Source organism: Haliotis rubra, unplaced genomic scaffold (genome assembly GCF_003918875.1).
Source record: "Haliotis rubra isolate DU_JTF1 unplaced genomic scaffold, ASM391887v1 Scf871, whole genome shotgun sequence".
NCBI classification, from domain to species: Eukaryota; Metazoa; Mollusca; class Gastropoda; order Lepetellida; family Haliotidae; genus Haliotis; species Haliotis rubra.
Window position 1 is genome coordinate 141,675 of NW_025767603.1, and position 287,722 is coordinate 429,396.

The 287,722-nt window shown below is 41.9% G+C and overlaps 8 protein-coding genes and 1 long non-coding RNA gene across 14 annotated transcripts; 5 read left to right on the top strand and 4 right to left on the bottom strand.

The window, feature by feature from the left end:
- The first annotated feature begins 44,300 nt into the window (after window positions 1-44,300).
- On the top strand, window positions 44,301-121,410 carry LOC124263213 (caspase recruitment domain-containing protein 10-like). Of its 2 annotated transcripts, XM_046697797.1 has the most exons (24): window positions 44,301-44,551; window positions 62,009-62,195; window positions 63,172-63,300; window positions 77,250-77,416; window positions 82,850-82,952; window positions 83,140-83,298; window positions 83,980-84,059; window positions 92,350-92,499; window positions 93,459-93,584; window positions 94,186-94,341; window positions 95,515-95,574; window positions 95,887-95,947; window positions 101,635-102,003; window positions 106,623-106,743; window positions 109,296-109,366; window positions 109,655-109,703; window positions 110,368-110,544; window positions 110,768-110,871; window positions 116,352-116,384; window positions 116,888-117,007; window positions 117,282-117,316; window positions 118,732-118,847; window positions 119,560-119,636; window positions 120,269-121,410. In XM_046697797.1, the coding sequence occupies exons 1-24, from the start codon at window positions 44,498-44,500 to the stop codon at window positions 120,412-120,414; spliced, it is 2,850 nt and encodes a 949-aa protein (XP_046553753.1). In that variant the 5' UTR covers window positions 44,301-44,497; the 3' UTR covers window positions 120,415-121,410. The 2 variants fall into 2 exon arrangements, with proteins under 2 accessions (XP_046553753.1, XP_046553754.1); XM_046697798.1 differs by lacking the exon at window positions 101,635-102,003 and having other exon boundaries at window positions 44,302-44,551.
- Window positions 121,411-123,494: 2,084 nt separating this feature from the next.
- LOC124263214 lies at window positions 123,495-124,242 on the top strand. The gene is made up of 3 exons (XR_006894790.1): window positions 123,495-123,530; window positions 123,639-123,922; window positions 123,995-124,242. It is a non-coding gene; the product is annotated as an uncharacterized LOC124263214 (long non-coding RNA).
- Window positions 124,243-130,663: 6,421 nt separating this feature from the next.
- Window positions 130,664-133,512, bottom strand: LOC124263218. Its single transcript, XM_046697806.1, has 4 exons — window positions 133,179-133,512; window positions 132,705-132,779; window positions 131,933-132,271; window positions 130,664-131,633 (listed from the first exon to the last, which is right to left on the bottom strand). The coding sequence occupies exons 1-4, from the start codon at window positions 133,426-133,428 to the stop codon at window positions 131,413-131,415; spliced, it is 885 nt and encodes a 294-aa protein (XP_046553762.1). The 5' UTR covers window positions 133,429-133,512; the 3' UTR covers window positions 130,664-131,412.
- Window positions 133,513-133,552: 40 nt separating this feature from the next.
- LOC124263216 (cyclin-dependent kinase 1-like) lies at window positions 133,553-160,598 on the top strand. 5 transcript variants are annotated; one of them, XM_046697802.1, is made up of 8 exons: window positions 133,553-133,603; window positions 149,307-149,388; window positions 149,975-150,131; window positions 151,188-151,311; window positions 152,095-152,265; window positions 152,677-152,840; window positions 159,146-159,287; window positions 159,594-160,598. In XM_046697802.1, exons 2-8 carry the CDS (start codon window positions 149,352-149,354, stop codon window positions 159,708-159,710), a joined length of 912 nt encoding a protein of 303 aa, XP_046553758.1. In that variant the 5' UTR covers window positions 133,553-133,603; window positions 149,307-149,351; the 3' UTR covers window positions 159,711-160,598. The 5 variants fall into 5 exon arrangements, with proteins under 5 accessions (XP_046553758.1, XP_046553757.1, XP_046553759.1 ...); XM_046697801.1 differs by lacking the exon at window positions 133,553-133,603 and adding an exon at window positions 139,319-139,450; XM_046697803.1 differs by lacking the exon at window positions 133,553-133,603 and adding an exon at window positions 139,356-139,413.
- A 1,388-nt stretch (window positions 160,599-161,986) lies between these two features.
- LOC124263219 (regulatory-associated protein of mTOR-like) lies at window positions 161,987-210,233 on the bottom strand. The gene is given in 35 exon segments (XM_046697807.1): window positions 161,987-163,377; window positions 164,407-167,017; window positions 168,087-168,216; window positions 168,605-168,721; window positions 168,976-169,062; window positions 170,794-170,924; window positions 171,977-172,083; window positions 172,398-172,505; window positions 172,624-172,748; window positions 175,396-175,513; window positions 175,818-176,055; window positions 176,933-177,125; window positions 177,505-177,608; window positions 177,924-178,092; window positions 178,094-178,160; window positions 179,579-179,656; window positions 181,258-181,309; window positions 181,311-181,418; window positions 181,998-182,138; window positions 182,509-182,601; window positions 182,794-182,892; window positions 183,409-183,474; window positions 183,863-183,937; window positions 184,238-184,348; window positions 184,593-184,676; window positions 185,899-186,079; window positions 186,596-186,740; window positions 189,926-190,026; window positions 195,245-195,304; window positions 200,639-200,814; window positions 201,099-201,245; window positions 201,730-201,810; window positions 202,094-202,254; window positions 202,474-202,576; window positions 209,969-210,233. Coding segments are annotated over 34 exon segments (3,975 nt in total). The 5' UTR covers window positions 210,119-210,233; the 3' UTR covers window positions 161,987-163,377; window positions 164,407-166,948.
- A 207-nt stretch (window positions 210,234-210,440) lies between these two features.
- LOC124263208 (suppressor of fused homolog) lies at window positions 210,441-232,902 on the top strand. The gene is made up of 11 exons (XM_046697791.1): window positions 210,441-210,626; window positions 211,678-211,812; window positions 212,398-212,534; window positions 214,002-214,147; window positions 214,754-214,839; window positions 222,839-222,986; window positions 223,328-223,338; window positions 223,451-223,660; window positions 225,665-225,803; window positions 226,849-226,917; window positions 228,292-232,902. Exons 1-11 carry the CDS (start codon window positions 210,448-210,450, stop codon window positions 228,400-228,402), a joined length of 1,371 nt encoding a protein of 456 aa, XP_046553747.1. The 5' UTR covers window positions 210,441-210,447; the 3' UTR covers window positions 228,403-232,902.
- Window positions 232,903-233,237: 335 nt separating this feature from the next.
- Window positions 233,238-235,475, bottom strand: LOC124263209 (ribosomal RNA large subunit methyltransferase E-like). The gene is made up of 2 exons (XM_046697792.1): window positions 235,013-235,475; window positions 233,238-233,732 (listed from the first exon to the last, which is right to left on the bottom strand). Exons 1-2 carry the CDS (start codon window positions 235,473-235,475, stop codon window positions 233,302-233,304), a joined length of 894 nt encoding a protein of 297 aa, XP_046553748.1. The 3' UTR covers window positions 233,238-233,301.
- Window positions 235,476-235,491: 16 nt separating this feature from the next.
- On the top strand, window positions 235,492-242,274 carry LOC124263211. The gene is made up of 10 exons (XM_046697795.1): window positions 235,492-235,732; window positions 236,335-236,451; window positions 237,061-237,190; window positions 237,797-237,860; window positions 238,511-238,594; window positions 238,831-238,979; window positions 239,501-239,650; window positions 240,231-240,270; window positions 240,629-240,813; window positions 241,927-242,274. The coding sequence occupies exons 1-10, from the start codon at window positions 235,615-235,617 to the stop codon at window positions 241,958-241,960; spliced, it is 1,071 nt and encodes a 356-aa protein (XP_046553751.1). The 5' UTR covers window positions 235,492-235,614; the 3' UTR covers window positions 241,961-242,274.
- A 31,931-nt stretch (window positions 242,275-274,205) lies between these two features.
- On the bottom strand, window positions 274,206-287,166 carry LOC124263215 (eukaryotic translation initiation factor 3 subunit B-like; the record flags this gene model as incomplete). Its single annotated transcript, XM_046697799.1, has 17 exons — window positions 274,206-274,811; window positions 275,909-276,017; window positions 276,704-276,781; window positions 277,207-277,332; window positions 277,662-277,800; window positions 279,014-279,092; window positions 279,372-279,494; window positions 279,927-279,999; window positions 280,857-281,097; window positions 281,280-281,326; window positions 281,558-281,624; window positions 282,112-282,243; window positions 283,022-283,179; window positions 283,433-283,561; window positions 285,269-285,326; window positions 286,003-286,122; window positions 286,815-287,166. Coding segments are annotated over 17 exons (2,129 nt in total), but the record flags the coding sequence as incomplete, so codon positions are not given.
- Window positions 287,167-287,722: the final 556 nt, after the last annotated feature.

Consider the following 287,722-nt stretch of genomic DNA (forward strand, 5'->3'; position numbering starts at 1 on the left):
GATTTAGTATCATACTCGATTTCGCTGGTTTGATACCAAATCATTAACTCGTTTAATAAAAATGGTATTACATGGAAGGTCGTTTAGTATCCTCTATAAATTTCACTCACAAATTGATGACGTCATCAAGTGTCACATCCCAAGTCCTTTGTTGTCGTCTGCTTGCGGTCTCTATTTCTGCCACTGATTTCAGGAACTGACAACGGTATTTATGTAAAGGTGGGAGATGACTGGTACTCGGAAGAGGTCTCACTGAAATGCTTTCGGGATGCAAAACTTTTGATGGTGTGGGGACATTGACATTCCTGGAAGGGAGGGTAAATGCTCAGAAATATGAAGCAGTGTTGGAGGAAAATTTGTGGCCAGTGGTTGCTTGACACTTTCATGACAATTCTTTCATCTTTCAAGTTGATAATGCTCCCATTCACTTTGCATGCTCCATGATAGATCACAAACTTTATCAAGTATCAAGAACTAACCTATTCAAGTGCAAGAACTATATTTGATCGAAAAGTGGCACCTATACTACTATACGGTTCGGAAATATGGGGACGTAAATATTCTGATGTAATTGAGAGGGTCCATACTATGCATTTCAAATGGTTTCTGAAAATTGGAAAAAGTGCTTCAAATAAAGCCACACTTGGATAGCTTGGACGTCATCCCATCTACGTATTAAGTCAGATTTGAGTAATCAAGTTTTGGTTCTAGATACTCAGTATGAATGAACAACGTTATCCACTACAGTGCTACAGAATGCTAAAATCATTCCAGATGACATGGGCAGAACAAGCTGGGCTTTAAAGTGAACATGTTCCGTTTTAATGAGGATGCCCCAAGTACGAACTAGTTGTGTTTATTCTGTGATGCTGCAGAAACTGAAAACCATGTATTTTTCCGACGTGACAATATCGGCGGTATAGAGACAATTACTTCAAACAACTACACAATGTCTACAAGGACCCACTAACTATGATGTCAATTTTGCGATCCAAAAACCCCGTCATATACTGCACAGTACTATTTTTACATTATGTTTCAAAGTAAGATCCTAACACAAATTATGACCACTGTTTCACGAAAGTGCCAAATTCTGTGACTGTATTATAAGCCATAAGGCCGATATTACGAAATTAACTTCTGTCTGTGTCAAACTTTGACAACTAAGTTCATTCATTCCTGTGGCCTGCAGTCTCTAGATATGAACATTAGATCTATTGAAAGCATTTGGCTTCGTTTCAAAAGAGAGTTGAAAACACATGTTCGTAACATCAACACTACCGAAGAGTTTCAAGGAGAGAACCTTGACAAATAAGAATCGTTGACTGTTAGGGTTAACTACATCAAACTCATACAGGAGCATTCATCACAGGATTTTGAAAGTTCTCATTTCCAAGGGGTATACTACCAAATATACTAGCCACATAAAGAAACTGTGCACACAGAAATTCCTTCAGAATTGGAATACAACACAGAAAAGACGAAATGATGTAGACACTTTATAAGCTGAAGTATCGGGCCACAACAACATGTCAAAAGAACATGAACAATATCCGTAACGATGACGTCAGAAGTTAAAAATTGAGTAGGGGGCAACACGTCGAAGTCACAAAGTCAATAACGGGTATGACCATCATGCGCGTGAAGCACAGCAGTGCATCGACGACGCATAGAGGCTACCAAATGAGCATTGAAGGCCTGGGGAATGGTCTGGGACGTGGTCACTGCCGTGTCTGAGATGAATCACCCGAATCCATCTGTCCTGTCTTGGCGTCGTTACTCGGGGACGCCCAGAACGTGGGTGGTCGGCGACGTCATTAATTACTGTTTCCATAACGCCTGACCAATGCAGATATCGTGTTACGATGGCATTGGAAATGTGCTGCCACCTGTTGTTGGCTCATGCCTGCTCGAACCATTCCAATGGCTTCATGACGTTGAGCAGATGTTAATCTTGGCATGATGTGCATGTGACTTCTCATGTGAATTTGTGAACGTTTGAATGACCAAAGATCAAGCTTTCGACAGTGACAGCAATTTCTGAGTTTCACATGTTGTGTGCAGCTGCACGTGCAGTAACACATTGCAAGTCCATAGGCCACCATCAATGACGTCACGTCGCCTGGCACCTGCATGAGCGTTTGATTGTCTCCAATACTTGCTATGTTCACACCTTTATTTATGTATAAAGACGCTGTCTGCCTATCTTTATATTTTCTGAGTGCACAGTTTCTTTATGTGGCCAGTATATTTGGTAGGTCAGTTGTATATTTTGTCTTTGGTGAGCAAATACAAATGTAACTAATTACACTTCCGGGTTCATGATATCACCCAACTGTCCGTTAACTTATGGCACATTACTATCATGAATATCAACAGAGGTGAAAAGTAAGTCACCATTACGACAACATCAATCTGATCGCGAAACAGTTCTCAAATAATGATTATTGTGATTGTATGAACCACCGCTAGTGACTACATCAGTACCTTGTGTAGCACCCCAAGCAAGGATAAAATCTGCCAGTCTCCTCATACAGGCTGAATTCTTAGCATTGGTATCCCCTGCCATAGCTTGCGTCAATTCACACAGATGTGGAACCCTAGCTTGAACTTGGCATCAAAGACAGTCCCAAACATGTTCGATGGGATTCATAGCGTGGCTCTTTATGGGTCATGGTAATGTTTCCAAGGTGGTGTTCTACAAATGGGTGAAGATGGTTTGAGAAGGGTGAGGTGCCAGGGTTTATGTGAAATGCTCTTGAAGTGAACTCAGACGAAGGACAAAGTCTCTCTTTATTTTAGAAGGGAATAAATATCATCTTTATCATGTTTATAGCGAAAAAAGAAAACATAATGACAGTGTATGAAATAGGGCAGTGTATGAAATAGACGGACGGTCTAGATTTACAGCTAGCCAGCCCGATGGTCTGGTAAAAAATTTAGATGTTATATACATCTGAGTCATATCTTGGTGTCTGGTCTGGTTAAATCCATTTTGGACTGGCAACATTTTGAAGTTACCAGCCCTGATGTCCGGCTGTGGTTTTGGCTTATTTCATACACTGATAATGAGTACAGATGTGTAAAATAGGAGACTGTTTAATGATTTCAAAATTAGTCACACACACATCACGCAAAGCTCATACATGCCTACAGTCAATTAGTCTTTGCACAGTGAATGATTTTCATACATATCACAAATCAATGGCATAAAAATTATTTCATGGACGTGGAATAATCTGTCTGGTTGACCTGGCAACTGGTTCTTGGCGATGAAATCCCAGCGTAGTCCCATATGCACGATGTTATGATTGTCATCAAACCGTGTTCTCTCGTAATCTAGTGCGTGAATTTCTGACATCCTGGCTGCTGTTGCTAGGGATAACAGGAACAATGTTTTCTGTGTCAGAAATTCGAATGATGTTGATTCCAGTGGTTCATATGCCTCACTTGTGAGGTGTTGGAGCACTACATTTAGATCCCATGCTGGAGCGCGAAATCTGTTTCTGATCCTCCAATCGGAATGCACGTAGTAAGGCCAGTAACTCTGGTGTTTTCGTTAGCTTGACACCCGTTCTCATAGTTATCACGGAGCTTAAAGCTGCGAGATATGTTGATAATGTTGAGCCTTTTAGACGTTTAGTCTGTCGTAGGTAACATAAGTAGTCAGCCACTTGTGGATGTGTAGCATTTCTAGCTGTAACTCCCTTTTTTGCAGCATATGTTTCAAAGCTGTGCCACTTGTCGTCGTACAAGTTGCGCATGGAGTAAAGCAAGCGTGACTGCTTTCGCCGCTCTGGCTGAATAACCTCTCTTGTTTAGACACACCTTAATACAGTCCATACGTGAAGTTGGAATGCTTCTGGCCTTCCGTGCGCTTGTTTGGTGTGAGGATGTATTAGTAGATTCGAGCGCTTTGGAAGTTGTAGTATTGGTTGTCCGATTTCTTGAATAAGAGTTGGAAACCACGTTCTCGCTGGCCAGTAGGGCGCGACCAAAATCATTTGGAGGCTCCGAGTTTGCTTGATTTTCTGTAACACCTGTGGGATTAGCGCTGGCGGCGGAAACGCGTACGCGTTGAGTCCTTCCCACGATATGCTTAGTGCGTCCGTTGCCCATGCTAGTGGGTCTGGGACTGGTGATACGAATGTTGTCAGCTGATTGTTGAAGCGAGTGGCAAATAGGTCTATTAGTGGAGCTCCTATTTTCTTGATAATTTGTGCAAATATCTCTGTATGGAGCATCCATTCTGTCGGCGATGGTAGGTGTGGCCGAGAGAGAGCGTCTGCTATTACATTCTTTGCTCCTGGAATGTGACATGCTCTGACATGTATGTTGAGATTGTCGATTAGATCGAACAATTGAAAACATAGAGTCAATAGGTTCGGGGACCTGGTTGAGCCTTGTTTGTTCACATAAAACGCCACTGTTGAGTTGTCTGTGTGAATCATCAGATGTGCATTCTTTAGAATGTTGCTCCAATGTAGAATGGCGTTTACTACTGCTTGCATTTCTAGCAAGTTTATGTGTAGTTTGCTCTCTTGTTGGCTCCATAACCCTGATGCCGTCCTGTTGGCGAGGTGTGCTCCCCAACCTTGGAGCGACGCGTCTACATAGAGATGTGTTTTAATTCCGGCTCTATTAAATAGATGCCTTCGCAAACATTCGATCTCTTGGTCCACCATAGTAGGTGAGGGTTGACGTGTTTCGGTAGACTGAATGGTTGAGGGTCGTCGAGATGAGCGTTGATGAGGACCTGTAACGGACGTAACTGTAGTCTGCCTCTGACTGTCATGTCTTGGGCTGACGTGAGTAGACCCAACAGGCTCTGCCATTGTCGTAGTGGTAGCGGAGAGAGTAAGGCTTGAGGGATTGTCTGTTGGATCTTGATCCATCGGTCCTCCGGTACGACGATACGATTCTGCGCCGTGAGAAATCGAATGCCTAGAAATTGCAGATCTTGCAAGTAGGTTCTAGGTCCGACTTGAGTAGATTTACTAACCATCCTAGCTGTGTTAGTAGCTTGATGATGAAGTTAAACTGTAGTCTGAGACGCTGTGGATCTGGATCCACTTGTATCCCGTCGTCGAGGTAGAACGCACTGCGTAGTCCTAGACGATGTAGGTAAGAGACGATAGGTTTCGTTACTCTTGTGAACAACCAGGGGGCCGATGAGATTCCAAAAGGTAGTACTTTCCATTGGTAATGCAGCCCGTCTAGTGTAAACCGTAGGTATTTCCTGGACTCGGGATGTATCGGGATGTGTAGATATGCGTCTTGCAGATCTATACTGGCCATGTAGTCTCTGGGACGAATTAAGTGCTGTAGTTGTGGTAGATGTATCATGCGAAACGCTGGCGGTTTGCGTAGATAGTCTCTGTTGAACGTGCTCATATTGTAGACGAGACGAAACTTCTCCTTGGAATTTTTCTTGGGCACTAGGAAAACTGGGGAGTAGAAGCCTGGTTCGATGTTTACTTGTGCTTGGTTAGGAGCGTTGATACAGCTTCTCTTAACTTTGGTAGTTGTAGAGCCTGGAAGTCGAACCTCGGAGGGATGACTGTCAGCGGAGGCGTGGCCTGTAGTTGGATTCGATATCCGTGTTGTAGGATGTTGGAGACATATGGATCCTCTAGGAATCCCCAGTTTTCCCAGTGCAGTTGAAGGCGTCCACCCACTTGTGATGGTTGTACTGGAACGGCTGGGGGTGGAAGACTCCAGTCGTTCCGAACCTGTCCTTCATCGTTTATAGTTGCGGGAGCCTCTGGGTGCCCTGCCTCTTCCAGATCCTCCCCTGTAACTGCCGTATGGGCGGCGAAAAGACTCTTTTGCTCCTCTTACACTTGCCATCTTCTTGTCCCGTGCTTTCTGTAGACCGGAGAACTTCGATTTCCCTGAGTATCTCTGCGAAGTTTGCCTGATGACGCTGGCTAGCGTATCCATCGACTTTATCATGAGTACCTCTCTTGAGTCTTTAGAGACTTCCTTAGAGACTTTGTCTATACCTCCATCAAAGATTGACGGTGATGACCACGGGGCTGTGTAGAGTGACGCAGTGAACTGATCACCCCAATTACAGGAGGCGAGGAGACCTTGACGACGAGCGATAGTTATAGCTGCGGATACTGCTGTCAGGTGATCCGTTAGGAAGTGTTGGTCCTTCTTCTGCATGAGGAGGGCCGAGTAAATCATCCTGTCGTCTTCTGATGTAGAATCTCTGAATTTAGTGAGGAGAATTTCGTTCACCGTTCTTGATCTGTTCAGACCAAAGAACATCCTCCTTGACATGGTTTCCATCTGGACTAGCTTGCGGTCGTCTATTCTGTAAGTCTTGGACTTGGCATCGCTGATTATCTTGTAGTTATCATCGATATCTTGTGCCTTGTAAAAGGGTCCATGTTATGGCCTGCAAACTTCTTAGCGTTGAATGCGGCACATGCGTTGTCTGGGTTTTCGTGGCTTTACTAAAGGCTGTATCCAGATTATATGGTACCGCTGCTATCGGGTCAATCGGAGGTAAGGTGATTGTATCTGCATCATCTTCCTTCATAAGATATGTGTGGGCCGAGTTCTCGTTCTTGGACGGGAGGATAGGTCCAGGTTATTCACCATCCAGTATCTTATTTCTGCGTCAGAAAATATGATACCACCATCATCTTCTGTAGTCGGGTCGCAGATAAGATGTTGGTGCTCCTCCGATGGTGACTGAGGTGGAGTCCTGTATCCATGTACATCTCTGCCGGGTGACGTCAATGGAGACCTGTCTGGGGTTTTCCGTGAGGACTTGTAAGATGACCGACGTGGTGATCTGTAAGTAGATCGACGAGGTGATTGATGAGGCGATCGATATGGAGACCGGCGAGGAGAAAGGACTGACGAGCGGCGTCTATATGGTGACCTTCGCGGAGATTTCCTTGGTGAACGCTGGTAGCTTCGTGAAGCTCTCGGTGAATCCCTTGATGACCTTCTAGATGAAGATGACTTGGAGCCTGTAGCTGGATCCCTTCCCGACGATCTTCGCGAAGCTTCATCTGAGTCCGGTCCTGGAGAGTGACGACTTAACCTTCGTGAAGGCCTTCGTGAAGGTTGAGAGTCTGAGTCGGAGTCCTGGGATGAGAGGATCTTGCTTTCGCGAACCTCCTCTCAAATGTTGGTCATCAAGGTCCGAGGTAGGTGATCTAGTCGTCCTTCGTGAAGCCTTCCGTGAATGCTGAACATCAGGGTCCTTCGTGGAGGCAGGCTGAGACGCCCTTCGTGAAGGTGGCTTTTTCAACGCTGGCTTCGTAGTAGTAGCTTCGCTGACCGGGGGTCCCTCTGAAGTGATGTCTATGTTGAGGTCTTCGCGTAGGCTGAGGGGTGGATGCCTCTCTACACCGTAGCGATCCTCCATGAACTTCATTATCTAAAGCATCTCGTCGTCTGGGACGGTCTGCGCTGATGTAGTTGCTGCCTTCTCTACGTTGGTAGCGACGGGACCCTCAGGAAGATTCTCTGACATCAGTGTAGGTGCCTCAGACTGCGTGCTGATCTGCGCTGACGTTATAGTTGCCGACACTGGCCGCTTCTTCCGGCTTAAATCAGGTATGATGATTGGTTGATCATCATACAGGCCCAATTCTGCAACGGGAACAATCTCGGCTGAGAAAGTACTGCTGGACTTCGTAGATTTCGTGGATGTAGCCCTGGGGGTGTTGAGTCTGCGTTGAGACGACATGGAAGCCCTCCTAGTCTTTGGCTGCGTCGACGGGATGTCCGGGGATGCAGGTCGCTTCTTGGAGATAGCGGACTGTGTCCCACGCCTCTCCTCCGAGGGTAACTCTAGCGGAACACCATACGGGAGGGGGGTCGTCCGACAGCAGTTGACAGGCTAGGGGCTCCGGTGTATTAGCCATGGCTAAATTCTGTTTATGTGACCTATCTGCTGCGCGTCTCAAGACGCAAAATAAATATTTATCAAAGGCGGAATTGGATAAATTAGTACAATAATTTCAGCGTGAAACAATAGAACATGGCGTAGTACAACTAGGGCATATTAAATGCGGATCTGCAGCAGAAAAACGTCCCTGGGCCTTTAGAGTAGCAAGTGTCTTCATTCCTGGAATCTTTCTTGATCTGTGTAGGATCCACATCTGACCCATCCATCTCCTCAGGGTTGTCTTGACTAACCTTACTTGTGGGCCAGATTATACAACTCCTCTGCAAGTCTTTCTAGGCGGCCTCTGTACTCTAGATTCTGGAAACATACATTCACTTTGAACATCATTTGAACCTTTTCCCACTTTATCATACAGTCTTGACAAGAAAATGTTTCAATATAGAGTTATGGTAAACCCACAGCAAATCCCACAGAAGATTCAGATATGAATGATAATGTTTAATCCTCCATAATATAGAAACATAAAACTGAACATATCTGATGGTCTACCTGACAAAAACCTTTTCACCACAACCACAGGTATATTTAACCAGTGACCTTATACTTTGTTATCATGTCAAGATGAGATACAATTAGAATCACACATAAAAAAATAGAAATATTCACCACAAGTTTCATCATAATGGGACTGACTGACTGAGTTTGGTTTTACGCCGCTTTTAGCAATATTCCAGCAACATCACGGCGGGGGACACCAGAAATGGGCTCCACACATTGTACCCATGTGGGGCATAATGAGAGAAAACACAGGAAACTAAATATGAAACTTTGGTCAGTACTTACTTTGTAGTTGCCCTTTGGCACCCCTTGGAAGCCGTACATCGCCCCGTACCAACATGCCGCTATAGTCCCTGTACTGTCGCTGTCCCCGCCGTGGAACATGCCCCTATGTAAGGAGAATTTTACAAAATACACTTGCATCCTAAAGAAGTTATATACCAAATTTAGTGATATATGCAGAAATATAGTGTAGCCACAAACTGTTTACTGAGATTTTCCTATCTATTGACTTGACTTGACCTTCTCACAGCATGTGCCAAGTCCGAAAGTTCAAAGATATTACAAACAGTATTTGAGAAAAAATATGACTGTACATTTGACAATTACCTCAAAAGAAACATTGACCTATCTGCTATTGATATCTGATGTGGTATGGCTTTTCAAGAAACATGTAAGAATGTAATCCAATACCTAGAGATGTAACCATGTTTTCTATAGTCTTGAAACTGAGCTTGACCTTGACTAATCTTAACCAAAACATTTCTAAAGAAGGGAATCATCTTGAAGAAGAAATATACCTTCTGTACATTCAATGACATATTTTGTAATACTGTTTGAGAAATTTAAACCAACCAAGCAACCAACCAATCATTTTAGAAAGCACTGGATTTTGTAATGATACAGAGGTAACTGCATATAACAAGGTATTGCTGACGAGATAATGGTGAAGCAAACTGATACTCAACCTACAGTTTACAATGCCCTGACAATGAGGTTCTTATTCTTGATCTGACCAATGGGAATCCTGCCTATACAAACCTAATGCACAGCTTTTTCCAGTCTTGTCCAGCCCCCAGGATGGCGTCATAGCTGAAGTAACAACATACATCTTTGTAACAAACTCTCAAACCTTGCTCGTCTGGACGATAGTGTTCAACATAATTCAGGATGAGTTCATGATGGCTTCCAAGTGTTGTCCTTTGGAACATATACAGTACCCTGGTCACTGCAACATGTGCTTTCCCTAGTGTTGTCCCTGCTCATGATGATAGAATACATGTATATCTGTCAGGACGTTTGTTTAAGGCACTATTTCACAGCACACTTCTCTAAAAATAAGTAATGCATTTCTCTCAATAGTACTATCAGCCCTCAGGGAAGCTACCATATGATTTTGTGAAAAGAAAAATTACATATTTAGATCAATGCAATATTAAACAAGAAGACAAAGTCATCAATATCCCCCCCAATGGCAAAATACTCTTCATGAATATGTCTACTAGTTATGATTATGTCAAATGTTTTGGCATGTATATAGCAAGTGGAAGGAGAGTATTGAAAGGTTTTTAAGTTCTGCTCCAGAAAGGAGCACTACCACCAAATTCAGTAAAAGTCAAACTTGTTGCCATGGAAACGCAAAAACTATTTTATTCAGAATTCCAAAACTTCCAAAAGGCACCAGTACACCACCAAGTCTATCTATGTGCCAAGTTTGGTGAAGAAATATTGAATGTTTTTAAAGTTCTGCTCCGGAAAATAGCACCTACACCAATTTCAGTTGAAGTCAATCTTGTTGCCATGGAAACCCAAAACATTTCTTATTCAGAAATCCAAAACTACCAAAAGGCACCGGATCTATCTATGTCTCAAGTTTGGTGAGGAAATAGTGAATGGATTTAAAGTTCTGGTTCGGAAAAGACGAATGTGCATAGACGGGCACACGGACGGACGGAGTCCATTTTAATTAAAAAGTTCAAATGAATTAATGCAACGTTGCATTAAATCGACTCTCACACCCTCTACCGGCTGAACAATATTTCAAGCGAACCCCATAGAGTTATGTCCATGGAGTGCTCTTTATAAATATCCTACACACAACTTGTGATTGAAATCAGTTATGCAAACACCAACAACACTGAGTGCAACAGTTTTCGATGTACACAACAATTGTTTACATTCCATATAGTTTCAATTATTCATTTCAGGCAAGTCTTAAGGGAAATAACCCTTTCATTGCATCAATAGGAAACTAAAGTGAGTGCATATGCCCCAATATATATAATATAGGCCAAAATATTGTGCCTTCTGTGTCTACTCACGCAATGATTGTGGAATCATGGCCACTTGCTCCACCGCATCCACCAAAGCTTATACTTTTATAGAAATCGTCCCTCACGTCCGGATCCTTGTAATGGTCAGGAAACACTGGCTTTCCAAATGCCAGTTTCCTCGATTCTACATACGCTTCCCAGTGTTCCTTGAAGTATGGCCTGAAAAAGGTTAGAGAATCAATTGAAATTTAGTTTCTTTTAGCTGCAGAAACATTTCACAATATTCTCCCAGTCCTGGAAACACCGCCACTGATGTATAACATCTAGCTTATGTAAAAGTCACTCAGTCATATGTTTCTCAATTTCATTGGCTTGTCAACACTGATGAAACTGCAAGAGTCTTTTCATGTTGTCATTAGAAGAGAATGCAATCAAGCAAGATAGAAATTCAGTTGAATGTGTGAGTGAATTATGTGACAAATTTCCTAACCTTGACATACAGCTGAACAAGACAAAAGCTGCGGATCTTAGGGAAATGTTGAAGAAGAGGCAAAGCTGGTAGTGTCTACCTTACCAGGCATTTTTATTTTCTTCCGGGTAGTGGCCGCTGTCAAGGACATACTGCAAGGCTTGTGGTAGAACATCCAGCAGGCCTTGGCCCCACTCTACTGGTGGCTTGCCTGGAGGTAACAGTAATCAGTTATCTGTTTCTGTAGTTACTAGTCCTTGGCCCCACTCTACTGGTGGCTTGCCTGGAGGTAACAGTAATCAGTTATCTGTTTCTGTAGTTACTAGTCCTTGGCCCCACTCTACTGGTGGCTTGCCTGGAGGTAACAGTAATCAGTTATCTGTTTCTGTAGTTACTAGTCCTTGGCCCCACTCTACTGGTGGCTTGCCTGGAGGTAACAGTAATCAGTTATCTGTTTCTGTAGTTACTAGTCCTTGGCCCCACTCTACTGGTGGCTTGCCTGGAGGTAACAGTAATCAGTTATCTGTTTCTGTAGTTACTAGTCCTTGGCCCCACTCTACTGGTGGCTTGCCTGGAGGTAACAGTAATCAGTTATCTGTTTCTGTAGTTACTAGTCCTTGGCCCCACTCTACTGGTGGCTTGCCTGGAGGTAACTCTATCTGTTTCTGTAGGTGGCCCCACTCCACTGGTGGCTTGCCTGGAGGTAACAGTAATCAGTTATCTGTTTCTGTAGTTACTAGTCCTTGGCCCCACTCTACTGGTGGCTTGCCTGGAGGTAACAGTAATCAGTTATCTGTTTCTGTAGTTACTAGTCCTTGGCCCCACTCTACTGGTGGCTTGCCTGGAGGTAACAGTAATCAGTTATCTGTTTCTGTAGTTACTAGTCCTTGGCCCCACTCTACTGGTGGCTTGCCTGGAGGTAACAGTAATCAGTTATCTGTTTCTGTAGTTACTAGTCCTTGGCCCCACTCTACTGGTGGCTTGCCTGGAGGTAACAGTAATCAGTTATCTGTTTCTGTAGTTACTAGTCCTTGGCCCCACTCCACTGGTGGCTTGCCTGGAGGTAACAGTAATCAGTTATCTGTTTCTGTAGTTACTAGTCCTTGGCCCCACTCTACTGGTGGCTTGCCTGGAGGTAACAGTAATCAGTTATCTGTTTCTGTAGTTACTAGTCCTTGGCCCCACTCTACTGGTGGCTTGCCTGGAGGTAACAGTAATCAGTTATCTGTTTCTGTAGTTACTAGTCCTTGGCCCCACTCTACTACTGGTGGCTTGCCTGGAGGTAACAGTAATCAGTTATCTGTTTCTGTAGTTACTAGTCCTTGGCCCCACTCTACTGGTGGCTTGCCTGGAGGTAACAGTAATCAGTTATCTGTTTCTGTAGTTACTAGTCCTTGGCCCCACTCTACTGGTGGCTTGCCTGGAGGTAACAGTAATCAGTTATCTGTTTCTATAGTTACTAGTCCTTGGCCCCACTCTACTGGTGGCTTGCCTGGAGGTAACAGTAATCAGTTATCTGTTTCTATAGTTACTAGTCCTTGGCCCCACTCTACTGGTGGCTTGCCTGGAGGTAACAGTAATCAGTTATCTGTTTCTATAGTTACTAGTCCTTGGCCCCACTCTACTGGTGGCTTGCCTGGAGGTAACAGTAATCAGTTATCTGTTTCTATAGTTACTAGTCCTTGGCCCCACTCTACTGGTGGCTTGCCTGGAGGTAACAGTAATCAGTTATCTGTTTCTATAGTTACTAGTCCTTGGCCCCACTCCTGGTGGCTTGCCTGGAGGTAACAGTAATCTACTGGTGGCTTGCCTGGAGGTAACAGTAATCAGTTATCTGTTTCTATAGTTACTAGTCCTTGGCCCCACTCTACTGGTGGCTTGCCTGGAGGTAACAGTAATCAGTTATCTGTTTCTGTAGTTACTAGTCCTTGGCCCCACTCTACTGGTGGCTTGCCTGGAGGTAACAGTAATCAGTTATCTGTTTCTGTAGTTACTAGTCCTTGGCCCCACTCTACTGGTGGCTTGCCTGGAGGTAACAGTAATCAGTTATCTGTTTCTATAGTTACTAGTCCTTGGCCCCACTCTACTGGTGGCTTGCCTGGAGGTAACAGTAATCAGTTATCTGTTTCTGTAGTTACTAGTCCTTGGCCCCACTCTACTGGTGGCTTGCCTGGAGGTAACAGTAATCAGTTATCTGTTTCTATAGTTACTAGGGCTAAAATGAATCCACTGTGAGGCAAGACTATTACTTAGTTATGAATACAGTTACAAGTAAGCAGCTGAAGTATTACTCATTATCAGGTTAAATATATATGAGTATTCATGAATATTTGATTCTAGTGATCACGATTTCACTGAACACGCGAGTGAATCACAACAGACCTAATATACTGAACAGCAAAAGTAACGCAAGTCTGGCTTTTGTCAATTTTTTTAATAGAAGACAACCAAAATCATGTCTAATCATTTATTCTATAGAAAACACCGTCAATTTAACAGTTGAAAGTTGCTGTTGACATTGAATTGCAATAAGTTCAAATTGATCACAGTCCATCAAATGGAGATACCCCTGAACGTGAAAAGTGACAGTCTCTTTAGTTGCGCGGATAGCCACCTTGAGCTTGCACACAGGCCGTGCAACGTGGCCTCATTGAGTTCACTAGAGTCTGAAAGACTGCCTGAGGCAACTGGTTCCGCTCAAACACCAATCTGTATTCCAATTGAGCAAGTGTGAGTGTCTGTCTACCTGCCCCAATCCTTCGTCCAATTTCGTCCCAGAATGTTCAAAGGGAGCCATACCCGGGAAACAGACGGCCATGGAAAAATGTTAACGTTGTTCTGAGCCAGATGATCCATCAACACCCTTGCTGTGTGAGGGCTGCTGGCGTTGTTGACGTGTCAAAACTGGCCCCATATATGGCCGTCGGCAGTGGATTCCAGCAGCCCGAAGACGACGTCTAATCGTATTGCTGGACACTGCTCCACTTGACCCATGAACTAAGGCTGCTGTCACTGTTGGTGCTTGAGTTCGGTTCTTTAGATGAGTGACCCGGATGAACCGATCTTGCGTATCAGTTGTCACTCGTTGCCCGTCCCGACGGGATTCGATCAGCAGCAACCCCGGTTTGCTGATGACGTTGAGCAAGTCGTGTAATGTGGTAAGATGACAGCCCAATTGCCTAGCTACAGCGGTTGCAGAGCTACCTCCGTGCATGTTTCCAATGGCCACTCCCCTCTGCTCAGTTGTTAGTCTAGGCATCGTTTGTGTGGCGTGTACACCTCCTAGCGTCAATACTGAACTGTTTTATGACACAAACCTTTAAAAAGAATACCTCAGAGTGAAATGCATGCTTTCCATCCAGAACCGTCAACGCACGTGCTAAAATTATGGTTTTGCTGCACTGTTGGTGTGTTTGTGCGAATGGTTCATATGGACATCAAATTGCATGACATCATCTCATATGGGATCATTATGTCACTTTACCATGAATGTTCCATAAACATGAACACTTACCTTCATGCATTCTCTTCCCACAGAGGTTACTTGACATATCTTCCTACGAACCTCTGTTCTACTACTGCCATATTTCCCGGTTCTCGTAAAATCCCCTTGCGGCAAAATATCGCAACACGAATTATCTCCCTTCTTTCTATCCAATCAGAACACGTGTTACATCGACTTAGATTCAACTTGACTAACACAAGCAAATGTGGGGCCACAAATATCCCCCATCTGACGGGGAATTGTGTTGATGTTACACACAAGACGTTTAATGGCAAGCTTGTCCGTTGTCAACGAGGGCGATGGAGACGCCACTGATCCGCCATAACATGACTGAGTTCTGTCTAGAAGAAATGTTTGCGCATCCGCAGGGGAAGAAATTTAGTTTTTCTCGAAGCATACGGAAATTACCGAGGCCTTGCGAATGATCACTTTTGAAACAACGTCGCTGATTGCACAACTAAATCTGATTGCCTCCAATCACGAGTCTTGAACGCTCACACCATGAAAGGGTCGTATTAGAACAGAGGTTACGTAGGAAGATATGACAGGAGTAACCTCTGTGGGAAGAGAATGACCTTCATGAAATTTCATTTTTTCGAAACTTGCGAATCTTTTGCTGTTCAGTATAGTTACATGTTATATTGAAGATGAAACTGACATAAAACCTCCTCATCTTCATTTTATGTTTTGGATTGAAACAGTTCTGGACAAGATAGAGCTCAGCTGGTGGAACAAGCCTAAGACACTTCACAAACTCCACAGCCACATAACTGCTTTTGTTGTATCACAATTTCCAATTTCTACACCGTTACTGGTATAGTTGGCTGTGCAAAGTTAACCCAAAAAATGAATTTGAATCAAATGTCAAGTCTTTCAAGATTTACAGTATATAGTGTTCTGGTTACCACCTCAGCCCAAATCTATTGACATTTCACGGATTGGACCAAACTTCCTGGGGCCAAGGGCTCTCTTGCTCTTGTGAATTGATGAATACCTTTGTGCAAGTGAACCGAGCTCATGAGAGCCACCTTTATAGTCATGCAATAAACTGATGTTATACAAGTTATACAGTCCAGGCAATAGAAACCAGGGTAGGTAGACATGAACCATGATATAATTTGATATATCAAAGTAGTTAACTGCAAATTGCACAGGTGGTGTTTTGTTAACATGGCTTAGCACACATGCAGCTGGAATGAAACAGATGACGGTGTTACCTTGAATACTGAAAGCTGTAAAGAGGGCCGAAGCCAGAGCTCCCAGGTAGCCAGTGGGGTGATGGTGTGTCATTCTGCCACTCTCTATGCTGACAGCGATCAGATCTTTTAGGTCTTCAGGTCTAGAACAATAACATTCTCATGCCAACTGAATGTTATACCTTCCGTTAGTAACATGTAAAAGAAAGCTGGGAATCATTTAGGCACTCACAGTGACACACTACACCGGATATACATAGTCCTTTTATGAAACCTCAGGGACTTTGAACAGGTTGGATCTGCAAATTCGCATCCACAAAAGCATTCGTCACCACTCACCCCTTTCCGTAAACTCAAAGAAGACTTGTCCCCTTCTCAGTTAATGTTAAGTGCGAAAATACAACAAACCAATCAGAACACGTGTAAGCATGGTAAGGGTTGAGGTAATTTGATAAATATAATCCCGAGGACTTAAAATGGTTATGGCATTGTGTGATTGTTTAAGAAATCATGAAAAATACATATCGTCATGTTAACATTGCCAAGAACACAGGTAACATATTTGTGTTGCCTAATTTGAAGTTCTTAATTAGGATACGGTCATCAACAGTGTAAGATTCAATACTTATTGTTAACATAACAGCTCTCATGTTCCCAGTTAAGTGTTTTCTCTTATGATCTTGTGGGCTTGCTTTTGCGATTTTAAATGCGCTTTTTCAAATCAAATTCTATGTGCAAGTTTCAAAACAATATTGAAAATTTTAATATAAATTGTATATTTATATACTTATCCTATCTCACGGTATGCACTTCTCTCTCTTGATTCGACACTGAGTGGAACGATGTAAACTTTTTCCCTAGGCCTCTCTTGTCCATCCCCCCAAGCACTCCATGCTACCCTCACTATAAGATAGCTTCCTAACTCTCATGCAAAGCATGCACCACCAGCTGCCAAAGGGACTATCTCCGAATCATCATTCTCATTCTTGGAGCCACTGGATAATATCCATCTTGGAGAATCTGCATAGCGGGGAGGATGGTCAGGAATCCGTTGCGTGAGATAGGATAAGTATATAAATATACAATTTATTTTAAAATTTTCAAATTTATAAACTTTACCTATCTCACAGTATGCACTTATCCCACGGTCGGACGGCGGGACGCAGATACCCTGTGTCTTGACAGTGTGAACAGCAGGAAGTGTGTAGAATGGACACGACTGTAGATAGCGATGCACAAGGAAGGCCTGTTACGCATGCACGCGACTCCTATGCTTGTGTTTGAACTGCTTGGCTTAATAAGCACAACGTCTCCCAGGGAGATGGGTGCTCCTGAGCGATGTGGTGTTCGGCCGCAACCTCCGAAGAAGGACACAGCTCAGTGAGAAAGTATGTCACTTCGCCACGATTTTCAAGGTACCCCTGTAAATTAAAGTCGGTTGACAATAATCAGGCCAGCCCCTGCTTCGAGAAGACCCCGAAAGACACCGACCAGGGGCGGGTGAAAGAGAAGCACAACTCGGAAACTCCAAGTCTTAACGTTCAGTTCCGGAACAGCATCAAATTGACCCTCACTCCTTTGCATAAGCTTAGTCAAAGGATGTGCCCGGCAACTTCGGAGTCGGAACGCAACGAAATCCACTGGAATTCAGGAGTGACACACTTCACTGACGTAATTGCTCCGAAAGGTAGAGGTCAGGAAACGTGCTTGTCGAACCCTTCCACATCGTGATACAGAATCAAGCTCCAGATTCGTCCAACCACCGAGGTGGTAGTATCTCCGTGTCTTAGTATAAAACTAAGTGAAGTAGTTCTAACCCATAAGCAATCAAAACATAAGGCAGACAGCAAGTTCAGACTCATATTCAAGAAAATACAGGGAAGCAGCAACCGCAATGGACCATTCCCAATCTGCGTTGGTGGGCCGTAGACAGCTGTTGTGCGAGCACAAGGGGTCCAAACTGGTGCACGCCTTGGACATCCTTGACTGAGAGGTCTTGAAGGTAGTGCGAGGACAAGACCGAGTCGGATCGCCAGAAACATCCTTCCATAATGGCGTGGACCGAGCAGTTACTATGCAGAGCCATTGTAGACGCTTACGCCTGTGTCTCATGTGGATTGGAAGCTGTCGGAGGCGGTAACCCAGCGAAGGTGTAAGCCCGTAGGATGGTGGCTCTCATCCAGAAGGATAAAGTGGTGCGAGACACTTCCGCCCTGGATTTTGAGGACAACGGAATGAAGATGCGCTTGCGGAGACGACGGTGATCTTTAGAAGCAGCAAGAAAAATCTTCAAAGCCCTAACAGGGCAAAGCTGCAGGTCTTCATTGTCATGCGTCCCAAGGATCGTGGACAACGGTGGGATGGTAAAAGTACGATCAGGTTGTCCAGGCAACTGATTCTTCGCTACAAAATCCCCACGGAGACTGAGGAAGACTTTGCCATGCTTCTTCCGTTCAAACTGGGCCACCCCTGTGGTGTAGTGGTTAGAGCGTCCGCCCGGAGAGCGGAAGGTCGCGGGTTCGATCCCCGACCGCGTCATACCAAAGGAAGTTAAAATATGGTACTTGTTGGTCCCTGCCTGGCGCTTGGCATTAATGGGTACAACAAGGACTGGTCGGCTCGGAGTCAGTATAATGTGTTTGAGTGGGGTATTCATGCTTCACTGTGGCATGGTATCTCAGTGGGCTAGACCTATAAAACCAGCTTCAGTCTGGGCTAGTACAAGCAGCCGCACATACACATACACATGCATACGCATGCACGTCGTCATATGAGCGAAATATTCTCAAGCACGATGTTAAACCCAATTTCACCTCACCTCACCGTTCAAACTGGACTCTGTTAACGTCCAAAGCGTGGAGTTCAGAAATCCGAGCAGCTGTAGCTAAGGCCACAAGGAAGAAGGTCTTGAAGGAGATTTTCTCAAAGTCCTTCTGAGCTAGGGGTTCATAGTCCGTCGAGGCCAAATGACGCAGCACCACAGATAAATCCCAAGCAGGAGGTCTAAACTTCTTAGACTGATCGGCCAACTTGAAGGACTGGAGCAAACACTGAAGCTCAGGAACCGTAGAGACCTTAGAGCCTGTGGTGGTAGCCAGGACCGAGTTGATCGAAGCAAAGTAAGTGGCCAAAGTGGAACCCTTGAGCTTCTTAGACAACTGCAAAGCTGAAGAAACACAGCGACAATTTGAGGCGAAGTAGAAACAGGAGATGTAATGCCTCTGGACGTGCAATATCTCTCAAAACATTTCCACTTCTCATCTTAAAGTGGGTGGAAGTCCGATGACAGAAGTGATGGCCATAGCCACTCTCCGTGAAACCCCTTGGCAATTAAGGACTTCTGCAGATGCCAAACGTGCAGAGACAGGGTGTGAAGTGTAGGAAGCATATACTACGTGCTCCCTCCCCGTGGGGTGCATTTGTTGGAGGTTTTTTAATTGCCAAAGACCGAGTTGCTGTGCCGGAAGTGTACAAAACTAGGTCGTCAGCGCATTCAAATTGGTTAATAAAATGACAACAAATGCCACGTGCTAAAATGAGAGGGAAACTCAAAGCGTCTATCATCCAAGATGTCACTTTCTGATGTTTTATCTTGGTAAGAATAATTTTAAAAACGGTACAAATATTTTAAAGAAACACATTCATTCAGTGTAATGTGTTAGCCAATCAGATCGCCGGTAGTGAAGTCGAGCTAGTTTGGTATACTTCCGCACAGCAACTCGGTCTTTGGCAATTAAAAAACCTCCAAACAAATGCATTCCCCCACGGAGAGCACGCGAGTATATGCCTCCTCCTACACATAGGAAATATGGACAAAAGCTTTTGATCCGGTGAGGCCTTTAAAATAGGATATATTGATTGATGTGTGCGTAATTGTCCGGTTTTCGATCATGTCGCCGTATTTCCGTGATGAACCTTTATGTATTATATAGTAGGGGGTGTTGATACTAAACCGGGGCCTAGTTTATCGATTTTCTGACCCGCAGTGGGGGCCTGTGGGTGTGAAGGGATACATGAAGCCGATCTGAGTGAGGGTGTAACAGTAGGTCGTCCCGATCGGGAAGAGGAACTGGGTTTAGGTCTGTGAGCTGTGCGAGACAAACTGCGGGAGCTGATGGTTGAACCGTGTGGCGAAGAGGTCGACTTGGGGCCTTGATAACGGGAAGACCAGTTCCCGAAAGATCTGTGGGTTCAATTGCCACTCCTTGGGAGACGGCTGATCGGAGCGGGACAGCGCATCTGCGATGACATTCCTGACTCCGCGAATGTGTCTGGCTCAAGCATCAATGGCGAGGGAGTCGATCAGATGGAAGAACCGAAACGCCAAGTGAAGAAGGTTCGCCGAACCTGTCGACCCGAGATAGTTGATGTACCAGACGACCGAGTTGTCTGTCTGAATCAGCAGGGAGGGCCCACGAAGTTCCGTCGCCCAATGTCGAATGGCGAGAATCGCCAAGAACTCGAGTTCTTTGATGCGCATCTCCCGTTCTGCGGACGACCACAGCCCAGCTGTCTGATGATGAAGAAAGTGAGCCCCACAATCTTTGAGTGACGCGTCAACGAACAAGTGGAATGAACGGCATCAAACAAACTCGGCGCAAACGTTCTGTTCGACAAGCCACCACTGAAGAAGATGATGTAAGGGTTCGGGAAGACGAATCAACTCCGGGACATTTTCTGAGACAAGATACAGACGCAGGAAACGCTGCAACGGACGCAGTTGCAATTGTCCCCGCTATGTCAATGCCTGTGCCGATGTCAAGAGGCCCAACAGTTCCTGCCACTGTCGTAAGGTCCTGGCCTGCGACAATGCTAACAGAATCATGCCATTAAACAAGGATTCTGCAGACCACGGTTGGCGGAAGAGCTCAGCCTTAAACCTGTCATCCCATGAAGACAAATTGAGTGGGCCGCGACATGGAACTGCCAGGAGATAGCCAAGGAAATGAGACAGCTGGTCAAATACGATCTGAAATTGGTCCAGTATAAGGGACATACAGCCTCTGATGTAAGCATCCTGATCGGTAAAAGAGTGCTCCGACTGATGCCGCAACCGCGTCCACCGCCGAGATGATGCAGTTGATCGAGGGTAAGGAACGACGAATAGCTGTGTCCATGTGAGACAGTTCTCTGTCTTCAACTAGAAAAGCTGAACAAGTCCTCTTCCCACAAAGTGTTTGGACATCCTCATCCACCGAAGGGGTAGTAGCCAAGGACTGGAAACCATGGGAGTGAGCCGCTGGTAGCGAAAACCTAGGTGAGGACAGGCCATCCTTAATCCGTTTAAGGCTTTTAAAGGCATGATCCAAGGACGTAGTGAGATGAGCAATACAAGGACGTGGTGGGAAAGTAATAGATGTCAAGGAGTGTTTTCTCATGGAGAAGGAATGAGTTAAATCATCCGGGTTCTGTGACATAGGGAGGTGTAGTTTCTCCACTATCCAAGCTAAAACTTGAGGCTAATCGACAAAATCCAAACTTCCATTTGGGGAATCCACAACCGAATGTGCTGGAGACGTAGGATCATGTGGAACACCAGGACTAGGCGCCGTAACAGATGGTCCAAGGGAAGGAGCATTCCCTGTAGATTGAGCAGCCTGTTATTGATTCCAAGCAGTAGTAAGAGCACTTAACATCGCAGCCAGATCTTGGGGAATAGTAGTTTCCTGCGGAGGAGTCCAAGAATCTGGTACAATCCGAGTAGAGAGACACGAGGAGGCAGGGAGCCCGTCAGAAGTCATAGCACGCTGAGATCACAACTCGGAAAACCGTTGATTAGATCGACGATCCATAGAACCATATCTATGTCTGGAGGGGGACGAACCGGGAGAGGTTGAACAAATGGAGACCCGCTGAGGAGAACGGGAGTGAGGAGGGGAGATATCGTAACGATAATGACGATCCCTGGATCTTGAACGATAGGCAGCAGCCATTCGTGTAGGAGATCTAGGTTGACGGGTCGAATGCGCAGAACCGGAAGTCCCATGATGACGAGAAGACGAATTCCGAGGAGGTGACTTGGAACGAAGAACCGATCTCAACGAAGCAGAGGGAGGCGTGTGCTTAGTTGAATGCGAACGAGTCGAAGAGTGGCGTCTCGGCGGGGAAGTAGACCGATCAGGTCTATCCGGTGAACAAATCCGAATAATAATAGGAGACTGATCCAGACGACTCAGTGAAAGCCGCGTCCATGCTGAGGAGGCGTGACTGTAGGATCCAACAGAGTTCGGGGAAGTACTAAGATGATCGGTGAGAGGCATTCCTTTGAATACCGCTTGGGAGAAGGCCGTTTCGGCGAAAGTCTAATTACCACTTGCCGTTTCGGTGAAGTCTTCCGTTTCCGGCGATGATTGTTTCGACGAATTACGACTAGGTGAAGTCCGTTTAGCAGACGATCAATCCGGAGAATGCTGACTCTTAGACTGGTGTTTCGATGAAGACCGGTTCGGCGAACGCTGTTTCGTAGAGAGCCGGTCTAATTCTTGGGAAGGTGGACAGTCCGGCGAAAGTCAAGGTGGAGGGGAGCGGACAGGCAAAGCATAATCCGACGAACATGATTCGATCTGGCAGGCTTCGGCGAAGCAGAAGATTGAGGTAGCTGGACACAAGACACACTTCTTTTGGCTGAATGGGAAGGAGACGGTGAAGTAACCACTGACTGGCGTTGAGGCGAGGTAGACTGGTTCCTCTCACTACTGGATGAACGACGAGAGTCTACGCAGTCAGGTGTAGAGATCAGCTGATTCTTGTCCGAAACAGATAAGCCAGGTTGCCAAGATAACTGGTCCAGTGAACGAGAGACAGAGAGCATAGTTTGAAGGTCCCGCTGTGTAGAGGTATCCTGAGGCGTGGTAGCAGCCTCGACAACCACTACCCAGGATGTGGGCGAAGACGAAGGACTGGGGCTGGAAAGTTGAGAGCCCAACAAATGCCGAACATCTTCCGATAAGTAAGAATCTGACAACGCTCTCATGAAATCCTCTTCATTCGAGTGAGGGGACTGTAACCGCCGAGCAGACAAAGTAGGACGCTTAAACTTTCCTTTCTTGGAGGGACTGGGTCTGTCAAGTGAAGCGGCATAACGAGCCCTGTCAGCAACACGAAGCGCAAGCCCAAGTGTAGTCACCAAATGCCTCGAAGGTAAGATCCTTGCATTTATCGCAACGAGAGTCCCATTTACACTGTCTCATACAGTCAACACAATGCCCATGTGGATCACTCGCGGAGAACACTTTATTACACCAGGAGCATTTTTTCCTCTTCTTTGGCTGGTCAACTTTCCCCATGTTGTAGACTAAGTTGAAAGCGTTGAGCAAAGTAACATACGTCCACACTCGTGTGCAACAAGAAAGATCATGATGATTTGGAGATAGTCATGTGGGCAGCTAGTGGTGCCTGCCGTATGCTTTGCATGAGAGTTAGGAAACTGTCTTATAGTGAGGGTAGCATGGAGTGCTTGGGGGGATGGACAAGAGAGGCCCTGGGAAAAAGTTTACATCGTTCCACTCAGTGTCGAATCAAGAGAGAGAAGTGCATACCGTGAGATAGGATAAGTTTAAAAATTATCTATATATAAGTAATCAACTTTTCACGTAAACATTGTGCTTACTTTTCCCTTCACTGGGGATAGGGCGGTTGGGTAGCCTAGTGGTTAAAGCGTTGGCTTGTCACGCCAAAGACCTGGGTTCGAATCCCCACATGGGTACATTGTGTGAAGCCCATTTCTGGTGTCCCCCGCCGTGATGTTGCTGGAATATTGCTAAAAGCGGCGTAAAACCAAACTCACTCAGTCAGTCAGTCAGTCACTGGGGATACTTCAACTTCAGTCTCACGTTTTTGAGGTCCTTCATATTTTCTCAGCATATATATTTGGAAATATGAGGTGAATATCTGGTAATGTTAACATTAGAATATGTTTTCAATAATCATCATCATCATTATTACTGTTTAAAACGTCTTCTTTTTTTTTTTAATATTTTTATTTCCCAGAGTACATTTGTTGTTGTTGTAGTACAAAAGCATCATACACAACACATCCTCGTCATCAAACATTGTGCAAACATCACCATCAATACAATCAGTCAATACATCAATACAGAAACATCATCGTATGTTCAGGGTGGATTTGCTATAATGTATCTGTTATCCTTGCCCAAAGCTAATATGTATACCAGTACTTGTATTCAGATGCACTTATCAAATTTTATTATATTTATATAGCATCTAGATTGGTATAATTAGCAAAAAGTGTATGGAAGGAAGACCAGAAGGCATAAAATTTTGCTGGGTTTGCATTAGAAAATGCTGTATATTTGGTAGCTTTATAGTAGTTGAGTATTTCCCTTTGAAGCACTCTAAAATCTGGCTTTATATTATTTTGGCTTGTTTTATATAGCATGTATTTCACTATTAGAAGCACCAGATTAAGTGGGTTATTGTTTTTACCTTTGAAACCAAAGATAATATTTTCATGCGACCAATCAATATTTTCTTCAGACAGTCGATCCAGCCAATCGGATACCTCCTTCCATACTTTCACACAATAAATGAATAATTGTTTCAAGACAGATTCACAGAATGTGCACGTTGAAGAGTCTGTGTAACTTATGTTTAGTCGTTAAAATATTGTGAGTAATCTTGAAATGAAACCATCTTAACTGTACACTTTCTGTACATCTATTTGCCATTAAATATATGTTAGACCAGTCTTCTTTGTTATATTGTTTGTTGAGGATGTGTTCCCACTTTTTTTGGCTTGTTGGTCCAGTTTCAACTTGAGGTAAAAGTATGTTATAAAAGGATTTACTCCTTTGGTTTTGTCCGCAAATGCAAGATATATTAAAGGGTAATGTTGGATATTTAACCTGATAGGTCCAAGCTATATCAGGTATTTTTCTAAGTCTGCAATATGCTAAAACAGTACACTTTATACCTTCTAGATGGAGGAAGTTTATGTTTGCAATTCCATTTTTTTTTTCTATGTCAACTTTATGTAAGAATTTTTCATTCTGATCTAAAATATCACAAACTAACATTATTCCCTTTTTTGCCATATTTTCATAGCAGATTGACTTTCCCTCTATTTTAAAGTTATTATTAAACCATAGAGACTGGTTGAAAATATCTGATATTTCTTGCACATTTGTGTAGTGGCACCATGCCATTAATACATCACTCCAAAATTGATTTGAGACACTGGGAATAATATTATTGCACACACATTGTGCATCAACATACCATAAATTATTTGCATTGTCTAGGATTTCATTTGCAATAGAAGTACATTTTGAACTGTTGAGCAACAACCGTTTAATCCACATTATTTTTTGAGCATTTATAGTAGTTCTTACAATGGGTACACTTATTCCTCCCTCCATCCTTTGGTTTCAGATGCATAATTTCTCGCTTTACCTTATCTGTTTTCCCTTGCCAAACAAAATTAAAACACTTTTTTTGAAACTTTTGTAATGGACTAGGGATAGAAAAAAATATGTGGTTTAACTTTTGTAAAAGCAAGGATTTCAAGATAACATTTTTCCCCATTGGTGTCAAATATCTCAGGGACCAAATATTCATTTCTTGGTAGATTTTTTCGAATTTATCATTATAATTTAGGTCTACAATGTTATTTAATTCAACATCAAAAACTATTCCTAAAAGTTTGAAATTTCACTGTGTCCAATCCAGATTCCATTCCTTGCACATCTTATACCTAGATCTTTTTTTTGACCCTATCCATATTAGCCTGTTTTTTTCTGCGTTAACTTTTAACCCTGAAAATCTTGCAAAGAAGGCTAATGTGTTCAAGACTGCATACAAACTTGATTCAGATCCGTCTAAGGTCACTGTAGTGTTGTCTGCAAATTGGGCTAAAAAGGCTTTGTATATTACCTATCTTTATCCCTTTAATTTTCTTATTTTTTTCTTATTAGAATAGCTAGTATTTAGGCACATAGGATAAAAAATGTAAGGTGATATTGGGTCTCCCTCTCGGCAGCCCCTAGTTATCTTGAAGAACTCTTCGCAAAACCCATTTACTAATACACTTGGTTCACTATCGCTTAGCAGTACTTGTATCAAATTTTGTATGCATGGTCCAAAGTTGAAAAAGTCCATTACATTTTGCATAAATTTTCTGTCAACCGAGTCAAAAGCTTTTTCAAAATCAATAAGCAGTAATAATCCTGAATTTGATATGATTCACTATAGTCCATTACATTACAGTATATCTGCCTTGTGACTTCTCCTATGTATCTTCCTTGAAAAAAAACCTTTTTGATCCTCATTGATAATAAGTGGTAATATTGTCTTTATTCTGTTTGCTATAACTGCAGAAGCTAGTTTGTAGGAGGTATTTAGTAGTGATATTGGTCTCCAGTTTTTAGCAAATTTTACTTTTACCACTCTTAGGGATACAAGTAATAAAACCTTGTTTTTGTGATATGGACATGGAACCATTTTCATATGCATATTTCAAGGAGTTAATTAGAAATTTATTTAAGTCATTCCCAAAAAACCTTGAGGAATTCACTGGAGAAGCCATCCGGGCCCGGACTTTTATCATTTTTCATTTTCTTTAAAGCGACAAGTGTTTCTTTATATGTTATTTCTCCCTCTAAAGATAAGGCAGCTTCTTCTGACAGTTTAGGTATTTCATCTTCTATGAACAATTCTCCTAATTTAATTTGTGTGCAGTCTTCACTTAAATATGTAATTTTCTGAATAAAATTGATATTTTATACTTATCCTGACTCATGCTATTTTTGCTTGTCTTCTTCTTCTTGCGAACACAGTGGAACACTTGTATCTCCCAATTGAAGCTCCCTTCAATGTAAAATCACTAATTAGTACTCACCAAGAGTTGTCTCCCTCCCAGCCATTTGCGCGGGACAGAGGGCGCCACCTCTTGCCACATGCCTCACTCTCTCCTTATATAGCGAGCCCAACACTTGAATTTTCAGGGAAATCCAAAGTGTTATGTGGGGAGGATGGGAGGGCTTACCTCATGAGTCAGGATAAGTATAAAATATCAAATTTTTTCCTTATCCTGACTCATGCTCTTTTGCTTGTCTCCTTCCTCTTGAACATAGTGGAACACTTGTATCTCCCTAATTGAAGTTCCCTTCAATGTAAAATCACTAATTAGTACACCACGAAGTTACCTCCCTTCCACAAAAGCTGGGAGCGAGGGCTACCACCTCTACCCATGTGCCTCACTCTCTCCTTCTTAAGCCCAGTAAGCTGGGCGTGAGAGCGCCTGTGTCTCCCGGACACACTATATCCTTTGATTATATTTAGTTAGTTACCCTCGTATAGACATCTATAGAGGTTTAGCTAGTATCTTCAACAATTATATATTGATATTTAGTCGTGTTTCTACTGTTTATTCAATGGACGTGTTGTTTCAGTGGATTACGTTGATAAAAATTCTGTACTGTTGCACATTACGTTTTATTCTGCTGCTGATCCGCATTTAATATGCCCTAGCTGTACTGCGCCATGTTTCATGTTATTCACATTGCAGTTGCGGTACTAATTTATCCAATTCTGCCTTTAATAAATATTACTGCTGCGTTTGAGACGCGCAGCAGATAGGTCGCTAGTATGCAGAGTCTAGCCATGACTGATACACCTGAACCCCTCGCCAGTCTACTGCTGTTGGTGCGAGCCCCCATCCGTCTGGTGTTCCGCTAGAGTGGTGAGAGCGTGGGGCGTAGTCCGCCGCCTCCAAGAAGCGTCCTGCTTCCCCAGACATCCCATCGTCGCAGCCGAAGACTAGAGGGTTTCTACTGCATCTCAACACGACCTCTGAGGGGAATCAACGAAGTCTACTAGGACTTTTCAACAGCGAGATTGTTCCAGCCGCTGAACTGGGCCTCTACGATGATCAGCCGATCATCATCCCCGGCGTCGCCACAAGAAGGCGACCGGAGACAGCTACAGTGACATCAGCAGAGATGCAGCCATGCAGCCTGAGGTCTCTACACTGACATCAGACGACTTCCCTGAGGGGCCCGCCGCTAACATCGCAGAGAGGGCACCAACTAATTCGGCCGCGAGGCCATCCCAGATGAACTGTTGCGGCAAATCATGATCATGATGGAGGGCCACTACAGACTGGAGAAGCAGCCAGCCCAAGGCCTGAGCCTTAGCGAAGGTTCCAATGCAGGCGACACCCCAGAGGCACCCCCATCAGCGTAGCAGCCAGCCGAAGCCACCTTCGCGAAGGAAGTCGCGAGACCACCTCAGCGAAGGACCCAGATGTACAACCTTCGCGAAGGCCTTCGGCGCGGATAGATCATCACCTTCCTCGGCTTCATCCTTAGATGTGGACTCAGACCATCAGACCTCACGGAAGCCTTCGCTGAAGGTCAAATCGCCGTTCCCCAGGACCGGACGCAGAGGAAGCCAGCGAAGGCCTTCAGCGAAGGCCCTTCGAAGGACACCTGACTACACAAGAGCTTGGCGAAGCTATCAACATTCTCCTCACAGGTCTCCGAGGAAGGTCAACCCATAGCGCAGATCACCAACACGATCTCGGCGCCATTCACCGGCGCCGATCTCCTCATACATCACCACGTCGATCGTCTCACAGGTCACCACACAAGTCTGCACACAAGTCTACAGTCAGGTCTCCCGAGCATCACCCGACATAGAGATAGAAATACACAGTCCACCATCAGAAAAGCATCAACCTCTCATCAGCAATGTTGGGATGAAAATGATGGAGGCATCATTTTCTCAGGCAGCTGAGAGATCACGATATTGGATGGTAAACAACCTAGATCTCTCTTCACCTTCCAAGAGTGGCAACTTCGGGCGCAGACATACCTGATAAAGGAAGGCGAGGCAGGCGCCATCACCTTATCTCCGATCGGCTTCGATTGCTCGCGGTGCCACAGTATGTGGACACAGCCTACCATAAAGCCATAACAGTTCAAGCGCCAGAGGCGTATGTTCTTAACCTTAATAGATCTAGAGCGATCAATGAGATTCTTATCACCAGATTTCGTGAGCCGCGACTTCTGAAGATGATAGGATGATCTACCGGCTCTACTTATGCAGAACCAGCAAGAACCACACCCTGTATGAAGCTAGCGCTCATATATTGATCGGATTCTAGACACCCAGCTAAGGAAGTCCCAGGCCACCTCCGCGAAGGAGCTAGAGCCTCACCAGTTACAAGGGACGTCGCGGAGGAGTAGCTTCACCGACCCCACATATTGCTGAGTGCGGCGTAAAACAAAACACTCACTCACTCACTGCTGTTGAACACAGAGGTCGTTACAGCGAAGCAAGCTCATATATTATATATATACTGATCGGCTCTGACTTCGATACCTTCGGAAGGTAGCGAAGGCTAAAGTGGCTCCAAGTCTACCTCACACAGAAAATCTAGAATGGATACTTCGAGAGCTTAGCGAAGTCTCCGGCGTCCACCGAGGAAATCTCCTCCAAGGTCTCCATATATTAGCCACTGGTCATATATAGCTACTCGTCAGTCCGTTCAAGACATCGCATAAGTTGTCTATCAACTGTATGCCATATGCGAATCTATAAGCCTCCCTGGCGAAGACAATTGCACAGGCTATTTACAACACAGAGCGCCGCTATATTAATTAGTCAACGGCGTTTCATAGATCTTCACAGAAATCAACCTTTCATTATAGATTGCTATAATATGCAATCGGGACTATGATCACGATTATCTACATGCGTGACCATTACGCAGATCTGCAGACAATTCAATATCGAATTGAACAGCAGCCTTGTTACAGCGAGTATAACTCATAATCGTCAAAGTTTCTGAGAAGAAATATGTACAGAAGTTCAGCTTTAATTCTACAATTATGGCGATACATTCATGTATACAGTCTACAAGCTGACAACTTGCAAGTTTATTGTACCTTTATATAAGGAAGTCGGAATTATATTCAAAACTGAAGTTACATTCACGACAGCCAGGAAAATAACCTACCCAGCATTAATATTACAGGCGAGGTATTATTTGGCGGAGGTTTCAGCGTTTACCTTTAACCCTTGAAGCTACGATGAAGACCCGACGATTATGCTAATATCAGCGGCGGCAAGATTTTATACAAGGTTTTTCCTGCTACACCCGGTGACATCACAGCGCTGGTATTCTACAGAATCAAAATGCCTTGTTCTGATTGGACCCGCGTTGGACAACGACCTACGCGAGAGGTCGATCTTAGTTCACAGTTCAAGACTTACGTTACAAGTGACAACTATATATCAGTGAACGAGCAAGCCTCCTTACAGTCCAGTTAATCTGAACCTTCATGATTGGGCTGCTTTCTTCAGGTTAGAGACCTCCCCTGTCAAGTTAGGGACGAGGGAGCCGCGGCAGTCAGGCAATTTTACATAAAGTTCAGCGAGGACAGACACACCTGGTTGTGCACTTACATCGTCAAGGACTTAGCGGCGAATAACCTAGGCGGCCGGGATACAAGTGGATCTAAATCCACAGCGTGTCAGACTACAGCTGAATTTCATAATCAAGCTACTAGATGGTTAGTAAACCTACTTAAACTTTCTGATTGGAGAATTAAAACGGAAGTTTCACCCTCCAACTTGGGGATCTGAATATAGTGCTCCAACACCTCACAAGTGAGGTTTATGAACACGCCTGGATGACATACTTGGACTCCATGATCACGATGATTCTATCGATGGCCAGCAAAGAGCACTGTAAATTTATCTCCACCGAACCAAACAGAAGGGAATAATGCAACAGATTATTTCCTCTATCATCAACTACATGGGAATGAAATCTCATTACTATATCTCCGTTTGGATCAGAACTGTCATACTCGTGCATGCAAGGCGGATGGACCCACTCCGACCCTCCATGAGCTTTTAATACTCATGATATTGAAGCTAACTTCTACAATTGATCTACACAATGTTATTTGAAATAATGGAGGGTTTATTTTCTGGAGATCCGATATGGTGGTTGCCAACCATTATCTGAGAGATATCATCACCGAGGACGTCTCAGGTATCCACCAATTCGATCCCATGGTCCTCGCACAACAGTTGACAGTTCCTCGGAGAAGAAGATAAGTCAATCTTACAGATTTCTACTTATCTTATAACAGTACTAAATAGCTACATGCTATATATAAATTGCTTAAGTTCTTTTTATCATCACAGTACTATGATTATTACATCATACAATATATAAGTTAACAACTCTACAGAGTTGGTTATTATATATTTACCTTAACTTTAATTATATCTTAAGCATAGTACTATACTCAGATTGTAAAAATATATAAGCTAACAACCTCTACAGAGTTTGGGCTATTATATAGGTAGCAAGCTTATTCATATCTTAAGCTCAGTACTATGTTTATATCATACAAGTATATTAGCTAACAAACTCTAAAGAGTTTTTTGCTATTTGGCTTAAGTCTCATCATATCTTAAGCAATATGGTTACATTATAACATGTATTAGCTAACAAACTCTCACGGAGTTTTGCTATTATATATGTAACTTAAGCTTATTCATATCTTAAAAGCAGTACTATGTTTTTATATCATATAGGTATATTAGGCTATCAAAACTCTAAAAGAGTTTTTTTGCTATTATATATATTTGGCTTAAGTTTCATCATAATTTAAGCTTTATGGTTACATTATAACTTGTATTAGCTAACAAACTCTACGGAGTTTTGCTATATATATATGTAGCTTAAGTTTTCCTTCAAATCTTAAGCTCAATACTATGTTTATATCATATAAGTATATTAGCTAACAAACTCTACGGAGTTTTTGCTATTATATATGTAGCTTAAGGTTTCCTTCAAAGCTCAATACTATGTTTATATCATATAAGTATATTAGCTAACAAACTCTCACGGGTTTTGCTATTATATATGTAGCTTAAGGCTTCCTTCAAATCTTAAACTCAATGCTATGTTTATATCATATAAGTATGTTAGCTAACAAACTCTACAGAGTTTTTGCTATTATATATGTAGCTTAAGGTTTCCTTCATAAGCTCAATACTAGGTTTATATCATATATAAGTATTTTAGCTAACAAACTCTAAAGGTTTTTGCTATTATACAATTAGCTTAAGTTTCATCATATCTTAAGCAGTATGGTTACATTATAAAATGTATTAGCTAACAAAACTCTACGGAGTTTGCTATTATATATATAGCTTAAAAAGTTTAATTATATCTTAAGCTCAGTACTATGGTTATAACATAAAAGTATATTAGTTAATAAACTCTAAGGAGTTTTTGCTATATACATTTAGCTTAAGTCTAATCTTATCTTAAGCTTAGTACTATGGTTACTTTTATAAATCTATAAGCTAATAAAACTCTACAGAGTTTTTGGCTATTGTATATGTAGCTTAAGTTAATTATATCTTAAGCACAGTACTATACTCATATTGTAAAAATATATTAGCTAACAAACTTTACAGAGTTTTGCTATTATATATGTAGCTAAGCTTATTCATATCTTAAGCTCAGCACTATGTCTATATCATATAAATTACATTAACTAACAAACTCTAAAAGAGTTTTGCTATTATATAATTAGCTTAAGTTTAATCATATCTTAAGCTTAGTACTATGTTTATATTTTAAAGTAATTTAGCTAACAAACTCTAAGGAGTTTATACTAGCATATTAACAAGCTTAAGTCTATTAGTCTTAAGCATTGTATTAATGTTATATATACTTTTATCATAAAAGTACATTGTAATAACCTTTATATGGCAGCTGATAAGTTAGCAGCAGGAATTCATCAGTTCAGTGCCTTTTATGAAGTTCCCATAGGGTTATTACAATCATCACAGTTCAAATCACTAATTATTAAAATCCAAAGTATTATATATTCCCACCTCCGGCTCTGTAGGATTCTACAAGCAAAAGGCATGAGTCAGGATAAGGGAAAATATATAATTTTTTGAGTAAAATTGATATTTTATGCTTATCCTGACTCATGAAGTCAGCTCCTCCCATCCTCCCCAAATAACACTTTGGATTTCCCTGTAAATTCAAATGTTGGGCTCAGTATATGAGGAGAGAGTGAGGGCACATGGGTAGAAGGTGGCCCTCGTTCCCTGGCGCTTGTGGAAGGGAGGTAACTCGTGGTGTACTAATTAGTGATTTTACATTGAAGGAACTTCAATTAGGAGATACAAGTGTTCCACTATGTTCATGAGGAGGAAGGAGACAAGCAAAAGAGCATGAGTCAGGATAAGTATAAAATATCAATTTTACTAAAAAATTACATTTTTATTCAGAAAATTACATATTTTTCCTTATCCTGACTCATGCTATTTTGCTTGTAGAATCCTACGGATACGGAGGTGGGAATACAGAATACTTTGGATTTAGATAATTAGTGATTTGATAACTGTAATAACTGTAATAACCCCTATGGGAACTTCATAAAGGCACTGAATTGATAAATTCCTGCTGCTAAGCTTATCAGCTGCCATATATGGGTTACTACAATATATAGATATTATGATAAACATAAATAAACTACTCCTAATGGAGAAGTTAACCAAAGTATGTACAACGTTAATACTAGGCTTAAGACTAAGATAGACTTAAGCTTGATAATTATAATAGCATAAACTTCATAGAGTTGTTAGCTAATGATACTGTTATGATATAACAGACATAGTACTGAGCTTAAGATTATGATTGGACTCAAGCTAAAATATATAATAGCATAAACTTCGTGGAGTTATTAGCTATATAGTGCTGTTGTGAAATAAGCAGTAAAAATCTCGTAAGATTGACTTATCTTCTCCGAGGGACTGTCAACTCCTGTGCGAGGACCATGGGACCGAAATGGTGAATACCTGAGACGTCCTCGGTGGTGATATCTCTCAGATAGTGGTTGGCAAACACCATATCGGATCTCCAGAAGCAGCCCTCCATGATGGTATTCAAAGAGCAATTGCCGTGTAGAGCAAGTGTTGAAGCTAGCCCTCTAATTTCATGTGGATTAGATGCTCTTGGAGGGTCGAGTCCTGCAGCCTTGTAGGCGCGTAGTATGACAGTTCTGATCCATATCGAGATAGTTGTACGTGAGACTTCAGTCTGTGTAGCTGTCGATAGAGGGATGAATAATCGTTTGAGTTTTTGTCGCCTCGGTTTGGATCGTCGTAGATATATTTTCAGTGCTCTGACTGGGCATAATGATAGATCCAGTGTATCATGAGGTCCGAGAATTGATGAGAGAGCTGGGACGTGGAATACTCTGTCTGGTTGACCTGGTAACTGGTTTTTGGCGATGAAATCCCAGCGTAGCCCCATATGCACGATGTTATGATTGTCATCAAACCGTGTTCTCTCGTAGTCTAGTGCGTGAATTTCTGACATCCTGGCTGCTGTTGCTAGGGATAACAGGAACAAAGTTTTCTGTGTCAGAAATTCGAATGATGTTGATTCCAGTGGTTCATATGCCTCACTTGTGAGGTGTTGGAGCACTACATTTAGATCCCATGCTGGAGCGCGAAATCTCTGTTTCTGATCCTCCAATCGGAATGCACGTAGTAAGGCCAGTAACTCTGGGGTCTTCGTCAACTTGACACCCGTTCTCATAGTTATGACGGAGCTTAAAGCTGCAAGATATGTTGATAATGTTGAGCCTTTTAGACGTTTAGTCTGTCGTAGGTAACATAAGTAGTCAGCCACTTGTGGATGTGTAGCATATCTAGCTGTAAATCCTTTCTTTGTAGCATAATTTTCAAAACCTTAATACAGTCCATACGTGAAGTTGGAATGCTTCTGGCTTTCCGTGTGCTTGTTTGGTGTGAGGATGTATTAGTAGATTCGAGCGCTTTGGAAGTTGTAGTATTGGTTGTCCGATTTCTTGAATAAGAGTTGGAAACCACGTTCTCTCTGGCCAGTAGGGCGCGACCAAAATCATTTGGAGGCTCCGAGTTTGCTTGATTTTCTGTAACACCTGTGGGATTAACGCTGGCGGCGGAAACGACGTACGCGTTGAGTCCTTCCCACAATATGCTTAGTACGTCCGTTGCCCATGCTAGTGGGTCTGGGATTGGTGATACGAATGTTGTCAACTGATTGTTGAAGCGAGTGGCATATAGGTCTATTAGTGGAGCTCCTATTTTCTTGATAATTTGTTGAAATCTCTCTGTATGGAGCATCCATTCTGTCGGCGATGGTAGGTGTGGCCGAGAGAGAGCATCTGCTATTACATTCTTTGCTCCTGGAATGTGACATGCTCTGACATGTATGTTGAGATTGTCAATTAAATCGAACAATTGAAAACATAGAGTCAATAGGTTCGGTGACCTGGTTGAGCCTTGTTTGTTCATAAAACGCCACTGTAGAGTTGTCTGTGTGAATCATCAGATGGGCATTCTTTAGTAAGTTGCTCCAATGTAGTATGGCGTTTACTACTGCTTGCATTTTTAGCAAGTTTATGTGTAGTTTGCTCTCTTGTTGGCTCCATAACCCTGATGCCGTCCTGTTGGCGAGGTGTGCTCCCCAACCTTGGAGCGACGCGTCTACATAGAGATGTGTTTTTAATTCCGGCTCTATTAAATAGATCCCTTCGCAAACATTCGATCTCTTGGTCCACCATAGTAGGTGAGGTCTGACGTGATTCGGTAGACTGAATGGTTGAGGGTCGTTGAGATGAGAGTTGATGAGGACCTGTAACGGACGTAGCTGTAGTCTGCCTCTGACTGTCATGTCTTGAGCTGACGTGAGTAGACCCAACAGGCTCTGCCATTGTCGTAGTGGTAGCGGAGAGAGTAAGGCTTGAGGGATTGTCTGTTGGATCTTGATCCATCGGTCCTCCGGTACGACGATACGATTCTGCGCCGTGAGAAATCGAATGCCTAGAAATTGCAGATCTTGCGTAGGTTCTAGGTCCGACTTGAGTAGATTTACTAACCATCCTAGCTGTGTTAGTAGCTTGATGATGAAGTTTAACTGTAGTCTGAGACGCTGTGGATCTGGATCCACTTGTATCCCGTCGTCCAGGTAGAACGCACTGCGTAGTCCTTGACGATGTAGGTAAGAGACGATAGGTTTCGTCACTCTTGTGAATAACCAGGGGGCCGATGAGATTCCGAAAGGTAGTACTTTCCATTGGTAATGCAGCCCGTCTAGTGTAAACCGAAGGTATTTCCTGGAGTCGGGATGTATTGGGATGTGTAGATATGCGTCTTGCAGATCTATGCTGGCCATGTAGTCTCTGGGACGAATTAAGTGCCGTAGTTGTGGTAGGTGTATCATGCGAAACGCTGGCGGTTTGCGTAGATAGTCTCTGTTGAACGTGCTCATATTGTAGATGAGACGAAACTTTTCCTTGGAATTTTTCTTGGGCACTAGGAAAACTGGGGAGTAGAAGCCTGGTTCGATGTTTACTTGGTCCAGTACTTCTATGGCCTGCTTGGTTAGGAGCGTTGATACCGCTTCTCTTAACTTTGGTAGTTGTAGAGCCTGGAAGTCGAACCTCGGAGGCATGACTGTCAGCGGGGGTGTGGCCTGTAGTTGGATTCGATATCCGTGCTGTAGGATGTTGGAGACATATGGATCCTCTAGGAATCCCCAGTTTTCCCAGTGCAGTTGAAGGGCGTCCACCCACTTGTGATGGTTGTACTGGAACAGCTGGGGGTGGAAGACTCCAGTCGTTCCGAACCTGTCCTTCATCGTTTATAGTTGCGGGAGCCTCTGGATGACCTGCCTCTTCCAGATCCTCCCCTGTAATTGCCGGTATGGGCGGCGAAAAGACTCTTTTGCTCCTCTTACACTTGCCATCTTCTTGTCCCGTGCTTTCTGTAGACCGGAGAACTTCGATTTGCCTGAGTACCTCTGCGAAGTTTGCCTGATGACGCTTGCTAGCGTATCCATCGACTTTATCATGAGTACCTCTCTTGAGTCTTTAGAGACTTTGTCTATGTTTCCATCGAAGATTGACGGTGATGACCACGGGGCTGTGTAGAGTGATGCGGTGAAGTGATCACCCCAATTACAGGAGGCGAGGAGACCTTGACGACGAGCCATAGTTGTAGCTGCGGATGGTGCTGTCAAGTGATCCGTTAGGAACTGCTGGTCCTTCTTCTGCATGAGGAGAGCCGAGTAAATCATCCTGTCGTCCTCAGATGTAGAGTCTCTGAACTTCGTGAGGAGAGTTTCGTTGACTGTTCTTGATCTGTTCAGACCAAAGAACATCCTCCTTGACATGGTTTCCATCTGGACTAGCTTGCGGTCATCTATTCTGTAAGTCTTGGACTTGGCATCTCTGATCATCTGATAGTTATCATTGATATCTTGTGCCTTGAAAAAAAGGGTCCATGTAGTGACCTGCAAACTTCTTAGCGTTGAAATGCGGCACATGTGGTGTCTGTGATTTCATGGCTTTACTAAAGGCTGTATCCAGATTAGCTGGCACCGCTGCTATCGGGTCAATCGGAGGTAAGGTGATTGTGTCAGCATCATCTTCCTTCATAAGATATGTGTGGGCTGAGTTCTCGTTCTTAGACGGGGAGGATAGTTCCAGACTATTCACCATCCAGTATCTTATTTCTGCGTCGGAAAATACGATACCATCTTCATCTTCTGACATCGGGTCGCAGATAATGTGTTGATGCTCCTCCGATAGTGACTGAGGTGGAGTCCTTGGTGATCTGTACGTGGATCGACGAGGTGATCGATGAGGCGATCGATATGGAGATCGGCGAGCAGAATAACGTGGTGAACGGACTGACGAGTGGCGTCTATAAGGTGACCTTCATGGAGACTTCCTTGGCGAAACGCTGGTAGCTTCGCGAAGCTCTCGGTGAATCCCTTGATGATCTTCTAGATGAGGATGACTTGGAGCCACTTAACCTTCGTGAAGGTTGAGAGTCTGAGTCAGAGTCATGGGATGAGAGGATCTTGCTTCGCGAACGTCCTCTCTGGTCATCAAGGTCCGAGGTAGGTGATGTAGACGTCCTTCGCGAAGCCTTCCGTGAGTGCTGAGGATCAGGGTCCTTCGTGGAGGCGGGCTGGGTCGCCCTTCGCTGAAGCTTGGAGGCGGGCTGGGTCGCCCTTCGCGGAGGCGTGGAAGCGGGCTGGGTCGCCCTACGCGGAGGCGTGGAGGTGGGCTGGGTCGCCCTTCGTGGAGGTGGCTTCTTCGACGCTGGCTTCGTAGTAGCTTCGCTGACTGGGGGTCCCTCTGAAGTGATGTCTATGATGGGATCTTCACGAAGGCTCAGAGGCCTCTGTAGACCGTAGCGATCTTCCATCAACTTCATTATGTCGTTCATCAGGTCGTCTGGGACGGTCTGCGCTGAATTAGTTGCTGCCTTTTCTACGATGGTAGCGACGGGACCCTCAGGAAGATTCTCTGACATCAGTGTAGGTGCCTCAGACTGTGTGCTGATCTGCGCTGATGTTATAGTTGCCAACACTGGCCGATTCTTCCGCCGTAAATCTGGTATGATGATCGGTTGATCATCATCATACAGGCCCAACTCTGCAACGGGAACAATCTCGGCTGAGAAAGTACTGCTGGACTTCGTAGATTTCCCCTTTGACGTGGATGTAGCCCTGGGGGTGCGGAGTCTGCGTTGTGACGACGTGGAAGCCCTCCTAGTCTTTGGCTGCGACGACGGGATGTCCGGGGATGCAGGTCGCTTCTTGGAGATAGTGGACTGCGTCCCACGCCTCTCCTCCGAGGGTAACTCTAGCAGAACACCAGACGGGAGGGGGTCGTCCGACAGCAGTTGACAGGGTAAGGGCTCCGGTGTATTAGCCATGGCTAAAATCTGTTTACGTGACCTATCTGCTGCGCATCTCAAGACGCAAAATAAATATTTATCAAAGGCAGAATTGGATAAATTAGTACAATAATTGCAACATGAAACAGTAGAGCATGGCGTAGTACAACTAGGGCATATTAAATGTGGGTCAGCAGCAGAAAAACGTAATTTACAAATAGTGCAGATTTTCATCAACGCAATCTACTGAACAAACACGGCTTCATTTGAATAAAACAGCAGAAACACAAATAGATATCAATGCATTATGTAGAAGGATACTAGCTATACCTCTATAGAAGCCTATGAGAGGTAAATAACTAAGAATAAATAAAGGATATAATGTGTAGGGAGACACAGGCGCGCTCACATCCTGCTCACTGGGCGAAGAAGGAGAGAGTGAGGCATGTGGCAAGAGGTGGCGCCCTTGTTCCCGCGCAAATGGCTGGGAGGGAGACAACTCTTGGTGAGTACTAATTAGTGATTTTACCTTGAAGGGAGCTTCAATTGGGAGGTACAAGTGTTCCACTGTGTTCGTAAGAAGAAGAAGACAAGCAAAATAGCATGAGTCAGGATAAGGAAAAATAAAGTTTTTAGTAGAATGTTCTAGTCTCTTCTAGTATTTCCTTATAATCTTTTATCACTGTACCGTCCTTTTTTTCCAATTCCATTATTGATTTATTTTTAAAAATTCTGCTTTCTAATTGTAAGAAGTACTTTGATGGTTTTTCCCCTTGTTCTATCCACTTTGCCTTAGATCTTATGTATAAACCTTTTATCTTTTGTTTGCTAATTTCTTCTAAGTCTTGTTTAACTTCATTTACTATTTTTTAATATTTCTGTCTTTTTCCCGTCTGGTTCTGTATCCAGGTCGATTACTGTTTAAAACTGGTTAAAATCTCTTGGTGAGGTGTTCCCTTGTCACATTTATTGCACTGGTTTCAATTCCCATAATTTTCATTTTACCACGCACATCCAACACATGTAGAAACTGTGATGCTTGGTTTGATGTGCAACAGCCTCACTTGATCAAATGAACCAACACTTACCTCGGTATCTGAGACCGATGCACATGGCCCTCATGGCGCCCGCATCCACCACCTCTACAACACAAACATCAACATCTTTACAACATCAACATTGGCATCTCTTCATTATCAACATCAACACATATCAAACACTGATATTTCTACAAGACGAATGCTAATAATTTAACAAGATGAAGCTATATATATTTTTCAAAACTTTTCCGACCCTTTCAAACAAATGTGACCAAACTATCTTCATAAACTTGAATCAGGTAAATATCACTGATGCTAAGTTATAACAGTAAATATAAGTCCAAAACCTCAACCCACTTGTGCTATGGATCCTTATACTGCCCCCTTCACTGTCCAAGCTGACTGACAGAGGGCACAGAAAACAAATGGGTGAACTCCTTTCATGTTGCCTACCTGCTATTGAAAGGAATCTTGTATCCATCATCTAAATTTGGCTTCAGTTTATGTGTCATCATCATGCATGTAGCTCCTGGAACCAAACAGAGCCTGCTTATCAGTGCAAATACAGTGATTACCAAACCTGTTAGAACATAATTTTGAGCTGATCACTCTCTCATTAGTGAATACTGATTAATGCCAGGAACAAACACTTGCTATTTAGGCCACTGTGTAATATTTAATGGCTTCCATAGTGTAATGGATAGCATGGCAAGTAATACATCCTGCAATATACAACATGGAGAAGGGTAAACAATGACAAGTATACAAGGCTCAATACAGACTGGAGAGGGTGGTGGTAAAGGGGGTCAGGGTGGTGGTAAAGGGGTCAGGTAAAGGTAGTAAAAGGGAGGGTGGTGGTAAAGGGGTCAGGGTGGTGGTGAAGGGAGTCAGGTTGGTGGTAAAGGGGTCAGGTAAAGGGGTCAGGGTCAGGTGGTGGTGAAGGGAGTCAGGTGTGTTGGTAAAGAGGGTCAGGTTGGTGGTGAAGGGGGAACTCGGTGTTGGTGAACATGCAAAAAGCGATTCAAAGAGGGTTTGAATACATTTTTGCTCGGATTAATTTCAAGATTTAAAACAAAAAAGACAGAGCATCAGTTATACCTGGGGCTCTTCCAGCCATATCTTTCATGCATTCTTTGTACTTGCGGGCTATGTCGCGATATGTTTCCACCAGGCTTACGCTACTCGCTTCAGACACAAGAGCTGTAACACAATAACAGTTGTTCTAATACAACACAATAAACATATTACCAGCATATATATGAAAACCTATAAAACATCAAGCCAAGTGTGTTTAGTCTGTAGAATGTTAAGTACAGATTAAAAAGAAGACATTTTCATGATTTTATAGTTACACCATTTATATAGTTATTTAACATAAAGATGTAATATTTATCCTTAGTTCACAAAATTATTAATATAATCGAAGTTTATTTATTTCAAACAATTTTAGATGAAAATCAAGATACCTTCGCCTGTGGCCAGGTGCATGACGGTGTCATCGCTCACCATCCAGTCACGGCCTGGAACACCATCAATATAGTATGGTAATACAGTGAACACAAAATAGAGAATAATATGACAGCGAGTTAAGGGGTCTTGCTCAAGCACAACAAACAAGATCTTTCTCCTCAATAATACTAACTGTTCACTTTGATCTTCTCTAGTCCTCCCATCTTCTTCAGATCTTTGAGAATGAGTTTTCCACTGTGACAGAACTCCCATTCTCCATTTTTGTACCCAAGAGCATCCCCCACTCCAGCAAGTACCATTGCAGCCTTGTACCGTTCCAGCATGCTGACTCCATTATGCTGAGATGATGATGTTGCCATTCTTAAAATAAATTTCAATTACTTATGTACACTACAAACAAAAGAAAATAACATGATTAACATCTGTACCTGTGTACCTTGGCAACATATATATATACAACAGAAGAAAAAGACAGTGATTTGTACATACACATGGGTTTAAATGTGTGATGTGAGCGAGTGAGCTTCAAATGATTCTGTTCAAACAGAGGTGGTGACAGAGAATCCCACAGCATGAACCTTATAGCCAGCTTGTCTAATCTAGTGTTGATGTTTATTTGTTTTTTGTAACGCCACACTCAGCAATATTCCAGCTATATGGCGCTAGTGTTGATGTGATGTCCCTACCTCATCACTCACTGACAGACTTGGTCTTCAGTCCAGGAAACAATGGTCCTAGAATCCCTCACCATGAGCACTCCTAAGATCTATGCTTGTTTTTATAAACCTGTCACCTACACTCCACGAGGCCTTATCTATGATTGTAACACCCACTAATTGATACTTTTGCCACTTTGTAGTAAGACTCGGAGAAAACCTACAATGACAGTCACATTAGGGTCAAAAGTGTATTAGGGTTTTGTTGAGGAACAAATGAATTTGTTCCAAATATCCTTTGGCATATCCCATGATAAACTGTTCAAAAACACACAGAAATGGTACGCCAAGGCCAAATTGAAAAGTTTCCAATGAATGTTGGCTGTACCAAAACCACTAGGCTACCCCACCGCCCCCTTTAAAGAATAGACTTACTATACATCCATGGCTACTCAAGAGGAAATCCCCACAGAAAGGTCGAAGTCAATGTGGCAGAGACTGTTCCATAAATCTGAACATCTAAATCTTCTCACATGTTAGAATGTTGTGATAGTCTATATTCATTAAAGTTGTGTGCATGAGGAGGGTCATCAGTAAAGCAGGTCACGCTTACCTTACTGAAACTTGAAACAGAAACTACTGCCTGTTGACCCTGTTTGTGGTCGGGGATAACATGGGGTTAACGCTAGAGGGAAGACCACAGTGACGTCAGTGTTTTGATCACGTGACGCACCCGAGTACTTCCGGTAGGCAGAAGGTAAACATAAACATGAGAGAACCACACAAGCTGCACTCATTTGATCGTCGACTTTACATACTTAACAACTCTTCCTGGTCTGTTTTTTTGGCTTGACACTCAGTGCATCTTCAATCACCAGAATTGTCCTTGTGACGATAGACACATAACAATATTATGTTATTGTTATGACATACTGACATTTTATAATATCTCCCCGTGTTAGAACATTATTCGAAAATCATCGCCCGCGAGAACCATTACAACTTCGAAATTTGTAAAAATAAAGATCTACGCACCGATCTAATTCCAACGAAAACAGTTGGATCTATCAAAAGGATGGCACATTTTTTTCGGTATCACGATGCATGTGGAGTTGTTTGTTTACCACCGTTGCCATGATCGTTCCTATTCGTCCAATCGGTGATGTAACATTGAGAATGTTTTTGTTTATAAATAATTAAACCGAAAGTTACTAATTTTTAGGAAATGGGAAACTTTGGTGTTTTCTCTTGACCAAAGAACAAAAATACTGATCAAATTAATAAAAAAAATATTTCATTATGAAGAAAATATTAGACAGGGTACCACTCAACGTGACGTGCCTGAAGTAAAAAATGTCCGTTATTTGCGGGTGTGTACTGAGAATATTGGCGAACAAATTTTTAGTTCGCTGTCGTTTCGTTTTAAGCTACATAAACTAATTGTAGATTATATATTTAGAAACCTGAGAATTAATTCATTCCATACATAATTCAAATGACATGTAAATCCGACTTGTTGAATAATTATTGCAAGTTTTATATGGAGATGTCATTATGCTGCTCTCCTGTCGAATGGGTTCGACGGTAGCATTGAGAGGATTAAGTACATAATCCGATCATTGTTTGCTTTTTACGCTACACAGGTTCTCATTGTTATCGTCAGCCATTGTTGCTTTCTGCCTACCGGAACACGAGTGAGCTTAGTTCGTGAGGTCACTTCCGTAACCATATGGACTTTCCTATATCTCTCACAGTGGCTTGAACCACAATATTTTCCCTACTGCCTAGCCCTCCCTGCTATGCTAAAGTCTTAAATGAAGCAAGTCTAGATTTCGATCCTCGGGTTCTGAATTTCCCACCTCACTGGGGCTCATTTTCAATTTAATTTTTTTATGGGTTTATTTGTAACTGTCAAAATTATACATATTCAGAGACTAAGCGTTAGTCTAGGTTAGCCCATGTATGGCCATGATTGGCTTTAATAGAGAGAGTAAGGGTCATTTGTTAATGAGTGGTGACAGGGAACATGTAAACAAAGAGAGAAAATCCATGAATTGGAACCTCAGTTTCTCTGGGGTTTTCCGGTCTGTCTCGTGCAGGTTCAAGCTGTGATTAGTAATGTATCTTTAGGATGTCATGCGATCTAGAATAATCAGTAAGAGAAAATATACAAACCCAAAATATTTCTAATTGAAAGTTTTGCAAAATACCTCTGAAATAAACGTGACAGCATAAGCGAAACACGTTAATCCAGGCTAAAACCGATAGTGAGCATTACCTCGGTCGTCGCTATACTATTCTATCCAATGAAACCTGTCACATGTGTTTGTCTCTTCCGTTGTTTACATACTGTATTTTCGGCGCGCACCTACAATGACAGTCACTTTGAGTAATACGCGAGATGCAACCAGGGTGTACAAGTCGATAAATTCAGTCCCACACCATGTTATCTGAGAGGACGTCACAGGCAGAACGAAGCACGTTGATTGGCTAGATTTCTGTCAAATCCCGGCACTTATCAACAAACCTCGCGTGTACAACCAGGAAGTAACTAACAGTGTCTTGATAAAAGTAGAGAAGCCTTCTCAACCTGTGGTGTAACCGTGCGCATTTACACTGATAACTCGCACTCCACAGGAAACAGCGGAGACGAGCTGACAATGCCCCAACTGACAGCTGATTCCAAATGGACGTGACATGTCAGTGACATAATGGACAACGTGCAACAAGCAGATATGGACGACACCACACCTGAGAGGACAAAGGTGACACTTTACCTTTTCAATTCGTTTGCAGATAGGCTTACTAAAAATTGATGTTTCTCATGCACGTGGATAAAGCATGGCATGAAATGAACAGGATTCAATCATTAATACTAACACATGAAAGTTACTGGAAGTTATTATTTTATTTATACCTGCACATGTGTATCATCAATTAATTTATTAACTTTTGCGATATCCAATATGATGGAATATCATTTGTTAAGTGAAACAGTTAATTGCTGTTATAAAGGCTCGACTATATTGGAGACCATGTACCGATATATTGTCTTCAATACTGAAAAAATTATCCAAAAGGAATCGAGCATGTTGGTTTCCAAGCTACTTTGCAAGGACAATAGTTTAAGATTTTTAAAGTTTACCACAGGGTGCTCCTGAAGATGTTAAGTGTGCCATTAGGAATGTACTGGTGCTATTAACAAGAATATGTTTGAACCATCTGGCAGAAAGGGAACTACATAAATGCAAACATATTTCTATAAGGTAGTGTTCAGTTCAGATAGACGATTTAAATTGGGAATTTGACTGGCATTTCAATTGTGACTAACATTTGGGTTGTCACCCCAAAGACGGGGGGTTCATGTTATTGCTGGAATATTGTTAAAAGTGGCGTAAAACTAAAACCCACTCACTCACTCACTCACTCAAACTCACTGTGATTAACAATGATGCTGCAGCCTGTTCCATATTTTTTATTGTTTTGTTTTTTTAAACCTATACAATATAATCGTTCTAACCAATATCTTTATTCTTGGTGTGTCTTTTTTATTTGAGTTCACATACATGTATATGCATGTATATATGTATTGGTTGGTTAGTTCGCTGACATTATACTGTCAGTGCATGGATACATTGACTATTTGTGTAGGGTTGACCATAGTGTATGAATACAAGATATCACTGACCATTGTCAGTGCATAAATACAATGTCTCAATGATTAGTCTCAATGAATAGATACTTTGTGTCATTGACAGTTGTCAGTATAGATACAATTTACCATTGGCGGTGCATGGATACAGTGTGTTATTGACCATTGTCGGTGTAAGGATACAATGTGTTATTGACCATTGTCAGTGCATGGATACAATGTATCATTGACAATTGTTACTGCATGGATACACTGTGTCAGTGACAAGTTTCAGTGCATAGATAAAATGTTTCACTGACCAGTGTCAGTGCATGGATACAATTAATCATTGACCGTTATCATTTGACACAAAGTATCATTAAACATTGTCAGTGCATGGATACAATGTATCATTAAACATTGTCAGTGCATGGATACAATAATTAAGTGACCATTATCAGTACAATAATGGATGCATTGATGCTCTGAAAGAGCAGGGTCTTTGAATTCCATTAACACTAAATGTTTACATTATTCGGGATATTCAGTTGTAGGCATTGTGGAGGATGTTATTATGCAATCAAGAATTCATGATACACTGTATGTAGTACCGCCAGGTTTACTGACACAAAATCCTCATTCAGAACAGCCAGTGAATTCCAGGTTCTGAATCTACAGCAACAACTGAGCATTGTGTCATCATAATGGCTGAATGTGTGTTATGTGATCCACTTTAGGAGATTATAAAACTGACATGAGTTATGTGTGACACATCTCAAACATATTCGTGTTACAGGATTAACTTTTTTGCATCAGCTTTTCAAGTCGTCAGTAGACATGTTTATGTGAGGTTTTATCATAGGACTTCATCCATGTGTGAGGTTCTCTGAAAAGACTGAATTCAGCCAGTATGTTATCATTAGACATCTTTGACATTGTCAGTGTGAGAGTTTGTCATGGAAACAAGTTCAAAACACAAACAGTTTTAACTTGAAATCAGGAAAATATGTTTTGGTGCTCATTTCAAATTTGCAATGCAAGGGTTGGCCTAAACACTCATATTTGTGACTTACAATTATCTGATGTTAAATGTTATGGTATCAACCAACATATGAGCCTGCAGCCAGAGTATAGGTGACTTGATGCTCACATAATGTGACTGTCAGCATATATGGTCTTGTTGGCAGTGTCTCAAGTCAGTTAGATTTCGTTGGTCAAAGTCACCAGACAATGACACTGACAGTAATACACATTGTCAGATAAGAACAACTGATTCATAAATCTTCAAAATCAAAACACCTCAATGGCAGTTCATGCATGATGTGTTGTTGAGAGTTTTGTTTCAAAGATACATCTTTAGACACATCATCATGGCAGCTTGTCATGATGTTTTTGGTTACTGTCTAATCACTGAACAAGATTAAGAATAAGCCTTCACTTCGGTATATATGGCTTTTTTGAAAAGTCTTATGAATGACAGCAGATATACTGGGAGAATAATGCGAAAGTTTGTTTTGTCCATTGTGAAGATTTTTTACGCTATAAATGTAGTTTTTTCCATTTAGCATTCACACAGAAAGTTCAGTAGAAGATTGCTTGGGACGTATTAATTCAACATACTTCCTTTTAGTTGTGTTACAATACAGCAGCACATTGTTGTATCACGATATAAGGCTCACAATACAATACCTCAATATACCACTCTTAAACATATATGATTCATTGAATATGCACTTGATTTAGTTGTAGATTTCAGAAGTGAATCAGATCCCCCTCCTTTAATGGGTAGGTTTCATTTTCTGTCTGTAAATTTGATGTGATGTATGGGTGTGAGTTGAGAGTTGAACCTACAGTTTAATATACATGGGAAGTAATATGAAGCTGATCATTTGTCAGATGAAGTTGACATTAATACTGCTGTTGATTAGTTTCTGCAGCTTTTGCATTTTTGTGGGTGTTCAGCCAAGAGTATTTACTTCCGGGATAGGTGGTACATCGAAAAACAACCCATTTGGTTTGATAATGAATGTAATGTATTGAAGCAAAAAGAAAAATACCTTTTTGATTTTACTCTGAATGTGTAAAACATTAATTTAAAAACATTATTTTAAAAATAAAAAGTCATTTTGTAATGCTTGTAATGATAATCGGCAACAGTATACAGATTATTTCATGGGTGAGATTAGTCTCCGGGAGTGTTGCTGTCAAGGATTCTAAGTATTTTCTAGAAAGATCATATCTCTGTCACATATGAAACTACATGTTTCGTCTGTATAGCCCAAATTTGGTTTGAATATTTTGAAATGTAATTAAGTCCAGGAAGTGTAGATCAGCAATCTGCATTTGATGATTTGTTGATTGAGGTTACAGATTTCATTATGGACTGAGATATTGAAGAATGTGCAAGTTGTAAGTTGTAATAACTCCTAAGTTTATCTGGTGCAATTACTCAAGGGGAGATTCCAGCAGCTATTAATTCATTTAAGGAAAATAAATCCTCCGGTACAGATGGTATACCCCCTGAATTATTAAAAAGGCTTCAATATTAAAGTACTGTCGGAAATGCTAGAAAAATGCTTTTTGACTTATATTTAAAATTCAGAGGTATTACAGTTACTTAAATAACAAATATCACTTCAAGAAACATCTACCTAATGTAGACCGAGGGAATAAAGTTTGAGACGTGCCCTAAAATGTGTTTTTACTAATGAAAATACCCAAAACTTAGAAAAATTAGAGGTAGTGGGACGTTATTTGATACAAACATTAACTGCCTGTGTTACGTCATCAGCATGTACGGTATCGACAGGTGAAATTGACATCTGAGCACACGCTCGGGGGAGGGGTCATCTCAATAGATGTTTTCTGCAAAACGTTGAATATGTGGACGTATAGCATACGTATCGGTTATGTAAGGGATCATTTGTGTATGTGTGTTTGTTTTGAAATAAACATACGAATTACTGTACATTGGAAAGAATCCAATCACTTGTGTTATCTTATCGACTGATTGTAGAAATGTGCAACGTTTTAATAAATGTTTTGCATGTCAACAGTATATTTCATTGAAAAAAATATGGATGTAATTCGGTCAGTTTAATCTAGTTGTGAACATTGGCCAAAGATTTAACGAAGTCACTGGTGTAGCTTCTTTAGAATATATATATTTTTCTTCAATCTTTGCAACAATCGACTGCAAATCATTGGCCATAGTGGACGCTGTGATAAAGATGTGCATGCATGACGGGAAACTTATTTATCAAGACTTAACATTTATATTAAAATGTCTTCAATAAAGAAACGATAATTAAGTAAAGTAACACAAACATTCAACATTTATTTGTTTAGAAAAAACGTTAATTCATATTTTGACACCACCTGTATTATTAGCATAAATGTAAAGACTATTTCAGATTTCTGTTGTTGAACTCTGAAAAAATCTTAAGTTGCTGTTTAGGTACCAAATTCTCTCCTGTAAACTGCCCTTTAAATGCATGGGAATGTTAAATCGATTGAAATAAAAATTAGGTAGACAATAGGCGAGTTGATATATTGACAACATAGTACATTTATCACCTTTATAAAGATGTTAAGGCTAAAAAGCATTTTTCTAGCATTTCCGACAGTACTATAGTACCCTATTTTGAAGGTTAATTCACTGCACTTCTGGGATGCTAGTATTATAGTGGGGAGAACCAGCTGACCTCAGTAACTATCAAGGTATTTTGCTTTGTCGTCAGATCTATTTTGGGGGGTTAGAATTACAGAAGTATTATTGCTGAGTCTCGGGCAGGTTCAGGAGTAATTAATCAGAAGTAGATAATATATTTAACCTTCAGTCACTGTGTCAAAAATATTTAAGAAAACATAAGCATCGTTTATATGTGGCATTTAATGATTTTCGTAAAGCATGCAAATACAGTGGAAACCTGATAAGTAAAATTTCAAGGGACTCGCCAAAATTGTTTACTTATCAGGTATTTTACTTATCCAAACTTATAAAAACCTGCAAATGACAACCATATGCATGTATATGTATGCATATGTACCAATGGACCAATTAATCAGGGCTGGCCTCCGGTTGTCAGTGTATTGTCAACTGCGTGCTGCCAGCGAGCTGTAAGTAGGTGTTTAGCTGGTGACTGACACGTGCCCCTCATGTCGGATTATGTGGCGATCACTAATTTAGTTATCCAGTCTCTTTTGTTAAGTAATTTACTTCCAGGGACCGTGAGAAAACGTTTAGTTAAGCGGTATTGTTTACTTATCCGAGTTTAGTTAACCAGACTCTAATAGTGATAATTAATGAAGAAATTTGCTGGGACCAAAGCTATTTATACACCTTGTCAATGGGTTAGTGCCGGAGCTCAAACAGAGTGGTATATCAGGTATACATGTTCTTGAAACTACATTTAGTTATGTTTGCAGACGATCTTGTCTTGATGGATGGTTCTGTGATTAGTTTGCAAAGAAAGATATATATTTTATGTGTTCAGAAACAGTGCACTGTATGTGTTTTGGTCTATACAGCACTATGGGTCGCATGGTCTCAAACACAAATAGACTTGTCACTTGTCTTGATTCATTACATTAGAAATTATTTTGATGTAAACACTTGAATACTGAGTGTCCCCAAGCTTATAAGTTTCTCCCCTTAATATCCCGTCTTTGCTATCTGAAATTCAGTGTTGTGTTTCTCCAACAAAAAGGGAAGGAATATGAACTTACAAAAGAAAAATATTGCATCAGGATTCAAATCTTATCACACTCATATTACCTGGATGATGTATCACACTCATATTACCGGGATACATATCACACTCATATTACCCAGATACATATCACACCCATATTACCGGGATACATATCACACTTGTATTACCAGGATGCATATCACACTCATATTACCTGGATATGTATCACACTCATATTGCCGGGATACATATCACACTCATATTACCTGGATACATATCACACTTATATTACCTGGATACATATCACACTTATATTACCAGGATACATATCACACTTATATACTACCCATCAAAAGTTTAGACTCACTAGTGTAAATGTAGCCACTTACTTGTCCACTGTTCTAAACTAGCTTTTTGCAAAATATTCCATACTGTTTAAAGGTACTGTTTAGTTATGAACTGGTGTATTGTAAAACATATTCGTAACATTGAAAAGATTATTGTCATGAGTTCAGTAAATGATTAAAATCTGTGAAAATTGGCGAATTCTTAACAAAACTTTACACCAAAACGAATCTGTTCACATGCACGACATTTGCTCATGCCTTTCGCAATTTGAAGCATCATCCTTGTGCAATTCATCTGCATAAGGTTTTCAGTTGGTTCCCCCAAGTTGGTGGAGAAATTCATCTTCGATGTAACCACATACATATACATAACATATAGTGAGTGCTTTCAGTGAGTCTAAACTTTTGATGGGTAGTATATTACCAGGATACCTATCACACTTATATTACCGGGATACATATCACACTCATATTACTGGGATACATATCACACTTATATTACCAAGATACATATACATATCACACTTATATTACCGGGATACATATCACACTCATATTACCCAGATACGTATCACACTCATATTACCGGGATACATATCACACTCATATTACCCAGATACATATCACACATATATTACTGGGATACATATCACACTCATATTACCAGGATACATATCACACACACTTATGTTACCGGGATACATATCACACTCATATTACCGGGATACATATCACACTCATATTACCGGGATACATATCACACTCATATTACTGGGATACATATCACACTTATATTACCGGGATACATATCACACTTATATTACCGGGATACATATCACACTTATATTACCAGGATACGTATCACACTCATATTATTGGGATACGTATCATACTTTGGCTTCACTGCATCTTTCTTTAGATACAACCAATGCAATCCCCGGTATCGGTAGCTCAGGTCTTGACCTGATGACTATCGACGCCTTGGCCAAGGTGCTGTTGAGTGTGTTGTTCATTATGTCACCCACTGGTTTGCCCCTTACAGACATAATCATTAAGGTACAAGGGGTGTTGCACTAGTGTTTACTTAAATTTTATGACAAAACAGACAATTTCTTATTGATGACGTCCTTAGTATATTCAGGATGAAAATTTTCCGCGGATTTGACTGCACTGGGTCATTGGATCTGGCATGGGGACCTACAGCCCTTAACACCCACGGCTCATTTTCTTCTTTTTTCACTCATACCCATTCTCATCCCTGTGTATTGTAACAGTGACAGTTGGCGTTGATCCTTATTCTGTGTCAAGCAAGACTTGAAAATGAATGTGGTACAGTGAGGGAGTGAGTTAAGTTTTACTCTGCACTCAGCAATATTCCAGCTATATGGCAGTAGTCTGTAAATAATCGAGTCTGGACCAGACAATCCTGTGATCAACAGCATGAGCATCGATCTGCGCAATTGGGAACCGTTGACATGTGTCAACCAAGCCAGCGAGCCTGACCATCCGATCCCGTTAGTCGCCTCTCATGGGTTACTGAAGGTTCATTCTATCCTGGACCTTCATGGGTGAATGTGGTACAGAACTGTATATGGTGGTGACGGACTGACAGTAACAACAATACCTCACATGATGGGGACTAACATGAGTAGGTTACCAGGTACCAGTAATTACAGCTAGAGGATTATAAATGATGGAAGTCAATTACACAGGATGAAATAACTGGGGTGAGATGACTGGAAGCATGATTGATTTGATGTTCATCAGGGTTGGGCAATAATACCGGTTAACCGGTATATTGCAATTTGAACTTCACAATACGATATATTGCGGTACATTTTTCGCGAACCGGTTCACCCAATACGATCGGCAAGTTCAGTGACCATGATCGGTAATGTTATGTAGTAAAAGATACTAATAACATTTGTATTTCCTTTATGTTAGTATGCAATAGTTTTGAGAATGGTCATATAATTGCAATTTTGCATGACTTTTAAACCATATTAAAGAAAAAAATAGATTGGTACCGGCACTCATTGTTTTGATAAACAAACCAAAATGGCGGATGCCGAAGCAGACGCCTTTTCTCGAGGTCCAAACTTTAGAGTGAAGTCATCAATTTGGAAACATTTTCAATTGATCTCTTGTACAATCACATCTGAGTCCTGCCAGTGGCATTGTTTCAATAGAAAGGAAACAATAATTTCACTACCTTAAACCATGTGTTACACTTTAACTGTGGACTGAAAGAATGAGACAATCAAAATTGTGGCCGATTGTGTCGGTATAATTTTTATATTTGTAAACGTAGTGTTTTGGTTCTTACCATTGCATTCAGCACACAAATATTGGTCCAGTACCAATCTCAGAATTTTATTCAACTTAGGATAAAAGTTGTTTAACAAACGATCACGTTTGCTATTATTGGTTTGTATTACAAGGGGGTATGCACATCAAATGAAACACCAAGAACAACATGAGTTGTTCGGAGTAAACGCTCTTCATGTACCGCACGTGCATTTGTTTGACTGTTCCAACTACTGCGCTTACCCCTTTGTAATGCAAACCAGTAATATCGATTTGAATCTATGATCATTTGTTAAACAACTTTTATCCTAAGTTGAATAAAATTCTGAGATTTAAATGTTCAGTTGGCAAGGTAAAATTATGAGGATTCGCAATCTTAATTTCACTTTATTATATCCCTGCTACGAAGTAACGGGGGTATACATGTATAGCGTTCATTCTGTCCGTCCGTCCGTCCAGAAACTTTGTCCGGAGCATATTTCTTAAAGTTTACATGCTAGGTTCACCAAACTTCACACACATGTTAATCATTACCCATTGATGTGCCTTTTGCTATTTTAAAGTTTTTTCAGAATTTAGTTTTTTTGCTGTTTCCATGGAAACACGACTTAGGCTGTGACTATGAGGATGTCATCTTGTCCGGAGCAGATCTTCCAAACTATACATGCTAGCTTCATCAAACTTGGTACACATATCAAGCATGATCCCTAGATGTGCCTTTTGGGGTTTAGATCCAGATATGAATTGTATTTTTTGCTGTTTCCATGGAAACATGACTTAGTGCCAAATGTGTTCGATTATTTTGTCCGGAGCATATCTCTTAAAGTTTACATGCTAGGTTCATGCTAGGTACATGCAAAATGTATTTGATGGTTACCTGACCACGGCATCATCATCGAAACTATACATGCTAGGTTCACCAAACGTAATACACAAGTTAATCATGACCCACAGATATGCCATGTGCTAAAAAATAGCAATCTTCATCTACGTCCACTTCATTGTGTGCAACATGAGACAGTCAAGTTCAATTGTATGTCAGGTTTCCACGGAAAACACAAAAAAATCTAGTTTCCATAAATTATTACCGTAATCAGTACATGCCAAAACTATTATCTAACATCTATATAAAGTTTAGTAGAGTCAAAGAGAAAGTCTTGTGAGCTGCTGATCCTTGTCACATTATATATAGCAATATCAGTCATTTCCATGTCCCAAAGTGGGAAGCGGGGGTATGTGAGCTTTGCTCACTTCTACACTTGTTTGTTTTACTTTTTTGTTTAAAGTGAAATTCATCGGTACGTTTTCACTGCAAACAGACTATAGACTAAGGTCATATATGTCTTGTTGCTTTTTTAAAATGACAAAAGAACATGGAAATTGAAAGAGATTAATATTTCTAATATAAGTAAGGTTTAGGGATACCACTTAGTTGATAATGATTGTTATATTTCACTCTGAGAGCTAAGTTCACAATGAACTATTTGCTTTACCCAGATAACATAAAAAACAAAGGAAATTACTGTTTGTTTTAGTTTCAAGAGGGTATTATTCACTTATAGTCTCTTAGCAGCAGGTGAACACATGCCTTAGCTCCAGGGCCTGGTAAGCAAGATTCCTGCACTTTGCACCATGGTATTGCCATGGCCACTTACTTTGCTGGCAATGATAAAACATGGTTGTTTCAAAGTTGAAATAAATTGCAAATGAAAAATGTAGATTCATAAGTTTGCATTCCATATCTCAGTAACAAATATGGGAACATTAGGGAATTGTAATGCTGTTGTGTCAATAGCATTGTATGGATAGTATTGTATCAAATTCGCTGCGGTGTTTTAGGCCCATTTTGGGTGAAAATCGAGATAGACATTTCTTTACGTAGTTTGAGGTAAATTCTACCTTCAATTTGGCAAGATAAAATGCATGGGAAATGTGTTTGGTAGAGTTTGAATAATGTTCTATCCAGCCTTGCAGGTGTGTATTGGAACAAAAGTATTTTGTGAAAACTCTTCATTTGGTCATGTGACTTTGAGATAGAACTGCTTGAAATGGGGTTTATGCCCGGACTGCCGACAACAAGAAATAATCCGTCCAAATTACTTGACAGTCCGGGAAAAGGGAGGTGATGTTCTACATGAGTGACTTCACTCCCAGTGTCATCGAAATTAACAAACCAATTAAAACAGAGTGTGATATATATAGTAGACAACATAGTTATTCAGTCAATATAACAACATGCATGTATCATATGTCACACAATATAACATATTTGTATATATATTTCATAATGCTCACACAATATATTTGGGTGTGTGTTTTATATAAACAAGTGATTTCTGCAGGTGTATAAGTAATAAATATATAAAAGATGAGTCCAGTTATTTCTTCTTGCCAAAACTCCTTTATATATGGACAGGTTGCATCTGTACATCTCCAGTATGTTTTTTGAGCTCTGTGTCTGTTGACTCTGTACTTGAATCCATTGTGGTAAAGATTCTGACCTCTATGAATTTTGTCAATCAATGTAACGAGCACCATAGCGTTTGCCATTTTGACATGGGTAACAAAATATTCATGATCTATTACATATACCCAAATGCTTAATGTTTACAACAGCATTTCGATAATCCTTCTCCCAATATCACAAAATAATTTGTAAGCTCTCTGTTTCTTTCCGGATGTTGTTGCATGTTAAACTCCAAAATGGTAATCCTTCCACTCGCATAACGTAAAATAATGGTCTGTTTTTGCAACCTTAATTCTCTTGCAAATTGTTAAAAAAACATTCTTTTTAATCAACTTAATTCATTTACTCATGATACGAGCATAGCTGTAGCCGCCATAGCCACTTGCAAACCGCTAAGCAAACATTCTCTTTCATTAATTAAAACCGTCACGGTATGTTGACCACGCGATGTCGACACTCCGGGTTTTTTGTTTTGTCGATGGTTAGCAACATCCTATTTTTCATTTGTCGACAGATCGGGCTGACACCTGAAATGGCAAGAGACAAAGCTTGCGAGTTGAGATTTTCATGTTTTCAATATATTTCAGAGCCCTTGTTAGACTGCCATGTTAATTTTGCCTGATATTGACCTGTTGAATGTTTCACTATATGAAGACAGGCTCTTCAACTTTCCATATTTACCACCTTTGAAGGTTTTGTTATAATTAATCACCTTAGAGTTGTTGTGAAGTTGTATTTGAAGGTATTAATTTAAAGATGAAATTGGAGCTGTAAACAATGACTCTAGTCTGTTAAGTTTGACATGATTAATATCTGAAATTTTATGTCATCCCTTATTATTTTCTATATTATGATACATGTACTTCAAGAATTACAACAATTTACAAATTTGAACTTTTTACATTGTAATAATAGCACTGTATCAATAACATTGTTTTTGTTTATTGTTTAACGCTGCACTCAGCAATATTCCAGTATTATGATGGCATTGTATTAATATCAGTGTATCAATGGCAGAGTATCAGTAGTATTTTATTAAAAGCATTTTATCAGCAGCAGTATATCAATAATATGTCAATAGTATTGGTAATCAGCATTGAAACATATGCAGGGGGCTTTTTTCTCCAAGAATTAATGTTGACATGAAATAAAAGTAGTCAAGTTATTGAGCAGGTCATTTTTTGTTTAAAAGAATTATTCATTTAATGAAGCTTGTTTTACTGCTGGATTAATGATACTACCCCTGTGTAGCGGATAATGTTACAACTGTAACTATACAGATAGGTTATGATTTTAACATCCGGGTTTCCTTCCATAGCGACAACAAAGCTTAATCATTGTTTAAACACTACAAAGAATATCAAACTTTCCTCAATTAAGATATTTTTGAACAGCCAATGGAAAGTTGTTGTAATTTCCTGTTAGCCAGAAATATGAAGGAAAAGATTCTTTAATGATTTGTGAAATATATTTCCTTAGAGCAGCAGGTTGACACGTGAAAGGGCCTCACCCCAGATGGGTGTTGTTCTTAACAGACAAATATTATAAGTGGTCGTCATGTATTTTCATATCTATAAAACCATGGTTTGTTTGGCGTGAAACAAAATCTCGTCATCTTTGCAACTAGCACATCCATATTGATGATGTGTCATTTACTAAATACATAAACCATCTTTGTTTCGGTAAACTGAACTCTGCCAGTGTTTCTTACATCAGTTATAAATATATTTCCTGAACATGTCTTTAAAATAAGTGACATCATTCCAGTTTTGTTGAGACTTCATTGTACATATAATGCTATCAAAACTCTTCAGTGTGATGAAACATGATGGCCAAAAATGATCTGTAAAATATTTTAATAGGTTGATGTTCAGGAGGTGACCTGTTGACTATAAACTTCAACTCACTCACTCAGGAGGTGACCTGAGGCTTTGGTAGGTCTATTTACACATGACATATTGCTTGAAGACGGGACGCAGTTACAATAATTCTTATACCATTCTAAAAATACAAACTACCAGAGATCTAGACCCCTTCCCAACAATGACCACAATGCTATCATAATCCCTAAGCTTCAGCATATACAATACTTCTGAACTCACACTATATCACATTCTCTTCCCACAGAGGTTACTTGGCATATCTTCCTACGAACCTCTGTTCTAATACTGCTATATTTCCCTGTTCTGGTAAAATCCCCTAGCAGCAAAAAATCGCAACACGAATTATCGCCCTTCTTTCTATCCAATCAGAACACGTGTTACATCAACTAAGATCCAACTTGACTAATACAAGCAAATGTGTGGCCACAAATATCCTTCCTCTGCTGGGGACATGTGTTCAAGTGACTCACAAGACATTTAATGGCTAGATTGTTCGTTGTCAACGAGGTCGATAATTGATATGAAGGGTGGATTTTGTCCATTTTTTTGTTAAGAAGAGGTGGATTTTGTCCGGGGTGGCAATTTTGGGGTGGATTTTGTCCGGGTGGATTTTGTCCGGTCACCAATTGATATCCATCATTACATGACTGTGTTCTGTCTAGAAGAAAGGTTTGCGCATTGCGCAGGGGAAGAGGTTTTAGTTTTCCCAAAGCGTGCGGAAATAACCGAGACCTTGCGAATGATCACATTTGAAACGTCACTGATTGCACAACTAAATCTGATTGCAACCAATCACGAATCCTGAACACTCACACCATGATAGGGCCGTATTAGAACAGATGTTCGTAAGAACATATGACAAGTAGCCTCTGTGGGAAGAGAATGACTATATCACTGTCATCAGACACTCATCTAGGTCTCTGAATTTACTGTGCTTGAAAGTCAAACTGAGAAAAATTATTTTGATTAAAATAGTTTTTCTTGTTTCAGTAAAAACTTAATTTATTTCCCACATACTGCTTGTTTTCGAGTTCTGTACATGTCAACATATAATGTAAAGTCAGCCTAAAGAAGATCTGTCATGTGACCACCAGGAATTTACCCGATGTGAAACCCTGCATCCTACATGCATAAAAATCGCAAATGAACACAAAAGAATTACATACTGCTGCCACTGGGATACAGACAGTTTGTAGGTCTTAAGAATTTTTGTAGCTTTTTCATAATTTGATACCACATAAACAATTAAGTAGTTCCAGTGCTCGCACTTGCATTTGGGGAATTTCATGTCTATACGTCACTTACAGCTGATGAGCATGCCCATTTTGACATCACTTTCTTAGATTATGCATTAGGAGTCATGGCATGGTTAAACAACTACATGTGCAAGTTTGTTTTTGGCGGGGCATGTTTGAGTACGCCTTCAAGCACAAAGAAGGACAAAGTTTACACATGATATTACATATTACATACGATAAAAAGAAGCAAAGAATTAAGCTGTTTATGGACTTAAAATTGTATTCAATGTTTGACATTTCTCTGGGAAACCAATTTTCTGAACTAGGACTCATACACTTCAAGTTTGTTAGTCCTCTGCGGGGTATTACACGATGCGCAAATGTGCACCCAGTATGCAGAGGAATGCACTATATTATTCACTGTGCCCACAACACATCTACAGTGGAAACTTGATAAGTAAAATTTCAAGGGACTCGCCAAAATTGTTTACTTATCAGGTATTTCTTCTTTGAGTGGCATTTTAGAAGTTGGGAAGTACAATACAGAACACACTTTATGGATAACAACTTATCCATAAAGTTGTTATCCATAAAGTGTGTTCTATATTATCAGGTATTTTACTTATCCAAGCTTATAAAAACCTGCAAATGACAACCATGTGCATGTATATGTATACAGCAGAATAACAGACAACGTTTGTAAGTAATATGAATATTGGATAAAGTCACTGACATTTACTAATTGGTCTACTCACTGATACTCGCAAGCTACATAAAACAATGAACAACTTATCAGGGCTGGCCTCCAGTTGTCAGTGTATTGTCAACTGCTTGACGCCAGCGAGCTGTAAGTAGGATGTTTGTTTGACTAGAGACTGACACGACTGCCCCTCATGTCGGATTATGTGGTGATCGCTAATTTAGTTATCCAGTCTCTTTTGTTAAGTAATTTACTTCCAGGGATCGTGAGAAAACGTTTAGTTAAAGGTCACATGCAACGTAAAACACAACTTTGCAGATTCTGATACCTTTCTGTATGGACTTACCGAAACAAATCGTCAAAAATGCAAATTCAAGTTATAAAGTTGAAAAATAACGCCATGAAAAAACCCGCGCGAAATCGGAGTTCAAACGTTTCACTAATTTTCCCCCGACTTTTCTGGAGAAAACTGGTTTCAACATCTGGGCTGCGCTCATAGCATGTGCGCAGTGAAATAGGTTCGCGCAACTTGGAAGCGGGCTGTCCGGTGAATACTCGGTGAAGGCTTTGGTGTGAGCTCACAGGCGCGAGCTTTTTATATGTTATGACAGTAAATTAACTGTTTATATAATTTCATTTGTCTATTTCACCACACGTTCTTCTTACCGAGTCACTTTCTCAGTTCGATACTTAAAAGTCCCCCAGTACTCTCCAAAAGCGCACTGAGCATATGACAACATAGCCTATGGCGCTATTTATAAACCCATATATATATAAATATATATATAAGTGCTCGGGTCGGCGGTTCGAGTTTGAACCCCGATCCTGAAACACCTGGGAGTAGCCTGACAATGCAGGGTTCCCCTGGTGTACACGGGTAGACCTCGGTGCATCGAGGTGATCGGTAGCTCCGTCACACTCAACGGCCTCTTGGCCAGGGCGTCGATAGACATCAGGCCAAGACCTGAGCTAACAGCGCCGGGGATCTGCTCCATATGGGGGGCCAAAGCCCAGGTCGGCGCTTGTCCGATCCCCAGTCCCGAGACACATGGGAGTAGCCTGGCAATGCAGGCTTCCCCTGGTGTACACAGGTAGACCTCTGAGCGTCGAGGTGATCGGCAGCTCGGTAGCTCTGTCACACTCAACAGCCTCCTGGCCTAGACATCAGGCCGAGACCTGAGCTATTGGCGCCCGGGATCTGCGCCGTACCAGGGCCGAAGCCCGGGTCGGTGCTAGTCCCCAGGTTCAGAGAGTCCGAACCCTGGTCCCGAGACACATGGGTGTAGCCTGGCAATGCAGGCTTCCCCTGGTGTACACGGGTAGACCTAGGAGCGTCGAGGTGATCGGCAGCTCTGTCACACTCAACAGCCTCCTGGCCTGGGCGTCGATAGACATCAGGCCGAGGCCTGAGCTACCGGGGACGGGGATCAATGCCGTACCGGGGCCGAAGTCCGGGTCGGTGGTAGTCCCCAGGTTCAGAACGTCCCCGGAGCTGAAGCTCGTCCCCGGGAGGTCGGACCCTTCCCGGAGCCAGAGCTCGGGTCGGGACCTCCCCCAATTGATGCGCCGGTGCAACCTCTACCCGTAGACCGGGTACCAATCTCCTTTCGGAGTCTGGAAACCACATCTGAGATAAGAGCGTGCACCGACGATCTCCCGCTGCTGCTATAAGTAAGAAAGCAATCGTTAGTGTAGCAACATTGTTTGTGGGGGAGGCGTAGGCGGGGGGACGATAAAGGGATTTCCTTAGAAGCCTTTCATCAAAAATTATCTCCCGCCTGAAGCAGATTAGTGAAAAACATAAAATCTGCATGCTTGAAAGAATGCGCATGAGGAGCAGAAACCCAGGCAAAAGACACAACCTCGGCCACTATGAGCCACATGGTGTGTAAACGTATGAAATGTGTATATGTGTAACATAACGCAACATAATGTAACAGAATATTGACGCAAGGGTGCTTATTATGAACATCCTTGAGCGTCGTGAGTGTCCTCGGCTAAACACCGTCCTGTGGTGGCAGTGTGCATGGCACAACGCACAGGGCTTAAACTGCAACAAACAGAACCATGCCAGTGTTATTAGCAGGAACTGTGACGCAGCAAACATATAAGTAAATAGCAATAAATAAAACGCACAGGTGATATTTAAATGCTACAAGCTACAGCCATTTAAATACTAAACATACAATGCAAAGCAGAAAAAAAGGCTAGCCGCACCTGCGTGTACATACTAGCAGGGAGACTATATAACTATATGTTGTAGATTATCCCTGATACTATAGTGAGTAAAGTTGAGTGATACAAAACGAACACTATCAAAAAATTATCAACAACGACTTACCACCAAATTCGCTGAAAAGAGAGAATTTAGGCAAGCCTACCATATATGCAAACATAATATATGAACTCCCTACTACAAGCTCCAAGATCTAGCAGGAAACCACGATCGCGCGGTCCGCCATTTTGCCTGCCACAAGGCTGGAAAACAGAGAACCCACGGCAAAGTTACAACAAAAGATGAATGAGAATATCAACATATGAAGTCCATCTAACGCCCGTGCGTAAAGAAAGGAACCATACATACAGATTGAGACTCTCTTACACTCATTGTATCGGTAGGAGAGCAAACTCGAAACGAACACCACGCACGTCTATTCAACAGAACGACAGCATGAAAAGTTAGGTACGAGGTAGACGGCGACAGTTACCTGCTCTTGGCTTTAGGGGGTCTGTTGGGGCCCTGTAGGGGTGGTCTCACAAGACAAAACGAGTTTTTTTGTTTTGTAAATATTTTATTGCAAAATATAGTTACAACTGTCGTAGGATTTAAAATGCATATTTAAATGCTTATATGTACCCCAAGGAGGACTTCTTCTGAAAAAGAATGCTATATATGATGTTTAGCTGTCTGAATGTACTATAAATTTGTATCCTTGATGAGTGTTTCTGTTCCAGTTGGACTATAGTTCCTTGACAGAAGAGAACTTTTGTGACTTCCTGGAGGACCACTTCAATGACCTCATTCGCTCCGTCTCTCCTCCGGTGTTCTTTGGCCAGCTGCGCAGTGCTCGCGTCCTCAGTGAAAGTGACTGTGATGAAATTAATAATTTCTACTGTAACCCAACACGAAGATCTCGTGCAAGTGAGTGGCACATATTAATTATCCCCCACAACGCGTTTTGCGGGGGGTATTAAAATGGAGTGCGTGCATGCGTCCGTCCGTCCGTGCACATTTGTCTTTTCCGGAGCAGAACTCTAAAACTGTTTCTTCACCAAACTTGGCACATATATAGATCTGGTGGTGTACTGGTGCCTTTTGCTAGTTTGGGATTTCTGAATAAAATATTTTTGGCATTTCCATGGCAACAAGTTTGACTTAGACTGAAATTGGTGATAGTGTTCCTTTCTGGAGCAGAACTTTAAAAACCTTTCAAGACTCTCCTTCCACTGTTCTATATACACACCTAAATATTAACTCGTAGACATAATCATGAAGAGTATTTTGCCATTGTGGGGATATTGATGACTCTGTCTTCTTGTTTTTCTTCATTCTGTGTATCATAAACAGCATCAACCTCTCTTGCAACAAATATAGTTCAGTAACACTTGATTTCACTGATATTAGTTTGTTATTTTAATATCATTCTCCATCAATAATTAATGAGTGAGTGAGTGAGTTTAGTTTTACGCCGCACTCAGCAATATTCCAGCTATATGGTGGCAATCTGTAAATAATCGAGTCTGGACCAGACAATCCAGTCATCAACAGCATGAGCATCGATCTGTGCAATTGGGAACCGATGACATATGTCAACCAAGTCAGCGAGCCTGACCACCTGATCCCGTTCGTCGCCTCATACGACAAGCATGGGTTACTGAAGGCACATTCTAACCTGGACCTTCATGGGTAGCAATAATTAATAATACCATTTAGCTATGCTTCATTTCACTGATATTAGTCAATAATTACTGATATCATTCAGTAGTGCTTGATTTCATATTAATCTGTTATTTGAATAACATTCTCTGTCAACAATCACAGATATCATTCAGTAATGCTTGATGACACTGATATCAGTTTATGCTTGGTACTCACCATGGCTGTTTGCTTGCTTCAGGAACTTTCCTCAATATACTGCTGACAAAGGGACTAGATGGGTTCAAGCAGTTTATGGAGTGTTTGGAATATGAGTACCCGCATGTGTTCCAGAAGATCACAAACAGAATTGCTAAATCACCCCCCTCAGGTGAGTCAGTTCTGTCTTGTCATACGTCAACTGGGTCCCTAGCTCTCCCCCTCCACCAACCTCTCCCAACCCAACACACCCTCATCTCACCTCTTTCATTGCAAGTAGTATAAGATAACTCACAGTCATGGATGACAGAGTTTGGGCACAAGGGTTTGCTTAGATATTTTGAGTTTAACATTGGTTCAAGTTTAGCTGAAAATCCGGGCAGGGAGTGTAAGGCTGGGCACAGGGTCCATGGATGGCTGAGGGTGGGTGCCTAGCGTATGGATGATGGAGGGTGGGTGCCTAGCGTATGGATGATGGAGGGTGGGTGACTAGCGTATGGATGATGGAGGGTGGGTGCCTAGTGTATGGATGATGGAGGGTGGGTGCCTAGCGTATGGATGATGGAGGGTGGGTGCCTAGCGTGATGGTATGGATGATGGAGGGTGGGTGCCTAGCGTATGGATGATGGAGGGTGGATGCCTAGCGTATGGATGATGGAGGGTGGGTGAAGAGTCTGGTGCTGGGTGAGTGTGGGTGCCCAGCATATTGATGATTTAGGGTGGGTGAATGGTCTGGTGCTGGGTGAGGGTGGGTGCCCAGCATATTGATGATTGAGGGTGGGTGAAAGGGTCTGGTTATGGGTGAGGGTGGGTGCCTAGTGTATGGATGATTGAGGGTGGACAAAGGGTCAGTGCATGGGTGAGGGTGGGTGCCCAGCATATTGATGATTGAGGGTGGGTGAAGGGTCTGGTTATGGGTGAGGGTGGGTGCCTAGTGTATGGATGATTGAGGGTGGACAAAGGGTCAGTGCATGGGTGAGGGTGGGTGACTAGCAAATGGATGATTGAGGGTGGGTGAAGGGTCTGGTTATGGGTGAGGGTGGGTGCCCAGCATATTGATGATTGAGGGTGGGTGAAGGGTCTGGTTATGGGTGAGGGTGGGTGCCCAGCATATGGATGATTGAGGGTGGGTGAAGGGTCTGGTGCTAGGTGAGGGTGGGTGCTCAGCATATGGATGATTGAGGATGGGTGAAGGGTCTGGTGCTGGGTGAGGGTGGGTGCCTAGCATATGGGGGGTTGGTGAAGGGTCTGGTTATGGGTGAGGGTGGGTGCCCAGCATATGGATGATTGAGGGTGGGTGAAGGGTCTGGTGCTGGGTGAGTGTGGGTGCCCAGCATAAGGATGATTGAGGATGGGTGAAGGGCCTGGTGCTGGGTGAGGGTGGGTGCCCAGCATATGGATGATTGAGGATGGGTGAAGGGTCTGGTGCTGGGTGAGTGTGGGTGCCCAGCATATGGATGACTGAGGGGGTGGGTGAAGGACCTGGTGCTGGGTGAGTGTGGGTGCCCAGCATAAGGATGATTGAGGATGGGTGAAGGGTCTGGTGCTGGGTGAGGGTGGGTGCCCAGCATATGGATGATTGAGGGTGGGTGAAGGGTCTGGTGATGGGTGAGGGTGGGTGCCCAGCATATGGATGATTGAGGGTGGGTGAAGGGTCTGGTGCTGGGTGAGGGTGGGTGGGTCTGGTGCTGGGTGAGGGTGGGTGCAGCTGCATATGGATGATTGAGGGTGGGTGAAGGGTCTGGTGATGGGTGAGGGTGGGTGCCCAGCATATGGATGACTGAGGTTGGGTGAAGGGTCTGGTGCTGGGTGAGGGTGGGTGCCCAGCATATGGATGATTGAGGGTGGGTGAAGGGTCTGGTGCTGGGTGAGTGTGGGTGCCCAGCATATGGATGATTGAGGATGGGTGAAGGGTCTGGTGCTGGGTGAGGGTGGGTGCCCAGCATATGGATGATTGAGGATGGGTGAAGGGTCTGGTGCTGGGTGAGGGTGGGTGCCCAGCATATGGATGATTGAGGGTGGGTGAAGGGTCTGGTGCTGGGTGAGGGTGGGTGCCCAGCATATGGATGATTGAGGTGGGTGAAGGGTCTGGTGCTGGGTGAGGGTGGGTGCCCAGCATATGGATGATTGAGGGTGGGTGACCTGGTGCTCACATGCTGAGATGACCTGGTGCTGATGGATGCCAACATTGGATGGGTGGGTGAAAAGTGCTGGGTGAGGGTGGCTGCCCAGCATATGGTGAGGGTGGGTGCCCAGCATATGGATGATTGAGGTGGGTGCCCAGGGATGAAGGTGGGTCTGGTGCTGGGTGGGTGAGAATGATTGAGGGTGGGTGCCCAGCCAACAGGTAAGGTGAAAGGACCTGGTGCTAGGTGAGGAGGGTGGAGTGCCCAACATATGGATGATTGAGGGTGGGTGAAGGGTCTGGTGCTGGGTGAGTGTGGGTGCCCAGCATAAGGATGATTGAGGATGGGTGAAAGGACCTGGTGCTGGGTGAGGTGGGTGCCCATGGATGATTGAGGTGGGTGAAGGGTCTGGTGCTGGGTGAGGATGATTGAGGATGGGTGAAGGGTCTGGTGCTGGGTGAGGTGGGTGCCCAGCATAAGGATGATTGAGGATGGGTGAAGGGTCTGGTGCTGGGTGAGGGTGGGTGCCCAGCATATGGATGATTGAGGATGGGTGAAGGGTCTGGTGCTGGGTGAGGGTGGGTGCCCAGCATATGGATGATTGAGGGTGGGTGAAGGGTCTGGTGCTGGGTGAGGGTGGGTGCCCAGCATATGGATGATTGAGGGTGGGTGAAGGACCTGGTGCTGGGTGAGGGTGGGTGCCCAGCATATGGATGATTGAGGGTGGGTGAAGGGTCTGGTGATGGGTGAGGGTGGGTGCTCAGCATATGGATGATTGAGGGTGGGTGAAGAGTCTGCACCGTGAGGGTTGAGGGTGGGTGCCCAGCATATGGATGATTGAGGGTGGGTGAAGGGTCTGCACCATGAGGGTTGAGGGTGGGTGCCCAGCATGTAGATGATTGAGGGTGGGTGAAGGATCTGCACCGTGAGGGTTGAGGGTGGGTGCCCAGCATATGGATGATTGAGGGTGGGTGAAGGGTCTGCACCGTGAGGGTTGAGGGTGGGTGCCCAGCATGTAGATGATTGAGGGTTCTATTAGTGTTTCCCCCAAGATCTAAAAGGGCAGGGTCACAGAATTTCAAAATGGGCATGCAATTACAGAATTCCAAGTATTATGTTAAGTTATCCATACCTATGGGATTCTTAAAGACTCAAAGAGCACAGTTATTTCTTTTTACTGCAACATGAAATAAAAACTAAAAACAACCAAGTGTTAATATCAATTATTGTATTAAAAGAAGGGCAGGGCTCAAATAAAAAGGCAGGGCCTGCACCCTGCTAGCAATGCCTAAGGGAAACACAAACTATTGATGGGTGAGTATGGCTGGGGGCATTGAGTATAAATGGTGGTGTGAAGAGAAGGCCAAGGGCTATATTTGGAAGAGTCAACTATTCATGGTACAAAGTGCATAGTAATTCCAGAATATTGATGAATCACTATTGGTGGATTCACAGTGTGAGACCATGCCTGAGTACATTTTCCTGACATTCTACTGTTGACCTTGTAACCGACATTTTGTGTCAACTGGCAAACATAGGAGGAAGTTGTATTCAGCTTTGTTCCTCAAATATGTCTCATTTGATGTGTCAGAGGAAGAAGCTACTAAGTTAAGTAATAATCTATTAACCCATTCAACACCGCAGGCCGAATAATCGGCCACAACGTTATGAGTCCCCAGACACCGGAGGCCGATTAATCGGCCAGGCAGTAGTCACGTCAAAATGAGACATAATTTTAGGAACCTACCTGACTTTTGATTCATATATCAAATCTATCACATTTCACAATGTCTGAAAACACTTATTAAATTTCAATTTATCATATATTATCAGCAGAATTAAAATTATAAACTATTTTTCGCAATGTTATTGAAAACAACGATTCTCGGACACATGCTTCGGCAGCGGGTCCACAATAACATTGTCAAAGAGCAAAGTAACGATGTTTCGAGGAAATTATTAAATAAATTGAATAAACTAATGAATAAAATCAACAACAGCATTCATAAAAGTTGTCAAACGTACATATAAAATTACTATTTCCATCTTTTGTGCGATCATGTAATGCAAGTCAAGTCACTGACAAGTGTCATCTCGGCACTCGCTGCCTCAATCTTCACGCTCGGACACGATGTTTAATGCGAAAATACATACATGAAGCATTTTTGTCACAGGTCATAACCTAGCACGATACATCCAATAAGTTCCATAATTTACGTATAGGTAGCGATTTCTTGCTTAATATGTTCAGAATAGCATTATTTTACCCAAAACTTTTGCCCAAATCTAAAAGTTTTCGTTTACGAGGACGGTATCCATTGCCGTAATATGATTGGCTGCCTTAGGTCACGTGTCTGATTTTGACCAATCACAACCCTTATAGCAGACTGTGGCGAAAAAGCGTCATTAGAAACCAATCTTTATCCAATAAAATCGCTTCTTACAACTGTGAAAATACTCTTGGCAAGGGTACAGTGATATTGTTGATGTTCAGAGCTTTTCGAACGATGCCCGACATCAAGCGATTTGCAGCAGCATGTTATTCATCTGAAGCTTCAAAGCGGATGTATTTCCAGTTGTTATGTTATTTTACCGGCGGAAAGCCACAGATATCGGGAAATAGGCGACCATACATATTGTTTAAGAAATCTTTTTCTAATAATTTTCTGATTACGTAAAAATGAAAATATAAAAGAAAAAGGCACGGGGATGTTATGACATGTCACAAATGGAAAAAATCGCCATAGTTTTTGCTCCTTTTGTGGTTTATCTGGACGTTATAAATGTAAGCTTGCATTTTCATTCAAAAATAAATTTATTTAAGTTGTAGTTGTATTATTTGAATAATATTATAAAAATAAACTTCATATTTATCAACAGTAGGATTAGATCTTTTAAATGGTGTATGGGATGTAGTAGCAATAACGTTGTACAAGCTTATAATTTCCTTCATAAACATAGGCTTCATCTATGACCTCAGAGTCTCTGGGAACTCGGTGTCATGGCAGTAAATGCCTCTGGTTGACTGGTGTTGAAAGAGTTAATATATATTTCTAACAAACTGGGTTTGGGTATCTGCTGAAAAAGTAGAACAAATGTGAGATTCTCACTTTTTATGCTATCAAATGCATGTGTACCCATGTCTCAGTCCCTTGACTTGAGTACCCATGTCTCAGTACCTGGAGTTGAGTACCCATGTCTCAGTACCTGGAGTTGAGTACCCATGTCTCAGTACCAGGAGTTGAGTACCCATGTCTCAGTACCAGGAGTTGAGTACCCATGTCTCAGTACCTAGAGTTGGGTACCCATGTCTCAGTACCAGGAGTTGAGTACCCATGTCTCAGTACCTGGAGTTGAGTACCCATGTCTCAGTCCCTTGACTTGAGTACCCATGTCTCAGTACCAGGAGTTGAGTACCCATGTCTCAGTACCTGGAGTTGAGTACCCATGTCTCAGTACCTGGAGTTGGGTACCCATGTCTCAGTACCAGGAGTTGAGTACCCATGTCTCAGTACCTGGAGTTGAGTACCCATGTCTCAGTACCAGGAGTTGAGTACCATGTCTCAGTACCTTGAGTTGAGTACCCATGTCTCAGTACCTAGAGTTGAGTACCCATGTCCCAGTACCTGGAGTTGAGTACCCATGTCTCAGTACCAGGAGTTGAGTACCCATGTCTCAGTACCAGGAGTTGAGTACCCATGTCTCAGTACCTAGAGTTGGGTACCCATGTCTCAGTACCAGGAGTTGAGTACCCATGTCTCAGTACCAGGAGTTGAGTACCCATGTCTCAGTACCAGGAGTTGAGTACCCATGTCTCAGTCCCTTGACTTGAGTACCCATGTCTCAGTACCAGGAGTTGAGTACCCATATCCTAGTACCTGGAGTTGTGTACCCATGTCTCAGTACCAGGAGTTGAGTACCCATGTCTCAGTACCAGGAGTTGAGTTGAGTACCCATGTCTCAGTACCTGGAGTTGTGTACCCATGTCTCAGTACTTGGAGTTGGGTACCCATGTCTCAGTACCTCGAGTTGAGTACCCATGTCTCAGTACCTGGAGTTGAGTAGTACCCATGTCATGTCTCAGTACCAGGAGTTGAGTACCCATGTCTCCATGTGCCTCAGTACTCGAGTTGAGTACCCATGGCTCAGTTCCTGGAGTTGAGTACCCATGTCTCAGTACCTGGAGATGTCTCAGTTGAGTACCCATGTCCCAGTACCTGGAGTTGAGTACCCATGTCTCAGTACCTGGAGTTGAGTACCCATGTCCCAGTACCAGGAGTTGAGTACCCATGTCTCAGTACCTGGAGTTGAGTACCCATGTCTCAGTACCTGGAGTTGAGTACCCATGTCCCAGTACCTGGAGTTGAGTACCCATGTTTCAGTACCAGGAGTTGAGTACCCATGTCCCAGTACCTGGAGTTGAGTACCCATGTCTCAGTACCTGGAGTTGAGTACCCATGTACCCATGTTTCAGTACCAGGAGTTGAGTACCCATGTCTCAGTACCTGGAGTTGAGTACCCATGTCTCAGTACCTGGAGTTGAGTACCCATGTTTCAGTACCTGGAGTTGAGTACCCATGTTTCAGTACCTGGAGTTGAGTACCCATGTCTCAGTACCTGGAGTTGAGTACCCATGTCTCAGTACCTGGAGTTGAGTACCCATGTCTCAGTACCTGGAGTTGAGTACCCATGTCTCAGTACCAGGAGTTGAGTACCCATGTCTCAGTACCTGGAGTTGAGTACCCATGTCTCAGTACCTGGTGTTGAGTACCCATCAGCTACCAGCTTCACTATGCTGCCCTGCACCACTTCTAACTAATTCTGACTTCAAAACTAGAAAAACATTGACTACCTCGAAAAACATTTTTGAAAAAAAGATTGTGTTCAATAAAATGTGCATACTCATGTCGTTGCATCAGGTCATGAACCCTGAACACTTGTGATGTTGTTGCATCAGGTCATGGACCCTGAACACTTGTGATGTTGTTGCATCAGGTCATGGACCCTGAACACTTGTGTTGTGTTGTTGCTTCAGGTCATGGACCCTGCACACTTGTGATGTTGTTGCTTCAGGTCATGGACCCTGCACACTTGTGATGTTGTTGCTTCAGGTCATGGACCCTGGACACTTGTGATGTTGTTGCTTCAGGTCATGGACCCTGAACACTTGTGATGCTGGTATGTCGGGTTGGGGACCCAAAATTACCTCTTGTAGTTCTCAAAGCATTCTATTTGAAGAAGCATGACTGGACAGATTGGTTAACGATCATTGAATGTGCCATCTACTTCATTTACATGGATGGCCAGTCAGTGACTAATGTGAAATAATTCAATATGTTGTTAGGGAATATCAGAATTCTCAAGTGGTTCACTTTTACACAGAGATTCCAAACCTTCATCAGGCAATTCATTTATTCAAATGTGAAAATTATTATATCCTTCATTACATGCCGGGGGAATATAGTCAATGTCTTGTCTGTCCATGGCATCCATCCATAATCATTGCATTTTCGGAGCATAAATAATAAAACATTCAATAAAATTTCAACACAAATTGGTATGTATATATCAAACAGAACCTACAGTGGTGCCTTTTGCTATTTACAGATTTTTGGCATTTCTATTTTTCTGGATTTCCATGGAAACAAATTGGATTTAGCTTCCGGAGCATAACTCAAAAATGGCTCAATATCTATCAATATTTATTATTCAGTTTGGATGTCATGGACATTATCCTCAACAGATACTGTCAATGTTGGATTTTAGTTTTCAAAAGGAGTTTTGGGTGAGCTGCACTAGATGCTCCGTTGAACTTACTGTGTGCCTGAATACTATATGAAGCAGGAAGAGAAGATATATAATTACATAGTCTTTGTGCCACTTAGCAAAAAATATGGGATATATCCTGACAATATATGCACTCCCTTGTGGTTTGGAATTTCGTCTTGCACCTGTACATGTGTATCACGTTGCCTGACTGCTGGTTCAGTGCATTACACTGAGATGACATTTGTTTAGGTAGGAGTTTTACAGTAATTTGTCATTACGTCTTTGTAGTAATACATTCAGTCCTATGTGAGGGATGAAATCACCTTCTAAGACTACTGTTTGTAGAACACTTGAACAATCAGAGATGTTTTCCTGGTGTATGTTATTGAGCTAGATTTCCATTTCCTTGACTTGGAAGGAAGTTAAACATCATTGGTCACTGAATAGTTGGATAGGTGACAGCACAAGGCGGCTTGACTCTTACCCACACTGCAGTAGATGTCTCATAATGCAACAGACTTGGTCCTTTGAATTGTGCCTGCTGTTCACCCAGGAGTGACTTGATTGTGGTGACATTGTAGAGCTATGAGCCCGGTTTAGAGTGTGAGTGTACTGCATTGCAAATATGTAAATTATTATTTATTTTGAAACAGCATTCCAAAAGGAAGATGTATAACACTCATGAATCAATATTGTGAGTGTCAACCCTCTTGCATCACAGTTAAGTCAAGAACCCAAATTTTAAATCTCAGCTTCCTACAAATAGGGTAAAAACATCTTACCGCAGCTAACATATACGCTAAGCAAATTGGAGCTTACATTCTTTTAATACGTCATGCAATCCCATCTCTACACACTTCCAGAGACTCCAGTCTTGAGAGAAAACCAAATTCTCAATGCAATAGTATGTATGCAAGAGTTCTCAACTTTTAGCTCAGATCAGATCATAAGCTGTATCAACTAATAGGCCAAGAAAATGCTCGTCTCACAACTCATTCACAGTGACCCCTAGCATGTATATAATGAATAGCTGGATAAGATCATTGATGAAGCGCGACAAGGGTCCACCGAACATTTTCAAGTCTCTACTATAAACTCGGCAGTGAAAGCACATAGTTCCTCGTACTAGTGGTTCATTTCTAATCCCACAGACAGAAGTCAAGCCTCAGTTCAGATCAGTTGATCATCTGTAGAAAGCCATAGTTACGAACTACACTTCTTGTCATGACCCGACCCAGTCACTTCTCCTGTTTACTCCATGATGTTGATGTACAGCCTTTATGTCAGGGAGATTGTCTAGTCAGTATTGACTAACAAGATGCCTATCTTTAAGTCCCATTACATCCAACATCTTGGAAATATCATGTATTAGAGGTAGAATTTGCATAAGAATTATTGAACAATTGTTGTCATCGATTATAATTCTAAGAATACTACCTCCACTACATCAGAAGTACTCCCTCCCCAATCGGAACCAGCTCTGGGTTGAAGGTGCTATTGCAGGTAAAGGTAAAACTAATTATGTATATTTGAAAGAGAGTAAGACTTTAGTTGAAAATCTGAAGTTTACTATAAACAAATTTAACTATTGATCAATAGTTGTAATGTGCCAAATCAACACCCTGAAGCATGCGGAATGCAACGCATTATTACCTTGGTGAATGGATCTAGGTGCATTTGACCTTGCATGATGTCAAAAGTCATATGACCATCTCCTCCTACCAGGTGCATAGTCACTGCTGTGTGAACAGTGGCATGTTTTGAGCAAAGTCACCTGGCAAAGCCAACTTCACTACTGCTTCATCTTCTTCAGTGAGGGTCTTCTGTAGTGAAGTCCAGACTGACGGAAACTTTCAGGAGTCAAGCTATTCTCCAGCCAACTACTTGCAGTCACCTGCTTTACTTAACGTCACCTGATTTAAGACCTTTTGCTTTTTACAAAGGACCATGTTCCATTATAAGCCAAAACACTGACAAGCATCATCAGGCCCTGGTTGAAAGGTGGTTTCTTCACTAGAAATAGTACACCTCAAAGCATCAAAGGTGATAAAGAAAAATGCCTTTAACTGTGCATAAATAACTTTAAATTTATCATACAGTAAAGGCAGGTACCTGGAGAATGGGATTTGCTAACATTAGAGATATACGTGCCCTCAGCTATCAGGTGATATCCGGGATCGTGTTGAGAAACACAGGTAGGAAGAAGGTATATGTAGCTACCCATCCTGTTTGCTGTGCAGTAAAGAGGTGTGGTCTAATCACTCATGGGGAACGTCAGACATCTTGATACCTGCTATGGGGTCTGGAGGGAACATTCCTGTGCTCTTCTTTTTAGAATTTTTGTATGGCACTTTGCCAAAAGATCAAAGGCACGATTGTAATTTATCCTGTGATTAGGTACATAATGGCCAGGTGTCAAGTTACCTTCTCGATGTACTTTTCAATACTGTGAAGCGGGATGGCACATCAGCATTAATTATTGATCTATGAAGTAGTTTCTCAAACTTGACGCTTAACTGGAGTGTCCTTGTACTTTAACCATGATGGTTCAGGGCAAGATTCTACTTCATTACAATACACATGCTTGTATCTAGCTTTATTTGTGTGTTCATTGCTTGGCACCACAGCTACATGACAGAGGTCTAGATGAGACAGTCCAGGATGTTTAGTGATCACGTTCAACCTACGTCACTATATTGGTTATTGAAATACTGTACATTTATCTATATTTGCTAGATGGTTCTATTTGTGATACATCAGAAAAAATCAAATTTACAAGAAGCAAACAAAATTTATAAAATTCAAAATATTAATTATTCAAATGCATTTCATATGTGTTCTCCAACTGTTAACCCATTCATTAAGAAAGAAATACATATTTTGTATTATGGCTTTCTTTAGACTAAGGAAACATTTGTTATCTTTCTAATCATGTGAGGGGCAGTGGGGTAGATTAGTGGTTAAAGCGTTGGCTCGTCACGCCCAAGACCCAGGTTCGATTCCACACATTGGTACAATGCGTGAAGCCCATTTCTGGTGTCCCCCGCCGTGATATTGCTGGAATATTGCAGAAAGCGGCATAAAACTATACTCACTCACTCACTCTAATCATGTGAACGACTATAAAACTTTTCACTTGTTAAAGATAACTTTATCCTGAACGCAATCCATCACTCAAGAATTTCAATGTTTGTTTGACTCATTCTGCGTCATTATGGAAAGAGTTAGCACTGCTGTCTGAAAATGTACAATATACCAAAACCAATGATCCGACAATATGTATGGCTTTTTTAATTGTTAAACATCCTGCCCTTGAGGCAGACATATTCTGTCCCACTTAACCAACTTTAAAGTCCACAATTTCTAAGAAAAATGTGTGCCTACCCATTGCATTTTCATTAGATCAATATCGTGTAACAATCTTTCGAGTGGCAGAATAGCACCATTTATTACCTGTTTTCAATGTTTCAATAGGTACCCTTATTAGAGGTCAAGTACAGAAGGAAAGTATGTGTACTTGTCAGGCCATTTCCTGACAGTTAGAGGAAAATTCCAACATGTGAATGTTACTCTGGCCTTCTGCACTTGGTGCTGTATCTGTGTTGTACACTGTTGCTGGTATCAATACTTCATCCTGCACACATACAAAGGTCTAAACAGGGGATGGTTGTTACACAACAAGTGCTGGTGTTTTACTGATCTGTGGAAATCCACGCCCAAGTCATATAACTGACTTGGTTGTTCATTGGTCTTCACCTGTCAATCAACCAAGGACAGGGCAGGACAAAGTCTATTAGATCCGCATAATTCATGGAATGAGGAAAAGATTTACAAATTAATCTGAAATTATTCAGATGTAATCGTATGAGTGAATATTTGACTTTGTTCATTTCAACACTTCCACTTTCATGGTTTATAACACTAATTTAATGTATGAGGTTTCCTGGTTTCACAAAATTTCATTTAAGAGTTTAAGAGCTCTGATTATAAAACAAAAACAACTCTTTGACCAAAGCTAAAATTCTCAAGAAATGTAAATAAAACTGTAAAGACAAGTATCTCTGATGAAGTGACACCAACTAGTTGACATATATTGCTCGTCAACTGACACCAAGAAGTTGACAAATGACAAATTGTACCGCTGTCTAATTTCTGAATGACATAATGATATATCAAATGGATATGTAAGCTCATGTATAACGTTATAAATGGGATAAAAAAAATAGCTTACTTTATTGGAACCATACAATTTCAAATACCCGGTAGTTGTGAATTGTTAGGAACAACAGAGCGTCCATCCCCTATATTTTTACTCAGGGAAACATGGAGGCCATGTAAAACTTATATAATAACACTGTTCTGGTTTGATGAACCACACTGGCTGTGCACAAGTTGTCCCACAGAGTCTTTAATGTAGATTAAAGCCATATTCATATGCAACAGAGGCATTTGTTGAGTTGATCATTCCAAGATCAGGAGCGGGAGAATTTGGTAATAATAGTTCCACTGCTCTATTTGTTTCCTTCTCGCATGCCCACCCGCCCCTGTAACTTGTTTTTGTCCCCCGCCGCAATGCGGAACAGGGGACTATGTATTCAGCGGCTTCTGTCCGTCCGTCTGTATGTCCCGATTCTTGTTAACGCGATATCTCATGAACTGTTGTACCCAATGTCTTCAACTTTGGTGACAGTCTACATTGGGGCATTACACAGACACCAGTCAATTTGGGTGACCTTGATCTTATTTTTAAGGTCACCATGACACTTTGACCACTTTTGAAACTCTTGTTAATGCGATATCTCATGAACTGTTCTACCCAATGTCTTCAAATTTGGTGACAGCCTACAATGGGGGATTGCCCAGACACCAGTTGATTTGGGTGACCTTGACCTTATCTTCAAGGTCACCACAACACTTTTCAAACTGTTGTTAATGTGATATCTCATGCACTGTTGTACCCAATGTCTTCAAATTTGGTGACAGCCTACATTTGGGGATTACTCAGACACCAGTCGATTTGGGTGACCTTGACCTTATCTTCAAGGTCACCACAACACTGAACACTTTTCAAACTGTTGTTAATGTGATATCTCATGCACTGTTGAATCCAGTGTCTTCAAATTTGGTGACAGCCTACATTTGGGGGTTACTCAGACACCAGTCGATTTGGGTGACCTTGACCTTATCTTCAAGGTCACCACGACATTTTTACCAGTTTTCAAACTGTTGTTAACGTGATATCTCATGCATTGTTGTATCCAATATCTTCAACTTTGATGACAGCTTACATTGGGGAATTATGCAGACACCAGTCGATTTGGGTGACATTGACCTTATCTTCAAGGTTACGACCCTTTGACCACTTTTCAAACTCTTGTTAACGTGATATCACATAAAACATTGCACCCGATGTCTTCATTTGTGTCGACAGCTTACATTGGGTGATTATGCAGACACCAGTCATTTCAGGCTTCTTGTATGTGACCAAAACATAAAAAGTAATAAATATGTTATAAATATTCCATTCTTTAGCGGCGGGGGACATTGCCATATCAGTGGCAAACACTTGTTCGTGCTGTTTCCACCCTCCATGTAATAGATGACTAGTTCTTAAATAATTTTCAAATTTCTAACTTTCTTACTTGAAGAAAGAAAACATTTTTCCATGATCACCCCCAAAATAGTTGTGATATTTGTTGGCAACATGCCTCTTATTTTGATGTATGATATTTTCATGCCTTTCCTAAATTTTAACAAACTCCACCCCACCCAAAATTATCTCTGATTATTGTTGGATATATATTTGTGAATATTTTCTTAATGGATATCCACATTCATCTTTATACAAAGTGTATTTAAGATAGAAACCAAAGAAAAAAATTGTGTTATTATTTTTTACCATACATGTAACCGTAATGTTGATAGCGCAAGAGTAGCTATTTGCCAATATTTGTAGTCTGTCGTACAGACCCTGCAGCAAATATATCCAAGAAAGCCCACGCAAGTCTAGAAAATGTGGCAAGTCTAGATTTCCTCAGCTTCAGGGTCTCTGAAAATGAAGAAAGTCTCAGGGCTCCTTTTCATTATATTTTTTTTTAAATATGTTCATTTCAGAGACTAGTTGTTAGTCTACAATATTTGCTACTTGTATTAACATTCTATATTGTCATCGGCTATGGACCATTGACATGCACTGAAATGTTTCTTCAACGTTATGTCCCTACAGGCTATGAGCGGCATGATGAAGGTCGTATCTCCCAGAACCTGGAGGAGTTTTCTCGGATGGGGTTCCGCGTGGCGAACCTCAACAACCAGCGGAATGATCTGTTCAACCAGCTCGAGGAGCTGCAGAGCATGCTGGAGTATGCGGAGAAGGAGAACAAAGACTTGGAGGTGACAACTTTTAACAAACGTCTTTTAATGTATTCCACAATTAACTTTTGTGTTAATTACATCCAGTTTTAGCTTCAATTGACCTCTTTTGCTTCTTCAACTGGTTATTACTTCATTGGCCTGATAAGCCTTTGTACTTTGTTTATTTTTCAACCATTTTTGGCCTTGATTGACCAAGAGAATCAACTTCTTTCGCTTCTTCAACCAGTTAGTGTTTCATTGACCTGGAAAAACTTCCAAATGTTTTCTTCAGACAATGTTAATTTTGTTCAGCTAGGAGAGTCTTTCTCTCTTGCTTCCCTGTCAGGATTCTGGGGCCATGCAGGTTCCCACTTCCAAGTTCTTGTGTTCACATGCCGTAAAAAAATTCCATGTCCCCTCATATTTGTTTCCCCCCTTTTTGTACTCCAGTTTAGAATAGGCACCTGGCTCCCCATGCTTTTCTTCACATTGGCATGTTAAAAATAACAAGTAGACCCCCCATTCCCTTGTGTGCATAATCTAAGGACAGAACAGGTCCGATGTACCCAATGCTAAGAGCAAATAAACTCAAGATAAGTTATCACAATGTGTTGTGTGGCTGAGGTTTTACTCACCTGCCTGTCTTCCAATAACTGCTCTGTATTTCACAGTATTTCCTGATATGCCATGAGATAAATGGGGTTGATGGGGTAGCCTAGTGGTTAAAGTGTTCGCTTGTCACACCGAAGGCCCAGGTTCGATTCCCCACATGGGTTCAATGTGTGAAGCCCATTTCTGGTGTCCCCGTCTGTGATGTTGCTAGAATATAGCATGATATCACTGGGCTGTATATCCTGATCTGCTCTGTTTCAGCCTAAGATAACAGTACTGTATTCCCTGGTTTGCTGTATCTTGGCATGATATCACTAGGCTGTATTCCCTGGTTTGTTGTGTTTCAGCATGAGATAACAGCACTGTATTCCCTGGTTTGTTGTGTTTCAGCCTGAGATAACAGTACTGTATTACCTGGTTTGCTGTATCTCGGCATGATATCACTAGGCTGTATTCCCTGGTTTGTTGTGTTTCAGCGTGAGATAACAGTACTTTATTCCCTGGTTTGCTGTATCTCGGCATGATATCACTAGGCTGTATTCCCTGGTTTGTTGTGTTTCAGCCTGAGATAACAGTACTGTATTCCCTGGTTTGTTGTGTTTCAGCGTGAGATAACAGTACTGTATTCCCTGGTTTGCTGTATCTTGGCATGATATTACTAGGCTGTATTCCCTGGTTTGTTGTGTTTCAGCATGAGATAACAGTACTGTATACCCTGGTTTGCTATATCTCGGCATGATATTACTAGGCTGTATTCCCTGGTTTGTTGTGTTTCAGCGTGAGATAACAGTACTGTATTCCCTGGTTTGCTGTATCTTGGCATGATATCACTAGGCTGTATTCCCTGGTTTGTTGTGTTTCAGCATGAGATAACAGTACTGTATGCCCTGGTTTGCTGTATCTTGGCATGATATCACTAGGCTGTATTCCCTGGTTTGTTGTGTTTCAGCGTGAGATAACAGTACTGTATTCCCTGGTTTGCTGTATCTTGGCATGATATCACTAGGCTGTATTCCTGGTTTGTTGTGTTTCAGCGTGAGATAACAGTACTGTATGCCCTGGTTTGCTGTATCTTGGCATGATATCACTAGGCTGTATTCCCTGGTTTGTTGTGTTTCAGCGTGAGATAACAGTACTGTATTCCCTGGTTTGCTGTATCTTGGCATGATATCACTAGGCTGTATTCCCTGGTTTGTTGTGTTTCAGCGTGAGATAACAGTACTGTATTCCCTGGTTTGCTGTATCTTGGCATGATATCACTAGGCTGTATTCCCTTGGTTTGTTGTGTTTCAGCGTGAGATAACAGTACTGTATTCCCTGGTTTGCTGTATCTCGGCATGATATCACTAGGCTGTATTCCCTGGTTTGTTGTGTTTCAGCATGAGATAACAGTACTGTATTCCCTGGTTTGCTGTATCTTGGCATGATATTACTAGGCTGTATTCCCTGGTTTGTTGTGTTTCAGCGTGAGATAACAGTACTGTATTCCCTGGTTTGCTATATCTCGGCATGATATTACTAGGCTGTATTCCCTGGTTTGTTGTGTTTCAGCGTGAGATAACAGTACTGTATGCCCTGGTTTGCTGTATCTTGGCATGATATCACTAGGCTGTATTCCCTGGTTTGTTGTGTTTCAGCATGAGATAACAGTACTGTATGCCCTGGTTTGCTGTATCTTGGCATGATATCACTAGGCTGTATTCCCTGGTTTGTTGTGTTTCAGCGTGAGATAACAGTACTGTATGCCCTGGTTTGCTGTATCTTGGCATGATATCACTAGGCTGTATTCCCTGGTTTGTTGTGTTTCAGCGTGAGATAACAGTACTGTATGCCCTGGTTTGCTGTATCTTGGCATGATATCACTAGGCTGTATTCCCTGGTTTGTTGTGTTTCAGCGTGAGATAACAGTACTGTATTCCCTGGTTTGCTGTATCTTGGCATGATATCACTAGGCTGTATTCCCTGGTTTGTTGTGTTTCAGCGTGAGATAACAGTACTGTATTCCCTGGTTTGCTGTATCTTGGCATGATATTACTAGGCTGTATTCCCTGGTTTGTTGTGTTTCAGCGTGAGATAACAGTACTGTATTCCCTGGTTTGTTGGGTTTCAGCCTGAGATAACAGTACTGTATTCCCTGGTTTGCTGTATCTTGGCATGATATTACTAGGCTGTATTCCCTGGTTTGTTGTGTTTCAGCATGAGATAACAGTACTGTATACCCTGGTTTGCTATATCTCGGCATGATATTACTAGGCTGTATTCCCTGGTTTGTTGTGTTTCAGCGTGAGATAACAGTACTGTATGCCCTGGTTTGCTGTATCTTGGCATGATATCACTAGGCTGTATTCCCTGGTTTGTTGTGTTTCAGCGTGAGATAACAGTACTGTATTCCCTGGTTTGCTGTATCTTGGCATGATATTACTAGGCTGTATTCCCTGGTTTGTTGTGTTTCAGCGTGAGATAACAGTACTGTATGCCCTGGTTTGCTGTATCTTGGCATGATATCACTAGGCTGTATTCCCTGGTTTGTTGTGTTTCAGCATGAGATAACAGTACTGTATGCCCTGGTTTGCTGTATCTTGGCATGATATCACTAGGCTGTATTCCCTGGTTTGTTGTGTTTCAGCGTGAGATAACAGTACTGTATTCCCTGGTTTGCTGTATCTTGGCATGATATTACTAGGCTGTATTCCCTGGTTTGTTGTGTTTCAGCGTGAGATAACAGTACTGTATGCCCTGGTTTGCTGTATCTTGGCATGATATCACTAGGCTGTATTCCCTGGTTTGTTGTGTTTCAGCATGAGATAACAGTACTGTATGCCCTGGTTTGCTGTATCTTGGCATGATATCACTAGGCTGTATTCCCTGGTTTGTTGTGTTTCAGCGTGAGATAACAGTACTGTATGCCCTGGTTTGCTGTATCTTGGCATGATATCACTAGGCTGTATTCCCTGGTTTGTTGTGTTTCAGCGTGAGATAACAGTATTGTATTCCCTGGTTTGCTGTATCTTGGCATGATATTACTAGGCTGTATCCCTGGTTTGTTGTGTTTCAGCGTGAGATAACAGTACTGTATTCCCTGGTTTGCTGTATCTTGGCATGATATTACTAGGCTGTATTCCCTGGTTTGTTGTGTTTCAGCGTGAGATAACAGTACTGTATTCCCTGGTTTGCTGTATCTTGGCATGATATTACTAGGCTGTATTCCCTGGTTTGTTGTGTTTCAGCATGAGATAACAGTACTGTATTCCCTGGTTTGTTGTGTTTCAGCGTGAGATAACAGTACTGTATTCCCTGGTTTGCTGTATCTCGGCATGATATCACTAGGCTGTATTCCCTGGTTTGTTGTGTTTCAGCGTGAGATAACAGTACTGTATTCCCTGGTTTGTTGTGTTTCAGCATGAGATAACAGTACTGTATTCCCTGGTTTGCTGTATCTTGGCATGATATCACTAGGCTGTATTCCCTGGTTTGTTGTGTTTCAGCGTGAGATAACAGTACTGTATTCCCTGGTTTGCTGTATCTTGGCATGATATCACTATGCTGTATTCCCTGGTTTGTTGTGTTTCAGCCTGAGATAACAGTACTGTATTCCCTGGTTTGCTGTATCTCGACATGTTATTACTAGGCTGTATCCCTGGTTTGTTGTGTTTCAGCGTGAGATAACAGTACTGTATTCCCTGGTTTGTTGTGTTTCAGCGTGAGATAACAGTACTGTATTCCCTGGTTTGCTGTATCTTGGCATGATATTACTAGGCTGTATTCCCTGGTTTGTTGTGTTTCAGCATGAGATAACAGTACTGTATGCCCTGGTGTGTTGTGTTTCAGCATGAGATAACAGTACTGTATGCCCTGGTTTGTTGTGTTTCAGCATGAGATAACAGTACTGTATTCCCTGGTTTGCTGTATCTCGGCATTATATCACTAGGCTGTATTCCCAGGTTTGTTGTGTTTCAGCGTGAGATAACAGTACTGTATTCCCTGGTTTGTTGTGTTTCAGCATGAGATAACAGTACTGTATTCCCTGGTTTGCTGTATCTTGGCATGATATTACTAGGCTGTATTCCCTGGTTTGTTGTGTTTCAGCATGAGATAACAGTACTGTATTCCCTGGTTTGTTGTGTTTCAGCGTGAGATAACAGTACTGTATTCCCTGGTTTGCTGTATCTCGGCATGATATTACTAGGCTGTATTCCCTGGTTTGTTGTGTTTCAGCATGAGATAACAGTACTGTATGCCCTGGTTTGTTGTGTTTCAGCATGAGATAACAGTACTGTTTTCCCTGGTTTGCTGTATCTCGGCATGATATTACTAGGCTGTATTCCCTGGTTTCTTGTGTTTCAGCATGAGATAACAGTACTGTATTCCCTGGTTTGTTGTGTTTCAGCGTGAGATAACAGTACTGTATTCCCTGGTTTGCTGTATCTCGGCATGATATTACTAGGCTGTATTCCCTGGTTTGTTGTGTTTCAGCGTGAGATAACAGTACTGTATGCCCTGGTTTGCTGTATCTTGGCATGATATCACTAGGCTGTATTCCCTGGTTTGTTGTGTTTCAGCGTGAGATAACAGTACTGTATTCCCTGGTTTGCTGTATCTATGCATGATATCACTAGGCTGTATTCCCTGGTTTGTTGTGTTTCAGCGTGAGATAACAGTACTGTATTCCCTGGTTTGCTGTATCTCTGCATGATATTACTAGGCTGTATTCCCTGGTTTGTTGTGTTTCAGCATGAGATAACAGTACTTTATTCCCTGGTTTGTTGTGTTTCAGCATGAGATAACGGTACTGTATTCCTTGGTTTGTTGTGTTTCAGCGTGAGATAACAGTACTTTATTCCCTTGTTTGTTGTGTTTCAGCGTGAGATTGCCTCACTGAGACCTTATGCTATGGACAACCAGCAACTGTTGGAGAAACAGCTTGAAGCTGACAAGGAGATTCGCAACCTCAAGGATGAAAACAGTGAGTAGGGTACTAAAATTGTGTAAAAACTTGAGTGGAAATCACATGTCTCTCTGTTAAACTAAAGCTGTGAGTCATAAGAAAAGGAATGGAAGAAAATAACTTAATCTTTTGTTTCCTTTGTCTCTGGTTGCACTGATAGATAGCCTGAGTTTCCTGGTGCTGAGAGTCTGAACTTGCATTGCAGGAGAATTCATGAGGAAGAACATCCAGTATCGAGATGATGTGGAGCGCCAGATGAGCCGCATTGACGAGCTGCTCGTAGACAGAGAGGACCTGGAGAACAACCTGAAAGAGAGAAACAATGAGCTGGAGAGAATGAACCAATCACAGGATGTGCTGATAGGTATGTTTACTTGGTACAGAGAGAATGAACCAATCACAGGATGTGCTGATAGGTTTGTTTACTTGGTACAGAGAGAATGAACCAATCACAGGATGTGCTGATAGGTATGTTTACTTGGTACAGAGAGAATGAACCAATCACAGGATGTGCTGATAGGTATGTTTACTTGGTACAGAGAGAATGAACCAATCACAGGATGTGCTGATAGGTATGTTTACTTGGTACAGAGAGAATGAACCAATCACAGGATGTGCTGATAGGTATGTTTACTTGGTACAGAGAGAATGAACCAATCACAGGATGTGCTGATAGGTATGTTTACTTGGTACAGAGAGAATGAACCAATCACAGGATGTGCTGATAGGTATGTTTACTTGGTACAGAGAGAATGAACCAATCACAGGATGTGCTGATAGGTATGTTTACTTGGTACAGAGAGAATGAACCAATCACAGGATGTGCTGATAGGTATGTTTACTTGGTACAGAGAGAATGAATCAATGAGTATTACTTGGTACAGAGAGAATGAACCAATCACTGTCCCACTAAAGAATATTGTACACAAATGGAGTGCAGCATGCATAGCCTTTACCTAGAAGAGCTCACTGAGTAAGTCTTCCTCTTAACCTCAGTAGTGCTTAACCAAAGTCAGTTTCTAACTTTGTTTGTTACTTGTTACAGAGAGGTTTGAAGAGGAGAGAAAGAAATCCCAGCGACTTATCAACATAGCAACCCGTAGAGAAAGACACACTGATGACAATGTAGGCATTTCTACTTTGTGTACAGGCAATATGGATCAATGTTATTTGTGTTGCAGCATCGGTTATTCTTTTTCAGAAGAAGTCCTCCTTGGGGTACTTATAAGCATTAAAATGTCCATTTTAAAAACCTACGACAGTTGTAACTATATTTCAATAAAAATATTTACAAAACGAAAAAACACGTTCTGCATTATGAGACCACCCCTACAGAGCCCCCGCGGGGCCCCCTACCGGCAAGAGCAGGTAACTCTCGCACCTCACTTTTCATGCTGTCGTCTTACAAGAGAGACGTGCGTGTCGTTCATTGATGAAAATGAGTGCTAAAGAATCAATTAATGTATGTATGGTTCCTCTTTTCTCTCTCAGACGGGCGCTAGATGGAATTGTAGGTTGATTTTTTCATTCATGATTGTTGTAACTTAGTCGGACAGGCTCCATTTTCCAGCCAGGTGGCAGGCAAGATGGCGGTCGGTTTAACTTCCTTCTGTCCTACGGTTGTAACTTTTTTGAGTTACATCGCTAGGGTGGTAGGGTATTTCAGCGATGTGTGGTGAGTTGGGTAAGTTTTTTCATATGTTTTTTACGCTGTATATGTTACGCAGGAAGCTTGCATTTTCGCCTCTTGTTCATGATACATGTTAAAGGGTTAAAACTGCCTTAGCTTTTCACATAGGGTTTATCGCCCGTGCTTATTATGTTTTACTTGTGTTGCATATATGTGTGTATTTTAGACTGTACATCAGTTTCCATTAAAATGGTTCTGTTTGTTACAGTTTCACCCGTGCGTTGCATGTGCGGCCATGTTGCCACCACAGGATACTCACGATGTGTGCCTCCGTTATTTGGCCGTTGATCACCCTGATGATCTAACTTGTGAGAGTTGCCAGGTTTTCTCACCCAAGACGACTAAGCGTCGGTCCGCCGATTTTTTGTTTTATACAAATTTGCTGCAGGCGGGGGGGACTTATGGGCTCAGGACCCACCATCTAAAGCGGCTAAAAGTAAGAAGAGTTTTTTCTACTAGCAGGGGTGGGGGTAAGCGGGCCAAGACGGCGGATAAACCTTCTTCCCCTATCCCCTCCACTTCCACTCAATCAGATTCTGCACCCTTCCGTATTACTGATTTAACTTCTATTTTGCAGCAACAGATGACTTCGGTTCGCTCGCTGATCTCGGACGCGATGTCCGGTCTCCGTGAGGAGATCAGCTTCCGTTCGGGAGTTAGCGGCGCTCCGGGGTCGTCTGTCGGGGGTTCCCCTGCCTCGGGCTTCGGTCCGGGGACGGGTTCTACCCGGCTCTGGTGACCCCTCTGCTGGTGTGCCTGTGTCTGGCCCGAGCTTCGGCTCCAGTTCAGCGCAGCGTACTTAGCGCGGTGGATACGGGTCTCGTACCGTTGGCCACCAGCTCACAAGCAGGGTTTTCCGAGCGCCGGTGCTACCGGTCGACTCGGGGCCTTACGTTACTTCGGGGAATCCTGTTTCGGCAGGCTCTTCCCTGCGTCCTCGGCGACCTGGCTCATCCTCGAGCCTAGGGTCGGTCGGGCCAGGCGTCTCGGCTCTTATGGCTCCCCTATCTTTGTCCGTGGAGCCGACTTCCGTGCTTTCGGAGGTGACTCTGGATACCGAGAGTTCGCTTCCGGGGGAGCGGGAGGAGGAAGCCATGGATGAGGACGGGGGGCAATTTTGCCGCAGGTGGTCGTGCCGTCAGATGACCCCGACCCCGTGGAGTTTCGTCTCCCTGGGGAGGCGTTTGCTCCATGTCGGGTCGCCGAGGCCCACTTGCGTATTTTACCTTCACTGATTAGTGAGGTTATTAACCCTCTCCTCTCAGGTGGCAGGTCACGCTTCGATCTCCCGGAGCTGAACCGGCGCTACCTGATGGGAGAGGGGGCTCTTTATGACCCCCCGGTGGTAGATGAGTGCATTTATGCCTCAGTCGCCCTGGGGGGGTCATCTGGCCATAGCCACACGCCGGCTCGTCAGGGTCGGCGCTCGCCTCCGTTTACTTCCAACAACCAGGTGTTGAAATCGGTATATCGTTCCTTTGAAGAACAATACCGTAACGCAGTACAACAACTTAAGGTTTCCGTCCACTCAGCATACCTCTCGGCCCTGCAGAGGAAGCTGGTGGACCAGGAGGGCGTGGACGACGCTCACGGAGGTGCATTCACATCTGGCACGCTGATGCCATTCGGTCGTGCGCTAGCCAGATGATGTCTGCAGTTATGGGCCTCTGTCGGTTGTGGCTGTCTGTGGCCAGATATTCACCGGCTACACAGCAGGCGCTGCTGTCTCTGCCATTCAGGATGGGCTCAACCCTGTCCCGGGGGCATTGACAGTGGTCAGGGAGGCCGCGGAGGCGGTTAGCCAGTTTAAGGACTCAAAGCCCTTACTCGAGCAACCCCTCACTTCTCGCGCCCGGCCTTCTGTCCTTGCCTCAGCTTACCCTTCCTCTTCAGGAAAGGAAGCGCCGAAGTGGACGGCTCCACTTCAGGCACGTAGAGGCAAGGGCAGGGGTAGAGGTAGGGGCAAGGCTGCCGCCTCTCAGCAGCATTTTCAGAGGAAGGGGAAGTCGGCCCTGGCTTCCCAGTAAGCATTCCTCCGGAGCCCTTGTCGGTCCCGGCACAAGCAGTTGTTACACTGCCCACTGCCGGGATTCACTGCCTCTTACCCGACGTCCCTGTCGGCGGCCGGCTACCTCTCTTCCTTCGGGAATGGGAGAAAGTCACTTCAAATCCCTGGGTCCTGTCCACACTCAGGGATGGTCATATGCCACAGTGGAAGCGAGGCCCTCCTCCTTTCTCCGGGATTCGTTGCACGCCAGTGCCGAACTCTCCGGAGAAGGCAGATATTCTCCGTGCCGAGGTCCAGTCGTTGCTGGACAAGGCAGCCATCGAGGTGGTTCCGACGGGCCAGGAAAATCAAGGGGTTTACTCAACCTATTTCCTGGTTACCAAGAAGGATGGAGGGTTCAGACCCATTCTCAATTTAAAGGGTCTGAACCGTTTGCTAGAGGTACCGTCCTTCAAGATGGAGACACTGCGGTCGGTGATCTCATTTGTGGAGGCAGGGGATTGGCTTACGTCAATCGACCTCAAGGACGCGTACCTTCATGTACCAATGCACCCCGAGTTCAGGAAATACCTTCGGTTTTCCTTCGACGGGAGGTGCTATCAGTTTCGTGTGCTCCCCTTCGGCATCTCCACGGCGCCAAGGGTGTTCACAAAACTAATGTTAGTGCCAGCTCAAGTCGCCAGGGCACAGGGCAACTTTTGTTACCCGTACCTGGACGACTGGCTTCTCAGGGCGCTTTCCACTCACTTGAGTCGAGACTCCACACAGACAGTGATTGATATTCTCACCAGGTTGGGTTGGGTCATCAATCTCAAGAAATCCGAGCTGGTTCCATCCCAGGATCGGGTTTTCTTGGGGGCGAGATTCGAGACACAGCAGGGCTTAGTCTCTCTGTCTCAAGACCGCATTTCCAAAGTCCAAAGGGGTGTTTTACAATTCCTTCAGTCCCCCAGGGCCTCAGCTCGCACATGGCTTCAGTTGCTAGGCAACATGGCGGCGACTGGGCGTGGTTTGGCGTCTTGGCGTCTGAGGATGCGGCCAGTTCAGCAAGCGTTAGCACAGCTGTGGTCACACTCGGGAGTTACGAGACAATTCTCCTAACTCCAGAGTGGCTTCTCCCTCACCTGAGGTGGTGGACCGACCGGGAATCTAGCCAGGGTATCCCACTGGAGACCCCCGGTGCCTACGCCACAATTCAGACGGACGCCTCTCTCACAGGGTGGGGTGGGGGTCCTAGGGGACCTCACAGCTTCCGGACTTTGGTCCGTGAGCTGACCATGCACATCAATGTGTTAGAATTGAGAGCGGTCCGGACGGGTATTCAACGCCATGGAGCAGGTTGGGAACCGTGTGGTTCATCTAGAAATGGACAATCAAACGGCGATGTCCTATATCCTGTACGGTGTCTCCGTCACTCCTCCAGGAGGCGTGGCAGTTTCTGCTGTGGTGCGACAGGTTCAGCACACAGGTATTCTGTGTATCTCCGGGGGAGGACAACCGCGTGCAGATGCACTCTCACGGTATCCTGGCCCCTCACGAAGTGGTTACTTTCGACCGGGAGATATTTGGGGTTATCTCCCAGTTGTTCGGGTCGTTCCAGGTGGATCTGTTTGCCTCTGGGGTGACGAACCAGACTCCGGTGTTTTGCTCCAGGATCCCGGATCCGGGAGCGATCGCCTCCGATGCCTTCCAGCTAGATTGGACGGACAGGGTTCTGTGGGCTTTCCCACCGATACCTCTGATTCCCAGAGTCCTATCACAGCTTCGCCACCCAACCAGCGCGACTACTTGTGCTTCTTGCACCTCTGTGGTCGTCTCAACGCTGGTTCCCTGTATACTCAGATCGCTCGTACAGCCTCCTGTGCTATTACCGATGCGACCGGACCTTCTATCCCAGGAAGGCCAGCCACACCCGGATCCATGGATCCAGTGGGTGGCTTGGCCACTGTCAGGAGTCGCCTCCATGCGAGCGGAATTCCTGCACCAGTTGCAGACACAATTCTGGCTTCGCGGAGGGATTCGACTAACTTACAGTATGAGGATAGATGGGCCTGTTATGCGCGCTGGTGTGGAAACAGAGGGATACTTGATCCCTTTTCTTCGACTGTAGTCGAAGTTTTGGAGTTTTTACAGTCTCGGTTAGGAGCCGGCCTAGCCGCGTCTACTATCCGAGGCTACTCCACAGCTATTTCAGCTTTCCACATTCCTACCGAGGGTGCCCTTTTAGGACAACACCCTCTGGTTCAGCGTTTCTTAGCAGGTGTGGACAGAGTGCTTCCGGTCGTCCGACGGACAAGTCCGCCATGGGATCTGTCCATCGTTTTAGATTGGCTATCTAGTCCTTTTTTCTACGATATGTCGGGGTTGTCGCTTCAACTGTTAAGTTCAGGTAGAGCGGGTTGGGGACATTCATGCTATGTCCTCAGACCCGGAGCTTACCGTTTTTCACAAGGATAGGGTAAGTATTCGTTTACCTGATTCCTACCGCCCAAAAATCGATAAAGCGTTTCATGTCACCGCTCCTATTGATTTGCCTGCCTTTACGCTTCCTGCTTCGTCTGGTAGGCGCGAAGCGCAGAGTACATGTGTTGGATGTCCGTAAGACACTCAAGACGTATGTCAAGAGAACAATGTCAATCCGTAAAGAGAAGCAGTTATTCTGCTGTTACGGGGGTGGTAAAGTAGGTCACCCAGTTACCACACAGACCATATCGAGGTGGATTGTGTCGGCGATTTGTATGGGTTACATACACAAGGGTATGACTCCCCCAGAGGGTTTAAAGGCTCATTCGGTTCGAGCAGTTGCCACGTCTAAAGCGTATGCTGCTGCTCTGCCCATTGAGGAGATCTGCTCTGCGGCTATTTGGAGCCGACCAAGTACGTTCATTCGCCATTATCAGCTGGACAAACATTCGCGTGAGCGTGCTCGGTTTGGCCAGACGATTCTCCACAGTGGACAGAGTAACACGCCTCAGGCCGAGTGAGCCTTGTCGCTGATTTACTCGGTGTTTTATACTGGTGTCGGGTCTATTCTCCCCTATTTTGCACTGGTGAAGGTATGTGGTGGCGGTTTTTATTTCCGTTCTAAGGCAGTTTTAACCCTTTAACATGTATCATGAACAAGAGGCGAAAATGCAAGCTTCCTGCGTAACATATACAGCGTAAAAAACATATGAAAAAACTTACCCAACTCACCACACATCGCTGAAATACCCTACCACCCTAGCGATGTAACTCAAAAAAGTTACAACCGTAGGACAGAAGGAAGTTAAACCGACCGCCATCTTGCCTGCCACCTGGCTGGAAAATGGAGCCTGTCCGACTAAGTTACAACAATCATGAATGAAAAAATCAACCTACAATTCCATCTAGCGCCCGTGCGAGAGAAAAGAGGAACCATACATACATTAATTGATTCTTTAGCACTCATTTTCATCAATGAACGACACGCACGTCTCTCTTGTAAGACGACAGCATGAAAAGTGAGGTGCGAGAGTTACCTGCTCTTGCCGGTAGGGGGCCCCCCGGGGGCTCTGTAGGGGTGGTCTCATAATGCAGAACGTGTTTTTTCGTTTTGTAAATATTTTTATTGAAATATAGTTACAACTGTCGTAGGTTTTTAAAATGGACATTTTAATGCTTATAAGTACCCCAAGGAGGACTTTCTTCAAAGAATTCATAACCTCTACAGGTTTGTATAAGTTTTTAACCTAAGCAGGGACAGTTTACGTACCAGCTAATGGGATTAGAATAACTTCAAATTATGTAATTTGATGAAAGGTTTTCCGTGTTTCTGGCAGTGTTGTGCTCGTATCATATAAAGAGCATGTGAGAAAGTAGAATCACAGATAAATATATCCTACATAATAAGAGAAATATATTTTACATACTAAGGGGAAATATATCCTATGTGCTAAGGTAAATATAGTCTATATACAGAGGGAAATATTTCACACTTGCAGCAGGCAATATATATCCTACATGCTAAAGGAAACAAATGCCATATGCTGAGGTAGATATATCCCATATATTGTAAGGGAAATATATGCTACACTCTTAGAGCAATATATCCTATATGTGCATAGCTAAATAATGCATTCCTGCTTTCACAGTTACATGAGTTAAGAAATAATTCAAAGCGACTATTATATTCACACATAGTCACAGTCGTTGATGTACTGACAACTAGGTGTTTGCACATATTCATGTGGCCACCTATCTGGTCGGTCTACTCCCATTTGCGAGAACTCCCAGTTGCGAGACTCCCAGTTGTGAGACAGTGGAGGAGGTAAGGAGCAAAGAAAATACACCTTACTCCCATATCTGATAGAATGGATTAACCCCAGCTAATTAGGGATTAGCTATTTAACTGAATCTTGTGGAGGTAGCTTAAAAGAAAAAGTAATTAACCTACTCAGGTAAATGGCTTTAAAAAATAAACACTTTGTGTAGGTAACTTCGTGATCATTTGAAAGAGAAATTAATTGACCTACTCAGATTTACGTGCTTGAAAAATCTAGCAATAACTGTTGTAACTATAATGAATCCAAATGTATTTATTAACCTGTGACTGCTCTTTCCGGTCACCTGTATTACAAGAACAAGCAGCGGCAGACTTGTACCTACACAGACATTCAACGACTACATCACTACAACCTGGGTGGGACGGCGGACACTCGCTTTCCCTTGCCCATATGGAACCATCATGACACATTCGGCCCCAGGACCAACAACAACATTGAGGGGTTTCACAGTAGATTGAATGCTACACTCAGTCATCGCCATCCAAACATCTTCAGGTTTATGGAAATCATCAGGAAAATAGAGAAGGCAGAGAAGGCCAAGCTGTGCCAACTCGACCTGCCCTCGATCGAGGAAAGCAGCGTGTACAGGAAATAGACAATCGACTACATAGACTCAAAGATCAACTTGCAGATGGAACGAAAAATCACATGCAGTATCTTGATGCAGTCGGCAAACTGCTGAAAATATGAAAAGTGTCAAAATTTCCAAATATGGACCCATGTAAAAAAGTTATTTATAATGACACACAAACATCATAATAACGCAAATCATAAAAATGTGTGAATAAAAAATGATAATGAAGTATTTAATGAACTAGTTCTTCTGTGTAAATATAATGATAATCTTTTTCAGTATTTAACTTGTTCTTTATTGAAATCAATAAATGCTCTTCAATGAACAATGGGTTCTTTGTCTCATTAATGAACTATGCCTCCTGCGGGTACTCTTCAGCAACAGGGCTGTTCCCATTTTCATCGTAGGGATTGGGAAGCACCACTTGTGTGCACTGAACCATTAATTAATGTGTCTCGCAACTGGGAGTTCTCGCAAATGGGAGGACACCATCTGGTCATATGCCAACAGATTCTTGGGTTCTTTTAAGTGCACAGGGTTGTGTACTGTACACTAGGGGTTGTGACAACACTGAAAGAGTCTGCACACAAAGTTGACTCCAAGGTTTTTACACCCTGTCACAGGTGGGCTCGATCCTGACACCTCAAGCTCGCTGGATTACTAGCCTGGCACCTTAGACAGCTCGCCCACCATGCCCCATGCATCCTGAAAACAGAAGATCAACACTGTTTACTTGTCTGTAGATTATGAGCACCCACTGATGCTTGCATCCCACACCCACCCTACATTATAGAAACTAGAATGTTGTCTTCGTGTTTAATAATGTCTCGTTATAACAGTCAGATCGACCACGTGCCCAGAATTTTAAGACAAGGATAGAGATCCTTCAGTGTGACCTTGAGGCTGAGAGAGAGAAGGTGAAAGAGATGATCGAAACCCTGGAGATGACACAGGCAGAATTGATCAGCGAGAGACAGGCATCTGAAACAGTCAGTACTTTTGTCAACTGTGGTAATACAGTGTACAGTTGAATTTGATGTATTTTTGATATATGATTTTTGGGAATATAACTATTGGGAAAAGAAATACAAATTGTTTAGAAATGTTTTGTCTTTCAAAACAAGATGTGTTCCTTATCCAACAAGGAAGGATTCATGTGCTGGAGTTTCCATGAATGTTGAAAGCCTTTTTCTGTCTGTTAATATATATCAATTCTGACGTTACACCTTGAAATTTTGAACTGTGTTTATCATTAAATCACCACTGTTTCATGTATTCACAGGCAGTTTGGTTTGTAGTGGTATACGCATCATAGGCCCGAACAGTACCCAAAGTTTATTCTTTTTATTAGCTCCCTTGTCGTCTGTCTATAATTAACTGGGTTTTTTCAGCCTCTCTCTGATACTGATAGGACAAAGGAGCTAAAATTTTGTATGATCCCGTCTGATCCAATTTTGAGGAAGGATGACACACTGACAAGTTTTTTTCCCCATTTCTCTACCATTCCTTTGTGTATTTGAGGTAAAGAGAGTTATAGCCTCATGTCTTCCTGCCTATGATCCCTATTCAGGAGTTCCTAATTGTGTGTGAAAGACTGGTCATTTATCTGATCCCATCCTAAAAAGTAATTGTTGACCCTTGTTGTCCTGCTGATGGGGTGCTGTATAAGACAGATCCATGGCACCCCAGAGCAACCATGATGGCCTAATCTGCCAGTCCTCAAGACCTCTAATGTAATCATGCACACAATATGTACTTGGTAGCAGCGCAGACGTCGTTATGGCAACAAAATTCATTCTACTGGAACTTATCCATGTTTTTATCTTTGTTGGACTTTGATAATTAAGTCACTGATGATGAAATTAATGTCTTCATTGAGAATAAATATTGTCTTGTTATACTGGGATGTACCTTTGTATGTTGTACCATTCCACTGCTCTTGTTGTAGCTGCGGTGTGAGAAGCTGAAGCTGCAGCGAGAGAGTGACCAGAGCCAGCTGTTCCTGAAGCATGCAGAGAGGCGGAACGAGCAGTACTTCAAGACCATCCAGCAGCTGGAGAAAGAGAAGAGGAAGGTAGGCTTGGGCTGGACAAATATAGCCAGTGACTTGTGGATCGGTTGGCCACAATGTCTGCTGAGTCTGAATAGTTCTTGTTTACTGTATGAATATAGTCAGTGATTTGTGGATCGGTTGGCCACAGTGCCTACTGAGTCGGAATAGCTCTTGTTTACTGTATGAATATAGTCAGTGATTTGTGGATTGGTTGGCCACAATGCCTGTTGAGTCGGAATAGTTCTTGTATACTGTATAAATATAGCCAGTGATTTATGGACTGTATGGTTCCATTTGTATGGTTTGATATAATTAACCCACAAAACTGAATAGTCGAAGCAACACATAAACATCCCAAAATTCAAAACTAGAATTTTCATAATGGTGTGACAACCTCGTCAGTTGTATGCACAAGAGCCATATTCCTTGCCACATGTAAGATTTTCCATGACTTTTTGGAACTGAGTATGACATGACTGAATATCTTGGAAACTGTTACTGAGTAAGGAGATTGCACAAAATGGCAGAAGATATCTGCAATACATCCATCAGACCAAGTGATATGACTTTGACTATGGATCATCTGTCTCGCCCCATCTCACAAACAGTTCTCCATTCACAGGCTGAGGAGGAGAAGATACTGGCCCAACAGAAGTGCTGGGACATTTCCGATCAGAAGCAGAGATTGTTCGTGGCCAAACACAACCTTGAACAGAAATATGACAGGTTACGGCAAAACTATGAACGAATACGAAGTGATTGTCGTTCTAAACCAGAGGTACAACAATTTGTCATGATTTTGAAACTGAATCTAGTTAATGTTCCTATTGTGGCTTGATAAGGTAGTTAAGGACTAGCCATCCTCGATAATCTCCAGGGTATACGTTCCGATAAATCTCCACTAACCCTGGCTTGAGCCCATGATTTTATTACCTCCCTTTGCTGGCTCCGCATTCTCACAGTAGCCAATCAGATAAGCCGCTCTTACAACCGAGCTCACGGGTGTCAACAAAGATAGCGGTCGCAGCCGTGAAAGTTTGTTCGCAGTGCGACTCAGATTTTGGGTGAAAACATACAGACTGACTGACTGACTGAGTTTGGTTTTACGCGCTTTTAGCAATATTCCAGCAACATCACGGCGGGGGACACCAGAAATGGGCTTCACAGAAAACATACAGACAAATTGACAGGTCTGAAATCTTAAATAAATATATAGAAGAACTCATTATACCTCTTTCAGAGTACATCTGCAACAATATATTATTGTGTTGCCAAGTTTAATCGGTTTGGTAATTTAAAAAGCGAAAGTGAGTTGTGATTGGCACGCTCAACTTCCCAGCGTTGACACCTGATTGGATAAAAAGCCAACCAAGGGAGGTAATAAAATTATCGGCTCGAGCTGTATATGCCTCCAGGGTATAGTGGAGGTTTATCCGAACGTATACCCTGGAGGTGATCGAAGATGAGGGCAAGCTAAAGATAATCAGAATTATTTTCATATGGACTGAATATTGTCTCCGTTGAAACTTTTCTAGTATGATTCTGTAATGCTTCAGCTTACGAAATCAAAACTCACCTTGATATCACTGGATACCATTATATCACTACATGTTAACCATGATATGCCTAAATGTTGACCTTGATATCAGTGAATATTCATCATGATTGCACTGATATTATTCTTAATATTTTTGTATATATATATTCACCTTTATATGATCTGATACTTAAGTTGATATGGCTAGATATTCACTTTGAAATGACTAGATATTCACTTTGAAATAACTATATGTTAACCTAGATTTGACAAGATGTTAACCTTGATTTGACTAGATGTTAACCTTGATTTGACAAGATGTTAATCTTGATTTGACTAGATGTTAACCTTGATTTGACAAGATATTGTTGTCCTCCAGTGATATTTCAGGGAGAATGGGTCTCTATGTTACAGGAAGCTGTAGATGGTGGTGGTAATACATTAACATGCAGACACATCAGCCCAAATCACCAAGTAAGTTACCAGGCTATATTTATCGAAATTTGCTTGTCAATCCATTTTGTGAACATATGATGTATTTATTTACTGTAAAAGTAGAAAACTTCATTCATTTGATAATACATTTTGCATATATATCAATTATTGAAGTTTTATTGAAGTCGTTGATAGGCAGTTAGAAGATCATATTGTCGTTAAACTTTCATTCGCCAGATGACAGGGCAAAAAATTGCCCTGAAATGATGTTACAAGCATTATAGATGTTGTTGTCAAAAAGAAGTTTCATATTTAAATTTGTATGCCCTAATGAGAATTTCTGTATTGCAGAGACTATCCCCAGAGTCTGTTCGCCCCACACCACTGCCACTTCTAAAGACTGCACGAGGAGGTATGATTCCCGGATGTAGCATTGATTTTCACAGTCTGTCCCTCTCATCCAGTCCTATCCTTCCACATCAGGTATCTAGCTCCTCTGTACATCCTGCTGCAAGCTGTCTTGGCCCTTAGGAAGATGTGTCCTAGAACCTGTAAGACCATGTGAAGCATAGATTAACAAGTATAGTCCCTGTCTTTGAGATGTTGTGTAGGCTCACAAGCATAGACCCTGACTTTGAGATCTGTTGTAGGCTCACAAGCATAGACCCTGACTTAGAGATCTGTTGTAGGCTCACAAGCATAGACCCTGACTTTGAGATCTGTTGTAGGCTCACAAGCATAGACCCTGATTTGCAAACCAAGTGTACAGTAGCCTCACAAGCATAGTTCCTGTCTTTCAGATCTGTTGTAGCTTCACAAGCATGGACCCTGACTTTCAGATCAGTTGTAGCTTCACAAGCATAGTTCCTGACTTTCAGATCTGTTCTAGGTTCACAAGCATAGTTCCTGACTTTGAGATCTGTTGTAGCTTCACAAGCATAGTCCCTGACTTTGAGATCTGTTGTAGCTTCACAAGCATAGTCCCTGACTTTGAGATCTGTTGTAGCTTCACAAGCATAGACCCTGACTTTGAGATCTGTTGTAGCTTTACAAGCATAGTCCCTGAGTTTCGGATCTGTTGTAGCTTCACAAGCATAGTCCCTGACTTTGAGATCTGTTGTAGCTTCACAAGCATAGTCCCTGACTTTGAGATCTGTTGTAGCTTTACAAGCATAGTCCCTGAGTTTCAGATCTGTTGTAGCTTCTCAAGGATAGTCCCTGAGTTTCAGATCTGTTGTAGCTTCAAAAGCACAGACCCTGACTTTCAGATCTGTTGTAGCTTCACAATCATATTCCTTGACTTTGTGATCTGTTGTAGACTCACAAACATATACAAGAAACATGGCCTTCTGGATTGTTGAACCCCTAGTTTCTGGACAGGTGCAAAATATGGCCTTCTGTATTGTTGAACCCCTAGTTTCTGGACAGGTGCAAAATATGGCCTTCTGTATTGTTGAACCCCTAGTTTCTTTCCAGGTGCAAAATATGGCCTTCTGTATTGTCGAACCCCTAGTTTCTGGACAGGTGCAAAATATGGCCTTCTGTATTGTTGGACCCCAAGTTTCTGGACAGGTGCAAAATATGGCCTTCTGTATTGTTGGACCCCAAGTTTCTTTCCAGGTGGAAAATATGGCCTTCTGTATTGTCGAACCCCTAGTTTCTGGACAGGTGCAAAATATGGCCTTCTGTATTGTTGGACCCCAAGTTTCTGGACAGGTGCAAAATATGGCCTTCTGTATTGTTGGACCCCAAGTTTCTGGACAGGTGCAAAATATGGCCTTCTGTATTGTTGGACCCCTAGTTTCTTTCCAGGTGCAAAATATGGCCTTCTATATTGTCGAACCCCTAGCTTCTGGACAGGTGAAAAATATGGCCTTCTGTATTGTTAAACCCCTAGTTTCTGGACAGGTGCAAAATATGGCCTTCTGTATTGTTAAACCCCTAGATTCTGGACAGGTGGAAAATATGGCCTTCTGAATTGTTGGACCCCTAGTTTCTGGACAGGTGCAAAACATGGTCTTTTGTATTGTTGGACCCCTAGTTTCTGGTCAGGTGCACAACTTGGCCTTCTGTATTGTTGGACCCCCTAGTTTCTGGACAGGTAGAAAACATGACCTTCTGTATTGTTGAACCCCTAGATTCTAGACAGGTGCAAAACATGACAGGTCAGAAATTCAGTCAATACAAAATGGTCTCATAAGAAAACTGTAGTTGGACAGAATATTGATGGGTTGTGACCACATTCAATGTGCTCATGACTCACTTGGTCATTTATTACAAGATGACTTAAATACAACTAAATCACAATTACTCAATTTTGTCAAACACATAGTTTCCTGAAGATAATTTCAATAAATATTAAAGAGTTAATCACTTTTACTTAGACATGTGATATGTTAATTCAGGTTAGGTTCAATGGTAACCAAATCACAGATCTGATGAAAATGCCTTATTCAGCTTTGGACTGGCTACTAAATAAAAACACAGATGGATTCATACCACTTTCAACTTATAACCTAAATGTTTCAGTAGGGACATCATGTGACTGGTCAAATGTGATCAGCAGGACAAGTGATTGGTGAGTAGATGTGCCAAAGCAACAGCTGAATACAAATAATTTCTGTGAAGGAAAGAATATATACATGTCATCTGTTTGAATGTACGGAATACAGAGTAGAGAGATGACATCCATAACTTTCCTTCTTAATACAAATACTTAAATAGGTTCTTAAATTTGACATTTCTGTAAATAACAAAATCAAAGGTGTTGAAAGATCAGGTGTAAAACTTTTCCAATATCTCAGTCTAAGTAAACTTAGGCTCAATATTATTCGTTAGACTGCTATACTGAGTCTAACAAACCCTAGTTGAAGGTCGCGTCAGTTAACCTTTGAGCGACCCATGACCGTCCAATCAAATGTGAGACGGCCGAACGGAGTTAACCAATCAGAAAACGGCTTCTATTTTACTGTTCAGTGAGACTTACAAAATGGTTTGGGGATTTTCTCTTCCCCCGTCACTTTACTTAGACTGCAGATATCTGTGCCGATTTGTTAGTTGAAGTTATGGCATCACACTGCTGTCGTATTAAGATTCCGACCAGTGTTCACAACCAAAGTCATTGTCATCACAACAGTAGGCTGACTACAGCCCTTCACAGTCAGGTGTCGCTGGTCTCAACAGAGACCCGAGTTTGTTACCCACAAGACCATGTGAAGATCATTTCCAGATCTCTCTGCCACGGTGGTGCTTAAATAGTGCGTAAGGAGTCTGAAACCATACTCCCTCAGTTAGAGCGTCCGCCCAGAGAGCGGAAAGTCGCGGGTTCCATCCACGGCCGCATCATACCAAAAGACGTTAAAATATGGTACTTGTTGTTCCCTGCCTGGCTCTCGGCATTAATGGGTACAACAAGGACTGGTCGGCTCGGAGTCAGTATAATGTGTCTGAGTGGGTTATTCATGCTTCACTGCGGCATGGTATCTCAGTGAGCTGGCACTATAAAACCAGCTTAAGTCTGGGCCAGTACAAGCAGACACACATACACATGCATGCACGTCGTCATATGAGCAAAATATTCTAAAGTGCGACCACCAGTAACATACTCCCTCACTCACACACTGATATGTTTCACATTTCAAACTTCGTGGTTTGTTACTAAAATTGTTAGAACCAAATGCTCAAGTTCAGAATTCCCGATTTCTCCTTGTTAAATGAATTCCTTTTAAGGTAATATAGTATTGTCTGTCTTTCTGTTCCCTCACTCATCGTACCTCAGTCTGTATACAGGGCTATTGTGTTATCTGTCCAATGTGCAGAGGGTGTTGACAAGGATATAAGACACAATGTGTTGGATGTTGATAACCTATCCCACCAGACAATACATCCCATACACAGAATGCCCGGGATCGAGGCTAGTGGGAGTCCCGTTTTTTACTCATGACTCTGTCATTGGCAACATGTTGTACTTGGACTTTAGCATCTGCTTTTTAATCCTGCTGGACTTGCCTGTCCCAGTTCCCACACACTTTGGGCAGCTGTAAACTATGATTTAGGAAATTGCGACATCCTCATGGATGTACAGACTGTGTCATAGAGCTGTCATACTGACCCAGACCGAGTCGCTGGGTATCATGATAACTTACAGCAAGACACAATGGCGTCTTATTTACTAACTCAAACAATAGCAATTATGATATCAGAAAAATATGGCAGCAATGATGAAAGACTACAGTGATGTACCTGAAATCTGAGGTCTTTTCTTTGTTAAAAGAGTGTTTTGATATATTTCTTCAGTATGTTTGTAGTTTATATGTCTTGATTTCCCATGTAGTGATACTGCAACTTGAATCAGTTTGTGATCAAGATTATGTTATTTTCAAACATACTTCATTTCCAGAGCTAATGACACAAATTAACTCACAATTGGTGGTTGTATTATTCACATTTAAATTGTTTCTTTGATCAAACTTTAAAAATTTTAATCATGAGCTCAAGATTTAAAACATGTGCAAGTTGAATACTTATCAGGAAGTGTTATACTACATTTGATTCCTGTCATTCTCACCTTTGCTAGCTCTGTTTCCTGTGCTGACCCTATCTCCCTAGCTTCATGTGGTGTTTCCTGATCCATGCAGTGTGAAGTGTCAACATAAGTTCCAGTAACGGACATAAACTTAATACATAAAATTGTTTGGAAACTAAATTCCTACCTTGAATTATATTCAATTTGATAAGAAAAAAAGCACATCTAATGTGGATGTGATAACTCAGAAATCACAGCATGTGAGTATCGAATGTATAACAGTGTTGTGCACCAGTATACAGTGGATCAAACATAGTCACAGGGGTCTCTGGATACACAGCAGATTTGTAGCTTATTCATTCTTAGTGATGAACTGCTCGAGATGCAAGATCTATTTCTTGCATAGAGTTAAACTGAAATACATAACACTGTACCCAGATACATGATACATGCACAAAACATTCTTCAGTTTCTGTGATCACTGCAAGCAAACACAAATTGTGGATCGAAATGTAAAGTGTGATCCTTGCTAGTAAATATGACATGGCGTCACTCTGGATATGGTATGATCCATGGAAGAAGGATTTATATGATCCCTAACAGTAAACACAACATACAAGAGTTCATGTGATCACATCAAGTAAACACAACATACAGCAATTTATGTGATCCCTTCATGTAAACACAACAAACTAAAGTTTAAAGGAAAACTAAGTGCTATGGATAGTCAACTTCTTTAATGTTTCGGTGTAGATACTAACACCGTTATCAACGAGTATTAACACAACATACTGCAATTCATGTGATCAATAAATGCAACATGAAAAGAATTTATGTGATTCCATCAAGTAAACACAACATGCTACAGTTTCTGTGATGCATACAACATATGACAATTTATGCGATCTTCAGTAAACACAACATGCAGTATTTTATGTGATCCCAGTGAGTAAACACAACATACAGTATTTTATGTGATCCCAGCGAGTAAACACAACATATGACAATTTGTGCGATCTTCAGTAAACAACATACAGTATTGTGATCCCAGCGAGTAAACCCAACATATGACAATTTGTGTGATCTTCAGTAAACAACATACAGTATTGTATGTGATCTCATAGAGTAAACACAACATATGACAATTTATGTGATCTTCGGTAAACACAAAATGCAGTATTTTATGTGATCCCAGCGAGTAAAGACAACATACAGTATTTTATTATGTACCCATGTAAACTTAGGATAGTAATACAGGGGTACAATACGGAACTCGAACTCATTGTTTCTCTGCCCCCATGACATCATCTCGTTCAATACAAAACATCAAAATGCACTAGTATGACGTTCTATACATTTATGTGATCCCAGCGAGTAAACACAACATATATCACTTCATGTGATCCTTGCAAACACTTACAGTTATTCAGCAGACACTGCTTACTGTCATGCACCTGAAAAAGAAATTGTAATTTCCTTAAAAGCTCCATTCAAGAGAGGCTAGACCCATCTTGATGACTGACACAAGTTTCTGTGAGACTCCGTCTGAGAATGACCATTTTCTGTGTTATCAGACACAGATCCAGCAGCAATACAGGAGGGAGCCTCGCAACAACACCCACGACAACCTGGAGTTAGTACTTTGGCGGCCACGTTCAAGACAGGGGGTGATGACCAGTCCAATGATAGCCTGATGTGTCAGCAGAGTTTCAGTGTGCGAAATACTGTAACTAGTCCATCCTGTGAACGTGATTCTACAGCAAAGGGATTAAGGCCCCTGATTGCACGCAAACCCAGGCTGAAAAATCACAGTGACTCCATGGTGGTTAATATCTCTGCATCAATGAAAAAAGTTTCTAGCACCCAAAGTCCTGCTACTGCTGATGATGACAGTGATCCAACATGTCGGAGTGATGATGATTATGATGAAGACCATCAAAGTGGTAGGGTATATCGCCATGTATAAAGCAAGTTTTTGATACCTCGGACTAGAGGACTCTGAAGTGGGGTTGCCTTATGCATGGGTACACAATCTCACTGAGTCTTTGATTTCCTGACAGCATGTGCACTCTCTGTGAATATCTCCACTGTATACTAACAGTACCTGATCTGTAGGATGCCAGAACATGAATATCTCAGTGTTATTAATACAACTAAACAAGCATTACAGAGTGTGTATTATTCACGGAGAAGAGGTATTTGGCATTTATTAGACTGTACCAGATTATCAATCAGTTTCTCAATTGTTTTATGATATGCATATATAATATGAATTAATTTAAATATTCATATTTAATCAAACTACTTCAAACCTTCAAATATTATGGTTTGTAACCTTAAAAGGTAAATTGTGCACATACATTAAGAAGTCATGAAGGAGAGATGTATTAACTATTTTTGTGTGATTTGGTGCGCTTGTCGTGGCATGTGTATGACACTCATTTCTGTTTGTCTATCACTAACAGTTTCCATTTCTTTTGTGTGCACTGTGATATGGCTGAATAATTGTTAAAGTTAAAACAATACTTACTCAATCACTCACTTTAAATGAGTTTGACCTTTTTGTGACATGACATATATCAGTTTGGCGAAAAAATGAATACTACAGTACGCCAAACTCTCTTCATAATTAGATCAATATAGTTCCTCTTAAAGCATCTTTTGTTATATGAGATTTATTTATATCATAAAATATATTATTTATTGGAGCTCACGATTAGCTGGACTTGCATGCAGCCTGTGTTGTCTGCGTGGGTGTTTGCATTTCCAACAACTTGTTTTTTGTTGTGATGTGGCTTTGACTTTGTTATTGACAATGTTGCTTCTTGTGATTGTTGGGGAAAGGGGGTGTTTATATCGCACAAATAGTCATGCCTGCATTTTTTTACTGTAAGGGTAAGAATAACAGTTACTATGACAATAGTTCAATACAATCATTCCGTCCACCGTGGCACTGAATTACGTAGGTGCTTAGATGGAGCCTAGTGACAAAAGCTTTTGTACGTCACGCCACACCAAATGCCTGTTTCTGGTTTCGCCTGCCATGATATTGCTGGAACGTTGCTGAAAGCAGTGTTAAGCCATACTCAGTCTATTAGGCATTTGGCAGATAAGCGGCCTTCACACGGCAAACTAAAGTTTGACTACACATGTCAAACTCGAGTTTGAGGGTGTGAACATTCCAACAACTCGCCAACAACACCAATTTCAGAGTTGTCAAACTGTTGTCGAGAAATATGATCGGTCTCTATTCTCACCAACTTTTCCATCACACTTTCGGTGTTGTCAAACTCGATTGACGTCTGAAGTGTTGTAAAACTTGTGTTGTTCAGAAACAACCAATCGCAGTCAACGAAATTGTCACGTGACCGCACTGATAAAGACATGGCGCTCAAATGACAAGAAAGTTTGACAACATGTGTTTGACATGTGAAAACACGAGTTTGACAACTTTTATAATTTCATCAACATGTGTTGTCAAACTTTAGTTTGCCGTGAAGGCAGCTATACATCATACATACATCACTTAAGTCCACCATCGGCCCCTTGATGATGGATGGGATCGGCTTCATCCAGGAACATCACACCGGTCAAGGTTTTCACTGTCTAAGTACTTGGTAATTGATGTACACAACTAATACGAATAATACTCATTTAATCTATATATATCTCACCAGCTAAATCTTCTGATATCAAGATGTGCATTCGCACAAATCTAGATGTATCAATAAAAATTAAAGCTACATTTTCTTATGTTGTTGTTAAAGTTCAGCATGAGCACAAGTGTATCTCCTTTGCTTCTCTGTCTCAGAGTGTTCTGGCTTTGAATAACAAAATTATAGTTTGCAAATTTTGGTATGAATCTGCATAATCCATTATATACCAACCAGGCAAAGTCTGTCATTATATAGGTGATCAAAGTGCATGGGCCAGGTTAAGATGGCAGTCCGCATTGTGAGACAGATAACAAGGTTTCACTTTATGTTGAAATCCTCAATCATCTTGGAGGGGCCATTGGCCATTATAGGATAGAAAATAGGTGTCACATTACTTTGTAATCATCAAGCACCTTGGAGAAGCCATTGTTGAACAGAAAAACAGGTTTCACATGAAGTTGTAATTATTGAATATCTTGGAGTAGCCAATAATACTGGTACTAAGATTTATGATGCTCTTATTGCTTAAACTCTTTCGTTGAAGAGCCCTGGATCTCATTAGGTATTGCATGGTACCTATATGTCAAGGGTGGACTCATTCATTGTCTACTGGAGATAACTTTCAGGATACCATGTCAGGCTGTCGCTGGGGTGTTGTTCCAATCAGCCATATATAAACCATTTTAAGTAATCTAACAATAATTACAAAAATATAACATTGGAATAAAAACGAAGGCGATTGCAGCGCCATTCTAAGGGAGCTAACTCTATTCTACTGTAGGGGTACGTGAAAGGTGAAGTTGTGGTCAAAGAAAGGTAACTCTTGTCCTAACTCAAATTATATTATATGACATAAAATAACACCTGGACACTACTGGATGAGTGATAAGAACACCTTCAAGTGGGGAATGCATCAACGGCCATGTCATCTGAAGCACCAACATGTTATGTGCAGAGTTGCAACTCTTAGTTGTATCAGGTTCTGCTGCTCTTGGGTCCAAATTCAAAAGTTGCACTCATTATGATGTTTGGTTGTCAACTCCATACCCTTGCTTTTGACCTTGTACCAGATTGATCAACTCCATGACTGCATCACTGTAATTTGACATGATATCATAGAAATACAGTTCACAGTGTTTAAAACCTGATACTCAGTCTGTGCATGTGTTCCCAACACCACAATGCCAATGTGAAACATCATTAACTGGAAGTGCTCATAAAATCTTAAATAATCAGTGAGTCTCACTTTCATCATGTTCCTGAAGCCATTCCCAAAGCAGCTGTCTCTTTCAGTTCCAGGCCCATTAATTTCCATTTACCCTGTCTCATCCTCTAATATCTCCACATTCCAGCTCTTCCACACTATATATAAATATATAACCAGTTCACCTTCCTGAAACTTAACATAGGCACAGCTTCATTTCATATCTCTGCATCTACATATACAGGTATTGCATGCTTGTCACCGACTCCCTTTCTATGGTGGTCCTTAACTCCTTTGAGTAGCATAACATTGTCAACATTTTAAAAACCTTTTAATTCCAAGCCCTTATCTTTAAGTAAACCAAATATTTCATTTGATAATGTATAATTTATCAATAGTAATGAAATCCTTAGATAGATATTAGATATTAAAACTGATTAATTCACACTTGAGGAAGTTCGACTCTAGACACTTTACCAAGGCAGTGTTGTGTGGTTGAAAATGTGTTAGTCTCACAGTGGTGACTTTAAACACATTGACAAACTTGTGATATAGTAAAGTATTGGAATCACCAAAGGCTCTTGGACCGCTGTAAAGGTGGACGTACATTGTTGAGAACAGGGATCAACTTTTAGTCACTCATGCCAACCTCTCATGGTTAAGGGCAGGCATACTGAAAACATTATGAGATTAGTTATTAGATGAAAACCCCAAAACGCTTACATTCTTAAGGTGCTGGAAAGCATGGGACAGATTTGTCTGAAGGAAGATTGTGTGTTGGCTGTCCAGACAGTTGGCACCTCATTGCCTTGGTATATTTGTTCTTCCTCTAGGCGAGGCTATAGTTTAGGGCAGGAAGTGATAAAGCAGGTATGCCTAGCTTATTTTCTGACTGAAATGGTAGGGTCGTGCATCAATATGTGGGAATTCTGACAGAAACATTAGGATGGTGTATCTATATGCTGGCTGCAGGGATTCTGTCAAGTAACCCATGCTTGTCCTTGTACATGTGTTGTAGCTCATACAATAATGACCCGTCAAGGTCCGGGTTAGAATGAACCTTCAGTAACCCATGCTTGTCTCAACCCGTGAAGGTCCGGGTTAGAATGAACCTTCGGTAACCCATGCTTGTCTCAACCCGTGAAGGTCCGGGTTAGAATGAACCTTCGGTAACCCATGCTTGTCGTAAGAGGTGACTAACGGGATCAGGTGCTCAGGCTCGCTGGCGTGGTTGCCAATTGCCAAGATCGATGCTCATGCTGTTGATCACTGGATTGTCTGGTCCAGACTCGATTATTTACAGACCGCCGCCATATAGCTGGAAATTTGCTGAGTGCGGCATAAAACTGAACTCACTCACTCATACAATAATTTTGGATCAATGGTTAGGCGAGTTCACTGGACTAAGTGTGTGTTGCCACTATCCAAAGGCCTATTCAATAGTTCACAGCATCAGTTAGTGGTTTCTTCTTTTGGTCCGGCTGACATACAAAACTCCCAGGAAGGTTGTGATGTGGTGTTAAGCAGCAAACAGACAAAAGCAGCATATGTTTACACTGGTTGCATGGCCTTGCAGTGTGTGATGTTGCATGTACTGACGATGTTTGTTTGTCCATGTCAGCTGACCCAGTGTGATGGCCTGCAATTACAAGTACATGTTGTTGGTTTGACGAATGGTTTCTGACATGACTTATGGTTTCAGGCAGTGGATTCAGCATTGATCAAGAAACTTCATCATCTGGGTCGTCGGATGTGCAGCGTGATGCAGACGTCTTTTGTATCCGTAGCGACCTCCTGCCGGCGGACTCTCAATACCTACGCTGGTACATCTACATTCTCTCTCACATTGCATGTACACGTCTTTACACTGTAACTCATCTTTCTCTATGTTACAGTATTTAGCGAGCACCTTCTGAAGCCTGATTTTCACGGATCCATACAGATTTTGTTCAATGCTTTTGGCATTTTACATGCAATGGAATCATCTTTTAGATAATCACAACTTAATATGCAGCAGTGTTGATGGTTTGTCTTATCAGGAAAATTTCTAAAATCATTGTAAGTTTCATGTGAACAAGAATCTATGTACATGGAAGATTTGAAGAAATGACAGTGAAGCGGGTCTGTTATTGCAGACATTTTCATCTGTAGTTGCCTCATCTGCATTAAGAAAAAAAACATGATTCACACTTACACTTAAACGAACTTGCAATCTGAACCCAGATAGACAAAGCAGAAGTAAGTGATACCTGTCTATGGAAGTACCCTGCTGTGTGTGGAATATCATGTTGTGTCCGGATGTCCATGTTTGTGGAACAACCCTCGCTCTATTTGAAACATCCCGTTTTGGCGTGCATATGCTGTGTATAGAAGGCTTTTCTTGTGTTCTCATGTGGTGTGTGTGTTTGTGGGAGAACAGCTCTGTGTCCAGTGTTCTTTTTGGTTTTCTTGGATGCATGTTTGTAGAACAACCCTGGCTATGTACAGAGCATCATGATGTTCTAGTGTGCCCTGGCTATGTACAGAGTATGATGTTGTTCTGGTGTGCCCTGGCTATGTACAGAGTATCATGTTGTTCTGGTGTGCCCTGGCTATGTACAGAGTATCATGTTGTTCTGGTGTGCCCTGGCTATGTACAGAGCATCATGATGTTCTGGTGTGCCCTGGCTATGTACAGAGTATGATGTTGTTCTGGTGTGCCCTGGCTGGTGTACAGAGTATCATCATGTTGTTCTGGTGTGCCCTGGCTGCTATGTACAGAGTGTACAGAGTATCATGTTGTTCTGGTGTGCCCTGGCTATGTACAGAGTATCATGTTGTTCTGGTGTGCCCTGGCTATGTACAGAGTATCATGGTGTTCTGGTGTGCCCTGGCTATTTACAGAGTATCATGTTGTTCTGGTGTGCCCTGGCTATGTACAGAGTATCATGTTGTTCTGGTGTGCCCTGGCTATGCACATAGTATCATGTTGTTCTGGTATGCCCTGGCTATGTACAGAGTATCATGTTGTTCTGGTGTGCCCTGGCTATGTACAGAGTATCATGTTGTTCTGGTGTGCCCTGGCTATGTACAGAGTATCATGTTGTTCTGGCATGCCCTGGCTATGTACAGAGTATCATGTTGTTCTGGTGTGCCCTGGCTATGTACAGAGTATCATGTTGTTCTGGTGTGCCCTGGCTATGTACAGAGTATCATGTTGTTCTGGTGTGCCCTGGCTATGTACAGAGTATCATGTTGTTCTGGTGTGCCCTGGCTATGTACAGAGTATCATGTTTATCTGGTGTGCCCTGGCTATGTACAGAGTATCATGTTGTTCTGGTATGCCCTGGCTATGTACAGAGTATCATGTTGTTCTGGTATGCCCTGGCTATGTACAGAGTATCATGTTGTTCTGGCATGCCCTGGCTATGTACAGAGTATCATGTTGTTCAGAGTATCATGTTGTTCTGGTGCCCTGGCTATGTACAGAGTATCATGTTGTTGGTGTGCCCTGGCTATATACAGAGTATCATGATGTTCTGGTGTGCCCTGGCTATGTACAGAGTATCATGTTGTTCTGGTGTGCCCTGGCTATGTACAGAGTATCATGTTGTTCTGGTGTGCCCTGGCTATGTACAGAGTATCATGTTGTTCTGGCATGCCCTGGCTATGTACAGAGTATCTGGCTATGTCGTTCTGGTATGCCCTGGCTATGTACAGAGTATCATGTTGTTCTGGTATGCCCTGGCTATGTACAGAGTATCATGTTGTTCTGGTGTGCCCTGGCTATGTACAGAGTATCATGTTGTTCTGGTGTGCCCTGGCTATGTACAGAGTATCATGTTGTTCTGGTGTGCCCTGGCTATGTACAGAGTATCATGTTGTTCTGGTGTGCCCTGGCTATGTACAGAGTATCATGTTGTTCTGGTGTGCCCTGGCTATGTACAGAGTATCATGTTGTTCTGGTGCCCTGGCTATGTACAGAGTATCATGTTGTTCTGGCTATGTACAGAGTATCGTGTTGTTCTGGTGTGCCCTGGCTATGTACAGAGTATCATGTTGTTCTGGTGTGCCCTGGCTATGTACAGAGTATCATGTTGTTCTGGTGTGCCCTGGCTATGTACAGAGTATCATGATGTTCTAGTGTGCCCTGGCTATATACAGAGTATCATGATGTTCTAGTGTGCCCTGGCTATGTACAGAGTATCATGATGTTCTAGTGTGCCCTGGCTATGTACAGAGTATCATGTTGTTCTGGTGTGCCCTGGCTATGTACAGAGTATCATGTTGTTCTGGTGTGCCCTGGCTATGTACAGAGTATCATGTTGTTCTGGTGCGCATGTTACTAGTAGTACTCTTGTTGCACCTCAGTGAAGTGTTATTTTCTGGTATGTAGGTTTGACTCACAGACCGGCATGGGCATATCAACTCTGGAGACAGATGGAGGGGAACAAAAGAATGCCTCAGGTAACTGGGCTGCCTGGTTCTGCCTGAGAACATGTATGTGCTCTGTGACACATAGGGGACCACAGTGAAACTGTGTCAATAAGTTCCAGTGTCAATTAAGGCAGTAAACTATATTCTCTGCTTTGGTAACAGTTGTGTTCATAATTACTAGTTAGTTCATTAATAATTATTGGAAGGATATCTATTTAGAAAAGATTTAAACAAATATAACAGGTTAGAGATACTGCACATTTTAACATAATTTGTTGGTTATGTTTGTGTTTAGAATAATTTATATTGTTGTTTCAGATTCAGAAGAAAATATGGCCAAGCTGAATATGAAGAACTTCTACGTCAGGTTGGCTGTGGCCTGTTTTCTATTTGAATAGTTCTCTAGGTTCCAGGAATAATTGTTTTAAACTATCACCAACATAAAAGGTTTCATTGTCACTGTCTGAGGAAAATTGCACCGTGTTTTGGAAATTCATATTTCAAGGGCCCCATGTGGTTTCCAAGTTAGCAGAAGGTTCTCAGCAACCTATGCTGGTTTAGGAGGTGATGAAATGAATCGTGTGAGAAGGATTGGTGAATTTGTTGATGACATATCCTGATGGCATGGATCTTTCATAGTAATATCAATCACTGGGTTGTCTGGTCCAGCCTTGATATTAACAGGGTGTCATTACACAACAAGCCAGAGTATAGAACAAGAGGGGTTGTAGCTGATGGACACTTTTGTTGAATACTTATTAAATTCAATTTGCTGTGCAGAGTTGTGTCCCCTGATTGGTTCAAATCGCTAATTGGCTCCATTTGTGTTTTTCGGTTTGTCATACCTATGCTTGTGGATTCACCAAAGTTAGCTTCTTATAGCATTAGGCTGACATGACTCAATAGAACTGGAACACTCTTGACTGTGGCATGCAACTTTAAGAGTTATCATATTATATTTATATATGTGAAATTTGGTGGGAGTGTGATAAGTGAAATAGTATGCTGATGATATCTGATGTCTGACTCAGGTCGAACGTGACATGGGAGGACCAGAGTAAGGAAGGCAGCATCCCCATCCAGGAGGGGGAGTTTCTCTACATCAGCGACGTCCTCAAGCCCACCTTCTTCTTGGTCAACAAGGTCGAACCCACGTCAGGCCACCACATGAAGAGGAGGGCCTCGGGGACTGTGCCTGATTATGAATTGTAAGTTCAGAATTGTATTTTTCCATAAGTTATAATATTCCACTTGTTCTTAGTGGGACATATAGAGGTATTTTGAAACAGCATCTTACTAGAAATTCTTTTAATGTCATTTTATATGGTCAATCAGGCAATGTGTACTGCAAGTAATTATATGAGGACATGCATGCATTCATTGTAAATTCAAGTACGCTGTAAATTGTGACTATTTTCAAATTGTAAACAGAGCCAAGATGTGCACACGGCGCTCCTCTCAAGGGGTGATAACTCCGGAACCTCAGGGTAACAAAGGACTGATAGTTCGCAGGGATGCCATCCGAAGCAGAGATTGTGAGTATATAGATGTTCTGCAGAATGTGGACCCATGCTGACCTTGTAATGTATTGTCAGAAGGGTGGGCTCCACCATGTCTTGTATGTCATCATGCACTTTAGTTGTGTTGTACATTTGTGATAATGCCAGACAAATGAAAGGACCTAAAGTTAGCAGGACTAAATGATGGTGGCCATTGTTGTCTCGTCCAAACAAACACTCCTTATATAGTGTTTCCATACTGTTGGTAGGGCTGTAACGATGCATTGAACTATCGATGGATTGCAATTGTTGAGTCTCAGATAGCAATCAATCGATTGTAGAAACGAAAACTATCGATGCATCGATAGTATGTGTGACTATCGATAGTTTAGTAATTGACTTCTGTTGATAAACGCTCAACACAAACTACAGAAAGTACAGATTCCTTCATTTAAATTTAGAGGTATCCGCCCCTGTAACCTCTAAAACAAAGATGACTGTTTACTTAATCTGGGTTTCAAGTTTCTTGCCAGTTATCAAAAGAGGCGGGACTACTTCAACTTGTTTTTATTTCATATAAACTATACATTCATTTGGGAAATGACTTCAAATGAGAAAGTAGGAGGGAGAAAAACTATTGCAAATGAGACTATCACTATCACAATAGTATGTTGCAATAGACTATCACTATCACAATAGTATGTTGCAATAGACTATCACTATCACAATAGTATGTTGCAATAGACTATCACTATCACAATAGTATGTTGCAATAGACTATCACTATCACAATAGTATGTTGCAATAGACTATCACTATCACAATAGTATGTTGCAATAGACTATCACTATCACAATAGTATGTTGCAATAGACTATCACTATCACAATAGTATGTTGCAATAGACTATCACTATCACAATAGTATGTTGCAATAGACTATCACTATCACAATAGTATGTTGCAATGTAATAGACTATCACTATCACAATAGTATGTTGCAATAGACTATCGCTATCACAATAGTATGTTGCAATAGACTATCACTATCACAATAGTATGTTGCAATAGACTATCACTATCACAATAGTATGTTGCAATAGACTATCACTATCACAATAGTATGTTGCAATAGACTATCACTATCACAATAGTATGTTGCAATAGACTATCACTATCACAATAGTATGTTGCAATAGACTATCACTATCACAATAGTATGTTGCAATAGACTATCACTATCACAATAGTATGTTGCAATAGACTATCACTATCACAATAGTATGTTGCAATAGACTATCACTATCACAATAGTATGTTGCAATAGACTATCACTATCACAATAGTATGTTGCAATAGACTATCACTATCACAATAGTATGTTGCAATAGACTATCACTATCACAATAGTATGTTGCAATAGACTATCACTATCACAATAGTATGTTGCAATAGACTATCACTATCACAATAGTATGTTGCAATAGACTATCACTATCACAATAGTATGTTGCAATAGACTATCACTATCACAATAGTATGTTGCAATAGACTATCACTATCACAATAGTATGTTGCAATAGACTATCACTATCACAATAGTATGTTGCAATAGACTATCACTATCACAATAGTATGTTGCAATAGACTATCACTATCACAATAGTATGTTGCAATAGACTATCACTATCACAATAGTATGTTGCAATAGACTATCACTATCACAATAGTATGTTGCAATAGACTATCACTATCACAATAGTATGTTGCAATAGACTATCACTATCACAATAGTATGTTGCAATAGACTATCACTATCACAATAGTATGTTGCAATAGACTATCACTATCACAATAGTATGTTGCAATAGACTATCACTATCACAATAGTATGTTGCAATAGACTATCACTATCACAATAGTATGTTGCAATAGACTATCACTATCACATAACAATAGTATGTTGCAATAGACTATCACTATCACAATAGTATGTTGCAATAGACTATCACTATCACAATAGTATGTTGCAATAGACTATCACTATCACAATAGTATGTTGCAATAGACTATCGCTATCACAATAGTATGTTGCAATAGACTATCACTATCACAATAGTATGTTGCAATAGACTATCACTATCACAATAGTATGTTGCAATAGACTATCACTATCACAATAGTATGTTGCAATAGACTATCACTATCACAATAGTATGTTGCAATAGACTATCACTATCACAATAGTATGTTGCAATAGACTATCACTATCACAATAGTATGTTGCAATAGACTATCACTATCACAATAGTATGTTGCAATAGACTATCACTATCACAATAGTATGTTGCAATAGACTATCACTATCACAATAGTATGTTGCAATAGACTATCACTATCACAATAGTATGTTGCAATAGACTATCACTATCACAATAGTATGTTGCAATAGACTATCACTATCACAATAGTATGTTGCAATAGACTATCACTATCACAATAGTATGTTGCAATAGACTATCACTATCACAATAGTATGTTGCAATAGACTATCACTATCACAATAGTATGTTGCAATAGACTATCACTATCACAATAGTATGTTGCAATAGACTATCACTATCACAATAGTATGTTGCAATAGACTATCACTATCACAATAGTATGTTGCAATAGACTATCACTATCACAATAGTATGTTGCAATAGACTATCACTATCACAATAGTATGTTGCAATAGACTATCACTATCACAATAGTATGTTGCAATAGACTATCACTATCACAATAGTATGTTGCAATAGACTATCACTATCACAATAGTATGTTGCAATAGACTATCACTATCACAATAGTATGTTGCAATAGACTATCACTATCACAATAGTATGTTGCAATAGACTATCACTATCACAATATCACTATCACAATGTTGCAATAGACTATCACTATCACAATAGTATGTTGCAATAGACTATCACTATCACAATGGTATGTTGCAATAGACTATCACTATCACAATAGTATGTTGCAATAGACTATCGCTATCACAATGGTATGTTGCAATAGACTATCACTATCACAATGGTATGTTGCAATAGACTATCACTATCACAATAGTATGTTGCAATAGACTATCACTATCACAATAGTATGTTGCAATAGACTATCACTATCACAATAGTATGTTGCAATAGACTATCACTATCACAATAGTATGTTGCAATAGACTATCACTATCACAATAGTATGTTGCAATAGACTATCGCTATCACAATAGTATGTTGCAATAGACTATCACTATCACAATAGTATGTTGCAATAGACTATCACTATCACAATAGTATGTTGCAATAGACTATCACTATCACAATAGTATGTTGCAATAGACTATCACTATCACAACAGTATGTTGCAATAGACTATCACTATCACAATAGTATGTTGCAATAGACTATCACTATCACAATAGTATGTTGCAATAGACTATCACTATCACAATAGTATGTTGCAATAGACTATCACTATCACAATAGTATGTTGCAATAGACTATCACTATCACAATAGTATGTTGCAATAGACTATCACTATCACAATAGTATGTTGCAATAGACTATCACTATCACAATAGTATGTTGCAATAGACTATCGCTATCACAATAGTATGTTGCAATAGACTATCACTATCACAATAGTATGTTGCAATAGACTATCACTATCACAATAGTATGTTGCAATAGACTATCACTATCACAATAGTATGTTGCAATAGACTATCACTATCACAATAGTATGTTGCAATAGACTATCACTATCACAATAGTATGTTGCAATAGACTATCACTATCACAATAGTATGTTGCAATAGACTATCACTATCACAATAGTATGTTGCAATAGACTATCACTATCACAATAGTATGTTGCAATAGACTATCACTATCACAATAGTATGTTGCAATAGACTATCACTATCACAATAGTATGTTGCAATAGACTATCACTATCACAATAGTATGTTGCAATAGACTATCACTATCACAATAGTATGTTGCAATAGACTATCACTATCACAATAGTATGTTTGCAATAGACTATCACTATCACAATAGTATGTTGCAATAGACTATCACTATCACAATAGTATGTTGCAATAGACTATCACTATCACAATAGTATGTTGCAATAGACTATCACTATCACAATAGTATGTTGCAATAGACTATCACTATCACAATAGTATGTTGCAATAGACTATCACTATCACAATAGTATGTTGCAATAGACTATCACTATCACAATAGTATGTTGCAATAGACTATCACTATCACAATAGTATGTTGCAATAGACTATCACTATCACAATAGTATGTTGCAATAGACTATCGCTATCACAATAGTATGTTGCAATAGACTATCACTATCACAATAGTATGTTGCAATAGACTATCACTATCACAATAGTATGTTGCAATAGACTATCATCTATCACAATGGTATGTTGCAATAGACTATCACTATCACAATAGTATGTTGCAATAGACTATCACTATCACAATAGTATGTTGCAATAGACTATCACTATCACAATAGTATGTTGCAATAGACTATCACTATCACAATAGTATGTTGCAATAGACTATCACTATCACAATAGTATGTTGCAATAGACTATCACTATCACAATAGTATGTTGCAATAGACTATCACTATCACAATAGTATGTTGCAATAGACTATCACTATCACAATAGTATGTTGCAATAGACTATCACTATCACAATAGTATGTTGCAATAGACTATCACTATCACAATAGTATGTTGCAATAGACTATCACTATCAGTATCACAATAGTATGTTGCAATAGACTCTATCACAATAGTATGTTGCAATAGACTATCACTATCACAATAGTATGTTGCAATAGACTATCACTATCACAATAGTATGTTGCAATAGACTATCACTATCACAATAGTATGTTGCAATCACAACTATCAATAGACTATCTATCACAATAGTATGTTGCAATAGACTATCACTATCACAATAGTATGTTGCAATAGACTATCACTATCACAATAGTATGTTGCAATAGACTATCTCTATCACAATAGTATGTTGCAATAGACTATCACTATCACAATAGTATGTTGCAATAGACTATCACTATCACAATAGTATGTTGCAATAGACTATCACTATCACAATAGTATGTTGCAATAGACTATTGCTGTTGCAATAGTTGCTTCCCCTCAATAGTCACCCCTACTGTCTGGTGTGTCAATAGAATATGAACAGACGTGATTACTATACAGCTTAAAGTGAAAACAAATCCATTGGTCGATTTCACAAAGATACGATTGTCATTAATCTAAGTTATTGTATTGGAGTCATCTTATTGGCCAAGAAGCACAAAACCTCGTCAGATACAATGTTTGTCCTACTTGTAGTTATGGCTTCCCTGTTCAAGTACAAAGATGTATGTTGAGACAGTTTTTCTCTTGCTGTTGCAGATAGTCCCTACACGGTCATTGCTCCACTCAAAGGTAAAGCCCTGTCTGACTGACCTGAACTTGAGTATGGTGATACCAGTGTGTAATACATGTAGGCGGAAATATGCTGGATCTGCCAGAACAACACTTGTACTTGTAGTGTCAAGATGTGGCAATAAATGAAGAAGTAACAAGATAATCATTGAATTGTACAAGTTTATTAGATCAATGTTGTGATCAAGTGGTTGAAAGATGTTCTGAAGGAAGGGCAGAAGTCATTTCTTGAACAAATAGCCATTGCAAGCTGTTTTCTCATCTTGTTTGTGATAATAACTTTAATGGTTAATCACAATAGGTCAAACATATTGAATACTTTCAGTGAAAAGTGTTCAGTTGATAATCCCTGGTATCAGTTCTGTGATTTGAATCTCAGGCTTATAAAACACAAGGACATGTTACTTAATGAATAGCAGTGTCTTTGATGAAGGGGCAGGAAATAGTCTTACAAACACTAAGGTAGGTACTATTTAACAATGCCTTCCTCCCTGATTTGTCAGCATTGATGAAGCTGCCAGTTCTCCTGAGTGGCCAGAGAGCCCTGGTGGACGCCATCTTGGACATCCTGGTCGCCGAGGCTGATGAGTGGGCTACAACTATCAAGAAACCAGTGACAAAGAGTAAGTAAAGATACTTCTGGCAGATCATCTCACATGCACATAGCCTCTGACAGTCATGTAATAATAGTCTGTATTGTACAAAACACACCACTTTTAGTAGAAATTCTTGTGATTAAATGTTTTTTGCTGCTACTGTTTACATTTACTTTAGGTCATTGTGAATTCTGTAAACTGCTGAAAAATTATTTGTGCTACAATGCCTTTGATACAAATGTATATTTTTCTGGAATGTGCTTTTTTCACTTCTGAATGTTGAGCTATGATTCTTTCACAGATCTGCGTCAGAACTGGCGAGAGATGTGTGATCTGGTGAGTGCTGTATACTGCATTGTCTCATAGTTGGGAGTTGGGGGAACTCCTGTGTCTGGTAGGGGGTCCAGGTTAAAATATGTTCTTATCATCTCATCCGTGTCTTCTGTAGATATTATAGGATAGAATATTTTCCCAGTTCCCTATACTTGTCTCCCATGAGATTTCTAGGTTATAATATTTTCTCGGTACGCCATGTTCTTATCATCTCATTCTTGTCTTCTGTAGATATTATAGGATAGAATATTTTCCCAGTTCCCCATGCTTGTCTCCCATGAGATTTCTAGGTTTGAATATTTTCCCGGTACACCATGTTCTTATCATCTCATCCTTGTCTTCTGTAGATATTCCAGGTTAGAATATTTTCCCTGTACACCATGCTTGTCTCCCATGGGATTTCCAGGTTAGAATATTTTCCCAGTACACCATGCTTGTCTGCCATGGGATTTCCATGTCATAATATTTTCCAAGGACACTATGCTTGTTTCCCATGAGATTTCCATGTCAGAATATTTTCCCAGTACACCATGCTTGTCTCCCATGTGATTTCCAGGTCAGAATATTTTCCCAGTACACCATGCTTGTCTCCCATGAGATTTCCAGGTCAGAATATTTTCCCAGTACACCATGCTTGTCTCCCATGTGATTTCCAGGTCAGAATATTTTCCAAGTACACCATGCTTGTCTCCCATGAGATTTCCACGTCAGAATATTTTCCCAGTACACCATGCTTGTCTCCCATGTGATTTCCATGTCAGAATATTTTCTTGGTACCCCATGCTTGTCTCCCATGAGATTTCCATGTCAGAATATTTTCCAAGGACACCATGCTTGTGTCTCATGAGATTTCCATGTCAGAATATTTTCCAAGGACACTTTGCTTGTTTCCCATGAGATTTCCATGTCAGAATATTTTCCTAGTACACCATGTTTGTCTCCCATGTGATTTCCAGGTCAGAATATTTTCTTGGTACCCCATGCTTGTCTCCCATGAGATTTCCATGTCAGAATATTTTCCTAGTACACCATGTTTGTCTCCCATGTGATTTCCATGTCAGAATATTTTCTTGGTACCCCATGCTTGTCTCCCATGGGATTTCCATGTCAGAATATTTTCCCAGTACCCCATGCTTGTCTCCCATGGGATTTCAATGTCAGAATGTGTCTAAAGTACTTAAACCCATGTAGATTCCAGATCGGAGTAGTTTCCCAGAACCTGCTTGTTCAATTTGTCCACTGAGATATGATTTAGATGGTCTCATTGTGAGACATGCATCGCCAAACAGCTTCAGACAGCATCAGAAACGTTGCTAAAGTAGGTTGATAGTTCGGATAACAGGAGAAATGGTTCATATTGTGTATCTTCCAGTTTTCTGCCATATTTTTTCCATGTATTAGAGTGGTTTACTCTGCAGCTGCGACATACCATCATGCCCTCGTGGGGCATCAGCCATCAGTCTGACCGTGACCAGCATCGCTACATCGTCATCAACATCAAGCTGATGTCGGAGGACTGCCAGGAACAACTCAGGTAGGAACATTTGTCCAGGATTACAACAGCAGCTCTCTGTGTTGTTATACCACTTTCATGTGAAAAGATGTTGTGTATGCTGTTCATTTTATCTGTTCACATACTTTTCTGTATAACTGGTTATAAGTTTATAGAAACTTTGAATCAAAATTTTCAAAATAGATTACTGTCAATAATTTCAATTCTGATTTGGTCACATGGCTAATGTTTAATAGACATCTGTTAGTTACGTTTCTGAATTCAGCTTTAAGCTTAACTTGTGTAATGGTGTCATCAAATGGCATCTTTGACATATTACACCAACATGAATTGTAGTGAAACGGTAGAAAAATGAAACAAAGGTATTGATTGCTAGTCAAAGACAAGTTATATGGTAAAATATCAGATTGATCCAACAGAAACTGTGATTAGAGCCTTTGTAGCATTATTCTGCTGGCCTGTGTCCTCAGGGCAGGTGCTGCCATTTTGTCAGCAGACATCTCTGTAGTGACTGCACATGGATGGAATCCAAGTGAGATCTTTATCTATTAAAAAGTTTTGTGTTGGCCTTCATGACTTTTGGCACCTTTGCAGATATAAAATTAACAGTCTGCGGTTTATTTAGACCATCAGACATTTTGATCTTAGATTACCGGGTAGTAAAGCATGACGTAACATGTTAGCAGGATAGTCTCCATTTCTTGTATGCTGACAGAGCTGTCTTCTACTTCAGAGACATATTTGGACAGGACTTCAATGATGTGCAGTGTGACAAGGAGATTGCGCCGTCCAAATGGTCACTCCACAGTGGTAATTGTTTCATGTCTATAATTGTTTTACTGTTTAACTGGTGCTGTACATAGACCTAGACATTGGTCCCAAGTCCAGACCATCTTCATGGAGATAAAACGTGAAAATTATGTCATCCATATTAGGAAGCTCAAAGTTCTGTTTGTAGACATAAAGTGCTTCATCCACGGGATGATTAAAGTGGGGATACTGCAGTGATATTTACCTGTATACAGCATTACACTCTGAAAACTATTTGCACATGAATAAACAGGTCTTAAGGCTTTAAAGTCATATATATGTTCCTCTACTTGTCCCTTGTTCCACCACCACCACCAGCCTTGTTCTGGAACACAGCTTTGCTACAATGTTCCTTCTTTGCATGTACGGCCCTTCTTCTAGATTGAGACTTTGCTTCAACATTCTTCCTGGCAATGCATGCATGGCCCTTGTTTTAAATGAAGACTTTGCTTCAACATTCTTCCTGTCAGTGTATATATAGCCCTTGTTCTAGACTTTTCTTCAACATTCTTCCTCTCAGTGTATATATAGCCCTTGTTCTAGACTTTGCTTCAACATTCTTCCTGTCAGTGTATATATAGCCCTTGTTCTAGACTTTTCTTGAAGGTTCCTTCTTGATTTCTGTGCTCCAGAGACAGTTACACTGCCCTCACCAAAAATCCGGGACCGAGGAGACCTCATGGCACACCTAAAGGAGAAGATCATGAACGTGCAGGACAATATCTTCTGGATGACTATCAGCTGGAAGACCATCAACACACTGAAGAACAGTGCTTAGGAAATCATCTGCAGGATTTATTGTAGTAAGACCATCAACACACTGAAAAACAGTGCTTACGAAATCATCTGCAGGATTTATTGTAGCCAGAGAGGAAATATCTCATCGATGCTACAGTCTAAACACTCTCATGGAGAAATTACCAAAGGTGCATGATATGTCTCTATGAGACACTGGTTATATGAGGACACTGTCAGACGTTCATGAACATGCAATTTTGTAAAACTACAAACACATAATTTGCTTTCAAGTTTTCTTGACAATGTTTTGATTTGTGAGCTGTAATTCTAAGAAGTAGAGCATTTCATTTAACGTTGAAAATAATCTACTTAATACATACAGCACATTGGTGATATTTTGTTTTAACAAGGGCAGTTGAAGTTCATATGTAAGTAATTCTGATTTAGTTGATTGATTAATGGTTATAAAAGTTAAAAAGTGAGATTAGTGTATGAAATTCCAAGACTCACATACTTACCTGATCACGGACATTCAAATACATGTTCAAATGTTCTCGCTCTTTATGGATAGAAGAATTCTTTTGTGCCTTTTGCATTCATTGTGCCTTTTGTTAAATTGTGATATACAATCATGTGTGGTATGTGTAGCAAGGTGTGGGTTACACAGCCCGGCAATGGCTTACTGTTCCCCAGCATGTGCCTGAGAGACTCACCTACAGTGCCCTGCAAGGCAACCCTGGACTTTCCATGTGGTGATGGGAGTATGTATTATGTCATTGGTTCCAACAGATGACCTCCATACCACTGGATGAGGCCAGGACTGCCTCCTATTGCAGCCTGATGTAGCGATTTGTGTAGCGATTTATGTGTTACTCTTGTCGGTAAATCCACTGTTATCCTGTGTGTCATATTTAGATGCATTCATTTATGTCCTGATGAGAAACACTGTTTGGAAATATTACATCCAAATAGTACTGATTCCTCAAATAGGTGCCAGATCTCCAAAAGATATGTGGTCCAAAATGTAAAAGTAAAGGCAGGGGCGGAAATAACCCATTGCCCGATGTCCGAGTACGGTGTTTTTTTCTGTCGGGCAAGCAAATTTGTATATCACACTGTACCGGTGTCCAGTTGACTTTCCAATGTTAATAATGTTATTTATTTAAAAAATCAACAAGAAAATGGCCGGTATAGTGGAAAAATTATTAGGGCAAGTGATTTTTACATGTGCCACTGTACCGGAGTACACTAGCAATTTTAAAGTTATTTCCACCCCTGTAAAGGCAGTTTGTAATTCTTCAGTTGTTAGTTATCCACATAGTGAGTCATAGAGTGGCATCCTTGTTAAAACTGTGGCATGGTATCTCACCATGAACCTGGCTTTAGGCTGGCCAGTGCAGGAAGCCACACACAAATCGGTGGATGCATGTTACAATGTAAGTGCAATAATCTCGAGAGCAGTGCTAAACCCCTTTTGACTTCACGTCACCTTTACTTAATAAAGGACCAATAAAATACTGGTCATTTTGATAAGTACATGTTCGGTGTGCATCTATCAGAGGAATTACGGTATTCCTGTGTATTGAGACTCCATTCACGTCTCCTTTGATTTGTATTCTGTGTTCTTCATACCTCATGGTAAAGAATACGCCAATAATGTAAAGGTTGAATAATGGTTCTGTTGATTGAATTAGGAAACTTGTTGAATGAGGTAGATGTTAGGCATTGATAAATATATTATTTCATTTGTATTATAATCAGCTGCACTACCAGATGAACTGCCTCGCATTATTTTGTTGTCCAATACTGTCTACAGATAAAGAAGTGTGTTCTGAAATTCTTTACATGTTGAAGTACACCATATATAGCTTTACCAGACATTTATGTGAATCCAATCAGTGCATATCTTATATACACAGATACCTTAAACCTTCATTTTGTCAATGTGTGAAGCCCATTTCTGGTGTCCCCTGCCGTGATGTTGCTGGAATATTGCTAAAAGCGGCGTAAAACCAAAACTCAGTCAGTCAGTCAATTTGTCAAAATAAAATGTAAAATATGTAAAATACCGATCTGTAACAGTTTTGAAAGATATCAGATAACCTAGATCATGGAAAGAACCCCACTTAATTGATCTTTTTTCAGAGGAATACATTTCGCAAATGTGATCTAACTGTATCGCAGTGGAATTCCATTCCCACACAAGTGTTATGGACAACCAATAGGACTTTTTGTGGAAAATACAGCAAATGAAATGTTCACTTGATGACTACTTGTACCTTGGATCTATACCTCAGGGCATACCTCGAGGAATAGTGTTTGTATTCATTCACAATCCATTTTCTGTGTTAGGTTTTCTGTGTTGTGTTTACATTTCAGTTTGTGAAAGATGTGGGCAAAACTTGGTGAATGGCTTTTTCTGAATGCTTACCTCTTATCCAGTAGTAAATGCATATCATTATGATAGACACATTTTCCTGTTGTTAAATCATGGAATGAAAGTGGGCATGTTTCACTGAACCATAAAATATTTTTTTCTCATCAAGTTTGTACTTTTAGAATGGTGATTGATTTTTGATTTTTTTTCTCACCATATGAGTTTAGAATCAGTATCTAATGAAATTTGGCATGTTTTATCATTTTGGTTTTCTAAACTAAAATTTATTTCTTGACGCCATATTTGGTCTTCTACTGAGTTCCTTACTCTTTTGTTTGTATCTGCCGTGATGTAACTGGAATATTGTTAAAAGCAGCGTAAATCTAAAATCACTCACTCTTTTGTTTATATTCTGATTTTAAACACCAGGACTGTTCTGAAATGTTTGTCAATATAAACATTGTTGAAGGACTATCAATATAAACATTGTTGTAGCACTGTCAATGTAAACATTGTTGCAGCACTGACTGTCAATATAAGCATTGTTGCAGCACTGACTGTCAATATAAGCATTGTTGCAGCACTGACTGTCAATATAAACATTGTTGCAGGACTGTCAATATAAACATTGTTGCAGCACTGACTGTCAATATAAACATTGTTGCAGGACTGTCAATATAAACATTGTTGCAGGACTGTCAATATAAACATTGTTGCAGCACTGACTGTCAATATAAACATTGTTGCAGGACTGTCAATATAAACATTGTTGTAGCACTGTCAATATAAACATTGTTGCAGCACTGACTGTCAATATAAACATTGTTGCAGGACTGTCAATATAAACATTGTTGCAGCACTGACTGTCAATATAAACATTGTTGAAGGACTATCAATATAAACATTGTTGTAGCACTGTCAATGTAAACATTGTTGCAGCACTTACTGTCAATATAAGCATTGTTGCAGCACTGACTGTCAATATAAGCATTGTTGCAGCACTGACTGTCAATATAAACATTGTTGCAGGACTGTCAATATAAACATTGTTGCAGCACTGACTGTCAATATAAACATTGTTGCAGGACTGTCAATATAAACATTGTTGCAGGACTGTCAATATAAACATTGTTGCAGCACTGACTGTCAATATAAACATTGTTGCAGGACTGTAAACATTGTTGTAGCACTGTCAATATAAACATTGTTGCAGCACTGACTGTCAATATAAACATTGTTGCAGGACTGTCAATATAAACATTGTTGCAGCACTGACTGTCAATATAAACATTGTTGCAGGACTATCAATATAAACATTGTTGTAGCACTGTCAATGTAAACATTGTTGCAGCACTGACTGTCAATGTAAGCATTGTTGCAGCACTGACTGTCAATATAAGCATTGTTGCAGCACTGACTGTCAATATAAACATTGTTGCAGGACTGTCAATATAAACATTGTTGCAGCACTGACTGTCAATATAAACATTGTTGCAGGACTGTCAATATAAACATTGTTGCAGGACTGTCAATATAAACATTGTTGCAGCACTGACTGTCAATATAAACATTGTTGCAGGACTGTCAATATAAACATTGTTGCAGCACTGACTGTCAATATAAACATTGTTGCAGGACTGTCAATATAAACATTGTTGTAGCACTGTCAATATAAACATTGTTGCAGCACTTACTGTCAATATAAACATTGTTGCAGGACTGTCAATATAAACATTGTTGTAGCACTGTCAATGTAAACATTGTTGCAGCACTGACTGTCAATATAAGCATTGTTGCAGCACTGACTGTCAATATAAACATTGTTGCAGCACTGTCAATATAAACATTGTTGCAGGACTGTCAATATAAACATTGTTGTAGCACTGTCAATATAAACATTGTTGCAGGACTGTCAGTATAAACATTGTTGCAGCACTGACTGTCAATATAAACATTGTGTTTTATATCAGGTGAACATACAAGGTAAATGAGTACACCTTGGACTTAACCTCATGGAAATGTCTCAACTTTTATTGAGATTGCATTTAATGTTGTCATGTTTAGGAAATGTCTCAACTCTATCAGACTGTAATGTCGTCTTGTTGTGAGATAAATGTTCCCAATGAAAGTAGAAGATCTAGAGCGATGTATGTATGACAGCTTTATATTGTGACACAAGATTGCGATTAATTTTGATTTGACTGTGTAAGTCTGTACATGTGCCTATTTCATGTATTGTTGCTTTATCTGATCAAAGACTGATTTATCTGCACGATAATTTCATAGTATCTTAGCCACCTAGTGAATGCCAAGGCAGTGACATAGTGGTTTAGTCTTATGTTGTTTGTCAGGGAAAAATTATTGTACCATTAGATTTATCAGTTGTTGCCAGTTTTGAAGTCTAAGTTTCTGTTCAGGGGAATTCTGTTTTGCTTTTTGTGAATGTTGTATAAAAGGGCAAGGAAACTGAACATAACACCATAGTGAAAAGATGTTCACTGAAGTGAAACCATCTACCATAGACATGGCCGCCAAGTTTACATATCAGGGAATTAACACATTTGTTGTCCTGCGTTGAAGCTATGGATAGCTAGGTTTGTGTTCTGAGACTATGGTAGACTGTATGATTTCAGCACTTTCAGTCAGACAGTTTAATGTGTATTTTCTACAAATTCCCTATTCTTGGAATTTCACTTAATGTATCAAGGAAAATGTATGTCCCGAATAATGTTGCTTCACTTTACTTTGCCTATAAGGTCTATGACTACAAAACACTGTCATCACAAAACACTAGTCCTGTTGTTGGTTCATGTTATTTGTTATTTCTGACAAGAGTTATGCAGAATAGATGTTTCAGAAGGGGCGGTGGGGTAGCCTAGTGGTTAAAGTGTTGGCTCGTCATGCCGAAGACCCGGGTTTGAATCCCTACATGGGTACAATGTGTGAAGCCATTTCTGGTGTTCCCCGACGTGATGTTGCTGGAATATTGCTAAAAGCGGCGTAAAACCAAACTCAGTCAGTCAGATGTTTCAGAAAATAAGAGGCTTAAATACTAAGAAAAGAAGTTGTTGATTTTTAATATTTTATATTTGTTACTATTTGTTGTTGAGTTTAAAGAATCAAATTACAACTTGTTTAATACCAATAAGGCAACATTTCGGCATCGATCCTTTTACCGTTTTCAAGCTAACTGATGTGAGATGATGATATGTGTACTTAAAATATATATGGCAACATATATCCACAAAAAGCAACATGTTATTTTAAGCGATTAGTGGTGACATGAAAACAGCTAGTGAGAAAAGCTAAATAAATGTACATAAGTATGTTTGCACAGAGAGTAGGTTAATCTGTGGTTAGCCTGTGTTAATACTTTTAGGGATCATTTGTATAGTAGGCCTATGCATCACCATGACTTTAGGTAAACCTGACAGTCTACCAAACCAGTAGTACCGGCAGAAGGGGGGTTGTCACAACAGTGTTAATGTTTAATTATTTCGCTGTAAGCATTGCGGATGAAAGATCCTTGATCTCTGTTGATAAATAATGGCTTGCGTCTTTTGATCTGGGTGGCTCCAGTAAGTTAACTTTTGGTGAAGTCAGAGAGGTTGTTAGCAAGGATAGAAGTGTTGCTCTAGTGGATATGGTGGCTGGGGTTTGAGCAGATGTGGTCAGAAATGGTTGATTTCCTTTGTTTGTAGATGTGCGGTGCTCTTTAACTCTTGTCAGAATGAGTCCCTGGGTTCCTCAGTATATGCCTCTCCACAGCTGCAGTTGTTCTTAATCTCTGAGATCGGTCATCACTGTTTTCATGTGACAGCTAATCTCTTACAATAACATGTACATTATAGTGTATATATATTGCCTTGTATCCTCTCACATCAATTACCTTGAAAACAGTAGACAGAAACATTACCATATAGATATTAAAGAACTTGTAATACATACAATTGCTTCTTGACCCAAATTCTAAAAATGCCTATGAAACAACTTAACATTGTACAGCTTTACCCATGTTATACTGTCGTAAGAATGTTTTAACTGCAACATTGTACAGCTTCATCCATGTCATCCCCTCATAAGCACATGTTAGCACTGCATTGTTTCATCCATGCCATTCCCTCATAAGCACATGTTAGCACTGCATTGTTTCATCCATGCCCTTCCCTCATAAGCATATGTTAGCACTGCATTGTTTCATCAATGTCATCCCCTCATAAGCACATCATTCCCTCATAAGCACATGTTAGCACTGCATTGTTTCATCAATGTCATTCCCTCATAAGCACGTCATTCCCTCATAAGCACATGTTAGCACTGCATTGTTTCATCAATGTCATCCCCTCATAAGCACATCATTCCCTCATAAGCACATGTTAGCACTGCATTGTTTCACAAGTGTCATTCCCTCATAAGCACATGTCATTCCCTCATAAGCACATGTTAGCACTGCATTGTTTCACAAGTGTCATTCCCTCATAAGCACATGTCATTCCCTCATAAGCACATGCCATTCCCTCATAAGCACATGCCATTCCCTCATAAGCACATGCTAGCACTGCATTGTTTCATCTATGTCACTCCCTCATAAGCACATGCTAGCACTGCATTGTTTCATCTATGCCATTCCCTCATAAGCACATGCTAGCACTGCATTGTTTCATCTATGCCATTCCCTAATAAGCACATGTTAGCACTGCATTGTTTCATCCATGTCACTCCCTCATAAGCACATGTTATCAATGTTGAGTATCATCCATGTCAATTACACACAAACACACATCAGCAATACAACACATTCCCTCTTAAGCATTTGTATAATTCATTCTTTCACTCAGAAATATTGTTTTTTTCTGACCAAATCCATGATGGTGCTTTACTTTATTGTAGTATCAGTTGTAAAGTGCTTACCATCTTGAGTGTTTAATAGTTTCATATGGGAGGGGTTTGGCAATACATTTTTCACCATGTTTTACCAAGGATTATCTGCTTACCTAGAACTTTTGAGTTAACTTTATAGGAATGTTTACAAGCAAGTGTGTATAACAACCATTCTGTCTTGATCGTGATTTACCATTCTATCTTGATCTTTGATATGAAGCCGAACCAGGGTGCAAAAATGTTGGCTTCTTTGGGTAAAAAAAAAATAACAGTTTGGATGTGTAATTATTTTGTTTTTTCCTCTCTTGTCAAGTTGAGAAACATTAATTGACCTCGCCATAATGTTTATGGTATTGAATAAGTACTGTTTGCCTAAATACAAACAGTACTAGTGTTGTTGAGAAGACTTCATGTTGCCAGTCTGTGCAGCCATTGACTTGCAGGTGGTTGATCTATGAAGAAAGATCTATTCTTATCTATTCCAGCATAAATTATGGATTCAGCATGCAATTTAACAATGCTGATGAATTAGAAAGATCAGTTTTCGACAACCCAACACAGAAGCAAAATAATAACTATTGTTTCATTTTAAATCAAAACAAATCATATGAAGTCCTTTTTCTAATTTCAGTTTTTAATGTTGTTTCAATGATAATAAATATAAATATTTATAATTACTTATAATTAGTTATATTATTATAAATATTATATTACCTTTTGTATTAGAACACAGCTGACTCAATTATTTTTGAGACATGAATTATCTTTACAGAGTACTGCTTCAAGCATGTCATGGCAGCTGGTGCAAGTTTAAATAAGGTTTACATCTCTTTGTCCACATTTCAGTTATCCATTTGATAACATTTATGACACTTCTGGACCTATAATGAAATGGGAGGCACCAGACTGTTGATCACAGTTTCCTTCTGGGGAATCAAGTTTGCAACGGGTTTTTTCTTCTTATTGTTTTGTTTTGGTAGTATTATCAGAAGAGAAATGTGACGTCATTGAGTGCTCTGCTCCATCAGTAGATGAATCAGAATGAGAATATTGTCTCTTACTTAGTGTGCTGCCGGTATGACAACAGAACAGGGATTCACGTTTGATTGAACTTCAAATGATTGTAATCATGCTTTTGTCCGCTTCTCATAGATAAGAATCACATTTTATATATACTTTTATATTCATGTAATTTCTTTTTTTTTTATAGTTCACGTTGAAGTTATCAGTGAGAGAGGTCATAGTGTGTAACTATCTGACATCTGTTGATTTACAGTGCATTTTAAAAAGCTTTTTTTTTAAATGTTTGAACAAAATTATTTCAGATCTGTCAAAGGGTAAGGCCACTTCAAAATGGCTGTCATAATTAGTAACGCTTGTGAAATGATTAATGTTTCATGAATATATTATTGGAACAATTTTTACATTGTTAGATATTGACGTTGTAGTTGCAATGTTTAAATACTTAAATTGTTTCATATTTCAGTGATTGATTTATCTAATATTCTTGTTTTGACTTTTGTTAATGTGCGATATTCATAAACAATTGATGAAATCAGCAAGTTCACACATCATGTCCCAGGTTAGCATCACTTTCCTTATTGCTTACAATCTTACAAGATTGTGTCTCATTACTTAAAGTTTTTATCTTAACCAGAATCTTTTATGTTTCTGTTTATCATCACCAAAATAAAGGTTGTTTCTTAAAAAAAATATTACTGTTTGTGATTGTTTACATCTCGTAAAATCATTTTGGAATTGTTACGAATCATTGTTTATATACACTGGTTGTAAGTTGTTTGAGAGATAGAAGCATTTGGGGTTGAGTGATATTTGAAAGGAGTGAGTGATTTGGTGTTATTTTGCATTTAACCATATTTCAGCAATGTCGACATGGGACCACAATAATCTTCCTGCAGCAAGTGACCTGTGAAGATCCCCGTTAAACGAAATTGATCTTCAGTAACCCATGCTTGTAGTAAGAGGCGACTATCAGGATCGGGTGGTCAGGCTCGCTGTATTGGTTGACAGATGTCATTGGTTCCCAATTGCGTAGATTGATGGTCATGCTGTTGATCACTGGATTGTCTGGCCAAGACTCGATTATTTACAGACTGCTGCCATATAGCTGGAATATTGTTGAGTGCAGCGTAAAACTAAACTTACTCTCTCACTCACTCTTGCAGCAAGTGTGTCCACCAGCCTATATCCCGTGTATGAAATAAGCCCAAAATCCAGCCAGACATCAGGGCTGGTAACTTCAAAATGTTACCAGCCCAAAATGGATTTAACCAGACCAAATATGGTGAATTTACTCAGATGTATGGAACATTTAAATTTTTTACCAGACCATCGGGATGGCTAGCTGTAGATTTAGACCGTCCGTCAGAAATCTAGACCGTCTCGGTTGGTCGGACGGGTCTTATTTCATACACTGCTATATCAGATCTAGACCATCTCGGTTGGTCGGACGGGCCTTATTTCATACACTGCTATATCAGATCTAGACCATCTCGGGCGGTTGGACGGGTCTTATTTCATACACTGCTATATCAGATCTAGACCGTCTCGGGCAGACGGACGGGTCTTATTTCATACACTGCTATATCAGATCTAGACTGTCTCGGGCGGTTGGACAGGTCTTATTTCATACACTGCTATATCAAATCCAAGTTTTCAGTGTCACTTGATACTATGTAGTGTCTCTAATCTGTGTGCCTCAATCACTTGATTGTCTGGTCCAACTTGAATATTTACAGACTGCCACCATATTGCTGAGTTTGGAGTTAAACAACAAACCAACCAACCAATTATTGTAAGAGCAAAATAAATAAAAAATTAGTACCTTTTGTATGTTACACACACTGACATAGTAGTGAATGTATTGCACATGATAATCAGTAGTCCTAAGAAGTACTTACTGACTCGTCTATTCTAGAGAGGAGTCATGCCAACTGTATTTCTGGCAAATTGTGTTGCATTTACATATATAAATGTTGTCAGTGTGTACAAAATAGCTTCATCTCAATAGTGAAACATGAGAAACATTCATTTCTTTTTCTATTATTGTATTAACATACAAACATGTTTACAGTTTTGATAAATACACCATATGTACAGAAAACTTACAGACATATTTACAACAGATCTTGACACAAGTACACATTCATAACTTCGTTCATTTTTCATTAGCACACATGGAATATAGTTCATACTGCCATTTCCAGTTGCCATTTTATAGTCATCTGAAACAATGAGATTTGGCCAGCTGTAACCAATGGTGATATGTTACTTGTATATGGTTTAGTTTTGGATGAAATTGAGATCATCTGTGTCTGTTCATTGGCTTTCTCCAAAGCACCAAGATCATTGTCGAGTTAAGTAACATCAAACAGACCACCAATATCATGATAAGCTATTCTTTGACAGTCTGCCGTCACGGACATATTTGGTAGGGGCGTTCCACTGCTGTCGTCTTGGAGTGCCCAGGCCGTGATCTCCACCCTACTTTGTACATGACAATATCAGTCACAATCTCCATCCAGAATGGTACAGTTTATCACAGTTTTTATTGGCTTTGATACGACCTTAAGTCAGCATGGTTTTACACCACTTAGTTTCAGACATATCCTAGTTTGGGATACCAGAAATGATCTTCACTCAGTTGGGGAATCAAACCACTACCTTTGGTGTAGCAAGCAAACATTTTCATGTGGCTCCTAATGTCAACACCTTCAACATCAGATTCAGGACAGTGCACACCTGCTCATCCCTTCCAGATCAGAATTTCAGGTGTGACTGATTTTGGACTGATTTGAGCCTTGTATTCTCCACTCCAATGTCTTTTTCGTTTTCTTTTTCTTTCTTGAAATTCTGTTGGAGGAAATCAGTTTCTGGAATCGTCTCGCTCAAATAGTCCTGCAGCCCGGAGTCTTGTACTGCCTCCACCGATGCAACGGACGCCATTGTAGGTGTTTTGTTATTTTTCAAGTCTGAGGTGGCTGAAAAGTAAAACATGACTGTGACACAAATAATGTACCAGTTTCCTATAAACAACATTTTTGGAGAAGATAGAATAAGTATTTAGTCACAAAGAAAGAATACGTATTAGGTTACTGATATAACACATGCTATTTTCCTATGAGCTACAGTTGTGAAACTTATAGATTATTTTCTGGAATAGAAAATTAAAAAGGTAACACCAAGAATGAAAAAAGTCAGTCTCTTAATAGTATCATGCTGTACTTATTTACAATGTTCGGGCTTGGATTTCTGTTGACTTGATGCTGCAGCTACTTACTGTAAGAGGGTGGGTCAGCCTGGTCTGGTTGGACTACTACAGCTGCGGCTTGTGCAGGGGCTTGGGCCAAGGTGCGGATCTCCTCCATCTTGTTCAAATGGGCGCCAGAGTCAGACTCCTCATTCTGGACTACCTGAATTCCCTGTTCCAAAAGTGGTGCCTTCTCCACATCCCCAGTAGTTGAAATAGTGGTGCAGGTCTCACTCCCAGCCATCTCTGGGTCGAACACTTTTCTGTCAATCCTAACCACATACCACAAGACCAGAATCAAGATCAGCACTATGACCACTATCCCAGCTGTAAGGATGACAGGAGTCAGCCAAGTCAGGAAGTGTGGTTCTGCAACAAACAATAATATGGTGTAATTTGTGCTTGAATCTAAAACATATCAGTCTTTAAAGTGTCACATTTTTAAAATAGAGAGGCAAACAACATTTGTTTGAGAGCTCTATGTTACTGTTTAACAACCTTTTTCAAGCAGACAGCTGAACAATAAAATACATCCAATAAGGGAAGTATCAAAGTTTGCTTGAACAATAATAATGTACTATACACATATGTACATTCTGAATATTCTGGAACCTTGCTTAGAACAACTGTTTCTTTTCTTCATCCAAACAAATAATATCTGGTTTACACAGCATAGGCAGGATCGAAGCTGCACTAAAGGGAGACGATCCTACCATATGGGGAATACCCACGTCTTTTTATAGTAACACGAACTGCGTCTTTATCTAACTGCGCCCTATAAAGAATAACAACCCAAACTAACCTTCTGGTTTGTCCTGAGCGGTCACGATGGCAGCAGACGTAGTAGTTGGCTCCGTAGATCTCGCCGTCGTTGTTGCTGAAATATATCATTCAAAATGAATCATGTACGTCTTTCCTCTAGTCGTCCAGTAAAAACACTCACGGGAAAATACTGACTTGGACTTTAATGTCCTTGACAAAGATTTGTAGATCTTTGAAAATGTATCAAGTTGTCCGAAATTCCAGACCCAAAGTTTAATAACATTAAAATAACATTGAACTGTTTAAACATATTCTTTCACCATTTGTATAATTAATTCAGTAACTCAATGTACACATATTCACAATATATTAATACACTATTACACTATTAATGAAAATGACCATAATGTTATAGATAAATGTATATCATTCAAAGGAGCGACTGGCTTCTGGTGTTCAGGGTTAACAGGAAACCAGTGACGAAATTAATTATAGTACTATGATATGTACTCACCAAGTTCCTGACACCTGACTTCACACTGGTAGAATATGTGTTTGGCCACGTCATCTTGACACTGCTCGGGGGTACAAGTATTACACCGCTCCTCCCCATCGTTACAGAACTGGTAGCTGGAATCACAGATATCTCTGTGACATTTGTATTTCATCCCCGACACCGTCAGAACAAGGGTGGAAAACACGAATAAATGTGTCAGAAAACCCATGATTAAAATCTGCTTTCCTTCCAATTGCTTCCTTCCCATACAGAGATAGAGACCCTTCTGGGGAGTTGTGTAATCCCGAATGTTCTTCAGATGATGTGTACACCGATATAAAAGGCATTTCCATCTTGAAAAGTCCCTTCGGGCTTACCCAAAAGTAAATATAGGTACACGTGAGTCAACACGTACTGCACTGACGTAGGCGGCATTCGTTCAGGTCTGTGCATAATACCGGTAACCCTAAACTATATTGATCTAGATTACAAGTTCACAAGGTCATATAATATGATCTATTAGTTGAATCAAAACAACATACATGTTAGCATTTTCTGACAGAAAATATTTCATTAACTGCTATTTTTAGGCAACCGTAATGGATGTATAAATAGCTATGTATAAATAGCTGGGAAATCCCGTCTAAAAATATCGACCGACTCACAGGTAAGGAGTGGCTTGATTGGAATACATGTATCCCACATCTAAAAAGCTTAATTAGGCAAAGTGATATTTTTCTGTCTTGAAAATTCTTGATAATAACTAGAATCCATTCATACAAAGGACCACCGTTAGTAGGAACGTCTGTAACAAGTTCGATCACTTATATCTAAAGGATGATTTGGGTTCATTCACAGTGAATGTCTGTGATTATAATCAGTAGATTAAATTGTGTGCTTTTGGCATTTTTCATAATTTTGATACGACATTATAATTGGATCAGTTCTTAAAACCGGAAAAGAAGGCGTTATGTAGTATGTAGTATCTAGGATGTAGCACATGTCTGAACGAGTTGTTATCTAGTATGGACGATGTAGTACATAGCTGAATGTCATGTCTGAACGAGTTGTTATCTAGTATGGACGATGTAGTACATAGCTGAATATCATGTCTGAACGAGTTGTTATCTAGTATGGATGATGTAGTACATAGCTGAATGCCATGTCTGAACGAGTTGTTATCTAGTATGGACGATGTAGTACATAGCTGAATGCCATGTCTGAACGAGTTGTTATCTAGTATGGATGATGTAGTACATAGCTGAATGTCATGTCTGAACGAGTTGTTATCTAGTATGGACGATGTAGTACATAGCTGAATGCCATGTCTGAACGAGTTGTTATCTAGTATGGACGATGTAGTACATCGCTGAATGCCATGTCTGAACGAGTTGTTATCTAGTATGGATGATGTAGTACATAGCTGAATGCCATGTCTGAACGAGTTGTTATCTAGTATGGATGATGTAGTACATAGCTGAATGCCATGTCTGAACGAGTTGTTATCTAGTATGGATGATGTACGAGTTGTACATGGATGATGACATAGCTGAATGCCATGTCTGAACGAGTTGTTATCTAGTATGGACGATGTAGTACATAGCTGAATGCCATGTCTGAACGAGTTGTTATCTAGTATGGACGATGTAGTACATAGCTGAATGCCATGTCTGAACGAGTTGTTATCTAGTATATGGATGATGTAGTACATAGCTGAATGCCATGTCTGAACGAGTTGTTATCTAAGTATGGACGATGTAGTACATAGCTGAATATCATGTCTGAACGAGTTGTTATCTAGTATGGACGATGTAGTACATAGCTGAATGCCATGTCTGAACGAGTTGTTATCAAGTATGGATGATGTAGTACATAGCTGAATGCCATGTCTGAACGAGTTGTTATCTAGTATGGACGATGTAGTACATAGCTGAATGCCATGTCTGAACGAGTTGTTATCTAGTATGGACGATGTAGTACATAGCTGAATGCCATGTCTGAACGAGTTGTTATCTAGTATGGACGATGTAGTACATAGCTGAATATCATGTCTGAACGAGTTGTTATCTAGTATGGACGATGTAGTACATAGCTGAATATCATGTCTGAACGAGTTGTTATCTAGTATGGATGATGTAGTACATAGCTGAATGCCATGTCTGAACGAGTTGTTATCTAGTATGGATGATGTAGTACATAGCTGAATATCATGTCTGAACGAGTTGTTATCTAGTATGGAGATGATGTAGTACATAGCTGAATGCCATGTCTGAACGAGTTGTTATCTAGTATGGATGATGTAGTACATAGCTGAATATCATGTCTGAACGAGTTGTTATCTAGTATGGATGATGTAGTACATAGCTGAATGCCATGTCTGAACGAGTTGTTATCTAGTATGGACGATGTAGTACATAGCTGAATATCATGTCTGAACGAGTTGTTATCAAGTATGATGATGTAGTACATAGCTGAATATCATGTCTGAACGAGTTGTTATCTAGTATGGATGATGTAGTACATAGCTGAATATCATGTCTGAACGAGTTGTTATCTAGTATGGATGATGTAGTACATAGCTGAATATCATGTCTGAACGAGTTGTTATCTAGTATGGATAGCTGAATGATGTAGTTACATATGGCTGAATGCCATGTCTGAACGAGTTGTTATCTAGTATGGACGATGTAGTACATAGCTGAATGCCATGTCTGAACGAGTTGTTATCTAGTATGGACGATGTAGTATGATGAATATCATGCTGAATGTTATCTAGTATGGACGATGATAGCTGAATGCCATGTCTGGTTGTCTGAACGACGATGTGTACATAGCTGAATATCATGTCTGAACGAGTTGTTATCAAGTATGGATATGGTACATAGCTGAATGCCATGTCTGAACGAGTTGTTATCTAGTATGGACGATGTAGTTCATCGCTGAATATCATGTCTGAACGAGTTGTTATCTAGTATGGACGATGTAGTACATAGCTGAATATCATGTCTGAACGAGTTGTTATCAAATATCATGATGATGTAGTACATAGCTGAATGAATCAGCGTCTGAACAGTTGTCTGAACGAGTTGTAGTCATAGCTGAATATCATGTCTGAACGAGTTGTTATCAAGTATGATGATGTAGTACATAGCTGAATGCCATGTCTGAACGAGTTGTTATCTAGTATGGATGATGTAGTACATAGCTGAATGCCATGTCTGAACGAGTTGTTATCTAGTATGGACGATGTAGTACATAGCTGAATATCATGTCTGAACGAGTTGTTATCTAGTATGGATGATGTAGTACATAGCTGAATATCATGTCTGAACGAGTTGTTATCTAGTATGGATGATGTAGTACATAGCTATCATGTCTGAACGTGTATGGAACATGTAGTTTATCGCTGAATATCATGTCTGAACGAGTTGTTATCAAGTATGGAGTGTAGTACATAGCTGAATATCATGTCTGAATATGACGATGAGTAAGTACATATGCTGAATGCCATGTCTGAACGAGTTGTTATCTAATATGGATGATGTAGTACATAGCTGAATGCCATGTCTGAACGAGTTGTTATCTAGTATGGACGATGTAGTACATAGCTGAATGCCATGTCTGAACGAGTTGTTATCTGGATGAGTATGGACGATGTAGTACATAGCTGAATGCCATGTCTGAACGAGTTGTTATCAATATGGACGACGTGACATGGCTGAATGCCATGTCTGAACGAGTTGTTATCTAGTATGGACGATGTAGTACATCGCTGATAATGTCTGAACGAGTTGTTATCTAGTATGGACGATGTAGGAACTGAATATCAGGTCTGAACGAGTTGTTATCTAGTATGGACGATGTAGTACATAGCTGAATATCATGTCTGAACGTGTTGTTATCAAGTATGATGATGTAGTACATAGCTGAATATCATGTCTGAACGAGTTGTTATCTAGTATGGGTGAAGTAGTAGTACACAGCTGAATGCCATGTCTGAACGAGTTGTTATCAATTATGATGATGTAGTACATAGCTGAATATCATGTCTGAACGAGTTGTTATCTAGTATGGATGATGTAGTACATAGCTGAATATCATGTAGTCTGAACGAGTTGTTATCTAATCATGGACGATGTAGTATGATGATGTAGTACTGAATGCCATGTCTGAACGAGTTGTTATCTAGCATGGACGATGTAGTACATAGCTGAATATCATGTCTGAACGAGTTGTTATCAAGTATGATGATGTAGTACATAGCTGAATATCATGTCTGAACGAGTTGTTATCTAGTATGGGTGATGTAGTAGTACACAGCTGAATATCATGTCTGAACGAGTTGTTATCTAGTATGGATGATGTAGTACATAGCTGAATATAATGTCTGAACGTGTTGTTATCTTGTATGGGTGATGTAGTACACAGCTGAATGCCAAGTCTGAACGAGTTGTTATCTAGTATGGATGATGTAGTACATAGCTGGATGTCATGTCTAAACGAATTGTTTTCACATTTTTAAATTGTCACATTAGTGATAGTCATTGTTTAGGGTCCGAAGCATCTTACAAAAAGGTTACTTATCAACCCTTTACTGTCTTGCCCAGTAAACTATTCGCTGCATCTCATGTGTTTCATTGGAATATCCACGACCAGGGCATTATTGTCACAGACTGCATTCTGTTTATATACAAGAATATAGTTCTGTATCGTGTAATAATGAGGTAATTAATCAGCGAGGTATAGAGCACATATTACGAATATGTAAGGGGATGCTAGACTAAGTGTAGACTCGGTGGTCCTGCGAAGAGCACTCAGGTAACAAATCAGACGACGTTACACAGCGTATGTTTCGTAGAGTGGGTGCATGAATGTCAGATTCGTGCGAGTTTCCAGAGCTTTGAACCGTCCCCCTGCTGCATTATACAAGTAACATTTGGTAAAGGACATTCTTCGAACAATGCCCAGCTCTGTTCACTCATTCGTGAAAGGGTACCCGGTAGGGTGGGCTGGTAATGGGACTGCACTTCACACGCAGTTCGGGGTGTCTACTCCCATGAGTGCTGAGACAGGAGATAGAGTGCTCACTTGATCCATCGACAGGGGTATACTTAAGGTATGTATAGCGCTAATCAGCAGCCACTCCCCGGGTCAGGTATCATTTGAAGCATAAGAAATGGACTAGGATTATAAACAGTGGTGTCTTCTACCATAACACCACAAGTGATCTCACACAGGAGGATTACTTCCTGTTACGCAACAAGTGAAGGCTGTGCAACAAGCGAGTACTTTAAGAGGTCACTCCGGCTTTTTGCGTTGTGAAACAAACGCTCCATACATTTTTATCATGTATACATAAGACATACATAATGCTGCATGAGTCAAATACGCGTGGATCTAAAAATACACATGCACACGTGTAACTATAAATACATACTATCTATCGCAGTAAACAATAGTGACGTGTGTGCTATTTGTAGTAGTGGTGGTCCGATTAATTGAAATAATCGAAGATTGGTCGTAGTGACTAAACGACCAAGCAATCGATCATGCTTTCTCATAATCGAACACAAACAATTCTGGAACACTTCTTTTCATTAACAGTAATTTTCACTAGGTTGGTTTTGTCTGTTACATTTCATAAGCACTACAAGCTCGTTCCAAGTCATGATTGAATTTATCTTAAAGACTCTAAGAAATCCATGTTCCTAACATACTAGTCATCCTTTAAAGACGTGACATTTTGCCAAAAAGAACTACATGCTTTTTTCCGTATTTTTTTGTGTATTAACAAATTTCATAAATGGCGCTAACAAATTATTTTCGATGATTGATCGGTTGTAATGAACCAATCATCAATTATGAGATTTTAACCAATTCCCAACACTAATTTGTAGATCCTCGTAGTTCTGACCTATCACAAAGGCCATTCATCTCTCTCTCTCTCTCTCTCTCTCTCTCTCTCTCTCTCTCTCTCTCTCTCTCTCTCTCTCTCTCTGAGGGCAATACAACGCTGGGTCGTCTATAAACGTATTACCCAATGGAGTTCAGGGTTAGAACTGGTCTTCAATGTGTAGAGGCATTAACATGCTGAACGGGAACGGATAAACACATTTGAACACAAGTTAAGTATAAGAATAAGAATAAGAGCTTATGAATAGAGAATAAGAGCTAATGAACACGGCAGGCAGGATTGTTGCTGTAGTGACAGAGTGTTGCTTTACAAAGAGAGACACACCATGGAACTACACGGGTCAGTACTGACGAGACATGGATTCGAGTTAACACAGGTATTTAAACCGTTATTGGAATATGAAGTGCTCTGTTGTAGTGTATCCCTCTCTACTTTAGGTACAAAGTGCGAGAGAGGACCACTCTCTAAGCACTGCTTGGGTTTCAAAACACAACAGGAAGGCGTGGACATTGGTATAACAGGAGTTATTGGTGGTGGTGATAGTATTTTGTGTAAGGAGATTATAGATGGGCCTGTATCAGAGCCGTCAGTGTCCTCCCGGGATTTCACAGTTGACTGGAGTTGTGCATATTGCCTGTTAGTATAAAATACATTACAAGTAGGATGGGAAAATGTCTCAAAATGGAAACATGTCCGGTCCAGTGACCAGAAAGCTGATGTACGACGCCAGAATAAGATGCGCACGGATTGGAAAACGGTTCGAGAACGAGAAAGATTGGCCGACCAGCAGGAACCGGTGACATCGATAACTGATCCTTTGAACAGGTCGTTTGAACGAAACCCGCAAAACAACACGGCCACTTTGAAATGTGTTCTTATATGCGACGTATTGTGACTGACAAGTCAAGCACAATGTGAACATTGCCAAACCACCACAGGTATCCATTAAAGTGTTGCATGTGGGATGTGAAAAATCATAATTTGTTGAATCGCACGTGCATGATATGCGCCTACAGTATAACGGAACGCAGCTGGAACTGTCGTATTTTAATGCATCCGGGCCTATCGACCATGTCGGTGCATGTCATTAAATAGTCAGCAACGACTGAAACGTCTAGGTTGGTCGAGCAACCTGAGACGCTGGCAACGCCGCAACTGGCTACAAATTAAACGACATTTCAAAAATATTTACGTTGTTTTTGTTGTTGTTTTTAATTTAAATAATCACAAAGCACCTAGTGTGTCCTTAATTTTCAAACTTCAATTTAGTTGGTATTTCTTTGTGAATTGTTTTATATTTTCATTATTGCCACAACTAGGTGACATTTGGTGGTTGCTGGGTATGTTTCCTTTTCTTTACAGTCCTTCAAGGAGAATTATTCACAGAAACACCATATACTTGTGATTATGAATGGATCTAATTGAAAACTGAAGAGATTTGATCGCCTCGGTGCAGTTTATACACACATGCTTGTAAAATATTATATATCAAAACAGCCACTGCGGATTGTATTATCGGTTGGATTGAAGATTCAGTATATGAGAACACAACATGATCTGTGATCTTCTCAAATTTAATAGACAAAGTACCGATTTTATAATGTTAAACAGACATTTGGGGCGATTTGGGCTTTGAAAAGGGATTCGTATGTAAGGGTATGAGTATTTCAAACAGGTTTTTGGTTCAATCTTGATTGCTGAATGGGTTCAAACAAAAATTAGTAGATATACAGATACTGAAGTGAATTTAAAACCTTACTAACTCTGATTTCCGGACACACTATAATTAATAAAAGTTATTACTAGTGGTCCCACTTGCAGAAAGCATCTTACCTCACTAGACAACCATCATAAATGGTATTACCAGAAAAATCGTTATGGTTATTACCAATCTTAAAACAGAAAATTAAAAAAAACATTTGACCCCTCTGGGCTTCGGTATAAACACCCTTCGCATGAGAATATAATTGAACTAATGTATGGAACATTCAACTGGAGTAGACGGTATCATTTCATCACCATTTCAGTACGAAAGTCCAGTGGTGTCAAAGACGTGCAGCTTAAACGTTGTTACAAGAAGAAAGTACACATGTAACAATAACGAGCGAAAAATACAACTCGTTTTCACGAGACCCAAGCTGAAAATACGAGATCATAATAACTATTTTTAAAGTCGTAATTATGATAATGAAGTTATTACAAGGTGTTCTGTTGTTATATGGGTGAGTGGAGTGAGTTTAGTTTTACAATCAGCAATATTCCAGCTATATGACGGCGGTCTGTAAATAATCGAGTCTGGACCAGACAATCCAGTGATCAACTAGCATGAGCATCGATCTACCCAATTGGGATACGATGACTTGTGTCAACCAAGTCAGCGAACCTAACCAATCTTAAAACAGAAAATTAAAAAAAACATTTGACCCCTCTGGGCTTTCGTATAAACACCCTTCGCATGAGAATATAATTGAACTAATGTATGGAACATTCAACTGGAGTAGACGGTATCATTTCATCACCATTTCAGTACGAAAGTCCAATGGTGTCAAAGACGTGCAGCTTAAACGTTGTTACAAGAAGAAAGTACATGTAACAATAACGAGCGAAAAATACAACTCGTTTTCACGAGACCCAAGCTGAAAATACGAGATCATAATAACTATTTTTTAAAGTCGTAATTATGATAATGAAGTTATTACAAGGTGTTCTGTTGTTATATGGGTGAGTGAGTGAGTTTAGTTTTACAATCAGCAATATTCCAGCTATATGACGGCGGTCTGTAAATAATCGAGTCTGGACCAGACAATCCAGTGATCAACTAGCATGAGCATCGATCTACCCAATTGGGATACGATGACTTGTGTCAACCAAGTCAGCGAACCTAATCAATCTTAAAACAGAAAATTAAAAAAAACATTTGACCCCTCTGGGCTTTCGTATAAACACCCTTCGCATGAGAATATAATTGAACTAATGTATGGAACATTCAACTGGAGTAGACGGTATCATTTCATCACCATTTCAGTACGAAAGTCCAGTGGTGTCAAAGACGTGCAGCTTAAACGTTGTTACAAGAAGAAAGTACATGTAACAATAACGAGCGAAAAATACAACTCGTTTTCACGAGACCCAAGCTGAAAATACGAGATCATAATAACTATTTTTTAAAGTCGTAATTATGATAATGAAGTTATTACAAGGTGTTCTGTTGTTATATGGGTGAGTGAGTGAGTTTAGTTTTACAATCAGCAATATTCCAGCTATATGACGGCGGTCTGTAAATAATCGAGTCTGGACCAGACAATCCAGTGATCAACTAGCATGAGCATCGATCTACCCAATTGGGATACGATGACTTGTGTCAACCAAGTCAGCGAACCTAACCAATCTTAAAACAGAAAATTAAAAAAAACATTTGACCCCTCTGGGCTTTCGTATAAACACCCTTCGCATGAGAATATAATTGAACTAATGTATGGAACATTCAACTGGAGTAGACGGTATCATTTCATCACCATTTCAGTACGAAAGTCCAGTGGTGTCAAAGACGTGCAGCTTAAACGTTGTTACAAGAAGAAAGTACATGTAACAATAACGAGCGAAAAATACTACTCGTTTTCACGAGACCCAAGCTGAAAATACGAGATCATAATAACTATTTTTTAAAGTCGTAATTATGATAATGAAGTTATTACAAGGTGTTCTGTTGTTATATGGGTGAGTGAGTGAGTTTAGTTTTACAATCAGCAATATTCCAGCTATATGACGGCGGTCTGTAAATAATCGAGTCTGGACCAGACAATCCAGTGATCAACTAGCATGAGCATCGATCTACCTAATTGGGATACGATGACTTGTGTCAACCAAGTCAAGCGAACCTAACCAATCTTTTAAAACAGAAAATTAAAAAAGACATTTGACCCTCTGGGCTTTCGTATAAACACCCTTCGCATGAGAATATAATTGAACTAATGTATGGAACATTCAACTGGAGTAGACGGTATCATTTCATCACCATTTCAGTACGAAAGTCCAGTGGTGTCAAAGACGATGCAGCTTTAAACGTTGTTACAAGAAGAAAGTACATGTAACAATAACGAGGCGAAAATACTACTCGTTTTCACGAGACCCAAGCTGAAAATACGAGATCATAATAACTATTTTTAAAGTCGTAATTATGATAATGAAGTTATTACAAGGTGTTCTGTTGTTATATGGGTGAGTGAGTGAGTTTAGTTTTACAATCAGCAATATTCCAGCTATATGACGGCGGTCTGTAAATAATCGAGTCTGGACCAGACAATCCAGTGATCAACTAGCATGAGCATCGATCTACCTAATTGGGATACGATGACTTGTGTCAACCAAGTCAGCGAACCTAACCAATCTTAAAACAGAAAATTAAAAGACATTTGACCCCTCTGGGCTTTCGTATAAACACCCTTCGCATGAGGAATATAATTGAACTAATGTATGGAACATTCAACTGGAGTAGACGGTATCATTTCATCACCATTTCAATACGAAAGTCCAGTGGTGTCAAAGACGTGCAGCAAACGTTGTTACAAGAAGAAAGTACATGTAACAATAACGAGCGAAAAATACAACTCGTTTTCACGAGACCCAAGCTGAAAATACGAGATCATAATAACTATTTTTTAAAGTCGTAATTATGATAATGAAGTTATTACAAGGTGTTCTGTTGTTATATGGGTGAGTGAGTGAGTTTAGTTTTACAATCAGCAATATTCCAGCTATATGACGGCGGTCTGTAAATAATCGAGTCTGGACCAGACAATCCAGTGATCAACTAGCATGAGCATCGATCTACCCAATTAGATACGATGACTTGTGTCAACCAAGTCAGCGAACCTAATCAATCTTAAAACAGAAAATTAAAAAGACATTTGACCCCTCTGGGCTTTCGTATAAACACCCTTCGCATGAGAATATAATTGAACTAATGTATGGAACATTCAACTGGAGTAGACGGTATCATTTCATCACCATTTCAGTACGAAAGTCCAGTGGTGTCAAAGACGTGCAGCTTTAAACGTTGTTACAAGAAGAAAGTACATGTAACAATAACGAGCGAAAAATACTACTCGTTTTCACGAGACCCAAGCTGAAAATACGAGATCATAATAACTATTTTTAAAGTCGTAATTATGATAATGAAGTTATTACAAGGTGTTCTGTTGTTATATGGGTGAGTGAGTGAGTTTAGTTTTACAATCAGCAATATTCCAGCTATATGACGGCGGTCTGTAAATAATCGAGTCTGGACCAGACAATCCAGTGATCAACTAGCATGAGCATCGATCTACCCAATTGGGATACGATGACTTGTGTCAACCAAGTCAGCGAACCTAACCAATCTTAAAACAGAAAATTAAAAAAAGACATTTGACCCCTCTGGGCTTTCGTATAAACACCCTTCGCATGAGAATATAATTGAACTAATGTATGGAACATTCAACTGGAGTAGACGGTATCATTTCATCACCATTTCAGTACGAAAGTCCAGTGGTGTCAAAGACGTGCAGCTTAAACGTTGTTACAAGAAGAAAGTACATGTAACAATAACGAGCGAAAAATACTACTCGTTTTCACGAGACCCAAGCTGAAAATACGAGATCATAATAACTATTTTTTAAAGTCGTAATTATGATAATGAAGTTATTACAAGGTGTTCTGTTGTTATATGGGTGAGTGAGTGAGTTTAGTTTTACAATCAGCAATATTCCAGCTATATGACGGCGGTCTGTAAATAATCGAGTCTGGACCAGACAATCCAGTGATCAACTAGCATGAGCATCGATCTACCCAATTGGGATACGATGACTTGTGTCAACCAAGTCAGCGAACCTATAACCATCCGATCCCTTTAGTCGCCTCTTACTACAAGCATGGGTTACTGAAGATTTTTATTCTAACCCGGATCTTCACAGGTGTCGTCATATATGGCGAGTCAATCAATCAATATTTAGTCAATATATGGCGAGTCGTAATGAACGAGTCTTGATACACAGAGGGAGAGAAATATTTATTTTCATCACTCACAAGTCCAATGATATCTGAAAATAATGCTTACATATTTCATTCCAAGCTATTCACAGTTATTGCCTTTAAAATATCTCTGGGGTGAAGAGAGATTGCAAATGGTAACTTTAGTAATTATATAGGAACAAATATTTGAATAATAAGGTTATATTATCACGTGTTCAAATCATCTGAAGTGTCCTAAACCTGAAGTGATGTAAATGTGTGCTTGTACATTTTAATATTACCTTTTTCCATTGTTTCTTTTGCGGTCAGCGTCTTTATTGCAATAAGTGTGACGTTTAGATGTAGGTACTAACACCGTTTTCAAGCAAGAAGTGATCATGGTGTTAGTACCTTCATTGAAACGTCGCACTCAATGCAATAAAGAAGTTGACTATCCATAGAACTTGGCTTTCTTCATCTATACAACATCTAAAATGCCTCTCAAAGAAGTTCTTTTGCGGTGTTCTCTTCAATTAGTGACTGAGCTTTCAGCTCCATTATCTTTGTACATTCTCCCACGTTGTGTAAGTTTACATGCCTTTATATATATTCTCTCTGTGCACTGACTCCGCATTCACCCGATGAAGGAGCAAGAACTATCTCTGTAACGTCGTATAAAGAATAAAAAGAAGATGTGCTAATATCAAAGGATAGTTTTGATGTTTTTAAATCAGAAACTGACAACATGGTTCGCCGTTTCAGTGTTGACAAGCCCCACGTGGTCTGAGCAGCGCCATCTGTTGATTGTTTACTGTTGGCAAGATGCAAATGGAAGGCGTATTTTGATTGGTGTTCGTTTGAATGGTAAGAATGAAACGGCGATTATTATTGGTCGATTCGAACCTACCGCTCGTGAATTTGTGAAATATTGCGAAGAACGTGGAAAGGACTTATCTAAGGAAGAGAACCCTATTAAGGTAAGTTTTGTTTATGTTACTTATCAAAACTCACACATAAGCACAATTTGTTTTGGAAGTTCAGTATACCATTAATCACACGGTTCTTATTCGCAAATATTGAGTTTAGCTGAATATCGTGACCGACTATTTTCAAAACTGCAGACACACAACGGCGGTAAATACAATTTTGTTGACGACTTATGTACCTTCTTACATCAACTTCAGTGTATTTGGTTCATTTTGCCCCGGTCCCAATACGAATAAGTTGTAGTTTGTTCCTGTCTGCAGCGATGATGTCGATGGCTTTTGGACATACAAATTTACATGCAGTTCATGTTTGAACATGTCCAGTTACTACATTTACTACCATAACCAAGTGTGTTATTTCAAATGGCTGTGATATCTTTTGGTGCATACGTCGGCGAGTCAGGGGCTAAAGATTTCTGAATAAACTGTACACCAAGGCTTATTGTATACCGCTACTGGTGTATGTTAGTTAATTTTTATTTACGTATTGAGTGGCATTGAGCAGTTTTGAAACTAATAAACGGACAATGAGACATGGTTAGCCGGTAGATGTCGTTTTATGCTTTCAGCGTTAGTGTGACATTTTGGTACAGTAAATTCAATATATTTTTCCATCTATTTTGTTAAGTCGATCCTGGTGGTCGATTTGTGCTCGTAGATAGGAAAACATTAGGCAAATTTGACCCTTTAAATTGAACCTATATCAACAACTCAGTTCAAATCTTGACATACATGCTGAACAGGGAATGGTTATCCCAAAAATGTGTTTCAAATAATTTACACTTTTCAGTCAATACCTCCCATAGTCAGACAGTAATATATTACAGACAACTATGCACTCTCAAAATGTTGAAAATAATGCTTGTTATATGTTCCCTTGCACTGTTATATGTTCCCTTGCAATGTGTTTTATCGCTCCAGACACAGTAAACATAAAACAGTTTCACAGGGTGATCACTTGATACACAAGACTGGATGTAAAACATTTCCATATTTTGTATGTGTGCATATTCAACAAGTTTAAAGTAACATACCATACAAAAATATTTTGGAAAGAGTTCCTTCCGTTCCAACATATTGATTTGTAACATTACCGTGCTTGGGGCCCTTATCATACAACGTGGTTCGACCATTTATATTGTAATTATGTTTTGGGATTTTAGTTATTTTAGTGAGTTCTCTATTAATTGTTGTGTTAGGTTTTGTTAATAGTTTTAGTATATATTAATTTATAAATATCATTAGGGATGGGGAAACAAGAGGAACTCTTACCGAAAATCAACATGATGGCTGCAAGCTTGATTGAATAAACACTTATACATTGATAAATGTGTTATTAGTTTGTACTTTACTTCTAAAAAATTGTTTAAAAGAAATCCTACCTACCTACCCTAAATTTTAAAGATGTAATCGGAACCACAACAATTTTTTGTATTTGGCCTCAAGTGTAATAATTTTTTTATTATCCATTTTATTCATGTACATTTGTGAAGTAAAACACCTTAAGCAAGTGTGATGGCCATCTTCATTGACGTCACATTCAATTGTTTAATGACGTCACCGCCGACGGAATAGAGACAATGGTTGCAAGGCAAAAGTGATATGTGCACAAATGATATATATGACACTGGTTATGTTTCACCATATGGGTAATAAGAAGTAGAGCTGTGTATTGTGGTCTAAGTGGCGAGACGATATATCCCGATACCAGTTTAATTAGGCGAGACGATATATCATGAAAGTATTGGCAAGGAACCTGTGAGACAATTATCATCACAATACAATGGTGGCAATATGATACGTATCCCGATACTTTACACTTTCTAATAGCAGAACATATATGATAGATAAAATGACTGAATCTTTATTTGTTATACAGCAGATCTTGTGTTACATTCACACACACTTAAAAAGCTGTTCATTTAATAAAGTTTCAGCATTTAATGCTTTTAAAGTACAGTCAAACATATTCAGTATACTTTGATCTAACATATATAAGTTTGAAACCGAAGTTTCCTTTGGGAAGGTGTGTTTCTGCACTAATGCTTTCACAAACAATTGAATATCAGGTCTTATATCAGAATTCAGAATCACTGAAAAAACCTCTTAAGTATGTTTTCTAAATTTTATCTTCTCTTTGTTCTCTTTCTTAACAAAGCTAAGACGTCATTCATACTTGTTAATAAATGGTGTTATTTGTCAAACAACTAAAACATATTTCATTTACTTAAAGACAAGTATTCTACAGTTCACAGAATTTGAAAAATGTTCACACTCTTTCACTTATACACCAACGCCTTTGTCCATGTAACAAAGATAACAGACACAAACAAATTCTTAAAAAGGTTCAATTTGTTTTTAAAATTCAGAAGAATTTCAAAGAGACTCCCTTCCTATTCCTAATGCAATACTCCTTACAACTTTAACTAGTATTTAAGTTGTATCGGGATATATCGTCTCTTGTGGCGATACATCGATCTAGCAAGGACCCTTGCGCTATAACTATCCTGATATTTTGCCTAAATGTGTTTTGTATCGATGCACTTGTATCGCGTAGTTGACGATGCAAACATCGATACTATCTATGAATTGTTACACCACTAATAAGTATATATAACGTGGTCATATGATGAATATCCTTTTGAAGAGATGAGTAACGTATGACAATGGACAAATCATGAGAATCTGTTGATTCTTCAACTGCAAATTCAAATGAAATCTGTTTGAACTCATTTCATTGCACATTGTTAAATGATTTCTATATAATTGTACATTATGGACTCTTGTTGGATCAGTTTACTCATGAAAATGCACATACAGAATGGGAAGTGAATTCCACACTCAAAAACAACAGCATCATATCAGATGATGTCATTAGTTGTGAAGACACTGCCAATCCTTTTTTTATTGTTCATGCTATCACCATTTACTTCACTGCAAAAAGTAGTTTAAAACCAAGGATGCAGTCACCATCTCAAACACTCTATCACTGAGTATCAGGGGATTTTGCCCAAAACTACAGTGATAACCATGAAAAAGATTGTTGTTCATACAACATAACTCAGTTTCAAACAATGTCTTCTGAGCAATGCTGAAAGTGCAACATGGTGTTTTAAATTGACCCTTGTTGGTAACTTTTCAAAAGGAGGTTTTGCACTTTGGAACAAAACAGTTGTCCACATTTTTTGTATGCATCACTGAAGCCCACTGTGCACCTAGTCTTTTTTCAGTTCTGAAATGATTCTGTTGTTCTTTCAGAAGCATTCATTTGAAGTAAGCCTGTGATATCAACACTTGGGAATTATGGAGGACTACAACAAGATAGAGAAGATTGGAGAAGGTAATGGTTCTGTCACTGTACGTGACTAGACTGGACAGGTGCATGTTGAAATCAACTTGTGCAGCCTAAAACATACATGCTAACCAGTATAACGTCTTCATATTTCACAGAAGTGTACACAGTATGAAAAAACTGAAAATACACTGAAATATTTTACAGGATGTTGGTGTTAACGTGCTGTTTGTGTACACTACAGATTGGCTGTATACTCTTTATACACATGGATCCATGTGCATCATTAATGTTTATATGCATACATAAATTCCTGTAAGAAAGATAGAAAATGATCAGTTACTGAGTTAGATCACTTGGTTTTCTTGGCTAAGACAAAAACTAATGTAGTCCGGTTTTCAAGGGCTACACAACAGAACACAGACATTGGACATTTGTATGAGCATTAAAAACATGCTGGATAGAAAACAGTCAAAACTGTCTTCATACAATCTGATCTCATTTCTCCACTCAGTGAAGCAGGTCTTCACAGCAGCCAGTTGTTCTCATCTCTCCTGTCTGTCGCTGTACCTAATACAAAATAAACGTTTTGTAAATATTCTTACGTTCAACATGTTCGGTGTGCATGTTTCAGGTACATATGGTGTAGTTTACAAAGGTCGTCATAAGAAGACAAATCGTCTGGTGGCTCTCAAGAAAATCCGTCTTGAGAGTGAAGAGGAAGGCGTCCCATCCACAGCCATCAGGGAAATCTCCCTGTTGAAGGAACTCGCACACCCCAACATTGTCTGGTGAGTCATAGCCATGACAACAGTAGGGTAGTCTCAAGCCCTGAAGGGGTCACTTTTATCCAGGATAGAATAGGTCTTCAGTATCTTGTACTTACTGTGAAAAGGAGCAGCGTCATAGTCCTGTTAAAGTTGTAAAGGGCTTTCTCTGCACACTGCAGGCCTGAGTTTAATACATACCGGTAGTCATGGTCTTTTTTTCAATAGTGATGTAAAATAACATTCACATTTTCACGTTTTAGTGTAGTTTTGAGAAGTATGTGGATTGCACACTAAATCTACATATCAAAGTGAGCACGTTTTTACCTAATGCCTCAATAAATGCAAAGACATAAGGAAGTCAGTTCTCAGAAATATATTAACAACAACTACTTGCAGATTTGCTTATTCAATTGTAGTCACACAAAAAACTTCAACAGAAAATCTGTTACATATTCAGCACAGAAATGCAGCCCCAGCCCCGTTGTGTTTGGCAGTCAGGAAACTGTACACACATGGGTCATGCCTAATTGTTTTGCAATCAAAATGAATTGTGGAAGAAATGCAAAATCAAAAAATGTATGACGAGCCACTCAAATACACTAGAATCTGTTTCAGTTTTAACAGCTCTTTTCAACCCGTCCCCTGCCGTGATATTGCTGGAATGTTGCTTAAAAGTGGCGTAAAACTAAACTCGTCCACCCACTTTTTTCAACCAATAGGATTGCAACACACTCAGACCTCTTCAAGTGACATTCTGTAACAGTATTGCACATTCACTCACTCTTGTTGTTATTACACCGAGATCACAGTGTTGTGTTCGTGCCAGGTGTGTGTACTGTAAGTCATGCCAGAGCCCGGAGCTTATGGTTTCTATTCTGTTCAAGTGAAGCTAAGGACCACCAGATTCTTTTATAGTACTTTTGTCAATCTGTCATGCCATAATGGCCTCGCATTAAACTGACACAAAATGTGTCACTGCCATGACATAAGTATTGCTCGACTGAATTTACTCACTGAGTATCGCTGGTATCTAATATGTATATGTGTTGTAGCAAGTGTATGTCAACTCTGTTGTAGCCTGGAGGACGTGTTGATGCAGGAGAACAAGTTGTACTTGGTGTTTGAGTTCCTGTCCATGGACCTGAAGCGCTACATGGACACCATACCTAGTGGCCAATACATGGACAAGATGCTTGTCAAGGTCAGCTGCACTTTCAGAGCTACCTTTCAATACAGATTGACAAAAGTGTGCTTGCTAACATTAACTACAATCTGAATATATGTGGTAGTTGTTTCAAGGCCACAGGTGTTATTGACTATTGAAGTTAAAACATTTCAGTTGGATCCTCCAGTGAAAGTTGAAGGTTTCATATGATAAAATATCAATTCCTGGAACATGTTGAATACTCATCAAATCGTGGTATACGAGTAACACCTTGTTTCTCAAAGATAGATATTATGAAAAATATCAACAAGGCCTTTATTGTAAGGAAATTGGAAACTGCTTTGAAATTGCTAGAATGATTGTGTTTCAATGCTCTTTTATCAAAAAAGATTGGACTGTAGCCAGCAGATTGACTGTTATTTTCAGCGAGAGCTATGTCCATCTCTGACCACACAAAACTTTAGGATTTTCTGGATACATTACACCAAGTGTATTGATACTCACCCTCAATAACTGCAGCCCATGATCCAAACTCTGCTATTGCTCTTGCCCTGATGGAGGTGGTTCACATGATAATGTATAGCACTATCTGTTGTGTGTGATATGAGTGGAAGCTTTGATCTTGTCTCCAACCAAAGTTGATTCACATTTAGATAATCCTACTCAGTTTCAAACAATGTCTTCTGAACAATGCTGAAAGTGCAACAGGGTGACATTTTAGATTGACCATTGTTTGTAACTTTTTAAGTGGGGAGGTGTTCCACATTGTATGCCCCACTGCAGCCTACTGTTCACCTTGTCTTCTTCCACTCCCCTCAGAGCTACACATACCAGATCCTACAGGGCATCTTGTTCTGCCACCAGCGGAGAGTCCTCCACAGGGATCTCAAACCACAGAATCTGCTCATTGACAGCAAAGGAACCATCAAACTAGCTGACTTTGGTCTGGCCAGGGCTTTTGGCATTCCAGTTAGAGTGTACACACATGAGGTTAGTCACATGTGGGATGTACCCATAATTAGAGAATACAAATTACTCATGATCTCTCTTCGGTGTATTCAGTAGGTGGTAGCATGATGTCGTATTGTTTTCACTCCAGCTGACAAATCTACCTGTCCTTATTGGTAATATTTACCTTTTGTGTACTAGTTCCCACAGTAATTTCTTTTTTTCAGTTGAACTACTGAAGGAATTCTGAGCACTAGCATGCTGAAGAATGCCTATTTTCTGTCTCTTGATCTAACTTGCTTCTTCCAATAATTGTCGTGGGCGCTCAGCTTATAGTCTGTAGGTTTTAACTGAACAGGACATCATCCATAACAAATAGCAGCTATTACGTTTAGAGCATGTGATTTGTTTTAAAATGTATGTTATTTTCACTTGTGATATTGTGTTCATTAGGTTGTCACATTGTGGTACCGTGCACCAGAGATTCTTCTGGGCTCCCCACGCTACTCAACACCTGTTGATGTCTGGAGTATAGGATGTATATTTGCTGAAATGGTAACCAAAAGGCCATTGTTCCATGGAGATTCAGAAATTGATCAGCTTTTCAGGATATTCAGGTAAATAGTACAGCCACATCAACAATCCTATCATCTCTCTAGTTGTCCTTTGTTTCTGAGAACTTCATCAAAGTGGACTGGGGTTGTTGTATTTTAGCTCACCTGAATGAATAGATCGTCAGTTGTGTGTTGTCCATCGTCAATATTAATTTTTAAACTTCTCACGATTTTCACTTCTCTCTCTTGCTTCGACGCTGAGTGGAACGAATGAGAATTTTCCTCTAGGCCTCTCTTGTCCATACACCTGTGTTCCCCAGGCTGCTCTTTTTATAGGACAGGTCCCTAGTCCCTGGCGAAGCGTGCAGCACGTTCCCCTGTCTACCCACGTGACTACCTCAGAGTAATCATTCTTCTTCTTGTTGCACCACTGTGTGGACGTATTGTGAGAATTCTCAGCTTTCCTTACAAGTTAACATGAGAAATATATCATGGGTAGTTGACCCTAAGTAGGGTAATTTTGTGCACACTGTAACAATATTTACTTCCTCGGATCCCACTCGTCATGTGCGGGTTGTATTGACCTGTGTTCCTGGAGCAAACGTTGAGAATGTGCTCCCTTATCTAGGTTTTTAGAGCATACAGACATGCTTGCTCCCGTTGGCTGGCAGACAGCTCGTTACACTTCAACAGTTGATCACCCGACAAACCCCCGCTTTTAACAACCGGTATTAACTGCTCGTCGTCCGGAGATTCCCATGTTGAACGGTGATAATTTTATTGGCGCATCATCAGATGTCTACTCGTCGTTCCGCCTCATAAATCCGCTCTGTGTTGCCAGCTGACTCACACAGCTCATCGTCAAATCGCCGAACCGATTCACGACACCGAATCGGTTCGCCATACAAAATGGATTCACCAGACCGAACCGTTTCGCCACGGCGTATGTGGATTATGACATGGACTCAATTCGCCATAATATTAAGACTTTTTCTTATCACTGAAACGGTTCACATCATCGAATCGATTCACAGCACCGAAACGGCTCTCTTCACCGAAACGATTCACCTCGGCCGGAACATTTCACCTCGCCTCACCGGTTCATCTGATCGTTCTAGATCTCTCCATCAGCTGAGATCATTTAAACGTTTGGGATTACCGAACCGATCCAGATCACAGTCACGATCCAGATCACGGACTGATTCAGATCACATAAACGTTCCGGCTCACCACCCTGAACTGATTTACCAGCCCCACTCGTACCGTTTCACCAGGCCGAACCGCTTCCTATCGGTGAACCAGTTCACCTGGCCGTTCAAGATCACTGAATTGTCAGCATTCATCGAACTGTCCGCATTCGTCAATAATCCATTCCTCGGACCTTACCAGCAATTGAGCTTATTCACGAATTGGGCGATTCACCACTCATGTTATTTCCAACACGGCACATCTTACCAGCCTATGTCAAATGTGTCTGGGATGCCACCCAAGACACTTAACCCACATCGAACCTTGTCTTTGTTTTCATGGTTCGGCTATGCCAGTCACCTATAAGATGCAGGAATTGTTTTGGTTGATTCGACACACATGTTCGCATGGTTTGCCGACCACCTACAGCTACCTAGAGCAAGATACCAGATGTTCTATTGATTACATTCAACATGAAGGATGGGACTTGTCAACACTGGTTTTCCACATCCTCAACGAGGTTCGTGAACTTGCATCTAGATAGGGCCAAATTTGTCGAACTCTGCTAGTTTTCAATACGATCCTAGTTTTCAGGGCATCTGTGAGGCGCTGAATTCCTCATTACGAAGTGGCAAGCTCTAAGCACGACAATTTGATTAATGTTTATCCGGTTTACCTTACGGCTTGTGAGGCGCTTAATGTTTTTAATCACATGACTTATCCCACCTTGTACCCCTTTTTCGGCTGGTTGAACAGAGGTAGTAGCTATGTGCTTCACCAAGCGGAAAGCGATAGACATATCACGCTCGGCACTTGACGGTCTGACGATCACAGTTCTCAAGAGTCCTCCGTGACCGGGGCTCATCTCATTCCAGACTTAATCTACTATCCGATCTTCACCTTTGGTGAATGACTCGGTTCTACGAATCGACCCTTCGGTGTAGATATCAGTTCTACAACCTCCCGATAGGGCATTATATATATATAGCCAGGAATACTTTACCACGCTTCACTGAGTCTTGTTACTACAGACTACTGGTAACAGCGTGTTTGTGTATCGCTGGGTGCAATTATTGCAGATGGTTCGTCATCTTCAGCTCCCTTTGTTTTACATGATAAGCAAGTTTCTGGACAGATAACAGATGGGTCAAGTTTTTGCGCATGGTACCAGCACTGATGTTTTGTCAAATAGCCAGCATAGCTCAGCCCGGAATTTATGGGTTGCGACTCGCCCGGTTAACTGAAGACCGTGTTGTCAGTTTTTTTTGTCACTCGTGTGTAACGTTTGCAAATGGCGGACTACTGTTTGTTTACTGGAATTTTGATGATTAAAGTGACTATGAAGTGCCCTTGCAGACTTGTCTTTGTCCCACGAATCGGATATCAAGTCCACCCTTTAAATGCTAGTAACAATCAACAGTGCCATTCCCGGTAAGAGTGATTGTGTCGGGATTTTGACAGCCAGTCGAGAGAGACTGCTTATCGAGGCTGAGGGACTGAAACACCCGTGAACGGTTTGACTTTTGCTGGGGTTACTCGGTTTTCTACACTAGCTTAAGCACTGAGTTCAAAGGTCACTGCAGTTATGCATGGACTGTCACCAGGCAGCGATCTACTACCTTTATCACTCCACCTGGCGAACCATCATTTCGTTCGGCCGACCTCTCATTTCCCTCGATCTGCGAGACGCCTACCTTCACATCCCAATACATCCAGACTGTCAGAAGTATCTTCGATTTACTTTCAAGGGGCGTCATTGATACCAATGGAGTGTCCTGCTGTTTGGCATATATATATGATAACAAGCTACCTGCATTGTCGAGGCATGACATTTGAGAACTATATCGACGACTGTGTTCAAGCCCAGCAGGATCCAGTCGTCCTTCCTCTCCACAGGCAGTTCATCATCAAGTTGCTCGCGCAATTAGGATGGCTGCTGAATTCGGAGAAATCGGAGGTAACACCGATCCGGTGATTTCTTTTTATTGGGACAATATTCCACACGACATGATCTTTGTGCCCCAGGAGAGGTTGGACAAGATTCAGTGCAATGCATCACTAGTGCTGGTCCAACCCACAACTTTTCGCCAGTGGCAGAAGTTACTAGGGTGGTTGACGTTGGCACAAGCGCTGACTTACAGGGGCCAGCTGCAGCTTCGCCCTCTTCAGATGTTTCTGTGCCCATACATCTGGGACGACAACCCCAGGGAGTTGATTTGTCTTCCCGCACAACTACATTCAGTCTTTCGTTGGTGGCTCAACAAGTGGAATGTTTGCGTTGGAGTCTTTATGGTGCCCTTCATACCGACTCAACACCTGTACGTCGACGCATCTTTCAAGCTGGGGCGCTCACTTTCTCCATCGAGTGGCCTAGCAGAAAAAATGGTCATCAGGAGAAAGGGCCCTTCATATCAACAAATCAGCATTGTCATTCTCGCCGTTCGGAATTGGGCAGTTGAACCTCATATACTGATTCAATCAGATATTTCGATGGTAATTTTGTACATAAACCATCAGGGGTCGACAGGATCAGCAGCTCTGCTTCAGTTGATGTTTCAAATTTATCATCTGATCGGTTCACTCAACACAGTGGCCAGAGCCCGACACATTCCCAGGATGAGGAATGTCATTGCGGATGCCCTGTCACATCTCAAACGCCTGTCACTCACGGAGTGGAAACAACTGCCTCTGATATTCCAATCGAAGATCTACCTGTTACCACTACCAGTGGTAGACCTGTTCGCCACTCGGGACAAACCATCAGCTTCAGCGCAGATGATCACCAGTTGCGATCGTTTCTGCTTTGTGTACAATCTGAATAAAATTCTGAATTTTATTTCTGATTTGTGTCTTCGATTCTTCTGGGACTTCGATTTCTCCTCTCAATTTAATTTGAGACTCTGGAGAGTCGCCACCTCACTTACTGTCGTCTGCTGTGGAGTAATTACATCAGTGAAGTGAGTCATTCCCGAAGTGTTACACTTCGGAGCGTTCATGCTCCTAAGTACCTATACACATCTATGTGATCTTACTGTGGTAAGTAGTGGAAGTCATAAGATGATGTGGTACTGAACGTTAAAATTGTGAGTTTTCGATTCAATTACCCTTTCATCTCGGGACGGTGTCTGTGGGGGTTGTTTCGAAGCAGGGGCTGGCCCGATACTAGTCATTAGACTTTTATTACGGGGGTACCTTGGAAATCGTGGTAATGCGACTGATTACACTCGCTAAGCTGCGTCCTTTCACTTTCGTGAAGGTAGTGACTGAACACCACATTGCTCGGGAGTCCCGGTCCCTGGGAGCAATTGTGCTTAGTAAGTCAATGGGTTCGAACTAACCATCGCACGTAGTGACCTTGGTAGTTATGGGCCTACCTTGTCGTTGCTCCCTACGGATGTAGAAGTGTTCGACAATCTCGCTTGCTGACATCTACTCCACGGAGCAATCACGTCAGTGTAGTGAGTCCTTCCCGATTTCCTTATGGATTTTGTAGCATTCAAGCTCCTAAGTACCTTAGCACACCGTTTTGTCCTAACTGTGGTAAGTAGCGGAAGTCATGTGGTGTTGTTTTGGTACTGAACGTTAAACGTGCGAGTTTTCCGATTTAGTTTCCTTTTCCCCTCCTCGTGATGGGGTCTGGGGGGCTGTCTCAAGGCATGTGCGGGCCCGATTACTAGTCGTAATTACAGGGGTACTCTGATAAATCGTGGCGAAGCAAGGTGACTTGCCTAGTTGCGTTTTCTTGTGTATGCGAGGGTTGCTGTTGAACACCACATTGCCCAGGAGCACCTACTCCATGGGAGCGATGGTGCCTAGTAAGCCAAGGGGTTCAGGGGAACCCATCACTAGTATAGGTACTATGCTAGTTGGATCCTGCGGCCGAACACCACATTGCTCAGGAGCACCCACTCCTTGGGAGCGATGATGCCTAGTAAGCCAAGGGGTTCAGGAGAACCCATCACTAGTAGAGGTACTATGCTAGTCAGATCCGGGCCTCCCTTGTTCATTGCTATCTACGGTTGTCATTAGCCTATACAGTATATACTGTCAGTGCCTTTTGACTTAGGGTAATCTGTGACCCGCTGTCCAACCGTGGGATAAGTGCAAATCGTGAGATAGGATAAGTTTAAAAATTTGAAAATTTTAATATAAATTGTATATTTATATACTTATCCTATCTCACGAGATGGATGCCCACCCAGCCTCCCCTCTACTCAGATTACGACGGTTACGTATAACTGTCATTGGCTCCAAGAAGAGAATGATCACTCTGAGGTAGTCACGTGGGTAGACAGGGGAACATGCTGCACGCTTAGCCGGGGACCAGGGACCTGTCCTATAAGGAGAGCAGCCTGGGAACACAGGCGTATGGACAAGAGAGGCCTAGAGGAAAAGTTCTCATTCGTTCCACTCAGTGTCAAAGCAAGAGAGAGAAGTGTCAAATAAGCTGTACTAATATCATGCTTGTTCCCAGAAATGATGATGCTCCAATTTCTGCAAGTGTGTTGGCAGCCATATTGAAAACATCTCTCTACGTCCCTTACTCAGTCATTTTTGTCATGCAGTGGTATTTAGATTTTGACCTTGATATGCCCTGTGCTCTTAACTATTACTGGGTGTGTTAAGTTTTACGCTGCTCTTAGCAATATTCGAGCTATATGGCTACATGTCATCGTATCCCAATTGCATAGATCAAACTTCATGCTGTTGATCACTGGATTGTCTGGTCCAGACTCTATTATAGGGTGAGAGAGCTATACAGTTGCTGATTACGGCTTCATTTCACCTGATGAAGGAGTTAGAATATACTCGAAACATTGTGTTCCTCATAATAAATTAAATAAATATGTTGACATCCATAAAAACTATCTTCCTTATTACTCAGACATGTTTGTGAAAAATGTAATCAATGACTTATATTTCTTGAATGAAATAGGGGAGGTGGGGTACCCTCATAGTCCACTCATCACGCTGAAGACACAGGTTCAATTCCCCACATGGGCCTATTTCTGGTGTCCCCTGCCGTCATATTGCTGGAATATTGCCAAAAGCTGCGTAAAACCTTACTCACTCACTCACTTAAATAAAATAAGGAAACTTGAACTTATTGTTGTGACAAACTGACTTTTTCGTCATGATCATTTATGGATTTGGTTAGCTTACGTATTGTTGTTTATCAGGACGCTGACCACACCGACAGAGGACACATGGCCAGGAGTGAGTAACTTGCCAGATTACAAGCCCACATTCCCTGCCTGGAAGTGCAACCAGCTGGCCGGCTCCGTCAAACAGCTGGACAACATGGGACTAGATCTCCTACAGGTAGGGTAGCCCCACACAGTATTGAGGGATAAAGGAATGTAGCCATATACACATATACAGTCAACCCTGTATGACACGTCTCAAAGGGACCTGAAGGCCAATTGTTAGCTTACCTGACCTGATAGTCAGCTTTAAGGTCTTTATCTGAAACCACGAGGTCCATAAAGCTGATGTTGTTCTTCTATTATGTAAGGTATGGTCTATTTAACAGCTCACTTAATTCCATGGTATGTCAGTTTTGCTCTTGACTGTTTGTTGTGTGTACATGATTTAGTGGACATACTTGAAAGCTGTTATTTGTTCCAGAAAACCATGGTGTATGATCCAGCTACACGTATCTCCGCCAAGGATGCCCTGAACCACCCCTACTTCAAGGACTTGGACAAGTCTGTGTTGCCAGCAGCTTGCCAGCATGCCTCATAGTCACTCTCACGCAGCATGAGTGGTGGACGACCAACCAACCAACCGACTGACTGACTGACATGGGCATGACTGGCACCAGATGATGATGCCGTCACAGAGTTCCAGACTTCTGTGCAGACATCACCAGTGCAAAAGGCAGCAACAGTGGCCTGCTCTTAGCAGCGGGGAATCTGTCTTAACATTGCATATAACAGGAGTGCAAACATAGTGTATGAGGACAGCTGTTAAGCAGTATTTTGTTGTGAAAATAATATACAAAATATGCTGCTACTCTGTAAAAGTGCTATGGGATATTTAGAATTTAGATGAAATAGCAGCAGCAGCAGCAGCAGCAGTGTCAGGTGTCTAAATGTGAATTGATATTTTGTTGGGACTTTGGTAAGCATGGTTCAGGATTTGTGTGTTGACTGGGTAGACCCACTGCAAAATGTGCTCAAATATTCAATTTTGTTGTGATTATGTTGGTAAGGATGTTACTCTGTGCTGTGTTCCTTGTAAAATAGAGTCTGAAAGGTGTTAGTGTGCTACAGTATTTTTACACTTTCAGACATATCAGGAAATATGGTACCATGTGTCACAGCTTGCATGATGTATGTATTGTCGAGTTCAGCATTTCCCATTAATTCATTCATGATTGAATCAGGTCACGTTTTTACCAAATCTACTTTCCCCATGTCACTAATTAAATCATGACATTGTTGACATTTCCACTCTGTGAGCTCCATGTGTATGGAAGTGTGAGTGTCTGAGAGTTTGTCGAGTGTGGAGGACCCTGAACCTCAAGTGCAATACCTCGTCTGTTTGTCCGTCTTCTTCCCTCTCCTGTCTATCTTCCTTTCTTCATGTATAAATGCCATAACACATTCAATAAACAATGGTTTATATATATATACCTGCAGTTTCAGTTGTTTATCTAAGCTCATTCTACCATTATCTAAACTGGTGTTTGCTTAGAATAACTAATAATGGTTATTAAGTTCAGAGGCTGGGCAGTCTGGTTTTGAAAATCTTGAAATTTTGAGCATGTTTCATATACTAGGAGTGTGACTGCCAGATTTTGGGAAAGATATTTACATATGCCTGCAGCTAACACTGAAGGAAGATCAAGGAATGAGTGCGATGGAAAAAGGTTTTGAGAGACCTAACGGTACATGTCTAGATCATTGAAAGAGGGGAGCGAGAGAATATTGATGAGTTTCAACCAGTGCCATTCAGTGGAGAATGAAGTCACTCTCCAGTGTCGCTCTTTATTTTGACTTTCATTCGTGCCAGACTTGATAATGTGTAGTTGGAATACATGTACATGTAGTACATTAACACTGTATCGTAACTGGTAATACCACTGTGAATGCAGTCCTGCTGACGTAGGGGTTTGTTCAACACTTTGATCAGTATTACTTTAGTGTGCAGCATAGACAGGACTAGGGGTGGGTATTGCAGAGAATTTTCATATTGTGATGCGAAAGCATATACTGCGATATGTATTGCAATATATTGCAAGAAGTTATTTAAAAAAAATAAAAATACTTATACTCGAATTAATGCTTGATTTATAAAGCAAAAACAAAACAAAATCATGTTTGATTAAGCTTTAATAAAAACTTTTAATCCTGACAAAATAAAAATGTAAATAATATTTGGCACACATGAAACAAGGCAATATCCGAAGTTTTCCGAATGCATGTCAAAATACCGGTTTCATATCGTATCGATTTCATGTCTGAACCGGTAAACCGGTTATATTGCGCAGCCCTAGACAGGACTGCACAGTATTAATGGTATACCGCTGTATGCTTTTCAAAGGATTGATATTGTAATATTTTTTCTGAGAACCGGTATATTGGGTAAAGAACATAGATGACGTTTTGGTGATAATCTTTATGATTAAAATTAAAATCTACACACTTTCATACACAACAAATGTTTTCCTTCATAATTCAATGGCAGAATGTAACACTATAAATTGTATAAAAAAAACAAACTAGAATCCCTGACTTATGCAACCTAATTTTGAGATTACTGATATCAGAACCATAACATACATTTTTTAGGGACTTATGTAAATAATAAGGATTGGCATGTATAATTACTTACTGTCAAACACTTAAGTTCCCAATAATATAGCACATATTGTGACACGTCATGATCTTCTGGCCCAAGCTACCACATGGACAGTCTCTAAGCTAAAGAAGATCAAGGGTGGCAGCAAAACCACAAATGAATAAGAAGATATACTTGATATAGAAATAACTGAATTTTAAACAGAACATAACAAAGAAGGTTGACACTTTCTTTATTGACTTTTCAATTTATCTACAAGTGATTCTTTAGTATTATTTACATAATTAACACAGATTTACACTGAAGGCGATTCAGGCCCATAATCACATAATCCTTTTATTTACAATCATCTGTACATTTGAACACAATAAAATGATTATTATATTACAATATCAAATGGTATTTCTCACAATAAGCGTCATCTTTTTGTCTTTTACGTATTGCTAGGTGAGATTAAATCCCTGAAAATGTATCCATATCGTTCAACCTAGCAGAGTCTAACACATAATGTGAATCAGTTAGGCAGGACAACTTAGCTGAGCTTACAACATATGTAATGTGAATCAATTAGGTAGGACAACCTAGCAGAGACTGTAACACTTGTAATGTGAATCAGACAGGACAATCTGGCATTGACTACACTACGTTATGTGAATCAATTATGCTGAACAACCTAGCAGAGACTACAACACGTAATATGAATCAGGACAACCTAGCAGAGCTTACAACACATGTAATGTGAATCAATTAGGTTGGACAACCTAGGATAGACTACAACACATGTAATGTGAATCAGTTAGACAGGACAAGCTAGCAGAGACTGAAACCTGTGTTATGTAAATCTAGATAATGTAGCACCTAAAGGGTAAATAAAATTTCAATACACTGAATAAATGTCAAGGAAAGAAAGCACTTTATAGAAATAATCTATAGCTTAACCAAAACTTAACAATATATAAAATGGAATTTTGAAGCTACAAAATAGTGCCAGGTCAGGAAGACTAAATTATGTCAATAATGTAACAAGTAACGATTGGCCTGGCACCAAAACATAACTTAACATAACAGAACAGTCATAACAATTCATTCTCAGCAGATATACAGCCAAATACAGGATGAAATGGGGTTAACATGCATGAAGCTTGACATTCTGTATTTTGTCAGTGCCTTCTGGATTCATGCAATAACAGCTTGTATTTTCTTGTCCAGATATTTATCACAACAGAAGTGAGACATGACTCGCAGGATGAACAACTTTCAGTATTATGCTGACAAAAATCCACCATCATACAAGAACACAGTACTTATCAAAGGTGTAAATGGGGACATTGTTATCATCACAATTAATGTCATGACACTTTCCTTAAGGGTTCTACAACCGACAGAAAAAGTAATCATTAAATATCTTTATGATTCAGTTCTGATGTATTTGCTACATGCTTCCTGTTCTACCAAGTTCATATGCTTGTTTGGTCAGATTTAATCCTGCAACTGTGTTGAAAAATGTCCTCTATAGCTTGAGAGTGATGACAGGACCAATACGACAATCTGACTACATAGCGTCAACTTAATGTGTCATTCAGTGCTGAGGTCATGTATTAAAGTACTGTCGGAAATAGAAAAAAACTGTATTTTCTCATTTATCTCTACAATTTATGTAGTTGATATGTGAAAGTGTGAAATATCTGTTAACCTGAGTTCAGCTAACTACAGTCTCGGTGGTAGAGAGATAGGAAACGGAGAAAAAGGACTTTACTGAGGGGAAATTAGTGCAGAAATGTGCAATGCGTTTTTTTTCTAAGTCCAAAAAGACTTATTTGGAACAGACCATGGCTTTATGCAAATTAGTGTGCCACGATATTGTATTACAAAGGACACTTTTAAAATGCCCAATTTGAAATTAGACGTAGATTCATTATCAACGATAGCTGATGTAAAAAATAATAATTTTTATGCCGAAACTATTAAGGATGTAGCTACCATGCAGTCTCACTGTCACTATAAAAAGAAACAGATAGGAGGGGCCGTCTCAAAAGCGAAACCTGGGGGGTCGGGCTTGGGGATAGAGATATCAGCTAAGATAAGATAATCCTTTAGGGCAATTATACTGGGGAGGTACACGGCACGTCGTAACAATTTACAAATAATATCCAGTCCTGTCGAACTTCAGGTGGTCATGCGACCTATATACTACGATGCGTTTCTATGGTTTTCGGGTATCATACTCTTTTACATATCTCAACATAAACTATATGAAACTATATGAAAGAAAGACACGTAAGATGTTAATCAATAGATGAGACATAGTCAACACACATGAAAAAGCACAAAATATCTTTGAGATGACCCCTTGTGCCTGTAGGCAGCACATGCACGGTCCGTCGTCATACCTGGCTGAGCGACCTAATTGCCATCTATAGTCTGATCTATTGTTTTCAGCAGCTATTCATATTTTTTCTAACTTTTGCCCGATTTTACGAGTAAACATGCTTTTCTGGATATCGTATTACGCATCCCACTGAACGCCCAGTTAGGCCGAAGTGGGTTATTTCGACATATGCTATTTGCAATTGTGTAAATTTTAGGGATACAGAGTAACAGCCTAAAAACAGTTTTTTTCTATTTCCGACAGTACTATAGAACATCCTACAAACCATACAAAAATGGTGGTTTGCAAACTAGCCTGATGTAAGTTCACAGATGTTTTACACCCAGTCATAATCATGCTGCCCACCACTCCATCTTGCTATACTAACACCTTGTGAAAGTTGGAAATGCCATAGCTATGTTTATGAGGTATATGTGTAAAGGAACTAAAGCTGTGTCTGTGATCTGAAAGCCCAGGGCATCTGGTCAGGGATAAAGATTATCCCAAGGGTGTATCTGTATGTCTTGGGTATTACATATAGTTAGTGATTATAATCAACTCATCACAGTTGTATCTGTGATCTGAAGTCAAGGGCCCGGTTCCACAATATGATCATAGTTAAAAGGTTGTTGTAAATCCCATGCTTAAATGGTTTTTAAGTTGTCATGGGCCTAGGATAGCATTGTGGAGTGGCAACCAAGGAAGGACATCTAGTTGTGAAAATCACTCATCTTGTGCCTGTGAATCTTGAGTATGAAATAGTTTCTGATCAAATAATGAAAATCATCAAGGTCATTTCTGTCATATGTGACCTGTAATTCAGGATAAAGATGGGTAATCTACAAAGAAATGATATGCTCCTGATGTCCGGTGTCCACCATGTGTCTCTGCCACCATGTACCTATACATCTCTGGCAGGGAACCCCATGTGTCTTGTGTGACACTACAAGAGTATGTGTCCCACTCACTCAGCACGCATGTTCTCTCTCACACACACACACACACACGGATGCACGCACACACAAATGCATGCATGCACACACAGGGATGGCACACTTAAAACAATGAATATGTACAAGCTTGACAATTATCACAAAATGATGAGATCACCATCTACTAACCATTCTAAAATTTCTCAAAGCACTGTCATCACAGCCAATAGTGTAGCACTTCAATACCTGTCAACACAGCTGTCAACATAGCAATATATACTGTGTGACCCTTCCATACCGGTGAGCACACTAATATTTATTGTGTAGCACTACCACCAAGATGGCCATATGTAACCTACAAGAAATGCAATGCTTCATCACCTATTAAAATGCCACTTTTTCATATTAAATCTTGGGACTTCTATGGCAGTTGAAATATACCGGATCATACTGCTGTGGAGATGATTGATTGAACAGCTAGTACATGAATGTACTATTGCACATTTGATGATTTTCTCATTAGAATCATGTAGTACACTTCAGTTTTATCATGTTGACAAACCTATTGCACCACACAATTCTGGATTTTCACAGCAATATCTGAGAAAATACATAATGACAAAGAACAAATTCTTAACAGGATGCATATTTCAGGGTAGAGGAGTTTCAAAACAAACTAATCAAACAAGCTCAATCTTCAGAACATAGTTTTCAGTCAATATCATTCCGCAAGCCCACCCATAAATATTCCCAAATTGGACCTCCAGCATCAAATAGTGCCATGTATGTACTACAATAGGGTAGATAAGGAGTATTCAAGGTGTAACATTTGCCAGTGAGTATGTAACTCTATCAACCAGGTGTTGACTCTTCCTGAGTTGTTGACAGTTGTTATCATTCAATATGCAGTACTCTCAACCGTGTTTCTCTGAATGAGCGACGTAAGTCAGTTGCTTATGTTTCATCATCACTACCTGCTACCTTCCTAGATACTAGTTTCAAGTAACCTAAGTGAAACCACACCTTCAATAGTCTGTTCAAATGTGCACCTTATGAAAATGAATGAAAACGAAAAACATATCTTTCTTCAGTATTATGTGACAAACACTAAGTGTGTGGTAGTGATAATGTGTTAGATGCATACACTGATGATATAGTCTTGTTATATTGCTGGAATCTTTCATGGAATTCATACACAAGTACCATGATAATTCAGATACACACTGAGGCCATGCTAGTGCTGCACGATTTAGCCACTACAAGAGCAAATTTATCAAGGACATCATCATTAATCAGTACTGTGAGCACCATTCAGTTACAGTCTCACACATATCTAAACACTGTAAAAATGCAACCAAGAATTTCAGCATCATTCAAAGGACATGGCCTTCATGTAAGACTGAGTTACTTTCCTATTCAAAACTTATCAAACAACTTTTTTTCACAGGACAGAAGCGGTCCTGTCCATTTCTGATGTACATGTAACACAACTCCAGCCCCAAGCATGAGTTGGAAATTGTAGAGCTACTGTTGGTTTTACAGTCAAACAAGCTACTTTATTGTGTTACAAACACTGCTATGAAGAGAAAGGTTTCATTTCCAGTGTGATTTCATGTATTTAATTGTTATCTGAAGCAATGTGCTCACATTGCTAATTAATCCCCACATTAATCATGTTTCCATCCACCAATTTTGGATTCATTTACTTTTAACTATTACATCACAGGTGTAATAGAGATTTTGATTGACAAACATCTAGAAGGTCTAGGGAGTATTACAAAACGTGTGGTCGTACTTTCTCTACAACATTCAGGAACACACAGCAGCTGTCGTGGCAGTAGATGTGACGGTTCTCTCAATGCTAGTCAACACTAACGTCAACTCCTCTTAGCCGGGCTGGAGTACACGGAGACAAACGCGTCATTGCTGCCGGCCGCCAGCCTCACCTGTAGACAAACACATGGAAACTAGAAATCTGTTGTGCAAACACTGGACACATAAAGAAGCAACTCCTCCACATACATCTTCAGAAAGTCCCAGAGACTGTTACATACCACTACATATTTCCATGCGACCGCCTTCGTGGTGTGGTGGTTAGAGCGTCTACGGTCTGCCCGAGACTGCTACAAAGGACCGCCGCGTGGTGTGGTGGTTTTGATCCGATCGCCGCGTCATACCAAAAGACGTTAAAAATGGTACTTGTTGGTCCCTGCCTGGCGCTCGGCATTAATGGGTACATCAAGGACTGGTTGGCTCAGAGTCAGTATAATGTGTCTGATGGGGGTATTCATGCTTCTCTGCGGCATGGTATCTCAGTGAGCTAGCACTATAAAACCAGCTTCAGTCTGGGCTAGTACAAGCAGCCGCACATACACACACATGCACGTCGTCATATGAGCAAAATATTCTCAAGCACGACGTTAAACCCAATTTCACCTCACCTCACATATTTCCATGCAACTTCAAACAGAAAGTCCCAAACCTCTGGCTATAATTATAATATAGCTATTTATTTTGCTTCATCAATAACATCAGTTCTGGTTTGAAAACCTTGTGTCTGTAGCAATAACACTTTCAGTCAAGTGTAGTAAACTCATTGCATATGGCTCTTGGAAAGTTGGTTATCAATGTAACATTCAGCTGCCTAACACCCTGGAGACATTTCAGCAATGAGAGCAAGTAAAGTGATCCTCCTGAAATGTAAGTCTTCTTTTTGTGACACAAGTGCAAAGATTGTTATTGTGTTACTGCTCATTTTGTTCATGCTGAACATTTTTTCAAAGGTGACCCTCTGTTATGTGAGCTGGGGTGAAATCAGTGAGTGAGTGAGTCAAAGCAGAATGAAATTCCGAGCCATGTCAAGGCAATCAAACTCTGCACAGTGAATTGCCACAGCTAAGACAACTGGGTGACCTAGTGCACCGAGATACCATGCCACATCTAGTTATGGATACACCACTGATGACTACCAAGCAGATCCGCCTGTCTAAAGAAAATGTGTTGAGTTGTACTCACTAAGTATGGGTGAAATGTCAGACAGCTGATGGTGCCGATGCGCTGGCCCAGGAATCCCTCGTGGTACTTGATGAGACTGAGGCTGTCTCCACTCTGGTTGTACACACTGATGGACTGATTCACAGACCCACTGAAACCAACACACCACAATATAGCCACTTCAAGCAAATCCATAGATCCTTAACTCTCAACTTGGTATAACTCAGGTCAGGTGCAATTTTGGAAGAGCAGTCTTCCATAACAATATAATAAGCACACATTCCCACCACAGTTCCAGTATCCCGAACCAGTGTGAATTGAGAGAGTGAATGCTGTTTTACACTAACGTCAACACTATTTCAGGTATATTACTGTAGCCAGTAAACAGTCTTGGAAAGATGAGCCTGTGGTAGATTGTTACTGAAGTGCTAAGACACACAGGTCACATTCCACCCTCATTAGTCAGCCCTTATGTACAGTGTTGTTTCCAGAACATCAGTCCAAGACTGCTACCTGTGTACTTGGCAATGTTCACGTACCATGCTATAACATCAGCCCGAGGGTGGACTGCCATGGATGTAATGCTGGACTGGGTGGAAAAGCTCCGGACTGACTCTGTGAATCGCGGGTCCCACATCTTGATGTCACCGCCAGCACTGATGGAGACAGCAATGATCAGAATGGGGCATGCAGTTCGGAAAAAGTGTAACAGATCACCTTTTATGCCTTGAATGCTTAATATATCTTGATGAACAGGTTTTTCTATCATTACTAACAGTTGATTTAGTGATATTAGTCCATGATTCTAAATTCACTTGTTTTTAGGCATGTTTGAAATTTTGTGAATACTGACACGATTCCATGAATGTGACAGCAGTGGACGAAGTGTTGCTGAGTAACTGCCCCCTACCTGGCACTGATTATCTTTCCTTCTGATCCCTTCTGTAGGTGTACATTGACCACCCAGCCAGAGTGTTCCTTCAGCGTCATCACACGACTGTAAGCACGATGAAAGTGTGTTACTACCATGCTGGTCAAGCAGCTACACTATTATACATCACACGACTGTAAGCACGATGAAAGTGTGTTACTACCATGCTGGTCAAGCAGCTACACTATTATACATCACACGACTGTAAGCACGATGAAAGTGTGTTACTACCATGCTGGTCAAGCAGCTACACTATTATACATCACATACTGTAATCACGATGAAAGTGTGTTACTACCATGCTGGTCAAGCAGCTACACTATTATACAGCACGATGAAAGTGTGTTACTACCATGCTGGTCAAGCAGCTACACTATTATACATCACACGACTGTAAGCACGATGAAAGTGTGTTACTACCATGCTGGTCAAGCAGCTACACTATTATACATCACACGACTGTAAGCACGATGAAAGTGTGTTACTACCATGCTGGTCAAGCAGCTACACTATTATACATCACACCCACTGTAAGCACGATGAAAGTGTGTTACTACCATGCTGGTCAAGCAGCTACACTATTATACATCACACGACTGTACTGTGCTAACGATGAAAGTGTGTTACTACCATGCTGGTCAAGCAGCCACACTATTATACATCACACCCACTGTGCTAACGATGAAAGTGTGTTACTACCATGCTGGTCAAGCAGCTACACTATTATACATCACTGCCACTGTAAGCTACACTATTATACATCACACATGATGAAAGTGTGTTACTACCATGCTGGTCAAGCAGCTACACTATTATACATCACGCGACTGTAAGCACAATGAAAGTGTGTTACTACCATGCTGGTCAAGCAGCTACACTATTATACATCACACCGCGACTGTAAGTTAACGATGAAAGTGTGTTACTACCATGCTGGTCAAGCAGCTACACTATTATACATCACACACCATAACGATGAAAGTGTGTTACTACCATGCTGGTCATCAAGCAGCTACACTATTATACATCACACGACTGTAAGCACGATGAAAGTGTGTTACTACCATGCTGGTCAAGCAGCTACACTATTATACATCACACGACTGTAAGCACGATGAAAGTGTGTTACTACCATGCTGGTCAAGCAGCTACACTATTATACATCACACCTGTAAGCACGATGAGAGTGTGTTACTACCATGCTGGTCAAGCAGCTACACTATTATACATCACACGACTGTAAGCACGATGAAAGTGTGTTACTACCATGCTGGTCAAGCAGCTACACTATTATACATCACACGACTGTAAGCACGATGAAAGTGTGTTACTACCATGCTGGTCAAGCAGCTACACTATTATACATGCACTCAAATGATGGTGAAAATATTCCTTCAGAAAGAGGGCTATATAATGGCACTGGGACACAGTACGCAGACAGAAATACCAGATTTCCTCTGCTTCACTAAAGTGAGTGAGTGAGTGAGTTTAGTTTTACGCCGCACTCAGAAATATTCCAGCTATATGGCGGCGGTCTGTAAATAATCGAGTCTGGGCCAGACAATCCAAAGATCAACAGCATGAACATCGATCTGCGCACTTGGGAACCGATGACATGTGTCAACCAAGTCAGTGAGCCTGACCACCCGATCCCGTTAGTTGCCTCTTACGACAATCATGGGATACTGAAGATCAGTTCTAACCGGACCTTCACGGGTTGCTTCATTAAAGAATTAACCTTGAAAACATAAGACTACTCAATATTTGTTTGATAGATAAAGGTATGTCCAATCTCACCATTCTGTTGGAGCAAGTCTCCTGTCAAAGAGCCGAACAGTGCCGTCTCCACAGCCAGCAATCAGCAGTGATCTGCCCATTGAGTCACATGCCAGACTCGTTACACAACTGTCCGCACTGGTCGGAATATCCTGCAAAACATCATGGCTGTGTGGTGAAATACCCACCAAATCTTGTGTTGAGCAAATCTACCCAGAAATCCCCACTGAGAAATATTTAAGAAAGTATGTAATGTTTCACAGCAGCAATCTAAAATACACAAGTGTGGGTGTGACCATTCTCTTCCTACTGAGGTTACTCAAGTCATATCTTCAGACGTAACCTCTGTTCTAATACGGCCATATTTCTTGGTTCTCGTAAAATCCCCTCGCAGCAAAATATCGCAACACAAATTATCTCCCTTCTTGCCATCCAAACAGAACACGTGTTATATCTACTTAGATCCAATATGGAGTTAGTTGATCAATATGCGAAGGATAGATTTGGTATTTCATGATTTAACTGAAAATCAGAAACTAGCAATAGAAAGTGGGGCCACAAATATCCCTCCTCTGCCGATGACTTATGTTGATGTGACACACAAGACATTTATTGGCTAGTGTGTCCGCTGCCAATGAGGGTGATGGAGACACCATTGATCTGCCATTACACAACTGAGTTCTGTCTAGAAGAAACGTTTGCGCATCGCACAGGGAAAGGTTCTAGTTTTCCCGAAGCATACGGAAATTACCGAGGCTTTGCGAATGATCACTGGTTACGTGGGAAGATATAACTTGAGTAACCTCTGTGGGAGGAGTGAGTGAGTGAGTGAGTGAGTATGGTTTTACGCCGCTTTTAGCAATATTCCAGCAATATCACGGTGGGGACACCGGAAATGGGCTTCACACATTGTACCCATGTGGGGAATCGAACCCGGGTCATCGTCGTGACGAGCGAACGCTTTAACCACTAGGCTACCCCACCACCCAACCTCTGTGGGAAGAGAATGGGTTGTGACAAGACTGAATGATGAGCAACAGCCTTCCTGGGCATGACAGCACACCATCTGAAATGCTGACATCCCCAGTCATCCCTTACAACAAGCTAATGGGCAGTGGCGACCATTACTCTCTGGCATCCACGAGGGGTGACCAAGTCATGGTTTGAGTAAGCTAATGGAAGGAGGATACTGGAAGGCAGGTACCTGTAACTTCATCTCCTTCTGCGTGTCCCACAGTCGAATGATCCTGACATCGCCTGAAGCCAGCAGCATCCCGGAGTCCTGCTCCCACTCACACACAAGCCCTGAACCTGAACACAGAGAGAAGGGTCATCACGGCATGATTCCTCCACCCGACAATCTGGGCTCATTGTCTAGTTGTACAATAGTCAGAGTGTGTATAACAGACTTGGATTGGTTAGGATTGGATTGGATTGGAGATTTGAACTGTAGTTTATAAAGCGTCCTAGACTGATGATTACCACTTTGGTGAATTACTAGCCAACAGGTATGAGGCTGATCAACCTAGAAACAGTCATTGTGAATTTGTGTTTCATTCAAGACATCTGGGCTGCCTGTGCACCAACATGACCAGACAGACAAAGAATTACAGGGCTGAACTTGCCTCTAGATAATGGCAGCATATCAGACAGTGCCTGAAAAGCTGTCACCAGTTCCTTCCCTTTGCCATCATCAACCATATACTTCCGCCAGATTCTCACTGCACCATCATCTGTAAGATAAAATCCATAATTCACAAATACTTCACATATGGAGGACAGTGGTGGCCTAAACTACAAACACTGCATTCATTAAACAGTTAGACGAAAACAGGACCTGGCAGGCATTACCTGATCCACACATCAGCAATGCTTTGTCGTGAGCATTGATGTAGTCCATGGCGGTGATGCGGGTGGACTTGGGATTGTCGTTGATGATGTAGCTGAGTCTAGTGCCCTGCTCCCAGTTCCAGATGCTGAAAGATAATACACACATTGAGCTAAGCTTGCCAAGCAGTTACTCTCCACCTACTCTGCAGGGTAAATCACCATTGTACTTATTGTCCTTACAAGTTTCTGGGGACCAACGCTAACCCCAGCACCTGAGGGGTGGCAAAGTGAATAAGTGTGAGCATGGTCATCTTGCCTCACATCACACTTCTACTTGAATAATGGAGTCTTGACCAAGCAATACAGTTGTCTGAGCTGAAGGTGAGGTGAGGTGAGGTGAAAATGGTTTTTACGTCGTGCTTGAGAATATTTCGCTCATATGACGACGTGCATGCGTGTGTATGTGTATGTGCAGCTGCTTGTACTAGCTCAGACTTAAGCTGGTTTTATAGTGCTAGCCCACTGAGATACCATGCCGCAGTGAAGCATGAATACCCCACTCAGACACATTATACTGACTCCGAGCCGACCAGTCCTTGATGTACCCATTAATGCCGAGCACCAGGCAGGGACCAACAAGTACCATATTTTAACGTCTTTTGGTATGACGTGGTCAGGGATCGAATCCGCGACCTTCCGCTCTCCAGGTGAATGCTCTAACCACTACACCACGGAGGCGGTCTTGAGCTGAAGGAATAATCCACTCCATTTGGGAAGAATGACACGGAATCAGCCAGGATCTCATTACAAAACTCATCCTTACCTGTACAACTATCATAAGTCCATGTACAGGAGATTCCTTTATCTTAGCACTAAGATGGCCCTTTGGAATAGCCCCCTGGTCACATACTCTTAAAATCCAGTTCCTCATTCTATTCAGGTAAGAGACATGCAACATATGCTGGTCTTTCTCCATGTAAACTAGACATCAATTCAGTGTGTGAGAGATCCGGCTTACCTGACACCAGACTCCTTGTCTGCCACTTAGCTAAGTGAGGCTTGTAAGGTGTGTGAGAGATCCGGCTTACCTGACACCAGACTCCTTGTCTGCCACTTAGCTAAGTGAGGCTTGTAAGGTGTGTGAGAGATCCGACTTACCTGACACCGGACTCCTTGTCTGCCACTTAGCTAAGTGAGGCTTGTAAGGTGTGTGAGAGATCCGGCTTACCTGACACCAGACTCCTTGTCTGCCACTGCTAAGTGAGGCTTGTAAGGTGTGTGAGAGATCCGACTTACCTGACACCAGACTCCTTGTCTGCCACTTAGCTAAGTGAGGCTTGTAAGGTGTGTGAGAGATCCGACTTACCTGACACCAGACTCCTTGTCTGCCACTTAGCTAAGTGAGGCTTGTAAGGTGTGTGAGAGATCCGACTTACCTGACACCAGACTCCTTGTCTGCCACTTAGCTAAGTGAGGCTTGTAAGGTGTGTGAGAGATCCGGATTACCTGACGCAGACACCTAAGTGACTTGTAAGGTGTGTGAGAGATCCGGATTACCTAGACTCCTTGTCTGAGGCTAAGTGAGGCTTGTAAGGTGTGAGAGATCCGGCTTACCTGACACCAGACTCCTTGTCTGCCACTTAGCTAAGTGAGGCTTGTAAGGTGTGTGAGAGATCCGACTTACCTGACACCGGACTCCTTGTCTGCCACTTAGCTAAGTGAGGCTTGTAAGGTGTGTGAGAGATCCGACTTACCTGACACCAGACTCCTTGTCTGCCACTTAGCTAAGTGAGGCTTGTAAGGTGTGTGAGAGATCCGACTTACCTGACACCAGACTCCTTGTCTGCCACTTAGCTAAGTGAGGCTTGTAAGGTGTGTGAGAGATCCGACTTACCTGACACCAGACTCCTTGTCTGCCACTTAGCTAAGTGAGGCTTGTAAGTGTGTGAGAGATCTGACTTACCTGACACCAGACTCCTTGTCTGCCACTTAGCTAAGTGAGGCTTGTAAGGTGTGTGAGAGATCTGACTTACCTCACACCAGACTCCTTGTCTGCCACTGCTAAGTGAGGCTTGTAAGGTGTGTGAGAGATCTGACTTACCTGACACACCAGACTCCTTGTCTGCCACTTAGCTAAGTGAGGCTTGTAAGGTGTGTGAGAGATCCGACTTACCTGACACCAGACTCCTTGTCTGCCACTTAACTAAGTGAGGCTTGTAAGGTGTGTGAGAGATCCGACTTACCTGACACCAGACTCCTTGTCTGCCACTTAGCTAAGTGAGGCTTGTAAGGTGTGTGAGAGATCTGACTTACCTGACACCAGACTCCTTGTCTGCCACTGCTAAGTGAGGCTTGTAAGGTGTGTGAGAGATCCCACTTACCTGACACCAGACTCCTTGTCTGCCACTTAACTAAGTGAGGCTTGTAAGGTGTGTGAGAGATCCGACTTACCTCACACCAGACTCCTTGTCTGCCACTGCTAAGTGAGGCTTGTAAGGTGTGTGAGAGATCCGACTTACCTCACACCAGACTCCTTGTCTGCCACTAGCTAAGTGAGGCTTGTAAGGTGTGTGAGAGATCCGACTTACCTGACACCAGACTCCTTGTCTGCCACTGCTAAGTGAGGCTTGTAAGGTGTGTGAGAGATCCGACTTACCTGACACCAGACTCCTTGTCTGCCACTAGCTAAGTGAGGCTTGTAAGGTGTGTGAGAGATCTGACTTACCTCACACCAGACTCCTTGTCTGCCACTGCTAAGTGAGGCTTGTAAGGTGTGTGAGAGATCTGACTTACCTCACACCGGACTCCTTGTCTGCCACTGCTAAGTGAGGCTTGTAAGGGTGGAACTTGACCACTGATGGAGGGTACTGGTTACGGTTCACAAAGATCTGGTCATCCAGCCGACTGAAACCTGGAGATATACATCACATCAACTTGGTTGTCATTTGTATAGTATACCTTTGCACTACTATCGTCAATGAGATAAATGTCAAGTTTTGTTTGTTTGCTGGTTACCATACCATATTTAAGGGCCCACCTTAATGTTAAATGCTGATAACACATATACACTACAATTCACTTGGTAATTTATCAAATCCATATCCTAGAGAAACACTAAACTTTGTCCAGTAGTAAAACAAACTAACATGTTAACGTAACTATAGTATGATACTATACTGAGTAAATCATGAGTGAGGTGATATCAAGGGACTAACCAGCTCTAATCTGGTCTTCACGGGCGTCTCTGCGGACATGTGAGTTACGCAGAAAACAGTACTCTCGCCGATGGTGCGGCTCACTCTCTGGGTCACTCATCTCTCTCATTCTGTGAACTGGCTGCGCAAAATGTCGAAAACTCCACTGGAAGAACTCGGTGGAAACAGGGCCGATGTTCTGTGAACTGGATGCGTTGGAGGTAGTAATGTTGGGCACCTCCTCCTCCTTCTCCTCAATCTACAGCATCATAGTCTCCATTCATACATAATCACAGGTGGGTAGTGGCCACAACATTGTACTGCCACATATTGCGGTGCAGGTATCCCTACATTCTAACTATAAATTACAGACACCGAGTTGTATGTAGAAAATTGGAAATTCTAACTATAAATTGTATAAATGTAATACTTATCCTATCATTGTGAGATGGGCTAAATTTAAAAACTAGGACTTGTATGTAAAAACTGAATATTACTAAGCATGATCAGTCACTGCCATTTTGTATGCATGAATACAGGGCAGGTAACACGAGAGATCATTCCTCCTTCTGCCTATTCCACATATTGTCAAGTTTGTCAATCAATCTTGCAGGGAAACATCCTTACAGAATAGATTTCTCTGAAGATTTAGGCTAAACAATACAAATAAAAATGAGTGAGTGAGTGAGTTTTGTTTTACGCTGCTTTTAGCAATATTCCAGTAATATCATTGCGGGGAACACGAGAAATGGGCTTCACACAATATACCCATGTGGGGAATCGAACCTGGGTCTTCGGCGTGACGAGTGAACGCTTTAACCTCTAGGCTACCCCACCGCCCCCAAAAAATAATGCAACTTTAGTACTATGTACAGTTTAAAAAGTGTATGACTGTACTTGTTCTATAATGCAGTCTCAGATGTATAACACTTTACTACCTTCTCAACATCACAATCCCTTAATGCATTCAAATCAACATGACAAAGCTCTTACAAAACAACATATATGTAAATCTGCTTCAAGATATTACACCGTATCAATAATTACATATGTAACAAAATATGTCCTGAACATTTCCTAGCTTTGTGCAACATACTAGCATCCTTGTCTTTAAGTTGTCAACGCATGTGACTCACTGGTGTGGGACCTTTATCAAATATCTTCCTGTGACGGGAGAATTGCATGGAGTACGGTTGGTGAGGGGGCTGGGAGCTCTGCCCGGTCCCTCGAACTGGGGTCACAAGAATGTTGGTGCGCCCTGGGGACTGGTTGTCTCGGTTCCGAACTTCATCAACACTGTTTATCATGTCCGAATTTTGGGGAGGTGTCCTGTGTCAGATTAAAGCAGCAATGAACAGTGGTTATGTTGGGTTTAGTGCTTTTCAAGCAGGGAGCATGATGGGTTTAGAGCTTATATAAGAATCAGCTACGATGACTTCCACATGGACAATGTTAAATCAATGATATTCAGTGGCATCAATATGATGTGACAGAACATCTGTTTTAAGTAACTGAGAAGGAGCTAAACACTCCTTTCAAATGTTTTCAGTAGCGGTAATATCATGGGGTTCCCTGTCCTAGTGTGAAGGAACAATACACTAATATGTTTCAAATTATGTCTAAACTGAAACCCACCCATCAGGTTATATAAACAGACAAATCTGGGATCCAAACCATAACCAGAGCATGGCTGCAGCAAGATACATACCCAAGTATCATGTTAGCTGGGGGCTTGTTTGAAGGACTGCAGGGAGCAGAGTGAGACATCTGACTGTTCTGAATCATCATCTTGGGCTTGGCACACAGCGACGCCTGACAGGACAGAACAAGCATGGTAACATTCTCCCAGTCACAGTACTCTTCTGTATATACGGAGTAAGTGCTATGTCAAATCCTCAAAGACAATTTTCATTTTACAGCCAAGCTAAGTTGATGTGTTGTGGCAACATTCCTTAAAATACACACAAGTATGTCAATGCAGTGTAACCTTGCTATGTGTCCTCATAGCAGTGTATGATTTCATAAATAGAAGGTTGCAGAACGTTAGTTATTGAGGGAACATCGTACATACAAATAATTTATTTGTGAAGATAGATGAGGCTGATCAGCAGAACAGCCCTGACTGACCCTGAGCCTGACAGAGTTGACAATCTTCTTGGCCATGTCTGCCACCTCCGTGTGGGGGTCCATGGCTAGCAGCAGCAGTGAGCGCCACACACACATGTGAACGTTCTTGAAGGCCAGGCCACTGAGGGAGGATGACGAGGAGTCTCTGCGTAGACCATCATGGCTGCCGGCACTCTCTTACGCTGGTGGAGCTACTACTGGTGTAGTTCTGTAGGGGCGTCATGGAGGTGGGAGTGGCTACAACATCAGGAGGGGGGCATGGTCTAACAACTGAGGGGTGTGGTTGATGCCAACATTATTTCAGTATATCACACTGTGACATGTAAATGAAGGCAAAATGTGCGCTATTAAATTGTAGCTCACCAAGATAAGAAGACAACAGTTTAAAATGTCAACAAACAGGCACTTGAGAAAAAGTCTGCACAAGCGCTGGCAACCTAACACTAAAATCCTTTGCTTACAAATCTTAAAGATGTCACCATGATAGGAAACATATATACCAAAGTTGACCTTTCTCAGAATGGCAAGGTAAGATGCATGCAGATCCAATTATGGACTACAGAATATAAAAGCATGGTCAAAACACAAAAATCAAAAAGGTAGAATTCAAATTAAAGAGGCAAAAGTGAACGTATGTTGGAACTCCAAAACTAACTACATCTGTGCCATATTTGGTAACATTTGAACAGAACTGACCACAAACAGCTTTTTCTATATGATTGCCATAATGGCAATAGTGAAAAGCAGAATCCTCTTCTCCTCATTGGTGCAGTTCATTGATCTAGTCCTGCGTCCAGAGAAATTGTTAACAATTTTGGTATTATTCAACATGGCCAGTAGGGCTGTGTATTGGCAAATGAATCGTTAGCCATATATTGAAATACTGCATCTGTATTGTGATACGTATTGAGATATATTGGAAGCTAACATGTTTTACAGTATGTGGCACTGATTGTATATGTAATTTCAATCTACGACTGGCAGACCCTGGCTTAGTAAGGTGTAAATTACGGTTTGATACACCTGACAGTTGCCCTCATTTCAATGTTGTTACATCAACAGTTCCAATTCAGCATCTAATCATAAAAGCAAATAATTCCATATTCACTGACACAAATAGTATATAACATTTTTGACATTTTCACAACTGAATACTACTGCTCCTCAAATAGTAAATTAGTAGAACCATAACATCACTTCAACAAAAACAGCATGCTATCAACAGAATCATCCTGTACGTATCGAGTCACAAAATAGCTCAAATATCTTGTAAAGATAGTTGATTTATTTCTTGAGAAGACCCCTATCTGGGCATTATGAAGAGGTGTTTTATCAACATTTGATAAGATCTTCTTCTATACTACTAGCCATTACAACAATACCTATAAACATAATAGACAACAGTCACTGAACATACAAAGGAACCACTCTGAAACAATGGTGAATCAATACTGTCATCTTCACAAACTTACATCGTTGGTATATTTCTACTATACCTGCTGTGCAACATTCCATCAATTACTGTTTACATTTTTCTGCTGCTCGAGTTAACACAATTTGTAATCATACTTAGCTAAATGGGAAGATAGCTTATGCAAGTGGAGTGATATGCAGAGGAAAAGGTTCCCATAATGCAAGTGGGAGAAATGTCTTACAGGATAGCATGCCCTTCAGGCTACCGCGAGAAGCACTGCGCCGGATGCCAGCTGCACTCAAAGGTGAGAGCAAGCCATCTGAAATACATGGTGAAGGTCACATGGAACCTTAAGGTAAAGGCCATAAAGCTGTAAGGTTAAGGAGGGTGCTGATTGTAATTAATCTTTACTAACACGAATATATCAAAGACAATACCCATATTTAGTTCAGTTCAAAGACATAACATATGTTTGAACATTAGTAACATTATCATTATCATCAACATTAACAATGATTAAGAAATAATTCACACATCAATAGTATTACACTAACGTAACCTTGATTTGTGGATATAAGGGAATTTCTGTGAAAATCATATTTCAAATGCACAATTTCATTTTGTATGCTCATTGATTATTTTATTCTATGATTCAGCAAATTGAAAATGTCCATTAGTCCACTCGTGAACGAAACATTTGTTTACCGAAGCCATTTGCAAGCATCACCCATTTGTGTGCACACAAAATGTGACATCACCTTTTTCGGGGATAATGTAGTCAGTTACAATATATCACTGTACAACAGCCCATTGCAGTAAGTATTGACACTAAGAAAGCAGATGATGAGATGTGAGAAGGTTGACGCTAACGGTATCTTTTTCACTTGACATTTTGTAAAAACAAAATTTGGTATTAGTGCCATTAGTGATCTTGGGCTATTTATCTCAGTGCTGGAAAATTAGATTTATTGTACTTACTCTTAATGCACACATTCAGAACATTCTTGTCAGCAAGGCTTGGCATTGAGTGTATATCAAAAGTACCGCTTTGTGACATCATACAAGACTTAATTTACGACATAGCATGATAATAAGCGCAATCCACGAATCAAGGTTATCCACAAATTTAGGTTATGGTTCTGTAACTGATTAAAACACAAATATCATATGTGAAAAATGCGTTGTTTTACGCTTCAGTTATGAATTATATTAAATAAAAACTAACCTAAGCACTACATCCAGTTAAGTGTTAATGTATTTCCTGTCACAAACATCCTGTGACTGGCTATATTAGTGAAACCCTACAACACTAACATCAAGACTGATGATGTCCAAGTACTACCCACTGTTTCAGACATGCTACCCCCCCAACAAAGTACCAGTTGGTTATTACATGCATATATTGTGTGATGGTGGCAGGTTTCTGGAGGGGTTAGAGTTGGGAATGCAGACACTCAGCTCAAAAGAGAAAGAATCTTGATGCATAGACTTCATTCAAGCCAAACTGAGTAAGATAACTCACAAGTTAAAGGTATTTTTTATCACATTAAAAATCAAGGTGTTCATTTAACTGTATCAATATCCAAAATATGCACAGATTCTGATAGTTTAGTTGTCCAAATTCTGGTTGTTACAATGACAGAAAAATATATGCTAATTTCAAGACACATTTCCCGAGATATGAAACATGTATTTATGATGAATTTGAACAAAATGGAGAATCATAAAATATATATGATACATCAGGGCCCCATAGCTATCGTAGCGCTACGACAGTCGTAAGCCAATGTTAAAATATGGTAGTTACGATCATCTTAGCACTACGATTGCTTTGAGGAACGGGGCCCAGATAATCTAAACTGTTTTGTCAAACTAGTTTTGTGGTGACTTTGAGCAGAGTATCTGTGTAGGAATGCATACCAGTGCCAGGGGTGACAACATTCCACCCACCGGGGGCCTCGGCTGACACGATCTGGCGTGTTACGATCCTTCAACTTCTCCTCCTCCAACATCTGAGAGGCTACAGCAGCGAACTGCCCTTCAAACTGCACCACTAGACCACCAAAAGCCACAGCCAGCTCCTGCAAGCCACAGCCACACTTATACACAGTCAAGGCAGGGTGGACCAGACCAGCTCATACTGACCGTGTGGACATCTCACATCAAGAACTGGTGCAACACATACTGGACATAATTCAGCAGTATTAATATCATTTTCAATTCTTTACAATTGTGAACACAGGTTAATCATTAACAAACACATTTTGTTTGCATGAAATCGTATTTGAATAATAAAGTGTAAAACAACATCAATTAGTCAAAATGTATGCAAACATTTAAGAAGATCTACTAAATAGTATTTTGTTCTGGAAACAGTGTGATGAGCAGATGAAAAGATGTCCTCTCAAACTTGTGGTAGGGAGAGACGGGGCAGTTTCTTTTGATCACTTAATCATGATGATGTTGAATGTATTTACTAGAACAGGTTGACAACAACTCAACTGTCTTCTGTTACTGGACTATCTTCTGTCATGACAATCTTACAGAAATCTGAATGATGAATTTGATCACTGTTTATTTCAATGGCCTTGACAAAAGGTTCTTGTTTCTGCCTTGTAACCATGGTTCCTGACACAAATGAGTGAGATGACCTTGCTCACCTTCCTGACCAGGGGACTGCCGTCAGAAGCGACCTCTGCCAATCTCATCCCGACCCCCAGGTCGATCTGGATCGCATGGTCACTTCGTTCAGACCTGTTGCTTATGAATGTCCCCAGAGCAAATACAGCTGCTGCACGAACCTGCCACAAGAACATTGAGTGAGGTTTACCCTGCAGTCAGCAAACAACCAGGGCCAAGTGAAGATACCAATTAGGAACGATCCTATGTATCATAGCACTCAGAAACAAACTAACCCAGGAAAAGCAGTGTAACATTCAATCCTATAGGGAATTCCGCAGAGATGACAGGGGATACATGCTTTTCTGGCCTCACTTGAAACTTGACATGTCTGAGAATGGCAGGTTATTGTAAAGGTTAAATAATAGTTATAGCTGTCATATTTCATGGACAACGATGCTGTGTCCTGCACAAAACCAGTTAACATTAAACACTACAGAAGGTTTCAGTGTGTAGCTGTACTGTAAGAGCCATCCCAATTGAATGGCTCACCTCTGGTACTGGATCCATCAGTAGTTTGTAGAGCTTCTCATGTGCGCTATCTCTCACACCACACCACCTTGCATTGTCAAAGTTAGTCCACACCTACAAAAATAAATCTAAATAGATACTAGTTCCATATTAATTTCACCATATACCCTGTTACTCTTCACAGGTTGAGTAGTTTCATATAAAACATGAAACAATTAAGTTTGGTGTATCATGGAATACAAGAAGTATCCCTAGTTATTGATATTCAGCACCTACCACACGGAAGGCTGCAGTGTGTGGACTCACCTTGCCCAGACAGAGAGCCAGCCACTGTCGGAGGGTGGAGTTGCGGTCGCCCAGTTGTTCCAGACACACTGATATGACGCCCCCTTGTAAGGCAGCTTCCTGGAGACACACATACACTACTTCATCACCTCTAGTTGCAACATACAGCTATCAGACAGATCTGGCAGCATTGTGAAAGTCCAAACAGCTGCCTGCCTGAACTGTTCAGATACTTGTCACAGTTGAAATATTGGATATCATTTGCTTGTTACGACTGCCTTTTTCAAAAATTGATATACCACACTGAAGAGTCTGGTGGCCATCACAAGATATTGTTGCTGCACAAATATTTCAATATTTCGCTGTAATTTGTGAACCTGCATCAGAAATTTCCACTAAGGCCTTCTGATGTGACAGATCATAACACCATAGACATTACAGTATTGACACCTAGAACTCACAGTACAAACATCAATGTCTGCAGGATACCTACATCTGGATCTAGTCACAATGTCAACATTCTTCTTCTAACAACACCACAGTTGCTCCAACACATCAGATATTATTATGTTTTATGTATTTCTATGATGTATAAACTTCACACAGACACAAGACATAACGAGTGGGACCACTGACCTGACCCTGCTGGTATTCATTTACTATCATTGCCAGGACGAAGGCTGCCATTGTCCGGTGCTCAGCCTGAAGAAATACATATAAATGAGTCGGTGTTTGCTTGAAAACTGCCTTGTATGGTGTGTCGGCTCCATATGGGATTCAAACCCACTCTCAAAGGCATGCAAGTGTTGTGAGCACAAACGGCCATTGTGATTTACCTGTTGTACTAATTGCTGACCAAGCTGCACCTTAACTTAAATCCTAATAAACACAGCGTTGCCACTCTTTCACCTCACACATACAGCTGATTTCATGCCATATCACTTGGGGCAAATACTGGCTGATGAGAGGCTCCCTTCTGTATGGATACCTCAATCTCTATCAGGACCATAATTCACATGTAAAGTTGACATCACCAGAAATAAGTACAACTGGCAAAATACCACCCTCACAAGATAAGGAGAACACCTACCGGCAAATATGGATCAGCAAGAATAGACAGGAAGTACTTATGACCATTGTCCTTCACAAGGTCTGCCTGGCAGGACTGAAAACCACAATAGATTAAGTAAATTCATTAAATTCAGAAATAAGGTCGCAAAATATACTCAGTTCTAACACTCTGTTACTGTTTTGTTTAACACTTATCAATATACCAGCTATAATAGCGGCCTGGGATCAATTATCCAACATAATAACCAGTGATGAATATAATGAACAATATCCAACAGTCTCAGTACTCTGACACAATCAATCCAGTAACCAAGTCCGTCACCCTAACATTTAATTGCCTGTCATGACAAGCACTCTGCTGGATTTCCCTCTGTAAATAACCTATAACACCTACACTGTCCACAGCCAGTATTTTGGCCCAGATGAACACCAGTAGAGGTCGAAGCTCTCTTGCCGAGCTCTGAAGGAGCTTCAACACATAGGGGAAGATACCAACTGACAGGGCCTGGAACATGAAGAAATCATTGGGTGAGAACCTACCTCAGGATCATTGACCTGCCTGAAAAAGTCACAAAGCGTTTGTTTAATTTGAATTATTGTGTATTCACATCTCCAAATTCTTTTGATCCATGGGCACTTTGGCAGATCAGGTGTTTTGTTCAATCTTTTTTATGTAGATTATTTCACGCATTTGTTTTACATGTTTGATGTAATATAAGACCAAAACTTCCTCCCTGGTCATGACGTACCAGACTCACAGCCCAGGGACCAAGGTCCAGGAACTTGCCCAGCAGATCAAGGGCTCGCAGTCGATGAACTTGACTCAGCAACACCTGGGGATATGAAACAAACTTGTAATAACAAGTAGCTCTGTTCAATAACACAGTGTTACACTGGCATCATTTGATGTACAGTTCGATGCCATTTAACTTATATGACTCAGAAGTTTATATTCACAAAAGCACAGTGTCAGATACTTTTGGCAGCGTTTGAGGACATATCTTGTTTTATGTACAATCACACATTGTTTGATTCAAAATGTAATGGATTCCTCTGACAAAATTGATGGATCATGGGAAATTTTCTGTCCTGGAAAATCTACTTAGCCAGGTCTCACATACTCTTCAAACTGTTTCTGATACACTGATAAATGGTGACATGTAAATATGGTGGATCAGCATCAATATCATAGTGTCACATTATTCAAGTGTGATTGTCATTTTTCAAAATCAGACTGTCTAACGTTGTGTTTATTATTATTCAAGCAATATGGCAACAGACTGCTTGAGGCCAAGTCCAAGCATAAACACACAAATATTTTCAAGACTGACTTGACCTTGACATGAATGTCGGTGTATGAAATATGCAAAAATGGTACTAAAGAAACTGCTTATTGAAAAACATTCATGGGAAGTCTTGAAAGTCTATGAAGAAAATCCACTGAATTCAGGTTAACATGTTGAAATCTTCAAAGTTTTGCTGTGACCTTGAAAATTAAGTGAAGGTGACCAAAATCGACTGGGCCCTGCGCCTTCACTGGATGAAGCTTGGCGCCAAATATGAAGAAAATCCAGTGAATGGTTCTTGAGGTATCTCGCTGACAAGCATAACATGCAGGTTAATATGCTGAAATCTTCAAAGTGTCGCTATGACCTTGAAAATCATGTGTAGGTGACCAAAATCGACTGGGCCCTGCGCCTTCCCTAGATAAAGCTTGGTTTTGAATAGGAAGAAAATCTAGCTAATGGTTCTTGAGATATCTCGCTGACAAGAGTAAAACGTTTAAAGTCCCCTTGTGACCTTGAAATTAAGGTCAAGGTCACCAAACCTGACTGGGGCCTTTCTTATACTGTTATGAACCTAGGTACCAAATATGAAAAGAATCTAGTCAACGGTTCTTAAGATATTCCAATTCGTACGTACGGACGGAGCCTAATAGTATATCCACCGCTTCGCGAAGCGTTAAACGTGCGACGGGGATAATATTATAAGTAGACAGAGTGTAGACAAAACTATTGGATCACAATTGATAGTGTCCTAGAAGGTGACATTTACCTGTAGTACAATAGGCAGTTGCTCAGGGGGCCTGCGGTCTTCCCTACCAAATGACAACCACACCTGGAAAGCAGTTAGCTGCTCAGCAAAGAAAGGGCTGTGCTTGAATGCTGAGCCATCTTCCTCATTGACCCGAGGCAGTTGGCAAAGACAGAGGTCAAGAGCAAGATCCCATGCTTGCCTGAAAGAAATCGTGTAGGAAAATTACAGTGAACCTTCCCCATACCAAGTTAACTCCAAAACTCTGAATATAAACCTGTCAACGTAAACATTAGTGGAGGAGTGAGCCTTCATACTACAGAGAGACACTGCATGGGAGTCCACTGAAGGACCCAAATGATGACCCTCCTCATTAAAACAGACTACTTGCATCCTTGGACAATGCTTTCCACACTGCCTTCGTACAAAGCAACCTCAGCGCTACTCCTGTCATGTCTATGTTAAGGTATGGGAGTTACAATCACCTTAAAGCTAAGACGGATTTGTAAAACAACACACAGACCATTGGGGCATTATCAATCACCATGGCATCTCAATTCAATGACATCACTAATCTCTCTGCTATCGAAGCTAGTCAGCTGTACTTTTCACACTCAAGATGTTTACAAACTGAAAGTCAGCAAACCCCTAGGCTTAGTTCTTATGTTGTTTCAATATACTCATACACTTCACTGTTTGTTTTACACAAGGCTCTCACCACATGGGGTGCTGATAGGTTGGAGGTAGTTTCGGACTAGAGATCGGGGTACAGTTGTAAGAACGCATGATGCGCTCGGCAAGCAGAAAGTTCCTGAATAAACTCGCCACAAGCAGGTCCTGGCGAAATAACTTCTGGAACAGCTCTGAAACAAGGAAAAAGAACCAAAGTCATCAGTTGATGACATATATCTCGGTGCAATTTGGATATGGAGTTTGTAAACAGATACTCCACTTTCGGTTCCTTGGCACTGGGTACCTTAAGTTCAGTGAAGAATAAAATAATGCTGTTCAGTATTTCTCAATATCCAAACATCCCTGCTTACAAACTGGGAGGACAATAGTTGATCTTCAAAGGTTAACATCAGAGAGATGGCAAAAGTGCTTGTTGAAAAAGCAGTTAGTATGAAGATAGTGTTTGCAGTAAAAGCTCTAAAAATATTGCTACAATGCTTATGAAGGATCTATGTTTATGTGATTGCAAGTTACACACATATATATTATGTGTAATGACTCACATATTTCTTTTCCATGCCTTCAAAAAGTTAAAATTCCGCTTTAAGTGCTTTCTAAAAAGTTCCGCTCATCAACAGATTCGTACAAACCTGTAGAGGTTACTGATTCTTTGAATAAAGTCCTCCTTGGGGTACATATAAGCATTAAAATGTCCATTTTAAAATCTCTGACAGTTGTAACTTTATTTTTTAATAAAATATTTACAAAACAAAAAGATGTCTTTGTCTTGTGAGACCACCTCTACAGGGCCCCTCAGGGCCCCCTACAGCCAAGAGCAGGTAACTCTAGCCGTCTACCTCACACCCCACTTTTCATGCTGAACGAATCAGACAGAATGAGGGGAGGCGGATGGCCGTACCCAAGAATCAGTAACCTCTACAGGTTTGTACGATTCATTTTCAGAAGAAGTCCTCCTTGGGGTACATATAAGTGTAAGACAGACTCCCACAGATATTTGAGTTGGGAGTGGCATTCTGTCTGACATAACGATCCATTGGAAGTAACATTCTACAACCGAGAAGAGACACTTACCCAGTCACCTGACCGCTGATGTCAATCAAGTGTGTGTGTGTGTGTGTGTTTGTGTGTGTTATGGCTAGGGCGAGGATCTGGAATGTCTTAGCCTATATCTGATTGGCTAACAGTGTCCTGTCACTTAAATAACCCCAACCCCCAACCCAAGGTTTGGAGGAGTAGCCTCTAAAAACTCCAGTATTTTGACTAAAGTCAAAGAAAAGGGATCAAGAATCCCTCTCTTTCCACACCAGTGCACATAACAGGCCCTTCTATCCTCATATTGAACGTTTGTCGAAACCCTCTGCGAAGCCAGAATTGTGTCTGCAACTGGTGCAGGAATTCTGCTCGCGTGGAGGTGATTACGGACAAAGGCCAAGCCACCCACTGCATCCTAGGATTTGGGTGTGGCGCTCCGTTCTGGGATAGTAGGTCCGGCCTCATGGGTAATAGTACAGGAGGCTGATCTAGCAGCCTGAGTGTTACAGGAAACCAGTGTTGAGACGACCACAGAGGTGCAAGTAGCACAAGTAGTCACGCTGGTTGGGTGGCTAGCTGCGATAGGACCCTGGGTATCAGGGGTATCGTTGGGAAAGCCGACAGAACCTTGTCCGTCCAATCGAGCTGGAAGGCATCAGAGGCAATCGTCCTCGGATCCGGAATCCGAGAGCAAAACACAGGCATCTGGTTTGTCACCCCAGAGGCAAACAGATCCACCTGGAACGACCCGAACAACTGGGAGATAATCCAGAATATCTCCCAGTCAAGTAACCACTCGTGAGGGGCTAGTATATGTCGTGAGAGCGCTGATGCACGGACGTTGTCTACCCCCCGGGAGATAAACAGGCATAACCTGTATGTCAAGCTGATCGCACCAGAGTAGGAACTGCCATGCCTCCTGAAGGAGTGACGGAGACACCGTACCGCCCTGCTTCAGGATGTAGGACATCGACGTCTGGCTGTCCATTTCTAGACGAACCACTCGGCTCTGAACCTGCTCCATGAAGCATTCTAATACCTACCGGACTGCTCTCAATTCAAGCACATAGATGTGCAGGGTTGCCTGTGGTCCAACCTGTAAGGGAGGCATCCGTCTGAATTGTGAGTGTCAGCACTGGGGTCTCCAGCGAGGTACCCCTGGATGGATTCCCGGTGTCGTTCCACCACCGTAAGTGAGGAATGAGCCACTCCGGAGTTGCCAGAATTTTCTTGTAACTCTCCGAGTGAGACCACAGCTGCACCAATGCTTGCTGAATAGGTCGCATCCTCAGACGCGCACGCTAAACTATGTCCACTGTCGCCACCATGTTGCTCAGTAACTCGAGCCATGTCCGAGCTGAGGCCCTGGGGGACTGGAGGAATTGTAAAACAATCTGCTGAACTTTGGATATGAGGTCTCGAGACAGGGACACTATGTCTCGAATCTCATCCCCAAGAAACCCCGAAGCTGTGTCGGGACCAGCTCTGATTTCTTGAGGTTGATAATACAACCTCACTTGGTGAGAGTATCCATCACAGCCTGTGTGGATCCCGACTCAAGTGGGTGGCGAGCGCTCAAAGTAGCCAGTCGTCCAGGTACGAGTAACAAAAGTTGCCCTGTGCCCTGGTGACCTGAGCTGGAATGAGCATGAGTTTGGTGAACACGCTTGCGAGGCAGCTGACAGAGGTGCACTCGCATCTGGCCTGTGACGCCAAATGGTCGTGCGCAAACTTTGGTTGTTGGCTTTGGTTGTCGGTCACCCGGTAGTGCCTGCCCAGACCAGAGGATGCCGAGGCAACCGGGAGTACCGATGCACTCAGGGGACCCATAGCCTGAGCGCCGGTCAACATCGGTACGGGACCCGAGTGACCGGGCCGGGAGGTTGAACTGTGCCTGCCGGAGACCGGACATCGCGTCCGAGATAAGTGACTTTAGCGGCTGTAAAATAGATGACAGATCAGACAAGGTTATGGGTGCAGACTGAGCAGACTGTGCAGAAGTGGAGGGGGTAGGGGAAGAAGGGTTTTTTTCCGCCGCCTTGGCCTGCTTACCCCCCACATCTACAGAAGAGGAGGAACTCTTCTTCTTAGAAGCTTTTTTAGAAGGGGGGTCCTGTGCCCATATGTCCCCCACCCACCCCCCTAAAAAATATAGTTGCAACTGTTGTAAGTTTTAAAATGGACATTTTAATGCATATATGTACCCAAGGAGGACGACTTCTGAGAAAGAATCCTTTTAAAAGTTAACACAGAATAAATTGTGAAAATACACGAGATGACAGGGTGAAACAGAGTGAGAGTTCCATGAGACAGCACAACTCACCTTTAGGGAGAATGTTCCAGGCAATCGTGTCGGTGATGGCTGTGAAGATCCAGTTGAGCTCACCCCACATTGTCCGCCGGTCATTCTGCTGACCTGGGATCCTGATGACAACAATGCATGTTCTTTTAATTCAGTAGCAATGTACAACGGTATAGTTGGGTTAGTAACATTGAACCGCTTTAGTCTTTGCCTTTAGCAATATAGTTTCAACTGGAAACTGAAATATATTTTAATGCGGAACAAACTTTACATACACTGATACAAAGCAAAGATCGTGAGCTACAATATTGGAACTTTTAACATAAATTGTATATTTATATACTTATCCTATCTCACGCTATGCACCTCTCTTGTTCTTCTACGACCATGTGTGGAACAAGCTGTAGACTAAGTTGAATCAAACTTTCTGGCCTCTGACCCCTGACCCACTCCATAGCAGCACCTGTCAATCATCTCAATAAGCGTGCAGATTGTTCCGATAATCACCTGACAGCCTGCCCTTGTCATTCTCGTCTTGGAGCTCCCAGTAATCTGTGATGTGGGGCAGGTCGGGCGGGTATCCTTCGCGTGAGATAGGATAAGTATATAAATATACGATTTATGTTAAAATTTCCAAATTTTTAAACTTATCCTAACTCACGCTATGCATTATCCCACGGTTGGAAAGGCGGGCCGCAGATTACTCTGTGTGACTCTACAACCGTGAGGTCGCATACCACAAGGAGGCCAGGAGAAAGCACCAACTCCTGCTATGCTAACCCCAAACTTGTGACGGGTTGCTTCGGATAACCCCTTGGCTTACTCTGCACAAAAACTCTAGGGAGTGGGCGCTCCCGAAATAATGTGGTTTTCAGCCGCAACTTTTGACAAGCAATAGGACGCAGTTTGGCAAGTGGACCTCACTACCCCGCGATTTTTCAAGTGACCCCAGTGAATTAAAGTCAAAGACCATAATCTGGCCAGTCCCTGCTCGGAACTATCCCCCACAGACACGCCCTGGAGACGGTGAAAGAGGGAATAGCCCGGTGGCTCGACTTGTTTAACGTTCGGTACCGATCTCCCTCCCAGAGGCGAGAAAGGACTTAGGAGCGGAACGCTTCGAAAACCACGTAGGTAATCGGATATCAACACTTCACTGACGTGATTGCTCGAGGAGTAGAGGTCAGTAAGCGGAGTGTCAACTACCTCTGCATGTAGCTGTGACTCCAAGCAAGAGGATCTGGAATCGGAGACACGAACAGAGGTAGCTGGTGGTTGAAGTTGGTGGCGAAGAGATCCACTGTTGGAGTCATCAGTGGGAAACAGAAGGTCTGGAACACATGGGGATGTAGTTTCCATTCTGTCGGAGAGGGACGAAGTGGATGGGAAAGCAAGTCCGCAATGACGTTCTTCACTCCCGGAATATGGTCCACCCGAACGGAGATGTTGAGACTGTCTAGCAACTGGAAAAATTGTTGCGTCCACTGCAGGAGCTGAGGAGACCCTGTCGACCCCATCCGGTTGATGTGCCACACGACTGCTGAGTTGTCCGACCGAACCATGAGAGAGGTCGATCCTGCCAGTGAGTGATGGACAGAATCACCACCCTGAACTCTAGAACGTTGATGTGGGAGGCACGATCTGTGAGAACCGATCTGATCGAGAAGGTGAGCTCCCCACCCGTGTAGAGATGCGTCCACATACAGGTGGTGAGATGGGACGAACGGCCTTAAACAGATTCCACTGCAGACGTTCGATTCGTCCATCCACCATAGGAGATGAGGATGGAGTTCTAGAGGAAGCTTGATCAGGGAGAGCAGGTCGCCCCTCCTGATGTGCGCAGCCAGGAACAACTGCAGCGGTCGAAGTTGGAGTTGACCTCTGAGAGTCAACGCGTGGGCAGACCCAAGAGACTCAGAAGCTCCTGCCATTGGCGAAGAGTCCTGGGATGAGCCAACGCAAGGGGAATCTGTATCTTGACAAAGCGTTCCTTCGGTACAAACACTTTGTTGAGTTCCGTGTCAAACACCGCCCCGATTAACTGCAGGCAACGCGACGGGACTAGTTCCGACTTCTTGATATTGACCAGCCAGCCTAACTGGTGAAGTAGCTGCATCATGAGCTGCATTTGACGTAGTAGAAAGACACGGTCAGTCTGAGCCTGGATGCGGTCGTCTATATATGCTTCGAAGCATATCCCCTTGCGATGGAGAAATCTGTTGATGGGCTTTGTCACCCGTGTAATCAGCCACGGGGCCGAAGAAATTCCAAACGGGAGGACACGCCATTGATAATGGGTGCCCTCGAAGACGAAACGAAGAAACTTGCATCCTGAAGGTCACATCCTCAAGGTTGAGGCTGATCATGTAATCCCCCGGCTTGATGTGACACCATGCGAAAGTGAGGCGGAGGTTGTAGAAACATCTCGTTGAAGACTTTCATGTTGAAGATGAGCCTCAACTTGTCAGAGTCCTTCTTCGGTACCAAGAACAGATCCATCCAGATGCACCAACTCACGGTCTTCTACCAAGAAGGGAGAGTAGGCCCTCTGCTTAGAACCCAGCCACGTGATGTCGTCATCTACCGGAGGGGAGGTAATCAAGGTTGAAAAACCATGGACATGAGAGGACGCCAAGTTGAAACGGGGTGTCGCAAATCCATCCTTGATCTTCCTGAGATTGTCGAACGCCTCATCCAGGGAGGCCGCCAGTTGCGTGATGCAAGGAAGAGGAGGAAGGTGATGGAGCCACAGTCATCCGGTCTCATGTTGAAGCTGGATAATAAGTCTGCTGACTAACATTTGGGGTGCGTCGACAGCATCAATGCTCACATCGGAGGATGAGGAACCACCTGAAATAGGCGAAGGTGTGGCTGACGGAGGAACTTCCTCCACGGGTTGAAGCGGAACGGTGAAAGGGCCGGCAGGCTGTACAGACGAGGAAGGTGCTGAAACTTGTTGACCCAACGCTGAAGCCACCGCCTGAACGATAGCATTAAAGTCCATGTGCCGAGATGCTGCACTATCAGTAGACAGGTCCCAAGAAACTGGTAGGATAGGTCTGGTCACAGTTCCCGAACGGGGAGGCAGAGTAGAACCCGGGGCAGACAAAGAGGAGCGACGTACAGATTCACTATCAGCTGAAGAGGAGCCCGCTGGTATAGTCAAATTCTGTTGATGAACCCACTGTAGGTGGTCCGCTTGAGGCAACAGTAGTGATTGTAGAAAATGTCGCTCTCGTGGAGCTGAATAAGACGATTGCAGTGCCGCACCTGGAGGGTAAGGAACCATAGACAAAGCCGGATGCCCAGGAAACAACGGCCAAGTTGAGCTAGGTGGCGCACCAGGAGTATGCGATAAACCAGCAGAGAGCGTCGCACTGGGAAGGATCTGTGCACCAGGTACCAGCGCCGAACTGGAAGCAAGCACGGAACTGGAACCAAGCTCCGAACGGGAATCAAGTGCCGGACCGACAGTAAGTGTTGAGCTGGATGCAAGCACTGAACTGGAACCAAGCACGGAACTGGAACCAAGCTCCGAACGGGAATCAAGTGCCGGACCGACAGTAAGTGTTGAGCTGGATGCAAGCACTGAACTGGAACCAAGCGCCGAACGGGGATCAAGCGCTGAACCAACAGTAAGCGTTGAGCTGGAGGTAAGCGCCGAACTAGAAGCAAGTGTCGCACTGGTAGTAAGTGGCGCTCTGAACAAGTACCGAACAGGGAGGGATCGATTCACTGGACAGCAAGCTCGAAGTAAACAGCGAACTGGAAACAGGTGGTGTCCTATAAATAAGAGGGACCACATACGGAATCGAAGTCGGCAAACCAGTAGATATCAAAGGCTGATAGGGAAGCGCCGAACCGGTAGCGATCGCTGAAGTAGATCTAAGCGCCGAACTGGATACAAGTGGCACACTGGCAGAAACCGTCGGACCAATCAGCGAGCTGAAGAGCGCCACACCCACAGTAAGCGGCGCTTGCGAGTGAGTGCCAGCCAATCCGAAAGCCATACTTGAAGCCACGCCCCTTGAAAGACTAGAGCCTTGTGAAACACCCAGGTGTTCGAGAAGCACGTTCACAGACAAAGTTATTTATTCATTAACCTCTGCTGTGCCGTCTCCATCCGTTCTCGAACACCTGGCTGTCCCTTTCTCTGCACTCCTCTCTCGTAACAAATAGTGAACTGTGTCAATATTTTAATGATAGATTGTTAAACAACTTTTTTATTTTTAGGACAAAATTTCTGCAAAAACCTCACAGAGTGGGTATGATGTTTTGATTATGATCAGCGTTTCATTGAGTATTTGATGTTTATTAATTTTCGAGTTAGATTGCAATTCATCGGTCCGCTTTTGAGCCAAACGGACTATAGATAATTCGACTATCCTGGATGGAGAACCATCGCCAGTGGTGACCGGACTGGACGACTGGGGAAGAAATAATTGTCGTAAGTTCTCGCTGAGATAAGAGTCTGACGCAACGTCCAAAAATTCTTCGATGGAGTATGAGAGCGACGAACGGCAGTCTTCTTATGACAATCAGGCTTAGACGGTTTCACACAAGGAGGACCCTCGGAGGGTCTACGACGATCTCGGTCAACTGTCCTTTTGGATGCTACCCGGCGATATTCTGAGAAGGCGTCGTCATCCAACCCAGCACAAAAATGACATCGTTTTGCCCAGTCGCATCGGCCTAAACAGTCCACGCAAAGTGAATGCGGGTCTGCAGCAGAGAGATTACTCCCGCACCTATCACAAAACTTTCGTTTATTCTTAGCTGCACTGCGACTAGATTTGCCAATGATTGAGAAAACAGTCAAATTCCTTGAATACACACACGTCTAGACAGCGTGGCAACAAGTAAGAGAATGACAAGGGCAGACTGGAGATGATTGGCAGGTGCTGCTATGGAGTGGGGCAGAGGTCAGGGATCAGAGGCCAGAAAGTTTGATTCAACTTAGCCTACAGCACGTTTCCACACATGGTCGTACAAGAACAAGAGAGGTGCATAGCGTGAGATAGGATAAGTTTAAAAGTTATACATGCTGAGCAGTTTCCCCATCACAGCACACTGTCAGCATGACGTGAACAAGATGGGACAGCTTTAGGGTTACCCATTGCTGGGATGAATGTGGGTACGGAACGGAAACCCTGCTCAATGGATTTTGTTAGAGGGGAGCCCTAGAACATATGCAGCATCTCAGTACAGTCAGAATTCAAGATCATTGTCTATCTATATACACTGTACAGTGACAGGTTTCTGCAAGAAATTCCTGAAACCATGAAGTATCAGGTGAACTACACAGCGAACATAGCCAAGGTGAAGTCAGGATGAACTCACTTATCAACCATTTCCAGGGTGAGACCTGGCACCAGTTTGCTTGTGTTCTGAAGAACATACCTACAAAGGAAACAAGGAAAGCTGTCATGGAAATGGACACTTTGCAAATTAACAGACCACATATTTAGAGTCAATATGAAAATGACTTCACTGATCATTAAACATGCTAAGATCTGAGTCTAATATGTGATTAAAGAACTTAACCAAACCTGAAGAGGTTTTAAATTCTTCGAAGAGAGTCGTCCTTGGGGTACATATTATGCATTTTCCAAGCTGAAAATGTCCTGTGACAGTTGTATCAATGTTTTTGAATAAAAAGATTGTACAATAAATAAACTCTTTTATTTTTTATACGGCCCCCACCTCACGGAGTTACCTCCCGTTGCGCATGCGCACCAACTGGGTAAGCACCTAGGCCCGTATCATCATTCCTTCTGCTGAATATATCAGTGAACAGAATTGCGGGGAGGCGGGAGGCCCTACCCCAAGGGCGACTCTCTTGAAGAATTTAAAACCTCTTCAGGTTTGGTTAATTCTTCTTCAAAGAGATAGTCTTTGGGGTACATATTATGCATAAACACAGACTCCCAAAGACCGGAGGCCAGGGAGGAGGGAATTCTGTCCAAGCACACACAAATAGCTATCGTTAATGGAAAAAAATGTAACAGACGCCATAACACTCACCTGTCACATGTCCCAGTTTCGCTTCCGCGAGAGGCATTATGGGAGGGGAACTGACAGGGAGGATTTGTGCTCAAAGACGACCTCCATATGTTAGCATAGGCAATCGCACGGTACGAATGTAAACAAAGCCCCACCCACCACGTGTCGATTAGTGAGCACCGTAGGGGGGAATGTCAAACACTCACAATCGACTTTAATACTCCGTAGAGAATCGAAATGTGGGTAGTTAGCTCCCAGTAGCGGACATGTCAATAACACACAGTATTGCACAGTAGCGTCAAACAAAACCAATGAACCAAGACTCACTCGGTCAGGGTGGCAGGACACTGTCCACTGGAGAGAACAGAACGCCAAAGCTTCGCCGCGATTACGGGAATGTATCGAGCTTATAATGCCGAATAAGCGTGCTAGGCGGCTCCAAATAGCGGCAGAGCAGATCTCTTCAATGGGAGTGCGATGCAAAAGCTTTTGATGCAGCTACTGCCCTGACCGAAAGTGAGCCTTCAACCCCTCAGGGGAGACTTGCCCTTAGCCTGATAAGCGGCACAAATACGAAACCAGCCAGCGAGACAAAGTCTGCTTGCTCGCCGGCACACCAGCCTTCCCGCCACCGTAACAACAGAACAGCTGGGTACCCGTACGGATTTCCTGCGTTCGTTTGATATAGACTTTGAGGGTCTTACGGACATCCAACGGGTGAATGCTCGTTGCAGAGGTCCCCGATGTGGAAGGCTGGGTAAAGTGGGAAGTTCGATAGGAGCTGTCACATGGAAAGCGTGATCGACCTTCGGCACGATGCGTATCCGGAGGCCGAATACTGACACGATCAGTGTGAAACACAGTCAGCGCCGGGTCGGACGACATAGCATGTAAATCGCCGACCCTACGCCCAGACTTTACCGCCACCAGAAAAACAGCCTTCCAAGTTAACAACTGAATGGAAATAGCCGATAGGTGTGAGAAAGTTGGACCGGACAGCCAATCGAGCACAATTGACAAATCCCAAGGTGGACTGGTTCACCTGACAGCAGGTCGAACCCGTTCGGGCGCCAGCGAAAAGCTGTCACGAGAGGTGCTGCCCCAGAAGAGCACCATCGACAGGGGTGTGAAAAGTGGAAATATAGCGGTGGAGTAGCGCGCGAATGGTCGAAGCCGCCAGGCCTTCTTCCAAAGCGGGCTTGCAAAAACTCCAATACTCGGACTAAATCAACAGAAAAGGGATCTGCAATCCCCTTTCTGAACACCAGCGGCGCATAAGCGGGACCACCTATCCTCATACTGAGCGTTTGTCGAATCCGCTTCGAAGCCAGAATTGTGTCTGCAACTGCTGCAGGAATTCAGCGTGCCTCGAGGCTAGACCTGACAGAGGCCAAGTCACCCACTGAATCCTTGGATTTGGGTGGGGCTCCGTTCTGAGTGAGAATGTCGATCGTAAAAGGTAATAGAACAGGAGGCTGAGCCAGAAACCTGAGAATTACCGGAAACCAGCTCTGTGCCCGGCCAAAGCGGTGCCAGTAGCACAAGCAGCCGAGCTGGCTGGGTGGACAGCTGTGAAAGGACCGCGGGGAATGAGTGGTAACGGCGGAAGGCCCAGAGCACTTTGCCCGTCCAATCCAGCAGGAAGGCGTCGGCAGCCAGCAGCCCTGGGGCTGGTATTCGAGAGCAGAACACGGTGTCTGATTCGGCCCCGGCCGGACGCAAACAGATCCACCTCGAACGACCCGTACAACTGGGAAATAACTCTGAAAATCTGCCTGTCGAGCATCCACTCGTGCGGGGCCAGGATCCGGCGAGAGAGCGCGTCTGCTCGCACATTCTCCAGCCCCGGGAGATAAACAGGGAGTACCTGACAATCGCACTGGTCGCACCAGAGGAGAAAGTCCCACGCCTCCCGGAGGAGCGCTGGGGACACCGTGCCGCCTTGCTTCAGGATGTCCGACATGGCCGTCTGGTTGTCCAACTGAAGACGGACTACCTGGCCCTGGACATGCTCTCTGAAGCGTTCGAAAACCAACCGCACAGCTCTCAGTTCCAACACGTTGATGTGAAGGTGGGGCCGACCGGACCAGAGTCCGGACACCGACAGACTGCCCAGAACACCCCCAGCCCGTGAGGGACGCATCGGTCTGAACTGTGAGAGCTGGCGTCGGGATTTCCAAGGGGACCCCCCTGGTGAGATTCCCGACATTGGTCCACCACTGAAGGTGAGGTGTCAACCACCCGGGGACTGTGAGACTGCGCTCCAGGTCCTCCGAGTGAGCCCACAGACTCGCCAAAGCTTGCTGTATAGGGCGCATCCTCAACCGCGCCCGCCACACTACAGAGATCGTCGCCGCCATATGGCCCAGTAGACGGAGCCAAGTCCGTGCTGGTGCCTGGGGCTGGGAGAGGAACGAAGACACCATCTCCCGTACTCTGGTGATCCGGTCGGGCGACAAGGAAACTAGATCCTTGTGCGTTTGGAACCTCGCCCCGAGAAAAACCAAGTCCTGGGTGGGTACCAGGTCGGATTTCTTGAGGTTGATGATCCACCCCAGTCGAACTAGAATGTCTATCACTGTGTGAGTAGCATCTAGGCTCGCTGGCTGTGTTAGTGCTCCGAGCAACCAGTCGTCAAGGTAAGGGTAACAACGCCTTCCTTCGCTTGCGGCGGCGAGGGTAGCCGGACTAACATGAGCTTGGTGAACACCCTGGGGGCAGTCGATATGCGAAGGAGCACCGTGAATTGGTAACACATCCCGTCGTAAAGAGAACCGAAGGTACTGCTTGAACGATGGATGTATGGGCACATGCAGATACGCATCCTTGAGGTCGATTGGCGTGAGCCAATCGCCGGGCTGAACAGATGAGATCACCGAGCGCAGTGTCTCCATCTTGAAGGATGGTACTTCTAGCATGCGGTTCAACCCCTTGAGGTTGAGAATGGGGCCGGAACCCGCCGTCTTTCTTCGGGACGAGGGAGTACGTGGAGTAAAATCCCGCCTGTTCCTCTCCCGGTGGAATGCGCTCGATTGCGGACTTGTCCAGCAGAGCCTGAACTTCGTCGTGAATATGTCCGCCCTTGCCTGACATGACGGCACCGGAGTGCGACGTATGCGGGTGAAGTCGGGCGGACCTCGCTTCCACAGTGGTAAATGGCCTACACTGATGGTGGACAGCACCCAAGTGTTTTGTGTAGCCTTCTCCCATTCCGGTAGGAATAGAGAGAGGCGGCCTCCCACTGGGACGTCGGGTAAGAGCTGCCTAGGGGCAAACGCCTCGCCTGGCAAGCGGAACTCAGCAATCCTTAGCCGGACCTCCCGCAGAGCCGAAGAGAAACGGAAGGCACCCTCCTGCTCCTCGACCTCCCCAGTATCGCGAAGAGGACCCGAACCCCGACCCGGTGAGAGGGAGGAGCAGACAGAGCGCCCCGCGTCAGTGCCTGCAGGCATGCACGGACCCCGGTCCCGAGACGCTGGAGGCATACCAGACTGGTGCCTCCGCTCTCATGGGGTGGGAGGGCGCAGGGATCGGAACCCCAGGAATCATCAACGGTCCCTGCGCCAACTCCGAGAGGGGGACTGGGAGCACCTCCCCGTCCGGGGCAGCCGAGGCGTCCGGACCCGAAGCCAGAGGCAACGGATCGACAGGCGCCTCAAGGCCTAGGGATCGAGCCGGCTCGGCGATCCCCCCCAGACTCTCCTCGCCCCACTCAGAGTGGGCGAGAACTCCTGCCGGAGTCCTCCAACCGTCTCATGAACGAAGGACCTCATCGAGTCTGTGAAACATCTGTGTGATTATAGTCATATCAAAACCGCTACTAGGAGCGGGAGAAGGGGACTGGCTACGGGATTTTTTTCCCTTAGAGCGCAGCTTTTTAGCCTTAGACGGGGGGACCTGGGTAAGTTCCCCTCCCGCCTCCCGCATCTCTCTATAAAAGAGAGTATCGGCAGCTCTCCGCTTCTGGGTCCGGGGGGAAATCCCCAGACAAATTTCACAAGTTTCGGCCTCATGGCCGGTCTTTTCCAAGCACACGATACACTTGTCGTGTCTGTCGGCCCGTGGAATACTTTGTCCACAGAGCGAACAGGAGGAAAACGCCTGAAAGCAAACACGCAAGCATGTAGCTAACGGCGGACCAGCAGCTAAGATACACGTAGAAAACATTGAAAAATACATGAAGGCTACCACGGGAAGAAATAGTTGGTTCAATACGCAATATTACAACCACGTGGCACGCTAAACTTCCCGCCATGGCAGAGCAACATGTGCGTAAACCACGGGAAAGTTAGCGTAAAATAATTAATACAAAGTCACAATTATGAAACAACCGACCGCAAAGCTTTACTGTTCCTTAACAAGGACAAAATAAAGACCATACATACAGGTGGTGTCTCAGACATTATACTCTTTCTCTCAGAAAAGGTCAGCTCCGCTCGACACATACGTCTGTTAGAGGCAGTGACAGCAGAAGGAATGATGATACGGGCCTAGGTGCTTACCCAGTTGGTGCGCATGCGTAACGGGAGGTAACTCCGTGAGGTGGGGGCCGTATAATAAATAAAAGAGTTTATTTATTGTACAATCTTTTTATTCAAAAACATTGATACAACTGTCACAGGACATTTTCAGCTCGGAAAATGCATAATATGTACCCCAAGGACGATCTCTATGAAGAAGAATGACATGTTTATCATGGCAAACATCATTCATGAATGAAAGGAAACCTACCATCTCAGGGCTATTTTAATTGGTGTAGTTAGACATGATGTGAAGAGGTCAGCAGGTAGTTCTGGATTCATGGGTAGCAGTTCCTTGGCACCACAAGCAGCTAGTTGTATGCAGTGCTTGTTGGAGGAGGGGGGACCCTGGCCACTATACCACTGGCTGCCGTTTGTGGTTTCACTCTGAACAAAGAACATATCACCCACTGTGACATTCTACCTAAAAACGATATGATTGGCTTATGGTATCATTTTAGTCCATTGTAACTTAACATGGTAAATAGATAGACCGATAACATGTTCACGTAGTTCTCATGCTAGACAACACCAAAACCAATGATACTAAACTCAGGCTTCAAACAAGTGTCAAATCTCCTACCGCTATGATGAAACACAAAACATTTCAGTTGAAACTGTTATCAAAACAAGTGTCACCAACAGTAACCAGTAAAGTTACATTAACTTACATCCATTTCCTGGTCCCTCTGTTGAGAGAACTGTCTAAACGACTCCACAATGATGCCGGCGTTGGAACAGTCGAAAACGTAGATGGAAGGACTCCCCATCCAAGTCTGCAGGTCATACACTGACAGTGGTATGTACTGAGTGTAACTCTGAGGGGACAAACATCATCATCCTTGTTTACACAGTTACCATGGTTACTTCTGTCAGCTTACATTGTATATACAGGAACAGTGTGGTCACTTTTTCGTTGTTGTTTCAACATGTTCAAATACATGGGATCATGTCACTTTGGATACTAGGCAAGAGAATTAAACGGAAACCACACAACAAAGTTTGGTTTTCATGTGTGACAGACATTTGTTTTGCACCATTACAATAAATGGTTTATCCACCACTTCTAAGATAATTCCAGCAATGTAACAGGTCAAGACACAAGCATCCATTCAATAAAGATTTTTGTGTTCGACTTGCACATGAGATACGTCCGATATCTGAATGTACGCCGACATTCTCAAACATGCACTGATAACGGCAGATAGTTAACCAACTAGAGTGCCATCTGTGAAACAGACGTTGCTTCTTCTGACCATTCATAAACCGTACCAGTGCTATCATCCAGAATAACATAATTACCTTGTTAAAGACCCAAATTTCTCCATTTACTGTTGGACGAGGTACACCATGGCCATTATAGTGAAACAGGACCCTCTCCTCCTGAAACATGCAGCATACTTTAGCCATAGTACTAGTGCTAGAAGCTACCAGGAGTTATCTATTATTTAAGCTTGAGGTCACAGGAATCAGACGTTATTAGAATGAAAGTATCTTTCAAACTATTCACCAACAGTTTGCTTTCTATCATGTCTATAGCATGCTGAGTGTAACCAGTGACGACAGTTTCCCAGGACTGAAGTATCTACATAGATGATACTTGGTCATTTTTATCGATTACCGGTACATTAAGTTTGGAAAAGGAACAGGATGAGATACCCCCTACCTTGGCATTCCTCCTGAGAGACGTACAGAGTTTCTTGACCTCATCTACTGTTGGGTCGAGGCTCTGCTTGTATCGAGCTCTGGGCTGCCATCGCTCATACTGTTTCTGCAGATTGCCTCCAATGGACTCCAAGGCCTTTTGGGGGCTTGTGGAGAGGGGATCTGTTCACAGAACCATCAACTATCACCATGGTGACCACTGTGTTAACTATTGCTTGCGATTAAACAACTGCTCAATGAAAATAACCTGTTCCCAACTTCCCATTTAAAAAGAAGACAGTCTGATCTTAGAGCTTTAGCATAATTAATATTTTATTACATTGTAGTGAAGTCTCAATTTATTCATTTGTCCTTATGAAGTCAATCTGAATAGTGACAGACCTATCCAGCATTCCAGTCTTGCACAGGGAGATGTCTTCACTACATCTGGAGGGTCAACACCAACATTGAGACACATGACTAGAGCCACACTGACGGTCTTCATCTGAAACAATGCACACCCCAGGTACTATAATATATTATACTTATCTCAGTGTTCTGTGTTGTTTTACACTGAAGTCATCACAAGGGGTGTAAATGTGTAACGCAATACGATCACTGTGAATCAGTTTTAGTGACATAGCAAGATCACTTTGGTAGTTTCCTGTTAAAAATGTTAATGACTGCATATGACATTCAGAAAGGTTGAGTATTACATGAAACTTTTACATGGCCAAACACGAATGTAGGTCATACCAAACAACAGAAGTAAGGCAGCTGCTGGAAATATTTTGGACCTTAAATTCTAGATCTTGGGGAAATTGTTATGCAGTAGAAGTCACTATACATTACATTACATAGTGCTTTCTAGCATGTTGTACGTTCAATACATTGCAATTCGGAATTCCTGCCAATACCCATCCCTTGTCAGTATGAAGACAGTTAATCAATTGTTTCACTGAAAGTAACCATGGTGATCATGCTGACTACCCCAAGCCAATGCTTGAAGATTATTCAAACCTTCGTCTCTGCGAAGGCAGTTTTCTGTGCTGACTGAAAACTCTAATATTACTGGAAACAAGCCATGACCGATCAATATTATCAGGGTGACAGTGTTGGTCAGGTGTATTCCCTCATGCCTACTGCCCATCATTGCATCTCAAACACTGATCTTACTTCTGATGATGGTGTGATGTCTTTATTTTTGTAAAGTTGTAAATTTGGTCTGTGCCCTGTTTGACCTGCCATTTTCACTAGGGTTTAATTAGGGTGAAAAAGGATTCAAAATGTACATCAGAGATGACTGGAATGTCTGGGGAACATAACTCTGCAGAGGAACTCCAACCAACTGTCAAAAAAGAGCATTTTCCTCGTCTTGATTAATAATTGTTCCCTTCACTAGAAAATGTGTCTACAAACTGTTGTGCCTTATGTATACTGAAATCCATTAGAAATGCATCACCAAATTAAAACTTGTACAAACCTGTAGAGGTTACTGATTCTTTGAAGAAAGTCTTCCTTGGGGTACATATAAGCATTTAAATGTCCATTTTAAAAAACCTACGACACCTGCAACTATATCTTAATAAAAATATTTACAAAACAAAACACATGTTTTTGTCTTGTTCGACCACCCCTACAGGGCCCCTCAGGACCCCCTACAGCCAAGAGCAGGTAACTCTAGCCATCTACCTCGCACCTCACTTTTCATGCTGAACGTAATCAGACAGAATGTGGGGAGGTGGGTATCTGTACCCCAAGGAGGACTTTCTTCAAAGAATCAATAACCTCTACAGGTTTGTACAATTCTTTTTCAGAAGAAGTCCTCCTTGTGGTACATATAAGCATAAGACAGACTCCCAAAGATAGTGTGTCGAGAGCGGCAAAACAGACCCCAGGGCTCCAGATATTTTTTCATGATCAGGAGTAGGTACTCCTTATTATTTCAATATGTAATGTAAACTCAAAAGCTCAATCGGCAAGAGAGGTACTACTCTGCCCACTGTGGAGAACTGTCTGGCCAAACTGAGCATGCTCACGTGTGTGTTTGTCCAGCTGATAATGATGGATGAACGTACTCAGCCGGCTCCAAATAATGGCGGGGCAGATCTCCTCAATGGGCAGAGCCGCAGCATATGCCTTAGGGGTGGCCACTACCCTAACCAAATGAGCTTTCAACCCATCCGGGGAAGTTAAGCCTTTGTTAATATAGCAACATACAAATGGCAGAGACAAGCCACCTAAAAATGATCTGCTTGTTCGCCGGAAGGCCAGCATTACCACCGCCATAACAGCAGAACAGTTGTTCATCCTTACAGATAGATGCTGTTCGTTTGATATAAACCTTAAGTGTTTTATGGACATCTGAGATGTGAGCGTGTTGATGGTAGGTACTGGACGATGGAGGCTGAGTGAAAGCCAGAAGTTTGATAGGCTCCGTTACATGAAAGGAACCTGCCATCTTAAGATGGTACAAGTCTGGCAACCGAATACTGACCCGATCCTTGTGAAAAACGGTTAGCTCAGGAATTGCATGAATGTCACCGACCTGTCTGCCAGACATTACCATCACAAGAAAGGCTGCCTTCCAACTTAACAGCTGGAGAAAGAGAGAGGCTACAGATTGTAAAAGAGAGGACCGGACATCCAATCAAAAACGACTGACAAGTCCCAAAGGGGACATATCCGCCCGACAGTCGGATGGACAGACAGGTATGTGAAAGGCAGAAATAGCTGTGGAGTAGCCTCTGATAGTAGAAGCGGCGAGACTGGCTTCTAACCTAGATTGCAAAAACTCCAGCAAAGTGACTAAATCTGTAGAAAAGGGATCGAGATTCCCCTGCCGACACATCAGCGCACATAACAAGCCCATCTATCCTCATATCTAATGTTTGTTGAATCCATCCGCGAAGCCAGAAATGTGTCTGCAACTGAAAGCGAGAATTCCGCTCGCCTTGAGGCGATTCTGGACATTGGCCAAGCCACCCACTGAATCCTGGGATTCGGGTGGGGCACTCCATTCTGGGATAGTAGGTCCCGTAACAGGACTGGAAGCTGAGCCAGAAACCTGATGAGTACCGGAAACCAGCGTTGCGCCGACCAAAGGTGCAAGGAGTACAAGTAGTCGAGCTGGTTGGGGGGCAAGCTGCAAGAGGACCCTTGTAATCAGGGGTAACCCAGCCTGCGAGGGAGGCATCCATCTGAATTGAGAATGACGGCACTGGGGTCTCCAGGGGGAGCCCACTGGATAGATTCCCGGCGTCTGTCCACCACCGCAAGTGAAGAATTTACCACTCCGGAGTCATGAGAAGCCTCTTGTAACTCTCCGAGTGAGACCACAACTGCGCTAACGCCTGCTGTAAAGGTCGCATCCTCAGATGTGCACGCCAAACTATGTCCACAGTCACCACCATGTTGCCTAGCAACTGGAGCCATGTCCGCGTTGAGGCCCTGGGGGACTTGAGGAATTGCAAAACAACCCTCTGAATTATGAGGTCTCTCGAGTGAAAGACCATGCCCCGCTGTGTCTTGAATCTCGCACCCAAGAAAACCAGATCCTGCGTCGGAACGAGTTCTGATTTCTTGAGGTTGATAATCCAACCCAACTTGGTGAGAATATCCATCACTGCATGTGTCACATTGTGTGGCTTCTCGCCTCAAGTGAGTGGCAAGCGCTCTGAGTAGCCAGTCGTCGACATTACTGACAACACCTGGCAACCTGCGCTGGAATTAACATAAGTTTGGTAAACACCCTTGGCTCTGTGGAGATGCCGAATGGGAGCTTACAAAACTGATAGCCAAACTGAAGTACCAAAGGTATTTCCTGAAATCAGGGTGTATTGGGACATGAAGGTATGCATCTTTGAGGTTGATTGACGTGAGCGAATCCCCTGCCTCGACAGATGAGATCACTGAGCGCAGTGTCCATCTTGAAAGATGTGTCCATCTCTATCATGTTGTTCAGCCCTTTGAGATTTAGTATGGGTCTGAACCCTCCATCCTTCTTGGTGACCAGGAAATAAGTGGAGTAGTACCCCCCATTTTCCTGCCCCAACGGAACCATCTTGATGGCTGCCTTGTCCAGCAATGACTGGACCTCGGCACGGAGCGTGTCTGCCTTCTCCTGTGATGTCGGGCCTCGCTTCCACTGCGGCAAATGGCCATTCCTGAGTGTGGACAGGACCCAGGGATTTGAGGTGACTTTCTCACACTCCCGAAGGAATATGGAAAGTCAGCAGCCAACAGGGATGTCGGGTAAAAGGCAATGGATCCCAGCAGTCTGCAATGCAACGACTGCATGCGCTGGGTCTTCTGAGGGTACCCAAGGATAATGTACTGGGAAGCCGGGGCCGACTTCCGCTTCCTCTGAAAAAGCTGCTGGGACTGAGTAGCCTTGCCCTTACCTTTGCCCCTGCCTTTGTGAGTCTGCAGTGGAGCAGTCCACTTAGAAGATTCCTTCACAGAAGTGGAAGGATATGCAGTGGCAAGGACTGGGCCCCAGAAGTGGAGGGTTGCTCAACTCCTTGAATATGCTAACTGCTTCTGCAGCCTCCTATACAACTGTCAAAGCCCCCAGAAACAGGGTAGAACCCATCCGGTGGGGAAGTGACAGAGGCACCTGTTGCGTAGCCGGCAAATACCGGGCTACAGACAACCAGAGCCAACGGAGGCCCATAACAGCGTTCATTATAATATTGTGGGTTTTTTTTGCAAACATTTTTATTAACATATAGTTAAAACTGTCGTAGGTTTTAAAAATGGAAATTTTAATGCTTATATGTACCCCAAGGAGGACGTCTTCTGAAAAAGAATTCATATCGCCGTGACCAATGAAGAAAAGAACTAGTCTGTACTGTGATCTAAATTGTCAATCATGATGGAAACACAAGAAGAAGGTAAAGAAGTCATTCATATTTTAGTGCAACCATGAATAACAATAACAATGACGGGGGTGCAATTAAAATTTCACACTCAAAAGTTTACACAGTCAATGTCAGTAACAGATATAGCCACCTTTTCCATCTAGCACAGTTACGTTACACATCTCACAAAGTGAGTTTGCAAATCATGGACGCTATTTCCTTGTTCCCAAGTGAAAAGTCTTCTCTCCATCTTATCCCACATGTTCTACTGGTTCATTGATGGCTATGGCAGGAGAGGAATATTGTTTGATGAAGATGGTTCAGGTTGTATCTAGCAGTATGAGGGTGGAGCATTATCCTGTTGCGGAATGTGAAGACGTTGATTTGCTGCCATATGTGGAACAAATATTATTTTCAGTACCTCCACTATGTATTTTCAGCTGTACATATGCAGAGAGGTGTTCTGCCATGGACATTAATCCCTCCCCAAACCATAATGCTTCCACCACCCCATAGGTTCACCTGTTGAATGCAACAATCAGCATAACATCCTCCATGTTGATACTGTACCCTGATGATTCCATCTGCATGACTGAGATGACTTGTCAGAAAAAGAGAACACCTTCACACATCTAAGGATCCAGTGCTGATATGTACAGCACCTTAGTACGTTGTCGGTATCTTGAGTGAGTATCTGACCAATATATGGTCTACGCGCATGCAGTAATTGCTGACACAATCAACTCTGTACCGCTTAGGGGGTGATTCTCTTTCGTCCACAGATGGTAGTGTCTGTTCGGGAAGCTGTCTTGAACTTGTTCCATAAGTGAGTGAGGGGGATATGACGATCTTGGGTTAAGGTTGCGACACATGGTTGTACTTGGCATGGTCGATCACTGGTTGTGCCAGTTTGTCATAGGCGCAGTGATAACCTGACATTTGTTGAATTGACAGGTAAACTCTTCTGCTGACCTGTAGACAAAACAGCCTCAAGGAACACAACAGCTCTTTTCTCTCTCATCAGATGATAAATGTGACATAATGTAAAGTCAACAACATAGTGCTGTTCAAAACTAATTTTGGCATGCAATTGAATTAACTGTCAGTGGGTAGTGGTAACTGCCACATTTGGCCTACCTTTAGAATACAGCACCACAAACTTTAAAAATACGTCATAATACCTTTTTACGTAATGTAATGTGATTTTGTTTGAAAGCACGTTCTCGAAACAATGCCCTATGACGCCTGCATGGCAACACAGTTTTCTGGCTCAACGAGTGCGTATAAGCTCCGCTCACTGGTGTTTCATCTCTACGAGCTATGTCATTGCATAAGCCCAACGATGTTGAGAGTTTCCAGTGGTTGTATACCAGCAGATGCGCAATGTTTTGCAAGCACCAGTTTGAAATATTTTTTCCTTTTTCACTAGTACACTCATATTTACTTGTATTACGGGGTGCTGAGATGTTATGTTTTGTGTATTATTGTATTTTGCATTTTTTAAATTTACAAATATGTTTTTGTCATTCAGTAATTTGCACCATTACATAGAAAGTTTTTTATTAGTATTTTATTTTTCGAAGCGGTAATAATGCATTACACTGGACACGTCAGTCATGTTTGTGCCTGTTCGGTCAATGCATTCTATTTATTTGGATTAATTCAAGGGTTAGGGTTAGGGTTAGGGTTAGGTTAGGTACATGTCCGGTGTAATACGTGAGTACCATTTGTTGTTTTTCCTTTTGCATTTTAATACTGCGTGTTCGGTCAATGCATTCTATTTATTAGGATAATTTCAAGGGATTAGGGTTAGGGCTGAGGGTTTAGGGTTAGGGACCTAATCCAATATAATAGGTACATGTCCGGTGTAATACGTAAATACCATTTGTTGTTTTTCCTTTTGCATTTTAATACTTTTTTTCACACAAAAACCGGAAATCAAAAACGTCAAAAGTACACTATGAAATGGTTTAATGTAGAAATTTTGGGCTAATGGAAATTGGCCTGGAATTTGCACTCAAGCCTCTTTCACACGCAACATTTGTTCAGTAATGATTCGAAGGCTAACTCACCCTCGTGCCGTCACTACACATGCTCATGTCTCCCTCGTTCCTTAGTGCGATCCACATTATCCTTACAGTGTTCCCTACATCACTTTTCTGTCACAAAATCACCGATTTATATAAAAGCGCGTCATTCATGCATGCACCGTGAAATCTACGCCTAACGCCTGACGTCAACAACCCTTTTCAGTTTGAGGCATATCGGCTCATTCCCGCCGCGACGTTATCTTGTAGATTATGGAATGGGACTGGTGTGCCAAATGGCATCGGGTCCATTCGGCAGGTGTCCGTAGATTAAAATCACGAGACACCAAGTCTACCCGTAACCTTCGTAATTGTCCGTGACCTATTCGACTCTTTACGTTCATTTCCGTGACGTCACAGGAATGACTCGATACATTTGCACATTGTGCAACAGTGTGGACGTAGCTCAGACGGTTAGCTGTCAAGCTAACAATCCGAAGGTCGCGGGTTTCGCGTCCGACGGGTTCTCACAAACTGGTTGCTTGTCTTAATGACACGTGACCGACGGAAGAGATCGTCCTCACGAGAAGTTGTGGTGCTGTATTCTAAAGGTGCTCCCCACATTTTATGCATTTTCAAGTGATCTTCACAGGAAGACTTAATTTTCAGCAAATGCTGAGGCACTTGATCACACTTTGATGTATCATGTTTATCAGATGACTATAAGCACAATTTAGATTCAAAATTCGTTTAGGGTATTCCATGATCAATGATAATAAGGTGATGCGTATCTAATGGATTTCAGTATACATAATTTGCTTACTGCGCTTGATGTGCTTATGTGACAACTTGTCAAACTTTGAAAACGAAGTTTACTGGTAGTAGCAATCTTGTGATGACAAATGCAGTATGTTGACTACGGGTACATAGTGTGACACTTATTGTAAACAAAGAGGTATCCTCGTTCAGGTATACTATCCATAAAAATTTCATGACAATCATGCTAACCCTTTCTTTCATCCTCCATGTTTCTGTTACTGGACGAGAACCTTCAATCTTTTCCGTGTGTCTATTTTCGTTGAAGGCAACTGGTAACTGCCAGTCCACCAACTCCCCCTTCCCTTCTTCATACACGTCAACCTCATTTTCACCTGCCATGTTAATTTTCTAGATGTGAATCTTTCGAAAGCTTGACGGAAATTGTGTTAGAAGGTGTAATCAAGGAATTATTTCCATGCGTAAATTTCTCACGGACGGCATGGGCATCCGCCATTTTGTCTGTTATTGGAAGAGAATACCCTTTAAATATAACATTTTTCCAAATCGTATACTATTTTATAGCAAACAAATTATTTTGTAATCTAATTAAGTCATAAAGACACCAATGCCGTTAGTCATTTGAAAACTAAGAATAATAAGTTGTTATTGTCTTCTAGTACGATGTGCTTCAAGAGTATGCCATAAGGGGAGATAACCACATTTCAACTATGGAAGCAGAAAGTTTTGGAGAGCTTGGAGTGTCGGGTCCCATGGGAGACAGTTCAGAAGAGTCTGACGATCTGGATGAATGTGACAGTTATGGTTATGAGGCTATAGACAGATCTTGCAAAATTATTTATGCAGATCAACCCAATCCTCTACAGTCTACACCAAGGGTGCAAATATGGTAGGTTGCCGACTGAGCTTGTCAAACTGGTTAACCTAGTAACTTCGTACTTTTATTGCGACTTGGTATTTGGCACAGTGATGAATGACAATAAGCTTCAATGGGGACATCCCGACATCTGAACTCTCATAAGAATCTGCTGAGCGAGGAAAATGTAATTTCCATTCAAATCCAAATTGCCCATTGTCGATGGTGGACGAGGTGTAACACTATTTTGGGAGCCTCCGTACACTAAGTTCGTCAACATTTTTCGTGAGTGGGATGGGCTAACCTACTTTGACAACTTAATAACTTACCCCAAGGATCGGAGAGGTATATCACAGAATTGCAATATCATAGAATTGTCCTGACATCATATCTATTTCTTATAACGGTTCTCATTGAGTGGCAAACAGATTCTATAATCACATTTATTTTTATCATGATTTTGCTCTTTTGATGCCACACATTTTGATATACTAAATTCATTCTGGTGTCGACCTCATTGGGGGGTTGATGTATGGAACTTGGTATTGCCAAATTTATTAAGGTACAGATTTTTGTTTAAATATTAAATAAAAGATCTGTCTGAACTGGCTTATATCATGCCTTAATATAGAAATGTAGAAATGATATACTGATGTGACTGTTACAAAGATGGTGTATTTAAAATGTGACAGCATTCTTATTTCTTCACCCAGTGCTCCCAAATTTTATCCAAAATACACCCACATGTATATTTTATTTTGTGTTACAAATGACAAATCAGGCAAAATAAAATGTTTTTCTTTCTTAGTGCGTGTATTGGTCATTTTGGGGATTTCTTACAATAGACAATTGATCAGCCAGAGCTAAAAGTCAGCCGGGGCACTATTCAAGTTAATTTCAATTATAAATTAACTACCAGAGTAAGAAATCTGTTCTTAATTACATTGTATTAACATTACATCGCCTATATGGGGAAATGCTTCCAGATAGGAAATATTTCTTTTGTTTTGTACCATGTGTATAAGTTTTGATATGAGTTTAATGCAATAATAGGTATGGGATACACAGCTTATTATCTTTTCAGGTTAGGTGGACCAGACCCTCTTGACTTTATCCGCATATATTCTAATGAAGGAGATTTGTCCAAGAACATTCCACCCCACTGGCACTTCATCACTTTCGGCTTCAGTGATTTGTATGGCGATGGAAGAGTTCACCGGTAACATAAAACACAATGTTAAACATCATATCATTCACTTTGAACAACCTGATGCAGTTGATTACTTGTCTAGGTTTGTCACTGTCAGCTGCATACTTGTGCTTGTGTGTTTGACTTAAATGCCTGAAAGGGGGCGGTGGGGTAACCTAGTGGTTAAAGTGTTTGCTCCTCACGCCGAAGGCCTGGGTTCGATTCCCCACATGGGTATAATATATGAAGTCCATTTCTGGTGTCCCCCGTTGTGATATAAATTATTGCTGGAACATTGCTAAAAGCGACGTAAAACCATACTCACTCTCTCATAAATGCCTGAGACCCTCATTACTGATATTGTAAAGCATGTATCAGATAAACACAAATCATCTTTTACTGATTTACAGCATGTAGATGACAGACCAGACTAGACACTAAAAAAACTTTGATGTTTTGTTCTAGGTTAACTGAATTTAATTAAGGCTCTGACTTTTAACATGTCTGACTAAGATTTCATCTGCCAGTATGTCTTGTTGGTTGATCATGTCTACAACATTTGATGACTTTCTGAAAGGCATTTTGTATTCATAGAATACTGATGTCATGTTTCAGGCGAGAAGAGCGTGGGGAACCTAGTGGCTTTGGGTTTGAGCTGACACTGCGTGTACAGAGGAAAGTTGAGGATACTGTGCCGCCAGACTGGGCCCCTTCTCTCATCAACAAGCTGGCTCGATATGTCTTCCACACGGGTGAGATACACTGAGAACATCAAACATGAGGTCATATTGTTATCCTCCTGTTTGAGAACTGTCTATCTGCTTTCTGTTTCAGGAGCAGAACTCCAAATCTGTTGAATATTTCTTGTTAATTGCTACAGATCAGTCAAGTGGGGAACTGGTGGATTTTGATGATTTGGGATATTCTGTTTTCATTTTATGTTTGTTTTCATGATATCAATGAAACTGAGGGTTGTTCTTATTTTCTGGAGCAGTTTAATATTTTGCTGGTTGATATTTGCTATACAGATGAGACTACTTGTGAACTGGTTCCTTGTGATGATTTGGGATATAGATGAATACCGAACAGCATTATCTTCTCCTTCACTGAACTAGGTGGTATCTAAAGGCAGTTACCAAAAAAGAGGAGTTTAAGTGGCTAAATTCCATTTGCAAATTGCACCAGACCAGGGTGATATCTCTTGATGATTTTTGTTATGCAATGTACTGGAAAGTACAATATTCTTATCACTATGGCAACTTACTTAAAGTGTTAAAAATTGTTGTTTTACAATTGCTACATTTTTTACCTCAAAGGAGCAAAGAGTTTACACAGAAAAAAAGAACTATCCACAGGTCATTCTTCGCAAATGGCGCACAATAAAATACTGATGTTCAAAAAGTAGGTACTGAATGTACATCCCTGATGCTAAAATCACTATGCATGGGTTTGTTTCTCTAAAGTGCTCTCAGTTTTGCGGTCAAAAGGTGCAGAGATCAATTAGTCCCTGGTGTTGGTGCCATTCTTCAAAAGTCATAACCAAGAACAAGTAGGGCTTCCTCTCTGAGCCTGATATGTAGCAATTCAAATTTATTAATTTAGCGAGGGATGTGTACATGCAGTTAGGTGTTGTCATTGAACAATTCAGTCTTCCAACAAGATATGGTTTTGTTGTAACTAGCACAAGTGGCAAGTGCTCCTGGTGCAGTGTAGGGGCGGTGGGGTAGCCTAATGGTTAAAGCGTTGACTCGTCACGCCGAAGACCCGGGTTCAAATCCCCACATGGGTACAATGTGTGAAGCCCATTTCTGGTGTCCCCCGCCGTGATGTTGCTGGCATATTGCTAAAAGCGGCATAAAACCAAACTCAGTCAGTCAGTCCTGGTGCAGTGTGAAATGCAGGATGGCACATTTGATCTATGAAAGCTCTACAACAGGATTTTGTAGAAAAAAGATAAATATTTACAAAAGCAGAGCGCAACACAAGAATGTGGAGGTTGTCTCTAAATTGAAGGAAATGTTATTGTGCATTTAACTTTGAATGTTTGAGCTGGTCCCCAGCATTAAAACTTTGAACTTTTGAACTGGTCCCTAATAAAGATTTACTGCCACATGCTTGTCACATATATTTTTCGGTATTTGTGTATCTGATGTTTGCTCAGAATGCTCAGACAATCTTTGTGAGGTTACATATATGACCTGGAACTGTTTCTGCTTCAGGGAATGTGTTGCATGTTGGAGACCACGTCCCATGGCACAAGCCCCTGAATGGGGAGAGCTCCTGCAGGATACAGCATATGCTGGTGGCAGAGGACCCTCAGCTGCTCGACCTAGACACACCGTACGGCACCGTCGAGTTCAGACAGGTGCCTGCACAAACATTCCTCATCAACTGCAACTTAGAACTTTCCAACACAGGATGGACAGCTTACCTTTGTAACAATCAAGGGTAGATACCCTTGGTCACTAATCCTACTAATCCACAGCTCACTTCATAGAAAAATATCACTTACATGGTAAAAATAACTATTATGGTAATCACATATGAGTGATTTTACCCAGCATGCAACATGTGAATGTGGACATTATTATCCAGTGATCCATAGCATTACCGTACTTGTTGTAGTAGTTATAAGGATAGACATTACAAATAGTTTGTACTGCTGGATTAGTGAAAAATTAGAGGAACAGACTTCTCTAACATTAATTATTTTCATGCAAATGACAATAGAACATTTTCATGAGTCTCTCAACTTTTGATACAAGCTTCTTCCATATCCAAATTTAAGAAGTATTGTCAGTTCACTTTTGATAATGATGAGTCAGTGTACTAGGTAATGAACCGACTCCCTAGATATGGCTGCAAAATTGCATATCGGTTTACAAAAGCACACACTGTGACACATATAGTTCAGTGTGGTGTTGTAAAGTAGATTTAGCTTGTCCTGAGTACTGTATTCCTGTGTTGCCAGTTGGTTGGTGTCATGGATGAGGAGATCAAGGCAGCACAGAAGTGGAAGGGAGCTGGCATGTTGCAGCTGCTCAAAGACTCACCAGAGTGGGTCTTCTTCACAATTCTTATGTCAATTTGGGAATTAGGCCAGACCAACTTTATTTCTTGTATTTTTTACCTTACCCTTCATTACCCCTTAATGCATTTACTGCTTTCCCTTGACAAGACAAGGCTATGCGATGGAAACATCGAAGAGAAGTTGTTCCAACTAAGCGAGCCGCCATATTGCCATCGCACTGCGCCCACGTGACCTGGAAGAAGCTGACGTCACATATCCTCACATTACTGCTTGTCACCAGCCTGACAGGCCGTGCGATTTTTTCTGGGATTAAATTGCGACTTTACTCATTTGTTGTGTTTCTTTGTCACTTTCTTTTTGATAGTTTCTTCAGAAACGGTTTGTGGTTTTATCTTCTTACCATTTATTTGAAGAGAAGTGTTTTGTGTATTTGCCTTATTATCTGTTTCACGTTTAACTCGTGCGGCTCAGTGTTCCATTAAGCCATGTTGATTCTTTTTCAGAAGAAGTCCTCCTTGGGGTACTTATAAGCATTAAAATGTCCATTTTAAAAGCCTACGACAGTTGTAACTATATTTTAATAAAAAATATTTACAAAACGAAAAACACGTTCTACGTTATGAGACCACCCCTACAGGGCCCCCGCGGGGACCCCTACCGGCAAGAGCAGGTAACTCTAGCTGACAACCTCGCACCTCACTTTTCATGCTGTCGTTTTCCATGTGAGACGTGCGTGTTGTTCATTGGAGTTTTACTACTTCGAGCCTTGGAAATGAGTGCTAAAGAATCAACTAATGTATGTATGGTTCCTTTTTCTCTCGCACGGGCGCTAGATGGAATTGTAGGTTGATTTTTTCATTCATGATTGTTGTAACTTTGTCGGACAGGCTCCATTTTCCAGCCATGTGGCAGGCAAGATGGCGGTCGGTTTGGCTTCCTTCTGTCCTACGGTTGTAACTTTTTGGGTTACATCGCTAGGTCGGTGGGGTTTTTCTTGTACATTTACTATTGTAGGATTGCCTAACGTTTTCACTTTCAGCAATGTAAGGTGAGTTGGGTAAGTTTTTCATATTTTACAAAAATTTGCTGGAGGCGGGGGGAGACTTATGGGCTCAGGACCCACCATCTAAAGTGGGTAAAAGCAAGAAGATTTTTCTTTCTAGCGGGGGTGGGGGTAAGCGGGCCAAGACGGCGGAAAAACCTTCTTCCCCTATCCCCTCCACTTCTACTCAATCTGATTCCGCACCCTTACGTATAACAGATTTAACCTCTATTTTGCAGCAACACATGACCTTGGTTCGCTTGCTTATCTCGGACGCGATGTCCGGTCTCCGTGAGAAGATCGGTTTCCGTTCGGGGGTTAGCGGCGCTCTGGGGACGTCTGTCGGGGGTTCCCCTGCCTCGGGCTTCGACCCAGGGACGGGTTCTACCCCCGGAGGGGTGCTTGCCTTGAGCCTCGGCTCTGGCAACCCCTCTGCTGGCGCGCCTGTGTCTGGCCCGAGCTTCGGCTCCTGTTCAGCGCAGCGTACTAGCGCTGTGGCTACGGGTCTCGTACCGTTGTCCATCAGCTCACAAGCGGGGGTTACCCGAGCGCCGGTGTTACCGGTCGACTCGGTGCCTTCCGTTACTCCGGGGAATCCTGTTTCGGCAGGCTCTTCCCTGGGTCCTTGGTGACCTGGCTCATCCTCGAGCCTAGGGTCGGACGGGCCAGGCGCCTCGGCTCTTATTGCTCCCCTATCCTTGTGCGTGGAGCCGACTTCCGTGCTTTCGGAGGTGACTCTTGACACAGAGTTCGCTTCCGGGGGAGCGGGAGGAGGAAGCCATGGATGAGGACGGGGGGGCATGAGGCGTCAGGGGAAGGTTCCTTCGCGCTTGGTCCGTCCCTGCGGCAAGTGCGGGAACGCATTGCTTCCATTTTGCCGCAGGTGGTCGTGCAGTCGGACGACCCCACCCCGCGGAGTTTTGTCTCCCTGGGGAGGCGTTTGCTCCGTGTCGGGTCGCAGAGGCCCACTTACGCATTTTACCTTCACTTATTAGTGAGGTCATTAACCCTCTCCTCTCAGGTGGCAGGTCACGCTTCGATCTCCCGGAGCTGAACCGGCGCTACTTGATGGGAGAGGGGGCTCTTTATGACCCCCCGGTGGTAGATGAGTGCATTTTTATCCTAGGGGACCTCACGGCTTCCGGACTTTGGTCCGTGAACGAGGCGACCTTGCACATCAATGTGTTAGAATTGAGAGCGGTCCAACTGGTATTCGAACGCTTCATGGAGCAGGTTCGGAACCGTGTGGTTCGTCTAGAAATGGACAATCAAACGGCGATGTCCTATATCCTGAAGCAGGGCGGTACGGTGTCTCCGTCACTCCTCCAGGAGGCGTGGCAGTTTCTACTGTGGTGCGACCGGTTCAACACCGGTTCTCCCGGGAGAGGACAACGTTCATGCGGATGCACTCTCACGTCGTATCCTGGCCCCTCACGAGTGGTTACTCGACCGGGAGATATTCGGGGTTATCTCCCAGTTGTTCGGGTCGTTCGAGGTGGATCTGTTTGCCTCTGGGGTGACGAACCAGACTCCGGTGTTTTGCTCCAGGATCCCGGATCCGGGAGCGATCGCCTCCGATGCCTTCCAGCTCGATTGGACGGACAGGGTTCTGTGGGCTTTCCCACCGATACCTCTGATTCCAAGAGTCCTATCGCAGCTCGCCACCCAACCAGCGCGACTACTTGTGCTTCTTGCACCTCTGTGGTCGTCTCAACGCTGGTTCCCGGTAATACTCAGATCGCTCGTGCTGTCCATTGCTGTGGGTGGCTTGGCCACTGTCAGGAGTCGCCTCTATGCGAGCTGAATTCCTGCACCAGTTGCAGACACAATTCTGGCTTCGCGGAGGGATTCGACTAACTTACAGTATGAGGAAAGATGGGCCTGTTATGCGCGCTGGTGTGGAAACAGAGGGATACTTGATCCCTTTTCCTCGACTGTAGTCGAAGTTTTGGAGTTTTTACAGTCTCGGTTAGAAGCCGGCCTAGCCGCGTCTACTATCCGAGGCTACTCCACGGCTATTTCAGCTTTCCACATTCCTACCGAGGGTGCCCTTTTGGGACAACACCCTCTGGTCCAGCGTTTCTTAGCAGGTGTGGACAGAGTGCGTCCGGTCGTCTGACGGACAAGTCCGCCATTGGATCTGTCCATCGTTTTAGATTGGCTATCTAGTCCTTTCTTCTACGATATGTCGGGGTTGTCGCTTCAACTGTTAAGTTGGAAAGCGGCATTTTTGTTGGCCATTACTTCAGGTAGACGGGTTGGGGACAGAGTACATGTGTTGGATGTACGTAAGACACTTAAAACGTATGTCAAGAGAACAACGTCCATCCGTAAAGAGAAGCAGTTATTCTGTTGTTACGGGGGCAGTAAAGTAGGTCACCCAGCTACCACACAGACCATATCGAGGTTATGAATTCTTTGAAGAAAGTCCCCCTTGGGGTACGGCCACCCGCCTCCCCTCATTCTGTCTGATCCGTTCAGCATGAAAAGTGAGGTGCGAGGTGCGAGGTTGTCGGCTAGAGTTACCTGCTCTTGCCGGTAGGGGTCCCCGCGGGGGCCCTGTAGGGGTGGTCTCATAACGTAGAACGTGTTTTTCGTTTTGTAAATATTTTTTATTAAAATATAGTTACAACTGTCGTAGGCTTTTAAAATGGACATTTTAATGCTTATAAGGTACCCCAAGGAGGACTTTCTTCAAAGAATTCATAACCTCTACAGGTTTGTATAAATTCTGAATACTTGGGTATTTATTTAGTATTTTGTTGCAAGCTTGTCGTTTTTTCCCTTAACCATTTTCCTTTGGTTGGCGGGAAATATTGGTTGTCTATTGATTTTGTGTGTGTTTTCTTACAAACTTTATTATTGTGGGCTTATGCTTATATTGCAGATTTATGCCATGTTGTATTGCTTGCAATGGCAGCAAGCAGGGACCCCCATCCAAGGTGTTTGAACTGTACGCGGCAGTGTTCCCTGACATCCAAGTGTTCACATTGTCTTCGACTTTCCCTCTCAGCTTTCAATAAGTATCTGCGGGTTTCTCGGAAACGACTCACGCAACAGGCATATAGACGTAGGATATCGGCTTCTCAGGACTTTCCCCGGCTACTGTGGAAGTGCAGGGTTCTTCATAGGAGATGTCACCCCCACCGACTACGGCAATGTCTGGTTTGTCTTCCTCAGTGTCTTTTAGGGGATTGTCGACACCTGCCGCTGCGTCGGTGACTCCGTCTGCTATGGCATCGACACTGGTTACTCCGACTCCGTCTACGTTCCCGGCACCCTTGGTGTCGTCTGTGATGTCTACTTCAGCGTCTGTGGCGCCTCCTACTTTACCTGCCGACCAGGGTGCGCCTACGGAGCCTTACATGGATCCAGGGTGGATGCAGTCTTATATACAGTCTATGTTTCAACAGAGGATGGCGCCTTCGGGGATCCCTCCATTTACTCCACAGTTGGCGTTCTCCTCCCTCCCGGGACATGCAGCAGTTGCAGCGCCTCTGGCGACTGGGGCGCCTCTCCCTACGGCCACCCAACGCTACAGTTCATAGGGGGTTTGTTTCAGATACATCCGGATCTTTTATCCGTTCCGAGGGATCGCTGGCTCAAGATTCTGCAGCATCTTTACCCAGTGCTCCATCAATCTCGTACTCTTCGCCAGTGGCAAGTACTTCTGGGGTTACTAACGTCAGCCCAGGATCTGACTACCAGGGGTCGCCTTCAACTGCGCCGATCCAAATTTTTCTTGCCCCCTTCCTCAGGCGCCAAGATCAGTCAATTTCCATGTCTCTCCCATCTCACCTCAAGATGTACCTACAGTGGTGGATGATAGAGTCGAACGTCTTAGGAGGCGTCTCCTTGACCGAGTTAACACCCACTCTATGCCTCTTCGTAGATGTGTCTCTCCAGGGTTGGGGAGCATCCCAAGGGCGAGGTCATCTCAGTGCGGTGGTCCGCCGACCAACGCCAGTGGCATATCAACAATCTGGAATTGGAGGCAGTCATTCTGTCCGTGTCTCATTGGCAGTTGCGTCTTCAGCATGCCGAACTCATCAACTCCAGACCGGACAGTGTAGCACCCACGGAATGGAAGCTTCACCCAGAGGCGTTCGACATAGATTTGTTTGCCACCAGTCAGAACTTTCAGATCCGAACCTACATATCTCCGGTTCCGGATCCACAAGCATGGGCGCTGGACGCTCTCAGCATTCCTTGGGAAAACCTAAGCGTGTACGCTTTTCCACCCCGGTCCTTCTGCCCAGGATTCTGCAAAAGGTCAGGGCGACCCACCATCTCTCTGATTTTGATTGCGCCTTGGTGGCCAACCAAGAGTTGGTTCGTGGATTTAAGAAAGCTTGTCACCCGCGAGCCTCTAAGGCTGCCACAGTGGCCAAACCTGTTGATACACCCACACAGCAGGCTTCCACACCTGGCTCCAGGTCAGTTTCATCTGCACGCCTGGTACATTTGCAAAGGGCTTTTAGTGCCAAGGGTTATTGAGCTAGAGCGGCAAGGGCCATAACCTTGGCACATAGGCCTTCTACTCGAGGTTTATATGATGACAAATGGAGATCCTTTGAGAGTTTTTGCAAGACCAAACACCAGGATCCTGTTACCTCTTCACCTCAATTCTTGGCTGAATTTTTCTGTTTTTACGGAATCATAGACACCTCAAGGGCAGTACTATTATGACATATTTGGTGGCTTTGAACTCTGTATTGGTGGTTCCTGAGGACAGGAGGATGACCAAGATTCCAGAGTTGCAAGCTTTGTTGTGTTCATTCCGTTTAGAGGACCAGAAGGCCAAGTTCAGGCGCCTGGGCGTGGTTTGAGCCACTTCACACCATATCTTTTTACAATCTCACCAAGAAGACTGTATTTCTGCTTGTGTTGGCCACGGCAGCTAGGGTGAGCGAGCTGCATGCTCTTGATGTCACTCGTGTTCATTTTGAACAGACCCCACATGGAGCTGTTCACCTTGGACTGTGCTGGGACTTCATCGCAAAAAATCAACTCCCTGGACAGCCCAACAGGGCTTTCACGATTCCCCCTCTCTCTTCTATTGTGGGATCTGAGGATGAGGCAGAACTTCATTTATGCCTGGTCCGTGCCCTGCGGTGTTTTCTGCGTTGGTCTAAGGCTCATCGTGGTGCAAGGACATGACTTTTCATTCCTGTCTCCATGTCATCTAAGGCGGAAGTTAGTCGTAACACCTTGGCATTATGGTTGCGTGCCATCATTCTTCAGGCTTATGAAGCCGCCAACTTGGACCCTCCTTGGGCAAACAACCCTCATAAGATTACAGCGGTAGCCTCCACGATGGCCCTCCATTGTAATATTCTACTACATCCATCATGGAAGGATGCTTTTGGAAATCCGATATAGTTTTCGCCAGTCACTACTTGAGGGACGTGGCACTGGAAGATGTAGAGGGCGTACACAGTTTTGGTCCCCTGGTGGTGGCACAGCAGGTTACCAATCCCAATCGCCATTAACTCCACGGCAGTCCTGAACGAGCCTTGTGACTCTCTTTGTGTATGTCACCCTAGACGAGCAGGTTACATGATGTTTGCATACGTCGGAAGGTCAGTTTCAGATTGTAGCGTTTGCTCCTCTTTTACTGCCATCCTACCTGGACGCCTTCCATTCCTCACACTCTCATTTATCCTGGCAGGGATGGTCTTTGGGATTCATCTACCACAACTACTGCCAGATTATCTCCTGTGGTGTGAGAGGTTTCTTTTTATCATGAGTATCCCATCTTAAGGTTTGGCCGCCTCCTTTCCGTCGGATACAGATGCATTAAGGAGTAATGCAGGATAAGGTAAAAAGGTAAAAAATCTAGTAAAATCTAGATATTTTTTATATTTGTATGCTTATCCTGCATTACTCAGTCTTGTAGCCCGCTGCCTCCCCACGATGTTTTTCTTCAGATGTTTCGATCCAGCAGTAATGTGAGGATGTGTGACGTCAGCTTCTTCCAGGTCACGTGGGCGCAGTGCAATGGCAATATGCCGGCTCGCTTAGTTGGAACAACTTCTCTTCGATGTTTCCATTGCACAGCTTCGTCTTGTCAAGGGAAAGCAGTAAATGCATTAAGGAGTAATGCAGGATAAGTATACAAATATAAAAAATATCTAGATTTTACTAGTTCACGGAAAACCTAAAGGCAGGAGGGAAACAAAATAAAAATAAAATGACCTGTCAAAGTAATATTCCTTCTAAGTACTAAAAGTCTTTTACTTTTTGGAATTTATGAAGTGTATATGGGGCAAAAAAAAACAATCTAAAAGGAGTTATCTTGTAAGTTTACAATTTTGGCCAATAAAAACATTAGGATTTTATTATTTGAGTGTGGAAAATTAATTTATATTTGTTTTCTTATTCTTTAAAAAATACGACCGCTGGATCCGTAAAACAAGAAAAAAAATTGGTCATTCCTCACCTCATTTTAATTGGTCATTCTAAGGTTTTAAGTCAGATTGACCCCTTTGATTTCAACAGCTGATTTGCCAACAGCATTGTGGAAATTAACATTAAAGAAAACTATTTATCAATCATTGTTGGTGGGCATTTTGAAATAATGATATTTATTACCTAAGAGGGCGAAAATATAGGGGTTAATATTTTTCATATGATGCCCTAGGGCAAAATTTCACTTTGTCATGGTGACGTGACGTCATGAACAATGCTATGACGTCACATTTCTTCTATGACAGTGGACTCAACATGCAGCGACAACGGGTAGCCAGCCTATGTTTGAAAGAAGATTTGGGTGTATTTTCCTCAATTTGACATCTTGGGTAATAAATAGAACATTATATTCGTGCTCATATCATGTGCCTAAATATTGATATATATCCCTTGCTCTCGCTCGGGAAATACCAACATTTAGGCACTCATATTATGAACATAGGATGACATGGGCACTCATATAATATCCTCTATGTACATATCCATTACATCTCATAATAACCAATTTTCAGTGTTGGCCCATTCTTCGTAACTGACATGTCACGTAAGGAGTCCCTGTTTGAGAAGAATCCCAGTTTACAGGCGATGGTGATGGATGGGATAGAGAAAGATGGGTCTAATATGGGCCATGTCACCCGCCGTATTCACATGGAGGCTGTTGTAAGTACAAATCCACACATCACTGGTTTCATTCTATGACAATTAATACCCAGGCCCATTCAATGGCTTTGTTTTGAAGCATGTTTGAATAACGCACTTGAAATAGACATCCTATCAGCTGAAATCCATATGTGAGAGGAAACATTTGCAAAGTAAGTAGTAAGAAGGATGGAGATGGTTGCATTGTTCTCCAGATGAAAGTGGTGGCTAACTGGATCAGATACTGGATAACTAATGTTGTGTACACATAGGAGGGAACTGTTTGAAGCAAATACAGACACAACATGAAGGGTCCCCACGTATTCATTGTTATAAAAATTACATATGGTACATGTATGTAGAGAGTTTTTAGGTAAGATGTAAGCTATGATCTCAACAGTTCCTTCTTAAGAGGGTGGTGTAACTTCAAGGGCCATTTTGTCAGTTTAAGTCTTGATTTGACATGAGTTGTTTTTCTTGGTCAGAAAAGGAGAGTCGCGTGATGTCACACCTAAGAGACGTATCAAGATGAAGGAGACAGGAGCCACACCTGCAGATAACAACAATGACAATAAGGAGAACATAGTCCGGGATGAGGACTCAGACCAGGAGGACGACCAGCATGTGGAGCCAATCCAGGATGTCCAGTTGTGTTTTGATGCAGAGGCTGCTGAGCTGCTGCCTATGGTGGTCAAGTGTGTACCCATCACAGATAGTGTCTTCATTGATAGTGTCATCACAGATCGTGTCTCCACAGATAGTGTCTTCATTGATAGTGTCTTAATTTAGCTGTTGTCTACCCATAACAGATAGTGTCTCCACAGATAGTATCATCACAGATAAAGTCATCACAGATGCCCTCACAGATAGTGTCTCCACAGATAGTATCTTAACAGATAGTATCATCACAGATAAAGTCATCACAGATGCCCTCACAGATAGTGTCTCCACAGATAGTATCTTAACAGATAGTATCATCACAGATAAAGTCATCACAGATGCCCTCACAGATAGTGTCTCCACAGATAGTGTCTTAACAGATAGTATCATCACAGATAAAGTCATCACAGATGCCCTCACAGATAGTGTCTCCACAGATAGTATCTTAACAGATAGTATCATCACAGATAAAGTCATCACAGATGCCCTCACAGATAGTGTCTCACAGATAGTATCTTAACAGATAGTATCATCACAGATAAAGTCATCACAGATGCCCTCACAGATAGTGTCTCCACAGATAGTATCTTAACAGATAGTATCATCACAGATAAAGTCATCACAGATGCCCTCACAGATAGTGTCTCCACAGATAGTATCTTAACAGATAGTATCATCACAGATAAAGTCATCACAGATGCCCTCACAGATAGTGTCTCCACAGATAGTGTCTTAACAGATAGTATCATCACAGATAAAGTCATCACAGATGCCCTCACAGATAGTGTTTCTACAGATAGTGTCTTAACAGATAGTATCATCACAGATAAAGTCATCACAGATGCCCTCACAGATAGTGTTTCTACAGATAGTGTCTTCACAGATAGTATCATCACAGATAGTGTCTCCATGTAACTGGCCTCTACCAATCACAGACTCTATATATATATCTAAATCTGTATATATATAATTATACATTTGAAGTGATTCTAAATTATATTTATATTCCCAACAATACCTGTTCACCATGACTCAGAAGCTATGCTTACCAGTGACCACTCTCCATTGTCTATAAGTAAGCTGGGGTAATGAAACAATGATGTTATGTAATTGTAGCTTGGGCTTTTGACTTTCTCAAGCAAGTTAAAACACAAAGTAATCAGTGCCCAGGTCGGGAGCAAAATGAGAGGTTTAACCATGTCGGCTAGTTAAACTGACTTTCTGAATGTGCCATGTCGGCATAGAGGGGATTTCATTTGATGGATTTATGTGTTTTTATTCTGAGGAATGTGATGGAACAGGAACAATTGTTTATCCAAAGTAAGACTTTTAACCATATCAAATGATACTTGTTTTGCACATTTGTACATATATATAGTCTGCCAGTATTAAAGTTAGTTTCAATTGTTGTGTGATCTCTCCCCTCGTAACAATAGTGTCATCACAGATAGTGTCTTAATGTGACTGTTTTCTACCCATCACAGATTGTGTCTTCACAGATAGTGTCATCACAGAGTGTCTTCACAGATAGTGTCATCACAGATAGTGTCTTCATGTATAGTGTCTTCACAGATAGTGTCTTCACAGATAGTGTCTTCACAGATAGTGTCTTCATGTATAGTGTCTTCACAGATAGTGTCATCACAGATAGTGTCTTCATGTATAGTGTCTTCACAGATAGTGTCATCACAGATAGTGTCTTCACAGATAGTGTCTTCTCAGATAGTGTCATCACAGATAGTGTCTTCACAGATAGTGTCATCACAGATAGTGTCTTTATGTATAGTGTCTCCACAGATAGTGTCTTCATTGATAGTGTCTTAATTTAGCTGTTGTCTACCCATAACAGATAGTGTCTCCACAGATAGTATCATCACAGATGAAGTCATCACAGATGCCCTCACAGATAGTGTTTCTACAGATAGTGTCTTCACAGATAGTATCATCACAGATAGTGTCTTCATGTCATTGTAGTTAAAAGTATTGATAGAAACATGTTGATAATATATTGGAATTAATTAATTTTTCTTTTGTTTTAGAGCTAGATTAAAGAAGGGAAGATTTTTCATCTTCCGCAGTGCAGACAATCATGCGGTCCACCTGGTCCCATCCACACATGATGAGAGTGTGTTGGTTAATGATGTCCAGCCCATGAAGGCTGTAGGCACGGATTTACAGGTGTGAAGCATTAAGCCAACCTTCAGACTCTTGTGAATACTTAAGGCTTAACTTGTGAATATCTACGTTAAAATTGCTCTCTACTAACCTATGCTTGTTGTCACAGGTAACTAACATATGGATGGTCAGACTTGCTGACTTAGTTATTGCATCCTATTTGCATTGATCAATGCTTATGATGTCAATCACTGGATTGTCTGATCCAGGTTGATATTTTACAGACTGCCATCACATAGCTGATATATTCGATTATTGGTGTTAAACCATGTTTAAAACTTATGGCTTATGTTTCTCCCTAACTGAAAGTGGTGTTGCAGGTAAGACACATATCATATTTGCTGTATAAGTACCAGAGTCTAAAGCAGTCTGTATGTAACCTATATTTATATGCACCCTTACTAAGACTGCAAATATACAACATAATCGGAAAGACTTCTGCCCGTATCCCCATTAAATTTCATTCTAGTCAAATAATATCACCTGAGTATATAATTCCTCATCTGATAAGGATGGGTTTTAACATGTTTCTTTAATTATACCTGAACATACTGAAAGATATATCCAATTTCTAAAAGTGCTACTCAAAGAATTGTTTGCTCATTGTTAAAATTTAGGTGGGATACGGGCGGAAGTCTTACCACATAGTCTGTGTTTTGTAGAGAACACTAGCGTAGTCTGGTAAATCATTGCCTAGCTATCACTATTTTGTTTCATCTATGTTTGGCCACTTTATTAAACAATTCTTTCTCAATTCTTTTTGGAGTGCTTATTGCAACACAACGGTAAAGGTCCATACTCTAACTTATCTCGACTGTTAGGAAACACGGGGATACTTGCAATCAGAATCAGAAGTCTAATTGAAATTCATTAGCACCCTAAGGTTTATGTCAATAGTGATTGAATCATATTTTTCATCTCACTTACATCCAGTCAGTTAAAAGAATATGACATTACATAATGTGAAATAGATTTACAATCAGAGCATATGAAAGGTTTTGAAAACATTTTTTTACATTGTCATATGGTTAAATATGATTTGTTTTAGATCTTTTGCACCCAAGCCCTTATCGAAGAAATGTCGGAAGCTTTGGACGAACTCCAAACTGTGGATGAGGTGAGACTATGTCAGATTTTGTTAATGTATCATGCTGACGTGATTCTTAAGCATATAAATATAGACAAATCCTACTTATACTGGCTATGAGATGCAGCTTAATGGATCAGATAGGCAGACTCGATTAATTAGTATCATTATACCCTTCAGACATATGTCACTGTCATTCACATTGTACATACTTCTCCATAAAAACCATCGTCACCCAGCTAACCATAAATTATGAACGGTCCCTAAGTGTTCCTTAATCATGCCAAAAAACCTAGGTTTGAACCCCCACATGAGTACAAGGTATAGAGAATACTACACGAGGTCTCATTACATACGAATTATACGAAACGAGTGTCCTTCCTATGGTATCTGACCGAGCGAAAGCGAGGTCAGATAACATAGGAATCACAGTTTCGTATAATTCGTATGTAATGAGACCGACAGTGGTATTTTATTTATTACCCGATCTTACATGCATTAAATTGACAAAATAACGTAGTTTTGTTAATATTTTGGTTTCAAACCGAAACCGGTTTCATAAAGAGGTTGCGGAAGAGTTTTGTACTGTAGTACAATATTTGCATGACGCCACTGTAATGACGTCACTGCCTTGGTAAACGACGTCACGATGCATGTCAGTTGTCTTCGCCCTCGTACAGCCTCCTACAGTAAACTACTCCGTAGCACCCGTTTCTTGGTTTGCAGTTGCTTCATTCGGCTAACATCACTGGTGGAAACATTGCGTTTACGTTTTTCGACGGTCATAATGTCTCAGTTCGACTCACAATAAAACAGAGACACGGCAACGTTCGCGATGTTTACATTCCCAAAATGCATTTAGTTGTAGAATGAATGGATCCACATGTTTGTTATGAATGAAAAAGTAGTTCCGTCACAACATGACCTAACTGAGAGGTCATCGGTTATCCAATCAAATCGTTAGAATCTCAGGTCAAGTCGTTACGACACAGGTCAACGCGATACGACACACGTGTGACGTACGAGATTAGTATGCAACTCCCATACGTTGACCACGTGGGTAATAAGTTGGGATACTCTCTGGTGTTCCATGCTGAGGTACTGCTAGAATATTGCTTATGTCAAACCATACTTACTCACTCACACTATGCAGAACTCATTTCAAAGAGGGGGCGGTGGGGTAGCCTAGTGGTTAAAGCGTTGGCTCGTCATGCTGAAGACCCGGGTTTGAATCCCCACATGGGTACAATATGAGAAACCCATTTCTGGTGTCCCCCGCCGTGATATTGCTGGAATATTGCTAAAAGCGGCGTAAAACCATACTCACTCACTCATTTCAAAGAGATCGACTTAACCAAGTTTTACTTGTATTGAAACTAATGACAATTTCATGGTTTGTTTCAGGACATATCCAGATATCCAAAGATATTTAAGTTTTCCAGTCCTTCAGTGCAGGTGGCTGTGTACCCTAGGGGTCAACTGTCCATGCCAAGGAAGGACAGTCCATCAAAGTAACTCTTGTCAGAACACCCATTCTGCGTACAGCAGCTCCAGTTAAATGGCAGCAGTGTGTGGAGGCCTAGTAGAGGAAGTGATTGCTAATCTTGCTGAGAGTACAGGTTTGATACTGCACATGGGTATTATTCATTATGGCCCATTTCCTGACACATTAACAGTACTGGTAAAAACAGCATAAAACCTTGCTTCACCTGATGAAGGCCTGATTGTCCAACATCCATCTTTTCTCTCCACAGAGACCTCTGAACCAATGAAGCTGAAACTTCGCTATTTGTTTCCGACAGTGAAGAATTTGTTCAAGAAGTTTTTAATATGTTCACCACAACAGACATAAAGAATCATCAGGCTATGTCTGTGGTCATTACTTTGCTGTTTTCAGACATATTTGTTTAGTTTGTTGTTGAATTTGACTCACGTTCTGTTAATATATATATCAATGCATGGTTTTCCCTGTTCATGGATAGTGTTTACAAGATGTCAGTAATATAGTCTCTGCGACTGGTGGAAGACTGTTTTGCATATTATTGAATGTTTTTAAAGGTTCATATATAAATCAAGTAATTATTATTGGTCAGTTCACTACCTGTCAGTAACATATTAATTATTTCTGTGATATGTTTTGAACAAAATATATCGGACCTCATGTGTTGCTTAAGTTCAAAAATAATAAGTATTTCTGGGTTAATGTTTTGTGATGTGAAATAATACTTACCATTTGGAACCAACTGATTAATGATAATGTGTCAACTGAGACATCTGAAGTGTTTTCCTACCAGTGCTGTGGAAGTGACACATGTAATAATCACAGTATGTACAGAGGAGCACCAAGAATCTGTAGTTCAGGCAGCATCAACAGTTTTAACATGGAAGATACTTAACCAAATATGTGTATGGTTCTATTTGAGATTTTCAGATGTAGTCCATCTTGTAATGTGCAATGTTTTATTCATACATTCCATTTAATGTTTGGCGTGTGTCATCACGCTGGGATGTTGGACTCAGACCAAGGGTCTTGTGGTGGATTGTGAAATCTCTTTGTCCATAATATCAACAAGGACAACTGCATGGTAGATTTTAGATTTGCCTATGAAAATAATTGCTGTTGATAATTAGGGTCTGTACACTAAACAGACAGAATATTGTGTTTAATATTGTTACAATATGTAAGTGTAGACATTGGGTATATGGTTGCAGGTCTGAGAATATGTCACAAACGTCTTACCACAGACCTCTACATAAACTGTGGAACCATGGTGATAAGACACAGGCATTTCAGTGGACATATCCTTGGTTCAGTCCTGTCCTGTTTATAGACATTTCAACTGGTCATTGCTCAGGAAGCTGTATTTCCATCAGAGCTTGAATGTATGAAAATATTTTAGTCATAATTGTACAGGGTTTAAATTGTTATACCTTTGTTTGATCTCCTCCTTCCTCAATATTTTGCAATGGCCATTCCCATGCTGCCAGCGTGCTGTGACTGCCCTTTGTGCTACACTATGCAAACTGTGCTGTGATATCATCCGTTAATAACAGGGTATTTAGGCTTTCATTGTTTATAGATATGTGAATATTTATCTTTGTTTGTTTGTATTTGCATCTGATCTCATAAGTCTTGTGTCCTGCTTGTGCCTTGCCATATCCTTGTCTTGTTTAGTTGTCATTAAAGCACTGCTGATAGATGAGAGGTTGTCATCTAGGCGGCATGTGGTCCAGTGTACAACTTACAGGTCACAAAGCGGGTGAAGTTGTTCACAGAGAGTTGTTGGCAGCTTGACTCCTGAGAGTTTCTTTGGCTTCAGTCCGGCTCAACACTGAAGTGGTGTCTCCTCAGGCAAGTAATTTCAAATTACTGTCCGTTTGATTTCATTTGAGACGGATGAATTGCTCACTAACACAAAATCTAATAATTGCAACAAAACCAAATTTTGCACAGTCACATGAAATCGACAGACCAACTCTGATTATTTGTCTCAAAAGTTAAAACACCCGAATAAAAAAGTTGTCTAACAAATGACCATTATTTTGTTGTCATTTTTCGCTATATTTTACGAGGGGGTACCATTTGCAGGTATAACAGCCAGGTGTGTGTGTTGCATGTGTGAAATTGAAATTTCACTACACATGCTTGTTGATTACCTGGCTGTTCTACCAGCAAGTGGTTACCCCTCGTAAAAAATAGACAACAAAGTAATAATTGTTTGTTAAACAATTTTTTTGTTCGGGTGTCCAAAATTATGGGACAAATCATCAGAGTTGGTCTGTCGATTTCATGTGACTGCAAAATGTGGTTTTGATGCAATTATTAGATTTTGTGCTAGTGAGCAATTCATCGGCCTCAAATGAAATCAAACGGACTGTAGCCTGATCACCCAACACTGAATGGGCCCCCAGAGATGGTCATGTGACTGAAACTTAATGCACCTCACAGGCATCTTGGGCTGTATACTCCCCAGGGTGATGCACACTGATTGTTGATATTTATTACACACAGAGACACACAGGCATGCACACAGGCACAGACAGACAGACAAACAGAGAAACACACAGAGACATGCACTAATACACATACACAGACAGAAATGCACACACTCAGACCCACACACTCCCACAGGCACGCACGCATGCACACACACACACACACACACACACATTCATTTTTTGGTAGATGTGCAGTGGACAGGTGGTTTTAGTGGAGAGTATGTGTCCTAACAATATCAGACATAAGGTTTTGTGGTGTAGCATACTAGTACTAGTCAACTCTTCTCATTGATTTACCTATCTGTGTTTTAATATCAACATGCCACCCCATATGTGTCCATATTTAGCTTTAGGCTGTATGGGAGAGAGTGTACTAGGGCTTGTTTGCTGCTTTGTGACAAATTGTTGGAACCTTTATAATCTTTGTTGGAACCTTTGTAAGATTAGTGATTGGTAATGTAATAATGCATATGAACATGCTCTCATGATCAAAAGGTGAGATATGCACAAAACTCCTTTATAGAACTAGAGATCTGACACTATGCTCTTCTTATGCATGATACCAGTCCGTAATATTTAACCAGCCAAAGGTCTTTTGGATTTACATATAATTTATAGAAGAATGGCACTCTGCTTCTGAGACAGTTGGCTGCTTGCTACATTCCTTATACAAATATGCCTTATGCCTTAGAGGAATGGGTGGTTGGACCAAATACAATAATACCAAATGTCTTGTCATGATCATATCAACATATGGGGTTGTGTCATAATTTTACACCTCATGCCGAACTTCAGGGTATGTGTTTATAATCTCATACCTCATGCCTAACTTCAGGGTATGTGTTTATAATCTCATACCTCATGCCTAACTTCAGGGTATGTGTTTATAATCTCATACCTCATGCCTAACTTCAGGGTATGTGTTTATAATCTCATACCTCATGCCTAACTTCAGGGTATGTGTTTATAATATTACACCTCATGTGTGTGTGTTATATTCATACATCTCATACATGATGTCTGGGTACATGTCATAATGATATACCTCATACCTAGCTTTACATCCTGCCCAGTACCTGGGTTTGGGTCACAATCTTTAACACTACTTTGCTCCAAGTATGATATCTTGTTGTAATTACAAACTAAAAGGTTACTGATGGCCATTCAAACCTATAACATAGTAACATTGTTTTCCCTTTTATTTATTTCCTATCACTGTCTTTTCTTGTTAGTTTTGGATAGGGACATTAAATATGTTTTCTCTCGACTATCATATTGCTATTCTTGATTGCTCAACATTCTGCTGAACCCCTGTGTGAACAATGGGCTTCCCTTAAAGATGAAAAAGGTTATCACTATTATGTCTCTTGCATTGTTCCAACTGACTGGTGTACAGAGTAGCGTGTTATTTGCTATGCCAGAATCTGCTGGTCAAATCGTAGATAACCTCTTTGTTGATAGTTAGTTGGCCAGCACCATATGCATATTCATGGGTTTCAACAAGTTGTAAACCCCCATGACTTGTATGACTCTCTCCAGCTAACCATATTAATTACAATGTCATCTATATTCAGCATAACAGCAGCAGTTACATCAGTACCTCAGGAATATATTTTGAGGCTGATACTTGGTCACATGCAGCAACAATTCCCAATCTGAATTAAAAATGTCCTATATTCTTATAAAAAGGAACATTAAAAACATTTGGAATCCTAGATATATCCCTGTACTCAGTAAAGTATTTTTTCTATGATCCAATGTCGGTATGCTTCCATCCATATTATATTTGTTCATGGTTCTGCTGTGATGCATTACCATTGCTTGTTAATGAATTGGCAGCTTGTTAAGCTTGTTTTATAACTCATATGTTGTCATGGTGTTTGAGTTTTTCTCATGTTATTTGGACATAATGAATGTTAATTATGCGAATGCAAACATAATACATAATCCTATTTTCTAATTGTATTTTAAGAGTTTATATGACATTCAAGGAAATAAACCTATTGTTTGACATTACATGTGTTTCTTAATGGAAAGAGCCACATGTCTCTTGCTTCATGGGGCCTGGCTGCTACAGTCAGATTGACCTATCATTTCCACAGGTAGGGTTTGTTTGTTGTTTAACGCCACACTCAGCACTAGTCCAGCTACATGATGTAACCTGTAGATAAATGAGTCTTGACCAGACAAACTGGTGATTGATATCAGCAGCAATGACCCAATGATCCGGGAAGTGGCCTCATATGAAGAGTTCAGGCTGGTGGGGACCAACTCAAAGCTATAACCTCTGGGTCAAAAGATAAAAGGTCTCATAAATTAAGAATTCAAAAAAGTATACAACTACACCAATCTACCAATCTACATCAGCTCAAAGCTAACCTTTTATTGGTCAGCTTATTACAAAACAGCATTTTGTCAGCTCTTTTGAGGTGGTCTTTTCCCAGTAAAGTTTTTTCCAAGGAGAAATATCTCTGCTGAATCAGGTCGACTGGCATCTGGTTTAACCACCCTCACTGTTGTGAATAACTGTTTCATGATATGCTCCAACCTAGGCTGCTCAGCCCCCTGCCACAGTTTACACAGCACAGCGCCCCCCTCCCTCAGCACGACACAGCTGAACTTTACTGTCTCCACACACAGGCTGATGATCCTGTCATGATCAAGGGACTTCACTCCGCTTGCCTGGGGAGCCATGTCACTCATAACAAGGTCGGCCAGCCTGCCTGATAAATGCTGCTTTACTTCATCCTGAGTTTCTGGTGCAGTGAAGTCTCTTTCACTCAAGATGACAGCCTTATGTATGGCAGTCATTGGCTGCAGGTCTATACTGACTACTTGTCCATGCTCTGAAAGATAAATTGTCATAACTGTGAGTGAAGTGATTTCATTGCAGTTGACTGAAAATTGATTTGGTATTTCCATTAACAGACTTCAGTGGTTGATAATGTAATTGATGGGGCTTGTGTATTATTATTATCATATTATATTGAAGTCAGCTCTAATACAGAATTCCACAAATATGAAAACCAGGATGGGAATTCCTGTGAATGCCTTTTGTCATATTCATTTGCAATCAGGTATTGGCTATGCATACTATACTTTCGGATACTAAACCAGATGTTACGTGAAATTCTTTATCAGATGCAGGGTAAGAATGAATGTCAGTTGTCTTTGGACATCACAATATCAGTTTCTCAGTAAGATTTTCATGCCAATGCTGTATTGATACTAAGTGGCACAGCTTCTATGTCCGAAAGCTCTGAATACAGACAAGTCAGCCGATCTAACCCACACAGCCACTCCCACGAAAATCCAAATTTGTCTTTCTTCCTGAAAATCCAAAATACATGAATAACATGTTATTAATTAATATATCACAGCAATGAAATGATAACATTTATTAAGATAAGCATGGTTGAAACTGACAATGAGAAGGCAGAATATTCACAAAGGGTAAGCCTGATTCATATTCAGTACTAAACTGATAAATTACAGATCTACATACAATTTTCATATCTATACACATATACAGACCAATGTTTCTTATACATTGACATACATGTACAGCTCATCTTGTTGTTGTACAAAGGTTCTTGTCATCAGTTACAGTGCCAATCATCATCTGATGTCTAGTTCAAATCAGTCGATGATCTGATCTAGTATTTATGGTAAGATGACTAGCTAGCCTGTCATATGTACATGTAAAATGGTACAGTTGTAGGATTGGATGGTGAATACAAATATGTCTTTTCAGGGGAATTGACATGCATAGTAGTATGGAAAAAATATTGTGCGCTGACAATGAGCTGTAATCATAATATGGTATATGTTAATTGAAAATGGTATTTAAATCCTTGAACCATCACTGTACTGGGTGTTCATCTACTTCAGAAGGTATTCATAGGTATCTGGCATTATTCCAGATAAGTGTTAATATTTTTCATTAAATTTTGTTTTCAACTTTGATTTCACATTTCTCTTATTCCATCAAATGTGATCATTCAAGGCACGAGCTCATTTCTTTCGGTGAGACGCCTGATAGTATTCTGTTTATAAATTTTTTTAATAAATTAATAATAAAATAGGACAAAGGCATTGGTGGAATTTAAGCACTGAATATATTCACCCTTGACTCTCTCCAGTGCGACCTGCGTCCAGGAACCAGGCGCTGCACCACAGTCGATGACCACGCCTCCCGGGTGAAGCAGCTTGTGTCTGTCATCTATCTCCAGCAGCTTGTAGGCGCTGCGACACAGATAATTATCTGCTGCAGCTTTCTCGACGTACGGGTCCTTTTGTTGCCTCATCAACCATAGTTGGGAGCTTATCTTTTTTCCTTTTGAATATTTCGCTGATCCATGAATATACCGTTTGCAGCAATAACTCAACGCCGATGGAATAACGGAAGTCATGCTACCATGCATGGATGAAGACTTCAACATAAACACGAAGTTTGCAAACATGGAAATACCCGTCATCACGTGATCGGAGGGGTTTTCCCAGTAGATGTCGCGTTTTAAGCTGGTTCGCGTCTCTGTCAGCGCGATATCAATGTGCTTAGTGTATAGACGGAATTCAGTACCAACCATTCAGACACTTGTTCTACAATCTTGCGTATCTCGGTTACTGTACTAAATATATTATTAGCTGTCCTATCTTCAACGATTTCTACAGAGTGTCTATCCACATGTGGGCCAATGATTGAGTTAGGGCATCGGGTTGTGATACATGACTTCTGAAATGGCATTTTCTTTCTGTAGATGCACGTGTCGACAGCCACTAGTCTTTTTACGTACACGACAATCATCTCCAGCGGCACCAAGAACATTCTGTTCTAAATCCAAGTGTGAGTAACTCTCTTGAACTTGAAATGTTGAGATGACATTTCCCGTTTACAACAGAGTGAGTGTTGTTTGACGTCTCAGCTTGTTGTCTCTGACTCTGATTAGACAGTGCAGACAGAGTATAACCAGATCACACAATGACCAGGTGTTCTACAAGAATGCATTTCAAACTCTCATCTACTTGACAAACATTGAAACTAATTACCATCATACCAGTTTTGAAATGCCACTTGAAATAAGTGCTTAGTCATGAAGTGAGTGAGTGAGTTTAGTTTTAAGCCCCACTCAGCAATATTCCAGCTATATGGCATCAGTCTGTAAATAATCGAGTCTGGACCAGACAATCCAGTGATCAACAGCATGAGCATCGATCTGCGCTATTGGGAACCGATGACATGTATGTCAACCAAGTCAGCGAGCCTGACCACCCGATCCCGTTAGTCGCCTCTTGCGACAAGCATGGATTACTGAAGATCAACATTCTGACCGGACCTTCACAGGTAGTCATGAAGTAATGTGAAGTACATCTATATACAAGAAAGGCTTTCAATGCCTTCAAAACATTTCAACAATGAAAAATGTTTGTATCTAGTAGTTTGTTCAGTTCCAGATATACCTGAATATTTGATAAAGACGGGAAAAAGGAGGGCTGTGAGAGAAGCCACAGAGATTGGCTCAGTGGAGCTGTTCCGCAAGGCCATGAGGAAAGTCCCCCAGCAAGGTTGGATAAAACACATAGAAACTGATACATTATTAGTTCAGCACATTCATAGAAATTCTGACAAGAACATTACATCATCATGATGGAGTTTCAGATGAGTTTAATATCTTTGACATTCAATACAAAATAAGGGATTATGCTAATATTGTCATAACATACAGGACTGTTCTAAAAATTGATAAAATCATGAAAATTAAGTAAAATACAAGGGTATCTGATCATACTGCCAACAGCAGAGTCAAAATTTGTTGAATCTATCCCAGGTTACTCAGAACTATCATGAAATACACAGGGATAAGATGAATTCCGTGGATTTGATCACACTGGGGTCATTCTTGTGAATCGACCCGCATGACCCCCCCGATCATTTTCCCAATTTTTCACTCATACCCATTCTCATCCCTGATGAGTAACTTACGTTTTTGCTTTGTTTAGTCTTGTCAAGATATTCAAGCGTAGCACTAAGGTGATAATAAATCTCATGCTGTTGTTATACTGCAATCCCTTTGTTTAACAGGGCTCTGAAACTGATGTGTTTGTTGCTTCTGTTCATGTGTTTGTACCTGGGATCTACTCCCCCCTCCAGTCCCATGTTTATTGCTGTTACAGTGGTAGTTGTAACATCAGCACAGCATACACCCGACGCTGGATCTTGGCACAAACGAGGAGTCACCTGCAGCACTTTCTCCAGTGTTTCTTTTGCCCCGCCTATCATCTCTTTTTGTCTACATAAACACAGGTTAGTCTTCTGTCGGGGGGTGAAATTAAGTCAAAGATTACATGTTGAAGATAAAGCTTAGTTGTTACTTGAAACATTATGAAAACATTAACGTCACATTAAATAGACAGTAAACTTATGAAATGTATTGTTCTAAGGGGACCCTGTTCCAGAAAGTGATCTCAGTGCTGTGACTGTCATGTCTATGTTAAAGATGGAAGTTACGTTCATCTTAATTCAAAGATTGTTTTTTTAAACATGGCTACGATGTTGCCTTGTAGCTTTCAGATTAGGTTTAGGGTGCACGGGTAGCCGCCTCATCTAAAGTGCTGCAGTTTTCTGTGCAGACTTGCATCCTTAGGGCACACAAAAACCTTGATATTCACGCCGTTTTGTTTCTAAGTTGGTCAGTACCATGCTGGTGCCCATGGATTTCACTTTAGTGGTAAATGTCTGAGGCCTGAATCAGTTTTGACGTTAAGTCCCTTTAAGCTGAAAATTTAACATAGTGGTGACGAAAACAGTGCCATATGATACAATGATTATTGTACTGGAAATGTCAGGTTTGTTGTTTTGAAATGTTTTTAGCCATAAAATTGATCTGTGAATGTATTTGTATGTTTTCAGTCGAATGCATGAACTGCTACAACAAACAGAACAATTTGCAGTCCATGTTTTGGGACAAGACCAAGTAAGCTATAAAATTTCATTAAATAAGTTCAGTTCTAAAGTAGCAGCTAACAAGTTTAAATGTTGAAATTATTATATCGGATGAGAAAAATCAAACCATGATAAGTTATTATGACTAGATCTTGGTAGAAAGTTTGACTTTTCCTATTTGTACTGGGACAATGGGGTAGCCTAATGGTTAAAACCATTCGCTCATCACGCTGAAAACACGGGTTCAATTCCCCTCGTTGGTTCAATGTGTGACGTCCATTTTGGGTGTCCCCCGCCTTGATATTGCTTGAATATTGTTGACAGCAGTGTAAAACCATACTTACTCACTCATATTTTTACTATTTTAGACTAACAGACTTGTGGCCATGTGAAATTTTTGCTTCAGTCCAGGCAAATGGAGGCAGTGGGGTAGCCTAAAGATTCAAACCTTTGCTCTTTAAAGGTCTTGCTGAAGGTCCGAGGTTGAATCTTCCCACTGGGGACATGTTTGAAGTAATTTTCTGGTGTCCCCAACTTTGATACTTTAAATATTGATAAAAGCTATCCCGATAAAAGCTAAAACAACCCAAAATCACTCCAGACACATGAAACTTGTTACAGATGCTACTGATTCTTTGTTATAACTTTACTTTGACTGAAGATTCTCCTGTTTCTCCCCAGATTCGTCATGCCATCCATTTCTCCACTACAGCCACAGATGATCAGTGTCAGTTTGACAAAGTTCCTCACTTTCAGGGAGAAGAGGTAGGCTGGGCTTCAGTCTCTTACACACAGTGATACCCCAGCTCAGTCAACAAGGGATAGATAACACATAAAAACTTTTGGGATCAATTACATAGAAACAGGGTCTTTTATACTTTTCAAGTATAAATGCAATCAGATAAATATTAATAATAATTTTGTTGGATAATGGTGATATTTTTGTGTATTGTGCACATGTAAGCAGGGTTTCCTTGTTGACATGCTGGTTTTGTGTTCAGGGGCTGCCCATCATCCTGGGGTCTCTGGCAGTCTTCCTCTGTGGCACACACTCCGTCCACACTGTGGGAGACCACCATGTTTGGTACGGCACAGTTCATGGCACCAGCATCTCTGAGAGTCAGATGGACCCTCTTCTCTACTTCACAAAGTAAGCTATTCAACTAAGCTGTCTGAAGAGCTTACATTGTAGTAAAGTAGTAGCTGTCATTGTTCCTCAAAGTGATCTTAACACTGCCTGTATGGTAAGTCAGTGTTATAGTAAAGGATTTATGATTGTCTTTTCGTTTCAAGTGTCTCAAGCAGTGTTTACATGGAAGACTAACAGCGGGGTATGAAACTCCCAAAAAATTTCAGCCAGGCCACAGGGCTGGTTAGATGTAAAACTTGCCAGCCCTGACCAAAACTTACCTGCCCACAAAATATCTTCATATACATGTCTAAATTTTAACGCTGCTAACAGTCGTCTCAGCAAGATTGCTCTGGGGCACGGGTTAGCAGCTGTGTAATTTAAGTCTTTATAGTAATGTCGTTATGGCCATAGTAAGAAAGGGAACCTCTTTTAACATTACATAGAACTTGTAACACTGGTGTAGGTAACATCTAAAAAACTGTCCAAGAAAAACATATAATGATGCAATCTGTTATATTAACATAAAAAAATTTTAACAGGTCATTCCGTTCAATAAGTGATGAAGTTTTCATCAAGGCATTTGAAGACGCCACCCTGCCGTTCGAGGACTGGACACATGAGGCTCACCTACGAATGGCCTGGAACTACCTCCGAGAATACGGCCATGATGGAGCCACACCCTACATCAAGTGAGTCTCTTTCCACAATCAGACTTGTGTATAATTTACTTGATCCCATCTTATGGTGTACCTGTACTCAGTAGGTAAAGTGGGGCGGTGGGATCTTGTGGGTCTAGTGGTTAAAGCAGCCGCTCCTTACGCCAAAGACCCGGGTTCGATTCCAACATGGGTACAAAGTATGGAGCCCATTTCTCGTGTCCCCTGCCGTGATATTGCTGTAATATTGCTAAAAGCGGTGTAAAACCATACGCCCTCACTCACTCAGTAGGTAGTGTGTTTGGCGTTTCTGTGACAAATCCTATTCCCTTTGGAAGATCAAGTGAGATGTGGCAAGGGGCACACAAGTGTCTTATATGCCAAGATTGCAAGATTGCGTCCCAAGGTCTACCGGAAACCTTTTGTCTTGGGTTCCCAGATTCAGCCTGTTTACATTTCTCTATTTCTCAGCATTACCATGGGTATTATAAAAGTGTTGAAAGTTCCCCCCACAAGTGAAATGCTGCGGCACAACAGAAATACTGTTCAAATTGCCTACTTATTTAAAAAAATACAGTCAGATTTAATCGTCTGAATATTTTTAATGTTACAGATTAGGAATTCAGAAATTCAATGAGCAGAATAAGTCGAAGGTAAGTTTTATTGTGCACTGCTATTGTTCAAATGTTTTAGACTGTGATTCGGTCCTATAGGATAAACTCTGGATACTTTGGTTCATCTAGTAGACTTCATCTGAGGTAGATTACTCTCTTGTGTTACAGATACTTCCCTTCAAGGGACTCCACAGTAGTTAGATTCTCCCATTATCAGCTGAGTGTTATTAAACCCTGGGACCATGTAGAATGTTGATGCTATATGTTTTGAAACACAAACTTGCAATGATTTGGTGACTGAAAATCATACTCTCACGTCTTGGCTTGGTACTCATACTGTCAATTATAGCTTTGTTTCAAGTCAGATAAATTACATAACATGTGCTCTCTACTCTAGTTAAAGACGGGCTACCATGAGACCCTGACCTTGTTCTTCATCCACGTGGTGTGGGATGCGTTGCAGCGGTGTCCGGGGGATGAGTTTGAGGCGTTCCTGCAGCAGAGTCAGCATCTAGTGGACAAGAACCTGCCCTTCCAGTACTATAACAAGGACACCCTCTTCAGGGAGGACGCAAGGCACAAGTCAGTACATCCTGCTTCTTGTAAACTTCATGGGGATGCTCAGAGAGTCACCTGTAACAATGCTGATTCTGAGGCTGAATAGTTTGTGTATATCCCTTAATTGTGACAGTTGAAATTCTAATGCTGAATAGTTTGTGTATACTTTTTGTGACAATGGGGATTCTAAATCAGAAAATGTTCCATGCATAGCCTTTCTTGTGAGCCAGGAATTCTATGGAGGAGAAGGTTATGTGTATACACCTTTCAAGATACCATGAAAATTATAATTCAGAATGGGTTTCAGTAAGTTTCTTTTAACAATGTTTATTCTGTGGCAGAGTAGACTCTGTTCATACCGTTTCTTGTGACATCAATTCTGACAGGAATACCTTGTTGCTGTCAATCAGCCATTCGATATCAGGACAGAAAACAAAGTGGAAACTTATTATTTTGTCTCATGATGGCAGTGATCATCTACATTTCATTATCTACAGACCCTACTGATATTTGCTGCCTGCAGTCGCATCACCTGACTCATGCATCTTTGTCTAGTGTTCAGTCACTGGAGGTCCCCTGATAGAAGTGTTTAAACACTCTCACCAGTTTTCATGTCTTGTATTCCTCCTAAGTTGAGGAAAGAGACATATATAAATGCATTTAGTAAAAATGTTCAATTTTTTACATGACCCACGCAAAACATGCGTGATATTTTTTGTGACCCCTTATTCCCTGTGACCCACCTTGCCTGATCATAATGACAGGTCCCTTATGAATGATTCAGTATATATATCAGATGATTCTCCAGTTAATGTCTTTATGAAACATGTTTTCATGGTTTGAGTTGACCATTGTGATGTTAAGTAGTTCTTCATCTATAATAATCTCAGCTTTACAAACTTCAAACTGGCAGATTGTTTTACTTTTAAGATACATTGAACCTCTTGTGTAGCAAATGTGCAAGAGATGCTTCCCTTTCAGCTTTCCTTAACATTCAACTGACATGCTGTAAATGAAATTGTTAAGCTAAACTCTCTGCCTCTCTGCATACGGTGTCACCTCTGACCACAGCTTGAACGACAGCTATTTTGAAATTTTAAGAATTATACCTAAGAAGATATATTGGTTTGATTTCAGGTTTGTTGCTCCAGATAAGAAATCTCTACCTTGACCACCGCGGACCTTAGTACCAAGAGTTTGGGAGGCAGGCTGGATACACGTGCTGTCAACAATGCGTGTACAACTGGTTGTGTGCAACACTTAACAAACACAACCATACGAATGCAATTTAACAGACAGAGTGAATACATTAGACTAACAAGACTTCAAGAGATATGGATATATTATTTTTGTGATCAGCAGATGAGATGCTTCTCAGTTCATCGTTGCCATAACACTGAGAAATGGTTCTCACACTAGTGGTGGTCCGATTAATTGAAATGATCGAAGATTGGTCGCAGTGACTAAGCGACCAAGCAATCGATCATGTTTTCTCATAATCGAACACAAACAATTCTGGAACACTTTTTGCATTAACAATATTTTTCACAAGGTTGGTATTGTAAGTGACATTTCATAACTACTACAAGCTTGTTCCAAGTCATGATTGAATTTATCTTAAAAGACTCAAGGAATTTTATGTTCCTAACATACTAGTTAAGTAGTAATCCTTTCGAGATGTGAAATTTGCCACAAAAAAACCCCCAAAGAACTACATGTTTTTTCATTGGTTTTTTTTTTCATTAACAAAAAAATAAATAAAAAAATCCAGGAAAATTTCATAAATGACGCTAACCAATTATTTTGATGATTGATCGGTTGTAATGAAGCAATCATCAATTATGAGGTTTTAACCAATTCCCAACACTATCTCACACACAAGTTCTACAGATTCACATGTCAACTGCACTTGCATAGTAGGAAGGCGATGTTTACTAAAGGTGAATGCAACAACAGTGAATGAAGCCAGATGTGGGGTCTGATCAACCTGTCTACTACCTCTTATATGTTGGGGCATTACTGGTTCAGGGTTACCTCTTCAGGGTTGATCGCTTGATAGTTGTGAAGGTGCAGGAAATACAATATCTTGTTTCCCACAAAAATATGAAATTGTTCATGAGACATGGTGGCTGATTTGATGCAAGTGTTGGGGTAAACATATTTTAAGTCTTAAGGCATAAGATCCCTAAGAATATTAGATGACTGACCCCTCAATATGAACATGAAAATTGTATGATATTATGTTATGCTCAGATATCTGAATATTTAGTCAGAATCTCCATTTTTACAGTTGTATGTTATATTTGCTGTTACTTTAATACTATGTTTTACATATTTGGGGATTAGTGTGAATGTGCTGGTCTGGTGTCATGATACTGACAATGCTTGGTTTATAATATTTAAAGTATCTTGTGCCGGTTTCAAAACAGACGGAGAAATGGAGAAAAGGAGTGGCAACAGCAGTAAGTAACAAGCCCTGTGATATATATTAGTTCAATTGCAAATATATATAATTTTGTTACTACCATGAACCGGTCCTCTCCAGTGTAGAAGTCAAGGTTGGTCTGGAAGCAGGCAGGACATAGATGTTTACATATCGGTATGTAAACTGCATTGGGCAAGTAGATAAGGTCCAGTAATAATTAAGCCTGTCATGTTCATGTTTTAAACAAACGCTGATAACTCTTAAGTTACTTGCTGCATACAATGGCTACATTAAGTCGGATGCTCTGAATATGAACTCATGGACTTTAATTGGACTGTGTGCAAATGTTGGATGTGTTGAATGTTTTGAATATAACCTGCCATACTTCTGAGTCCAACATTAGTCGAGATTATCGAGCTACACAGATACATGTGTGCCGTAGGATCGGTTTCATTATGTGTGGGCAGTTCACAAACTCTTCTGTGCCAGTCTGCTTTTGACAGGGATAATTTTTCTTTCAAAGATACTCAACAGTGTTTCACATGTCATGCAAATTTCACGTCTTGCAAATCTGCATATTTGTGCGACAAAATGTCAGATTGTATCCGGTGTGTAACAGGACTCCACCTTGCCAGTGGGACTTGCAGTTCATGGGGGTAGTGTTATTAGTGTGTTATTTAATTGTTACCCAGTTAAGATGATCTGCTGTCATTTGTGTATTATGTATAATAAATTTATAGTGTGTTTAACACTCTATTTTTAAACAGAGACTTATGTGTTATCCTTTTAATCAGATTGTCTGATATGATTCAGCAATATATAACGTTTACTGTTGGAGATTTTACATGTGCTTTCAGCTAACTGATTTTGCATCCAGATGTGTTTGAGCCCCGAGGGTGTGAAGTGAACAATTTGTTGTTCTCAACACCTGTCTCATTTCTGAGGGATCAAAACAAATAAAATGCTGTTGAAAAATAATGTTTTCCATTTCTTAATTCTTGAGATTTTGGAGATTTTAATCACAATGAAATGGGTGATTATTAACTTTCACATTCTTCCCAACATGGCATCAGATATGATTAAACAAAATATAAGTCATATGAAAGTTTGCACACAGGGTTATACATAGTGTTCCTTGGGTATAATGGTTTGTACACATTACTCAGCAGGATTCCAACAACATCACAGTGACCTTCAAATAATAGGACCTGATAAACAATTGATGTGCTAAAGCAGCAATCCACACACTCAGGGCATGAAATAGGGCATGATTACATCTGACTCACCCTGAGCAGCTTATCCACACTCTCACAACTCAAGTGAACCAAGTCACCCAGTCTGATGAACCAGGTCACCCAGTCTGACTCAACGATCCCACACTCTCTCAGGGCATGAGCTGAGCAGCGATCCACACACTCAGGGCATGATGACAGTGAACCAGGTCACCCAGTCTGAAGACCCACCCTGAGCAGCAGACCCATCCACCCTCCATCCACACTCAGGGCATGATGACAGTGAACCAGGTCACCCAGTCTGAAGACTCCCCCCTGAGCAGCGATCCACACACTCACTGCATGATGACAGTGAACCAAGTCACCCAGTCTGAAGACCCACACTCCTGAGAGCAGCGATCCACACACTCAGGGCATGATGACAGTGAACCAGGTCACCCAGTCTGAAGACCCACCCTGAGCAGCACTAGTCTGATCCACACACTCAGGGCATGATGACAGTGAACCAAGTCACCCAGTCTGAAGACCCACCCTGAGCAGCGATCCACACACTCAGGGCATGATGACAGTGAACCAAGTCACCCAGTCTGAAGACCCACCCTGAGCAGCGATCCACACACTCAGGGCATGATGACAGTGAACCAAGTCACCCAGTCTGAAGACCCACCCTGAGCAGCGATCCACACACTCAGGGCATGATGACAGTGAACCAAGTCACCCAGTCTGAAGACCCACCCTGAGCAGCGATCCACACACTCAGGGCATGATGACAGTGAACCAAGTCACCCAGTCTGAAGACCCACCCTGAGCAGCGATCCACACACTCAGGGCATGATGACAGTGAACCAAGTCACCCAGTCTGAAGACCCACCCTGAGCAGCGATCCACACACTCAGGGCATGATGACAGTGAACCAAGTCACCCAGTCTGAAGACCCACCCTGAGCAGCGATCCACACTCTCAGGGCATGATGACAGTGAACCAAGTCACCCAGTCTGAAGACCCACCCTGAGCAGCGATCCACACACTCAGGGCATGATGACAGTGAACCAAGTCACCCAGTCTGAAGACCCACCCTGAGCAGCGATCCACACACTCAGGGCATGATGACAGTGAACCAAGTCACCCAGTCTGAAGACCCACCCTGAGCAGCGATCCACACACTCAGGGCATGATGACAGTGAACCAGGTCACCCAGTCTGAAGACCCACCCTGAGCAGCGATCCACACTCTCAGGGCATGATGACAGTGAACCAAGGTCACCCAGTCTGAAGACCCACCCTGAGCAGCGATCCACACTCAGGGCATGATGACAGTGAACCCAGGTCACCCAGTCTGAAGACCCACCCTGAGCAGCGATCCACACACTCAGGGCATGATGACAGTGAACCAAGTCACCCAGTCTGAAGACCCACCCTGAGCAGCGATCCACACTCTCAGGGCATGATGACAGTGAACCAAGTCACCCAGTCTGAAGACCCACCCTGAGCAGCGATCCACACTCTCAGGGCATGGGCATGATGACAGTGAACCAAGTCACCCAGTCTGAAGACCCACCCTGAGCAGCGATCCACACACTCAGGGCATGATGACAGTGAACCAAGTCACCCAGTCTCAAGACCCACCCTGAGCAGCGATCCACACACTCAGGGCATGATGACAGTGAACCAAGTCACCCAGTCTGAAGACCCACCCTGAGCAGCGATCCACACACTCAGGGCATGATGACAGTGAACCAAGTCACCCAGTCTGAAGACCCACCCTGAGCAGCGATCCACACACTCAGGGCATGATGACAGTGAACCAAGTCACCCAGTCTGAAGACCCACCCTGAGCAGCGATCCACACTCTCAGGGCATGATGACAGTGAACCAAGTCACCCAGTCTGAAGACCCACCCTGAGCACTAAAACATATACTTACAACGTAGACTACGACAGCTTTTTGAAACGGGATCCTGGTCATACGAGATGCATTCCAATAGTAGTCGGCCTAACTATATTCTCGATGTCCAATATTTTCACATGATTTCAAGCAGACGTATTGTATTAACCTTTGCAAAACCGTGTTTTTTTTCCTACATCTGTTATTTCCAAGAGTTTACAGTGATGTACTTAGAAGATAAACATCATGTGTTGGCCAATTTCCGGATGTTATTTAGGAGATAAACATCATGTGTTGGCCAATTACCGGGTGTTATTGAGTATTTGAAGCACGGGAATTCATTTAGAACCGACCATGCGATGTTTGTCAAGGGGAGATGGGGTAAGACTATCAGTGTTACGACCCAGCCGGGAGTTCGCCCGGCGCACACTGCACGTGCCAGGTGCCGTATAGTGTATTTGATATACAGTATATTGCACTTGATATGCTGTATACTGCATATGATATTTGCGTGAAAGGGTCGTCGCTTTTCAATTACAAACCCTATTTTTCCTATGCGACAAAGATTTTTATTATAAGCTTGTCAGAAAACTGTGAGCGAATAAAATCATCTCTGATGTATGAACGAGACAAATATGCAGGTAATTTATACATGTGGACATCGGTCAAGCCACGTATACAAATTAAATCACGTATTGCAAATATTCCAAACTTTCCTCGCGGAAGACGTTATAAAGGTATGCGTCTTTTAGAGTGGGTAGGTGCGCCAACATTGGCCCAAAATCAGTAGTACATAGGACAATGAATTTATATTATTTTATGGCGATATATAAGTATTGAATTATTAACTAGAAAATGCTGAATTGTAGACACTTGTAGCAGCAAGAAAACCTTTGGTGCGATGCATCAACACCGCGGCAAACTCTTTGTTCATCAATTTTCACCAAATATTATATCAACATAGGTAGGCCTTTTACGCAACATGGTCTTGTCATCAATACAAAGTGGTTATATTAAATTGAGAAATATAGACAAAACGAAGGCGGTGCAAACTGTACTTGTTTAAAATGTAAACAAATCATCACAATTCAGATGTTACAACTGTGTAGTTTATAGATTTATGAACGTTTGATAATTAGTTGGTTTGATCATACTTATAAAAGGAAATTGACAATGTTAGAGTTGAAAACAAAATCTCGTACCTTTAGACAAGTGTCAGCAGATCTAAATGTATTCTATATCTGAACATACTGTAATAGTCGGAGGACCGTAGATCCAATGCAACGTTCACTTTTCCGCATCCAGTGGTTGTATTATTTTCAGTAATTTCATTACATTTGACTGACTGACTGAGTTTGGTTTTACGCCGCTTTTAGCAATATTACAGCAACATCACGGCGGGGGACACCAGAAATGGGCTTCACACATTGTACCCACATTAAATTTGAAGATATGGCTAGTACCTTATTAATAATGATGCAAAATTAGTCAAACGTCCGTATCAACAACAAATTCTCTCCAAGTATTCTGAGTTACATTGACCTAGTGTTAAGCATACGTGTATGGCCTCTCTGTCGTCGTTTGACGTCATGGAACAAAATCCTTTTTCGACATTTATTACGAGTCACTTTTAAGATTGAGCGTATAACGTTATGCATAAACACACAAACCCATTTCATATATACTTTTATCACTCCCCCGTTGAAGATATCACTGTTTAATAAATTTACAATGTTATTACACATTGTGTAATAAAATCGCGTGATGTCGTACGTATGACACCAAAGTGGTTTACAGTTATGACGTCACAATGCTAATACCTCTGTCACAATAGTATAAGACCTTGCTTGACTCGCGGAAAGCTTAGTCATCACACTCGTTGAATTCTCAGAAAAAAACTTTGCACGATATTATTTTGCTAATGTTGGGTGAGTAAAAATAAAATACTAAACGATGTCCCGTGTAATACCATATTTATGAAACGAGTGAATGATTTGGTATCTAACAAGCGAAAGCGAGTTAGATACCAATACCATTCACGAGTTTCATAAATATGGTATTGCACGTGACATAGTTTAGTATTTTACTTTAGATTTTAGCGTTAGATACCAAATCATTCACTCGTTTAATAAATATGGTATTACACGGGACATCGTTTAGTATTCTCTATATGTCGTTCAGATATCAGGTTGTATTTTCTTCGCTCACACTTTCCGTAAAGATGTCAAATTAAAAAAAATCGTAGCACAGTGCTTTCATCTGTACACGATCAAAACAGAACACATTTACTGTTTTTTAACGCATAACAAAAAATTGGACAACATTTAACAGTGCCTATTTCTCAAACCGCCGAGGTAGGTGCACGTATATTTATACCAACGGATAGGAAATTTAATATTCTACATTTCTATGTAAGTTTATAGCCATACGCAAATCCAGGACCACGTAAGGGCAATTCTCGTACAACGCTCACTTTTCAAGTCTTATGATTCCCAGATCTTTCAGCGCGACGGAGTCCAGCTTGACCAATCCGAATGTGACGTCAAATAAACGAGCAGAGCGTATAAATGAATGCCTATACCGGCTCCTTGCTTTGGCGCAATTAACGCGCGCAAAGGGAGCCGGGAAAGAACTAAGCTGGTTTTCATTTTCTGTCTTTCTCACTTTTGTGCCAATGTTGGCGCACCTACCCGCTCAAAAACATGCATCGTTCTGACGTTGTCAGCGAGGAAAGACGTATGAAGTTTAAAATATTTGCCATACGAGATTTAACCCCTGGATGCCACAGGGACATATATGTCCTTCCCCTTCAACCCTCAATTTCAAGTCCAATAAAAATCAAAATATCTCACGCACACAAATACACTTCACAGTTTCGAATTCTGCGGGAAATTCCTGTTTCTTGATACCATCCACTATTATTTTAGACAAAGCTCAAGTGCTGAAAATGACCTTTCAAAATAGGCTTCTACATTTCTGTGTAATTGTATAGCCGTACGTAGATCCAGGACCACGCGAGTGCAATTCTCGCACAACGTTCACTTTTCAAACCGTATGAAAATGTGCGCCTGAAAAAAACCTCGGCATCCAGGGGCTTAATATGTATGCGTATATTGCGATATGCGAGACCGGGGCCAGCTTAGGAAAGAATTTACTGGCCGTTTCAGTTGGTTCACAATATGAATAGTCTTGCAATTTCCGGGAATCGAATACCATGCGATCATGTTTTTCAACCAATCACATTAAGAACACGGTGACTTTGGGTTTACAATTATGCATAAACGTTTAGGTATGTCGATTGAGGTGGAACATCGTTAAATGGGAGTGTCATGAGGGTTTCAAGTGTATGGCAGACACTTTTCGCGTTTCATTCACTTTTACTTTGAAAGTTACGCCAGTACAGAAATGTTGGAAGGATGGAAAGAGATCTAAATATGCTATCCCACGCAGCTCAATGACCAGAATGCTGATGTCCGACACCAATTGGCGGGATTGCCCGTGCAGTGAGGCACACCTCGCTAGATGATAGACTAATACTGACAAGGCAGGGACTGGAGTTTGTGTGGAGTAAATCACTTATGCATAGAAGATTAGGCATGTCGATGGAGGTGGAGCATGATAACATGGGTGAGATGGGGTTTTCAGGTGTATTGCAGTCAGTTTTCGCGTTTTCCTGTTATGTATAGTGGTGCTCATACGGGTCCTTTATTTGGTCATGTATATTGCTTCAACTTTGAAAGTTTTTTTCACTACAAATATATTGGAAGCAGGTATTCCGGAGACCTAAAAATGCTATCCCATCCGGCTAAATGACCAGAATGCTGATGTGCGACGCCAACATAAGATACACAGGGATTGGGAAACGGTCCACAGGAACGGAAATGTGTGGTCGCCCAGCAGTAACCGGCGACGGCGACAATGGAGCTACGTCACGCCCTATTGTGTCCCCTAAACTTTTGACATCACAGAGCGATTACGTCAACAATCAGTTGACGTCAGAGAGAAATCAGGTTGTCTGCACTGAAGAGGGATGGCGGGATTGCCCGTGCAGTGAGGCACACCTCGCTAGATGATAGGCTAATACTGACAAGGCTTGGAGTGGAGTTTGTGTGGGGTAAATCACTTATGCATAGAAGTTTAGGCATGTCGATGGAGGTGGAACATGATTACATGGGTGTGTAATGATTGTTTCAGTTGCATGGCAGTCAGTTTTGGCGTTTTCCTATTATGTATAGTGGTGCTCATACGGGTCCTTTATTAGGTCATGTATATTGCTTCAACTTTGAAAGCTTTCTTCACTACAGATATATTGGAAGCAGGAATCCCTGAGAGCTAAATATGCTATCCCACCCGGCTCAATGACCAGAATGCTGATGTCCGACACCAACATGAGATACACAGGGATTGGGAAACGGCCATGAATGGAACTGTGTGGTCGCCCAGCAGTAACCGGCGACGGCGACAATGGAGCTACGTCACGCCCTATTGTGTTCCCTAAACCTTTGACATCACAGAGCGATTACGTCAACAATCAGTTGACGTCAGAGAGAAATCAGGTTGTCTGCACTGAAGAGGGATGGCGGGATTGCCCGTGCAGTGAGGCACACCTCGCTAGATGATATGCTAATACTGACAAGGCAGGGACTGGAGTTTGTGTGGAGTAAATCACTTATGCATAGAAGTTTAGGCATGTCGATGGAGGTGGAGCATGATAACATGGGTGAGATGGGGTTTTCAGGTGTATTGCAGTCAGTTTTCGCGTTTTCCTATTATGTATAGTGGTGCTCATACGGGTCCTTTATTTGGTCATGTATATTGCTTCAACTTTGAAAGTTTTCTTCACTACAAATATATTGGAAGCAGGTATTCCTGAGACCTAAAAATGCTATCCCATCCGGCTAAATGACCAGAATGCTGATGTGCGACGCCAACATAAGATACACAGGGATTGGGAAACGGCCAGGAACGGAACTGTGTGGTCGCCCAGCAGTAACCGGCGACGGCGACAATGGAGCTACGTCACGCCCTATTGTGTCCCCTAAACTTTTGACATCACAGAGCGATTACGTCAACAATCAGTTGACGTCAGAGAGAAATCAGGTTGTCTGCACTGAAGAGGGATGGCGGGATTGCCCGTGCAGTGAGGCACACCTCGCTAGATGATAGGCTAATACTGACAAGGCAGGGACTGGAGTTTGTGTGGAGTAAATCACTTATGCATAGAAGTTTAGGCATGTCGATGGAGGTGGAACATGATAACATGGGTGAGATGGGGTTTTCAGGTGTATTGCAGTCAGTTTTCTCGTTTTCCTATTATGTATAGTGGTGCTCATACGGGTTCTTTATTTGGTCATGTATATTGCTTGAGCTATGAAAGTTTTTTTCACTACAAATATATTGGAAGCAGGTATTCCTGAGAACTAAAAATGCTATCCCATCCGGCTAAATGACCAGAATGCTGATGTGCGACGCCAACATAAGATACACAGGGATTGGGAAACGGTCCACAGGAACGGAAATGTGTGGTCGCCCAGCAGTAACCGGCGACGGCGACAATGGAGCTACGTCACGCCCTATTGTGTCCCCTAAACTTTTGACATCACAGAGCGATTACGTCAACAATCAGTTGACGTCAGAGAGAAATCAGGTTGTCTGCACTGAAGAGGGATGGCGGGATTGCCCGTGCAGTGAGGCACACCTCGCTAGATGATAGGTTAATACTGACAAGGCTTGGAGTGGAGTTTGTGTGGGGTAAATCACTTATGCATAGAAGTTTAGGCATGTCGATGGAGGTGGAACATGATTACATGGGTGTGTAATGATTGTTTCAGTTGCATGGCAGTCAGTTTTCGCGTTTTCCTGTTATGTACAGCGGTGCTCATACTGGGCGTTTATTTTGTCATGTATATTGTTTTTATTTTGAAAGTTTCGCAAGTACAGATACATGTATATTGGAAGGATGGAAAGAGATCTAAATATGCTATCTCGTCCCGCTTAATGACCAGAATGCTGATGTGCGACGCCAAGATAAGATACACAGGGATTGGGAAACGGCCATGAATGGAACTGTGTGGTCGCCCAGCAGTAACCGGCGACGGCGACAATGGAGCTACGTCACGCCCTATTGTGTCCCCTAAACTTTTGACATCACAGAGCGATTACGTCAACAATCAGTTGACGTCAGAGAGAAATCAGGTTGTCTGCACTGAAGAGGGATGGCGGGATTGCCCGTGCAGTGAGGCACACCTCGCTAGATGATAGGCTAATACTGACAAGGCTTGGACTGGAGTTTGTGTGGGGTAAATCACTTATGCATAGAAGTTTAGGCATGTCGATGGAGGTGGAACATGATTACATGGGTGTGTAATGATTGTTTCAGTTGTATGGCAGTCAGTTTTCGCGTTTTCCTATTATGTATAGTGGTGCTCATACTGGGCCTTTATTTTGTCATGTATATTGTTTTATTTTGAAAGTTTCTTCACTACAGATATATTGGAAAGGATGGAAAGAGATCTAAAAATATGCTATCTCGTCCCGCTCAATGACCAGAATGCTGATGTGCGACGCCAACATAAGATACACAGGGATTGGGAAACGGCCATGAATGGAACTGTGTGGTCGCCCAGCAGTAACCGGCGACGGCGACAATGGAGCTACGTCACGCCCTATTGTGTCCCCTAAACTTTTGACATCACAGAGCGATTACGTCAACAATCAGTTGACGTCAGAGAGAAATCAGGTTGTCTGCACTGAAGAGGGATGGCGGGATTGCCCGTGCAGTGAGGCACACCTCGCTAGATGATAGGCTAATACTGACAAGGCAGGGACTGGAGTTTGTGTGGAGTAAATCACTTATGCATAGAAGTTTAGGCATGTCGATGGAGGTGGAACATGATAACATGGGTGAGATGGGGTTTCAGTTGTATTGCAGTCAGTTTTCGCGTTTTCCTATTATGTATAGTGGTGCTCATACGGGCCTTTATTTGGTCATGTATATTGCTTCAGCTTTGAAAGTTTTCTTCACTACAGATATATTGGAAGCAGGTATGGAAAGAGACCTAAATATGCTATCCCATCCGGCTCAATGACCAGAATGCTGATGTGCGACGCCAACATAAGATACACAGGGATTGGGAAACGGCCATGAATGGAACTGTGTGGTCGCCCAGCAGTAACCGGCGACGGCGACAATGGAGCTACGTCACGCCCTATTGTGTCCCCTAAACTTTTGACATCACAGAGCGATTACGTCAACAATCAGTTGACGTCAGAGAGAAATCAGGTTGTCTGCACTGAAGAGGGATGGCGGGATTGCCCGTGCAGTGAGGCACACCTCGCTAGATGATAGGCTAATACTGACAAGGCTTGGAGTGGAGTTTGTGTGGGGTAAATCACTTATGCATAGAAGTTTAGGCATGTCGATGGAGGTGGAACATGATTACATGGGTGTGTAATGATTGTTTCAGTTGTATGGCAGTCAGTTTTCGCGTTTTCCTGTTATGTACAGTGGTGCTCATACTGGGCGTTTATTTTGTCATGTATATTGTTTTTATTTTGAAAGTTTCGCCAGTACAGATATATTGGAAGGATGGAAAGAGATCTAAATATGCTATCTCGTCCCGCTCAATGACCAGAATGCTGATGTGCGACGCCAACATAAGATACACAGGGATTGGGAAACGGCCATGAATGGAACTGTGTGTCGCCCAGCAGTAACCGGCGACGGCGACAATGGAGCTACGTCACGCCCTATTGTGTCCCCTAAACTTTTGACATCACAGAGCGATTACGTCAACAATCAGTTGACGTCAGAGAGAAATCAGGTTGTCTGCACTGAAGAGGGATGGCGGGATTGCCCGTGCAGTGAGGCACACCTCGCTAGATGATAGGCTAATACTGACAAGGCAGGGACTGGAGTTTGTGTGGGGTAAATCACTTATGCATAGAAGTTTAGGCATGTCGATGGAGGTGGAACATGATTACATGGGTGTGTGTGATGACTGTTTCAGTTGTATGGCAGTCAGTTTTCGCGTTTTCCTGTTATGTACAGCGGTGCTCATACTGGTTCTTTATTTTGTCATGTATATTGTTTTATTTTGAAAGTTTTTTCAGTACAGATATATTGGAAGGATGGAAAGAGATCTAAATATGCTATCTCGTCCCGCTCAATGACCAGAATGCTGATGTGCGACGCCAACATAAGATACACAGGGATTGGGAAACGGCCATGAATGGAACTGTGTGTCGCCCAGCAGTAACCGGCGACGGCGACAATGGAGCTACGTCACGCCCTATTGTGTCCCCTAAACTTTTGACATCACAGAGCGATTACGTCAACAATCAGTTGACGTCAGAGAGAAATCAGGTTGTCTGCACTGAAGAGGGATGGCGGGATTGCCCGTGCAGTGAGGCACACCTCGCTAGATGATAGGCTAATACTGACAAGGCTTGGAGTGGAGTTTGTGTGGGGTAAATCACTTATGCATAGAAGTTTAGGCATGTCGATGGAGGTGGAACATGATTACATGGGTGTGTAATGATTGTTTCAGTTGTATGGCAGTCAGTTTTCGCGTTTTCCTGTTATGTACAGCGGTGCTCATACTGGGCGTTTATTTTGTCATGTATATTGTTTTTATTTTGAAAGTTTCGCCAGTACAGATATATTGGAAGGATGGAAAGAGATCTAAATATGCTATCTCGTCCCGCTCAATGACCAGAATGCTGATGTGCGACGCCAACATAAGATACACAGGGATTGGGAAACGGCCATGAATGGAACTGTGTGTCGCCCAGCAGTAACCGGCGACGGCGACAATGGAGCTACGTCACGCCCTATTGTGTCCCCTAAACTTTTGACATCACAGAGCGATTACGTCAACAATCAGTTGACGTCAGAGAGAAATCAGGTTGTCTGCACTGAAGAGGGATGGCGGGATTGCCCGTGCAGTGAGGCACACCTCGCTAGATGATAGGCTAATACTGACAAGGCAGGGACTGGAGTTTGTGTGGGGTAAATCGCTTATGCATAGAAGTTTAGGCATGTCGATGGAGGTGGAACATGATTACATGGGTGTGTGATGACTGTTTCAGTTGTATGGCAGTCAGTTTTCGCGTTTTCCTGTTATGTACAGCAGTGCTCATACTGGGCCTTTATTTTGTCATGTATATTGTTTTTATTTTGAAAGTGACGGCAGTACAGATATATTGGAAGGATGGAAAGAGATGTAAATATGCTATCTCGTCCGGCTCAATGACCAGAATGCTGATGTGCGACGCCAACATAAGATACACAGGGATTGGGAAACGGCCATGAATGGAACTGTGTGTCGCCCAGCAGTAACCGGCGACGGCGACAATGGAGCTACGTCACGCCCTATTGTGTCCCCTAATGTTTTGACATCACAGAGCGATTACGTCAACAATCAGTTGACGTCAGAGAGAAATCAGGTCGTCTGCACTGAAGAGGGATGGCGGGATTGCCCGTGCAGTGAGGCACACCTCGCTAGATGATAGGCTAATACTGACAAGGCAGGGACTGGAGTTTGTCTGGGGTAAATCGCTTATGCAATAGAAGTTTAGGCATGTCGATGGAGGTGGAACATGATTACATGGGTGTGTGATGACTGTTTCAGTTGTATGGCAGTCAGTTTTCGCGTTTTCCTGTTATGTACAGCAGTGCTCATACTGGGCCTTTATTTTGTCATGTATATTGTTTTTATTTTGAAAGTGACGGCAGTACAGATATATTGGAAGGATGGAAAGAGATGTAAATATGCTATCTCGTCCGGCTCAATGACCAGAATGCTGATGTGCGACGCCAACATAAGATACACAGGGATTGGGAAACGGCCATGAATGGAACTGTGTGTCGCCCAGCAGTAACCGGCGACGGCGACAATGGAGCTACGTCACGCCCTATTGTGTCCCCTAATGTTTTGACATCACAGAGCGATTACGTCAACAATCAGTTGACGTTAGAGAGAAATCAGGTCGTCTGCACTGAAGAGGGATGGCGGGATTGCCCGTGCAGTGAGGCACACCTCGCTAGATGATAGGCTAATACTGAGAAGGCAGGGATTGGAGTTTGTCTGGGGTAAATCGCTTATGCAATAGAAGTTTAGGCATGTCGATGGAGGTGGAACATGATTACATGGGTGTGTGATGACTGTTTCAGTTGTATGGCAGTCAGTTTTCGCGTTTTCCTGTTATGTACAGCAGTGCTCATACTGGGCCTTTATTTTGTCATGTATATTGTTTTTATTTTGAAAGTGACGGCAGTACAGATATATTGGAAGGGTCGAAAGAGATGTAATTATGCTATCTCGTCCGCCTCAATGACCAGAATGCTGATGTGCGACGCCAACATAAGATACACAGGGATTGGGAAACGGCCATGAATGGAACTGTGTGTCGCCCAGCACTAACCGGCGACGGCGACAATGGAGCTACGTCACGCCCTATTGTGTCCCCTAAACTTTTGACATCACAGAGCGATTACGTCAACAATCAGTTGACGTCAGAGAGAAATCAGGTTGTCTGCACTGAAGAGGGATGGCGGGATTGCCCGTGCAGTGAGGCACACCTCGCTAGATGATAGGCTAATACTGACAAGGCAGGGACTGGAGTTTGTCTGAGGTAAATCGCTTATGCAATAGAAGTTTAGGCATGTCGATGGAGGTGGAACATGATTACATGGTGTGTGTGATGACTGTTTCAGTTGTATGGCAGTCAGTTTTCGCGTTTTCCTGTTATGTACAGCAGTGCTCATACTGGGCCTTTATTTTGTCATGTATATTGTTTTATTTTGAAAGTTTCGCCAGTACAGATATATTGGAAGGATGGAAAGAGATGTAAATATGCTATCTCGTCCGGCTCAATGACCAGAATGCTGATGTGCGACGCCAACATAAGATACACAGGGATTGGGAAACGGCCATGAATGGAACTGTGTGTCGCCCAGCAGTAACCGGCGACGGCGACAATGGAGCTACGTCACGCCCTATTGTGTCCCCTAAACTTTTTGACATCACAGAGCGATTACGTCAACAATCAGTTGACGTCAGAGAGAAATCAGGTTGTGTGCACTGAAGAGGGATGGCGGGATTGCCCGTGGAGTGAGGCACGTGTCGCTAGATGATAGGCTAATACTGTCAAGGCAGGGACTGGAGTTTGTCTGGGGTAAATTGCTTATGCAATAGAAGTTTAGGCATGTCGATGGAGGTGGAACATGATTACATGGGTGTGTGATGACTGTTTCAGTTGTATTGCAGTCAGTTTTTCGCGTTTTCCTGTTATGTACAGCAGTGCTCATACTGGGCCTTTATTTTGTCATGTATATTGTTTTTATTTTGAAAGTTTCGCCAGTACAGATATATTGGAAGGATGGAAAGAGATGTAAATATGCTCTCGTCCGGCTCAATGACCAGAATGCTGATGTGCGACGCCAACATAAGATACACAGGGATTGGGAAACGGCAAGGAACGGAAGTGTGTGTGTCGCCCAGCAGTAACCGGCGACGGCGACAATGGAGCTACGTCACGCCCTATTGTGTCCCCTAAACTTTTGACATCACAGAGCGATTACGTCAACAATCAGTTGACGTCAGAGAGAAATCAGGTTGTGTGCACTGAAGAGGGATGGCGGGATTGCCCGTGCAGTGAGGCATGCCTCGCTAGATGATAGGCTAATACTGTCAAGGCAGGGACTGGAGTTTGTCTGAGGTAAATCGCTTATGTAATAGAAGTTTAGGCATGTCGATGGAGGTGGAACATGATTACATGGGTGTGTGTGATGACTGTTTCAGTTGTATTGCAGTCAGTTTTCGCGTTTTCCTGTTATGTACAGCAGTGCTCATAGTAGGCCTTTATTTCGTCATGTATATTGTTTTATTTTGAAAGTTTCGCCAGTACAGATATATTGGAAGGATGGAAAGAGATCTAAAAATATGCTCTCGTCCGGCTCAATGACCAGAATGCTGATGTGCGACGCCAACATAAGATACACAGGGATTGGGAAACGGCCATGAATGGAACTGTGTGTCGCCCAGTAGTAACCGGCGACGGTGACAATGGAGCTACGTCACGCCCTATTGTGTCCCCTAAACTTTTGACATCACAGAGCGCGATTACGTCAACAATCAGTTGACGTCAGAGAGAAAATCAGGCTGTGTGCACTGAAGAGGGATGGTGGGATTGCCCGTGCAGTGAGGCATGCCTCGCTAGATGATAGGCTAATACTGTCAAGGCAGGGACTGGAGTTTGTCTGAGGTAAATCGCTTATGCAATAGAAGTTTAGGCATGTCGATGGAGGTGGAACATGATTACATGTGTGTGTGTGATAACTGTTTCAGTTGTATGGCAGTCAGTTTTCGCGTTTTCCTGTTATGTACAGCAGTGCTCATACTGGGCCTTTATTTTGTCATGTATATTGTTTTTATTTTGAAAGTTTCGCCAGTACAGATATATTGTAAGGATGGAAAGGGATCTAAATATGCTATCTCGTCCGGCTCAATGACCAGAATGCTGATGTGCGACGCCAACATAAGATACACAGGGATTGGGAAACGACAAGGAACGGAAGTGTGTGTGTCGCCCAGCAGTAACCGGCGACGGCGACAATGGAGCTACGTCACGCCCTATTGTGTCCCCTAAACTTTTGACATCACAGAGCGATTACGTCAACAATCAGTTGACGTCAGAGAGAAATCAGGTTGTGTGCACTGAAGAGGGATGGCGGGATTGCCCGTGCAGTGGGGCATGCCTCGCTAGATGATAGGCTAATACTGTCAAGGCAGGGACTGGAGTTTGTCTGGGGTAAATCGCTTATGCAATAGAAGTTTAGGCATGTCGATGGAGGTGGAACATGATTACATGGGTGTGTGATGACTGTTTCAGTTGTATTGCAGTCAGTTTTCGCGTTTTCCTGTTATGTACAGCAGTGCTCATACTGGGCCTTTATTTTGTCATATATAGTGTTTTTATTTTGAAAGTTACGGCAGTACAGATATATTGTAAGGATGGAAAGGGATCTAAATATGCTATCTCGTCCGGCTCAATGACCAGAATGCTGATGTGCGACGCCAACATAAGATACACAGGGATTGGGAAACGACAAGGAACGGAAGTGTGTGTGCCGCCCAGCAGTAACCGGCGACGGCGACAATGGAGCTACGTCACGCCCTATTGTGTCCCCTAAACTTTTGACATCACAGAGCGATTACGTCAACAATCAGTTGACGTCAGAGAGAAATCAGGTTGTGTGCACTGAAGAGGGATGGTGGGATTGCCCGTGCAGTGGGGCATGCCTCGCTAGATGATAGGCTAATACTGTCAAGGCAGGGACTGGAGTTTGTCTGAGGTAAATCGCTTATGCAATAGAAGTTTAGGCATGTCGATGGAGGTGGAACATGATTACATGTGTGTGTGTGATAACTGTTTCAGTTGTATGGCAGTCAGTTTTCGCGTTTTCCTGTTATGTACAGCAGTGCTCATACTGGGCCTTTATTTTGTCATGTATGTTGTTTTTATTTTGAAAGTTTCGCCAGTACAGATATATTGTAAGGATGGAAAGAGATCTAAATATGCTCTCTCGTCCGGCTCAATGACCAGAATGCTGATGTGCGACGCCAACATAAGATACACAGGGATTGGGAAACGACAAGGAACGGAAGTGTGTGTGTCGCCCAGCACTAACCGGCGACGGCGACAATGGAGCTACGTCACGCCCTATTGTGTCCCCTAAACTTTTGACATCACAGAGCGATTACGTCAACAATCAGTTGACGTCAGAGAGAAATCAGGTTGTGTGCACTGAAGAGGGATGGCGGGATTGCCCGTGCAGTGGGGCATGCCTCGCTAGATGATAGGCTAATACTGACTAGGCAGGGACTGGAGTTTGTCTGGGGTAAATCGCTTATGCAATAGAAGTTTAGGCATATCGATGGAGGTGGAACATGATTACATGTGTGTGTGATAACTGTTTCAGTTGTATTGCAGTCAGTTTTCGCGTTTTCCTGTTATGTACAGCAGTGCTCATACTGGGCCTTTATTTTGTCATGTATATTGTTTCCATTTTGAAAGTGACGGCAGTACAGATATATTGGAAGGATGGAAAGAGATGTAAATATGCTCTCTCGTCCGGCTCAATGACCAGAATGCTGATGTGCAACGCCAACATAAGATACACAGGGATTGGCAAACGGCCATGAATGGAACTGTGTGTCGCCCAGCAGTAACCGGCGACGGCGACAATGGAGCTACGTTACGCCCTATTGTGTCCCCTAAACTTTTGACATCACAGAGCGATTACGTCAACAATCAGTTGACGTCAGAGAGAAATCAGGTTGTGTGCACTGAAGAGGGATGGCGGGATTGCCCGTGCAGTGGGTCATGCCTCGCTAGATGATAGGCTAATACTGACTAGGCAGGGACTGGAGTTTGTCTGGGGTAAATCGCTTATGCAATAGAAGTTTAGGCATATCGATGGAGGTGGAACGTGATTACATGGGTGTGTGATGACTGTTTCAGGTGTATTGCAGTCAGTTTTTCGCGTTTTCCTGTTATGCACAGCAGTGCTCATAGTAGGCCTTGATTTTGTCATGTATAGTGTTTTTATTTTGAAAGTTACGGCAGTACAGATATATTGGAAGGATGGAAAGAGATGTAAATATGCTCTCTCGTCCGGCTCAATGACCAGAATGCTGATGTGCAACGCCAACATAAGATACACAGGGATTGGCAAACGGCCATGAATGGAACTGTGTGTCGCCCATCAGTAACCGGCGACGGCGACAATGGAGCTTCGTCACGCCCTATTGTGTCCCCTAAACTTTTGACATCACAGAGCGATTACGTCAACAATTAGTTGACGTCAGAGAGAAAACAGGTTGTGTGCACTGAAGAGGGATGGCGGGATTGCCCGTGCAGTGAGGCACACCTCGCTAGATGATAGGCTAATACTGACTAGGCAGGGACTGGAGTTTGTCTGGGGTAAATTGCTTATGCAATAGAAGTTTAGGCATATCGATGAAGGTGGAGCATGATTACATGGGCGTGTGATGACTGTTTCAGTTGTATTGCAGTCAGTTTTTCGCGTTTTCCTGTTATGTACAGCAGTGCTCATACTGGGCCTCTATTTTGTCATGTATATTGTTTTTATTTTGAAAGTGACGGCAGTACAGATATATTGGAAGGATGGAAAGAGATCTAAATATGCTCTCGTCCGGCTCAATGACCAGAATGCTGATGTGCGACGCCAACATAAGATACACAGGGATTGGGAAGCGACAAGGAACGGAAGTGTGTGTGTCGCCCAGCAGTAACCGGCGACGGCGACAATGGAGCTACGTCACGCCCTATTGTGTCCCCTAAACTTTTGACATCACAGAGCGATTACGTCAACAATCAGTTGACGTCAGAGAGAAATCAGGTTGTGTGCACTGAAGAGGGATGGCGGGATTGCCCGTGCAGTGAGGCATGCCTCGCTAGATGATAGGCTAATACTGACAAGGAAAGGACGGGAGTTTGTCTGGGGTAAATCGCTTATGTAATAGAAGTTTAGGCATGTCGATGGAGGTGGAACATGATTACATGTGTGTGTGTGATGACTGTTTCAGTTGTATGGCAGTCAGTTTTCGCGTTTTCCTGTTATGTACAGCAGTGCTCATACTGGGCCTTTATTTCGTCATAAATATAGTTTTTATTTTGAAAGTTTCGCCAGTACACATATATTGTAAGGATGGAAGGAGATGTAAATATGCTCTCTCGTCCGGCTCAATGACCAGAATGCTGATGTCCGACGCCAACATAAGATACACAGGGATTGGCAAACGGCCATGAATGGAACTGTGTGTCGTCCAGTAGTAACCGGGAACGGTGACAATGGAGCTACGTCACGCCCTATTGTGTCCCCTAAACTTTTGACATCACAGAGCGATTACGTCAACAATCAGTTGACGTCAGAGAGAAAACAGGCTGTGTGCACTGAAGAGGGATGGTGGGATTGCCCGTGCAGTGAGGCATGCCTCGCTAGATGATAGGCTAATACTGTCAAGGCAGGGACTGGAGTTTGTCTGAGGTAAATCGCTTATGCAACAGAAGTTTAGGCATGTCGATGGAGGTGAAACATGATTACATGTGTGTGTGTGATAACTGTTTCAGTTGTATGGCAGTCAGTTTTCGCGTTTTCCTGTTATGTACAGCAGTGCTCATACTGGGCCTTTATTTTGTCATGTATATTGTTTTTATTTTGAAAGTTTCGCCAGTACAGATATATTGTAAGGATGGAAAGAGATCTAAATATGCTCTCGTCCGGCTCAATGACCAGAATGCTGATGTGCGACGCCAACATAAGATACACAGGGATTGGGAAACGACAAGGAACGGAAGTGTGTGTGTCGCCCAGCACTAACCGGCGACGGCGACAATGGAGCTACGTCACGCCCTATTGTGTCCCCTAAACTTTTGACATCATTAGAGCGATTACGTCAACAATCAGTTGACGTCAGAGAGAAATCAGGTTGTGTGCACTGAAGAGGGATGGCGGGATTGCCCGTGCAGTGGGTCATGCCTCGCTAGATGATAGGCTAATACTGACTAGGCAGGGACTGGAGTTTGTCTGGGGTAAATCGCTTATGCAATAGAAGTTTAGGCATATCGATGGAGGTGGAACGTGATTACATGGGTGTGTGATGACTGTTTCAGGTGTATTGCAGTCAGTTTTTCGCGTTTTCCTGTTATGCACAGCAGTGCTCATAGTAGGCCTTGATTTTGTCATGTATAGTGTTTTTATTTTGAAAGTTACGGCAGTACAGATATATTGGAAGGATGGAAAGAGATCTAAATATGCTCTCTCGTCCGGCTCAATGACCAGAATGCTGATGTGCGACGCCAACATAAGATACACAGGGATTGGCAAACGGCCATGAATGGAACTGTGTGTCGCCCATCAGTAACCGGCGACGGCGACAACTGAGCTACGTCACGCCCTATTGTGTCCCCTAAACTTTTGACATCACAGAGCGATTACGTCAACAATTAGTTGACGTCAGAGAGAAAACAGGTTGTGTGCACTGAAGAGGGATGGCGGGATTGCCCGTGCAGTGGGGCACACCTCGCTAGATGATAGGCTAATACTGACTAGGCAGGGACTGGAGTTTGTCTGGGGTAAATCGCTTATGCAATAGAAGTTTAGGCATGTCGATGGAGGTGGAACATGATTACATGGGTGTGTGATGACTGTTTCAGTTGTATTGCAGTCAGTTTTCGCGTTTTCCTGTTATGTACAGCAGTGCTCATACTGGGCCTTTTTTTTGTCATGTATATTGTTTTTATTTTGAAAGTGACGGCAGTACAGATATATTGTAAGGATGGAAAGAGATCTAAATATGCTCTCTCGTCAGGCTCAATGACCAGAATGCTGATGTGCGACGCCAACATAAGATACACAGGGATTGGGAAACGGCCATAAATGGAACTGTGTGTCGTCCAGCAGTAACCGGCGACGGCGACAATGGAGCTACGTCACGCCCTATTGTGTCCCCTAAACTTTTGACATCACAGAGCGATTACGTCAACAATCAGTTGACGTCAGACAGAAATCAGGTTGTGTGCACTGAAGAGGGATGGCGGGATTGCCCGTGGAGTGAGGCACGTCTCGCTAGATGATAGGCTAATACTGACAAGGCAGGGACTGGAGTTTGTCTGGGGTAAATTGCTTATGCAATAGAAGTTTAGGCATATCGATGAAGGTGGAGCATGATTACATGGGCGTGTGATGACTGTTTCAGTTGTATTGCAGTCAGTTTTTCGCGTTTTCCTGTTATGTACAGCAGTGCTCATACTGGGCCTCTATTTTGTCATGTATATTGTTTTTATTTTGAAAGTGACGGCAGTACAGATATATTGGAAGGATGGAAAGAGATGTAAATATGCTCTCTCGTCCGGCTCAATGACCAGAATGCTGATGTGCGACGCCAACATAAGATACACAGGGATTGGGAAGCGACAAGGAACGAAAGTGTGTGTGTCGCCCAGCAGTAACCGGCGACGGCGACAATGGAGCTACGTCACGCCCTATTGTGTCCCCTAAACTTTTGACATCACAGAGCGATTACGTCAACAATCAGTTGACGTCAGAGAGAAATCAGGTTGTGTGCACTGAAGAGGGATGGCGGGATTGCCCGTGCAGTGAGGCATGCCTCGCTAGATGATAGGCTAATACTGACAAGGAAGGGACGGGAGTTTGTCTGGGGTAAATCGCTTATGTAATAGAAGTTTAGGCATGTCGATGGAGGTGGAACATGATTACATGTGTGTGTGTGATGACTGTTTCAGTTGTATGGCAGTCAGTTTTCGCGTTTTCCTGTTATGTACAGCAGTGCTCATACTGGGCCTTTATTTCGTCATAAATATAGTTTTTATTTTGAAAGTTTCGCCAGTACACATATATTGTAAGGATGGAAAGAGATGTAAATATGCTATCTCGTCCGGCTCAATGACCAGAATGCTGATGTGCGACGCCAACATAAGATACACAGGGATTGGCAAACGGCCATGAATGGAACTGTGTGTCGTCCAGTAGTAACCGGCGACGGTGACAATGGAGCTACGTCACGCCCTATTGTGTCCCCTAAACTTTTGACATCACAGAGCGATTACGTCAACAATCAGTTGACGTCAGAGAGAAAACAGGCTGTGTGCACTGAAGAGGGATGGTGGGATTGCCCGTGCAGTGAGGCATGCCTCGCTAGATGATAGGCTAATACTGTCAAGGCAGGGACTGGAGTTTGTCTGAGGTAAATCGCTTATGCAATAGAAGTTTAGGCATGTCGATGGAGGTGGAACATGATTACATGTGTGTGTGTGATAACTGTTTCAGTTGTATGGCAGTCAGTTTCGCGTTTTCCTGTTATGTACAGCAGTGCTCATACTGGGCCTTTTATTTTGTCATGTATATTGTTTTTATTTTGAAAGTTTCTGCCAGTACAGATATATTGTAAGGATGGAAAGAGATCTAAATATGCTATCTCGTCCGGCTCAATGACCAGAATGCTGATGTGCGACGCCAACATAAGATACACAGGGATTGGGAAACGAGAAGGAACGGAAGTGTGTGTGTCGCCCAGCAGTAACCGGCGACGGCGACAATGGAGCTACGTCACGCCCTATTGTGTCCCCTAAACTTTTGACATCACAGAGCGATTACGTCAACAATCAGTTGACGTCAGAGAGAAATCAGGTTGTGTGCACTGAAGAGGGATGGCGGGATTGCCCGTGCAGTGGGGCATGCCTCGCTAGATGATAGGCTAATACTGACAAGGCAGGGACTGGAGTTTGTCTGGGGTAAATCGCTTATGCAATAGAAGTTTAGGCATATCGATGGAGGTGGAACATGATTACATGGGTGTGTGATGACTGTTTCAGTTGTATGGCAGTCAGTTTTCGCGTTTTCCTGTTATGTACAGCAGTGCTCATACTGGGCCTTTATTTTGTCATGTATATTGTTTTCATTTTGAAAGTGACGGCAGTACAGATATATTGTAAGGATGGAAAGAGATCTAAATATGCTCTCTCGTCAGGCTCAATGACCAGAATGCTGATGTGCGACGCCAACATAAGATACACAGGGATTGGGAAACGGCCATGAATGGAACTGTGTGTCGCCCATCAGTAACCGGCGACGGCGACAATGGAGCTACGTCACGCCCTATTGTGTCCCCTAAACTTTTGACATCACAGAGCGATTACGTCAACAATCAGTTGACGTCAGAGAGAAATCAGGTTGTGTGCACTGAAGAGGGATGGCGGGATTGCCCGTGCAGTGGGGCATGCCTCGCTAGATGATAGGCTAATACTGACAAGTAGGGACTGGAGTTGGTCTGGGGTAAATCGCTTATGTAATAGAAGTTTAGGGCCTACCTTTAGAATACAGCACCACAAACTTTAAAAATACGTCATAATACCCTTTTACGTAATGTAATGTGATTTTGTTCGAAAGCACGATCTCGAAACAATGCCCTATGACGCCTGCATGGCAACACGGTTGTCTGGGTCAGCGAGTGCGTATAAGCTCCGCTCACTGGTGTTTCATCTCTACGAGCTATGTCATTGCATAAGCCCAACGATGTTGAGAGTTTCCAGTAGTTGTATACCGGCGGATTCGCAATATTTTGCAAGCACCAGTTTGAAATATTTTTCTTTTTCCACTAATACGCTCATATTTATTTGTATTACGGGCTGCTGAGGTGTTATGTGTTGTGTATTTTGTATTTTGTAATTTTTTAAATTTACATATATATTTTTGTCATTCAGTAAGTTGCACCATTACCTAGAAAAGTGTTTTATTAGTATTTTTTATTTCGAAGCGGTAATAATGCCTTACACTAGACACGTCAGTCGTGTTTGTGCCGGTTCTGTCAATGCATTCTATTTATTAGGATTAATTCAAGGGATTGGGGCTAGGGCTAGGGCTAGGGCTAGGGCTAGGGCTAGGGCTAGGGCTAGGGTTAGGGTTAGGGTTAGGGTTAGGGTTAGGGTTTAGGGTTTAGGGTTGGGGTTGGGGACCTAATGCAATATAGTAGGTACATGTCCGGTGGTTCGGTCAATGCATTCTATTTATTAGGATTATTTCAAGGGGTTAGGGTTAGGGTTAGGGTTAGGGCTGAGGGTTTAGGGTTTAGGGTTAGGGACCTAATCCAATATAGTAGGTACATGTCCGGTGTAATACGTGAGTACCATTTGTTGTTTTTCCTTTTTGCATTTTAATACTTTTTTTTCACACAAAAACGGGAAACCAAAACGTCGAAAGTACATTATGAAATGGGTTAATGTAGAAATTTTGGGCTAATGGAAATTGGCCTGGAATTTGCACTGAAGCCTCTTTCACACGCAACATAAATTTTGTGAAGTAATGATTCGAAGGCTAACTCACCCTCGTGCCGTCACTACACATGCTCATGTCTTCCTCGTTCCTTAGTGCGATCCACATTATCCTTACAGTGTTCCCTACATCACTTTTCTGTCACAAAATCACCGATTTATATAAAAGCGCGTCATTCATGCATACACCGTGAAATCTACGTCTGACGCCTGACGTCAACAACCCTTTTCCGTTTGAGGCATATCGGCTCATTCCACGCCACACGTTAATTTGTAGATTACGGAATGGGACGAGTGTGCCAAATGGCATCGGATCCATTCGGCAATTGTCCGTAGAATAAAATCACATGACACCAAGTCTACCCGTAGCATTCGTAATTGTCCGTGACCTATTCGACTCTTTCCGTTCATTTCCGTGACGTCACAGGAATGACTCGATAAATTTGCACAGTGTGCAACAGTGTGGACGTAGCTCAGTCGGTTAGCTGTCGAGCTAACAATCCGAAGGTCGCGGGTTCGCGTCCGACGGGTTCTCACAAACTGGTTGCTTGTCTTAATGTCGTGACCTACGGCAGAGATGACGAGAAGTTGTGGTGCTGTATTCTAAAGGTGTTTTCGCGTTTTCCTGTTATGTATAGTGGTGCTCATACGGGTCCTTTATTTGGTCATGTATATTGCTTCAACTTTGAAAGCTTTCTTCACTATAAATATATTGGAAGCAGGAATACCTGAGACCTAAATATGCTACCCCACGCGGCTCAATGACCAGAATGCTGATGTGCGACGCCAACATACGATACACAGGGATTGGGAAACGGCCAGGGACGGAAGTGTGTGGTCACCCGGCAGTAACCGGCGACGGCGACAAGGCGTTACGTCACGCCCTATTGTGTCCCCTAAAATTTTGACATCCCAGAGCGATTACGTCAACAATCATTTGACGTCAGAGAGAAATCAGGTTGTCTGCACTGAAGAGGGATGGCGGGACTGCCCGTGCATTGAGGCACACCTCGCTAGATGATAGGCTAATGCTGACAAGTCAGGGACTGGATTTGACTGGGGTAAATCACTTATGCATAGAGGTTTAGTCATGTCGATGGAGGTCGAACACCATATCGTGTGTACGTGATAATAGTTATGTGTATGGCAGTCAGTTTTAGCGTTTTCCTATTACAGTATATGGCCATAAGTGAGTCAACATAATTTTTTTAAAGTAATGATTCGAAGGCTAACTCACCCTCGTGCCGTCACTACACATGCTCATGTCTCCCTCGTTCCTTAGTGCGATCCACATTATCCTTAAAGTGTTACCTACATCACTTTTCTGTCACAAAATCACCGATTTATATAAAAGCGCGTCATTCATGCATACACCGTAAAATCTACGTCTGACGCCTGACGTCAACAACCCTTTTCAGTTTGAGGCATATCGGCTCATTCCACGCCACACGTTAATTTGTAGATTACGGAATGGGACGAGTGTGCCAAATGGCATCGGATCCATTCGGCAATTGTCCGTAGAATAAAATCACATGACACCAAGTCTACCCGTAGCATTCGTAATTGTCCGTTACCTATTCGACTCTTTCCGTTCATTTCCGTGACGTCACAGGAATGACTCGATAAATTTGCACATTGTGCAGCAGTGTGGACGTAGCTCAGTCGGTTAGCTGTCGAGCTAACAATCCGAAGGTCGCGGGTTCGCGTCCGACGGGTTCTCACAAACTGGTTGCTTGTCTTAATGACACGTGACCTACGGCAGAGATCGTCCTCACGAGAAGTTGTGGTGCTGGATTCTAACCTAGATTACTTACATCACATATCACGTACACACGATCCCTGAATCAAGGGAAGGGGCCTCGCAAAATCGTGTGTACCCTTATCACCGAAGCCGCCATTTCGTAAGAAATCGGTCATCGATAGTGATGTCATACGTCAACGTTGTTGTACATATTTGGAACTTTCTTTGAGGTGAAGGTCGGTTGAATAAGAGTTAACACAATCACCCTATCCTGCCGATTACATTTTCAGTATCATAATGTATATTTTGCATGTCGTTCAGATATATTTTCATGAAACTAAATTCATTTTCTACATCTAGCCTTATTCAATATCATATCATACGTGGAAAAGGATATGCGTTTGTTATTCTTGGAAAGTTTTTTGTTTGTTTGAATAATATTTACAAAAGATATTGACACATTAAGTGTAGTACACCATATTTTAAACTTTTACACAAGTGTTAGAAGATAAAACGTCGCAAAATCCATAAAACAAGCCATGACGTCAACTAAAATGTTGTAATTTATTTAGTAATTCCATCACATTTAAAGATATGGCTAGTACTCTGTTTATAATGGTGCAACATTAGTCAAAATACACCTACTCAAACAGGAGTATATGGGAATGTAAGAACTAATTTACATATTGGATAGAGCCATCAAAATCGCTATTAGGTGCTTTCTCATGTAATAAGATGTCATCGTTTCTTATAAATTGTGATACTACCAAAACGTATACGGTTACACTGGGGATCTTTGTATTGGAATACATGTAGTTTGGTTCACCGTCGACAAAACATCACGAAAACATAGCGTCCGTATCCACTTCAACGTATCTCCACGTGATCTGAGTTACAATGGCCTACTGTTAAGCACAGCTTAGTCATGCCCCCTTATCTTTATACGTGTATGGGGGGGCGGTGGGGTAGCATAGTGGTTAAAGCGTTGGCTCGTCACGCCGAAGACCCGGGTTCGATTCCCCACATGGGCACAATATGTTAAGCCCATTTCTGGTGTCCCCCCGCCGTGATATTGCTGGAATATTGCTAAAAGCGGCGTAAAACTAAACTCAGTCAGTATACGTGTATGGGACCGCCTCCGTGGTGTAGTGGGTAGAGCGTCCGCAACGGAGAGCGGAAGGTCGCGGGTTCGATACCTGACTGCGTCATACCAAAAGACGTTAAAATATGGTACTTGTTGGTCCCTGCCTGGCGCTCGGCATTAATGGGTACAACAAGGACTGGTGGGCTCGGAGTTAGTATAATGTGTCTGAGTGGGGTATCCATGCTTCGCTGCGGCATGGTATCTCAGTGGGCTAGCACTATAAAACCAGCTTAAGTCTGAGCTAGTACAAGCAGCCGCACATACACACACCCGCGCATGCACGTCGTCATATGAGCGAAACATTCTCAAGCACGACGTTAAATCCAATTTCACCTCATCTCACCATATACGTGTATGGCCTCTCTGTCGTGGTTTGACGTCACACAGGAAAATCCATTTTCGACATTTATTGCGAGTCAATTTTAATATTGAGCGTATAACTTTATACATAAGCGCACCAACTCACTTCATAAATAGGGAAGACCGGGGTCAATTGTAACACGGGGCAATTGTAACACGGGCGATTACTCTAACAGTTTTCGCTCAAGCATAGTGTAGGTGAGTAGAGTTATTTCCCTTTGCTCTCCTGCAGTACACATACAGGCGTTTTTCAGCTGCTCGCTCATGGCGAGAAACAGTTGACGAAACATTGTTTTTCACATAGGAAAGTAATTTTTTCACAAAACGTAATAAAACTTTCTTGATGCAGTAAATGTTGCTTTGAATGAAATTAACTGTTCAAGCGTAAAATTGAGGTATTACGACATATTTTGAAGTAGAAATATTTGAGACTGACTGACTGAGTTTGGTTTTACGCCGCTTTTAGCAATATTCCAGCAATATCACGGCGGGGGACACCAGAAATGGGCTTCACTCATTGTACCCATGTGGGGGTTCGAACCCGGGTCTTCGGCGTGACGAGCCAACGCTTTAACCACTAGACTACCCCACCGCCCCAAATACTTGAGAAGCCCTAAGTTGTTAACATGTGATGTGGCATGAAACATGGCTACTATCATCGGGGGCAATTGTCACACAGTGTTACAATTGCCCCCATTTAATTTTCCCTTGTGTTATGATGATAAAGCAATTTATGATGAAGTTTTTATGTTAGTTCTCTACTAGTTTCATCATAGTAGGACATTTTCAGTCTTATGTTGATAGTATCAGCCCTCGGGTGAAAGTATTTGGTGTTAGTCTTTCTATCATATTTTGGGCATACAAAAAACAAGAATTTTAAACCAAAAACATGTAAAATGTCGGTGGTTACAAAGGTTTAATGTTAATTCATTTCCACCTCAATTAATCAAGATAACATCTTTCCACATTTTAAAAAAAAATTATTTGGAAAATAAGCAGATTGTTACATTTGAACCTTCTGCTAGGGGTCAATTGTAACACTTGCAGTAATTGCATTTGATACGTAATAATTTTGTAACGACATGCTAGTGAATTTTAAATGACACTGAGGTTTAAAGCCAAGATGACAATGTACTAGATAGTACCGATTAACTTTGTGAGCGGTCGACTAGTATCAAATTACAAGAAGTTAAGTAAAAAGTGTTACAATTACCCCGGTCTCCCCTACTTATGTCGTTCAGATATCAGGCAGTATTTTATTCGCTCACACTTTCCATAAAGATGCCAAATGTAAAAATTCGTCGCACAGTGCTTTCATCGGTACACGATAAAAAGCGGCGACATTTACTGTTTTTTAACGCATAACAAAAAACCCGTACAAAATTTAGCAGCTCCATTTTTAAAACCCTCGAAGTATTTGCACTTGAATCTATACCATCGCATCTGAAATTTAATATTCTACATTTCTGTGTAATTTCATAGTCGTAGGTAGATCCAAGACCACGCGAACGCAATTCTCGCACAACGTTCACTTTTTCAAACCTCATGGAAATGTGCGCTAGACAAGAAAAATCCTCGGCATGCAGGGGGTTAACTGGTTCTCAGATCTTTCAGCGCGACTTCAATATACATACGGAGTCCAGCTTCACCAATGCGGATGTGACGTCAAATAAACGAGCAGAGTGTGTGAGTTTAGTTTTACGCCGCACACAGCAATAATCAAGCTATATGGCATAGCGTTTAAATGGCAGCCTATATCGGCTCCTAGCTTTGGCGAACGTTGGCGCGCGCAAAGGGACCCGGGAACCAGCTTATGGCGGGATTGACTGTGCAGTGAGGCACACCTCGCTAGATGATAGGCTAATACTGACCGGAGGGACCGGAGTTTGTCTGGGGTAAATCACTTATGCATACAAGTTTAGGCATGTCGATGAAGGTGGAACATGATAACATGGGTGAGATGGGGGGTTTCAGATGTATTGCAGTCAGTTTTCGCGTTTTCCTATTATGTATAGTGGTGCTCATAAAGGTTCTTCATTTTGTCATGTATATTGCTTCAACTTTGAAAACTTTTTTCACTACAAATATATTGGAAGCAGGTATCCCTGAGAGCGAATTATGCTATCCCATCCGGCTCAATGACCAGAATGCTGATGTGCGACGCCAACATAAGATACACAGGGATTGGGAAACGGCAAGGAACGGAAGTGTTTGGTCGCCCAGTAGTAGGCGACGGCGACAATGGAGCTACGTCACGCCCTATTGTGTCCCCTAAACTTTTGACATCACAGAGCGATTACGTCAACAATCAGTTGACGTCAGGTGAAATTGGGTTTAACGTCGTGCTTGAGAATATTTCGCTCATATGACGACGTGCATGCGTGTGTATGTGTAGCTCCTTGTTCTAGCCCAGACTGAAGCTGTTTTTATAGTGCTAGCCCACTGAGATACCATGCCGAAGTGAAGCATGAAAAACCCACTCAGACACATTATACTGACCCCGAGCTGACCAGTCCAGTACTTGTTGTACCCATTAATGCCGAGCGCCAGGCAGGGACCAACAAGTACAATATTTTAACGTCTTTTGGTATGACGCAGTCAGGGATCGAACCCGCTACCTTACGCTCTCCCGGGCGGACGCTCTAACCACTACACCACGGAGGCGGTCAGTTGACATCTGCACTGAAGGGGGATGGCAGGATTGCCCCTGCAGTGAGGCACACCTCGCTAGATGATAGGCTAATACTGACAAGTCAGGGACTGGAGTTTGACTGGGGTAAATCACTTATGCATAGAGGTTTAGTCATGTCGATGGAGGTCGAACACCATATCGTGTGTACGTGATAATAGTTATGTGTATGGCAGTCAGTTTTAGCGTTTTCCTGTTACAGTAGATGGCCATAAGTGAGTCATCATTAGTGAAATTCCAATAGACTTGCATGTTAATTAAGTTTTGCAAGAAAATGTTTTCACAAATTTTGTTTCGGTGAAATCTCAGCTACATACACATTATTTCCATTCAATTTTCCGATGATAACATAGTTGTCTATGAGATAGATTAAAAGTTGTATATATATATATGGTGCTTAAGCAGGTGTCAGTCGATAACTAATCAACGGAAAGATGAAAGAAAATGTACACGTAGCTGAAGATGATTTCCCGAGATGTTTGCTAAATATCAAAATAAAATGACTTCTACTCAATTTATGAAAACTATTCTTGCAGCAGTTAATTAACATGTAAGTCAACATTTCACTAATGATGACTCACTTTTGGCCAACTACTGTATGTATAGTACTGCTCATACAGGCCTTTATTTTGTCATGGATATTGCTTCAACTTTGAAAGTTACGACAGTACAAATATATTGGAAGCAGGTTGGAACGAGACATAAATATGGACAGGTATCCCTGAGGCCAAAATATGCCATCCCATCCAGCTCAATGAGCAGAATGCAGATGTGTAACACTATATTCAAGTATGCAGGGATCCGGAAAACGGCCAGGAACAGAACTGTGTGCGACAATGGAGCTACGTCACCGACTATAGTCTCCGAAGCTGTTGACAATTAGCGAGTAAAACGTTTGTCATCTAGTGGGAATCTGTCTCTGACATTACTTCGTGATGAATCACCAGTGACATACTTTTAATGAAGTACGATGTTTCTCACTTGTTGGAAAATTACAGTCACCAACTAATGTTTGAAGAGAACATACCAAATTCATAATTCCTGCATAGATAAACACAAAAAGAATAATTCTAAACCATTTTATCATCTTATTTGTTAGGTGAACAAAGATTCTGCAAGTGACCATGCATAAGTGTATACTCCTAAATAACTTTAACATAAATATCCGGTATGGAACCGGGAAATAGCCAGAAAAATGTCCAAATAGCACAATGAGGGGGATACAGGGGGAGGTGGTATGTACATGACACCCAACAGCAGCATATATACAGGAAACTATACAATTGCATCTGAGTAACATCTTAACCACCTACACAAATGACTGACAAAGCTTTGATTATAATGCAAAATGACAAAACTTAAAATGAAAATTCCAATCCAGGTATAGAACCTATGAGGTTCCTGTCAGCAGCTCCTGAGAACAGTCAACAATGGCCAAGGCACAGTGCAGTCAGATTATCAACCTATACGATGTCCTCAGGAAACAGCAGCGGATGACACTAAGGTCGCCAAAGATGGCTGTCACAGATGGCCGCCTCGGGCAGTGAGTGTATACTGGGCTCGGGATGACCGTCTACTCCTCCACGACAGTTTCTTCGACCTCAAGCAAAAATTCAATAACCTCCTCCTCCATGTTATCCTCGTGGCTGTAGATCTCATCTGTGTCTACGCCTGGAACCAGTCAAAGTAATTAGGGATGGGCTCACCTTCAAGTATGCTGACTCGAAATCCTATAACTTTTTATGGAAAGGGTCAACTGCCATTATGACAGTAATACATGTTTACTAGTAAATAGTCCACATGTGCAAGTTACAATAATGTGTATTATTCAGGACACTATCAAAGATATTTAACACCAAAGACTCACAGAGGCAAAGAAATCAATAACTTCTGTAACACCTTTATAAAGTAGTAGCATGTTCTTTTACAAAACAAAATACACTGCATCAAGTGATCAATAGACCTCAATATTGAAAATTAGAAAGAACGACTTAAGTCAACAGCTTTTCAAATTTGGCAGAGTTTAAAGGGGCACTAATCCATAGTGATTAATGTTTCGCGCCAAAGATCTAATTATGTTATGTGGTCAGTCCCTGCTCCCTTGACCGTGATGGACACGGGGACTGGGCAGCTGACCACCTTGGCAGAATTTCTTCAACCTAAACAATGGGATGATAAGAACATTTGATGCCCATTAGATGCAGTTATTTGAAAATATCCCCGGTAATTCTTGTCTGATTGTAATAAAGTATCCCAGCAGTACAGATTTGTTCAGATTTTCTGATGCATGGATGATATGATGACTGATCCAAGTTGATCCTATTTGTGTTAACCTGATATTCATCATGTAACAATATGATGCCTATTGACTATGATATTCTAAACACATATTTGATTTGTTTGAATCTGTAAACTGAATCAACCCCACTTTGCCATTGTTAGATAAATCTGAAAGTATACTTAGGAAAATAGGTATATGCAGTTTTTAATTTTAGTCCACAGCAAATGCTTATCTGTATTTTTATGCAACAATGAAGTTCTGAGCTTATCCTCAAAAACGTGTTGACCATGAATACATCGTAAAGTGCCTGTGTAAAAATAACATCCTACCTTCAAACCGCCAATACGTTGATTGATTTCTCATTGGTGGGGAATAAAACATAACAAAAGCAACAACCAGTCCCAGGGAATTGCTCTGGATCAGTGGCCCTTTAGTTTACAGTTACTTAAAACCGGTACAGCTGTGTGCAATATTTTGTGAAACCCACCATTCCTGAGAGCTAGACGCAATTCCTTGTTGTTCTCATATTCCTCAGTCCTCTTGGCACGGTACTGCTGGAAGTCTTCCATCATGGCGTGGCGCTTCTCCAGCAGCTCCTGCAGGGGTACATTTATCATGTGTCAGGTGGCACACTGTATAGTCAAGGTGTTGGAACTGACCCTTGTTCGGGGTCATACTTTCAAGTCAAAGGTGCCATAATAGCCTTGATGAGTCAACATGCAGTTGTGTGCAACATGATGTAATCACAATTATCTCATTGGTGTGACTAAAGAGTTGTTGGTACATTCACAGGTATCAAACCATGCACATAACAGGGATGTTATCATAACTAACATCAGCCAGAATAATCACACATGACTTCATTTCAGACAAAGAGTTCATAATAGGCAGTACATTATTTTGATCGGCACACACTGAAATCTGTCGTGATGGTGTTTAAACGGATTCCAGTCTGAAGTAACAACAAATGTTGTCTCGCCATACCAAAACAAGGTGTGTATGTTCAGATGGAAACTCTTTAGAACTCCAAATCATGCACTCATTAATGATACTTGGTTACAGCACTCCCTATGTGGCCCTGTATGGAGACATGCTGCTGTTTCACATATATCTACACGTGATACATGTGAAAGGCTGTATGCACCTTGTATGCACCTTGTGTTTCAAAGGAATTAATTTCACCTTTGTTGCGAGGGGTAAGTGGACCATGGGGAGCACCTGTTTTCATGTGAGGATTCAACGGTGGAAAACAGATTGATTACAACTGTATTTCAATACATACCTTTGAAGCAGATTGTTTCTTAGAAATGTCCTCATTTTCAAACTGCTGAGAATATTTCTTCATGTTCTTCTTGATGTCCTGTTGCAGATAAACAGAGAATAAATGTAACAATCTGGAATATGTTGTGACAAATAGTAACTCAACCAAGTGAGTGAGTTTAGTTTTACGCCGCACTCAGCAATATTCCAGCTCTATGGCAGCAGTCTGTAAATAATGAAGTCTGGACCAGACAATCCAGTGATCAACAGCATGAGTATCGATCTGCACAATTGAGAACCGATGACATGTGTCAACCAAGTCAGCGAGCCTGACCATCCGATCCCGTTAGTCGACTGTTACGACAAGCATGGGCTACTGTAGAGCAATATTCTAACCCGGACCTTCACGGGTTAACTCAACGGGTTTAACCTTCCACTGTATCAGCGTTCATTCTGGGAGTTTGTTACAGGACTAAAAACATGAAATGACATGGTTACTACTGTCATTTGGGATCATGTGTTTACCTTAATCATCTTCTCTGTCAACAGGGACGGTGGCCTTGGTCTCCATAGCAACTGACAGAACCTCTCCATTGGCTGCTTGGCCAGCAGATTCCCTTGGAAGTTCCACAGCCAGTAGGCATTGTCCACCTGTAGGAAACACATACCCATTATCAAAGAGTAAACAGAACTCTGACCAGCTACTTCTTTCCTGGAGAATATCCCGAAGAAAGTTGAGCTTCTTGAATCAGTTACAATTCACATCAACCACAACAAGAGATTACTGGAAAATATCCTGCAGAAAGTTGTTGAGCTTCTTGAATCAGTTACAATTCACATCAACCACAACAAGAGATTACTGGAGAATATCAACTAAGTGATGTAAAGACACAGGACTTGCATATAAAAAGAAAGGAAAAACACAAGCTCTAAACACACTTAAGGTAATGGTCGAGTAATGGTACAGTAAGAGCACCAACCTTGTGGCCCCACCAGCTGACCGCTGAAGTAACATAGCGACCAGTGGGGTCCCACTCGATGTCTGTGGCCATGAAGTGCTCTGTCTGTGTCATCACCGTCATGTCAGAAGTGTCCACAAACTCAAGGACACCGTTCATACTGAAACATTGACATTTACTCAACATTTACTCAACATCAAGGTAGGCCACAGATGAGTGAGACAGGTCTTCAATTATTTAGGTTACATTACAACTGGGACACATAATCAACTAACTCATTTTAACAGAGACTCTTTTCTGTAAAGAGCCAATACCTCCACCACAACCAATCAAATGCAATATATACTAAAAGAACTATTACATCTACAGAAAGTTCACCACTGACTGACTGACTGAGTTTGGTTTTACGGCGCTTTTAGCAATATTCCAGCAACATCACGGCGGGGGACACCAGAAATGGGCTTCACACATTGTACCCATGTGGGGATTCGAACCCGGGTTTTCGGCGTGACGAGCCAACGCTTTAACCATTAGGCCACCCCACCGCCCAGAAAGTTCACTACTTTTTTCTGAGAGGTTATTTGGGTAGAAAATGATGAAATGATATAAGTGTAGCATGCGCTATATACAGTATTGTTCTGGCCGGATTAAATTGTTACTAGGTCATACGGATATTTCATTACACTATTTTCTGTATAATGATTTTCCATGAAAATCAAGTGTAATATGTGTTAGCTCAAGACTATACCCTCTTAAATATTTGATGCATATGTCATGCTTGTTTTACTATTTCACTAAATGATACTCAAATATCACCATGTATGCTTCACTGAAAGTTTGTCTTACTACATCACCAAATGATACTTAAATATCAACCCTGCACGCGCTTCTCTGAAATGCTTGTCTATTACTGTTTTTCATCAAGTGTCCTTATGCCATCCTGTATCCTCTTAGTAGTTGATCCATATGTCATGATTGTTTTACTATTACACCAAATGATACTCAAATACTACCATGTATGCTTCACTGAAAAGCGTGTCTTACTACTTCACCAAATGATACTTAAATATCACCCTGCATGCTTCATTGAGATGTTTGTCTACTACTGTATTTCGTCAAATGTCATTATACCATCCTGTATGCTCCACTGGAATGAATAAAAATTAAAAAAAAAAAAAAAAAAAAAAAAAAAATGATGAAAGGGTAAACATACTTTTGGTAATGTAGTAATGTTGAAAGATGATCTACTGCACAAGCAACACAACTATCCTAATGCTTGGGTGCAACTGGTCTTGGCCGCCATGACTCTAGTCATCGGTCACAAGGAGCAAGTCAAAACCCAACAAGGTTGTCTCCACAGAAGAATAACCTACCTCCTCAAACCAGCCAGAATAATAAACTGTCCAGTAGGACTCCAGAACAAATGGTTGGCAACACGCTTCTCCAGTGTTTCTGAAAAACAAGAAATCTTTCTTTCAGTATGAGTTGGTTATGGTCAATGTGAGACCTTCCGATCCAGAATGACCCACCTCAACTTTAGATTTCAACAGGCAATATTTGCAAAACCCTGGATTACAAAAAGAAACATGCCAAATTTATTTCGTCTATAACAGTTTTAAGCAACAGAGGTAGCAAACTAAGGCAGCTTGGATGAGAACAACGTCTGGCTTGGCATCTCCATTAGTATTTTGAATACAGCAAACGCCACTGTCGTACAATTCTGCTACTCACTGAGATGTTCCACCTTTCCCCTCGGGAGCAGCATGTAGAACGACACACATATTCTGGGAGATTCACCATGGATGAAAGCAAACTTGTTTCCATTAGGTTCCCAGGCAAAGGCATGGACTATCTCTGAAATTGACATATTCATAAATAAATTAACAGACTTTGGCATCACCTCCTCGCGTCTTACATTGCAGTATGTGTTATAGGACATGAGCACCACACCCTCAGTAACAAAAAGAAAACTGGCACAGAATCTGACCTTGTCTCAATGCTTCAATTTTACCATAGAACAGAACTGATGTAAATGTAAACAGAGCTAATGCTTTTGCCTCATTCAAGCAATTAATTGCTACAATCCCCTAAGACTAATCTCTGAAGGTTTCACCAAGTCTTTGGACTGAGATTGAAAATTATATAGAGACCTTTAAGGCTGCCCCACAATCTGGTGAATTGTGACTGGTGTGGCTGTGAAGAATGACCACCTTAACATCTAACCCTCAAGTCAAACATTTGGAAAGCATGTGATGCATTGGCCATCATACTGTCAGGTGAACTTACCCTTTTGTTCCACCTTGTCAACAGGAATCTGCTTTTCTCTGATCCTGAACAACTCAAAGTTGTAATATATTCCCTAAAAAATACATTAAAGATCTGAAATAATATGGATATAAATAGCAATTGAATTCAAAAAGGTCTCGCATGGATGCTTAAGCACATAAGCCCTTTACGAACCACAGTTACATCAAGACAGGATTCTATGAAGGCATACCAAAATTAATGACTAAAGCAATTTCCTCCTTAAACGTTGTCAGCGTGCAGTGAAACAATCAGCCAAGTCACACAGCCTCATCTCACTATCCAATAGAGTTGCCTGTTATGGCAAGCAAATGGAACATCCATATTTGGAACAAAGTTATTCCAGGTCATTACAAGGCAAACATATAGCATGTGTATGACTGACTGACTGAGTTTGATTTTATGCCGCTTTTAGCAATATTCCAGCAACTTCACGACGGGCATGTGTATGAAGTGAATGCATGTGTGTACATGTCTGGAGTAATGCTTTATTACAGTGCCAGCCCATTCATATGCCATGCTGCAGATACCACTTAGCTCAACATACCGACTCAAAGCGGTCACTGATTTAAGCAGGATTACAACGAGTACAACAATTTTACATCTTTGGTATGAGAAAGTGATCGAGTTTAGTTTTACGCCGCTTCTAGCAATATTCCAGCAATATCACGGGAGGGGACACCAGAAATGGGCTTCACACATCGTACCAATGTGGGGAATCGAACCTGGGTCTTCGGTGTGATGAGCAAAAACACTTTAACCACTAGGCTCCCCGGCACTACCCCTCTTATGTATGATGTAGCCAGGGTCTGAAACCACTTGCTCTCCAGGCAAACACCTTATCCACAAGACGACAGAATTTTCTGGATAACCTATGACATTTTCAAGATGATGTGACCACTTGACACTCACGCTGTATTTGACTTGATCCTTGTCGTCCACCTTCCTGGCCTTGGAGTAGCGGTCCACCTTCACACATAGGAAGTCCCCGTTCTTCTGCCAGTGCATTTTACAGCTGGCAACATTAAACAGGTTCTTGACGCACAGCTCGTTACGCCCAGGGATGTCAATCACTGTCACACGAGCTGGAACGTTCTCATGCTCGGGAACCCAGTAGGCAATGATGTTGTCGCTAGGGGACCATGAGAAGTCTCTGCCAAAGGACACAATATTACTGGTTTACCCCAAACGAAAACTCAATGACGGCAGTGCTGAAATGATTGTCAAGATACAATATGTAGACTTGTCCTGAATGTAAATTGGGCAGGTCATGTGTGAAGTCATAAGATTGGCAACTTTGCTAAGGAGACAGAGAAACACAACCTTATTACATACCTGACAGAGTCTATCTTAAAACTCTTCTTGTCCAGCAAACCAAATGACTACAAAACAGACAACAGAAGAATTATTAGATATTATCATTAAAGATTAGTTTACAATCATAATACTTTTGAGGATCATGAGAGAAATTTTTGAAAATCAGAACCTCAAAGTGTCTTTCTGGTGGCAAAGTTATACCAAAATTGTATTACTTGTTAACAAACAAATATATACTAAACAGGCATTTGAGTTTAAGAATAGATTTAGTACAGACAATGTATAAAAACACTTACAGGTGTTTCATAGACGCTGATTGTGTCCTGGCCAATTCTGGCAAAGTAGGTGCCATCAAAGTTCCACCTGGATGGGAAGTGTCACATTAACCTTATTACGTACATATGTACAGAGTGAGAGACTTTAATACTACTTTGAAACTTTTGGGGTGGGGTTTGTCATAATCAGGGCACACCAGATTCTGAACATACAAACATGTGGCCAAGGGACACAACTCTGTGGTGCTTGACACTGCTACAAACCCACCCCTCCCTTCTCCAACCTGTTCTCTCATACTGAACAGAATCCACACTTCTTTCTTAACACGTTTTAGAAATAGAACCCTGGTTTCGATATCTAGTTTATCTCAGTTAGTTTCCAAACATACAAAATGATTTCAACTATTTGATCAGGAATACTTGTTATTTATATTTCCATATGACATGTTGACCTGAACATACAAACTATTTCTGTTTCTTTGACACAAACACAACCAAGAGGACTGATGAAAGAGAACAGTTTCCTGCAACTGTCACAATAACCCATGGTGATAGAGGCTGGGGAAAACACTCACTTGAAGATGGGCCACGTGCCCTGACTCTCACAGTGGAAACCTCTCTTCTTCTGGCCTGTCCTGATATCCCATATGATGATGGCCTGGGGGTCCTCGTGGCTGTCCTGGAGGGGACTGAATGTCACCAGGTACCTGCACAGAAACACATCATTCATAATTACTGCTTTAAGACTGTAACTGGCAATGATATTTTCATAGTATGCACAGCAACAGAGATGCTGTTGATAGTTACTGCTTAAAGACTATGCGACTGACTCATCTATCATATAAGAAAATTAGGCCAGTATGTGAGTGAGTGAGTTTAGTTTTACGCTGCACTCAGCAATATTCCAGCTCTATGGCGGCGGTCTGTAAATAATCGAGTCTGGACCAAACAATCCAGTGACCAACAGCATGAACATCGATCTGCAGAATTAGGAACCGATGACATGTGTCAACCAAGTCAGCGAGCCTGACCACCCAATCCCGTTAAGTAAGCCTCTTACGACAAGCATGGGTTACTGAAGATCCTAAGGGTTTTAGCATAGGCCAGTATGTACTATTATGCAATATTCCAGACAGTATCTCAGTAGCCTCTGATTTTACAGCTTTCAGAAATGGAATGCTAAACACACTTTGTACACCACTGGGGAAAAATAACTCCAGGTCTATTTACAAGCATGGCATGACAAGTCCATTCGCTTTACCCACTGTATTTACCATATGAAGCACCCCAAAAGCCTGCATTCAAGAGCACAGAAGTCTAACTTCTTTTCAAGTCAGAGAATGCTTCATGTAATGAAGCAGGAAAGCTGTGATGCACAATCTCCCTCACATAAATAATGAGCATGTGGTGGAAGCCATGGCCCACTTGTGACGTGTTTTCAATTACTGTATCACTATTATACGTAACATAAGTAACAGCACTGACCTTTCACATGGTGAGAAATCAATCAGCTGGACACCAGGATGGCTAAACCTCATGATCTGTTCAAACTTCTCCCCTCCCCACAGAGCGATGCCCTTCTGATGGAAAGTGGCCAAGTAATTTCCCTGTGGTGACCATCTTGCATATGTCTCAGTCCATCTCTACAGAAAGATCACATGGTTAGTAGGCATAGGGAGAGTATGTACGTTGACACTGATTGTATCTACTCTTAATACCACTTCAGCAATATTACTGTCTGACAACAGAGGCACATTAGGGAACTGAACAGGTGAATCACCAGCAAATAGTTGCATAAACTGCTTTTACTGAAAGCTGTTGAATCTGGAAAAGACAATATGAAAAGGAATGGAAAGGTAAATCTTCAAACCAGCTTAATGAGCAAAACTAACTTACCGCTCTTTCCTCAATCAAATTTGGCTCAGCCCCAGAGTTGAGGAATATTGCGGTTTTCTCGCCTCCCTCGTAGATAACACTGTACTGGTCACGGCAGTCTTTGTTCTGCAGCCAGTAGCGAAGGTTGCCCTGGAAACAATAAAGAACATCATGGAAAGAGAATGTTTGCATTAGAACAACACAAAAAGGTTAATTGGTTAGGTAACAATGCAATCTAAAAAGAAAGTCAACAGACTACTTGTTATAAACACTTCACATTCAACCTGAAAACAAAGGCTGCAAAACAGTTGACTGCCTTCATTGCAATAAAATTAAATTCAACAAGCATTGTCACTAAGGTGACATAATCCCCCACCGCAAATTATCAAATCAACCTTAAAAAGTAATGAAAATTTAAGATGAAGTTAAATGTCAACAAAAAACATGACCAGTCAACCTCTTGAGAGGCCCAGAAAAGCTGCGTATCCGGGTAAAATATGGATAGAAAATTTCCAATTACGCATTGACAAATAATTGTTGCGTACCATTTAAAATGTTAGATACGCAAAAAGTTTAAAACAAATGCGTACGGAATATATTTATAAAAATTGAAAGGACATTGATTGCTATCAAGTTGTACTGTTAGTATAGGACTAGTGTTGTACTGTCAGTATTGGATGAGTGATCTTTCATGAAATCATTTCCAATATATTTAAGTTGGGTTTGATTAGGTATGACATAAGGCAGAACATACCTGTTTATTAATCTTACTCAATGACATAATACTTAGGTGAGTAAAATGACTGAAATATGCACACGTTTGAAAGCAGTGGGTAATGGAAAATGAAATACCCACTCAACATTCATAATACCCACTCCAAGAATATACGGTGGGTACAGTGCCAACATGAGCTAAATCTTATCTGGAGCTCTGCTCTTGATATCTTCTCTTTAGTTGTTCAAACACACAAATATTTTCAAGACTGACTTTGACCTTGACATGTATGTCATAGTGTATGAAATATGCAAAAACGGTACTAAAGAATTGCTTATTGAAAAACATTCAAGGAAAGTCTTGAAAGTCTATGAAGAAGGTCCAGTGAATTCAGGTTAACATGCTGAAATCTTCAAAGTGCCACAGTGACCTTGAAAATGACATGAAGGTCACCAAAATCGACGGGGCCCTGTGCCTTCCCCAGATAAAGCTTGGTGTTGAATATGAAGACAATCCAGTGAACGGTTCTTAAGACTGACTGAGTTTTGGTTTTACGCCGCTTTTAGCAATATTCCAGCAACATCATGGCAGGGGACACGAACCCAGGTTCTCGGCGTGACGAGCCAACGCTGTTACCACTAGGCTACCCCACCGCCCCGATTCTTAAGATAGCTTAACATGCAGGTTATCATGCTGAAATCTTCAAAGTGTCGCCATGACCTTGAAAATTACATGAAGGTCACTAACATCGACTTGGCCGTGTGCCTTCACTAGATAAAGCTTGGTGTTGAATAAGTAGAAAATCTAGAGAGCGGTTCTTGAGATATTTCGCTGACGATTAAAACGTTCAAGTCCCCTTGTGACCTTGAAATGAATGTCAAGGTCACCAAACCTGACTGGGACCTTTCTTATACTGTGATGAACCTAGGTACCAAATATGAAAACAATCTAGTCAACGGTTCTTAAGATATTCTAATTCGTACGTACGGAGCCTAATACTATATTCCCCGCTTAACGCGTTGCAAAGGATAATAAAACCCTGTTCATCTAAATCTTCTGGTACCTTGCATTATACAACATTCTTGTTCATTTCAAACATTGATTACCAGAGTCAAGAATACAAGAATTCTATGTTAACTTACAGGATCATGATACGCCTTTGGTTCTGGTAGAGTCCACTCCTCAGGAACATTTTCATATCTGCACAACAAACGGAATACAATTAAAAATTATTTAAAATCACTGATTACATGGTTGAGAAATCTTTACTGCCTCAACAACTGGAGTAGCAATCAATGACCACCATGATGATTCCCTCTAGAACTTCACAATAACAGGTGACCTGTCTTTAAGACTTTCTGTTGTTGTTTTTGCCTCAGACCTCTATTACCTTTGACACATTAACAGCTTATCATCCACACTTCCACAGCTTATCGTCCAAGTTGCTAAATAGCAGGAAATATCAAAACATGGTAAATAATCAATATGGTTTCAATGATGACACCCCTGTTTTAGATTTTATTCTGTTTATTTTCTTAACACTGCACTCAGCATTATTCTATTTATGCGACAGCAAACTGTAATCGTGTCTGGACGAGACAATCCAGTGAAAGACATCATAAATTAGGATCTAAATAACTGAGATACAATGATGAGTCAAGTCAGTCAGCGAGTCTGACCACCGAATCCTTCATGGATTGCTGGAGATCAATTCAAACCCTGATCTTCACAGATTGTTTCACCTCTACATGTCTATGACAGGTAACGGTTAAAGGAGAATTTCCAAATCTGAAATACACAAGTGTGCCATGTCTCATCCTAAATCTTATGTTGGCAATGTTGGTTCAATCTTCCAGTCACAACCATCTTTACATACCTGTCGAAGTCCGAGAAGAGATTGACAGCAAATGTATGCATCCTGTCCAGCTTATAACCATTAGTCATCTTCACCGCTTCCTGTGCATGCAGGGGGGATGTGTATTCCAAGAAGATGTACCTGAAAGAAACAGGTCAACATTATGGAAATATTACTAGTAAAAATACTAATCCTAACTTTCAACTTTTCCAACGTCTTGATTCATCAGAATAGTGGCTATGTTGATTCCTGTAGTCTGTGACTTTAGCTACTGGTCCATAGCCTGAGCCTAGCAAAAGTTTGTCTACTGGGTTTGGTTTGAATTTTTGCATTCCTTCAGTGCGATGAGCCAACATATCAGCTACTAGTCTACCCAACTGCCCCATTTCTGGCCCAACAGGCTTTGATACTAAAGTCTATATATCATCACTACAATAAAATGATGACATAAGACAGATTTGAATTAAAAGGTTTTCACACAGACTTGTGTGTGATATAAAATGACAATGTTCCATTCAATTTCCTCCCAGGGAATATATACCAAAGAATCCAACAACTTTACCGTCTATAGTCGGTGGATATTCTGTACCAAACACATTTGAGCCTGTTACACTTAGTACCAGATACAGGAACATGAGTTCAAGAATTTTACAAAAGTCAAGCTTTGGAAAAGTGTACAAACTCACAGAACACTTATGCATCAATATCACAATTTTTTAGCAGTTGTTAATCATCAAAATTCAGGTGGCAATAACTATAATGTTGCTGAGCAATGATTAGTCACAGTTAATAGATTGTTTCATTGGATGCTAAACCTTGTTGACTGGTCATACCCTTTTGTCTTGCCGTCTTTTTCTGGGTAAAATTCATTGACAATATTGCCAAATTTGGAAAACAACTTCCTGATAACATTCTGCAGCTTTTCCAGTCTTTCTGGTCCAACTTCAGGAACATTGTCTACCACTATCACGGAGTCAATTCCATCAGTTGGCTTCGGCCTGGACTTCAACAAGTCGGGATATAACTCTGTAATTGGAAAATTAATTTGTTTGCACACAACTGCAGAAGTCAACAGGGTTAATAAAGCACAATTGCTCTGGCACAAATGAACATAATGTAATGTTATGCATATTCCAAACCTTAATGAGGTGAGGTGAAATTGGGTGAACGTTGTGCTTGAGAATATTTCGCTCATATGACGACGTGCATGCGTGTCTATGTGTATGTGCGGCTGCTTGTACTAGTCCAGACTGAAGCTGGTTTTATAGTGCTAGCCCACTGAGATACCATGCCGCAGTGAAGCATGAATAACCAACTCAGACACATTATACTGACTCCGAGCCGACCAGTCCTTGTTGTACCCATAAATGCCAAGTGCCAGGCAGGGACCAACAAGTACCATATTTTAAGGTCTCTTGGTATGACATGGTCGGGGATGGAACCCGCAACCTTCCGCGCTCCGGGCGGACGCTCTAACCACTACACCACGGAGGCAGTCTCCAAACCTTACTTTAATGATCATAAACAATGTTTGATCATAAAAACATTGCTTCATGTTAATCTAAAAAGTAAAACTTCAGCCCAGAAATTCTGACTTGAAAATTGGAAAAAAATCATAAACATTGATGTAAGCTATATAATCATCTGTGTACAGATGCAGACATATGTTGTGGATGTTCAGGAACCAGTAACTTCATCACACACACCACAAAGTGACAACAGATAACATAATGAGTGAGTA

Bases quoted from the DNA above. Each gene is read 5' to 3' on its own strand.
- LOC124263208 (XM_046697791.1), top strand. From the start codon at position 210,448: ATGGAAGCAGAAAGTTTTGGAGAGCTTGGAGTGTCGGGTCCCATGGGA. The intron at 214,840-222,838 runs GTGGGTCTTCTT...ACCAATTTTCAG, and splicing joins CTGCTCAAAGACTCACCAGA to TGTTGGCCCATTCTTCGTAA. The intron at 225,804-226,848 runs GTGTGAAGCATT...GATTTGTTTTAG, and splicing joins CTGTAGGCACGGATTTACAG to ATCTTTTGCACCCAAGCCCT.
- LOC124263216 (XM_046697802.1), top strand. From the start codon at position 149,352: ATGGAGGACTACAACAAGATAGAGAAGATTGGAGAAG. The intron at 150,132-151,187 runs GTGAGTCATAGC...ACTCTGTTGTAG, and splicing joins GCACACCCCAACATTGTCTG to CCTGGAGGACGTGTTGATGC. The intron at 151,312-152,094 runs GTCAGCTGCACT...CACTCCCCTCAG, and splicing joins TGGACAAGATGCTTGTCAAG to AGCTACACATACCAGATCCT.
- LOC124263209 (XM_046697792.1), bottom strand. From the start codon at position 235,475: ATGGTTGGTACTGAATTCCGTCTATACACTAAGCACATTGATATCGCG. The intron at 233,733-235,012 runs GTGAATATATTC...TTTATCTTTCAG, and splicing joins CGCACTGGAGAGAGTCAAGG to AGCATGGACAAGTAGTCAGT.
- LOC124263213 (XM_046697797.1), top strand. From the start codon at position 44,498: ATGGACAACGTGCAACAAGCAGATATGGACGACACCACACCTGAGAGG. The intron at 84,060-92,349 runs GTAGGCATTTCT...TCGTTATAACAG, and splicing joins AAAGACACACTGATGACAAT to TCAGATCGACCACGTGCCCA. The intron at 117,008-117,281 runs GTAAGTAAAGAT...ATTCTTTCACAG, and splicing joins CAAGAAACCAGTGACAAAGA to ATCTGCGTCAGAACTGGCGA.
- LOC124263218 (XM_046697806.1), bottom strand. From the start codon at position 133,428: ATGGGAAGGAAGCAATTGGAAGGAAAGCAGATTTTAATCATGGGTTTT. The intron at 132,780-133,178 runs GTGAGTACATAT...GATATATTTCAG, and splicing joins AGTCAGGTGTCAGGAACTTG to CAACAACGACGGCGAGATCT. The intron at 131,634-131,932 runs GTAAGTAGCTGC...TTTACTTTTCAG, and splicing joins GGCTGACCCACCCTCTTACA to CCACCTCAGACTTGAAAAAT.
- LOC124263211 (XM_046697795.1), top strand. From the start codon at position 235,615: ATGACTTCTGAAATGGCATTTTCTTTCTGTAGATGCACGTGTCGACAG. The intron at 238,980-239,500 runs GTAAGCTATTCA...AAATTTTAACAG, and splicing joins CCTCTTCTCTACTTCACAAA to GTCATTCCGTTCAATAAGTG. The intron at 240,814-241,926 runs GTCAGTACATCC...GTTTGATTTCAG, and splicing joins AGGGAGGACGCAAGGCACAA to GTTTGTTGCTCCAGATAAGA.